Source organism: Sus scrofa, chromosome 3 (assembly GCF_054392235.1).
Source record: "Sus scrofa isolate SSC_HxYL_T2T_F1_AM1 chromosome 3, Sscrofa_HxYL_maternal_Yorkshire_Landrace_v2.0, whole genome shotgun sequence".
NCBI classification, from domain to species: Eukaryota; Metazoa; Chordata; class Mammalia; order Artiodactyla; family Suidae; genus Sus; species Sus scrofa.
This window is the reverse complement of record NC_139385.1, coordinates 61,245,381-61,531,052: the sequence shown is the minus strand read 5'-3', so window position 1 is coordinate 61,531,052 and position 285,672 is coordinate 61,245,381. Positions and strand designations below refer to the sequence as shown.

General features: G+C 48.8%; 5 protein-coding genes and 2 long non-coding RNA genes across 45 annotated transcripts in view; 4 read left to right on the top strand and 3 right to left on the bottom strand.

Annotated features, from left to right (window-relative positions):
* MRPS9 (mitochondrial ribosomal protein S9) overlaps nt 1-4,378 on the top strand; it is a 64,269-nt gene extending 59,891 nt beyond the window's left edge. For 2 of the 4 annotated variants that reach the window (XR_014839466.1, XR_014839467.1), the window contains exon 14: nt 2,153-4,378. The gene's annotated coding sequence lies outside the window, so the exon portion shown is untranslated. Of the gene's footprint in view, nt 1,561-1,626 lie in introns of all 4 variants that reach the window. The other 2 variants (XR_014839465.1, XR_014839468.1) reach the window with 2 other exon arrangements.
* GPR45 (G protein-coupled receptor 45) overlaps nt 1-89,351 on the top strand; it is a 95,441-nt gene extending 6,090 nt beyond the window's left edge. Inside the window, exons 1-5 of one of the 11 annotated variants that reach the window (XM_085018495.1) lie at nt 26,308-26,549; nt 32,327-32,416; nt 50,073-50,149; nt 83,631-83,779; nt 85,810-89,351. In XM_085018495.1, coding sequence (XP_084874621.1) covers nt 85,881-87,170 — 1,290 coding nt within the window. In that variant the 5' untranslated portion in view covers nt 26,308-26,549; nt 32,327-32,416; nt 50,073-50,149; nt 83,631-83,779; nt 85,810-85,880 and the 3' untranslated portion in view covers nt 87,171-89,351. Of the gene's footprint in view, nt 1-26,307; nt 26,550-26,888; nt 29,310-32,302; nt 32,417-37,211; nt 37,397-50,072; nt 50,150-70,410; nt 70,603-83,630; nt 83,780-85,809 lie in introns of those variants that run through there. The other 10 variants (XM_085018496.1, XM_085018493.1, XM_085018497.1 and 7 more) reach the window with 10 other exon arrangements.
* Nucleotides 89,352-99,686: 10,335 nt separating this feature from the next.
* Nucleotides 99,687-155,981, bottom strand: TGFBRAP1 (transforming growth factor beta receptor associated protein 1). 17 transcript variants are annotated; one of them, XM_085018479.1, is made up of 15 exons: nt 155,733-155,981; nt 155,450-155,509; nt 154,506-154,892; nt 154,291-154,385; nt 136,295-136,995; nt 127,430-127,624; nt 125,148-125,302; nt 116,308-116,390; nt 113,548-113,889; nt 111,066-111,123; nt 108,453-108,596; nt 106,337-106,480; nt 105,537-105,696; nt 103,806-104,239; nt 99,687-102,069 (listed from the first exon to the last, which is right to left on the bottom strand). In XM_085018479.1, the coding sequence occupies exons 5-15, from the start codon at nt 136,980-136,982 to the stop codon at nt 101,893-101,895; spliced, it is 2,580 nt and encodes an 859-aa protein (XP_084874605.1). In that variant the 5' UTR covers nt 136,983-136,995; nt 154,291-154,385; nt 154,506-154,892; nt 155,450-155,509; nt 155,733-155,981; the 3' UTR covers nt 99,687-101,892. The 17 variants fall into 17 exon arrangements, 9 of the variants coding, with proteins under 9 accessions (XP_084874605.1, XP_084874604.1, XP_084874603.1 ...); XM_085018478.1 differs by having other exon boundaries at nt 154,612-154,892; XR_014841230.1 differs by lacking the exon at nt 154,506-154,892 and having other exon boundaries at nt 105,537-105,812.
* LOC146404662 (uncharacterized) lies at nt 131,802-135,608 on the bottom strand. Its single transcript, XR_014841350.1, has 2 exons — nt 134,205-135,608; nt 131,802-133,886 (listed from the first exon to the last, which is right to left on the bottom strand). It is a non-coding gene; the product is annotated as an uncharacterized LOC146404662 (long non-coding RNA).
* A 334-nt stretch (nt 155,982-156,315) lies between the features above and the next one.
* On the top strand, nt 156,316-167,009 carry C3H2orf49 (chromosome 3 C2orf49 homolog). Of its 6 annotated transcripts, none has more exons than XR_014841288.1 (5): nt 156,316-156,461; nt 158,807-158,973; nt 161,952-162,127; nt 162,225-162,327; nt 164,214-167,009. XR_014841288.1 is itself a non-coding variant. In XM_021087119.2 (4 exons), exons 1-4 carry the CDS (start codon nt 156,363-156,365, stop codon nt 164,268-164,270), a joined length of 699 nt encoding a protein of 232 aa, XP_020942778.1. In that variant the 5' UTR covers nt 156,316-156,362; the 3' UTR covers nt 164,271-167,009. The 6 variants fall into 6 exon arrangements, 4 of the variants coding, with proteins under 4 accessions (XP_020942778.1, XP_020942777.1, XP_084874636.1 ...); XR_014841289.1 differs by having other exon boundaries at nt 162,225-162,381; XM_021087119.2 differs by having other exon boundaries at nt 161,952-162,327.
* Nucleotides 167,010-173,108: 6,099 nt separating this feature from the next.
* On the bottom strand, nt 173,109-261,860 carry FHL2 (four and a half LIM domains 2). Of its 5 annotated transcripts, XM_085018508.1 has the most exons (7): nt 231,529-231,587; nt 211,732-214,063; nt 191,838-192,015; nt 181,582-181,756; nt 179,196-179,365; nt 176,830-177,016; nt 173,109-174,862 (listed from the first exon to the last, which is right to left on the bottom strand). In XM_085018508.1, the coding sequence occupies exons 3-7, from the start codon at nt 191,991-191,993 to the stop codon at nt 174,711-174,713; spliced, it is 840 nt and encodes a 279-aa protein (XP_084874634.1). In that variant the 5' UTR covers nt 191,994-192,015; nt 211,732-214,063; nt 231,529-231,587; the 3' UTR covers nt 173,109-174,710. The 5 variants fall into 5 exon arrangements, with proteins under 5 accessions (XP_084874634.1, XP_084874633.1, XP_020942772.1 ...); XM_085018507.1 differs by lacking the exons at nt 211,732-214,063; nt 231,529-231,587 and adding an exon at nt 261,648-261,860; XM_021087113.2 differs by lacking the exon at nt 211,732-214,063.
* LOC146404661 (uncharacterized) lies at nt 206,356-220,822 on the top strand. The gene is made up of 3 exons (XR_014841351.1): nt 206,356-206,496; nt 219,393-219,510; nt 220,309-220,822. It is a non-coding gene; the product is annotated as an uncharacterized LOC146404661 (long non-coding RNA).
* Nucleotides 261,861-285,672: the final 23,812 nt, after the last annotated feature.

Here is a 285,672-nt window from a genome sequence, read left to right as displayed (position 1 = left end):
CTGTGGGCCTCAGGACTCTTTAAGGCTGTCCATGGTTTCCCTTGGCAGCAGAGGGGAGTCAGGGCATGTTCTGAGCAGAGGCTGGCACCCTCTTTTGGAGTCTACCCCTCCTGCTAAGGAGTCGCTCCAGGCCTGGGGGTGGAATGGGAGGCAGGGCAGGAGGTCGTGCCCCAAGTCAGGTGACACAGGTGGTGGCTGGGAGCAGAGTGCCAGCAGGGGAGGTAGAGAAGGGTCGGTCCCTGGGTTTTGAAAGCCAAGTCCACAGTCAAGTCACTGGTGGTGTTTCTAAGGTTTATGTTACCACATCCTGTTTCTTCATCAAGATGACCCATAACTGCCAGACCAGTTAATAGTATAACCCACATTGCCATCAGTTGAACTGTAGTAGCCTAATCCTTTATGGAAGGAACATTTTGAAAGTTAATAATGAGGAAGTGAGAGATCAGTGAATAAGAATGGGGTGTTTTCTCTATGTTCGACATCAGCGCTCCTCAAGCGCACCCCAGAGTCTCCTGGAGGGCCTGAGACACGTTCAGGCCCCCCGCCCCTCACACCCCCCCACCCCCAGAGTGTCTGCAGCAGGCCTGAGCATAGCCATTTCTCTCTGAGTTTGTATTTCTAGCTAGTTCCAGGCGAAGCCGCTGTGGCTGGTCCAGGGACCGTGTGCTAGGAAGCTTGGCTCCCGCTCTGAAGTTTTCTGGGGAAGAAAGGGCATCATTACATGGATAGAGGGGACTTTGGGATCATTTAATCCAGCAATGCCAGATGTTTCCTTGGGGGGACCACGTGTGATGCTGGCTCAGGGTCCCACTGGGGTGCAACCTCTGACACCCATTCCCTCCCCTTAGCAGGTGGGAATACTGAGGCCCACAAAGGTGGTGGTTACCCTCTTTGCTGAGAAAGTATTCTGAGTTTTTATTTCAACCTACTCACGTGATCCAGTCTTGACTGGCTCCCGTTCTTGAATTGTGTTGAGATGGTGGGAGTGAAAAAGGCAAATGGTAACCATTTTTCCTTTGTCAAAGAGTATTCATGTATTATGTGCCTATATTTGACTTAGAAAATCTATTTGTGTCTAGATAATCTTTAGGCAGTGAAATTACTGATAACTTTTACTTTCTTCTTTTTGGTGTGGTTTGAGTTTTTTAAGGCTCATTCATAACTTTTATAACAGAAAACAGTGATTTTCACCATGAAAAAACTGTCTAGATTCTAGCAGTTAGTACCCTTGTTTAACCACAAGATGGAGTAGTTTACAACCGAATAAGCAGCTAAAGGCAGAGCTAGGCGAAGGGGGCGGGCTTCCTGCCCTCTTCCTGGATTTCAGCTAGGTGACTCAGGCATGCCTTGATGCCCCTTGTAAAATCAGGCATATTAATTATATGTTAAATCTGTCTATTGCAGATGGATCTCTAAACTCGAATTATTTTTCATACCCTTACCTTTGAACATTTGAACTTAGAATTATCGCACTTGCTAAAATCAAATCCTTTTTCATATTAGTTTCAGATCTACAACATAATATTGGGTATGTATATACGGACACACCTCATTTTACTTGTGCTTCCCAGATATTGCGTTTTGTTTTGTTTTTGTTTTTTGCTTTTTAGGGCCACATCCACATAGGAGGTTCCCAGGCTAGGGGTCGAATTAGAATGTAGCCGCCAGCCTTACACCACAGCCACAGCAATGCGGGATCCGAGCCACATCTGCGACTTACCTCACAGCTCATGGTAATGCTGGACCTTTAACCCACTGAGTGAGGCCAGGGATCAAATCCACATCCTCATGGATCATAGTTGGGTTCATTAACCACTGAGTCGTGAAAGGAACTCCAGATACTGCGTTTTTTATAAGTTGAAGGGTTGTGGCCACTCTTATCAAGCAAGGCTGTCGGTGCCATTTCTCTAAAGCATTTGCCCTCTCTCTGTTTCTATGTCACATTTTGGTACTCCTTGCAGTACTTAAAAGGTTTTCCTTATTACTGTCTTTGCTAGGGTGATCTGTGACCCGTGGTCTTTGACGTTACCGTATTGTAGTCATTCAGGGCACCACGAATCCCACCCATCCAGGCCAGTGAACTTAGGTGATAAACATGTGTGCTGACTGCTCCACAGACCAGCGCTTCCCTCATCTCTCTCCCTCTCCTCAGGCCTCCGTGTCCCCAGGGACACAACAGTATGGACATTAGGCCAACGGACAGCCCTAGGACGGCCTCCTAGGGTTCAAGTGAAAGGAAGGGCTGCTCGTCTCTCATATGGAATCAGCAGCTAGAAATGATTAAGCTGAGTGAGGAGGCGTATCAAGAGGTGAGACAGGCCGAAAGCTAGGCCTCTGGTGCCAAACAGCCAAAGTATAAATGTCAAGAGGAAGTTCTTGATGGAAATTAGAAGCGCTGCTACAGGGAACCCACAGATAAGACAGTGACACTGCCTTGCTCCCGATCTGGAGAAAGTTTAATGGTCTGGATAGAAGATGAAACCAGCCCCAACACTCCCTCAGGCCTCAACTCCCTTCAGGTCTGTGAAGGCCCAGGAAGCTGCAGAAGAAAATCATGAAGCCAGCAGAGAGTGGTTCAGGAGATGAAGGAAAGATGCCGTTTCATAACATGGAGGGGCCAGGGGAAGCAGCAAGCTGTCCCCAGGAGCTAGCCAAGATCATTCACAAAGGTGGCCACCCTACCCAGAATCACAGCGGAGATGAGACAGCTTTCTGCGGGAAGACGACGCCATCTCGGACTTCATAGCTATGGAGAAGTCACTGCCTGGCTTCAGTTCAAAGGAGAGACCCACTCCTGTTAGGGGCTAATTCAGCTGGTGACTTTCCATCGGAGCCAGTGCTCATTTACTTTTCCCAAAGTCCTAGGGTTCTTAAGAATTTTGCTAAGTCTACTCTGCCTCTGCTCTATAAATGAAATAACAAGTCTAGATGACAGCACATCTGTTTACAACATACTCGACTAGATATTTTAAGCTCACTGTTGAGACCTACTGCTCAGAAAAAAAAAAAGAAGTTCCTTTCAGAATGTTCCTGCTCATTGACAATGCACCTGGCCGCCCAAGAGCTGTGATGGAGACGGACGAGGAGATTAATGTGACTTTCAGGTCTGCCAACCTAGCATCCACTCTGCAGCCCATGAAACTACTACTGCCCACAAAGTTCAAATTTCAGGTCTTATTATTTAAGAAACACTTCATAAGGCTATCGAAGCCACAGATAGGGGTTCCAGATTCACCTCTCCAGATGCCATTAAGAACACTCATGATTTAGGAGAAGAGGTCAAAATATCAGCCTTAACAGGAGTTTGCAAGAAGTTGATTTCAGCCCTCACGGGTGACTCTGAGGGGTTCAAGACTTTATAGAGGAAGTCACTGCAGATGTGGGGGAAACAGCAAGAGAACTGGAATTGTCAGTAGAGCCTGGAGATGAGGCCGAATGGCTGCAAACTCCAGATGAAACTTGAAAGGATTTGGAGCTGCTTCTCATGGATGAGCAAAGACAGTGATTTCCCGAGACGGAACCTACTGCTAGTGAAGAGGCTGTGAAGACTTTTGAAATGACAACAAAGGCCTTAGATTATTCCATAAACATAGCTGATGAAGCAGCTGCAGGATATGAGAAGATCGACTGCAGTTTGAAGTCCTGTGGGAAAGTGCTGTCAGGCTGTGCTGCCCGCTACAGAGCAGTTGTTCGTGAAAAGAAGCGTCGGTCAATGTGCCAGACATCCCTGTGGCCACCTACCCTTCAGCAGCCACCAGCCGTCAACATTCAGGCAAGACCTTCCAGCAGCAAGAAGATTGATGTGCTGAAGGCTCAGGTGATGGTTAGCATTTTTTAGCAATGAAGTATTTAAGCCATGTGCTCTTTTAAAAAATATAATGCTACACCTAACAGACTATAGTGTAAGGTAAACATAACTTTTATAAGCACCAGGAAACCGAAAAAAAAAAATTTCACGTGGCTCGCTTTATTGCAGCATTCACTGGACTGTGATGGTCTGGAACAGAACCCACAACATCTCTGAGATCTGCCTTGATGTCCTGCAGAATGTTCACCATAATAGCTCTGTTAACGTGCTTCACCATATGTGTAGTTACAAACAATTGTTTTTTTCTTGTGATGAGGATAAATCGAGTCCTCTTGGGAAAGGTGGATCGTTGAAGAAAACCAGAAGCCAGGGTCATAGGACTTGGCATAGGCAGCATCTTCTAGTGAAGGAAGATTCCTGCCAACAGGAATCCACCCCCACCACTTCCTCCTCTAGCTGTGGCCCCCTAGATAGAATGCCCTCCCCCCACTTTGACTTCAAGTGGCTCCTTCAAAACATATATTTACATGTAACAATATTCTGAATGTAAATAAACTCTCTAAATGCAAATTAAAACTGTGATGAGGTACCACCTCACACTGGTCAGAATGGCCATCATCAATAAGGCTGCAAGTAACAAATGCTGGAGAGGGTGTGGAGAAAAGGGAACCTTCCTGCACTGCTGGGAATATAAATTGGTACAACCACTATGGGGAACACTATGGTAACACCTCAGAAAACTAAAACTAGAACTAACACATGAGCCGGCAATCTGACTCTGGGGCATATATCCAGACAAACCTGTAATGCAAAAAGATACACACCCCTGTATGTTCATAGCAGCACTATTCACGATAGCCAAGACATAGAAGCAACCTAAATGTTCATCAACATTTAGGAATGGATAAAGATGTGGTACATATACACAATGGAATACTACTCAGCCATAAAAAAGAACAAACTAATGCCATTTGCAGCAACACAGATGCAACTAGAGATTCTCATCCTAAGTGGAGTAAGTCAGAAAGACAAATACCATATGGTATCACTTATATGTGGAATCTAATATATGGCACAAATGAACCTATCTATAGAATAGAAACAGATTCAAAGACATAGGGAACAGACTTGTGGTTCCCAAGGGGAAGGAGGAGGGAGTGGGATGGCCTGGGAGTTTGGGGTTAGTAGACGCAAACTATTAAATTCAGAATGGATAAGCAGTGAGGTTCTGCTCTACAGCACAGGGAACTCTATCCAGTCTCTTGGTTTAGAACATGATGGGGGAGATCAAAAGACTATTTGTGTTTGTGTGTGTGAGAGAGAGACTGGGTCACTTTGCTGTACAGAAATTAGCACAGCATTGTAAATCAACTATACTTTAAATAAACTCTCTAAATGCTAGTTTACAGAAAGGGAGAAGAGTAGAATTTAAATCATTTCTTATTTTGTTTATTTGGGTTTTTTTCTCTCCTCTTCTTGGTGAGTCTGGCCAGAGGTTTGTCCATTTTGTTTACCTTTTCAAAAAGCCAGCTCTTAGTTTTATTGATTTTTTTTCCTATTTTCGAATCTCTGTTTTATTAATTTCCTCTCTGATCTTTATAATTTCCTTCCTTCTGCTGATTTTGGTCTTGTTTGTTCTTCTTTTTCTGATTCATTTAGGTGGTGAGTTAAGTTGTCAATTTGAGATTTTTCTTATTTTGAGGAAGGCCTGTATTGCTGTGAATTTCCCTCTAAGCACTGCTTTTGCGGCATCCCATAGATTTTGAATGGTTGTGTCTTCATTTATCATTTGTCTCGAGGTATTTTTTGATTTCCTTCTCGATTTCCTCATTGACCCCTTGGTTTTTTAGTAGCATGTTGTTTAGTCTCCATGTAGTCAGTTTTTTTCTCCTTTCTTTTCCTGTGGTTGATTTCTAGTTTCATGCCATTGTGGTCAGAGAAGATAATTGAAATAATTTCTATACCCCTCAATTTGTTGAGGTTAGTTTTGTGGCCCATTATGGGGTCAGTCCTTGAGAATGTTCCGTGTGCACTTGAGTATGTGTGTATGTTCTGATTTTTTTGGATGTGATATCCTGAAAATGTCAGTTAAGTCTAACTTTTCTATTGTGTCAGAGAATTTAAATCAAAATAGTGGAAGACAAATATTAAGAGACCGAGACCCAAAAGCAGTGCTCAATTACCCCCTGAGACTGGGGGTGAACGGTGGGAGTCAACGAGAGCATGTGGGTGGCCCCAAGGACCTGACCCCAAGCCAGGAGCCACGCTGGCTGTGTGCTAGACGGGGTGGCCAGGACGGCCTTGCTCGCCTCCTCTGCCTTCTCCATCCCAGCCAGGGGGGTGGGCTAAGAATATGAGAATGAGTTCGGCCAGCGCATCTTCCATTGAAAGCATGCAGGGGCACTTGGGCCTATGGGGTGACCAGGGAGACCGGGGTTGCAGTGGTGGGAACAGCCCTGCCATCCACACTCACCTCCATGTCAGAGGAATCCTGCATCACGAGAACTCTGTCCTGTTAGGCCTGCACACCATCAGAGCACAGGAGATATTCAGCTGTGTTCTCTCAATAGGCTGATAACTAATAAGATAGATACAAGGGTGCTTTTTATTTTTCTAACCAGTGCTGCAGCATTCAGATTCAAACTGAGTTAACCAAAGGGAGAAAGAAAAAACAAAATCTGTACCCTTGCCATTATCCCCAACCAACAGCTCATATAAATTTTCAGGATTCTATTATGTATATCTTCACGTGAAAACGTTTTCCATAGTTGTAATGAGAGCATACATACAATTTTCAAACTGATTTTCCATTTACCAGCATAACCACTTTACGCTTCATAGTTAACATTTGCATGACCTCATGACATTCCATCCAGTTGAGCAAACGTTCCAGAATTCACTTAACCAGTTTCCATATTCTTAGCCACATGTGCTTTTTAAAAATAATACTGTACAGTTTGCCACAGGCGTACTTGCATGTCTGCTTTTTCTTTCATTCACCCTTAGAGTCAGTTTCCAGAACCCGTTTTATCGAGTCCATAGCATGAACTCTGACTCTGACTTTATGCCATCAACAGGAACTCCCTGTCACTCTGCCGCTTCTGGCAGGTGCCAGCTCCACGGCCAAGACCAGCACCAAGCGGCCTCCTTTCCACAGGCTCCAGCTTTCCCAGGGCCTCTCGCTGCCCTGCTCTGTTCCCAGGTGCCCTCCCTGCTGGGAATGACTCTTGCCTGGTCACTCGGGCCTCCAGGCCTGGGCCATCTGCAGCGTTCCCTTCCTCGGTATGGATGTGTGCACTGGCCCCCAGGGTCCCCAGCAGCCCAGGCCCCGCACCCCCTGGCTGCTCTCTCTCCCAAGGCGTTTGTCTGCACACCTCCACGCCCACATACATGAGGCTCTGTCAGGCTGCAGCCCAGGGCGATTCCACTTCTTTGAGGGACTGACTCTTTCCAAGGTCACCAGCCATATCCACTGCAGAAGTCAGTTACATCTTTCAGGCCCTGTTCCTTTGATCTCTGTGAGGCATCGGACACCAGCCGTCTGGAAACTTTCTCTTGTCCTGGATTCCACGTTCTTCCCACCCTTCTGATGCTTCTCTATGGATGTCAGTCGTCTTGTCTCCTCTGTCGCCCCAGCCCCTGACCAATGGTGTTCCACCAACTGGGACAGGGGGCACGTGGGTCAATGCAGAGGGGCCTCCCCATGCTCTCCATGCTCTTACGGCAGCTCTAAAGTTACAAACCCAAGTGTGCCCGCTGCCCGGGCCTGTGATGCCCCAGTCCCTGGTTTCAGTCTCCTTTTCATCCCCCACACATGACCCATTAACAAGCCCATCTGCTTCCAGGCTTCTAACCCTCCCTGTGCTAACAGCTGCCCAGTCTGTGCCTCCAGCAAGATTTTCCCTTTGAGTCTGACTCTGGCCATGACCGCCTGCTGGACGCCTCTATCTGGATGTCCTGCAGAATCTCAGATTCAGCAGGTACCCAGGAGAACCTTGTCCCCCTCCCCCATCACAGGTTTACCCAGGGTCTGTGGGTGGTGACACCTCTCTCCAGCATGTGGTCGAGCTCAAAAGCTGTCCACTGCTTCAGATGCCTGGCCCATCCCCCCATCTGTGGTCATTCTCTCCCTGGGAGCTTGTCTGTCCTGCCCTGAGGCTCTCAGACCCCTCCTCTCCTGTCCATCCTTCTTTGCTGCCTGAGTTCACAGCCCTTGTCAGTTCCTGCCAGGAGTATTCCAAATACCTGCAGGTAGCCTCCTTCCTGAGCCTGTCATTCCCCACACATCCCGAGTGGTGACATGGTTGGTGTAAACAGGCAGGCTTGCTGGGTTCTGCGACAGTCCACTTCTTGTTCCCTGCACAGCTTTAGGCAGATTTTTTTTTTCCCCAATTTTCAGGGCCATGCCTGTGGCCTATGGAAGCTCCCAGGGTAGGGATTGAATCAGAGCTGCAGCAATGGCCTACACCACAACCACAGCAATATGGGATCCAAGCCGTGTCTGTGAACTACACCACAGCTCATGGCAATGCTGGATCCTTAACCCACTGAGCAAGGCCAGGGATTGAACCTGCATCCTCATGGATGCTAGTTGGATTCATTTCTGCTGCACCTCGTGTTCACAGCAGCACTGTTCACTGTAACCAAAAGTGCTCACGGGCCAGTCATGCACCAACAGGCGAATGGGTAAGCCAGACATCATCCATACATACCAGGGAGTACTACTTAGCCTTAAAAAGGAAGGAGAGGAGTTCCTGTCGTGGCGCAGTGGTTAACGAATCCAACTAGGAACCATGAGGTTGCAGGTTCGGTCCCTGCCCTTGCTCAGTGGGTTAACGATCCGGCGTTGCCGTGAGCTGTGGTGTAGGTTGCAGACGCAGCTTGGATCCCACATTACTGTGGCTCTGGCGTAGGCCAGTGGCTACAGCTCCGATTGGACCCCTAGCCTGGGAACCTCCATATGCCGCGGGAGCGGCCCAAAGAAATAGCAAAAAGACACACACACACACACAAAAAAAAAAAAAAAAAAAAAAGAAGGAAGGAGGGAGTTCCCATTGTGGCGCAGCTGTAACAAACCCAACTAGTCTCCATGAAGATGCAGATTTGATCTCTGCCCTCACTCAGTGGGTTAAGGATCGGGCATTATTGTGAGCTGTGGTGTAGGTCTCTGATGCAGCTTGGATCCCACACTACTGTGGCTGTGGTGTAGGCTGGCAGCTGTAGCTCCGATTCGACCCCTAACTTGGAACTTCCATATGCCATGGAAAAAGATGGGGAGAAAAAAAGGAAGGAGATTCTGACATGTGCTACACGTATGTGAGCCTGACGGACAGTATGCTCAGGGAAGTAAGCCTGTCACAAAGAGACAAATGTTCTGATTCCAATATGAGTCCCTGGAATCATCAAATCTATTGAGATGGAAAGTAGATATGGGGACCAAGGGTCAGGGTGGGGGTTAATGTTTAATGGACAGAGTCTCATCTTTGGGAAGATGAGAAAGTCCTGGAGGTGGCGGGGGGGGTCTGTTTGCACAGCAGTGTGAATGCTCAATGCCCCTGAGCTGTACATGGGAAAACAATCAAAGGATAGAATTGTATGTCATTTGTACCACAATAAAAATAAATGGACCCCCTCCACACCATGTCTGTCCACTGCCTACAAAGTTCAACACCACAGCATGTGAGCCAAGTTCTTGAGGCTCTCTCTCGGCTCTTCTCTCTCCCTGAGCCACGGCCACATGGCACTGCCCCGGTCTCCTGGACTGCGAGCTCGGACCATGCCCAGCCTCTGGTGGGCTCTCCGATGTCTTCTTTCATGCCCACCTCCTGAACTTCTGGTCTTGCCAGTGGACCTTCACATGGACCAATCACGACAGAGATTAGAAATTACTGTAGTTGAACTCTCTGATTTACAGATGGGGAAACAGGTCCTCAGTGTACCTGAGGACACATAAGTTGGTGGTGAAGCCAAAATAAGGATGCAGGTTTCCTGCTTCCAGCTCTGAGTGCCTGATAGCACACTAGGGCAACCATGGCATTCGTGAAGAAGCAAGCCCTGAGTTGGGATTGAGGCCAGGTGCTGCCATGTAGAGGCCACAGACAGACCCTGAGCACCATGGAGCTCCCATGTCAGTGGGGATTCTTTTTGTACCATATGGCCACACTAGACAAACTTGTTCTTTTGTTCAGTCATTTGTATACCCATCCATTCATCCATTTGTCCCTCCCTCCATCCATCCATCCACCCATTCCTCCATCCATTCATCCCTTCATCCATCCATCTATTCCTCCATCCCTCTATCCCTCTGTCCATCCATGCCTCCATCCATCCACTCTTTCTAGGGTGCAGCCTAGCCAAGGGTCCAGATCCCAACTGCTTAGTCAATCCTGCCTCTGCCACCTCCTTGTGTGATCTGAATAAGTTATTTGCCTCCCAGGGCCTCACTTTGCTTATCTGTAAAAGGGGGAAACCATACTGTTTGCTTCATTAGAAAGGTTGTAAGGAATAAATTTAACATGTGCAAGTGCTTAGAACAGCGCCTGACACATAGTCAGTTGTATGAGCCTTGGATTCAGCTCTAAATTGAGAAGTAACCTCTCATTCTGGACGATGTAACACACAGGCTGGCCTTTGGAGACCCTCCTCCAGCATAGCTGGCATCGTGAGCAGTAAAGATGTTGAAATTGTTGGCCAGAGAGAAGGGGTTTGGAGTAACAGGAGGTTTTATCTCATTTAGTACTCATGTGTCTCTGAGCTTGACATTAACTAAGATGAATGTAAGATTTCAAACAATATTTTGATACTACGCAAATAAGATAGCAAAGTTTGTTTAAAACATTAGCATAAGTAAATTTTAAAGTTTGAGTTTTTCTAATGAGAAAGGCAAGAAATAAAGCTGAGCAGTAATTTCTGACAATTCATCCATATGATAAGAGGCAGCAGGATGTTTTCAAGGAGGAGGTGTGCCACTGGGCAGGTCTGACAGCACCTCTGCACTTGAACCAGAGGGATTTCTCTCTACTTCTGTGTCTCAAAAGGCATTCCAGGGGTTAGAAAACCTTGGAATGTAAATAACCAAAATTGAAAACTTCCCCTTTTACACGAATTTTTCCTAATCACCCACTGATTTGTACCAACTACAAAGCAGGAAAGAATTTCATAAAAGGCACTTTTTAAGCTACTGACTTAATTTTGTTAAGTGGTGGGGGGTATTTTTGTAAGCACTGATGACTGTGGTTAATTTTTAATTGTTTCTCTAACTTAAAATATCTCTTCTCCAGTTTGAGAGTAAATAAAACAGCTGCAAGCATCTGTGTATATGTCTCGTGAACCTAAGTCTTCATTTCTTTAAACAGAGACCCAAGCATGCGGGTCACATGGTTGTGGCCTGTTCGATTTTATAAGAAACTACTGAGCTGTTTGTCAGGGTAGCTAAACCATTTCACGTTCCCTCCAGCCATGTGTGAGTGAACCAGTTTCTCTGCATCCTTGCCAGCATTTGGTATTGTCACTATTTTTTATTTTAGACATTCTGATGGGTGTGGTGTTACTTCAGTGTGGCTCCAATTTGCATTTCCCTGGTGGCAAATGACAGTGACCATCCTTTCCTGTGTTTATTTGCCGCCTGTGTACCCTGGTACCCTCTTCCATGAAGATGTGTCCTGTCTCCACTCCTGTCTTTTGCCCACTTTCTAACTGGATTGCTTGCTGCTCACTGCTGAGGGTTGAGTTCTTCATATGTTCCAGTTGCAAGCCACTTATCATCTAGGTGGTTTGCTCACATTTTCTCCTACTTGGCATCTAGTCTTTTCATCCTCTTAAAAGGGTCTTTCACTGAGCAAAGGTTTTTTTCATTTTGCTGAGGTCATCCTCCTTTTATGGATCCTGCTTTTACTGTCAAATTCTTGGAGGGAATTCTTGGAGTTCCTATTGTGGATCAGCAGATTAAGGACCCAACGTTGTCTCTGTGGCCTTGCTCAGTGGGTTAAGGATCCAGTGTGGCCGTGAGCTGTGGTGTAGGTCAAAGACATGGCTCGGATCTGGCGTTGCTGTGGCTGTGATGCAACTTCAGTTCGACCCCTGGCCTGGGAACTTTCATATGCTGCAGGTGAGGCCCTAAAAAGAAAAAAAAAAAAAATCTAAGAATTCTTTTCTGAGCCCTAGATCCCAAAGACCTTCTATTTTTCTTAAATGGTTTATAATTTTACACCTTTTATAGTTACATTTTTTAAAGTCTTCAATTCATTTTGAAATAACTTTCATTTAATAAGGTGTGATGTTGGGTCGAGATTCATTATTTTGCCTGGGGGTATCCAGTTGCTCCAGCGTTATTTGTTGAAAAGACTATCTTCCTCCGTCAAATTGCTTTGGTACTTTGTCAAAAAACAGTCTCGTCTTTTGATAGTAGATCCACAGCAGTGTCTGTTTCTGAGGAGGAATGTCCGTTTAGGTGAATCAAATACTGTTATCTTCCTTCTGTTCTCTCCTCTCTATCAGCATAAGAGTATCACATGAGATGCTGGGATGGCAGCAGAGGCAGTTTAGGCACTAGGGGAGCCTGTGTTAGGAGTGCGGTAGGTGAGGTCTATATGTGTGCCTTACTCTTCAGCACACCTGAAGCTAACACTCCCAGATGGAGGCTGAGCCCTTCAGGCAGTCGCTTCAGGGGACATAGCTCAAACCCTGGACCCCTTTTCTACCCTTCCCACCAGAGCAGGGCAGCTGAAGAGAACCAGGCCACTGTTGATGGGGGAGGGGAACCAGCACAGCAGAGAGGTCAGGTGAAGACTGAGGGTGGCCTCTGGATGTGGTCCCGTGAGGTCCTAGTGACCTTAGGAATGTGGTGTCACAGGGGTGCAGAGCAGCTACAGTGCAAGGGGGTGAGAAGGTTGGGGGGTGGGCAGTGAGAACAGCAAGAGGGACATAGTGGAAGGAGGGCAGGGACCTGGGGGTTTGGTTTTGTTCTGAGATGGGGAGGCTTGAGTGTGTGTAAATTCTAGTGGAATGGGGGAGGAAGTGAAGATGGGGAGGAAGTGAAAATGAGGAGGTGAAGATGGGGGAGGAAGTGAAAATGAGGTGAAGATGTAGGAGGAAGTGAATATGGGGGAGGAAGTGGTGATGGGGGAGGATATAAAGATGTGAGAGAAAGTGAAGATGAGGGAGGAAGTGAAAATGAAGAGAAAGTGAAGGTAGGGGAGGAAGTAAAGATGAGGAAGTGATGATGGAGGAGAAGGTGAAGATGAGGGAGGAAGTGAAGATGGAGGAGGATATAAAAATGGGAGAGAAAGTGAAGATGGGAGGAAGTGAAAATGAAGATGAAGGACGAAGTTAAGATGGAGGTAAAGATGGGGGAAGTGAAGATGAAGGAGGAGGTGAAAATGGGAGTGAAGGTGGGGAGGAGGTGGGGTAGGGGAGGAGGTGAAGGTGGGGGAGAGAAGCCCTGGAATGCCAAGGAAGGGAGGACAGGAGGGGGAAATAACCACGACAGTAGAAAGCACCTTTCTTCTCTTGGATCAGGAGGGAACCAAGAGCACACTGATGCAGATGCAGATGTAGATGCATTTGATGGGAGGAAGTTGTACAGATGTGTGTTCTTTCTAGGATAGAAAATGTGTGGAGGATTTTGGGGTGTGTGCATGTGTTTCTCAAGGATTGAGGGGTGATACTGGTATCACTGCACAGAGGCCGGGGAAGTTGGTTTTTAAAGACAGAAGGCGGAAATGCAAAGGATACCAAAGACACATTGCTAGGCTTCCTTTGCTCAAATTGGGACAATCTGAGCATCCAGAAGAACAATGACTGTAAAATAATGAATAAATAAAAATCCCGGGGGGCCATACTGAGAGAAGCTTATCTGTTTTGGGGGGGTCCTTGTATGTAAGAGGTACACATACATGAAGAAGCAACCGAGGACTGCTGATGAGGTCAGGGGCTGTGGATATGGGGGTGAGCCTGGCGTGGGCGTTGGGTCTGACAGTGCTCTCTTCCTCCGTCTTGGGGGTGACTACACTCAGTGTTCCCTCTAGAATTATCTCTTAAACTGCACATGTCTGAGTTTATATCTCACGACATAAAGCGCACCTTCCGTGTTGAGAGAAGCAGCAAAAAATCCACGTAGCCCATTTAGAAATGCTATTTCAAGCCATTGATTCCATTTCCCTAATCAAAGCACCTATATTTTTGACAAGGAGACATGCAGATGTAATTTAAAATAGAACTAATTCATACATAAATGTTATCAAGAAAATCATTTTTGAAAATACAGATCGAGCTAAGATAAGCCAAGATGAGCAATACCAAGTTGTCAGAAGAAAAGTAGCTTTGAGATCATTTATCCCTCTTTAACTTAGAAGGCTTCAAAAATTCCTCAAGCTATAAAATGTCTACCTTCTACTAAAAATGGAGGCATTCCCACTGGGGTGCAGTGGGTTAAGAAGTGCTCTGGTCTCTGTGGAGGTGAGGGTTCGATCCATGGCCCTGTGCCTTGGGTTGAAGGAGCTGGTGTTGCTGCATCTGCGGCAGAGGTCACAGATGAGGCTCAGATTCAGTCCCTGACCTGGGAACTTCCATGTGCTGTGGGTGTGGCCATAAAAAAATGAAATGAAATGAAACAAAATGAGAAAAGGAAGCAAACTGCAGACTCTCTCTCATTTGAATTAACATCCAACTAACTTAGGGTCCTAAGTGGATGGCTTTCTCAGGCATCCTCTGAAAGTGTTAAGTTTTTGAATAAAATTTGATTTTCATATAAAGGAATTTGATAAGGACCTTTTGAAGAGCTGATCAGAGGTTAGTGTTTTCCAGGGTTCATGTCGGGGCTCCAGGCTCACTGACAGCGCTGTGTTGGCCTCCTTCCCACCCCTGCCTCGTCCTGTGTTGCCCTGTCATGACCTTGATCACAAAAGGCTGGATGATCAAAATCGAAAATAACAGGCAGATTCCATCTCTCCCAAGTCTATCTTGAGTGAAAACCTTTTCAGCTTCAGAGGTGTTTTTTTTTTTTTTTTTTTTCCCTCCTTCATTTTAACACATTTATTCCACTTTGCCCAGAAAATTATTTTGGTCTCAGACAGCTCTTATTTATTCATTCCCATGGATGAAAGCAAACGCCTGGATAACGCAAAATGATCTGAAGTCAGAAACCCTTTATATTTGACTTTCAAATATGGGCTTGTACTTACATTTGATTATGCGTGTGTTTAAATATTCTGTGGATTCAATTCAGACAAAATAAACGTGTCGCAGGATAAGCATCTAACTGGAAAAGCCTGAGCCACTCCGCCCTGACCACACTCCTTAGCCACATCCAGCCCTGGGGACAGGGAGCAGGGCTCAGGCCCGGGACAGACAGACCCTCTAAGCCCACCCGCTTCTCAGCCTCTTCCCAGAAGCAAAGAAGCCTGGGCTCCCCGGGCTTCCTGGATGCTCTGCACTCCCAGCACTGCTGACCGTTGTGCAGTGCGTGCTGCCAAGATTGCTCTGCTTGGGTCCAATGAGGTCATGCTGTACAGCACAGGGAACTATATCCATGGGCTAGACCATGATGGAAGATAGTAGGAGAAAAAGAATGTATAGGTACACACACACACACACACACACACACACACACACACACAACAGATATCTGTGGCTGGGTCACTTTGCTACACAGCAGAAATTGGCACAACATTGTAAATCAAAAATCAAAAAAAACAAAAAGTGCTGTCTGATCTTTCCTTCCCAGCCAGCCTGAGTTTTGGTTGTTGGCTTGGGTCCTGCTCACACTCCAGGGAGAATATTCTGGGGTGGGGGTGGATCATGGGGGCCACCCTGGAGTCTGGCCTCCACAGTTATATTTGTAATCAGTCTGTCCACTGTAAAGAGCACACACATCAGATAAAACAGACACCCGTGCAAACTGTGAGAAGTGGCTCCGGGTCGTCTCTCTATCCCTGACCCCCGCAACTGTGTTGGGACCCTGGTCCTGGTGGTTAACACACCATGGTCTTACCCAGCTTCCTTCTCCCCAGCACGCCTCCTGTTCTAGAAACTTCAGAACTTCCTCTGCGGCACAGGTTTGTGCCGGGGTTTTATCACCAGCAGAGAACTGGAGAGTTTTGGAAGGCAGGTGACATCACCAGATGTGTATCAGAGAGGGGACAAGTTGCACAAATGAAACTTATTGCAGGGGGGTGGGGGACAAAGACAAGGAGGAAAAGGAAGGAAGAGGGAGAGAGAGACACAGGGAGAAGGAAGGGGGAAGCAGAGAGGGAGAGCATTTTCCCCAGCGGACCCTGTTCCTCATCTTCTGCTCCCCCGCAGTCAGTGGCAGAGCAGGAGCACCTGCCCAAGTGTGGATGCCCTTCCAGCAGCTTCTCTCCTCCTGGGGCACCCCCTTATCCCTCCTCCTTGAGAGAGAAGTTCTGGGTGCTGCAGAAGTTCGTCCCCTCCCCACGGCCGGGAGGAGGGGCCTGGGTTATCGCACTTCCCCCAGGCCAGCTTCTCACTCCTCTGGCCTTGGGTGGCCCTAGTCACAGAGGCGGGCCTCTCCACTCTGTACTCTGGGCATCAGGCTGGCAGCCACCACCCAGGTCCACAGCCTGACTCAGCCTCCCCCGCTGACCTTGACCGGGGCTCTTCCAAGCCTTTGTTCTCTCAGCCCTCACCTCCCTCATGTGCCATGAAGGGGATGCAGAGTCCAGCCGGCTATGGGGCTGCGCCCCACGGATGGAGAAATAGCCCTCCCTCTGGGTACAAGTTCAGGTGGGTGGTGTGGTTTAACCAGAGGGCCCCCCCCCACCTGAATCCACCTGCCCCCTCTCCAGCAGGCCACCCCCCAACCCAGGAGGGTTCCACACGTTCTCCTCAGTGAGACCCATCGATACTACTCTGTTCTCAGCAAACCCTGGGTTCCAGATTCTCAGCCTGCCTCTTGATGTACAAGGGAATAATTTTGAGACATAGAATGAAATTTTTTAAAAAAATGCTTTTCTTTCTCACTCCAGCCAGTTTATACAGATAAATGCCTGCCATGGACTTGAAATATCTCATTTGTCATGCATATCTGAGCAGAGGTCCCTTGTCTAGGTTTGTTCAGCCTCCTTCTCAAGCTCTGATGCCCGTGACTCAATGGAAGGGGAGCCTGCATCACTTGCAAGAAAGGAAAAAACTCAGCTAATATCATACAAACACTGTGCCCACAGGAAATGAATTAAACATGAAAGAGATAGGAGACCGTGGGGCTATTTAAGTCGCTGTTGCAAAAACCCAGGCAAAGAACGACAATGTATTTAGCTAAGGTGGCGGTGGTGGGAGGGAAGAGGCACTAAGTACTTCATACGTCTGTACGAATACATTCGTGTTGAGCTGAAGATGATAAGGCTTCGCCTGGGGTGGGTCATTTGCCCCAGAAGGACGTGACTTTTACACTGAAAGTAAAAGGGCGTGTGTGGGAGTGTGGCTGGGGCATTACAAGGGTGGCGACCAAAGGAAACGCATGTGAGACCCCCTGGGGCTCAGCCTCTCAGCACCGGGAACCAAGGCTTAATGGCTTGGCTTGGTGTCCCAGGCCGGATCTTCCAGATGCAGATGCTGCAATGGAGATCGGGGTGCAAGATGTTCAATGGAGATTTTTATGGGCTGAACTGTGTGACCCCCAAATTCATAGGTTTTACCCCTAACTCCCAGTCCCCGAGGATGTGACTGCATTTACAGATGGGGACTGTGAAGATGTGATCAGGCGAAGACGAGGCTGCTAGGTGAGACCTAACCCAGTAGGACTCAGTATCCTTGTCAGAAGAGGGGAGACTCAGAGGAGGACAGGCATGGGGGTGGGCACCTGCGAGCCAAGGAGAGATGCCCGGAAGGAAACCGGCCCTGCTGAACCTGGATCTTGGCCTTGCAGCTTCAGGACCCTGAAAACGTACTTCTGCTGTTCTGTTTACCTGCAGTGGCCCATTGTCATGGCAACTCAGGCTGACGCCTCAGGGATCAGCACCTTGAGGGGAGAAATGGATGGGCAGAGAGGGGTTAGCCCCACAGCCTCAGCTAAACTGCTGGGAGCCCCAGGGCTGGGCCTTCCCACTCAGCCGCAAAGGAGGGCCACCCTCCAATGGCAGCCTCGGCCAGGTGGCTCTCACAGCAGTCTCAGACCCTGAGTCCCTTTCGGCTGCTATAATAGAAACACCAATGACTGAGCAACTTAATCAACACATATTTCTTCCTCTTTCTTTTTTTTTTTTTTTTTTTTTTTTTTTTTGGCTTTTTAGGAGTGCATCCGAGGCTATGGAAGTTCCCAGGCTAGGGGTCGAATTGGAGTTGCAACTGTCAGCTTATACCACATCCAGAGCAATGCAGGATCCAAGCCCCATCTGTGACCTACACCACAGCTCACAGCAACACTGGCTCCTTAACCCACTGAGTGAGGCCAAGGGTCAAACCCTCATGGATACTCGTTGGGTCTGTTAACCACTGAGCCACAACAGGAACTCCCAACAAATTTATTTTTTACCGTCTGGAGGCTGGAGGTCTTAGATCAAGGTGTCTGCAGATCCACTGCCTTACAGACAGCTGTGTCCTCACGTGGTGGGGAGAGACAGACAGAGAGACAAGCACAGAGAGAGAAGCAAGCTCGCCTGTCTCTATAAGGCGTTCATCCCATGATGAGGAATCCACCGTCATAATTACCTCCTGACCTGCGAAAATCCAAGTTTTCCTTCTCCTGGGAGGAGACACCCCAGTTCTCCCTCCTGTGCTTTTCCCTTTGCATCAATTTTACCTTCTCACTAACACACACCACACTGCCCACATTTGTTTATGATTTTTATGGAAGTATAGTAAATTCACAGTGTTGTATTTAAACTATAAAGTGCTTCAGTTATATATATGTTCTTTTTCATTTTCTTTCTCATTGTGGTTTATCACAGGATAGTGAATATAGTTCCCTGTGCTGTACGGTAGGTCCTTGTTTTTATCCATCCTAAATATCATAGTGTGCATCTGCTACTCCCAAACTCCCACTCCTTCCCTTCCCCACCCCCTCCTTGGCAACCACAAGTCTGTTCTTTATGTCTGTGACTTTGTTTCTGTTTCACAGATAAGTTCAGTTGTGTCATATTTCAGATTCCACATGTAAGTGATGCCATAGGATATTTATCTTTCTCTGATATACTTCAGTCAGTATGATCTTCTCTAGGTCCATCCTAGAGATGTTACTACAAATGGCTTTACTTCATTCTTTTTTATGGCCGAGTAATATTCTATTGTGTATAGTACCACATTTTCTTCATCCATTCATTCATCCATTGATGGATTTAGGTTGTTTCTATGTCTTGGCTATTGTGAATAGTGTTGCAATGAACATAGGGGTGCATGTATCTTTTTGATTTAGTTTTGTCCTGATATATATTCAGGAGTGGGATTGCTGGATCTTATGGTAGTTCCATTTTTAATGTTTTGAGGAAGCTCCATACTGTTCTGCATAATAGCTGCACCAGTTTACATTCCTACCAACAGTGTAGGAAGGTTCCCTTTTCTCCACACCTTCTCTAGCATATATTATTTGTAAACTTTTTGATGATGGCCAGTCTGGCTAGTGTCAGGTGATTCCTCAGGGTAGATTTGATTTGCATTTCTGTAATAGTGATGTTGAGCATCTTTTCATGTGCCTGTTGGCCATCTGTATGTCTTCTTTGCAGAAATATCTATTGAGGTCTTCTGCCCATTTTTTGATTGGGTTATTTGGCTTTTTATGATTGAGTTATGGGAGCTGTTTGTATATTTTGGAAACCAAGCCCTTGTCAGTTGTATCATTTGCAGGTAGGTTGTCTTTTAGTTTTCAGAATACTTCCCTTTAAGTCACTCTGTATTGTCTGACTGCTCTGTCTGTCTTCACATCTCTTTCTGGGACTTTGCCCTTCCAGTCTCGCTTCTGTAAGGACCCTTGTGGCTACATGAGGCCTGCTTGGATCATCCAGGATAAAAACCTCCCATCACAGAGACCCTTACCCTACTCACCTCTTCAGAGTCCATTTTGCCCTTGAACATGACATTCACAGGTTAGGGAGTCTGACATAGATGTCTTTATGGGTCCATCTGCCTGTCTGCCATGAAACAGACTCTTGGGGTAGTTATTTCTTTGAATAAAGCCATTTTAAAAAAATCGATTCATCAGGCCTGTTCTTCAGTCTCTGGTGACTTTCTAGCTGGGCTGAGGCATCACTGGCCAGCCTGCAGGAGCTGCTTTTTGTTCAGCCATCCGTCCTCAGCCTCCTCAGTGTTGGTCTGGAAGGCAGGCCACCATGGCACAAGGCATACGTCCCCCACATGAACAAGGAGTGGCTTCTGACCTTGTGGTGTTGCACGGACCTTTCTCTAACGCCGTGACCTGAGCGGTCTATTATCATGCCCTTTTTACACATAAGGGAACGGAGCCTATTAATCTGGGTTCCGGTTGCTTGGGTAACGAAAGTCAGAGCTGCAATTCAACACCTCCATCTATGAAACACCAGAGCCCAGCCTCCTTCTACTCCATCACACGCCGCCCCTTGAAGAGGAGGTAATTTCCTTCATCTGCAGGGAAAGTGGAACGATGGTGTGCCACCTATGCAAGTGCTCTTCCGTGGGGCTGCTACCGCAGCCCCCACAGTGGACAAAAATGTTCTGCCCTGTGGGCTAAACGCGAATTCCTCTGAAGGGTCAGTAGCTCTAAGTTACGTTGCACTGAGATTTCCACTTGCTTGTTTTATTGTCTGTCCTTAGGCTCCGCAGAACAGAACAAAACAAAACAAGATAGAAAAATATTCCCCGCTGACTTACCTTAGCAGATGCTTGCTTGTGTCCTGTGACAGGACAGTGAGATGGGCAAAGGAGACAGTAACAGAACACTCGCTAGGGTTATCATCTCTAACGGGCAGTGACAAAAAGCAGTTGCAGAGCTGGTCTCCAGCAACAGGCAGTGTCAGTTTTTAATTGCGAGGCACTTTCTGGAATTTGATTTTCAGCGTCCTGTGGATATAAAGTGAAAACAGCTTTCTGGCATCATGACTGGGGTGAAGATCACGAACTGCGTGCATGTTGGTTTAAGGAACACCCCAGAAAGGGTTGCTTGCTGAATCTCCCTGACACACATTGCATCATCATCAATAATGACATCAAATTATAAATCACCCGAGAACTGACAAGGAGTTAGCACACATCAAACACGAGCAGGAAAAGAAAATCAGTATCCCTGTTCTAAGACCAATTCAAAAATCCTTGCCTACACCTGCCACACACCAGCAAGGAGCCAGGGCTTGCAGAACTCAAGACTCAGGATCAGCCATCAGGATGGGGAGGCAGAAGCTGGGTGTCATGGAGGCCACCTGCAGAAGGTGGAGAATGCCTTAGATGAGCAAAGGACAAAGCGGCAAAACCATGTAACAAGGAGACCATAGAAAAATGATTATTTAAGACACTGCTTTTCAAGTGGTAAATTTCAACCCGGTTAGCAAGTTATGAAATCAATTTAGTCGATTTTGCAAAATTAAACAGAACAGAATAGAAAAATATCAGAGTGCATTGCATGGAGTCAGGGCCAGCATCGTTTCATGACAAATGTTATGTGATTTTATAGAGGAAGATGCTTGTGTGTTTTGGGTCATGTTGGGAAATGTGTTTGTCCCCAAAAGGGATTGTAAAACCTTGATTTAAAGGAAGTTGTCGTGAACCCAGCCGAAAACCCTAGAGCCTATTAATCAAATCCATCCTAGAGCCAGAGCCCGTTCTCCTTGACACAGAGGTCACCTGGTGTGTGGCCAGGATCCAGGGCTGTCTTTGTTCTATAGAGGAGCCCCACAGCTGGGGTTGGGGAGGGTCCCAGCTTGGAACTGAGTGAGCCTCCAGCCTTCATGCTCAGCTTAAACCCCCATCCCTGCGAATGCTCTGAGCTTTATTTTTTTTCTTTTTCTTTTTTATTTCCTTTTTTTTTTTTTTTTTTTTTGTCTTTTTTTCTTTTGAGCTGCACCCCTGGCATATGGAGGTACCCAGGCTAGGAAGTCTAATTGGAGCTGTAGCCACTGGCCTACACCATAGCCACAGCAGCATGGGATCTGAGCCGCATCTGCAACCTACACCACAGCTCATGGCAACACTGGATCCTTAACCCACTGATCGAGACCAGGGATCGAACCCACGTGCTCATGGAGGCTAGTTAGATTCGTTTCCGCTGAGCCACTACGGGAATTCCGACTATGAGCTTTTCGAAGGCAAATACGCCTCAGTGCATCTGGTGTATTGTCTGATGTTCCTTTTATCCCCGCTACATGACTACCCACATTTCATGTCACTAAGCAGCCATTTTATTATGTTCCAACTCTTTGGGTCAGGAGGGGGGACGCCTCACCTCTTGGCCATGACACTTGAGCTCAGGGATGGACAGCTTGAGGACAGCACCTTTACTCACATGTCTGGTGCCTGGGCTGAGGGGCACGAAGGCTGGGACTGCTGACCCGGGGCGGGACCTCTCCCACGTGGTGGCTGGGTTCCAGGTGGGAGCACTGGAGAGTGAGGTTCCAAACCACCTCGATAGAAGCTACATGCCTTTTACAAGCCAGTCGCAGAAGATCGCAGGTGGACCCTCCACCATTCTCTCTCTGCCAGAGCAGCCCCATGCTCATCCAGACTTGAAGACAGACCACACCTCTCCCTGTTTGATCTTCTCAGTTTTCTTAGTTTCCAACTAGGGTATGAAAGCCTCCTTATGGGGACAACTGATTGCCCTTGACTTGGGAGAGTGAGCAGCTCCAATTCCTTGGGACGCACTGAGTGCTTTGCGGTAATCATCTACTATTCCTTATGATGATCTGAAGTCTCTATAACACTTAGTGGGCTGGAACCACACATATATTTACCGCCTTCATTTGGTTGCTAGCATTAGGCTTATTTTCCAGTATTTTTCTCTCCAATTGGACTGTCTTTTATCTAAGCTTATCTTCAGTGTCAAGAAGTACAGCACTTCTCAACAGCCGCCCGCCCTCCGCCCCATAAGAGACACCTCCCCTCTATTCATCTTCTGCAAATTGATCCTTATGGTTAAGGCCCCCAGAATCCATTCATCACTGAGATCTGTTCTTTCCCATTTATATGGTCTTCCATTTAGCTACACCAAGCTCTTTACCATGACTAAAGCTCTTCGTCATTTTAATAGCTCTTTCTTAGAGCCAGCCCAGAGTGTCAGACTGTAAATGTATTCCCTAGAAGACCCGCAAGGTCCCAATAGCCCCAAAGCACCCCCATTCTCTCTGAAGACCCACAGTTGGGCAGCTCCCCCCGAGTAGAACTGGACACTGGTTTTCACTTATCCATCTCCTTCTGCAGAAGCCTCAGTCTTGATTTTGGTCACCTATGTCATTCCTAGTGATCCTAGCAAAGTACCTCAAACCATCTAATCTAATTGGTCTTGTGAGATAGGAAAGGAAAGCAGAGAGTTGTGAGCGAGGGGAGAGGAGTAGGAGAGAAAGGGGATGGTACAGGGAAAGGAGGGAGGGGGATGCTCTTTAGAGAAGGGTCACGGGAGCCCAGCACCACGCAGGGAAGGTGACTCTGCTTCCCATCTCAGGGAGGAGTATGCAGAGCACCCCAGAGGCGGAGTCATGATGGGGGAGATGGGGTCAGGATGGGGGAGGTGGGGTCGGGATGGGGGAGGTGGAGTCAGGGAGAGTGGGGACTGCGCCTGCCCAGGGGTACTTCTGGGCCCCCTCCAGCCCTGCCCTGCCTCGGTGCCACTTGGGGGTACTGGCATGTTCTCTGTGGGTACGTCGTAGGAAGTACTCCTTTTTCCAGTGCCAGGTAGGCGATGGACGGGATGCTTGGGGACTCTGACTGTGGTTACTGCCCCAGCTCCCTGCACATTCATAGGCTAAATGGGCCACAGCTCTGGTCACTAATGCAGGCCCATGCCCGGGGGCTCAGACTGGGGTCACTGCCCTCTGCCAAAGGCTGTCAGGGCCCACCTCAGAGAGGAGGTAAAGTGTGCTGATAGAGGAGAGGTATGTCATGGCCCATTCACTGCAGCCAGTTTGGCTGGAGTGGGTGGTAAAGAATGAACGTGTCCTTTCAGCATCTCAAAGATCACTTCCTGGAGCCGTGTTAGTGTGGGCACCCACCTAAGCACCTGTGTGGAGGGCTCAGAAACTCCACTGCAGCCAGCCGGCAAGCATCTGCACCCTGCCCTCGGCCTCTATCAGAGAGGTGCACTCCTGCCGCAGAAGCAGTCATGGGCCCTTTCTCTCGGCTTGAAACGTTTGGAGCCGTGGTCCTTCTGGGTTTGAACCAGGGTGGTTCTCCCACTCAGAGGGTACAGACCATGAGGATGTTCCAGGCGCCTCGCCATCCTTCCTGTGCCAGGCACTGTCCATGCATACTTGTACCCTGGCAGCCCAAGTGGACGCATCGGATGACAACCTGGTCTTTTCCTGACACAGGGATGTCAGGTGGCCCGAGGTCAGAGGGCGAGCAAGACTCAGAGGATTCTAAGCCAGGCAGTCTGAGCCAGAGCCCACTTCCTGTTTTGCCACCTCTCCACACACTCCCTAAGCCAGGTACCAAAGAGCAGGCCGTGGCTCCACCTCCACCGTGGGGAACTTTAGAGAAGCTGTGTGTCCAGATGCCCTTGGCACAGCTCGGGTCTCTTCTTCCCAGAAAGCTGAGTATCCATTTCCATCCCAGACTTGCAGGAGACTTAAATACTGAGACTTCTCCCCGGGGACAAAGTTCCCACATCTAGCCTGACTCTTCTGAGGTCCTGGGGCCTCAGAACTGCCTGCAAACAAGAGGAGGACTCAGCTCCCCCAGAATCCTCAGTCCCCATTCTGGGGGACTCCAGGTGGCTGCCAGGGATGCCTCAGCTCAGCTCTGTGCTTGGCAACCTGCCCCTGGGTCCAGGCAGACTGAGAATGGGATTGAAAAGCCTGGAATTTAAATCAAAACTCTGCGTGTACATTTTTTTTCCAGTAGGATGGTCTTTGATCAAAATTTTCAAGGCGTTTGGCCCAGAAAGGAGTGCCTGGACCTTAGGGACAGGGTTGGGGATAGGAGGGAACAGTGATCTTTAATGCTTGCTCCATCAGCTGCACAGGCCAGTACCAACCAGCTCTCCTCCTGTCTATCGCCGGAGTTAGCAGAAGCTTCTACAGCCAAGGCTCAGCCACACAGTAAAGCACTACACACAGACCTGGCAAGTCACAGCCATCAGCAGCTAATACATCATAGTTGGGGGATATTAAGAAATTATTCTTAGTTTTGTAACATAGGATCATGACACTGTGGTCATGTTTGTAAAAGTCCTTAGCCTGGAGTTCCTGTCATGGCATAGCAGAAACGAATCCTATAAGGAACCATGAGGTGGCAGGTTCAATCCCTGGCCTCGATCAGTGGGTTAAGGATCCAGTGTTGCAGTGAGCTGTGGTGTAGGTCGCAGACTCGGCTCAGATCTGGCATTGCTGTGGCTGTCGTGTAGGCCGGCAGCTACAGCTCTGATTAGACCCCTTGCCAGAGAACCTCCATGTGCCAAGGATGCGGCCCTAAAAAGACAAAAAAAATGAGAAAAAAGAAAAACTTTATGTAAGTCCTTAGCCTGGAGTTCCTGTCGTGGTACAGCGGAAACGAACCCGACTGGGAACCATGAGGTTGTGGGTTTGATCCCTGGCCATGAGCTGTGGTGTAGATCACAGACTCTGCTCAGATCTGGCATTGATGTGGCTGTGGGGTACTCCAGCAGCTATAGCTCCAACTGGACCCCTAGCCTGGGAACCTCCATATGCCGCAGGTGTGGCCCTAAAAAGCAAAATAAATAAATAATAAAATAAAAGTCCTTAGCCTTTGGGCTGGGGTGACTGGAACAGACAAAAGAAGAGAAGAGAAAATGTTGACACTCTTTCAGGCTGGAGCCCAGCACTTGTGAGTTCGTAATGCTATTTTCTCTACTTTGAATTTTTAAAATGCCATAATAAAGTTTCTAAAATAAAAATAAATCAAAGCTACTGTTCTTCACAAGATGCAAATCACGGAGCCAAGCAGAAGTGTTACCCATCCTAGAGAGAGCCAGGGTGAGCAGTCCCCACCCCGACATTGCCCTTGGGGTGGGTGCCAGGCTTTGGGAGGAAAGCAGGTAAGAGGTGGGGCCAACTATTAAAGGGTTGGCGCTTCTTCTCACCCGCCCCGCGGCTTCGCGCACTTAGCCTCCCAGGCCTCAGCTTTGCTCCTCAAGAAATGGTAGGACCGGGAACACACACACACACACACAGACACCCGGATAGAAGGAGGTGGGTGGGAGCGCCTCAGGGTTGCCCAGGTGAGGCAGAGTCTGGCATTTTCCGAAGCTTGCTCGGGGGACGCGGGGGTGGGTGTGGATCGTGATTAGGAAGGAACACGCGGGCGCGCGCGCACACGCACGCACAGGCACACACATACAGTTTCTCCGTCTCCCCGCATCCCTTCCTCTTCCTCTCACCCCGCCCCCGAGGGGCGGTGCCCTAGTCCCTAGGGGACGGTTTTTGGCCGCGAACCCGGGAGGGCGGCGGGCCCAGGAGGAGGGCTTGGGTCCCGGGCGCCCCAGCTGGGTGGCGGTGGCGCGGCGGTCCCTCCCCCACGGCCCCATCCCCCTCCCCCGTCTCCTCCGCCCCATCCTCCTCCGGTCCTCGGCTGCCGCGGCTAGAGGAGCAGCCCGCGGCGCAGCGACCGCGCAGCCTTTGTCTCGGGGCCGCCGGGCGGCGGGCCCAGCGCAGGCGTAAGTGACCGGTGGCCGAGCCGCGGGGCTCGGCGGGGAGCGGGCCGGGGTCGCGGGCGCTGTCTGCGGGGGACGCGGGCCAGCTCAGGCGTCCGGAGCTCCGGCTGTGCGCTACCCGGGAGCCGCGGGGGGCTTGGAGGGGCTACGGCCGGGAGGAGCGCCGAGAGGGGCAGGGGACCTGGAGATGGCACGGGGTGGGTGTGCGGGGCGCGTACAGGGGTCGCCAAGACCCCGCTCTAGGGGACCGGGATTCGGTACTAGTTCGCTGAGCGCCGCAGCCTTGCGCCCGCGGACATGCGACTTGAGTGCAAATCCTGTCGGCTGTGTTTCTCCGGGCAGAGGCCAGGCGAGGACGCAGGAGGCAGCGATATCAGGGAGTGATGAAGGAACAGGAGAGGAGCAGGCTGGCGTCACCATCACCACCACCACCATCATCACCATCATCGTCGCTGACCATCGTCCATACTAGCACCCCCCCCCGTATAATGCCAACTTCATCAGATTATTTCCTTTTCATGGGTAATATGAAAATGCGACAGACTGACTCAAATTAAGAATAAGTACATCCTCAGGGGCGTTCAGTCATCCCTCCATTGCCAGTTAGCCACCTCCGTTTTCCCGTCAGGAAAAGGGGCACAGTCAGACCCGGAGGGCTGGGATGCCTTCTGTTTTTCTAGTTCAGGTACTGAAAAAGTTTTATAAATGAAAAAAGAAATTTCCCCCTCACTTGGAAATAACGATGATGATGCTAAAGTAATATTTTTACTAAATTAGATAATCATGAGTTTAAAATTTTTCTCTTCTTTGATTTTTGAGTGAAAACATCAGTAGCAAAGGGAGACATAAGGAAAATAAAACTTTCCTAAAATAGCACCAAGAATAGAGGCAGAAGAAGCCTTCTGCAGAAAAATCACCCAAGTGGGCTGAAGGCTTTCATTGGAAGAAGAGAAAGTGCCCTGTTAGTGGTTAGTGTCACTAGATCTCATTAGTTTGGATGCATAGCGTGTCCCTTGGGTGTTTGTCACCCTCCTGAAGAATGTCTTAATTGCTGTGTCTCAAAACTGACCTTTACCTGATCCAGAGCCAGTGGGACTATTAGGAAGGCCAGGAAAGCAGAGGGACTTTCTCATCAAAATAACTTCCAGAAAACAGATACCCAAGTCCCCAGTGTTTCTGCCTACTGGTCAGAAATGAACCTTGGACGTTCACATTCTGAGTTGTAGTCTGAGACAGACAACTAGACAATTCTACCTTTCCTGATGTGCTTGGGAAAAGGTCTTGCCTCAAAGTCAGGAGAACACTCTCCTTTTCCTTAGGGCAGTGGTAGGTTCTCCCTGTGTCCCGGCCCTGCAATTCAGAAAGAAGGAAGTGGTGCTAGCAAGCACAGTGTGGGCCCCCCAGAGCAGCTCTTGCCATTACCACAGTTTAAGATTCCTCAAACATTGAAATAGAACTCTACTTCATTAACGCAATTTGGAAATGGGGTTTTTAAATAATATATGCGGTTTGTAGCGAATGGCTTTGATGACATTTCCTTCCTTAAAAATATTTCAGGGCTTCAAATTTAAGGAAGGCATCACCGCTCTAAAACAGTCACATTTCCAGAACAAAACGTTAAGAATTCCTTCACCATGTTTTTAGTTCTGGACCTTTGGGAAATAATTAGCTGCATAAGGAAGATTTATGCCTTTGGTTGTTCCCGAGTTCTCTTGTTATATCCGGCATGAATTGTTCAGCCCATAGGAGTATTTATACCTCGTATGAATTACACTGTAGTATTAAGGTAACTTCCTTTTATTGATGATAAAAGCTATGATTTACACACTTAAGATGCACAACTCTTCAGGGTTGTACTGCTTGATGGATCTCTGCCTCTGTGAATCCCCAGGAAACCTCCACCCAGAGCAAGAGACAGAAAATCACCCTGGTCCCAGAGGGTCGGTCCCCTTATGCCCCTTCCCACATATAACCACTCCTTAGGCTATTCTCAACATAGAAAAATATTTTATTTTTTTGTTATTATTTTCTTTTGTTGGGGTTTTTTTTTTTTCGCCACCCTGTGGCATCAGATCTGAGCCACCATTGCGACGTATGCCACAGCTGTGGCAATGCCAGATACTCTAACCCACTGTGCCGGGCTGGGGATCAAACCTCCTTCCTGGCACTGCAGAGATGCTGCCAGTCCCACTGCACCATGGTGGGAACTGCAGAAAAATAATTTCTTTCAAAATAATTTTTTTAAAATCCCACCCACCCCATTAAATCTGGTTGGCCTCTGCCTTTAGCAGCAAATATGACTGGGTCCAGGCCCTGGGCCCAGCACAGTATAGACAGGAAACTTCCCCTGGAGAGGCAGATAAGGAGATGATTAAACAATCAGGGGAAATGTTATGTGCAGATACAGAGAGTTATAGGAATTCAAGGCAGACTGTACCCTGGCTTTGAGGGGGCAGTTCAGTTTGGGTTTTGGGGGGGATTTTTTTTTTAGACTTTAGAAAAGTTTTTTATTGGAGTAAGGTTGACTTACAATGTTGTTTTAGTTTCAGGTGTACAGCAAAGTGATTCAATTATGCATATACATATATATACATATATCCATTCTTTTTTCAGAGTCTTTCCCATATAGGTGATTACAGAATATTGAGTAGATTTCCCTGCGGTATGCCTGGGAACCTCCATATGCCACGGGAGTGGCCCTAGAAAAGGCAAAAAGACAAAAATAAATAAATAAATAAATAAATAAATAAATAAATAAATAAATTCATTTGTATCATTTTTATTAGATTCCATATATGTGATATTATGTGATATTTGTCTTTCTCTGTCTGACTTCATTCAGTATGGTCATCTCTAGGTCCATCCATGTTGCTGCAGATGGCATTGTTTCATTCTTTTTTATGGCTGAGTAATATTCCATTGTATATATGTACCACATCTTTATACATTTCTCTGATGATAGGCCTTTAGGTTGCTTCTGTGTCTTGGTTATTGTAAATAGTGCTGCAATGAACATTGGGGTACATGTGTCTTTTCAAATTCTGGTTTTCTCCAGATATACACCCTGGAGTGGGCTTGCTGGATCATATGGTAGTTCTAGATTTAGTTTTTTAGGGAACCTCCATACTGGCTTGGGTTTTTTGCTTTGTTTGTTTGTTGAGGGGAAAAGGGAAAGCTTTTTGGAGGATGTGACTTTTTAAGGTGGGAACTGAGAAATGAGCAGAAGTTGTCAAATAAAGCATAGTCAGAGGAGAGAAAGAGTCCACGAGTCATGGCTCAGAAAGAAGAGCACCTGGAGGGTTCAAGGAACAAAAATAAATGGAGGAGTTCTTGTCGTGGCATAACAGCAACAAATCTGACTAGTAACCATGAGGTTGTGGGTTCAATCCCTGGCCTTGCTCAGTGGGTTAAGGAGCCAGCATTGCTGTGAGCTGTGGTGTAGGTCACAGATGTGGCTTGGATCCCACATTGCTGTGGCTGTGGTGTAAGCTGGTGGCTACAGCTCCGACTTGACCCCTAACCTGGGAACCTCCATATGCTGTGGGTGCAGCCCTAAGGGGGCAGAAAAAAGGGCAAATAAATAAATAAATAAATGGGGATCATCAGAGGACAGGCTGTGGAAGGAGAGTGTGAGGGACAGCTGGTGGAGGGGCAGTGAGGACCCATCAGAAGGCCGTGGTGGGGACAGTACAGGAGAGACTGGCTGGGGGGCTGCCATGGGCCTGTGTGCGGGAGACCAAGGTGGCCTAGACCAGCCATGGCGGCAGGAACCAAGAGGATGGACTTGACAGAGATTTAGGAGGTAAAACCAACACCTCTTGCTGTTTGACAGGCAAGGATTCAAGGATGACCCTTAGTTTCTTAGGTCTTACAAAATGGGAGGGTGATGGTCCCACTGGAAATAGGTTGGTGGGGAGGACGGGATCTAGTTTATATAATATTCTGTTTTGATATAGATCTTTCCCAATACAGTTAATTTCAGTTGCCAGCTAGCCTGTGGAACATTTAGGCAGAACTGTCTACCAAGAGGTTGTCAGCTGTATTTACTGTGCACCTTCCGTATGCTGGGTGGTTTTGGTTCCCCAGAATGCAGCTGTGAGTCAGGCAGTGGCCCCAGCCTGTATGAAGCCCACATTTTATCAGGCCACACCTGCAGCCTGGGGGCCACCGGGTGTGGGCGGTGACTAATGGCTTCAGCGTGAATGAGGTTGCCGATTTCAGTGTAAGAGCAGAAGCCTAGGATGAAAATCTCGAGGGCACCAGGAGACCAAAAGGGAGACGAGGAGAGACGGCAGAGAAAGCAGGAGAAGTGTGGTGTTCCCAGGTCTTGGGGTGTCCCCATGCCCCCCCGCAGCTGAGAAGTCCTGTTGCTTTTCAAAGCCGGTTCCCCAGCCCAGCAGCAGCAGCACCCAGGGATTTAGAAATTCAAATTCTGCACTCCACGCCGGACCTCCTGAATCTGAAACTCTGAGTGGGACCCAGCACGCTGGGTTTTTTATTATTATTATCACTATTATTATTATTATTTTGTCTTTTTAGGGCCTCACCCAAGGCATATGGAAATTGGGCTAGGGGCTGAATCAGAGCTGCAGCTGCTGGCCTACACCACAGCCACAGCAACGCTGGATCTGAGCCACGTCTGCGACCTACACCACAGCTCACGGCAACACCAGATCCTTAACCCACTGAGTGAGGCCAGGGATTGAACCACCTTCTCATGGGTACTAGCTGGGTTCATCACTGAGACACAGAAGGAACACCCACTCTGTGTTTCAAGCCGCCTCCCAGGTGGCACAGATGCTCCCCAGTGTTTGAGAACCACTGCTCTCCTGCAGTAATTGCTGAAGTTCCATCGGTGCCTTGGAGACTTGGCAAAAGGGATGTCACCAGGTCCTGGCCTGTGTAGGCACATTTTTAAAAATTTTAGCAAGAGCATTAAGTTTTTTTTTTTTTTTTGAATTTAGGAATTTCAAATGTTTTATTTTATTTTGCATGTTTCCTTTGGTATATTAGTTGATAATGGATTCCTGTTTTTTTCGTTCTGTGCTGTATGATTTGGGGAGTTTTGTCTTTATCTACTTTGAAACACTTCCATTTACATGGAAGGCCACCTGCAGCATTGATAATGGGCTTACCACCCTCAACTCTGAAATGGAGGAATTAAAATACAGACCAGAGGACAATCATGGGGATAAGTGAATATCAGCTCTGAATGGCAGCCTGAGAAAACACCTCAATGCTTAAATAAGCTCTTCCCAAAAGTTCCAAGACTCCATCAGGGCTGTATTTCTAATTATGTGATCCTGATGCCATGTGAAGTAATTGGATATGTGCCCTTTGCACGCAACAACATAACCCTAATTATTGTACTACTTTTTTTTTTTTAATCTTTTTTAGGGCCACACCCAAGGCACATGGAAGTTCCCAGGCCAGGGGTCTAATCGGAGCTATAGCCACTGGCCTACACCACAGCCACAGCAATGCCAGATCCGATGCATGTCTGCAACCGACAGCAAAGCTCACGGCAACACTGGCTCCTTAACCCGCTGAGCGAGGCCAGGATTGAACCTGTATCCTCATGGTTCCTAGTTGGATTTGTTTCCTCTGAGCCACAACGGGAACTCCTAATTGTTGTACTTCTAATGTACTTCTGAGGAAAAGGACTCTTCCTAACTCTTTTGTTGTCAGATTCCCAAGTATTTTATTTCATTTGGCAGGAAGAATTAGAGCATATTGTTCTCTTTTGCTATCATCAGGGAAAATTTGTGGTCGATTTTCAGATGAGAAGAAACCCATTTGGATGCAGGCACACTTCCAAGATACTGCGGGTTCTGGACCGGACACCACAGTAAAGCAAATATCACAACACAGTGAGTCACGTGAATGTTTTTGTTTTCTAGTGCACATCGAAATTACATCTACATTGTAGTCTAGGAAGTGTGCAGTAACTTTATGGTTAAAAGGACAATGTGTATACCTGGAGTTCCCGTTGTGGCTCAGCAGAAACGAACCTGACTAACATCCATGAGGATGCAGGTTCGATCCCTGGCCTCACTCAGTGGGTTAGGGATCCGGTGTTGATGCGAGCTGTGGTATAGGTCACAGACGTGGCTCGGATCCCGAATTGCTGTGGTTGTGGTGTAGGACAGCAGCTACAGCTCTGATTCTATCCCTAGCCTGGAAACCTCCATATACCACAGATGTGGCCTTAAAAAGACCAAAAAAATAAAAGACAATGTGTATACCTTAATTTAATAACACTTGGTTGCTAAAAAGAATGCTACCCATCGCCTGAGCCTTCAGTGAGTCATAATTTTTTGCTGGTGAAGGGTCTTGACTCAATGTTAGTGGCGGCTGCCTGGTCAGAGTGGTGGTTGCTGAAGGCTAGGGTGGCTATGGCAATTTCTTAAAATAAAGCAGCAATGTTTGTGGCACCCCAAAACAATTACAATAGTAACACCAAAGATTACTGATCACAGATCACCATAACAAATAGAATAAAGTGGAAATGTTTGAAATATTGCGAGAATTCCCAGAATGGGACACAGAGCAGATGCTGTTGGAAAAATGGCGCCAGTAGACTTGCTCAAGGCAGGGCTGCCCCAAGCCTTCAGTTTGTAAAAGACGCACTATCTGCCCAACATAATGAAGAGAAGTACAGTTAAGCGAGGTCTGCCTGCATTACTTGTACTGCCATCCCTGTTCAGGATGAAAACTTTACTTTTTATAATAAAAACTGGTGGGTAATTCCAGCTCTCTGTATAGTGACAAACACAAAGAAGGTCCTCAAACACTGAGTGGTGGTGGATGGGTGGATGGGTGGATGGGTGGATGGGAATGTGATGGGTGGATGGATAGGTGGGTGGATGGGTGTGTGATGGGTGGATGGATAGGTGGGTGGATGGGTGTGTGATGGGTGGATGGATAGACGGTTGGGTGGGTGGATGGGTGGGTGGATGGATGGGTAGTGAGAAAGTATTTGGATGTATCAATGGGTAGATGTGGATACATGTTTGGAAGGACAGATAGCAGAACGGATGAGTGGATGGATGAATGGATGGGTAGTTGGATGGATAAATGGATAGGAAGTTGGAAGAGTGGATGGTTAAAAAGATGGCAGGAGAGACTTGTTCTGCCTAAAAAGAGAAAAGCGGTCTTTTTTTAAAAAAAATATTGTTCCCTCTGTGGAAGGTACAGTGAAGTGCACTCAAGACGTAGAGGTTTTATTTCCCATGTGGTCCTTTTTTTTCTTTTTTTTTTTTTTGGTCTTTTTGTTTTTTTGCCTTTTCTAGGGCCGCTCCCACAGCATATGGAGGTTCCCAGGCTAGGGGTCTAATCGGAGCTGTAGCCACCGGCCTACGCCAGAGCCACAGCAGTGCAGGATCCAAACCGTGTCTGCAACCTACACCACAGCTCACAGCAACACCAGATCCTTGACCCACTGAGCAAGGCCAGGGATCGAGCCTGCAACCTCATGGTTCCTAGTCACATTCGTTAACCACGGAGCCACGATGGGAACTCCTCCCATGTGGTCTTGCACAAATCCTCGGCATCTCTGAGCCCCTCATGTGAAAGGATGCTGTCGGCCATCCCACCTGCTGCCAGGCTTGTAGTCAGAACCAGACTGTATGTGACCATGAATGTGGGGCTAGACCTATAACATGTCATTTGCAAATAATTCCTACTACTTGTGGTTTTACCTGTGGTTAGATAATGAGTTGTAGTCTGAGCTTGATTTTAAATATGCTCCGCCTTGGGGACATCCAAGTCATCCTTCGTGCCGTTCAGCCAGACTCCTGCTGGCTCCCCTGGCTCTGTCACAATCAGGCAGCAGAGGCATATCTCCCGTATCTCTCTCTCTCTTTCTTTCTTTCTTTTTTTTTTTTTCTTTCATGACCCATGGTATGTGGAAGTTCCTGGGCCAGGGATCAAACCCCGACCCCAGGAGTGACCAGAGCTGCTGCACTGACAGCACCAGATCCTTCACCCACTGCACCACCAGGGGACTCTCGGTCTTTGTCTTAATACACGGATTCACTGCATGGTGTACGCAGCATAGAAGCACATGTTACCAGTGTTTCAAATCCATGATGTTTTTATTATAACAGGATGAAAATGTCCAGAACCATCATATAAAGGGAAATAGAGGCAAATGATAATGCCAGTGAGGTTGTGCTCTCTGCAGCAGAAATGGCAGAGGCAGCGGGTGCGTGAACCGCTGACTTGTGGGCGCCTCTAGTGTAACTGTCTGAGAGTGGGATGCATACCTGAAGCTCCTGGCTGCTGTGAACATGTCATGAGCCCGTGGCTCCCACGAGTTCGCCTCCTGCCCTTTGAGCCAGGCCTGTGTTAGTTCTTTCACCCTTGCAGCACCCTCTGTAGGAGGCCCCATTATCAGCCCCATTTTAGAGATGAGGAAACCAAGGCGGTAGACCCCTGCCAGGGGTCCAGAGTGGAGTGGTCCTTCAGGAACTTCAGGTCTGATCTCTCTTCTCTTGCTGGCGGTATGCTAGCCACCAGGCTTGGCTTTTTCTTCATTGCCATGGAGAAGGTGGTACCCAACTCTTTGGGATGTTCACATAGAACCTTGGCTGAGAAAGCACTTTGCAGTGGGAAAGTGGCCCATGCATGATCTGTCACTTTGGCACCCACCTCCCACACTGGGCTGCATGTCCGGGTCCCTCTGCTGATGGCCAAGGTGCCACAGAAAGGGGGTCTTCCCATGTTACCTCCTGCCCAGTCTCAGCTGCCGTCTCTGCGTCCTCGTCTCACCCTGAAGTCTGACTGCGTGCATCCTGTTAAGAAGACATCTGAGCTCCAGCTGCGTTTTAAGGCTGGGCATCTGGGGCGGGGAGTAAGAAAGAGCACGGGGAACCGTGTCCTTGGCAGAAATGTGCTCTGGTGGCATCGGCATCTCTCTGTAGATGTGATGGTGTGGACTGTGCCTCCGAAGCGAGTGTTTCCCACAACACTGCCACTTTCCCACTAAGTGGCTGTGCCCACCCACACTGGTGGTTCATGCCCTAGTGGCCCCTGTCCCCATCACAGGAAGAATAGGACTGTCCAGTCTTCCTCACTCAGGTCAGGCTTTGCTCCCAGCAGTGGCAGGTGTGTGACTTGCTGGGTGGTCACCGGAGAGAGTGGCAAGGAGGAAGACCCCCAGCCCCAGCCCCTCAGGTGGCTTTCCTGGGATTGAGGAGCAGAGGGCAGAGTTGACGGTGTTGGTGGAGGCTCTGCCCACAGTGGCATCTTTTCTCTTCTCCTTCCCAGCTGCTCCTTTCCTGCTGCAGGAGAGAGAGGGCGTAGGGTTGCCTCAAAAAGCCGTTGACTGCCTGAGGCTCTTACACATGGTGCAGGATTAAGACATGTAAATATTCTTATGAGAGAGCTGACTTTTTATCTGATGGTCTCAAGGTAATAACAGAAATAATATCTAACTGAAAATAAACAATCGGCCTCCTGGATCGTAAAATCTCAATTTGTGCACTTGCTAATTTTTCCTGTCTGCTACGTCAGAGGAATAAAATGGACAAAACAAAACAGGCTGCAAACATTTCCTGCTGATTTTGCTGTTGACATTCAGTGGCCAGTGACTTTTGGCCACAGGCGATGGAAGGAGAGACAACAGCTTAAATCCATCATTTTCTGCCTCAGAAGGTTTTGTTAACAAAGACGACTTACCCCACGGACAGCTTTCTAGAATATTCACATTTCCCAAAAATGTGGGTAGAATAGCATTTGAACAGGGGAGAGGGACCTGGGTTTGGGTTCTGCCTTCTTCTCCATCTAACCTCTGACATTTGCAAGCCACCCCCGCCCCCACTTCCATGCCCATGTGCCTCAGTTTTCTCTTTTGTGACTGGGGTGGAGGGTACACAATTGCAGCATTCTTCCCAGCCCCGAGATGCTGTGATTCTGTGGTTCTCTTCCTTCGTGGACCTTTTCCTGTCCTTTTTCTCTCACATTCTGAGCTCAACACGGCTTAACTGGGTGCTGTTACCATAATTACCCAATCGCTGAACACCCCATGATGGAGAATAAAGTCGCCACTGTTTATGCTAAACTGTTTCATTCTTTTGGACGGAGGGTGGGTGCACGCTCCATGCATGAAGTGCTAATTACAGTAATATAGTACATTCGATTACAGCTCTCTTTTGCCCTATTTTATTGATGATCATAGCTCAGGAAATCCAAGCCAAGATTTTTATTTCCATTCCCATACCCCGTGCATCCAACGAGAGGCCAGCTCCCCAGAATGAGAAAAGACGGACTGAGGTTGTGAATGTCACGTTAGGGACTGAGATGGCGGAGCCTGTACCAAGGGGACAACATGGGGGCATCTTTCTAAAATTTACTTTTTTCTTAACTATATTTGCAGAAGAAATATTAGCCAGATGTTACAATGAGTGCCACATTATTATGGAGTAAAATGCAAAATTTGTAGAAGTATTTAACATGAAATAGAATGCTTAAAAGAAATTTCAAGCAAATAGGGGCTAATTTGGGGGTCTTCCCCCAGATCCTCCTTCATAGTTTTCTACTATCCAGGGATTTTGGTGGAAAACCTTGTAAGTGTTCATTGCTAAAATTTGGGGAGGACCATGAGCTGTACCAAGTGTTTGAATGGGATTCTCTGTAGATTCTGTAATTATCCCCATTTTGCAGATGAGGAGCCTGAGGTACAAAAAGAAGTTAAATAATTTGTCCAGAGTTGTCAGCCCTAGTAAGTGGAGAGTGAACATGAAACGCCAGCAACCTCTCCCTCCCTCACTCCTCGCGCTGCCACCACCCACCTCAGAGAGAGCAGCTGCACCCCAAAGAGTGAACTGTCCACGTCATAGACATGGCAGGTAGGTCTGATGAAAGGCAAGGATTGGAGTTCTGTCGAGGCACAGCAGGAACAAATCTGACTAGGATCCATGAGGATGAGTGTTCGATCCCTGGCCTCACTCAGTGGGTTAAGGATCCAGTGCTGCCGTGAGCTGTGGTATAGGTTGAAGATGAGGCTCAGATCTAGTGTCGCTGTGGCTGTGGCCTAGGCCAATGGCTACAGCTCTGATTTGACCCCTAGCCTAGGAACCTCCATATGCCACAGGTGTGGCCCTAAAAAGACAAAAAAAAGCATGGGGAGCACTCTTTGGGTCCCCCAAATGGACTTCATGACAAGGGCAGTGAATGTATCTCTGAAGTTTCCTTGCTGGACCTTCTGAGGAGCTCAGGGCAGAACAGAATCTCCTGAAACCTGCACATTTTCTAGAAGTAAGCGTATGCTTCTCTACCATGCCTCCTGCCTCCTGATGAAGCCAGCTCTGGTCTTGCTGTCCACTGATGGGCCTCTGTCTTCCCTGGACCACTGAGCCAAGAAAACTTGGTTTTGTACAGGAGGAGAGACCCTGCAAGGAACATACATTCTGTCTTGTAGCTATAAAATGGATTGAACGTATGCTTAAAGAGAGATGTGAGCAAAAGTCTCCCCCCAAAATGGAAACACTTAGATATAAATCTTAAAAAACTATGTACAAGACTTACATTCTGAATACTTCAAAACACTGATGAAAGAAACCAAAGAAAGTCCAAGTAAATGAAACAACACACCATGTTTATGGCTTGAGAATACTCAACTTATTAAAGATAGCAAGTTTTTCCAATCTGATAAGAATATTTAATACAATTTCTATCAATATCCTAGGAAAAATTTTTGTGGGTATAGATAGAATTATTATAAATGTTGTAAGGAAAGGCAAAGGAACTAGAGTAGCTAAAACAATTGGGATAAAAACAATAAAATGGGAGGAATTGGTTTACACATTCCAAGACTATTATGGAGGTGTGGTTGTACAAGTCTCTGTGGTTTCAGAGGAAGGATGGACATCTAGATTAATGATACAGAATAGAAAACCAGAAAGAGACCTACACATGCACAGCACTGGCTTTTTACAAAGATTCAAAAGCAATTCAACAAACAGTGCTAAAGCAACGCTCTATCTACAGGTTAAAGAAAGAAGAAAAAGAATCTTGACTTAAACCTCATACCTTAATACAAAAATTAACTCGATATGGGTCATATAACTTGGTATGCTTTCAGTGTAAAGCATAAAACTATAAATATATATATATATATATATATATATATATATATATATAGTCTTTTTGCCTTTTCTAGGGCCACACCCGCGGCATATGGAGGTTCCCAGGCTAAGGGTCTTATCAGAGCTGTAGCTACCGGCCTATGCCAGAACCACAGCAACGCGCGCGGGATCCAAGCCACATCTGTGACATACACCACAGCTCATGGCAACTCCAGATCCTTAACCCACTGAGCAAGGCCAGGGATCGAACCCGCAACCTCATGGTTCCTAGTCAGATTCGTTAACCACTGAGCCATGATGGGAACTCCAAACTATAAATATTTTAGAAGAAAACATGGCAGGGCTTAGGGAAGCGTTCTTAGACGGGACACCAAGAGCATAATTCATAAAAGAAAAAAATCAATGCATTAAACTCCATCAAAAGTTTAAATGCTTTGCTAAAGATCCTGCTAAGTAGTTGAAAAGGTGACTTATCGGCTGAAAGAAAATATTTGCAACCGCATATCTGACAAAGAATTCATCTAGAATATATAAAAATTTCTCAAGTCAACAGTTTTTATATTTGTTTATAAAAACAAACAAGCTTATTAGAAAATGAACTGACTACATGAAGAGGATATATTTATGGCAGAGAAGCACATGAAAAGATATTCAGGATCACCAACCACCAGGGAAATGCAAATTAAGGGCCTGATGAGACATCACCACACATCTATCAAAACAGAAAAATAAAATACACTGAAAAAACCGTACTGGCCAGAGGCAGAGAAACTGTATCTCATACATTGCTGATGGGAATGGAAAATGTTACAGCCACTCTGGAAAACAGCTTATTTAAAAAACTAAATATAAATGAAATAAATCAGACAGAGAAAGAAAAAATATCGAATGACCTCACATGAGTATTTAAAAAAAGCAAAAAAAATTATACTGAACTCAGAAAAAAGAGATGTGATTTGTGATTATCACAGATTGCAGGAGGTGAGATGTGGAAGAACTGGACGAAGGTGGTCAAACAGTATAAACATCCAAATAAATAAATAGTAGGCATATAACATACTACATAGTGACTATAGGTAACACTCGCTGTAGGATATATTTGAAAACTGTTAAGGGAATAAATTCTAAAAGTTCTCATCCAAGGGGAAAAAATCCTGGTTTTGAGGGATTGTGGGTTTGGGGATTTTTTTTTATCTTGGGGGACAATGGTTATCCTTGGAGAACTGTGGATACATTTGAGGGACTGTAGGTAGACTTGGGGAGCTGTGTATAGACTTGGGGACCGTGGGTAGACTTGGGGGACTGTGGGGAGACTTGGGGGACTGTGGGAAGACTTGGGGGACCATGAGGAGACTTGGGGGACTGTGGGAAGACTTGGGGGACCATGGGTAATCTTAGGGGACTATGGGCAGACTTGGGGGACTGTGGTAGTTTTGGGGGACTGTGGGAAGACTTGGGGGACCATGGGTAGTCTTAGGGGACTATGGGCAGACTTGGGGGACTGTGGGAAGACTTGGGGGACCATGGGTAGTCTTAGGGGACTATGGGCAGACTTGGGGGACTGTGGTAGTTTTGGGGGACTGTGGGTAGACTCAGGGGACTGTAGGTGGACTTGGGGGGCTGCAGGTAGACTTGGGGGCCTGCGGTAGACTTGGGGGACTGTGCTCTTCACTGTGGGAAAGGGTAAAATAACTAAGAGGAATACTACCTCTAACTTGAAAATTCTTTTTTTCTTTCATAATTTGTGGTAAAATGTACATATCATAAAGTTTACCAGTCTAACCATTTTTAGGTCTACAGTTTGGTGGCATTACGTACAGTCATGCTGTTGAGACACCATCACCACCATCCAGCTCCAGAACTTTCTTCATCTTCTCAGATAAACTCTGTGCTCATCAAACACTGACTCCCCTCCACCAGCCCCTGGACCCCACTTTCCATCTCTATGAATTTGACTATTTTTGGTACCTCGTATACGTGGAATCAAACCGCATTTGTCTTTTTGGCTTATTTCACTTAGCCAGGCGACCATGAGGCTCCCCTATGTAGTAGCATGGAACCGAATTTCCTTCCTTCCTTACCCTGAGAATATTCGATTTTGTTTGCCTACATTCACTGATGGTCACGTGGCTTGCTGCCATCCTTTGGCTGTTGTGAACAAAACTGCCGTGAGCACGAGTGTATAAGTATCTGTTGGTTTCTGCCTTCAGTTCTTTGGGGTGTCTACCCAGAAGTGGGATTGCTGGATCATATGGGAGCTAATTCCATGTTAAACTTTTGGAGGAACCACCATTCTGATCTCCAGGGCAGCACCCCCATTTTACACCCCACCAGCAATGGGCACCGTTCCAGTTTCTTCACACCCTGCCCCAAGTGTGCTATCTTCTGTTTGTTTGGGGGGATCATAGTCATTCCCATGGGGGCAGGTGACTCTCCCTGTGGTTTTGGTTTGCATTTCTCTGTTGATTAGTGAAGTGGTGCATCTTTTCATGCGCTGGTTGCCCATTTGTGTGTCTTTAGAGAAACGTCGATTCAAGTCCTTCGCCCAGGTTTGAATCAGGCTGTTTGTTTTTATCATTGAGTTTTAGGCTTGTCGGGGTTCTTCATCTATTCTGGATATGAATTCCTGTTGGGTTTATGCTTTGCAAATATTTCCCTTTGGTGGCCTTTTCACTCTGTTAACAGTGTCCTTTGATGCACAGATTTTTTTTTAAATTTTGATGCTCTTTTTTGCTTGTGTTGTTTCTGTCAAATCAGCAAATTCCTTGGAGAATCTTCACAGTGTGGAAATACAAGGCCCTATCTCCTTGACACCCACACTCCCCTGTGTCTCCCCCTGCCCTCCAGCACCCTTCTCTACCTAGCAGAGTCTGGGGGGGTGGGCACAGCTGTGTAGGAATTCTTTCTACCACTCTTGTCTTCCACCAGGCTGATGGCATGATAGTCCTTCATTCTGGGGCTTTGCAGAGTACTGCACAGCACAGAGTGGGGCTGAAAAAAATGTTGGCTAAGTAAATAAAAGGGTGACTGAGTAAATGGCTCCTGGAAGGAAGAAATTGGCCTCTCAGCAGGGGCTGTGGAGCCTCAGCCCTGACTGCTTTCAAAAGCTCTTTCTTTCTTACTCTCTTTCCTGATTGTCCTGAGAGGTTGGCTCCCAGTGGGACCTGGCCTTTGTATAATTGTTTACAGCCTAGCAATCCTGTTCTATAGCTCTAAGGCAGTGGCCTAATTTCCCTCCCTCTTTAATGAAAAGGACATGTCTTCTGTGGGAAGTCGGTGATTTATTAAGTGACCAAAGACTGTTTCTGTTCCTAATAGAAGCCAATGCAGACAAGCTGCTTACTGACTGCGAGACAGGAACTGGACCCTCTACTTCTGAATAGGAAATTCCTTTCATTGCCACTCGTGTGTCCTTGCTAACACGAAGCTGGGTTCGTCCTAATGGACAGCCCTCCTCAAGACACCCTGTCCAAACACCTTTTATTTTTTATTTTGAAACACCTTTTTAAGTGAACTTCATCCATGTTCCTCTCCTGTGAGCTCCCCAGATTTGGAACACAAATTCAATATAATACCAAAACTGAGGACATTCATTCCGTGATAAAAGGAAGTCTCCCGGGAGTTCCTGTCATAGCTCAGTGGTTAACGAATCCGACTAGGAGCCATGAGGTTGGGGGTTCAATCCCTGGCCTTGCTCAATGGGTTAAAGATCCGGCGTTGCTGTGAGCTGTGGTGTAGCTTGCAGATGTGGCTCGGATCATGCGTTGCTGTGGCTCTGGCATAGGCCGGCAGCTATGGCTCCGATTCGACTCCTAGCCTGGAAACCTCCATATGCCACGGGAGCAGCCCAAGAAATGGAAAAAAGACAAAAAAGAAAAAAGAAAAAGAAAGGCTCCTGAATGAAGCATGAATCCTTGTTCACAATCCCTTCCCAATTTTCATTCCCTTTAGGACTGCAGGTGTCACTCTTCCATAAGGGATGGCAGGGGCCAAAGCCTTAGGAAAGAATAATAGGAGAAAAAAGCATGAAATGAAGAAAATTCAATTAACTTTTGGTGCAAATTGGGAAAAGATTATCATTATAAATCATGATTTCATTTTAGCAGAGAAACCTCCCAAATAAATCTTACTCGTTCATCTGGAAGAAGTTTGAAGAGTCATGACATTCCAGAAAGGCAGGACTCTGAACTTAGACCTGAATTTGGGTCCGTGCAGTGCCTGCCCCTTGCCATATATGATCTCACACGGGTTATCCACTCCTCTGGAAACAGGGATATAAAGAAAAATGCCTTGGAAGGAGTTGCCGTCGTGGCTCAGTGGAAACGAATCCAGCTACTATCCCTGAGGATGCGGTTTTGATCCCTGGCCTCACTCAGTGGGTTAAGGACCCACCAGCCCAGCCGCCCTGAGTCCGCTCCTCCATGGCCTCTGTAACATCTTGGGCTTCGGGGGGCAACCCCATCCCCTAGAGTCGTGTCCCTCCCCAGGGAGGTGCTCATGAGACTGAAGTCAGTGCCAGCACAGTCGGTGCCAGGCATCCATAGGCTGCATGCGGGCAGCTATGGTAACCGTGGTGACTCAGCCACCACTTTTATATCAGAGCTACGGAGGATGAACACGTGCTTTCCTTCAGCTGAGTCAACAGATTCCGCAGATGTGTTTCTTCCCGCCTCTGGGAGGGTTTACTGGGTGTTCCTGTGGGAGGCTGTGCTCATTTAGTCAGTCAGTGAATGTTTCTTATTCACGTACGTCCAGCCAGGCGCTTAGGATGGGCGGTGGGTGAAACCATCCCAATCCCTCCTCCTCAGGGTGCATGTAGAGAGACAGAGGCCAGGTCAAAGCCGAGAGAGACATACACGTAGTGTTGGTTTGAGGTTGGGCTTTATTTTGAAGAAAAATAAAGCCGAGGAGTAGCACAGTGTGTCAGCTGGGCGAGAGGGATGGTGACAGAGCAGAGCTGTGAGCTTTGGTGTAGGTCACAGATGCAGCTCAGATCCCACATGGCTGTGGCTATGGTGTAAGCCGGCAGCTGCAGCTCCAATTTGACTCCTAGCCTGGGAACCTCCATATGCCATGCGTGAAGCCCTAAAAGGACAAAGAAATAAAGAAAGAGAGAAAGAGAGAAGGAAGGAAGGAAGGAAGGAAGGAAGGGAAAAAAGGAAAGAAAGAAAGAAAGAAAGAAAGAAAGAAAGAAAGAAAGAAAGAAAGAAAGAAAGAAAGAAAGAGGAAGGAAAGAAGGAAGGAAGGAAGGAAGGAAGGAAAGAAGGAAGGAAAGAAGGAAGGAAAGAAAGGAAGGAAGGAAGGAAAATGCCTTAGAGATCTGGTGTAGGACTAAGCAAAACAGCATTTGTAGAGCATGTAGCATACGTGCAGTAAATAACCCCAACCTCCCCTCCCGTTGTTCATGGCATTGGCTTTGGGTCTAGCCATTGAGAGGTGAAGCAACTCATTGGGTGACTGGCAATTTAAAAAGTGGTAGTCTAGCAGTAGACCGATGGCCAAGGCCTGGAGGACAGGAAAAGTGATTTTCTTTTCAACAAAACGCCATCTTCTCATCCACTTACTCTTTCATCCAGTGTGTGTGCCTGGAGGGAGGAGCCGACGGCAGTGAGGAATTCAGACTGGTCTGGTCCTTGGAAGCTTGGACTGATTGGTAGTTTGGTTTTTCTTCCGTGACTCATTCCAGGGTTGTCTCCAGATATCGAGGCTGGTTGGGGTGAGCCGCTGTGGCCGCATCATTCAGTGTCGGGACCATCTATTTTACCCTGTGCGCCAAGGATGGGTCCATGGGTGTCATCTGTGTCCCAGCGCCCTCCAAACCAGCAAGAGAGCCCTCACCGTCACAGCTGACCACTGACCTGCACCCAGCAAATAACCACTTTTGCCTCAGACAGTTCAGCATAACTCCCTCTTTCTCAAGTCCCGCCGGTTCAGAGAAGAAGCTGGGCAGGGCATTCAGGGTCCCGGAGCTTGGTGGTTTCTGCCTAATTCACCGAGGCAGGAAGTGAGTGGCCTGCCTTCCTTGTCATGAAGGAGCAGAGGGAAATGCAGTCTCTGTATGGGAAGAACTTTGCAGGGCTAATGGGTTGATAGGAAACAGTAAACAGACTCCCCTGTGGCGCCCGAAGGCAAGTGAGGATAATTAGAATCCTTTGGGTCACCAAAGAGATAGGCGGTTCTGCCTTATTTATTTACTTATTTTTAAAATCTCAAATGTATCCCCTCTTATTCCCTCTGGACAAAATCTGTCTCCATAGACATTTGTAGTTCAGCCTCCTAGAGGGCGATGCCTCGCATCTTTGCTGCTCAGAAGTTTTCTTCTGCTGACAGGACGGCATAGAGGTGCTGACTTGTCCAGGAGCTCACATGAAGGAGGGTGGACAGGCCGCCCCTGGGCTCACAGACCCAGAGCTGCCCAGGCTTCCAGGACGAGGGAAGTTTCTAGTCTTCTTTTTAGAAAAGCAGATTCTCAACAGAGACATTTTCATGGTTTGTTCTCACTTTTAAAGAAGTTCAGGAGTTCCCATTGTGGATCAGCGGAAACGAATCTGACTGGTATCCATGAGAACTCGGGTTTGATCCCTAGCCTCTCTCAGTGGGTTGGGGATCCAGCGTTGCCGTGAGCTGCGGTGTAGGTCGCAGACACGGCTGGGATCTCACATTGCTGTGGCTGTGGTGTAGGCTGGCAGCTGCAGCTCCAATTCTACCCCTAGCCTGGGAACTTCCATATGCTGTGGGTGGGGCCCTAAAAAAGATTTTAAAAAAAGTTCAGCAGCCAAGATGAATGTTTTTAAATTTTTTTTTTTTTGTCTTTTTTTTGCTATTTCTTGGGCCGCTCCCGCGGCATATGGAGGTTCCCAGGCTAGGGGTCGAATCGGAGCTGTAGCCACTGGCCTACACCAGAGTCACAGCAACGCAGGATCCGAGCCGCGTCTGCAAGCTACACCACAGCTCACGGCAACGCTGGATCGTTAACCCACTGAGCAAGGGCAGGGACAGAACCCTCAACCTCACGGTTCCTAGTCGGATTCGTTAACCACTGCGCCATGACGGGAACTCCAAAAATTTTTAATAAAAGCTGTCCCCGTTGTTAAAAAACAAAATTCAACTGAGTAAATGCCAAGATCTTACTGGCTTGATTCAATGATTCGTGAATTAAGCAAGGTCCCATCCAGCGGAAGGAGAGCTCAGAGGAGCTGGACAGAATGGAAGACTCTTATTTATTTATTTATTTATTTATGTAATGCCACCTATGGCACATGGAGGTTCCCAGGCTAGGGGTCGAGTCGGAGCTTCAGCTGTTGTCCTACACCACAGCCACAGCAACGTGGGATCCTTAACCCACTGAGCAAAGCCAGGGATCAAACTTGCCTCCTCATGGGTTCTAGTCAGGTTCATTACCACTGAGCCACAAAAGCCTTAAGAGTAAAGACTTTTAATGACAGAAGAGAAGGCAACAAGAATGTTATACATGACATAAAAAAAAGTATGTTGGCTCTTACAGGGTCACTTTTCTGTAGGGTTGAGACAGCAGGGGTCTACTAGACAGGTGGCCTCACTACTGCTGGTCTGTCCCTCAGATAAAATAGGAATGATAAGAGGGCACCTCAGAAGGACTGAGTGCACTCACACCTGTCACACACACCAGACGTGCTGGTGTAGGTTTGATTTCGATATTATGAAGTATAAGTTGTATGATGATCAGTGAGAAACCCAAGCTGGATGCTCAGACAGGGGGCTGGAGGTCAGTGCATGGGATCCTTGCAGCAACGTGGGAGTGTGTCCGACGGGCAGAGGAGAGGTGGAAAGCAGCAGACACTTGGGGAGCAGGCCAGTGTAAGAGGGAGGTCCCCTGGCCCGGTCTCTGAACCATGAGGGTTGCTTCCCTAACTCTTGCCAGCCTCGCCACCTTCCAGCAGTTGCCCAATTTTCCCATGAAGCCTGTGTTTCTCCTTTAGACTCCATGAGGCAGGACCGGGGCTGAATCCCAGCTCCCGGGGCAGAGCCCAGCACGCAGTGCATATGCTCTGTAATTATTTGTTGTTTGGACGACCTGGGTGGGGAAGGAAAATGTGCTGGGGGAGGAGTTGCAAATATTTGCGTTGCCACAAAAGAGCACTTGCTGGAGAAGGGGCTAGGGGTTGCAGCGGGGGGTAGGGGGACAGGGGGGTTGTTTCAACCTTGACCTTGCTCCCAGCGGAGCAGCTGCAGTCCACCCTGAGCTTATGAAATGGCAAAAAATGGTTTTCCTGAAAACGGAGCCTTGAAAGGCAGTCAGCCAAGCAGATCTAATCACATAAGCAAGTAAAAAATAAACAGCCAGTGTCTGGAATGGCTGAGCTGAGGCTGGGGGAAGAGCGTGTTGCCTGCCCTGCAGGAAGGGGCTGCTGTCCCCTCCGGGGAGCATAACTCTGAACCTCAGGGCACATCCAAGGATGCCGACCTCGGATTTACTGCAAGGGGCCACCAGGGGGCCTGTGAGCGCAATAAAGGCTTCTCTGGCAGGAAACGATGGTTCCCCTCCCCCAAGAAGGAAGAGGCACTGCCAGGTAGTGGATCCTCTGTCAGCAGTCCATCACTGTCCAGGTGAACACAGACGCTTGGGTTCAGACTCTACGCTGTGACCATGTGAAGGCTCTGAGTCCATCACGGAGGGAGGCAGAAAGGGCTCGGAGACGGGGATGGAGATCCTCATTTAATGAGAACTAGATGGCCTGGCACTGAGCCGGCTGTCCCCATATGGCCTCACTTGAGCCTCACAAGTACTCTCTGTAGGTTGTTGGAAGAGTTACTGTGCATGTCTTACTCAGTGAGGGCAGCTCCCGTGCCCACATCCCCAGGAAGCAGCAGAGACGTGACCCAAACGCCAAGTCCTCACCTGCCCTGTTGTCCAGAGGGCGGAGTTATGCAGTGGTAACAACCCCAGGGAGCAGCAAAGCATTGCTTATTCTTTGTGTTCTGCCATCACCAAGGACAGCTGAGCTCTCCTCTTTGTCACTGATATGCAGAGGAGTCTCCAGATCAAGGGCCAGGAGGGGAGAAGGAACACAAGGACCCACCCTGCCCTGCATAGAGGGTATGGTCCCTGGCTGGTGCCGGTCACTTGCCACAGTCAACCTCAAGAGAGCTGAGAGGGTGACCCTACGGTGGGGACACAGACCCGCATGAACTGCCTGGTGGCTGCACCCATAACAGCACCCTTGCCCTTCCCACAGCCCCCACAAGTGCTGAGATGCCCCCTGGGAGCACAGCCCCAGCCCTCCTGTCACCCCACTCCCCACTTTCCTAGAGCCTCTCCCTCCGCCCAGCTGGGAAAAAAAAAAGGAAAAAACCCTTTATTCTTTCTCAGGGCACCTACATAAATACAAATATCTTGGCAAATATTTACAGAGCCACAGCTGAAAGATGTAAAGAGAACTAAAGTTACAGCCTTCAATCTTTCCCCAGATCCTTGATATTAATGTCTCTTTTCTGCATGATACGCGGTACTGGAAAGACATTCTTTTCTAGTCAAATTTTCCTTTCTTTCTTTGCCTCCAAACTGCACACAAAACTTTTGCATTAATTTGAAATTTATTTAAGGAAGGAAAGGACCATCCCCAAAAGCATTTTATAAATCTGTGTGTGTGTGTTCTTATGGAAACATTTTAAACACATACAGAAGTAGAGAGAATCATAACATGGTTGTTCAAAAACATATCTGCAAGTCATCTGACCTGCCTGTCATCCAGAGGTGGTGTCTGGATCCTTCTCCTCTCTACCCGAGTGAGCCTGTGTGGCTGTCTCCACCAAGGAATGCAGTGGAGATAAAGCTGCATGACCCCGAGGCCACATTAGGGATGGCAGTGCAGGGTCTGTCTGGCCTCTCAGGACACAGACCTTGCAAGCCCTGGGCTGCCATGTAAGGAACTCCAAGCCATGGTAAGGGAGAGGGATACCCACCTTAGGGTCTTGGTTGGGGCCCTGTCAATTAGACTGAAAAAAGATGAACAGGAGTTTATCAGGGTGTGGGTGCTGGTTATGGGTGCAGCCAGTAGGCAGTTCCTGTGGGTCCGTGTCCCCGCTGTAGGGTCACCTTCTCTGCTCCCTTGAGGTCGACTGTGGCGAGTGACTGGCACAAGCCAGGGACCATTCCATCCCAAGCTGTGCCAGTTAAGCCAGTTCCTGTGACTCTAGGGGAGCTGGCGCACCTGTCTGCATCTCACACACACACACACACAGGAGAACTCGGTAACTAATTCAAAGGTTAGAACTTCGGCTTATAGAGCATCTCCAGAAGGACAGCTTTATAGAGAAGTGACGGACAGAGGAAAAGAACTGCTAACACCCAGGGGCGGCAGATTGTGGGAAGGCAAGTGTATGAGGAAACCAGGGGTAGACGAGGGCCGCTTCTAGCAAAGTTTGTCCTGGAGAGTCCCCTGGTGCCATCTCTGCTCGAGTCACGGTTCTAGAGTTGTCTCTGGTGATGAACTTCTCTCCTGGGAACACATTTCCAAAGTTATGTCATGCTTTTAGGCGAATAGGAGGAAGACAAAGGGCTGGCCTCATACTTGCTCAGCTGCCTTCAGCTCAAAATAACCCTCTGCCAAAGTGACATATTTGGGGTGGCATATTTTGCTCACTTTCATTTCCAAAGTAGGGAATCTCTCTCTCTCTCTTTCCCTCTCGCTCTCTCTCTCACACACACCACACACACACATGCACATGCGACAGAGGAGCCCCAGGGGCCCAGGCAGTGGTGTCTTCCCAGCACCAGAGAACCGTTGACTGGACCAGTGGGGAGAACTCAGCCCCCAGGGCTTGAACAGAAAGAGGAAGAAGGCCTGGGCTTGGTCCACAAGGACCAGGATTCCATCCTGAGCTGTGCCTGTGGCTCCGGGGGAGCTGGCTCTCCTGTCTGCACCTCATCCACTCAGTTATGAAAGATCAACCCTTTACATTCTACAGTGTCATTATGGGAGCCAGTGAAGGTGGCCCTGCCTTCTCCAAGAGCAGGCAGAAAATGAACCAGCCTGAGAACTGCCCTGGACCACCACTGGAGGGCAGGATCAGCCGGGCCGGATGAGGTGTGCCTTTTTTTTTTTTTTTTTTTTTTTTTTTTTTTTTTTTTTTTGTCTTTTTGTCTTTTTAGGGCTGCACCCACAGCATATGGAGGTTCCCAGGCTAGGGGTTGAATCAGAGCTGTTGCTGGTGGTCTACGCCAGAGCCACAGCAATGCCAGATCCCAGCCGCATCTTCGACCTACACCACAGTTCATGGCAACGCCGGATCCTTAACCCATTGAGCAAGGCCAGGGATCGAACCCACAACCTCATGGTTCTGAGTCAGATTCTTTTCTGCTGCGCCATGACGGAACTCCAGGATGGGGTGTGCTTTAAACACATGTCCTGAAACTCTCTTTGAGGAAAGTTATTCTTTTTATCCTTGCGTCTTCCAGAGCATCAGCGGTAACTCAGGAAGTTGCCACCACCCCAGTGAGAATGGATTTATTAGAGCGCTGCCCTGGAAGACGGGGTGAGTAAGGGCACCACAGAGCCAGAAGGAGGGGTCGGTTCAGACAGGCGCATCCCCAGAGTCCTTCCTGTACCTCGGGCTGTGCAAGGGATTGGCTGAGCACAGAGCTTATGGGATGAGCTTCGAGATGGGACGGGAGTGGTCGCCACACTCCAAACCCACCGTGACTCAAGGGGGCATCTGCTGAGAGCTAGGGTCCAGCTTCTCAGCAGGAGACTAAGACAGAGGGCCAAGGGGTCTCCATGGAAACCTCTGGGGACTCAGCTGCCCCCACAGAGTGTCTGCTGAGGCCCCTCCTACCAGGGCCCGGCTGCTGACTGTTTCCACTGCCTTCTCCCAAAGAACTCCTCCGCCCTTCATGATTTTTCCAGTGGAAATGATTTTCCCACCACAGCCAGTGTTACTCCGGAACCCGAGCCAGCAGCCTGGGGCATGAGCATGAGAGGAAAGTCGGAGTGTGTACAGCCTGAGATAGGAGGGGACCTGAAAACTGAGGAGGGAAAGAATTTATTTTTTAAAACCTGTAGAGTTCAGGAGTCCCCTGATGGCCTGGCAGTTAAGGATTCTGTGTTGTCACTGCTGTGGCTCGGGTTTGATCCCTGGCCCAGGGAACTTCCGCATGCCGCAGGCACAGCCAAGGGGAAAAAAAACTGTAGAGTTCAAGCAGCCACATCTGCCCAAGGAAGCCTGCTATGTGGACTGGACACAGGGTACAGAAACCCGTAACCCTGTCCCTGACACTTATGACTTGTGTGATTTGGGACAAGCAGACTAACTTCACTGAACCTCAGTTTCCTCATTTGTAAAATGGAGATGGTCCCATCCCCAGGGGCTGTTGTGAAGATGACAGATTAGGCCGTTAAAGCCCTAGTCATGTGATAGACGGAATAATGAAAACATCTTCTCTCTTGAGAGTCAGTGTCATGTAACAGAAGGAGCCCAACTTCAAGCAAGGGCACCATCTAACTTATATCGTCTTCCCTGCAGCTCTTGACAAGTCACTCAACACAATTCTCTGAGAGTCTGAGGAAAGGACAGATGCGGGCTGCCTCAGAAAGATGCACAAGGACATTCTTTAAGTATCCAGCACCGACCTGGTGCATAGCAAGTTCCAGTGGCTAGTGTATGTGTTGTTATTGTTAATATCACGGCCAAGGTTTGCATTAAAACATCAGCAATTCCCGGGAGTTCCCATCGTGGAGCAGTGGAAATGAATCTGACCAGGATCCGTGAGGACGTAGGCTCGATCCCTGGCCTCGCTCAGTGGGTTAAGGATCCAGTGTTGCCATGAGCTATGGTGTAGGTTGCAGACACGGCTGGATCCTGTGTTGCTGTGGCTGTGGTGTAGGCCAGCGGCTACAGCTCTGATTCGATCCTGGCCTTGGAACTTCCATATGCCGCAGGTGCAGCCCTTAAAAAAAAAAAAAAAAAAAAAAAAAATTTAAAAAACTCTCGGCAGTTCCTGAACCTGATCTTGGGTATCATTCTCACCACTCTGATAACAACGTGCCTGGCTCCTAACTGATGCTCCAAAAGGATCTGTGATGAGAATGAGTGAGTGGCAGGTTGAACGGCCATGAACAATTGTTACTACTCCCTAAGAGGACGTGTCTAAAAGCCAAGGGCCCATAGGGACCAGCCTGGCACAGACCGTGTTCGTGACGCTGCCCTGCCCCTCCTGGTCTGCAGGGCCCAGGGTCTGTCAGTCTTGCTTGTCCTAGTTTCTCACAGCCATTTAGTCCTTACAGACCGTGAGACAGAGGCCCAAGGCCAAGGGCACAATGCTGACCACTCCCACTGGAGACTGTGCCTCCCTCTCCTAGGGACCTGGTGACGTGACCATGAATGGGGTGGCTTAAAACAAACCAGGAGTTCCCTGGTGGTACAGCAGGGTAAGGATCTGGCGTCATCACTGCTGTGGCTCAGGTTGCTGCTGTGGCGCAGGTTCAATCCCTGGTGCAGGAACTTACATGTGCTAAACAAAAAACAAAAAAAGAACCAAGAATTAGCATTGTGGCTCAGTGGTAACAAACCCAACTGATATCCATGAGGACTTCAGTTAGATCCCTGGCCTTGCCCTGTGGGTTAAGGATCCCATGTTGCCATGGCTGTGGTGTAGGCCAGTGGCTGCAACTCCAGTTCAACCCCTAGCCTGGGAATTTCCATATGCTGCGGGTGCAGCCCTAAAAAGAACCAATTTTACCCCTCACAGTTCTGGGGGTTAGAGCCCAACACAGGACTCAGTGGACTACGGTCAAGCATCCTCGGGGCTCTGTTCCTCTTGGAAGCTCGGGGGGTATCTGTTTCCTTGCTTTCCCAGCGTCTCACATCTTTGGCTTGTGACTCCCCCCTCCTTCCATCCTCAAGGACAGCAACGGCTCATGAGTCCTCTGTTGCACATTCTTTTTTTTTTTTAAGGAAAATAATTTATTCCTTTAAAAAATGCTCTTGGAATACAGATGACTTACAATGTTGTGTTAGTTTCAGTTGTACAGCAAAGTGATTCAGTTACATATATACATATATCTATTCCTTTTCAGATTCTGTTCTCATTTAGGTTATTACAGAATAGTGATTAGAGGAGTTCCTGTCATGGCTCATTGGAAATGAATCTGACTAGTATCCATGAGGATGAAGGTTCGATCCCTGGGTCAGTGGGTTAAGGATCCGGCGTTGTCGTTACCTGTGGTGTAGGTCGCAGACGTGGCTTGGATCCTGCATTACTGTGGCTGTGATATAGGCTGGTGGCAACAGCTCTTATTTATTTGATCCTTAGCCTGGGAACTTCTCTATGCTTGGGTGTAGCCCTAAAGAGACCAAAAAAAAAAAAAAAAAAAAGAATTGTGAGTAGAGTGGTCCCTCTGCTGTGTGGGTCCTTGTTACTAATCTGTTTTATATTGTGTGTATCTGTCCTCTGCCTCACACTCGGATGGGATGCTGATTCTTGCCACAGGAGGGCTTTTGTGATCCCACTGGAACACACAGGTCACCTGGGATCCTCTCCCATCTCCAGGTCAGCTGGTTTGACAACCTCAGTTCCACTTGCAACCTTTGCTCCTCTGGGCCACGCACGTCACGTTGTCACAAATTCCAGGGCATCGTCCTGGCTTCTTTGTGGGACCGTTATTCTGCTTGTTGCGGATCATGTTACAGGTGTTTGCCTTTCAAATCCATTGAAGGTGCTGGAAGGGTTTCCAAGAATAACAGCCACTCCATACCCTAGAGTTCTCTGAATTTCTTAGCTGTATCTCTTTGGTTCTTTACCTTGAATTATAAAAATCACCTTGCTAGCCTATAGGTCCTGCGAATTTCCAAGAGAAAGTTATATCATTAACATTCAGTTTTTCACTTATCCATTCAGCTCCGCAGTAATTCATTTATTCAACATGAATTTATTGAACACCTACTATAAGCCAGCCTTTTCATAGGCCACAGAGGTGCAGCAGAACCACACAGATGCTACTGCTGTTTTTGTGACGTAGACATTCTAGCGGTGAAGCAAAACGAGAGGCAAGCAAAATATTAGCACATTAAATTGATTTTGGAGAGTGATAAGTGTTATATGGAAAGCAAAGAGGAGATAATGAGTGACCGGTGGGGTGGCTGGGGACATCCTTTTTAAAGAGATGACATTTCAACAGAGACCTGAATGCTGGAGCCACCATGGAAAGTTTCAGGGGTGAGAGCATCCCTAACACGTGAGCTTCAGGTGCAAAGGCCCTAGGGCAGAAGCCAGGTGGGTCTGGTGAAGAACGAGGAAGGAGGCCCGTGTGGTCAGCAGTGAATGAGGAGGAGGGCTGTGGGAGGTGATGCTGGACAGCTAGGCAGCCACAGGAGGGGCTCTGAGGGCCCCGGTAAATGATGTGTGTCTGCTTGTTCGGGAAAGCTGTGGGGAGCTGTTTGCACTGCTTCTGATGGCAAGGTTTAAACAGAGCTTAGCGCTCATCCTCGGGTTCAGAACAATCACTTGTGTTGGTTGGTGGGCTGGGTGGGGGGTCCAGGTAGGAGAGGATGGGGGATGGGTCATTGAGGACGGGCGGAGATGCTTCTGGGTGTGTCGTGAAGGCAGAGGTGACAAGATGCTGGGGGACCGGATGTGCCGAGGGGCCGGAAATTGACAGAGGGTGGAGCGTCTGGGGTGTGGACCCTGTGCCGTCAGGGAGGGGAAATTCCCCGTTCCCCGTTCCCCGTCCTGAGTTCTTGCGGCTGGAATAACAATACTGTTGACACAATTCAGGTGCACAGGAAAAAAAGAAACGGGTGTAATCCACGCACAGGGAGGTGTCATAGAAACGGGCCCTAAGAAGTGGCCAAAGCAGGCAGCTCTTATACTTTTTTAGACAAAGAAACAATACATTTGAGAGGAATTGTAAGGAAAATTAGGTTTGGACGATTCATTTGTAAGGAATTTCAGGAAAGTTGGGGCTTGAGTAGTGAATTAGTAAAGAAGGTCTGTTTTTTGGGGGTTTTTTGTTTTTTTGGGGGGTCTTTTTTGTCTTTTTGCCTTTCCTAGGGCCGCTCCCGTGACATTTGGAGGTTCCCAGGCTAGAGGTCTAATCGGAGCTATAGCCACCGGCCTACACCAGAGCCACAGCAGCTTGGGATCTGAGCCGCGTCTGCAACCTACACCACAGCTCACAGCAACGCCGGATCTTTAACCCATTGAGCAAGGCCAGGGATCGAACCCCCAACCTTATGGCTCCTAGTCAGATTCGTTAACCCCTGAGCTACGACAGGAACTCCAAGAAGGTCTGTTTACACAGGCCTCTCAGCCCTGGATCTACAGCTTTGCTGATAAGGGCCCCTCTTCCACCAGTATAGACGGTGCCATCACATGGGAGGTTTAGTTCCTGCTTTCCGAGTTTGGGGGGGTGTCTCTTGGGGACCCTCTTGCACCACCCGTTTCTTAGGGAATTTTAATTCAGAATAATCAATATGCCATTGAGGGGCATTTGGGGCCAGCCTGCCCTGGATCCCAACAACACAGAGAGGCACATTTGTTGTTGTTTTGCTCCTGGCCAGAGAAGGATTTGGAACCCAGGTCTAGATACCTGAGAGGGGCTGTGGAAGAGGAAGTTGGATGGAAGAGTCTGGGCTGGGAGGAGGTACCATCTTCATGAATGATGTTATTTAAGGAGTTTCCTTGTGGCTCAGCAGGTTAAGGATCCGAAGTCATTGCAGTGCTTGGGTCACTGTTGTGGCGTGGGTTCTCTCTCCGGCCCGGGAGTTTCAACATGCTGGGGATGGGGGGTATCATCAAAAAAAGATGGTAGTTGAGCCAAGGTCTGGGTGTCTCTCCCTGGGCCAGGGTAAGGCACTGAGGCACTTGCTTCAGGAACAAAATTTAAGGGGGTGCCAAAACTCTACAGTCAACATCATAGTTCAATGCACTTTTTTTAAAAAATTAAAGCTAAAGCAAAATAGCATTGGGATGAACAAAACAGCAAAATGTTTATGCAAAGACAGGTATGATTTGAGGCACTGAGGAATATTGGAGCCTGAGGCAAAAGGCAAAATAGTAATTCTAACGCAGTCTTTATGTAGCAGGAGAGGCCCCTCGCTGCTCTTCCCATCATCCCATCACTCCCCGCCCCCTGCACCTATTCTGGGGTCCAGCAGCTCTCAATCAACCCCCTGCACAGAGGAAACAGTTGGTGCACTTTAAAAAAAAATGCAGATGCCTGGGCTCAGCCCCGGGCCGATGCAGATAGAATGCCAGAGGCTGGGGCCTGAGTATTGTTTAAACCCCTGGGTCCCAGGACTTGGGGACCGCTGCGTCTGCCAGAGTCTGGAGGGTCCTGGAGAGTACGTTCTCTCACCAGCGAGAGGAGGAAGCAACTCATTCCATGATTATTTTATCTGCACAGCAACTGGCAGAAAGCCAAAGTGCTCGAATGTTCTGTCAATCCCAGATCTGCAGCTCTTAGAGGGCCTCCCTGCAGGCAGGCTGCCCGCCTGCTCCCTTGGGCTCCCCACCAGCCCAGCCGGCCTGAGTCCACTCCTCCACGGCTACTCTGTAAGCATCATGGGCTTTGGGGTCCCCCCCATCCCCTAGAGTCGTGTCCCTCCCCAGGGAGGTGCTCATGAGACTGAAGTCAGTGCCAGCACAGTCGGTGCCAGGCATCCATAGGCTGCATGCGGGCAGCTATGGTAACTGTGGTGACTCAGCCACCACTTTTATATCAGGGCTACGGAGGATGAACACATGCTTTCCTTCAGCTGAGTCAACAGATTCCGCAGATGTGTTTCTTCCCGCCTCTGGGAGGGTTTACTGGGTGTTCCTGTGGGAGGCTGTGCTCATTTAGTCAGTCAGTGAATGTTTCTTATTCACGTACGTCCAGCCAGGTGCTTAGGCTGGGCAGTGGGTGAAACCATCCCAATCCCTCCTCCTCAGGGTGCATGTAGAGAGAGAGAGGCCAGGTCAAAGCCAAGAGAGACATACACGTAGTGTTGGTTTGAGGTTGGGCTTTATTTTGAAGAAAAATAAAGCTGAGGAATAGCACAGAGTGTCAACTGAGCAGAGCTGGGAAGGAGGCAAGCAGTGAATGGTGGCCTCATGTGGAGAAGGCTCCAGGCAGGGAACCACGTGCAAAGACCCTGGGGTAGAAACGCTTTTGGCTGTTCCAGGAACCACAGGGCCCATGGCCAAGGATGGCTGAGGTGAAGGGCGTAGGGCCCCGATTCTTATTCTGAGTGTGAAGGGACTTGAAGTTTTAAGAAGGTGGAACAGCAGACATTCGGCAGAGATGAAAGGCCTAGTACAGCCTCATGAACTGTGGGAGGGGACAAGGTCCTGCTGAGGGGACACGGGTTCTGCCCGGGCCACAGAAACCTCCCCTCACCCCCTTTCATTCTCCAGCCCCAGAGGCACATCACCTCTGAGCAGAACGGCACCTCCCTGAAGACTGCAGGCCTGGCCTGGGGCAGCAGGTGGCTCCCAGGCCTGGGCGGGGCCAGCACCCCATCCCCAGGGCCTGGGTACCTTGCCAGTGCTGCCAAGCCCCCCTTTTTCCCAGGGGTTCTGTTCACAGCCATCACATGAATGCCGACAGAGCTTAGCTTTTGACAATTTCCCTGTTTAAAGGAAGGCAAGAAGGCCAGAGGAGTCAGAACCAGAATTTCTAAACCAGCAGGTTGTTGAAATGACTGCATGTTCAAGGTTCACTTCCTTCCTCAGGGGTTCAAGCCTCAGGGTGCTCCCCTCCCCACCCGCTGAGTCTGCAGCCTCCTGGCCTCTGCAACGCTGGGCCTTCCCCTGCCTGAAATTGCAGCTCACGTTTCTGGAATTTGCGGCTGTTTCTGGGCTCTGCAGGAGCACCCAGGGGCCAATAAGGCTGAGGCGAGCTGCAGGGCCAGGAAGCAAGGTCCAGCTCTAGGGTGTAGGGAAGGAAAGCTGTTCTCTGCCCTTCCAGGTCTTTCTGGCTGGTCTAAGACTTAAACTGACATGAGACAGATGAACAGGAGGAAATCAACCCAAGTTCAACAACCTGTATCCTTGGAAGAGACCCAGGAAAACTGGGTAACTCACCGAAACCCTCACCTTAAATCCCAGCTTCAGCTAAAGACAACAGAGGCTGTGGGGGGAGTTGGGGGCTGTAAGGGGAGGAAGGTGACCGACAGGGAGATGGAAACGCACAGGTTTGATGAACACGTTTGCTGGGCCTGCAGAGTCAGTGGGAGCCAGAGAGGAGTGGACAGGTGTGCGGGGTTCCCCAGGCTGCATGCCCTGTTCACACTGAAGCCACCTGTGCTCATGCCCCTTCCCAAACCAGGTCGTCCAGCTACATTTGTTAGGCAGAGGCAGAGGTCAAGTTCTTCCTGAGCCATTGGCCTTGGTTGTTTGCCATTCAAAATTACCTGAATGCCAAAGAGGCATTTTGCGGGGGGTGACCCATTCCATAGAAACCTCCCTCCTGTATGAGGGCGGGGCAGAAAAGCCTCCCAGAAACACATGTTGTGTGGAGAACTCCCACAAAAAAAAAAAAAAAAAAAAAAAAACTGACACAAGCCTGAGTCTTGTGTGATACAAAAATATCACGGAGGAGTTCCCTTCATGGCTCAGTGGTTAACGAATCTTACTAGGATCCATGAGGTTGCAGGTTTGATCCCTGGCCTCTAGCTAAGTGGGTTAAGGATCTGGCGTTGCCACGAGCTGTGATGTAGGTCCCAGATGCAGCTCGGATTCCACGTGGCTGTAGCTGTGATATAATCTGGCAGCTGTAGCTCTGATTGGACCCCTAGCCTGGGAACTTCCATATGCCACGGGTGCAGCCCTAAAAAGACCAAAAAAAAAAAAAAAAATCAGGGAGACTTTCTGGTTTGAACTTTCCTTGTTTTGATAAGGGCCTTCCCTCAAGAGTCTTAGTGACCAGGGTGGGGACCAAGTCCCTTACACCTTTGTCCCAAGCCCTTACCCAAAGGGCTCCTAACCCTGGGCTTTGCATGATTAACACTGAGAGCACGCGAACTGAATTTTACACGTGTTTATTCATTCACCAATCATAAGAGAACTCAGGCTTCAGGATGCTTCTGCAGAAGCAACCATTTGCTCTTGGTTCCTTTTTTTTTTTTTTTTTTTGGTCTTTTCTAGGGCCAAACCCACAGCATATGGAGGTTCCTAGACTAGGGGTTGAATCGGAGCTGCAGCTGCCCGCCTACACCACAGCCACAGCAACTCGGGATCCAAGCCTCATCTGCGATCTACACCACAGCTCACAGCAACACCGGATCCTTAACCCACTGAGCGAGGCCAGGGATTGAACCCGCAACCTCATGGCTCCTAGTCGGATTCATTAACTACTGAGCCACAACGGGAACTCCTGCTCTTGGAAATTTCATCATCTTCGCTTCTCTGAATCCTTAGTGAATTTCCCCCTCATCTTCCAGCCTTTGCTGGTTGGTCCCACGTCATCTTAGTGGGGAAAGAATCGGAGGTTGCTTTTTATAACCTTTCTCATCCTGGTTGATTTAGCTATTATTGGACCATTTTTATTTCTTCCTAAAGTATTTGGATTTAATTGCATGTTTTTCTTCTGCCTTTGGTTCAAGTGTGCTAATTATGTGGTATTTAGTCTGTCTCAAGTTTATTATTAGGCTTTTCATTGTCCCTGCATTTGCTAAATTGCAGAGAATTTATATTTTTAGGACTCTTTCCATTCATGATATTAATATTTGAGGAAAGCTTAAAAAATACATGTATAAATGTAGGCTTTCCCAGTATTTCCAACTCCGGGTATAGAATTCTACTTAGGGAACAAAGCAGGTCAGTTCTGTGGTCAACCAGCTGGTGAGCATTCCTTTCATGAAATCAACTCAGTTTCAGAGCTTCTTCTTACTGAACAAATGGTTGAAAAAAACCAGGGGAGTTGAGATGCTGGAGTGTTGCCTCAGCTCTGATGTTTGGTACCTGTGGTGTGGCTGCTGCAGTAGCATCCTGCTTTGAGGATGAAGATAAAGTGAGCACCTGGATGAACCAGGGCTGGGCCCAGAACCTGTGACTGTGCTGTCCCATGGTGGGTTCTGGTAGAAGGACAGAACTGGCCGACAGCATTGCACGGCCCCTCCCTGCAGCATTAAGGAAGGCCAACCTCCCCACTTCTTTTTGGCCCTTTCACGGCTCATTCCCAGCTGCACTGTAGGAGGTTAGGGACATGACTGCTGTCATTGTTCTCATGTGGCTCATTCATTCATTCACTCATTCTTATATTCAGACAGCAGACATCTGCTGAAGGGTGACTGTTTAGGGGCCTGGGAGAGAACTCTGCAGGACAACCAATGTCCCTTCTCTCATCTCTCATGGAGCTTCTGTTATATGGCAGGAAAAGTATTCTGGATAAAAACTAATAAACATACAATATCCCAAGCAGAGTGATAGGCTGGAGAATCACTCCCTGATTCCCAGCTGCTCATATTAGAATTAATCATCACGCATTGCCATGGAGAATGCAGCTCCTCCCCAGGAGACAGAATGAATTCCCAGCCCCTGGCCCCTGGGCTGGGTAGGTGATGTACCTTGGCCTATGGGATATTGGTAAGTGACATAAGCAGAGGCTTGAAATATGCTTGCAGGGACTGGCTGGCTGCTGGTACTTCCATTGTTGCCATGAGAACACACCCTGAGTAGTTTCAGTAGGACATCTGTGGCACTGACTTGACCCCAACCCACAGCCCACAGACACACGCAGCAGGCTGAGCCCAGCCCACTCCATCAGTCATGTATCCTATGGGCCTGTGGGTGTGATAGGAAAGGTTTACCCCTGGACAGGACAGTTTGAGGGGTGATTTTTCCTGAGCATCATCACTGGAAGAGCTAACTAATACAGGTATCAATTTGAACAGAGAAATAAAGCAGAGAGTAGGACAAGGAAAGAGGAGAGACCCTCACAGCAGGAGACTGACACGTCCCATTCATCATGGGAGTCCTGGGAGTTCCCACTGTGGCGCAGCAGAAACAAATCTGACTAGGAACCATGAAGTTGTGGGTTCGATTCTTGGTCTCACTCAGTGTGTTAAGGGTCTGGCATTGCCGTAAGCTGTGGTGTAGGTCACAGACGTAGCTCAGATCCTGCGTTGTTGTGGCTGTGGCGTAGGCTGGCAGCTGTAGCTCCAATTTGACCCCTAGCCTGGGAACTTCCATATGCCGTGGGTGTGGCCCTAAAAAGACAAAAACACAAAAAACAAAACATCATGGGAGTCCTGACAGCAGACACCAAGTGTCCTGTTTAGCACTCATACATTTCGTGTAGCTGGTGCTGCTGATATGATCCTTTTAAGACAAGGAAACTGAGGCCCAGAGAGGCTGTGTCCTGCTCAAAGTCTCACACATTGAGAGCAGAAAGACTGGGATTCTATTCTAGTTCAATCCCAGCTGGTCATGCTGAGTGCCCTTGTGGGACTGACCACCTGGAGTTGGCAGAGACCCCACAATTCGAGGCCTGGATCCTGACAAGATCACCCTTATTTCATAAGCTATTGGGACTTCTGACTGACTGGCTATAAATTTCAGGGTTTCCAGGACCCCCTTAGGTTTAATAATTTGTTAGAAACACCCACAGAACTCAGGAGAGTGCTGGACTTATGGTAACAGCTGAGTATATTGGATTCAGGTAAGGAGAACCAGACAAATGAAAGGAGTGAGGGGTGAGCTCTGAAGAGTGTGTTCCCCCACAGCAAACTGTGGTGTCTAGAGCTTCCATCAGGTTTGACTAGGTGGGCACAATTGACTGGGTCACCACCCATGTGATTGAACTCAATCTCCAGCTCCCTTCCCCCTGGACATGGGGTGAGCCAGAGCCCCTACCCCCCATCCCAGCCTTTCAGGTGACCCGACCCCATCCTGGGACTCACCCTGAGCTGTGTCATTACACCACAAAGACACTCCTATCAAGTCCCAGGGCTTGTAAAGCTCTGTTACAGGGACAGAGGAGTGAACACTGTCATCATTAAAACCCTCCATCCAGACTACATAGCAGAATAGACCGAGGAGAAGAAAGGCTTTATGAACTGGAAGAAAGACTGAGTGATGATGAGATGGAAAATGCCACAGGTTTGGAGACACAGAGAAGAAAGTAAGAACCTCCCTCCTTGTCTAACTGAGGAGGTAGTGGAAGAGAGAGAAAGCAAGATTCGATGACATGAATGGCTGAGAATTTCTAGAAATGAGGGGAAAACTTTAAAATGATGGCCTCCACCACAGTCACAACAGTGGGGTGTTTTGTAAACTTCTTGAAGTGCTGATGGATTAAATCCTAGCCATTCCCTCCAGGTTTCCATCCTTTGAGAGGACCTCCCTAGCCATCCCAGACACCAGCTTCCTCCTCTGAACCCCCAAGCTGTCTCCATCACTCCTCAGTACTTCTCTCCATCAACCCTGGGGGCCACCTCTCCCCTCAGGTGTGCAGCTGCAGGGCTGTCAGGTGCTTAACAAAATTCCTTATCTTAGCAGATAAACATAAATCATTGTCCGTGTCTGCTTTCTCTCTCTCTCTTTTTTTTTTTTTTTTTTTTTTTTTTTTTTTTTTTTGCTTTTTAGTGTCATACCCACAGCATATGGAGGTTCCCAGGCTACAGGTCCAATCAGAGCTACAGCTGCCAGCTGATGCCACAGCAACAGCATGCAGGATCCGAATCCGCAACCTACACCACAGCTCACAGCAACGCCAGATCCTTAACCCACTGAGTAGGCCAGGGATCGAACCCACGTCCTCATGGATCCTAGTAGGATTCATTACCACTGAGCCATGATGGAAACTTTAACTTCCTCTGGTTCAGGAATCTCTCACAACACTTCCTATTATGCTCGGATGCCTGAATCTTTCTCTATATACCTGGAAGAGTTCTATACCACACCTGTTCACATGCCTGTTTGCAAAAGAGAGAAGAGGCCATTACAGATGCCAAGTAAACACCAAAAGTCCAATCCAGGCCCTGGACCAGCTCCACAGGGCCTGCCTTCATCCCCGACCCAGTCATCCCCAGGCCACACCCACCCAGCCCACCAGCCCTTCCAGGCAGCACTCCCACTCCATTGGCCTCCAGGTCCTGCTTTATTTTTCTTCCTAGCACTGACCGCCCTCTGACTGCTGTCTCCACATTTATTTGTTTCCTGTCTCTGTGTCTGGCCCATCTCCATTTTAGACTCTTGAAGGTAGAGATGTTGCCTTTTTTCACCACAGAATCCCCAGCATCCAAAACAGTGTCTGACATCATCAACCCCAGTTGGGTAAGTAAACATGTATCATTAAATAGAAACTTCCATGGGAGTTCCCGTTGTGGCTCAGCAGCATCAGTGAGGATGCAGGTTCGATCCCCGGCCTTGTTCAATGGGTTAAGGATCCAGTGTTGCTGTGAGCTGTGGTGTAGGCCGGCAGCTACAGCTCCGATTGGACCCCTAGCCTGGGAACCTCCATATGCCATGGGTGTGGCCCTAAAAAGATGGAAAGACAAAAAGAGAAGAAAAGAAACTTCCATGAACGCACTAGTTAAAGGTCTCAGAATGAGTGGGTGCCTGGGGGAGAATGTGGGAACGGCAACATTACCTTGCTGGCCCGGGGCTTATAGTTGTGCCCCTGTGGGAACCACCATGTAGGCAGGAGCATCAGGTGGCAGGTCACCAGGTGTGTTGGGAGGCCTGGCTTCCCTTTCTGGCTGATGCTGTGGGCTGAGGCTGTGAAGCACTTCCTGCTGCTGCTACTGCTGCTGCTGCTGCTGCTGCTGAATGACTGTTAAAACAACAGCACTTGCTCTTTGTTTGCATCAACATGGAAGCGGCCCAGGAACACGCCCCATGTGTTGGGTTGAATCAACTTGTTCCTTCCACCGGGGAGATGGGAGCAAGGTGGCCCTGCCACGTCTCTTTGGAGCTGTTTGCATAGAAAAACCTTTTCTAACCCCCCTCCCACCCCTGCCCAGCCTTTCATCATGACACGGGAAGGTCTCCACCTCTGAGCCTTGCTGTGGCTCTGCGGCGCCATGGAAGCTACACTCCTAGCCAAACCCAGGATATAGCTCCTGATGAGGATGGAGTGGAAATGCTAGGCCTCGCCAGGAGAGGTCAGGGGTATCTCCCAAAGAGCATCCCACAGCTGAGGGTCCTGGTAGACATGGTGGAGGGACCAAGTGTTCCTGGACCAAATCAGCTGGGCTCCCCAGGTCTAGGGCTTCTTTCTTGCTGGACTTCTCGGGGCCTTCAGTGGGCCGATTCAGATGAGAGTTCCTGATGGGTGTTAGGGTGTGAAGAGAAGGGGATGGGGGAAGTGACGAGGATTAAAAAAATAGGTATTGGTGATGAACTAGCCAGGAGGGTGGAGTCAAGCCTGACTCTGAGGTTTGAGAAATGAGGGAAGCCCTGTGGCTGCAGAGAGTGGGTGAGGCAGAGGTTTGAGGAGAGGAAATAGTAGTTGGGTCATGATGGAACTTAACAGCCTTGGTAAAGAGTTTGGAATTTGTTCTGAGTGAAACAGGAAAAGGGTTTGGAGCAAAGGAATGAATGATCTCCCTTACATTTGAGAAGAGTCTGTTCTGGCTCCACGTGAGGGAGACTGTAGAGGGGCAGGGATGGGGGCGAGAGGCTACTGCAATGGTCCAATCCAGGTGTGACGTGGGCTGGAATGGGGGGTGGTGTGAGAAGTGGGTGTCGGGTTCAGGAAATACCTCAAAGGGAAGGTGAATAGGATTTGTTCAAGGCTAGATGTGGGGCATCAGAGAAGGAAGACAAGAGTGCTGCAAGGGTTTCAGTTTAAGCCACTGGAAAACTGGAGTTGCCACCTGCTAAGAGAGAGAGGGAGACAGGACTAGGATGGCGTGAGAATTTTTAAAATATAAGTATCAGAGTTCAGGGAAGGCGTCTCACCTGGAGATATAACTCAGGGAGCTATTGGTGCACAAATGTCCCCAAAACCCTGGGACTTCAGACCACCCAGGGAGCAGGAGGCCCACAGACTTGTTTCTTTGGTGATTAGAGACTGGGAAAGGAAGGGGAGACTGAGGACGAGCAGCTAGTGAAGTGGGAGGAGAGCCCAGAGCCCAGAAGCCACAGGAGGAAAGCCTTTCAGGAGGAGGAGGTCGGTGAGGATGGAAAAGTGGCTGGTGGGTCCAGCACTGTGACGGGTGGGGCAGGTGAAGCTCCTTCCCAGATGCAGCAACAAGGGGGCAGCTATCTGTAGAGAAAAAATAGTAATGACCTAAGATGAGTCTACTTTTTATCATCACCATTCAGTGGTCATTCAGTGGTCAGTGAAAAACAATCTTTTTTGGTCTAAGTTCTAAATTCCGGGAGTTCCTGTCTAAGTTCCAAATTCTGGGAGTTACTGTTGTAGCTCAGCGGTTAAAGAACCCGACTAGGATCCATGAGGATGCGGGTTTGATCCCTGGCCTCGATCAGTGGGTTAAATATCTGGCATTGCCATGAGCTGTGTTGTAGGTCACAAATGCAGCTGGGATCCCACATTGCTGTGGCTGTGGTGTAGGCCAATCAATGGCTACAGCTCCAATTGGACCCCTAGCCTGGAAACCTCCATATGCTGAGGGTTTGGCCCTAAAAAGACAAAAAAAAAGTTCTAAATTCTGTTGCAATTGCGTTTTACACCTCTAAGTCTCAGGTGTCTGGCGTTATAATGCAACATCTGCAACCACTACAGCGTGGTCACCACCCTGAGTCTAGTTAGCACCCATCCACCCATCCACCACCAAATGGTTAAGCCCTTCATCCATTTCACTTATCCCCCAACCCCTTCCCCTATGATAGCCACTAATCTGATCTCTGTATCTATGAGTTTGTTTTATTTTGTTTCTTCATTTGTTTTGTTTTGTTTTTTAATTTCTACATGTAAGTGACATCATATAGTATTTGTCTTTGATTTATTTCACTTAACATGATAACTTCTAGGTCCATCCACGTTGTTGCAAATGGCAAGATTTTGTTTTTTGTTCCTTCTTATGGCTGAGTAATATTCCATTGTATATATACACCACATCTTCTTTATCTGTTCATCTATTGATGAATACTTGGGTTGCCTTCATATCTTGGCACTTGTCAATAGTGTTGCTATAAATTTGAAGGGGCACGTGTCTTTTTTAATTAGACTGTTGAATTTTACTAATATATGCGAAAGCTTCAAATTAGCACATTTGTTATTTTCTTTTAATAAACAAGGCCTTCTCCAGAGAACTACCAGTTGTAGAATTAGCCCCTACCCATATGGACTCAGGGTCACTCAAAACAGTCCAGAATTGTCTGTGCTCAGTTCCTTGTCTCCAGGCCTGATGGACCTTCATATTCCTGAATTCCAACAGGAAGTTTAATGTGGGCACAATGGTAGCAGGGACATTGTCAAAAACATACCTGTGTTGACTTTAAAATGTATACTCTGGAGTTCCCACTGTGGCTCAATGGATTGTGACCTGACATTTTCTCTGTGAGGGTACAAGTTCAATCCCTGGCCTTGCTCAGTGGGTTAAGGATCTGGCATTGTCATGAGCTGTGGTGTAGGTAGCAGACACGGCTCGGATCTGGTGTTGCTGTGGCTGTAGTGTAGGCCGGCAGCTGCAGCTGTGATTTGACCCCTAGGCTGGGAACTTTCATATGTCCCAGGTTCATCTGGAAAAAGGAAAAAAAGTATACTATTCTAAATAGAACTTGATGACTTCAATTCTCTCATTCCCTATGACCAAATGAAGTTTTTATTCGTGTTTAAAATTCAGAACATTACAATTGAGTGCAAACTGCAAGGTGTCATGTTTCTTTTGGACAAATGCAAATTTTAGTCATGGAGATACTAAATTTGAACAGATTTGCAAAGGAAATCTGTGGCTCGGGTCGCTGCTTTGGTATGGGTTGGATCCATGGCCAAGAAACTTTTGTATGCTGTGGGTGCAGCCCAAAAAATAATAATAATAAAGCAGTTTTGCTGGAATGGGGCTGATTCAGTAGTGAAGGAAAATGGCCAAAGCAAGACAGAAAGGAGGTTTGCGGGACCATGTCCTGTTGCGGGGGCGGGGGTGGCCTCTGAACTAAGGACAGGTCAGCCAGGAGGGACAGCATCTGATCGCTGTGGCCTCAGGGCACCTGGAGATGTTCTGAGCCGTCGCTTCTGCTGACCGCGGAGTGGGAGGCCAGGCACCCTGCACAAGGATGGGGAGGACGTGACAGTTGAGGAGAGAGGAGGAAAAGGATGGAATCTGGCCGACTGCTCACTTTCTGGGCCTTCTGTGTGGCACATGCTGTCCAGGATGGTGAGAGAGGGACAGGCCCACCTTCACCACTGAGTAACGGGCAGTTGAAACCCCAGCTCTGTTCAGGGGCCATGCAGCATGCTGTGAGGCCACTGGGAGCTCCTGGGGGATGTGGCCTCTCAGCTCGTCAGCCACTGTCACCTGCCTTGGAAGGTTTGTGCACTGGGAAGCCCTCAGGGGCCCTCCTCGGCTCAGGCCCCCTTTCTCGGCGCTTCCTGGAGCCGTTGCCATTGAGTGAATCCAGACCAAAAGGCTGCCTCCTTTCTCGGTTTGGATTCTCGGTGGTCCGGGTTGCTTCTCCGGGAGGTACGGAACATCTTCATCCTGCCCAGCAAACCCAGGACAGTTAAAGGGCAAAGCCTACAGGTGGGGTTCCGGCGGAGAGGGACAGGCAGGCTGGATTTCCATCTGCAGGATCCACGTAGTCAAACGGCTGTGGTCTCCCGTCTGTGCAGACAGCAGAAGTCACCAGGGGGAAGTGCCAGGGGCTGGACCCCAGCCCACCTTGGCGCCTTTCCTTCCTGACCTCACACCTGGGTCGGGAGGGGTGTTCGCCTCCATGTCCATCTAGGCTCTCCAGAGAAAGCGAAGCAGTAGGGGTGTGTGTGTGTGTGTGTGTGTGTGTGTGTGGTGTGTAGCGAGAAGCTGAGAAACTGAACCAGTAGGGGGTGTGTGTGTGTGTGTGTGTGTGTGTGTGTGTGTGTGGAGAGACTGAGAAACTGAACGGTAGGATGTGTGTGCATGTGTGGGTGGAGGGGGTGTGTGGGGGGGGTGTGGAGTGTGTGTGTGTGTGTGTGTGTGTGTGTGTGGTGTTTGTGTGTGTGTGGTTTGTATGTAGAGAAAGACTGAGAAACTGAACCAGTAGAGAGGGGCCGGCTGTGTGTGTTTGTGTGGTGTGTGTGTGTGTGTGTGTGTGTGTGTGTGGTGGGTGCTGTGCTTGTGGTGCTGACATGTGAAATTCGCCGTCACACCCTCCCTGATGAACCGGAAGGTCCCCACTCCTCAGGACAGTTCCCTGAACCTCACCCCAAAGTGGGGAGAGCAGGGGGCCCGCTTGCCTTACTTTCCCCAGCAGAGTACCTCTCTGGAAGTTTGCCCTCCAGACTCTCTGAGGAACACAAACCACCTTTCTTCAAGGCCCAGGGCTGTTTCTTGTGTGCTTCCGATTAAGTGCATGGAGGGGCCTGCTTTGCGTTAGCGTTGCCGAGAAGCAAGCTGGGTCTTGGGTTCCCCGGCCCAGCCCGCATCCCTTCCGCCTCAGCGGCGCCAGCGCAGCCGCATCACATCAGATAAGCAGGCTCACGGGGACCAGGGGCCCATGAGGAGGCAGGAGTCACTCCCGCCTTTAAGTAGTTCTCTCCCTGGCGTGGTCACTGAGGGAAACGTGTTCTTGCCAGGCATGGGGAGGGGCATCTGTGGACACAGAAGCTCACAATATTCATAAAAGAGAAAGAAAACAAAACCAATGCAGAACTGCATCCTGTGCACTGTGATCCTGGGCATCCAACGTCCCCATCACCACCGGTGCCCTGACTCCTCAGCCCCGGTCTGTGGTGAGGCTGCCTGATCCTGGCTCCCTACCCCCACCGGAGGTCCCTCCAGGTGGAGGCTCCCGGGCATCAGGGGACGCATGTTTTTTCCCGACCCCGCCTCCCCTCCCCCATCGTCACTGAGGGCACCTTCCCAGCGGCCTCCTTCAGGGCTGGCCTCAAAGGTTTGTTTGTTAGTTTTTCGTTTTAGGGCTGCACCTGCAGTATATGGAGTTTCCCAGCCTAGAGGTCAAATTGGCCCTACAGCTGCGGCCTACACCACAGCCACAGCCAGGCATGATCCAAGCAGCATCTGTGGCCTACACCACAGTTCACAGCAATGCCGGATCCTTAACCCACTGAGCAAGGCCAGGGATCGAACCCACATCCTTATGGATACTAGTGAGGCTTGTTACCCCTGAGCCACGATGGGAAGTTCCCAATTTCTGTCTCCATTCTTCAAACAGGCTGGGGGCCTGGGTGTTACTGCCCCTCTCTGTAAGTGAGTGAATTCGATTCACGAATTCAGAGCCCTGACCAGGGAGACCCAGGCAGGCAGAGGTGGGGCAAGACTCAGACCCCAAGCCCCAGCCGCCCCACTCCACTCTCCTGCCCACTCCCTTCTCCCTGATGTCAGCGGCTGGAACCCTCCTTCTCCCCAGTGTCATGTATTTCAGACAGATTCATAAGGAATGGAAGAGTTCCCATCCTGGCTCAGTGGTATCAAATCTGACTAGTATCCATGAGGACATGGGTTCGATCCCTGGCCTTGACCAGTAGATTAAAGATCCGGCATTGCCAAGAGCTGTGGTGTAGGTCGCAGATGTGGCTCTGATCAGGCATTGCGATGGCTGTGGCCTAGGCCAGCGGCTATAGCTCTGATTCAACTCCTAACCTGGGAACCTCCATGTGCCACGGGTGCGGCCCTAAAAAGACAAAATAAATACATACATACATACATACATACATACATGGAATGGGTGTGAACTACTGAAGTAATGAGGTGAGAATGTTGGGTATTGATGATGTACTCTTCCTCCCCTGGGGGTCGGGTAGGGGCTTGCCAAAGTCCCTGTGTCCGGCTTAGGCCTAAGGAATGACACCTTGTCCTTGCCCCCAGATATTCAAGTTCTGAGTCAACCATGGGTTTCATATCTAGTTCATGTAAAATTTCATATGAAATATAAATACAAACATAATTTACACACAAAAAATTGTACATGAAATATAAGATTTCTATGCTGGAAATCAATGCTGAAATCTAGCACGTGAGCTGGAGGAGGTTTCGTTTGATTTCTTTGGGGCTCCAAAGAATCTTCCTTAATCCTCTAGGATGCTCTGGTCCTGCACTTGCCTGTTCTTGGGGGAGCGGCAGTTCCTGGGAATTTCAGGCAATGATGCTACCTTGGTTGTTTTCACATGTCCATAGGGTCTGGCACAGCTGAGAGGCTCAAGCAGCCCTTGACACATAAACCTTGAATTAAGGAACAGGTTGGAGTGTTTGTTCATTCAACACATGGTCGTCGAGTACCTGCTCCATGTCGAATGCTCTGCTGTGCGCCAGGGGCACAGAGGGGAAAAGACAAGTCTAAGTCCTGCCCCAGTGAGCCGGCAGCAGCAAGCAGACACAAGCCACTACGCTGCATACACTATGATGTGTGCAGCATTGTGTGTGTGGGGGGGAACAGGACATGTAGCAGAGGACCCAGCCTTGCCTAGGGGTCAAGGAAGGCTTCACGAGGGAGGGACATTTCAGCTGAGATCCAAAGAGTGAGAACTAGACATGCAAGCCCAAGGCGGGGTAGCAAAGAACTTCTGGGAGACTGGAGAGCAGGTGCAAAGGGCTGGAGGTCGCAGGCAGCTGGGCATGTGAGATCCTGTGGGTGACCAGAGAGGGTGGCAATGGGAAGGAGGAGGGGTCTGGGGAGTTGGGCCAGGGTCAGCTCACCAAAGGTCTCATCCACTAGTGTTTTTCAGACCTGTCCTCACTGCACCCCACAGTGAGAAACCCATCTCGTGTCATAACTCAGGACATGCACGTAGGCATGAAGCTACAGTCACCAGCAACACTCTCCTTCTGCTTCGTGAAGAGCTCTATGTCCATCCTCCTCCATCACTGTCAGCGCCAATCATGACCCAAAACTGATTTCACGGCATGAGTCTCCACACACCCTGCAATGCCTTTATCCCAAGGTTGGTGGGAAGCTTTGAGCCAAGAGCGACCTGATGTGGTTTCCCACGGGGGAGATTCTCCAGTGGCAGAGAGGGAGGGAGGGCCACGATGCGGGTGAGCAGGGGTACCCCAGGGCTGCTTGGCCACTGTGACCCGGTTTCAGGATAGGGGCACCCCAAACTCAAGCGTGGCAGTGTGAGCAGAGAGGTGGGTCGAGTTTTGAGATTCTTAAGACAGAGATCAGATGATCAGCTGGTGGCCTGGAGGGAGGGGAGGGGAGGAGATGGGGAGGACTCCAGGCTCCACCTGGGAAACGGCAGGGCCAGTGGTGCTGGTTGTGGATGTGGGGCAATGGGGGTCAGCCCCATCTCGTGGGGGGGGGGTGGAGGCTGCTGAGTTCTGATTCGAGGATGTTGGGTGGGAAATAGCCAAGAGTTGGTGTCCATGGATGCCAGAATTCAAGGAAAGCAGCTGCATTTGGCTTGTGGAACTGGGTCTGAGCCGTATCTGGGGGTGTTTTAGAGTCTTGGCAAAGAGGTGACCTCTCCAGGAGCGCGTGGTGAGGGGAGCCAGGGCAGAGCGCAGGACGCCCACAGGTCCTGCTCTGCCACCATCTTTGTCACCAAGTAGGAATTCCGCCATCGTCTCCACACACTCCAGACCTTGGCTGACATCACTCCAGAGGTTAACACAGAACAGGCTCAAGTGTTCGAGCAGCTTGTTAAACATTTTCTCAAGAAACCTGAACTGAGGCCCCCTTATGGCAGACGCACCTCATCTGGCTGGTTTGGGGGGAAGCCCACATGGAAAGTGGCTGACCCGCGGGCCTCGTTGCCCTGTGGCCTGGTCATGTATTTCAAGTGTTTTCCATCTTGGCAGCTTTTGAACTAAATGTGTTCCTCATGGTGGAAAAGGTGTGTTTGATGTTCTTAAAATCCTGAACAATAAAAATATGTTGGGAATTATTAGAAGTGGGAGCAGCTGGTATTGAAATAGTTGGGCCCCAGGTTTAAATTAGTGAGTGGCTTTCCTTGATAAGGAGTCATATGAAATTCCAGCCCCTTGATGAAGCAGCAGATCTGCCTGCTGTCTAGGAAATGCTGGAAACACCAGGTTCTCCCTGTCTCCTCCCTCTCCCTCCATCTCACTGTTTTCCATCCCTGCCCAACACATCCGTGACTCTTGAGTTCAAAACAGAAACGCTGTAAAACTGAGACATACAGATAAATGCTGCTCAGTGTTTAAACTGACTTTTTTTTTTTTTTGTCTTTTTAGGGCCACACATATGGCATATGGAAATTCCCAGACTAGGGATTGAATCGGAGCTACAGCTGCCAGCCTACACTTGGGATCCAAGCAGCATCTGCGGCCTACACCACAGCTCATGGCAATGCCGGATCCTTAACCCACTGAGCGAGGCCAGGGATCGAATCTGTGCCCTCATAGATCCTAGTTCAGTTTGTTACCACTGAGCCACAACAGGAACTCCTAAGTTGACCTTTTTAGGAGGAAAAAAATAAGGTATGTTTACTGCAGAAAGTCTAGAATATACAGATTAGCAACAAAAGAAATGTAAAATCATTCATTTACTCGACAAACACTGAGGAACAGCTGCTGAGTTCCTGAAGGTGCTATAGGTGCTGGAGACACATTAGGAATAGCATGGCAGGGTCCCTGCCTTCCTGCCTGTCTGTGCCAAGGGCTAAGACAGTGCCAACTGAGTTCTTCTTGGTAGATTGTTGTCAACACCAGTGGACGGGGAAGGGCCCACTGAGATGGGCTTAGAAGAAAGACTGGAGGGGAGAACATTCTGGACAGAGGGACACCAAGTAGGCACAGCAGGAAAACCAGTGGGGTGGGGGCAGCGGGAGGGAGCAGGGGAGACGGTGTCATAGCGGGAGGCTGGGGCTGGGGCCACCATGGGGCAGCTCTCTCCAAGAGCAAGCTCAGGGTTCATTCCCATTTCCAAGTGTGTTTTGAGCCAGTGCACGAGACCTCGAAGCACAAAAAAGACTTGATCTGATTCTGTTTCCCCAGTGAGATTACTGACACCGGTTCGGAGCAGGAGCTGCTCTGGGCCAATTCTTTCAATGTGACAATTAACCTCTATTGTTTTGTCAGTTGAACAAGTCTGAACAAGTCGCCCCAGATGCTCAGCAGGACCGTATATAGTATTGAACACAGTGGATGATGGGTAATTTGGCAGCAGTAAGGACCACTGGTCTGTAGGGTGCCCGGGAAGCATGCCCTCCCCACCGCGTGCCAGAGGGGTTGGGCAGGGTTTGTCCCCACCAGACCCACCTCTCGGAGATCCAGGCGGGTGTTTCCTGAGGAGCTGTGCTGCCCGATGCCAGTATTCAGGGAAGAGAAGATTGTGACATCTGAACTGTCCCCCACCCGGCCCAGGGACAAATGATGGACAGTCTTTTAATGAAGTCTTGTGCTATACAGATATATATATATATATATATATATATATATATATATATATATATAATATTTTTTAAATATTTAAATATTTTTAAATAGATTAGGTGTTTTTCTTAAAAGCTAGAGATTGAAACGTTGGCAAAATGTAAGACTACATATTTTCTTTCCACTGGAGATGCATTTTAAATATAATGACACGTGGAGTCCCTGTTGTGGTGCAACAAGTTAAAAACCCAACCAGTATCCATGAAGTCAAGGACCCAGCATTGCCACCAGCTATGGTGCTCACATCTGGCATTGCTGTGGCTGTGGTGCAGCCCTGCAAGGCGCAGCTCCGATTAGACCCCCAGCCTGGGAACTTCCACATGCCACAGGTGTTAACTCTCAAAAGAAAAAATGTATATATTGACACAGATAGACTGAAAATTAATGCATGGGAAAAGATGTGGCATGCAAAAGTAAGTATAAGAAAGCTGGCATAGTTATATTAATATTAGATAAACTAGATTTCAAACCGTATTATTGCAGATAAAGAAGGGCACTTCAGGAGTTCCCGTTGTGGCTCGGTGGCTAACGAATCCAACTAGGAACCATGAGGTTGTGGGTTCGATCCCTGGCCTCCTTGCTCAGTGGGTTAAGGATCCGGCATTGCCATGAGCTGTGGTGTAGGTCCCAGACGTGACTCAGATCCGGCGTTGCTGTGGCTGTGGCATAGGCCAGTAGCAACAGCTCCGATTAGACCCCTAACCTGGGAACCTCCATATGCCAAGGGTGCGACCCTAAAAAGACAAAAAAAAAAAAAAGTGTAGGGTTTATTATTATTGTTGTTGTTGTTGTTATTAAGGTGTGGTGAGGCCAACAAATCAGCAAAAGATCCTAACAGTTTGTTTGGCACAGTCCCCAGGTGGACAGCATGCAGGGCCACTCAGAGGCAAAGCCGGGGGGTGGGGAGGGGGTCGGTGAGAAGCCTTACTGTGGACTCTGCCAGAAGGAAGGGGAGGCGGTACTCCATGTAAGACTAGCTGCTTTCCATCACATCAGTAGGCTCCAGGACTCGGGGGCTATCTGATCCTGGCCCTGGGCGAGGAGGACAGGGGGATGGTGGCCCAGCCCGTGGGAGCCCCATGGAGGTGGGCATCGGCCCTGGGAGGGTAGTTTGTATTTGGGAAGTGTGTTCATGGTGGGGTGGGGGACTTGTCTCTGGTCTCCAGGACCTGGCTGACCCTACAGGGGCAGTGTTCCCAGGCTGTCGAGGCCCAGATGCCAGGGCAGCAGTGACAGAAAACCAGACGATGCTGTTCCCCTCCCCGCACCCTGTTCGCTACCCGCCCCCAGCCTGCACTCAGGTCCTGTCTCAAAGGGCAGCTGCCTTCTGAGTTTTACCGTTCTGGCCCTCCATCCCAGGGTTCTGCTGCCCCGGGAGTCCCCTGGGGGATACAGGGAACCCCCTCCTCCTTCGCTTCTGCCATCAACTCTCAGGCTGCTCCTCCCCAGAAGTGGGGTCTGGTCCCAGCAGCTCAAGCTGCGCATTTGCTGAAGGACCGTGGGGTCACGTGGGCTGGGCACTCACCTCCCCCACCACTCAGGACCCCCTGGTGGGGGCTGTACCTGAAATGTAATATTTCAGATCAGGGGATTTTAGGTACGTTCTTCTATATTATGAATTATCTGTAGCCAAAATTCAGAGTTTTCTTCTTTTTCATTTGCACTCTTCTCATGAATAGAATTCAAGGGCTATTTATTTATTTATTGTTTATCTGTTTATTTATTTCAAGGACATCCCTAGAAACTGTTCTTGGAAAAGAGAAACGAACAATAGACAATCATTCCAGAGGATTTCAGTCCAGATTAGCTGCACAGTTAGCAGAGTGGGAGTGGGGGGGGGGGGGGGGTTCCAGAATGGCCTTGCTGTCCTGGTTTGTAGTAAAGGTGTCACCAGCACTTCCCTGGGTCCCTCCTTGCACACATGCCACCCCCCCACGCCCCCACCCCCCGCAACCCGTGCAGGAAGGGCCTTTGCAGGGGAGGCAATGGGGAGAGAGCAGGACTGTGAGAATCTGGGGCACTGAGCCTAGAGGACTGTGGGAAGTTGAACCTAACACTCCGAGTGGGCCCAGAGCCTTGCTTTGGATGCGAAATCGTTTGGAAAGAGGGTCTTGGCAGGTATAAGCGAGCTGAGATACAGTCACGCCAGATGGAGTGGGCCCTGAATCCATGTCCTCCTGAGTGTCACTGGAGACGCAGGGGAAAAGGCCTCTGCCCAGGAGGCCAGGGGGCTGCTGAAGCTGGGAGGGGCCGGAAGGAGCCATTCCCAGGCGTCCCACTGGGTTTCAGGCTCTGGCCTCTAGCCCTTGGAGACTAGAAACTCGGTTGTTTTATGGCCCCCAGGCTTGTGGGAATTTGCTACAGTGGAGACGGTTTCCCAAAAGGCAGAGAGCCCCACGTCATCACTGGGCCTCAAGGGGAAGGGTGGCTACTACAGTGAGGCAGCCCCTGTGGCCGACAGACTGACAGCCTCCGGGAACCAGGAGGAAGAGGAAATAATAGGGAAATGATACCTACAGCCCTGGGCTGAGTGCCCACAGAGGCATCGTTTGCCTGACTCCTCTCAGGGCTCCGGGTGATGAGTGTTAGTGCTCGTACCTTATGCCCCAGGAGAAAGAGGCTCTCCTCTGCTCACCAGGCTGGTGGGAACCACCTCCAACCCCTCCTCCACTCACCCCGCCTGGCACTTCCAGGGGCTCCCCCAGGCAGCCTTCCCCGGGTTAATCCTCCAATATAAAGGGCACAGCCAAGGTCACGTCCAGGGAAACTGGGATGGCCATTTAATGAGCTGGACCACTGGCACCCCGCCTCGAGCTGGGGTGTCCCTGGATGCTGTCCTGCCCTCGTTTGCAAACCCCCAGATGTCACCCCCCTACCCCCATGACAGCCCAACAGGAGTACAGTGATGGCTGTAAAGGGGTCTGGCCCAGGCAGGGCGTCATGGGGGGGGGTGTATCTCTGCATTCCAGGTCCCTCACTTCTCTGTGAGGGCCCCCAGCATCCACGGCCAGGCCCAAGAGGCCGGGAAACTCGGGGTCCCTGTGAGAAGATTCCTGGCCCCAGAACAGGGATTCTGATCACACAGGCCGGGGGTGGGGGGAGTGGGGGGGGCGGGGGCGGGGTTGGGTGCTAAGTAAACAGTGAGTTTGTGGACAATGGCTGTTGTTCATGTTGTATTATTTGACAAGACAGCCAGTCAGGCGTGGCCACAGGAGGAGTCTGAGGAGGGGCCCTGGAAAAGAGAGTTGATTCCACTCACAGGAGGCCCCGGAAAAAGCCAGGTCGGGAGCAGAAGACAGTGGTGCGGGGAGTTTTAAGCCATGGCCTGTACTGGGGTGTCCGGGAAAGGCTGGGCAGGGCTGGGGAACATCAGAGGATTGGCTGTTTGAATGATCTGGGGGGCTTTGGGAGGAGGGGTGGTCTCTGGTTCTCTGCCCACCCCCTACCCCTCCACGCTCTGCCCTGGGAGGATGGAGGAGAGGATATTTCCTGCTGGGGGGTGGGTGCAGGGGCAGAGAGGGGCGCCTGGTTCTGGGCTGGTGGTCTGAATGTCAAGGGCAGCCATGGCTGGACCCTTTGCTTGTCCCAGGGAGGGGCAGTCCATCCAGCCAGAAAGGTTTTTTTTATTAAAGACGTCAGGGAGTTCCCATCGTGGAGCAGTGGTTAACGAATCCGACTAGGAACCATGAGGCTGTGGGTTCGATGCCTGGCCTTGCTCAGTGGGTTAAGGATCTGGCATTGCCATGAGCTGTGGTGTAGGTTGCAGATGTGGCTTGGATCCTGCGTTGCTGTGGCTCTGGCGTAGGCCGGAGACTACAGCTCCGATTAGACCCCTAGCCTGGGAACCTCCATATGCCACGGGAGCGGCCCAAGAAATAGCAAAAAGACAAAAAAAAAAAAAGAAAAAGAAAAGTCAAAACAAGACAACAGGAGTTCCCTGGTGGCACAGTGGGTTAAGGATGTGGCATTGTCACTGCTGTGGTGAGGGTTCAATCCCTAGCCCAGGAACTTCTCTATGCTGAAGGCACAGCTAAAAACAACAACAACAACAACATAACAGAAAATTTAGAATATCTGCAGGATACAGATGACACCGTGTTGTGTTTTGATACCACGACACATGCAAGAAAAGGAGAAGCCCACCATACACCAGAGCGACGCAATTGTCAGATACCTTGGAACAGATAAAAACAAGGACAAGGCAAAGGGAGATATGAGGACCATTCAAGCCCCACACGGGACTGCAGTCCACACACACCATGCCAGGATCTGCTTGGCCGCATCTTTTCCTTCTTCATGTGTGTAAAATGGTGAAGCATCTGAAAATCAGTGGCCCTTTGAGTCAATGAAAAACAAAATGTATATGTTTTACATTCTATTCTTCACCTCATTCGTAACATGCTAATAAGATAGGTATTATTATACTCATTTCTCAGATGATGTTACTGAGGCTCATAAACAGAAACCCTCTGAGCAACTGACAAGTGGTAGAACAGGAAGGTCAGACGCTGGGTCTTCCAGACATGGGGCCCCTCCCCTTAGGCCCCCAGCCCAGCCACCGTGTCACTCGAGGTTCTGCCTCACAGGAGACACTGCATTTCTGCCCAACATGTCACTCAAGCAGGAAGATTTTCAGTGTGCCATTTGCAGTTATAGACATTCAGTCCAGGAAGCAACAAAATGGCAACAAAATGACACCTTTGTACCCCAGCCGCCGTCTATGTGGCCTGTGTTTGTTAACAGCAGGCAGAAGCCACCTGCAGCCTGGACCACTTCCAGTAGGCCCACGACATCCATGCCGTGCCTAGTTCAGCCCTCACAGGAGGACAAACCCCTTCTCAAATGTTTCACTGCTTGTTTTAAAAACCAAACATTCTATGAAGACCTCTCTAAAGTTGGAAGACATTCATCTCATGTTTCATGGGTTCATTCCATGTAATAAACCACATCAACCTCTTCTATGGTTATTCCTCCTTTAGGCAGGGCCCTCTTGGCTCACTGAGGATAGGAACAGTCACTGATAAAATGGCTTATTTCTCAGCAAGTGCCTCAAATGCCAGAGGCCTGCTCCAACGAGCAGTGGGCGCGCAGGCGGCTGAGAGGAAGATTGACACGGGGACATTCCGGACATGTGCTTTCTGCCAGCCTGAGGGCCTCACACTCTGTGGGAGAAGAACCCCAACGTCTAACCTGACAGAACTTAGGGTGACCCATGCCAGCTCCAGCAGCATGGCACGGGTCCCATGGTAACTGGGTCAGGGATGTGCTGCAAAGCATGAAACAACACACATTTAAAATGGAGTTTAAGAGTTCCCGTCGTGGCACAGAGGAAACGAATTCGACTAGGAGCCATGAGGTTGTGGGTTCGAACCCTGGCCTTGTTCAGTAGGTTGAGGATCTGCCGTTGCCATGAGCTGTGGTGTAGGTCACAGACATGGCTTGGATCCCACATTGCTGTGGCTGTAGCGTAGGCTGGCAGCTGTAGCTCTGATTGGACCCCTAACCTGGGAATCTCCACATGCCGTGGGTGCAGTCCTCAAAAAGCAAAAAATAATAAATAAATAAATAAATAAATAAATAAATAAAAGGGAGTTTATTCAGAAGCACAACCTCAGGATAACTCAGGCAGCACCCCAGGACCCACATGCCCACAAGTGGCTCCAATGGCCCCCAAGCCCAGCAGGATTAGAGGGTTGGTAATGAACTTACCCTCTGCCCTGATGAAAGCCCCTTCCTACCCTTGCCTGGTGATGGCCAAGGTGCTTTTCTAAATAGTTCATCTTCACCACCACCCTGTGGGGTCAGTACAAAAGATGCAACAGGTGGACATCCCATTGTGGCTCAGCGGGTTAAAGAACCTGATGCTGTCTCTCTGAGGATGCGGGTTCAATCCCTGGCTTCACTCAGTGGGTTAAGGATCCGGTGTTGCTGCGGCTGTGGCATAGGTTGCAGATGCAGCTCTGATTTGACCCCTGGGCAAGAACTTCCATATGCTACAGGCACAGCTGTTAAGAAGAAGAAGAAGGAGAGGCTGAAGAATTACAAGCGTTCCTCAAATTTCAAGGCCAGGAAGCAGAGGCAGGACCACAGTTAGCTGTTCCAGAACTCCCCAACTGTCCCGGTCCCCCTGGCCCTGTGGTCCCCTGTGTGTCATCAAGCATTGATGTTGGTATGGTGATGGTTTCACGGAGACAGGGGTAAAGGGGTTAGGCTTGCCCTGCTCTCTGCCCAACAAATACTGTTCACTTGGGGTCAAGAAGGTCAGGACAGGCCAGGTCAAGGGACCAGATGATGCAAATGCTCTTTCATCTTTGTCACAAAGGTGGCCTCTCAAGTACCACTTCCCTCCTCGTGTTGCAGACCCAGTAGGAAGGGAGCAGCTGCTGGGTTAACAACCCTCCCTACAACCATCAAGTTCCTGGATGGTATTAGGGACCCTTTTGTGAAAAATAAAGTTAAAACACTATTAATAATCCCATCAATTGACTACAAACAGACAGGGGGAGCAGTTTGAGGGTGATGGAAACCTTCTAAAAGTGGATTGTGGTGATAGTGGCACAACTTTATAAATTAACTAAAAATCATTGAATCGTAAGCTTACCATGAGCAGGCTTTGTGATATGTAGGTTATGCTTCAGTAAAGCTGTTAAAAATGTTTAAAAATCATCGAAAATCCTTTTAATCAAATACATCAGCAAGGTCTGTTTTATCACAAACGGAAAAGCATGTTTGTTTGTTTGTTTTATCAGATCCAAGGTTTTCTTTTTTGAGAAGAGGGGCATAACATGTTAGAAAAATTGCAAAAGTTACCAAAATAAGTTTAAACATAGTTTCTGAGAAAGCCATGTGAAGGCAGAGGGGCAGGCGCCTGCAGATGTGATTTTGAAGAAGGAAAAGGGTTCTGCCAAGCAGCGTGGCTGCAGGCGGGCAAGTCAAAGGGCCACAGTGGTGGTGGGGCGGGGGGGCGGCTCAGATTTAAGTAGCCACAGCTGCGCCTGGAGCCTGGGGGAGGTTGCTTGAGACCGCACGGATTCTACCTGGAAAAACTCTACGTTGGCAGGTCTGGTTTTTCAGCTTCTTAAAAAAATGCTAAGTGTCTCAGATTTCATTAAAACCTCAAAACTACATCTATTCTTAAACGAGCACCATATGCTTTGCGCCTCTAGCAAAATTTTCATACGTGATTCATAGACTTTAAAAACTTACCTTAGATGCAACACCTCTAAACCAGTTGAGAAATGGAAGAAGCTGGCTTTTATTGGTGAAATGCACAAATGCAGTTGTCAAGGATTCACTTGGAAATGAACGTCCCCAAGTGAGCGGTATGCTCTGGCCTCCACGGCAGCATAGTGGGATCAGCAGCGTCTTGGGAGAGCTGGGACAAGATTTCAATTTCTGGCTTGATACAGCAGGTTAAGGATCCAGCATTGCCGCAGCTGTGGCTTAAGTGGCAACTGTGGCTCAAATCTGATCCCTGGCCCAGGAGCTCAATATGCTGCAGGGTGGCAAAAACAAAAAACAAACAAATAAAACCAACCAAAGAAACAAACAAAACAAAACCACAGGGTTAACATAAAGATGCAGAAAAAGGGGATTTAGTGGGAGTTCCCATTGTGGCGCATCAGAAATGAACCTGACTAGTATCCATGAGGATGTGGGTTTGATCCCTGGCCTCATTCAGTGGGTTAAGGATCCAGCATTGCTGTGAGCTGTAGTGTAGTTTGCAGATGCGGCTTGGATCTGGTGTTGCTGTGGCTGTGGCATAGGCCGGCGGCTATAGCTCCAATTCAACCCCTAGCCTGGAAACTTCCATATGCTGCGGGTACAGCCCTAAAAAGCAAAATAAAAATAAAAGACTCACCAATTCTATTCTATTTGAAAAATCCCCACATGCCCCAAGAGTCTTGCCTGAATTGAGAAATAAAAAATCTGGTCTCTCTCAGCTCACTTCTCTTAGAAGTTGAAACACGTGGACTAACACCTGTTTTTAAGCACAGCTATTGATGAATTGCTTTTGGCAGTTCTTGCATATTTTTTCATTGCCAATAAAGTTATTGAAATTGGAATATACCATCTGTTTGAGAGTCTGTATCAAAAAGACAGGTGACATAACTGCAGGGAATGACAGAGTCAAGCTGTTTCCACAGCAAATATCTCCATCTGCCCAAACTGACTTCATTCCTTAGATTGGGCATTTGTGAACCACTGTGTTCTTCTGGAGTAAGAATTAAAAGTCCAGAGGTTCCCTGGTGGCTCATCAGATTAAAGGATCCTGGCGCAGCAGAAATGAACCCGACTAGTATCCATGAGGATGTGGTTACCTAGTATCTCATGAGGATATATCTCACGACCAGTATCCATGAGGACGCAGGCTTGATCCCTGACCTCGCTCAGTGAGTTGGATATCCAGTGTTGCTGTTATGGTGTAGGTTACAGACACGGCTCTGATCTCACATTGCTATGACTGTGGTGTAGGCCGGCAGCTATAGCTCTGATTCAACCCCTAGCCTTGGAACCTCCATGTGCTGCAGGTGCATCCCTAAAAAAGCAAAAAAAAAAAAAAGGGGGGGGGGATGCAGCATTGTCATTGCTATGGCACAGGTTTGATCCCTGGCTTGGGAACTTGCACATGCCATGGATATAGCCATAACAAAAGTGAGAAAATGCAGAAGCAAAGGAAAACAAACAAGACCAAATAATAGTAGTTTAATCACTAAGCAAAGCCAAGGATCTGCAGCTCCTCCTCAAGAGCTGTAGATGTTATTCTGAGCCGTGTCCCGTGAGCTGTCCTGTAGATACTGGAATTACCACCTGGTGGAAGAGGTTAACCACATGGTGACCAGACTGTAGCCATGACATAAGGTGCCACTATTCTGAGAACTGGTCTCAAGGAAATGGGAACAAACTGACCCTGGAACTTAAGACTAACTGCACTTACAACAATCAAGACCACCCATGACCACTTTCAGGATGACTGTGCTGCTTCTGCAGGCAGCCCCCTCCCACCTCCTGTCCCCGCCGAAACTCCTCTTTAAAAGCTCTTGCCCCCTGGTTGTCAGTGGAGGGACTTGGACTCTGGACTCTGTCCCCCTACTCCAGTTGCCAGCCTCTGAAATAAAGCAAACTTTCCTTCCTCCCAACGTGGCCTCTGTACTAGCTTTAGAGTGGTGAGCGGCAGACCCCACTCTCGGTGACAGAAGGAGATATGAGCCTCCGCTGAAGCCTTCACTGGTGCTTAACCCCTCTTGGCAGGAAGTCTTCCTTCTATGCCTCTTCTGGACTCAGAGCCCCCTGTCGCCCTGCCCAAGCTTCTGCTCCCATTGCTCCCCCTCTTCCCTCCCAGTTCTGTCACTCTCTGTCTCAAGTCACAGCCTGGTCGGTCTTTTCCTATCTGACACTGAAAAGGAGACAGGGAGAAAATAGTTCGGACTTTGTCCCTTCCTGTCTACTCAGAGCTACACATTACCAGCTAAGGAGACTTGTTACCTGCAACTGCAAGTTGTGCAACATCCTGTTGGGAACTCATCTCTGGCTACAGGTCCATCCTTATTAGAATGGCCAAAGCCTTGGAGCAGCTCAGAGAGATTTAGAACCCCTGCCCCTCTGCTCCCCCCCAACCCCGCTTTCTAGGAACCTCCCCCCAGCTGGCGTTCCCCTCCACATCCATCAGGCACTCCTCTGCCTCACAGCCCGCTGCTTGTCTCTCTCCAAAGAAACCCAGCAGAATCTCGTCCCTGTATTGGAAACACCCTGGACGGGCACTTTCTGGGGACAAGAAAGGTCAGAGTTGCCACCCACTTAAATGGAAAGCGATGGGGAAAACATCTCTCAAAAGCTCGGCCTGGTGGGGCTTTGTTACACTAGTTTTGCTACTTTTCTTCAGGTTTAAAATGTACCATAATAAAAAACGTCTAAAAGCTAGGGAAGAGAGATAGACGAAGAGAAAGAAGATGATGGGAGGAGAGGAAGAGAGGGAACGAGGAAGGGGGAAGAAGGAGGGAGGGTCCCAGGGCCTTGTGGGATCCTGCGGCCACCCTGATCCAGGGTAAGCCCCCAGGGTACCACCTGGGGGTCCCGCCAGAGGCCAGAGATGTCCTATTTAGCAAGAAGAGAAAGACTTCTCCTCTCACCCTTACAGGTTACCACCCACCATCCTTCACCTGCTGGAAGGTGTGGTTCTCTGTACCTGGTTTTGGGTGGTTCAGGAGAAGGGACTGTCTTTTCTCCGTATTTGTCAGTGTCATGAACACCAAACCCTGTCGTTCGCTCTCGCTGTGATCCAACCAAAGACGGGCCCCTCTTTCGGAGTCTCGGCACCTGACCCCCATCTCGGGTCTTGCTCCACTCTGCACTACTTTTGTGAAGGTGAGCTGGTCATGGCGGCACCTGAGCTCCCCTTCGTCTTCGCTGCCCCACCCCCATGGTGTGGGGGTGCGATGGCAGGAAAGGATGGCTCCCTGTGCACAGCAGGACCACTGAAGGAGCTTTAGCAAATGCCCTGGTTAATTCAGAGCGTGGATGGCAGTGTTTCCTCTTTGCTCACAGCTGAAAGCTCCTTCCATCCTTTTTGTAGACTTGGCTCACTCAGACAAGGTCAGCGGGCTCCTGCTCTACCAGAGCCCAGCAGGACACAGGCTGGTCATCCCTCCGAGGCACATTAATTGAACCTCAGCTCAGGATGCTCATTTATCCTCAACCCCAGCGCTGCTGCCTAGGGCCAAGGTGGGTGTGTGACTGGAACTCCAAGTGCCTTGACCTTGAAGGGCTTATATTCCCATCACGCATCTGCCTCCTCCAGGGCAAAACTGCCCACGAGGAGGTGATCGTGCTTCAGGCTGAAGAAGGTCCTAGGACATTCCCTGTTGGCCTGTCACCTCTTACTTTGATCTTTAATGCACCCAAGCGCTCGGTAAGGAAGGTGCTGTTGATTTGGGCATTAACAACAGGACTGTGACCAAAATGCTAAATTAAAATAGAGAATTGTTGCCCAGAAGCCCAAATGATTCTAATCTGATTCAACCTCGAGACACACATTAAAAAAAAAAAAATTCCTTGCACCGTCTGTTCCTTTGGTTCAGCGTGAAATCACTCCCATAATTACCATCGTAGGGAAGATGAACTCTCACAGCGGAGAGAAGGGCACAGGTGAAGGGCTCACTATCACCCAGCATGGACAGGCTGAGGGTAAGCAGCCTGCCAGAGATGCCCAGTGATAGAAAAGTGGATTTAAAATAAATAAATAAATTAATTAATTAATTAATAATTTAAAATTTTTTTAAATTTTTTTTAAAAATTCAAAAAATAAAAATATAAATAAATAAAAATTTTAATCAAAAATAAAGAAAATAAAAATACATAAGTAAAAAATTTTAATTAAAAAATAAAAAATAACTTATAAAATTAAAAAAATTAAAAATTAAATTTAAATTAAAAAAAAAAAGAAAAAAGTGGATTTCACCCACCCAGGCCATCAGACTCTGGACAAAGCTGAGTTATGGAACACCGTCCTTGCCACAGCCACAAAAGAAATGCAAAAGTGAAAAGTAACAGCATTTTTTAAAAGGCTGTCCTCCTTTCATCAGTGTTCCCAAACATAATACTCAAGCAGCAGGGCAGTTATCCAAGTGTTACTGTTAGGGGAAACTGGGGCAGCAAACATGGGATCTTTCCAGATTCTTTCTTTTCTTTTAATTTCTTTTTAAGGCCAAACCTGTGGCATCTAGAAATTCCCAGACTAGAGATCAAATCTCAGCTGTAGCTGCCGGCCTTCGCCACACCCACAGAAACGAGAGGGTCCTTAATCCACTGAGTGAGGCCAGGGATCGAACTCACATCCTTATGGATACTAGTTGGGTTCTTAACCTGCTGAGCCACAATGGGAACTCCCAGATTATTTCTTGCAATTGCATGTGAACCTACACTTAAAATTAAGCAGGAGTTCCCTGGTGGCTCAGCAGGTTAAGGATCTGGTGTTGTCACTGCTGTGCCTCGGGTGTGATCCCTGGCCCAGGAAGTTCTGCATGCCATAGGCCAAAAAAATAAATTTTATTTGCAGCAGTGTCAACTGCCATTTGTCTGTCTACCCAACAGATATCAGTGAGCATCTTCTCTGTGCCAGGCACTGTTCTAGGTGTTGGGGGAGAATGTCCTAGGTGAGAATGACACAGACAAACCTGCCCACATGGAGCTGGCTTTCTACAGGAAGTTGCCTCATCCAAAGCTTCACTGGCTCAGGCTGCTTACAAGTCAAGCAATTAAAAAAAATGCTTATTGGAAAAAAAAAAAAAAAAACATGCTTATTTGGAGTTCCCATCATGGCACAGCAGAAATGAATCCGACTATATGCATGAGGATGCGGATTTGATCCCTGGCTGTGCTCAGTGGGTTAAGGATCCTGCATTGCTGTGGCTGTGGTGTAGGCCAGCAGCTGCAGCTCTGATTCCACCCTTAGCCTGGGAACTTCCTGTATGCATTGGGTGTGGCCCTAAAAAGAAAGAAAAAAAAAATGCTTATTGCACAAAGATTGATTACAAAGCCTTCACTTCTGGGCCCCACAAGGCAGTCTGATTAGGTCCCCAGTTATGTGGCAAGGCTCAGAGTGTCTGTGAAGACCAAGCCACCCCCAAGTGGCAAATCACTGAGTCATTCCCTCTCTCCACTGGTGCTTAGAACACCTGTAAAATGGAACTTGCTTTGTTCAACCAGCGCTTGGAACCTCTAACTCCCTTCTCCTTGGTGCTTCTTTGCTCCAGGCCGCAGAGAGCGTCCAAATAGGAGGCTGTGGGCACAGTCGGTTGTCACGGAGATGACGAGGCTGTGATTGATGAAGTGCAGATCCCAGCCAGTGCTCCCAAAGAAAGACGCTCCTCCCGGCCCTTCCGGCTCCCTCGAGATCCCAGACAGCAGGGAGGAAGATGCAGCCGGCAGACAGAGCGCGGCAGCCCCCCAAGCGCTGAGGGCTCCCTCCACTCCTTCCGGCCCCAGCCCCAGGATCTCCTCCACCATGGCCTGCAACAGCACGTCCATCCAGACCGAAGAATCTGCACCGCGGAACGGGAGCCTCGGGGAGGACTCCAGGGCGCCCGCCCCTCTCAGGATGTCCCTGGCGGTAGTCATGATGCTGATGATCGTGGTGGGTTTCCTTGGCAACGCCGTGGTCTGCATCATCGTGTACCAGCGGCCGGCCATGCGCTCTGCCATCAACCTGCTTCTGGCCACGCTGGCCTTCTCCGACATCATGCTGTCCCTGTGCTGCATGCCCTTCACGGCCGTCACCCTGATCACGGTCCACTGGCACTTCGGGGACTACTTCTGCCGGCTCTCTGCCACGCTCTACTGGTTCTTTGTCCTGGAGGGCGTGGCCATCCTGCTCATCATCAGCGTGGACCGCTTTCTCATCATCGTCCAGCGCCAGGACAGGCTGAACCCGCGCAGGGCCAAGGTGATCATCGCCGCGTCCTGGGCGCTGTCCTTCTGCGTCTCGGCACCCTCGCTGGCCGGCTGGACACTGGTGGAGGTCCCGGCTCGGGCCCCGCAGTGCGTGCTGGGCTACACTGAGGGCCCGGGAGGCCGCGCCTACGTGCTGGTGCTGGTGGGCGCCGCCTTCTTTGTGCCCTTCGCCGTGATGCTGTGCTCCTACCTGGGCATCCTGCACACCGTGCGCAAGAACGCCGTCCGCGTGCACAACCAGTCCGACAGTCTGGACCTGCGGCGGCTGCCCCGCGCCGGCCTGCGGCGGCTCCAGCGGCACCAGCAGGTCAGCCTGGACCTGAGCTTCAAAACCAAGGCCTTCACCACCATCCTGATCCTCTTTGTGGGCTTCTCGCTGTGCTGGCTGCCGCACTCGGTCTACAGCCTGCTGTCCGTGTTCAGTCGGCGCTTCTACTGCGGCCCCTCGTTCTACACCACCAGCTCCTGTGTCCTGTGGCTCAGCTACCTCAAGTCCGTTTTCAACCCCATCGTCTACTGCTGGAAGATCAAGAAGTTCCGCGAGGCCTGCCTGGAGCTGCTGCCCCAGACCTTCCAGATCCTCCCCAAAGTGCCTGAGCGGATCCGGAGGCGAATCCAGCCGAGTACCATCTACGCGTGCCCTGAAAACCAGTCCGCCGTGTAGGGGAGGCCGACGCACCCCCTGGCCTGCGGCGCGGGGCCCCGCCTCCCCTGCTTGCCTCCACGGGGGCTTCTCCATCGCCAGCACTCTGTGGGGGCCTCTTAAGCACAAAGGGACTCATTTGTTACCAGGTGAGCTGCCGGCTCGCAAGGTTGCCAGGTGAATTATTTTTGTTTCTAGCGGCAGAAGAAACAATGTGTGGCTCTCAAGGAAACTGGACAGTGGTGAAGACGAAATGGGAAGTGAGTGGGTGATGGAGGAGTGGGGCACCCTTAGGGAGGGGGCAGGGAGGGAAGTTGGCTGGGGGCTGGGGGTAGGAGGAAGCTTTGTCTAAAGAGCCCTCCCTGCACCTGCCCTCCAGGATCCCCTCCACACCCTGGGTAGTTTCCATCCTGAGAAACCCAAAAGGTTCGATTCATCTCGTGGGTCCTGAACCGTCTTGGGCACCAGTGTTCTCCAGAGGCTGTATGTTTGCGGCTGTGCGTTGTGGAAACACACAGGGTTCTTGGCGCTGGTCGGGTCATCCCTTCTATAAACCAAAGTCACGCTGGGAAGCGGGGAGCACCTGTGCTTTTCAGCTTCCCAGGGTGACCCATGGGAGGCCTCGGTGGCTTGAATCCCAGAGAATGTTCGGGGCAGCTCAGCTGAAAGGAGAAACCCACCCCAGCCCTCGTGCCAGTCTTTGACGCCCTACCTGGCCAGGCCCATCTGGCGCCTCACCCAGAAGCCCGTCACCTCCCTGCCTGCTGTCACAGCCCCTGGTCCCCGGGCCCCCGTTCTCATTCCATCTGTCCCCGTGTGCAAGAACCACACTCCTGTAATTCATCTTTTCAGCAAGTTCTTGTAGCAACTTACTTTCGGTCTCAGGAGTGGTCGGGGGGCTTTGCTGATGGGTTTCTCCCGGTCCCCTGAGGCCACCACATGTGTCCGGAGCTGGGCCTCCCCCTGCGGGCTGCCCCCTGACCTCTGTTCCTCTACCTCATTCAGGGCCACAGGAATCTGACCCCTGCCCTCGGGGTCAGTCACCTCCTGGGACCTCGGTCCCCCAGTCCGGGCAGGACTGGAGTCCCAGGAGGGCAGGGCCTAGAGGGGACCATTCTCCTTGTCCCAAACACCCAGCCCCTATTCCCAGGGCCACCCTTACCAGCGGGAGCTTCTGACACGGGAGTGACCTTCCTGAGTTCAGGGCACACGGGTGAGGCCACAGAGTCTCCTTACAGTTCCAGATCCAAGCAAAATGGGGAGTTTAAGGAGAACTTGAGAAAAGATGACTCGAGGTCTAACTCTCTCAGGAACAAGTCACAGGGCCTTGCTTGCTTCACCCACTTCTCTGGGCCTCTGCTTCCCCACCCGCCAAGCAGGGCAGCAGGTCGAGATGGTATCTGCTTTCCCACCACCTATCTGATGCTCTGATCCCCACCTCCATCTGTTTATCCATTCAGTGAGCACTTATTAAGTGTCCCTGAGGTGCAAGGCACTGCGGGAGATGGTGACGAGGGGCAGGGGCTCAGCCCCAAAAGGCAGCTGATTTATCTCAGGATAAGCGTAAGGCACACTTGGCGTCATGCACAGAAGCCCCTCTTGTGTTTGTCTTCTCATTTCCTTTCCGAGGTTGTATTCCTTCCCCCCGCCCACGCCGCCTTCTCTTGCTCTCCTCCCAGGACCGAGGCAGGAAGAAAGGGAACATCATTTACATGAATCTAGGATGGGGGCTTTTCCAGAAAATGGTTGGCACCTTTTCTTACCAACTTCACCCTCGTTTTAGACCTGCCCTCCCCCCAGACCCTTTTATACCCAGAGAGGGGGCAGCAGGGAGAGAGAGAGAAGGAGCTAGAAGATGGGCCACGGGCCTGTGATTGATTGATGAGGGTCCCGTCACTTCTCTGTCCCCAGTGCCCCCAGCAAGGCCAGAGTTGCGTGGCCTCCGTGGTGTACAAGAGCACAGCCAGACCACCAAGGGGACCAGGGGACCAGGCCTCTGGGCTCCTCCCTCTGCCAGCGGGCATTGAAGAGAATGGTCTTCAGGAGTCTTGAGTAAAAGAGAAATCACAAAACTGAATGAGCGAAGGCACCCAAATTTACATCGATCAGTGTTCTCTGATGTATGTTGGACTGTAACATATATGTTTCAAAGTAATAATTTTGTATATATTTTAAGTAAAGTATTCTTGTTCTTTCAGTGTATAAGACTGTGTTCTTGCCAGAATTAGCACCAGGGCCACAACTAGTAAGCCGCGAGTCTGGGGTCCACACCTTGGAACACGCCATCACTTCTGGAAGCCTGGAATCTGCAAGCCACTAGCCAAGCTGCAGAGCCCAAAGGACAATACAGATCAGATGGCACCAGGAGAATGAGTGGTTTGGGGGGGGTCATAACAGGGCTCCCACATTTTAAACCTCCCCCCTCCCAGTAACTCCAGCTGGCTGGTCTCCACCCCTGACTTGCACTTTGTGCCCTCGGGAGTCTCTGCAGCCCTGCTGAGCCTTAAACTTGGAGGTCCTTAGATACTATGTAAATTCCAAGTTCTTGTCCCCTTCACTGAAGACTGTAGGGCAACCACTGCTTCTTTGTGTTTTGTCTTCATCTTCTCTCCGGCCTTGGGCTTCGTGCAAACTCTGGGCAGTGACTGGAGTGTGATAGCCCCTGGGCCCCATGGGAGAGCCTAGCCTCAGAAAATGAGACAGTAAGTTTCAGAAGTGTCCTCCTAATTCTGACCCCTTGGAAAAATCACCACCTTGTCGTCGGGAATCTTGGCCCCTGCTGTTAAGGTGACAGAGGAGCAACATTTCTCTAGGCCGTTTTGTCAACTGAAATGAGCGGCAAACTCTAGATCAGGCATTCCCATGGTGGTGCTGCAGGAACTAACCTGACAAGTATCCATGAGGACGTGGGTTCAATCCCTGGCCTTGTTCAGTGGGTCAAGGATCTGGCACTGCTGTGGCTGTGGTGTAGGCTGGCAGTTGCAGCCCTGATTCGACCCCTAGGCTGGGAACTTCCACCTGCCATGGGTGCGACCCAGAAAAAGACCAAAAAAAAAAAAAAAGATCAATTCCCACGGCTACCTTGATCCCTGGTATACTTTCCCCAACATGATGTATAGCACATGCTTTTTTCAGACTACTAACACCACCTCCTTTATTATTTCTGAGGTTGCTCTGTGCTCCTTGTTCACACTGTGGGCAGCCCTGCTCAGGAGTCCCTGGAGTCTTGGGGAGCAGAAGTTGGGTGGAGGGAATAGCACGTTCCCAGCCCAGCGCCACCTGCTCTGTGAGATTCAGGCAAATGATTCTTCCTCCAGGTTCCTAGTCTCCTAAATGATGGAGACGCTCCCAGCCAGAGGCCACATAAAGAATACATGAAATAGTGTATATGAGGGTCTAGTCCAATGTCAGGGTCATGGTAGGGCTGGCTCTCTGGGGCAGAGTTCATTAGACTTGTGCTGTCAATCTGCTCAAAGGCCCAGGACGCAACATTCACTGAAGCCAGGAACAGGGAACCAATGGCCCGAAATGACCTCTTCCTTCCAGGGGAAACTCTGCCTGAGCTGTGAGTCCACCTCCCTGGGCTGTTAGGGAATGGGGGGATGGTGTTGGTGTAACCCCACTACAAAGACCCAGGAAGCAACCCAAGGTCTCACCCCACTGTTCTCAGTGACTCGGAGGTCTGCAGAGAGCTGGGTAGGGTAACTGGGCACGCAGGGATAAGGGTGGAAAAGGGTGCATGGGCAGGGCTGCTGTAACAGAGCCCCCAAGGCTAACTTTAAGACATAACCCCACTCCCTCTCAAGAAAGTCCCAGTAGCAAGGCGCGTGCCCATGTGGTTGTTCAGAACGCAGGTTCCTCCCATCTCAGTCTCCATTGTCCACACCTCTGTGGTCAGTCTGGGCAGCAACCAGGTTGTGTCCCAGCCCTTGACACAAAAGAGTGGAGGAAGGGGGAATAAAGCACAAACACCCTCCCTACACTTCCCTGCTACTGAGTCTAGTCACATGACCCTGCGGGCTGAAAGGAGGCTGGGAGATGGAGCCACATAACCCCCCCAGCTGCAAAGGAAGCTGGGAGACAAGTCACATTATGCTACCAGCTGTAAGGCTGAGAGACTAGTAATATGACCCCATCAGATGCATAGGAGACTGCGAGAGGCATCATGTGACCCCATCAGCTGCCAAGGAAGCCGGGAGATGGGTCACATGACCCCATGAGTTGCAAAGGTGACTGGGAGACCAGTCACATGCTCCCACTAGCTGAAAGGAGATGGATGATGAGTCACATGATCCCACCAACAGCAAGGCCACCTCTCAGCCTTCTTTGAGTTTTGGGGTCATATGACTCAACTCCCATCCACCTCTTTAGCTCAAAGGCAGTGACTGGTCTCCCAGCCTGCTTTACAGGTCATGGGGTCAACTTCGGTTCAGTGGGTGGAGTCATGCAACTCCATCTCCCAGGCTGCTTTGCAGTCCGTGGTGTTATATCACTCCTATCCCAGCCCCCTTGCAGCTGCTGTGGTCCTGTGACTCTCTCCCAGCCTGCTTTGCAGCTAGTAGGGTCTTGTGATTTGGCTCCCTTCTTCCTTTCGGCAGGTGGAGTGAGTCATGTGACTCCATCTCCTACCTGCTTTGCAACTGATGGGGTCATGTGACTGGTCTCCCAGACTCCTTGGCAGCTGGCTTTGTCATATGATTCATCTCTCAGCCTCTTTTGCAGTTGGTGAGGTCCTGTGACTCATCTCCCTGCCTCTGTTCACTTGGTGGGGTCCTATGAGACATATCATGTGACCCCTCCAGTGGCAAAGGAGGCTGGGAGAGTGATTTCCTAGCCAAGAGGCCCTTTGTCCAGTTTTAGCTTTGTCAACAGGGAAGGAGTTGGGAGCCCCTCAGGAGTCTCTACCAGGATGTTGCATGATCTTGAAAAACAGCCTTAGAACACATGAATATTCCCAAATCATAAGTACAGATTTCATAATGAGAATTTTCTCACTGTGAAATAAACATATCATCTCTTTACCGCTAGCCCCCAGTGCCTGGGAACCTACCTCCAGATACAAAATTGCATGCGTGTTCATGCCTGGGCTGAGGTGAGCATCACCACAGTTACACACAAGTGTTGGAGAATTTGTAGCCACAGAGGGCTGACTTTTGCCAGGATAAACAATTCTCCATTTAAAACAACAGTCAAGGAGTTTCCATTGTGGCGCAGTGGTTAACGAATCCGACTAGGAGCCATGAGGTTGCGGGTTCAATCCCCGGCCTTGCTCAGTGGGTTAACAGATCCAGTGTTGCCGTGAGCTGTGGTGTAGGTCGCAGACGCGGCTTGGGTCCCACATTGCTGTGGCTCTGGCATAGGCTGGTAGCTACAGCTCTGATTCGACCCCTAGCCTGGGAACCTCCATATGCCACAGGAGTGGCCCAAGAAATGGCAAAAAGACAAAAATAAATAAATAAATAAATAAATAAATACGAAGAGGCCGACTCTTTCAAGAATTTGATTACTTTAAAGAAAAGGTCATGTCACAGTTTTGTCTCTTGGAGGGCACTGAACAGGTTGCTGATGGCTCAGAGTGTGGGAGCCTTGGGCCAGGACATAGTGATTGAACTACTCAAGGAAAGGGAGGGCTGGGGCCCTGGGGGCACTTACATCTGGATCGTGTAATATTAAAAGGATGTTTGAACACAAGGCGTGGTGTGTGTGTGTGTGTGTGTGCGTGTGTGTGCATGTGCACGCGCACATGTTATTGTGGGCAGGCGTCAGAGGGCACTGTAGCCAACAGTTCTAATTTACCTTCCGCTGTCTCCCCTTCTGTCCTGGAGGAGCTGGGAACAAGGAGTTGTAGGAACCAGAGAGGTGCCCGGCTCACACAGGGAGCTAGGGAGGGGCTGCAGCCCAGAGAGATGTTTCCTAATTAGTCTGATGGGAACAGAAGGAACTCATCTGTGTGGGAAAAACTCAGATGTGACTAGAACCTTCCCTTCTGCAATCAGAAATCTGAGGGTGCTCCTGGGCCAGTTCAGCCTCAGAAGGGTCAGGGTAACACCTCACAGTCCCCAAGGCCAAGGTACTAAGGACAATGACACCTGGTGGGCACATTCCAGCTCCTCTGCACTCTCTTCTGTATCACTGGCATCTGCTGTCCCTTTGCCAAGCCCTCCAGCCAAGGGAGAAAGATAGCCAAGCTCATTTTTGGAAGTTTGTTGTTTTTGTTTTTTTTTTTTTTTGTCTTTTTAGGGCCACACCTACAGCATATAGAAGTTCCCAGGCTAGAGGTTGAACAGGAGCTGCAGCTGCCAGCCTACACCGCAGCGGGTTCATTAACCACTGAGCCACGAAGGGAACTCCCCGGAAACTTTTTTTTTTAAAGACGGAGTTGCAGCTCCTTATTCACTGTCCTTTCGGGACTCCTTTTCTCCTTTCCTCCCTCGTTGCTGCCGTCCCCCTTGGTTCGATGTTTTGCTGTGTTATCAAGAAGACTTCAAGTGTTTCACGAACTGTGAAGACAGGGTTCCTCACCTCACCGTAAAAGAGAAACAGATGTGAGTAATTTTAGAAATGCATAAGGTCCATTGCAAGGTGCATTTGACCTTCAAAGCCTGCACAATGGGACGGGAGGGAGAAACACTGGGCAGCAGGGTCTCCCCAAGACTTCCATTGTCCCAGGATTTGCTGGGCCCTAAAGGAAGCAAGTGGTCGAGGCTCCCAAGAAGTGTTTTCCCCTCTCCGGGATGCTGGGGGCTGCTGAGAGCATCCGCTCTGGCCCGCAGGGGATAGAGAGAACCTGCCGACTTCCTGTGTTCTCTAAGGAATGATGTACTAGGAGTTCCCCTTATGCTTCAGTGGTTAACGAATCTGACTAGCATCCATGGGGATGCAGGTTCGATCCCTGGCCTCACTCAGTGGGTAAGGACTCGATGTTGCTGTGAGCTGTGGTGTAGGTCGCAGACAGACATGGCTTGAATTCTGCTTTACTGTGTCTGTGGCGTAGGCTGGCAGCTACAGCTCTGATTGGACCCTTAGCCTGGGAACTTCCATACGCCACAGGGCGGCCCTAAAAAGACAGAAAAAAAAAAAAAAAAAAAGGAATGATGTTTTACTAGGTTTTTGTCTCGCAGAGTCTAAATCTCTGTTACAGCTTCCTGTGAACTGACAGATCCTTTCTGCCCTCAGAGCCCTTCACTTCCCAGCCCCCATCTCCATTTTTCTTGGCTCTTTCCTTCTCAGAGGATGCAATAAGCAGATACGGGTAGTTCCTAACTAGACATGAGTGGACTCTAAACTTTAAGGTTTAGATTTAGATTCTGTAAGAGGATGGCGTATCTTCCATCTTATGAATAAAATTTCCCTAGTCTTAAGTTTTAAAACTCTTATCTAGCTCCTGATCTTCTTCAATTAGAGAGGTAATTTGCTTCTTATAGAAATGAACTTTTTTTTTTTCACCCAAATGTATAAAGAAAATTAAAGATTTTCAGAGCTCTCATCGCGGCTCAGTGGTTAACGAATCCGACTAGGAACCATGAGGTTGAGGGTTAGATCCCTGGCCTCACTCAGTGGGTTAAGGATCCGGCATTGCCGTGAGCTGTGGTGTAGGTCACAGATGCGGCTCGGATCCCATGTTGCTGTGGCTCTGGCGTAGGCCAGCGGCTGTAGCTCTGATTAGACCCCTAGCTTGGGAATGTCCATATGCCTTGGGTACAGCCCTAGTAAAGACAAAAAAAAAAAAAAAAAGATTTTTCTTTCTAGTCTTTTTAAATTACATTTTCAAAAAGTATATATTCATTTGCAAATTTCAGACCATACTTCACCATGACTTTTTAGCCTAACTTTCTGGTGGGTTTTTTTTTTTTTTTTTCATGTTTTGAAGTGATTTCTAAACGTCTGTTACGTGGATGCACCACAAGCTAAGTTATTTAAGTACTCCTTGTTTTGATTTTTTTTTTCTCTTTTCCACTGTTTTTAAGAGTCATGGGAGTTCATCTGTGGCATAGTGGAAATGAATCCAAATCCTACTAGTATCCATGAGGATTCAGGTTTGATCCCTGGTCTCACTCAATGGGTTAAGGACCCTGAGTTGCTGTGACTGTGGCGTAGGCTTCAATTTGATCCCTAGCCTGGGACTTTCCATGTGCTGTAGGTACAGCCATAAAAAGCAAAAAAAAAAAAAAAATCTGTATGGTGTTCCCGTTGTGGCTCAGTGGGTTAAGGACCTAATGTTGCCATAAACTGCGGTATAGGTCACGGATGCAGCTCAGATCCTGCGTTGCTGTGGCTGTGGTATAGGCCAGCAGCTGCAGCTCTGATTCCACCCCTGGCCTGGGAACCTCCGTATGCCACAGGTACAGCCACAAAAAGAAAAAAAAAGGCTATATTTTCTGTATTCTAATACTTTAACGTTCTGAGGCCTGGCTAACCCTGGAGAGTTGGCCATTCTGAGGGCTGGCTAGTTCCTAGAGACAGTAAACAATTCACCTACTAGCTGGTCCAAATGCAGACCAGTTCACCCAGAGCCCATTCCCACCACCTCTATGGAGGGGCCACTTTCAGAGCTAATATCTGCCTGATCTAGTCACTGGGGGTGGGGTAACTAAATATACTGCTTAAAAACCATGAAATGGACTATTATTCAGCCTTAAAAAGGAAGGAAATTTTGACATATGCTACAAGATAGATGATTTTGAGGACCTTAAGCCGAGTGAGATAAGCCAGAGTATCAAATATGCTGGACAATGGAGTTCCCATCGTGGCACAGCAGAAACAAATCCAACAGGAACCATGAGGTTTTGGGTTCAATCCCTGGCCTCGATCTGTGGGTTAAGGATCTGGCATTGCTGTGAGCTATGGCGTAGGTCACAGACACGTCTCAGATCTGGCGTTGCTGTAGCTATGGTATAGGCTGGCAGCTACAGCTCCCATTAGACCCCTAGCCTGGGAACTTCCATATGCTGCAGGTGCGGCCCTAAAAAGACAATAAATAAATAAATAAACAAATATGCTGGACAAATACCGCACGGGGATTGTACTCATATTGTACAGTCATAGGGTACCTGGACTTCTCAGATAGAAATGACAAGGGTGGGGCCCAGGGCCTGGGGGGATGGAGTCAGTGTTTCATGAGGACCAGAGTTTCTGTTTGGCAAGATGAAAATGTTGGAGAGATGGCCGGTGGGATGCTTGTCCAGCACTGTGAACGTGTGTGGAGAAATGGTTAAAACGGTGAATTTTATGTTCCATGTATTTTATCACAGTAAAAGTATCCATGAAAATGGCGAGAAAACAAACATGCATGGAAAATGCATTTAACTATAGTCATACTAGTAGTTCTGATTGGACTGGAGTAGGCACAGGTAGCTGTGGAAGTCCCAATAGGGGATCACAGATAAAGAGGGAAACCTGTGGGAGTTCCCGTCATGGCGCAGTGGAAATGAATCTGACTAGGAACCATGAAGTTGTGGGTTCGATCCCTGGCCTCACTCAGTGGGTTAAGGATCTGGCATTGCTGTAAGCTGTGGTGTAGACCAGCAGTAGCTACAGCTCCAATTTGACCCCTAGCCTGGGAACCTCCACATGCAGCAGGTGTGGCCCTCGAAAGCCAAAAAAAAAAAAAGAGGGACACCTGGGAGATGTTGGGAGACCACTGCAAGCTCAAGAAAACCATCAGCAGAACTAGGCAGGCTTGCTTAATGAGTGGAAGTGCCAGAATTGCCTCAGGTCATTGGGTAGGGGATGGAGTGAGGCCTACATTCAGATTCAGACCTAGAGCAAGAGTTTGAAGACTACCCCTCAGCCGATTTGAATACACACCTAACGGGATACTAAGGAAGAGCTACTACTCCCAGAAAGGAAGAGGCGGGCCTTTCTGACCCCCACGCCCCTTGGAGGATAAAACTTCTGGCCGTCAGGATTCTTGGGCAGAGCTTCTTTCTTGCATCTCTTACAAACGTCCTACCCTAATAAGCCTGTTTCTTGCCTATCACTTTTTCTCTCGCCGAATTCCTTCTGCGTGGAGGGATAAAGAACCTGAACCTCAGTAAATCCAGACACAGGGTGAGTAACTAGCATTTAAAATCGTGGCTTTAAGTCCCAATCTGGCATTAGGTTGGGTTCGAGCACCAATCTGTGTTTTGGCTGGGTTTAAGTCCCGGCACGTGGGTTCAAGCCCCAATTTGACTTCTGGCTGGGTTCAGTGCTGTTGGTTTCAGTGCGGTAATTTTTTTTTTTGGCAAGAAAATTTTCTGTTTACTCATATAAAGTGAATAAATTCTTGTAAGTTAAGTGAAATCAAAGAAATCAAATCAGAGTTCCGGTCATGGGTCAGTAGTTAATGAACCTGACTAGTATCCATGAGGATGTGGGTTAGATCCCTGGTATCACTCAATGGGTTAAGGATCTGGTGTTGCAGTGGCTGTGGTGCAGGCCGGTAGCTGCAGTTCCGATTCGACCCCTAGCCTGGGAACCTCCGTATGCCGTGGGTGTGCCCTCAAGAAATCAAATGCCCTTAGGAGCATGTACACATTGGGAAAATGCCCTTCATTCTAATTCTCAGGAAAGCCCAAGTTCAGCATTTCAGTTTTAGTTCTTTATTTATGCCACACCCAAGGCAAGTAGAAGTTCCCAGACCAGGGATTGAACCTAGACCACAGCAGCAACCTGAGCCATTGCAGTGACAACACTGGATCCTTAGCCCACTGAGCTACCAGGGAACTCCTATATTTTATTTATTGATGAACTTAAGTCAATTGCTGTCTGTAAGTCAGCAATGTATTGAAAAAGAATTTTGCAATAGACCTGTGGGTTTGGCTGGGATGTACTGATTTCTGAAGTGGGAAGGGGCAGTCCTCGGTCCACCATGCACCCGCTGCTCCCAGCAAACCGTAACCATGTGAGCGGCAGGACAGAGGCCAAGGCTAGCAAGTCAGCAGGATGGCAGCAACAACGCCTCTCATGCTTGTCCCGTTCCTGCCTCCCCAGCTTAGTCAGACACAAATCGAACCTGAAAAGGAAAAGCTGGTAATTCTAGCGAGACGAAGGAGAGTCCTCTAGAGAGGGGATTGGTCATGGTGAAGGGCTGTGGAAGCCAGAGCCCCTGAGAACAGGCAAAGCAATGCTCAGCCCAGACTGGAAGGCGCTGGAGCAAAGGGCACCCGAAACCTGCTTTTGCAAAGGGCAGCTGGAGCCAGTGGGCGTGGGCCACACCCAGGGCTTGCCCTGGTCACAATGAGATTCTGGGAGCAGATGCACTGCTGTGCCTCAGTGGGGACCTGCAGAGGAGCTTCTGTGCTGGGTGCTTCTCTGAGCCCCAGGATCTGACAGGGCAGCATCTGGTATCAGGGCCTGGACTGCCTTCTCCTTTGCGATGCTTCTCTGCTCGAAACCTAGGGCTGACACCCGAGGGTCCCCAGACACCTGCTGGGGCCACCTCCAGGCTGTGGATGGCACCACGTGGTTTCGTAGAGGTGGCTTTCCAGGACCGCTGCTGATGTGCTTTGGCCAGTGAGACCGGGGCTGTCCCACACCTGCTGACCGCGTCTTACCACCCAAGTCACATGTGGCTGTTGCCTCGTGGGTGTGGCTTTCTAGTTCCTTCTTGCTGGACCACGTGGTCCAGATTCCTGCACCTCCTCCTTCCACAGCCCCACTTCCAGCAAATGGGGTGTAAGTATCTAATTCCACCGACGCCAGTCACAGCCCATTTAGCAAGTCAGGCGCCAGGCTTCACCCCCACCGGTGATCCATTAGGACCTCAATCCGAAGGGCTGTTCTCTCTCAGCCACTGTCTGAATCCACGATCTCTTCTTTTCCAGCCAGGATGGCCAGCCCAGGTCCCCCGTTCCTCCCCCTAATAAGCTAATGAGCCCTAAGTGCCAATGACACTGGAGTGAGAGAAGTGGCTGAGCATGGGCACCCTGGCTGGTTTCCGGTTTCCTCTTTTGCGGTCAGTAAAGCATCGGTGGGGAAACCTGTAGGCGGGGAACACAGCTCCCACCCACTGTGGCCCCAAGAAAGTCACCCCAACAACCTGCACCTCAAAATATGGATGACTCACCACAGCTCGCCCTTCCACCTCCCACACCTCCTTGGGCTTGACCAGCCCTATGGCAGGCAGGTCGGCTTAGATCGCTCAGGGGCTCTCAGTTTGGAACAGGCCCTCGCCCCCAGCTGGTGCAGGACCTGGATGGAAGAAGGGACTCATAAGCTGAGATACACACAACAGGATTTCTAGAAGTGCTGTGATGAATGGGGTTCTAAGGGATGAATTAAAATTTAAAGGGTGAGATTTAGACAAAGTATTTATTCGAGGGAGTAGAAATATAAAGACAGCAAGCTTGCCTTGGGAGTGTTTGGCTAAAGGGGTGCTAAGTGCAGTTCTCTTGTGGGTCAGCAGGTTAAGGATCTGTTGTTGTCACTGCTGTCCCGTGGGTTTGATCCCTGGCCCCGGAACTTCCACATGCCGTGGATGTGGCCAAAAAAGATTTAAAAAATAAATAAAAATAAAGGGGTGAGAAGCCACGAGAAATCATTAGAGGAAGAACACAGAATTAAAGAATTTTAATAAAATCAATGTTTCCATATGTACACCTTGGGTATCTGGGACCCGCTCCGGGCCGAGAGTAAACCTGCGAGGACCACAGCTTCTACAGGAGAGTGAGTGGGAAGCAGGGCTGCTCCAGACGTGTGGTGCACTGCAATTCCAGGCTGGCACCCACAGCCCCCAAGGTCCTCCTTCCAGCACATCCCTAGGCTCAGGCACGGACCTTGCAGCTCTGAGCGCAGGCCTGAGGTGCCACAGCCCCCACGACACTCCCACATGGATACTTGATAAGTGACAGCACAGAAACAGCTTGTGAAATTGAAGTCTTGCCCACAGAATACTAATGTCCATGTCCACTGAGTCCATCCCTGCTGCTTTGACTGGGACGGTTACACAGCACCTACCTTGGGGAGAAAAGGGCCAAGGGGGGTTCTAATTGCTCTGTTCACCGCACAGTCACAAAACAGCAGGCCTTGAGAAAGACCCGTGCGTTTCTTTCAAAAATACAATTTGAGAAAAGGGAGAGTTAAGACAGGTGAGAGCAAGGTGAGGCTTTTTAATAATTCTGCACAGAATTCTGCTGTGTCCAAGGATGTGGAAGAGACAGAAAACTGTTCACCTTTAGTGCCCATTATTCTAAAGGAAAATAGGCATTTCAAAATATGGATCGACGTTCAGCGAAGGGAAAGACAGGTGTCCCCAAATTAGGGAGTCACCAGAAGGCTTTTCCAGGACTGCACCCACACCTAGAGAGACGGTGCTTTGAAAAGTGCAGTGTCCCATGTACTGTCACCTGTCCTCAGGAATGAACCCAGACTCACAAGTGGTGACGATAAGGCGTCTGGAAACGTGACCCTCCTTCAGTCACCGCAGGGGAAGGCTCAGGACCCGCTTACACAGCACACGGCTAAGCTATGGAATTTCTCCATCATTTATTCCTTAGAAATTGAGACCCAGTAGGAAAGAGCATGGATGTCTTTGCTTTCCGGCCTCGGCAGGATCCCAAGAGGAGAGACTGCAGACCATTATTAGTACAGAAAATGTTTTTCCGGAACAGGGGCTGATCTGTGTCCCCGTCCGTAAGGCCTGGACTGGAGGGAGGGATGGCTCCCAGGGTCCCCTGGTCACACATAGGCTGATGAGAGGCTGCCAGGCCGCACGGCCGGGGACATGGCCTTTTATTGTTAGTCCCTGATAGAGTCAATCCCCGCCAGGAAGAAATGCAGAAGAGGGCAGTGAAATAACCACAGCGTCAGCTCTCTCAGGGACGCCGGGTCTGTGAGGCTGGGGAGCGTCTGTCCCCTCTGTCCCATGTGTGCAGGAGGCCACGGGGCAGGCGGTAAAGTGTTGGAGGTAAGGCGGCCTGACTGGACTTCCTCGCAGGCAGCACTCCCTCGGGAGGAGGTGGATTCCCCGTCACTGAGCAGCGGCTGTCACCCATGGCCAGCCCCGCCCAGGCCACCCTGCAGGGTATACTTGGCTTGGTGTCCCCGGCCTTTCACTTTTCACCCAAGTCATCAGAGGGTACATTTTAACAAGGAAAAACGTCCCTAACGAACATGACAGGTGCACTGCTGAACGAGAGAGAAACCACAAAGAGGATATAAGTTTAAATAAAAACTTCCAGTCCAACACGGCCATCGTGGAGTTTCGAACCAGTAGACGGTGTGGGTTTTGTCCCTGCCATCGACTTCCAGACACACGTCCTCAGGGCCCTCACTGTGAAGCATCCAGAGTGAATGAATTACCCAAAGTGGGGGCTTGGGTGCACAGGCAGGCCTTTTGGGGGGTGGGGGTGGGGTGGGAAGGAACAGATACTTCCCTAAAGTCCACGGTCCCCAGGGCAGAGCCCGAGATGGGGCCAGCGGCCGATCGATCGGTGAGGATGAGGATGGTGCCCCCCCCACCGCCACCAGTCCCCATGGAGCAGACATTTCCAGAGCACATGTGCATCTACAGATCGGGGCACGGTGGGGGGGTTGTCTGGGTGGCGAGAGGGGGCGGTGTCTGGGAAGAGTCTGGGGTCGTGATGTGCCTGGACAGGCAAGTCTGGCGAGTCTTTGGGGGGACCGTGCATTGACATCCGATGGCTGCGAAGAGCCCATTTCCCAGCATCAGATGCTGTCCCTCGGCCACGGCTGGTGCGAGTGCAGCGGCCTCTGTTCTGGGTGCCCGGCAGGCTTGGTGAGGAGCCCCCGGCCAGGCCTGTCAAGTCCGGGCCCCGGGGCTCGGGGAGCGGGGGTTCGTGTGTCTGCTGGCCGCACAGTGGGTGTGGACAAGCCCCCCGTTGGGAAACCTGACAAACGCGGGCTCGGAGAACGGGGTTTGGCACAACTGGCAGAGCTTTTTGTCTGAGAGCCGAACAGAGCTTCCTTTCAGCTTCATCTGCAAAGAGACAGAAAGACAGAGACTTCTGGGACGTCAAGTCACACCGGTTTTCAGAGCTGACACGCATTACCCCGTGGATCACGGATGAGCTCAGCTTTCACATCAATTCCTGAGCTAGAATATTAGAGGTGAAAATAAACACAAACAGCCTCAGGAACTGGAAAAGTCAGAAAGGCTATACAACTGCCTTCTTTTTTACAGAAGTAATTGCTGCCTGGCTGGCTGGGGCATTTCCCACTGAGATCTTCTCTCAAACATCCGCTGAGTTCGAATGTATTCAAATAAGGCCTGTTATAAAGTCACACGGTGTTGGAGCTGCAAAGACCATGGGAGCTGTCTAGTTACCTGTTCTCCTCGTTTGCACACAAGGAAAGTGAGGCCCAAATAAGAGACTTAGTCAAAGCCATGTGGTCGATCCATATGGCACGTTCCTGACCAGAGCCAGGAAGTGTCACTTCCTTCCTTTAAAGGTAACTGACCAAACTAACCAAACTTCATTACCCCCGTCTGATAAACAGGCCCCCTGCTCTGCAAGTTAGAAGCCTTTCTGTACAATTCACGTGTGTTGACCCAGCGAGTCAGCCCATTGGCAGGATGGAGGGATGGCCTGGTGAGTCACTTTATTAGTTTCTCTAGTCATTCAACAAACACATATTCAATGGCTTCAAGAGGCTTGGCTCAGGAACAGCGATATAAGTAAAGGAGGTTCTTGCCTCTGAGAACCCCATGCCTAACAGAGAAGGAGGCAACTCTGGGTACATGCAGCGAGTGGGCAGGCAGATGAGGCTCCAGATGAGGCACCAGTCTGCTTTCAGGATGAAAGGTTTCACAAAAGAAAAGACTTGGGTGGGGTTTCAAGTAGGAGTTCACCAGCAGAAAATGAGCTAAGAATGTCTCAGGCAGAGGAAAGCAGGGTATGAGAGGAGCCCACTTGGAAGGTGCACACCTCCTGAGAGAAGTGAGATGAGTGGGACCAGCCTGGGGAGGGAAGCCAGATCTTCCGGCCCCCCCGGGGGGGGGGGGGGAAGGAGTCCATGGAGGCTCCCCAGCAGGAGGAACACGTGGGTTCCTGCTCTGGCTGTGCAGGCTGGTCCTCTCCAGAGAGAGGTCTCCCCGAGTGAGCTTGGGGAGGCAGCTCCCCCAAATTCCGGCGTGGAAGCCCTAGACCCCAGGTGAAGGCGCATGGAGGGGGGCCTTGGGTGGTATCGAGGTTGAAGGAGTCACGAGGGTGGGGCCCCACAAGCCCCGGAGGTGGCCCTTACAGGAGAGGAAGAGGCCAGCTGAGCCCTTGGCCTGTGGGATTTGTCACCGCAGCCCGAGAGGACTAGCAGTGCAGTTCTGGCTTGCAACTCACTCCTTGAAGATTCAGTGCGGCCCCCGGTGCCTCTGCCTCTGTCCCCCTTCTGTGAAAGGGAGACGGTAACGGCCGCGGCTGGGTGAACCAGCTGCGTGGACGAGGCCATCGTGACCTACAGTGTGGAACGGGCGGCGCACAGCGCTATCCGCGCCTCCCTCGCTCACCCCCGATCCTCAGCGCCTGGCAGGGGAGGGGCTGCGGCCACCGCACACCTGCCCGCCCAGCGCGCACCTCCACTGCCGCACCTGATTCTGGGTGAACAGAATCCCAGCTGGGGCGCGTTGAAGCGATGGAGAAAAAAATGGAGAAAGAACATTTTCCCTTGGGTGCAATCGACCTTGACTTAAATGCCTAACACAGCAAGGCTGGCTCTCACCTTGTCATATTTGTAGATCAGGTTTTCGGACTTGGCCAGGCCCACGGCCACCTGGGTGGTCCTCCGAGCGTGGATGCTGTCCCTCACGGCCCCCGTTAGGAACGGGCAGAGCAGCTGCACCGACCACGAGCCTGGCAGCAGCTGCAGGACCTGAGCGGCGTCAAACTCCGCGGCGTGGCGGTTTAGGAGGTCCACGGCGGCCACGGTCAGCTCAGTCGAGGAGGGGCCAGGGCCGAGGTAGAGGGCCAGCAGCAGGTGGAAGAGCCGCTGGCGGTAGGGTGGGTCTCTGCCCTCGGAGCGCCACAGACAGTAGTCCTCCGCCGCCGGGAAGTCCGCCAGCTCGTGGACGAGGATGCGCAGGGCGTCCTCGTGCTGCTCCAGCTTCCCGTGCAGGATGGCGCTCTCCATAGGAAGCCCGGCGCCCCGGATCCTGTCTGTGAGGTGGGATCCACTGGTTAGAGACGCAGGGCCCAGGCTTCATGGTGCCAGTCTAACCCGCGCTGCCTGCCCAGGGCCCTCGGCTCAAAAACCGGCAAAGCAGGGCTGCCACTGGACACCCCACGGGGTGGGGGGCAGAGTTTTGGGGCATCTAGGCAGCTGGCCAGGAAGTCTGCGTGCGAGGTGCCTCAGGAGAAAGTCCACGTGTCCCTCAGGTCACTGGGGCCCAAGCCACATGCTCAGGGTCAGCCAATCAGCGATATACATTAAATAAGTGTTTTTTGTTTGTTTGTTTTACTTATTTGAGGAGGGATTTTATTTTCTTTTATTAGCCAGGCCTGCTGCATGCATAAGTTCCCAGGGCAGGGATCAAACTGGCACCAAGAGTGACAATACCAAGTCCTTAACCACTAGGCCACCAGGGAACTCCAAATAAGATGTCTTTAAACAGACATATATTAACATGGTTATTAACTGAGTGGTTAATTATTGACTGGTATGGATCAGTCCACAGAAATGTGACCAGGGGTTCTTGGGAACCTGACCCTGCATTTCTCCAAATGAGAGGGCTCAGGGACTACAGATTCAGTTGTGGAGACTTTATAGGACTTGGTGACTCTGGACAATGGGAATGGATCCTAACAGTCAGAACATGGAGTTCACTGCAGCTAAAGAGCAATAGTCATTCACAGGTAAGGACACCCGGAAGCTCCACGCTGTCCCTCAGGTAAGGACACCCGGAAGCTCCATGCTGTCCCCCAGGTAAGGACACCCGGAAGCTCCACACTGTCCCCCAGGTAAGGACACCTGGAAGCTCCAGTGTCCCAGGAGCTCTCCCAGCTGCTGCGCTGAGGCTCTTCTACAACATGGAAACTGTGGTCTCCGCACTGGGTGGAAATGAAGAGCAGGCCCCTCCAGGATCCCTGCCTCCCGGCTCCAAGCAGGTGGGCACACTGCTGAGGGCAGGACCAGCCTGCAAGGCCAGGATCAAAGCTGGAGCCTCAGTGGGCATGGGCCCAAGTGCATCAAAGCCAAGGAAGGAAGTTCGAAGGGAGACTGGCTCTGCCGCCGTGCAGGCCTCCTGACGCCCCAGGAGGCCTTTGTGCCATGGGCCCCAGAGCCACTGTCCCTTTCTTGGGGGGTGAAGGATGGATGCAGGGCCTCACCTGCCCTCCAGAAGGCTGACCCTGTGCCACAGAGATTCCAGGACCACCCCTCCACCCAAGTCCAGACAGGATGCCAAGGCCTCCGTCCCTGCGTCCCCTCCACCTGAGGCTGCGGAGACCCACTCACCCAGGAGGAAGTGGACTCGGTATGAGTCGGATTTCTGGAGCAGGTGTCGCAGCTTCGCCCGCGTCTCGGTCACTGCTGCACCCGTGGCGTTGGCGCCGGGCTTCTGCTGCAGCACCTCATCCAGGTAGAGCATGGCCAAGTGCGTGTGGTACTCCTCCCTCTGCAGGACACGGGCGGGCAGGCAGCGTGTGCAAGGGGCCCTGAGACCTCCCGCCCGCAGGCACCCCAAGACCCGCCAGGCAAGGTTGGGGGGCGCTCCGGGGTGGAGCACATGCTCTGGGGTGAAAGCAGAGAGGCCGAATCTAAAATCTATGGGAAAATATAAAAGGCTCCCTTATCATTTTTGAGAAGTAAGGGCCATAGGATTTAGGTCTTCTCCAAAAAGGGGCAGTCTGTTTTATTCCCTTTAAGAATCATAACAAGGAAGAAAAAGAAAAATATATATGTATAAGCTGAAGGGACAGGAGAACGAGTAATAAAAAAGCTACTTAGGCCTCCAGGTTTTTTTGTTTTTTTTTTGGCCTTGCACCCACCCAAGGTTGAAGTTCCTCAGCCAGAGATCGAACTCACACCACAGCAGAGACTGGAGCTGCTGCAGTAACAATGCAGGATCTTTAACTGCTAGGCCATGGGGAATTCCAGGCCTCTGGTCTTTTTCACAAACCGCCCAGCTCCCTCTGACCTCCCATGAGTAGAGTCTAAGCGCTGGGAACGGGAAGTTACATCCGACCCATTAGCCAAGTTGGAACAGTGTGAGGCCACTGCAGCCCACACATCTTGGCCTGTGCCCCAGGCCTCACCTGCAGTCTCCTGTCCATGACCAGATGTTCCAGGTACTTCACCAGAGCCCGAGGGTACTTCTTAAGGCAAGTGATAATATCGTCTGGGTTAAAACTACCCTGCTGGTCATCCAGTGGTCTCTTGGTGAAAACCTGAACTCCGACCTGAAAGAAGAGTAGTGATTTAGTTATCGTGCTTTTCAAAAACCCCATCTTATCATCATTCTGAACTCTAGGCTCTGAATAAAATCATCATCAAAGACATGATGAGGCAGAAAAACAGTGCTGCACGAAGCACCGACAGAGAGAGGAACTCCCCTCCTGCAGCCGGGATGCCTTCTGAATGGTCAGAAATTAAGGGACTGGAGTTCCTGTGGTGGCGCAGCAGAATGAATCTGACTAGCATCCATGAGGATGTGGATTTGATCCCTAGCCTCGCTCAGTGGGTTAAGAATACCATGAGCTGTGGTGTAGGTCATAGACGCGGCTCAGATCCTGTGTTGCTGTGGCTGTGGTGTAGGCCAGCAGTTGTAGCTCCAATTCAACCCCTAGCTTGGGAACCTCCATGTGCCATAAGTGTGGCCCTAAAAAGCAAAAAAAAAAAGGAAATCAAGGGACTAAGCATGTCTTGGTTGCAGGTTTCAACAATCCCTGAAGTAACAACTTTACAACATTCAAATCATCCAAAACGAAGATCGGACTGGATTGTAAGTGAAAGAATAAGGGGCTGAACATTCAATAAACTCAGTTCTCTAAATGCTGACACACAGCGTGTGCATCACCCACGTGGCACCAAGGCCCAGCCCTGGCGTCCCCAGGTGGCCTCCCTGCCAGTCAGTCCCTCTGCAACTCCATTTTCCAAGGAGCCAAGCCAGATGGCACGTCCCTAAGATTTATGTATGCAAGCTCTGTCACACTCACACACAAACTATGCACACACACTCACTCTCACATGCTTACACTCTCAGATGCTCACACTCACACATGCCCCACATACACTCCCTCACACATACGCACGCCCGCAACACACACACACACACGCTTCACACGTGCATACACACTCATACACTTGATCACACACACACTCACAAACACTCACACTCACACCGCCCCACAAATCCAAAACACAGGCAGCTCTGACGAGGATGAGCTCTGAGCCCTATGTGCCCGGAGCTGCCGCTCAGCTTCCTAAGCACTGAACCTGGGCATCCACATCTGTATAGAACGCCCGCCCAGCACGGTTGCCATGACACTTAGCACTGATGACACCTGTCAGGTGACTGGCACACTGTTGGGCACACAATCTGTGCTTGATTTGCTGTCACCACCAGCAAATGGGCACTGGGCACCACCCAGCCCTTCCCTCAGGCCGATTTCCTGTTGGACACAGAGGCAGCATCGGGATGGATAAAAGGCACTGGGCTCTGGCTGTATGGGGCACACAGTGCTGCTCAGGTTGCACAAGAGCAGGAGCGAGGCTCAGAAACTCCACAATGAGGCCCAGGGCCAGCACTGGGAAGCTGATTTTGTCTCTGGGGGAGCCCAGGAACGGGAGACACTTGGAAAGGTGAGAGCTGGATGCTCCCTGGTTCCCAGTCACCCCTGGGCTTTCCAAGGACTGTCCCTCCGTCTCGGGCACATGCTCCTCAGAGTCACAGGCTTTGGCTCCTTTCTCATCCTCCAAGGCGGGCAGGTCCTGCTCAGGCCCCCCATGGGCCAGGCCACAGCCACGTGTTGGGATCAGGGCACGTGGAGGCGATGGTCTGCCCGGTGTGGCCCAGGCCCGGGTCCACGCCCTGCAGGCAGGTCCTGCTCCGGCCCACAGAGAACAAGGGACCCGATGCAGTTAGGGGTGGGCTCATATACGTGTTTAAGAAGACGTTGAGCTCGTGGAGGCTGTGCTTTCCACTTTTCTGCACAGGGGCTGCCCAGTGGAGGGGTGCAAAAGCGCCGAGATGCACAACTGCCCAGACAGCCCGGACTCAGATGGCTCGAGGGGACCTGCAGGGGCTGGGAGGACCCAAAGCCCACAGGGAGAGGCTGGAGGAGAGCTAGATTTCCCGCCTAAAATCAAGCTTTCTGTCCATGTGCACCAGCCCCCTCAGCTCCCGAGGGAACGCGTTTGTGGAGCACTGACCTCCTGGCTCTTCTGCAGGACCCAGTCGGCGTAGGTCCACACGAGGTCGGGGTCGAGGCTGTAGGTGAGGAAATCCACCACGTACTCGTACAGGTCTGAGCGTGTGGCGTCCTGGACATCCCCGTTGACAATGTTCACCCACAGCTGGGGACGACACAGAGGAAGCACCGTGACACACTATAAGTAGCTTTCAAAGGGTCTAGCTTTACTGACATGCCTTTTATTTTTTGCTTTTTAGGGCCGCGCCCACAGCATATGGAAGTTCCCAGGCTAGGGGTCTAATCAGAGCTACAGCTGCTGGCCTACGCCACAGCCACAGCAGCTAGGGACCCGAGCCTCGTCTTCGACCTACAACACAGCTCACGGCAATGCCGGATCCCTAACCCACTGAGCAAGGCCAGGGATCGAACCCACATCCTCATGGATACTAGTCCAGTTCATTACTGCTGAGTCACACTGGACCTCCGAGTGGGAAATGTTAAATGCTTTAAATCGATTCTAATTTTTTTTCAGAGAAATTAAAATAGAGGAGTTCCCATTGTGGCTCAGTGGGTTAAGGATCCAATGTTGTCTCTGTGAGGATGCAGTTTTGATCCCTGGCCTCATTCAGTGGGTTAAGGCTCTGGTGTTGCTGCAAGCTGTGGCAGAGGTCACAGATGTGGCTTGGATCTGGTGTTGCTGTGGCTGAGGTGTAGGCTGGCAGCTACACCTCTGATTTGACCCCTAGCCTGGAAATTTCCATATGCTGCAAGTGCAGCTCTTAAAAAAAAAAAAAAAAAAAAAAAGGAGAGAGAGAGAGAAAAAAGAAAAAAAAATTCCGCCATCTATGGAGACTTAGTCAATTGTGTAAATTTCTCTTTACGTAGCTCTGCCAATATTATTGGTATCTCAAACTGCAATTCTTAGACCACATTGGGTGTTTTTTTTTTCTTTTAGGGCTGCACCTGCAACATATGGAAGTTCCTGGGAAAGGGGCTGAATCAGAGCCACAGCAGGTCCCAGGCCACAGCCACAGCAACTCTGGATCCTTAACTCACTGAGTGAGGAAAGGGATCAAACCGTTGTCCTTACAGAGATGTCAGGTCCTTAACTTGCTGAGCCACAACAAGAACTCCACTGTTGTTTTTTTAAACATTTTATTGGAGAATAGTTGACTTACAAAGTTGTGTTAATAGAACATTGTGTTTTAAAAAATAAAAATTGTATCACTGACACCCAAATGCGTTCTTAGCCACGGGTGGCGTGTTGATGGGGACTCCCCCTCCGTTTTTTTATGGCCATACCTGCTGGATATGGAAGTTCCTGGGCCAGGGATCAAATCTGAGCCACAGATGTGACCTGTGCCACAGCTGGGGCAATGACGGATCCTTTTAATTCACTGTGCTGGGCTTTGGATTGAACCTATGCCACCACAGTGACAATGCTAGATCCTTAACCTGCTGCCTCACAGTAGGAACTCCTCCCCCCACCTTTTTTTAAACTTAATCCACTGTCATGTTACCATGGCAATTTTTCAGCAATCAGACATATGTGTGGCTTTGCCCAAGTCACAGAGTTGGGTGAAAACTGCTGACGTTCTTGGCCACTGACAAAAATGCACGACAAGAGACAAGATGAGCTATTTGGGGGCAGAGCCCCCAGCACTGGCTCAGACCCCAGCTCTCCCACTGCCCAGGGCTGTGACCCCTGGGCAAGTGACTGACCTTGATCAGCTTTAGTTTGGTCACAGATGCCATGATGACCCAGCTCACTTGCAAGAGTTATGGTCATTACAGTGGACATTACACACTGTCACTCATAGTCTTCGTTTTGATAAGGCCATGAGGTCACGTGCTTTGTGGCTTAGTAAGAAGTCATATTTTTCTTACGTTAAAAAAAAAAAAAAAACAAACCTCAGGGAGTTCCTTCATGGCGCAGCAAAAACAAATCCAACTAGGAACCATGAGGTTGTGGGTTCGATCCCTGGCCTCGCTCAGTGGGTTAAGGATCCAGCGTTGCCATGAGCTGTGGTGTAAGTTGCAGATGTGGCTCCGATCCCACGTTGCTGTGGCTGTTGCGTAGGCTGGCAGCTGCAGCTCTGATTAGACCCCTAGCCTGGGAACCTCCATATGCTGCAGGTGCAGCCCTAAAAAGCAAAAAAATTAAAAATAAAAAAAAATTAAAAACCCTTGGTCTTGACAATGCTCTTTAAAGAGACGGAAAGACAAAGAAAAGAAAATTCTAGGTCATTCTCTGATGCCCTAGCAGGTTGAGGCTCCTGTGTTCTCACCATTGTGGCTCTGGTTGCTGCTTTGCGGCATAGGTTCAATCCCTGGCCCAGGAATTCCCACATACTGCCTGTGGGGCTAAAAAGGAAAAAAAAAAAATACCCAAAAACCCCCAAGAGATAGCCTGAAATAAACACTGCAACGCTCATTAAAAAAAAAGAAAGAAAATTCTTGGCCAGCATATCTCAAGGAATTCACTGTCTGAAACAGCATTATTTTTGTTCTGTAAAAAGGCTGCAGATCAAAGCAACAGTGGTCTCTATCAATCTGTGAGATTTTCCCCCCAAGCAACCCTGTGTTAAATAGCAGTGATTTTGAAATAAGGCTGAGATGCTTTTGACCTCACCTGAACTGCAGCAGCATCCTGCTTGTTGTAATGATACAGCAAACCCAGGGCAAAGTACCTGAAAGAAAACATGCAGTCAGTGTACCCTCTGCCATCTCCCCCGGGGAGGCGCCCGGCACAGCAACACCCCCAGCCTCCACCCTCCACCCCCCCTCCGAGTTCTATTCAGCCTAGTTCAACAACAAATTTCAAGCCACAAAAAGATTCCCACTTCTGTTATTTACTTGTGCTATTAAAACGTATTCCCGAGGTCTCTTTGTGGCTCAGCGGTTAATGAACTCCACTAGGATCCATGAGGACGCGGGTTTAATCCCTGGCCTCGCTCAGAGGGTTAAGGATCCAGCATTGCCATGAGCTGTGACGTAGGCTGTAGATACAACTCAGATCTCATGTTGCTGTGGCTGTGGTGTAGACCGGCAGCCACAGCTCCGATTCGACCCCTAGCCTGGGAACCTCCCTAAGCCATAGGTGCGGGCCCCCCCCCCAAAAAAAAACAGAAAGAAAAAAAGTATTCCCTATCAATTTCCAGAAATTGATAGAAAATCATATTCAAATCTCAGATAAGCGGCAAAATAGATCTATAATTATACTATGGGAAATTACACTTGGAATTGCTTTACAATTTGCTTCAAATATGAGCATAATTTCGTATCTCTCCAGTGACCACTCTTCACGCATCCCGAGGTATTAAAAGGCGATTTGGAAGTGATGTTGTCTGAGCCGTCACGGTGTAAGGAGCCTGAATAGCAATCAAGGCCAACAGTGAGCAGATACCACAGAGAACAGGAAGGTCAGGGAGAGATGGGCTGGGGCACCCAGTGTTTCAATCTCGGCTTCTTCTTCTTCTTCTTCTTTTTTTTTTTTTTTTGCTTTTTAGGGCTGCACCCTCAGCACATGGAGATTCCCAGGCTAGGGGTTGAATTGGAGCTACAGCTGCCGGCCTACACCACAGCCATGGCAACTTGGGATCCGAGCTGCTTCTATGACCTACACCACAGCCAAGGCAACGCTGGACCCCCAATCCACTGAACGAGGCCAAGGATGGAAACTACATTCTCATGGTCACTGGCTGGATTCGTTTCTGCTGTGCCACAATGGGAACTCCTAATTCCAGCTTCATTACTGTATGCCCTTGAGCAAGGGGGCGACCTTCTTTGGCCCTTGCTTCCTCATTTGTAAGTGGACAGAACCAGTGAGGACACAGGCATTGCCTGGCTGGGAGCTGTGCCCACCCTCCCCGGCTGGCAGGTCCTCCTCCCAGCAAGGTGCCCCAGGGGCTTTTGGATTTCTCCCCAAAGGAACCAACTCTCAACATGTGGGACTGTGCCCTGGAGCCCTTCTCTCCTCCTGAAAGCTTCTAGAAAGTTACAGGGACTTGCCAGACCCTCCATCCCAAGTCACTGTCAGGAGCAGTCAGTGCATCTTCTGGTTCCCTGATACGTTACTGCACTCTGCAGGGTATTTGAGAAACCGAGGGGGGGCAGTTGAATGACCCACTGCCCATGAGGAGACCAGGCACAAGCCCATGACGTCCTGCACCTGAACAGCGCATGACCCTTTCGCTGTGGGATCTCACCAGCACTCCTGCCACGACCAACGCATAACAAAACCCACAGACAAACGGAGTTCCTGTCATGGCTCAGCGGTAATGAACCTGACTAGTAACCATGAGGATGCAGGTTTGATCCCTGGCTTCGCTCAGTGGGATTGGGCATTGCTGTGGCTGTGCTGTGAGCAGGCAGCTACAGCTCTGACTCAACACCTGGCCTGGGAACTTCCATATGCTGTGGGTGTAGCCCTAAAAAGACAAAAAACAAAACAACACAATACACACACACACACAAAGAAACCTCACAGACAAAGAATCTTATAGGGAGAAGCCAACTGCCTCTTTGAAGGAGCTGCCCTGACACCCCACCACGCCTGGAAGGGTCAGGCCACTGCCGGTCCCCCAGCATAAAGAAGCTGTGATTCTAATCATGTCATCACTGCTGATGCACCGTCCCTCCTACAGCGAAGGGGCTGGATGCTGACCAGTGCCCACCTGTAACTGGGCAGGGTTTGAATCCGCAGCCTTTTATACACAAAATCAAGAAGCTCTCCTCTATCTGTTTATCCAGAGGTCCATCTGTCCATTCGGTCTGGCCATCGGTGGCTCAAGTGCACTATTCATGTTACCAACACGCGTGTGGGCCCTTCCCCGGGTGCAGCCACCCCTAGACGGCTTCCAGAGGAGACCAAGTGGTCACTCCATCGGGCCTCTGAATAGCTGCCAACCTCATGTCTGGTCATTAAGGAGCTGGCTGGCAAGTCAATGGCTCTGCAGACGTGGCTGGTAGAAGCCAAGGGGGCCAGGCGGTCACTGTGGTCGTACGGCCATCCTATGACCCCCTGGCACTCGGACGTCACACACATCAGGTCCCCAATGGCTTCTTCCCCCAGGGTTGGGGGAGGGGGTGTGGTCCCAGAGGAGGGCACTCACTTTTTGTGCTTCTCCAGCCAGGCAGCACTGTCGGTGAGCAGACAGAAGTTCTCGGTGACCAGGAGGTCCAGCAGGCTGTCGTGGTCGGCCTCCGCGTACAGCTTGAGCAGGGCCGTGTCGACGTCCTCCTTGTAGCCGTTGGCCATCTCCGTGCTGCGGACCTCATTCAGGTAGGACATGAGGAAGCGCTTGCACCTGGTCACCTTCTCCTGGTCGCCCTGGGTCAGCTGGTTGAGGTCTGCATACTCGTGGAGAGGAGGGTGGGACCGGGTGAACGAGGAGGATGTGGGCAGCAGGAAGGGATAGAGGGAGATGAGCTCCCGCACGTCGAGTTGGCCGCTCCTGCAATGACAGGATCAGACCACATGAAGCAGAGAGAGGAGCACACACAGGCACGTGAGGTGGCACCCCCTGGCCCGCTCTCGCACACTCACGGGGGTGGCATGCACAGCCAAGCGCCACCAACTGGGGCCGCCAATAGACTGCCCACCCCCCAACCCCCCAACGCCCAGGGCAGAGGTGGGACGGTGCTTCCCAGGGATCCAGGTGGGAAGGGACGCCAGGAAACAGCACCATCAGGTCCCTCTGAAGCCAGTGTTTTCCCCGGCACTGCGCTAGGAACAGATGTGCTCAAAGTCCACAGAGAAAGGATTTCCACGCATGTGATGCTGCTCAGTGATCTCACAGCAGACACAGTCACCCCTGTGGTCCTTTCCAGGGTGACCAAGACTGTTTCAGGACAAAAACGTTAGGATGCAAGTTGTGTTGACCAGACGGGATGAGGTCGGGCTGGTCAGTCTTCAGGGGGGCAGAGCGTGCATCCAGATTCCACACCCAGGTGTGACCAGGCATGCTGTCCTAACCCCATGGGGCCCAGAAGGCCATCCGCAGGGACGACCCTCCTCTAAGTCACTCTTGGCCCCTCCCACATCTCCTCCCGCCCAGCCTGTGCGTCCCCGACCATGAAAGCTGGTGATGATGGCATCGCTGAGCTGTAGGTCTCAGCCTGGCACCAGATTCACTTGTGAAGCCTCTCGAGGGAGGAGCAGGCCACCAAGACGCACGAGGGGACCCTCGGGACAGGACCAGGATCTGAGCTGCCCACCATGTTCCCCCTCGCCTTCAAACTCTGCCATCTCTTCGGAGCTCCCGGCTTCCCACTTCTGGTCTCCCTTTCCCTCTGCCTCCTTGGCCCCACCCGACCTTCAGAGGTTCTGTGTGGCCCAAGGGACAGGTTTTCACACCTCTGAGCGCCACATCTGAGGCACTTCCTAACTGAGCACCAGCCACACCCCGGCACTCTCAGCTCTACCTAATTATCTTGCCAGTTTCTACCTTTGTGGCTCCATGTGTCCACAGCAGCAGTTTTGCCCCCCGGGGGCCACCTGGCAAAGTCTAGGACTTTCTGTCATGACTGGAGGGAGCTATGGGCACTTCGAGGCTGCTACACGCCCTGTGAGGTACGAGCGCTCCACGACAAGAATCACCCACCCCAGATGTCAGCTCCACAGGTGAGTCACCTGCCCAGATACAGGTCTCAATCTGGGACCCACTGCTCAGCACTTAAGACCCAGGACAAACCCCAGTTGGCAGCCATGCCAGCAACACTGATTGCTGAGGTGTGCCCCACGTCGGACATCCACGTGAGCCGTGAAGCCAGGCGCTGTCCTGCCCTGCCTCCTGGCCCTGATGCTCAGGAAGTCAAGAAGGCCCAGGAGTGCTGACCAGACTGGACGAGGTCGGGCTGGTCAACCTCCTGGAGGACAGAGCGTGCGTCCAGACCCCATCCAGGCAGCAGCAGTGGCTTCGGGCAGTGATAGTGTCTGAGGTCAAGTCCAGACCCACGAGAAAACCCACACGTGGTTATTAGCACATCTGCTGTGGGCACAGGGTGTGTGTGGGGGTGCCTCCTTCAAACAGCAACTCCCACACTTTCGACCAAGGCTGAGCTGGAGCGTGAAGCTCAGGGGGCTGGGCACTGGTGCCCCAGCAGGACAGGAAGGTGGAGGCAGACGTTCATGCAGCATTTCAAATTAACCCACGAGAAAAAGATGTGCTGGAGACCCCACGGCCCGAGTGGGTGGTCATCACATGGCAGAGAAGAGATAGGACCACAAGACCGGGCAGGACAGAGCTGGGGTCCGAAGGGACAAGGGACTATTCAAGCAGCAAAGCTACTGGTCTTTCCAGGAACAGAGGACGGCACAGGCAAGTTACATGAGCAAACTCAAGACAGGGCACCGTCAGTCAATAAATGCTCCTCCTTCCTCACCCAGAAATCTGTTCTGTGCAGCCTACTTGCGATGGAGCTGGAGGGGGGCAAGGCTGAGATGGGCCTGGGTGGGGGCAGGGGTGGGGGGAGGGGCAGCTGGGCCACACCTGTAGGACTGGTGTGACACAGAAAGGACCTCAGCTCCCTAATCAGGGGTGCCGTTTACAACAGCTTCAGAAGAAACATAGTTCTAAGTCTTCCCAGAGGCACCTGCTCTTTCTCTGAACTCACAGCTTCTGGTAAAATCTCTGGAGAAAAGGGAAAGGGAGCCATCGTCTTTCCTAGGGGCCCTTCTCAGGGCCACTCTGTTCACCCCTCACAGCCCCACTGTCTTCGAGGCGCAAGACAGTGATGCTCAGGCTAAGCTGGGGGGTTGGGGGAGGGACGAGGCTGCAGCGGATGCGGGGAGCCCTCGCAGCATCACAGCCACAACAGGGGTGGGGGGGACCGCAGAAGGACTCAGGCTTGCTACCGACACCACGAGTTACCTGAAGAGTTCTTTAGCCTCCAGGAATTGGAGCTGTGCAAACTGTATGAAGCCTGCCTGCTGCAGAACCCGCCTGTACATGACCTGCAGGAAGAGACAGGGGTCAGCGCTTGGACGGGCCCTGGAACCATATGGTAGGAAGAATGGAATTCCCAGTCCTAACCCAAGCTATGTGTTGATTATTATGTGGGAATCTTAAATCTGCAATATAGGCATACAGCGACCATATACGTACACCTATTAGCCCTTCATTTCTGAGGTCGAGTCGGTCTCCATCCCATCCTGCTCTTTCTTCCAAAACTCCTGGGCTTCCTGTGGCTCCCACATCCTGGGCTCAGGTGGGTTTTCTTTTTTTTTTTAGGGCCGCATCCACAGCATATGGAGGTTCCCAGGCTAGGGCCCACTCAAATAGGCACTGTAGTGACTGGCCTATGCCCCAGCCACAGCAACACCAGACCTGAGCCTCGTCTGCAACCTATACCACAGCTCACAGCAACGCCAGATCCTTAACGCACTGAGCAAGGCCAGGGGTCGAACCTGCAACCTCTTGGTTCCTAGTCAGATTCATTTCCTCGGCGCCACAATGGGAATTTCTCAGATGGATTTTAACACCAGTCACCCTTCCACGCGAGTGGACCTGACCTTCACGGCAGCATTTTCTGAGCACCCCTCAGAGCCCAGGGCTGATGCCATTTAATGAGAAACAGATAAATAAGCCTGCCTTCTGGGCGAAGCTGGAAGCACAGGAGTGCACAGCCCCCGCCCCATCCCAGAGATGCACAGCCACACCTATGCACCACAGTCTCAGGAGTCCTGCTCTCAAAGAGCCGTTGATTTTGTCTAATCCAGTCCTGCCCACAGAGCCCTTCGTTCTGGGAATGTTCAGAAACAGCAGTGCCCTGAAGGAAAACGCCCTGTGGCATCCCTTTCACCGTCCAGCTGAGCTGCTTCCAGCTCTGTCCACCTCTGTCTCGTGGGCCTGTCTCTGCTGTGTTTCCCCTGGTCCCACGCCCTCGGCCCAGGTCCCCGTCACCTCACAGCTAAAGACTCTGTGACTTCAGCCCCTCCTGCGGGCTGATGAACCATAACTCCCAGATGTCAAGGCACACACACCACTTGCATGGTACCCCGCACCCGGGCGTGGGACCTGCCGGCAGTCATCACCTACTGACCTGATCAGTTTTCATGAAACTGCACGCTCACCCACTCTACCCATTTCACAGATAGGAACATTCTGCCCTGAGACGTTAAGCTTTTAGCCCAAAGTTCCTACATGTACATGGCTGGGGAGCCCCATTCCTTCCACTCCTTGGCTCCACCAGGTATACAGTAGGCAGTAAATAATGTCAACCCTGAGGAAACAAGGGAAGTGGAGACAGTCATTCCCTCCAATCAGTTTTAATAGGGGCTTGTTCTCAAAAACAGCAGCATCTCCCCACCCCTCAGAAACCCCTGCGGGAACATCAGGAAATGCACCTGCTGGGAGTTCCCGTTGTGGTGCAGTGGAAATGAATCTGACTAGTAAGCATGAGGATGCAGGTTCAAACTCTGGCTTCACTCATTGCATTAAGGGTCTGGCATTGCTGTGGCTGTGGTGTAGGCTGGCAGCTGCAGCTCCAATGCGACCCCTAGCCTGGGAACTTCCATATGCTGCAGACGTGGCCCTAGAAAGCAAAGCCAAAAAAAAAAAAAAAAAAAAAAAAAGAAAGAAAGAAAGAAAGAAAAAAAAGGCAGCTGCTTTTCCACGACTCTCCCCTGACGCCAGCACATCTGACCTAAACACCCATCTGTGATAAGCGGATAGGAGCGGGGGCCGTCCTGCTGTGGGGAGGAAAAGCTGGTTCCATTTCTGAAAGGAGAAACGACAAAAGCCAACCACACAGCAAGCAGGTTAAAAGGCCTGGTTGCTGCCTCTCATTCACACCCAGGCTCGCTGCTGGGAAATCCTTCAACGACCACTTCTCCTCGAATGACCACTTCTCGTGGCCGCAGGGCCCAGGCATTGCAACTCCTGCCCTTCCTAAAGGGGAATGAAAACTGCCTTTGCGACCAAGCCGTTTTCAAGCATATGGGGGCATTTTCCCTGCTCTAGTCCAGGATGCTGTGGACTTGAATGATGCAGGCAGAGAGGCTCCTTCATCCTGGAAGTGGGAACTGGGCGTGACATGGAGGGCACCACAGACTCAGAAACTTGACCAAGCACGGCGCCTCCTGGTTCTCTGAAAGGGACTGTCTCCCTCCCCGAAGGCCTGTGTGACCTAACCTACTCCCACCCTGTGCTCAGGGGGACACTGAGCTACAAGAGCCAGGGCTAGGCAGGTGGCAGGAAAAGGATGGGAGGATGAGCCATGGGGAAGACTGGGACCCAGAAGGTCTGCTTAGAGCCCCAGTGTCGAGCTAACTCACAACAGAGTCCTCCACTTGCTCTCTCTCTCTCTCTTTTTCACAGTCGCACCCATAGCAGATGGAAGTTCTGGGGCCAGGGACAGAATCTGAGGTGCAGCTGCGACCTACATCACAGCTGCAGTGACACCAGATCCTTTACCCCACTGCTCTGGGCTGGGAATCAAACCTGAGCCTCGGAAGCAACCCGAGCCACTGTGGTCCATTGGATTCTTAACCCACTGCACCTTGGCGGGAACTCCAGTGTGCTCTCTTTTTAACTTACGAGATTGTCTTCCTGTGTAAGGTGGCTATCGAAATTCTCAGGGGAAGTGAGAAAATGAACAGAACAGACCTGTAAGTGGTGCAGGGCTGAGCGCCCAACACCCACGGCTGGGAGTAGGAATGAGATTGAAGTCACAACCTACATCACCAGTATTTGATTTCGGGATTGACATTTCTCACGTCCAAGATTGCGGGAACTGGTTCGGATGGGGAATTTTACATTATGCGTATTTTATCACAAGTGGAAAAAAAAAAAGCAAAACAACTGAGCTTGCAAAACCACAACTTCATGGACCACGTTCATAATGACACAGTGACAAGGCCTGCCCACAACCCACAGGGACAAACCATCAACCCCCATGGGAGGTGGGTGGGGCTTGAAACTGTGGGAGGAAGTGGTAAGGGCAGAAAGAGGCCGTGGGGCCACAAAGCAGAGCCCCCAAGTCATGATCGGGAGACCCTGGGGACTGGGTGGGCCCCAGAGATGAGCGGGAAGCAGAAGGGCCTGCAGCCAGCCTGCTGGGAGGGCTGACATCCAGAAACTGGACTCTGAGCTCCTCCGGGCATCCAGCAAAAGACCAAGTCCGGAGTTCCATGGCTTAGCAGAAACAAATCTAACTAGCATCCAGAAGGACGCAGGCTCGATCCCTGGCCTTGCTGCTCAGTAGGTTAAGGATCCAGCATTGCCGTGAGCTGTGGTGTAGGTCGCAGACACAGCTTGGATCCTGCATTGCTGTGGCTGTGGTATAGGCTGGCAGCTGCAGCTCTGATTAGACCCCTAGCCTGGGAACTTCCATGTGCCAAGGGTGCAGCCTTAAAAAAGACAAAAAAAAAAAAAAAAAAAAAAAAAGACCAAGTTGCCAGGAGGGACAGAAATTCAGACTGTCATCAGGTTTTTGATCCCCACACTTTGTGCCAAAAGATACTGGTGGGACTTAAGTTTCTCATCGAAAGATATTGTGAGTCTGAGCTTTTATATCCAGCCAAACTGTCCTCCAAGAGCAAAGGCTGCAGAGGGGCTGGGCCCCACATGGAAGCACTCAGGGAGGGTATCTCCAGGTGCCAATCCTGAACCTGGGCCACTGGGGCCACAGAGCCATCAGCAGGAGTGCCAGCGAGCAACTGGGACCCTGCACACAGAACCGAGTCTGACACCTCTAAGTGCAGGTCCCCAGGCCCTGAGGGGCAGAGACAGCAGAACCGCCCACCATGGTGCACGTACACGATGCTTGCCCATGTCTGACAGGTATTAACTGGGATGGAGGATGTTACTCTAGCCATGGACGCAGGGAGATGGAGAGGAAGAGGTTACCAGCGAATTTCAACCGAGGCTCAAAGTGCGGAAATGACAGATAACACGAGTTCCCCACTGCCAGGCCAGATAAACAAGAGAAAACCGGGAGTTCCTGCTGTGTCTCAGCAGACTCACAACCCCATAGTCTCTGTGAGGATGTGGGTTCCATCCCTGGACTCATTCAGTGGATTAAGGATCCAGTGTTGCCACAAAGTGTACTGGTCACAGATGCAGCTCGGATCTGGCGTGGCTGTGGCTGTGGTGTAGGCTGGCAACTACAGCTCCAATTAGACCCCTAGCCTAGGAACCTCCATATGCTGCGGGTGTGGCCCTCAAAAGACAAAAACAAACAAACAAACAAACAAAAACCAAAGGGCTTGTATAAAGCTGAATACTATGAGGATGCCCATCAGAATAAAACAGGGACCCTCATGCCCACAGACAGACACACAGACAGATGGGGAGGAAGCGAGATAGTGGCAGAAGGGGAACAATGGGGGTGGGAAGAAGGGATGTAGACTTGTTTGCATAGACTCTGTTTTGTTGAGTAGATTCTGGATCATGTGCCTATTTCACATAATGACAAAATGAAATTAAACTTAAAAAGCAATCTCTATAAAACAACGGTCAAACAAAAACAAAAGTTAAGAGCGAACAAAAGTCAAATGAAGTGAACAGACCTGAGCATATAACCACTCAGAGAAGAACTCGCCCATGTGACCCTGAAACAGAAGTCTCATTATCCAGCCCACGGATCAACAGAACACAAGACACAAACACCCAAGGACAGGTGGGGAAGTGAGGATGCTGGCAGGATACTCCCGCCTGGGAGGGAGCAAGTGTTGACTTTAAAGGCTTATGTGGAGTTCCCGTCGTGGCGCAGTGGTTAATGAATCCAACTAGGAACCATGAAGTTGCAAGTTCCATCCCTGGCCTCACTCAGTGGGTTAAGGATCTGGTGTTGCCGTGAGCTGTGATGTAGGTTGCAGACATGCCTTGGATCCCACGTTGCTGTGGTTCTGGCGTAGGCCGACGGCTACAGCTCTGATTAGACCCCTAGCCTAGGAACCTCCACATGCCACAGGTGCGGCCCTAGAAAAGGCAAAAACACACACACTAAATAAAAAATAAATAAATAAATAAATAAAGGGAGGCAGGCTTATGTGATGGTTACACTTCCAAGGGGGCTTCCTTATCTTTCAAAGATACACAGGGAAATTTTTTTCTTTCTCTCTCTCTTCCTCTTTTTTTTTTTTTTTTTTTTTTTTGCTTTTTAGGGTCGCATCCATGGCATATGGAAGTTCCCAGCCTAGGGGTTGAACCAGAGCTGCAGCAGCCAGCCTACACCACAGCCACAGCAACGGGGGATCCGAGCCACATCAGTGACCTACATCACAGCTCATGGCCACACCGGATCCTTAACCCACTGAGCAAAGCCAGGGATTGAACCCACATCCTCATGGATACTAGTTGGGTTCAACACCACCAAGCCACAATGGGGACTCTCAGCGAAATATTTTTCGATGAAATAAGAAAACCGCAGGTATCAGAACTCCGGCTTAAATATGATACTATCCAGCCTCCATGGCACAAATCAGGCAATCTTTTTGGTCAACACGAACCTGTGTCTGTAAACAAGATGTCTCCTTCCTGCCTTCTTCTTCAGAGCATCCCAAACCTGAATATCATTTAAGCCTAGCTTTCTTGCAGATCTAAACTCTCTGACCCTTTGGATCTCTCGAAGGAATGCTGCTTAAATCCGAGTCCCATGGTTAACCTTCTTAACAAATCCCTCCCTGGTTCAGAATGCAGTGAAGCAAAACCAGTGCTTGTTTTAATGGAGGGAAAGAAGAGCCGTGAAAAGCCAGCTGCTGAACTTTCTGTCTCTTTTCCCCCCTCCTTTCTGGTTTTTCTGAGCCTAGGGTCTAGCGTTCGGTCGCAAGCATCCCCAAGTTAAAATAAACAATGTGAGCATCACACCTGACCCTTAACAACGTGTACCAATTCACGAAAAGCTATCCCTGGACCTTTTCAGTCACTATCGTCTTCTTTCTCTCTCCTGGTTCTATTTTAAACAAAACCCCTTCTGCTCCACGAGTCACACAGCCCAGCTGTTTGAAGACCGGTTCAAAGCTCTGATTGCCCGCCCATCAATCCTGGTAGTTCAGCCCCAGGCGTGAGCAGAGGGTGAGGGAAAACAGAGGGAAAGGTAGGGCCAGGAGCTGGCGAGGGGAACTCGGGCCCCACACGCTGAAGTGATATGTGTTAGCGGTTAACATAGATGATTGTGGGAGCTCAGAGGGGCTGCTCCGCCTGCAGGGGAGGGACAGATTCAGCAATGGGGGCAGGGAGGAAGGTCGATCCAGTGATAGAAAATTGCACATTTTTTTTTTACCAAAGAAAGAGAACAGGGATGGCAGGGAGGTGGGTGGGAGAAAAGAGCCTGTTGCACTGAGTGCCCATGGAGGGCTGCCTGGATTTACCCAGCTGCTGGGTGTCTTCCCGGCTTCAGGCTCTGGCATTGGTTGTTTTGTTTTTGTTTTTGTTTTTTGCTTTTTCAGGGCTGCATTTGTGGCATCTGGAAATTCCCAGGCTACGGGTCAAATTGGAGCTGCAGCCACTGGTCCCACAACAGCCACGCCAGATCTGAGCTGAGTCTTTTGATCTACACCACAGCTCATGGCAACACTGGAGCCTTACCCCACTGATTGAGCTCAGCTCTGTCCTCGTGGATGCTAGTCGGGTTTGTTACCACTGAGCCACAGCGAGAACTCTGGCACTGGTTGCTTTTTTTTTTGGTCTTTCTAGTGCCACCCCCGCAGCATATGGAGGTTCCCAGGCTAGGGGTCTAATCGGGGCTGTTGCTGCTGGCCTACGCCAGAACCACAGCAATGCCAGATCTGAGCCGCATCTGCGACCTACACCACAGATCATGGCAATGCCGGATCCTTAACCCACTGAGAAAGGCCAGGGATCGAACTCCCAACCTCATAGTTCCTAGTTGGATTTGTTAACCGCTGCGCCACGACGGGAATTCCACTGGTTGCTTTTGACACGTTCTGAGGACTGAAGTGTTTAAAGATGCCTTGCAGGCTGCTGTCCACACAGGGCAGGGCTCAGGCCCGGGTCACAGGTGGACAGAAGCAGTGGGGGAGGCTGGGGGCTGTGCAATGAGCAATACCCCACTCGTGCTGTCTAGACGCTCAGGGGCTCCTGGGCCTCTCTCAGGAGGAGAGAAGGAGCTGAGAGAGCAGGGTGGGGCCGAGGCTGCCCCCATCCACCTCACTGAGCCTCCCTGCAAGGACGCACAGAGAAAAGTGTGGCAGAAATAAGCCTTAGGAAACACACCCTGACCTGAAAGCCTTCTTCTTTTGGCTTTTGCTGCCCCCTGCTGAATGCTCATAGATCATCTCCTTTAAAAAATTAGCATCGGAGTTCCCCGCGTGGCTCAGTGGTTAACGAATCCGACTAGGAACCATCCCTGGCCTTGCTCAGTGGGTTGAGGATCTGGCATTGCCATGAGCTGTGGTGTAGGTCGCAGACGCAGCTCAGATCCCACGTTGCTGTGGCTCTGGTGTAGGCCACTGGCCACAGCTCCGATTTGACCCCTAGCCTGGGAACCTCCATATGCCGCAGGAGCGGCCCTAGAAAAGGCAAAAAGACAAAAAATAAATAAATAAATAAAAATAAAAATAAAAAATTAGCATCAAGGCCAGAGGGATAAATTAGGAGTTTGGGATGAACAGGTAGACACACTATACATAAAATAGATAAGCAACAAGGATCTACTGTGGAGCACAGGGGACCAGACTCAATATCTTGTAATAACCTATAAGAGAAAAGTATCTGAAAAGGAATGTATATATATATATATATATATATGTATGTATAACTGGATTGCTTCACTGTGCACCTGCAACTACCACAACATCGTAAATCAACTCTACATCAATAACATAAATAAACACCAAAAAAGCCCCAGATTAGGAACAATGATGCCAAGTTTATCTATATTCAAGCCTGTGACCATAAATACATGTTCTGACTTCTTCTACCTGCGGAATCTACTCTCTGAGGCCAGAAAGCACAGCCTTACTCCACGGCAACCACATCGTCCTGAAAAACTGGCTGACAGGTAACCGTTAAGGGGATGGCTATGAATTCATAAGCATGTTTAACCATCGACTTAGGTGTTCACAGGAAGCGTGCACACACCAATAGTATGCTTTATTATTCTCAGATCCATAGAGGAACCTGAACTAACCTTGCAACTGATCAAGGAGCAAATTTAGGGAATCTGATTTCATTGGACATGAGACCACTTTGTCATCGATTTATCAATTACATGTGTCAGACCTACTACATTAAAGTTATGTTTCCTGGAGTTCCCGTCGTGGCTCAGTGGTAACAAACCCGACTAGGATCCATGAGGATGAGGTTAGATCCCTGGCCTTGCTCAGTGGGTCAAGGATCCGGTGTTGCCGTGAACTGTGGTGTAGGTCACAGTCGTGGCTCGGCTCCTGAGTTGCTGTGGCTCGGATTTGACCCCTCGCCTGGGAACTTCCTTATGCTACAGGTGTGGCCCTTAAAATAATTAAATAAATAAATAAAATTTTAAAAAAACAACTTGGTGCATTAAGCTGGGGATGATGTCAGAGGCTCCAATCCTGACCTCGCCTCTGTCAACAGCATGACTTTATCCAGCTGTCCGGCTCCTCTGCGACCCACCTCCTTATCTGCATGATGCATCCGTGTTGAGAAAATTGAGTAATGGATACAGAGTGTCTGCAGGGCCGGGCGTGCTTAGTTAAGGGGAGCTAACCCCCGTTCCTAACTGGCCGCTTGGAGGAAGGCTTCCTCGTGAGCAGCTGATTACCAACCTGAAACTTTTCCTTTGGAATGTTCCTCCGGGCGCCTTTCGCCAGCACCAGGGCCTCCTCCACCCTGTGGCTTGCTAGGAGACCCTGCACCTGCTCCTCCAGAGGCCGCGGAACCAAGATGTAAACTCCTTTATTTGTGGCGACAATGACTCTTCCTGGGAAGGAAGTGCACACCATTGGCGAGGGAGGGGACGTAGGCTAGCAAGAAGACACCCCAAGCACCCCAAACCAGAGCCCGCCCTGCCGTGTGGCCTGACTTCATCACGGTTGCCCCGACTCGGAGTCCCCACGGCAGCCGCACGTTAACGATTCTTTCTCCCTCTTCCCACCCTCGGGGAGGGGTGAGCTCATAACGCTGCACTTCCAGAGTGTGACACATAAAAACGTTTCACCATTTTTTTTCTTTTTAAGGTCACAGCCATGGCATGTGGTAGTTCTCAGGCTAGGGGTCGAATCAGAGGTGTAGCTGCCGGCCTACACCACAGCCACAGCAACTCGGCATCTGAGCATCCAAGCCATGTCTGTGACCTACACCACAGCTCATGGCAAAGCAGGATCCTTAACCCACTCAGGATCAAGCCCGAATCCTTATGGATACCAGTCTGGTTCCTTTCCGCTGAGCCATGAGGGGAACCCCCCTTCTGCGTTTTTCGAGTCTCACGTGCTGACACATGTAAAGCCAGGTGGGTGGATAATAACCCATAGTCCAATCAGGCTGTAAAGCCCAAATCATGGGAAATTGTAAGAATTACGCTCTCCCTCCTATTAAGGTCTTTAAAAATTCTTTTCTCTCTAGGTTAGTCCCTTTATAGGAAACGAAGATGATAGCACCCCATTCTTTTCTTTTTCTTTGCCTTTTCTAGGGCCACTCCTGAGGCATGTGGAGGTTCCCAGGCTAGGGGTCTAATTGGAACTGTAGCTTTCAGCCTACGCCAGAGCCACAGCAACACGGGATCTGAGCTGCATCTGTGACCTACACCACAGTTCACGGCAATGCCAGATCCTTAACCCACTGAGCGAGGCCAGGGAATGAACCCGCAACCTCATGGTTCCTAGTTGGATTCGTTAACCACTGAACCAGGATGGGAACTCCAATAGCACCCCATTCTGAAGTATAAGATGATGTTCCTCACTTGTCCTGGTGCTTCCTCCTCCTCCCCCCTACTCTGCCCATGACCCTGACCCTCAGCAGTGCTGTCACTGTCTGCTGGGGAGCTGGACCTGTGACCGGAGACGGGCTCCTTCTGTCAGACGCTCAGAAAAGGAGATGCATTTCAAGCTGTCACCTGTTCCCAGGGAGCAGTGGAACGACCCTGTCTTTCTGCCTGAAGATCGTTCAGCATCAGCCAAGTCTTTCCTGCTCCCCCAGATCCTCCCTCCTCAGAACCCCTCCTTCTACCCGGGTCCCACCGCCTGGTTTGAGGGGAACCCTGTCTTTCCTGGCCTGGATACCCATGACTTCCTGCTTGAGGCCCTGCTTGATTCTTGTCTACATTATCTGTCTTCCATGTCAACCAACATCATTTTTCCTATATTCCGATGAGGTTCTGCCCCTTCTCTGCACTGCCGTCCCTCTTCCCAGGAAGCCCCCTACCTTGTGCCCACCTGGGGTGGGGGTGGTTATGTCACCAGCCCATGTGAGCCCAGCACTCTGTGCCCACCTCCACCTCGAGGCACATACTGCACGTCATATTCTTAGAATGTGCTCTCCGAGTGCCCCCACCGAGCACTGATGCATGTCATGTGGGACTAGGAGTCTCAGCAGGCTGATGTCCCCAGCATCTAAAACAGGAAAGGCCAGTCTGGGGAGCCACATCCTGACACAGGAAAGGCAATGCATGGACCTGGATTAGCTCTTGGTATGACGAAAATATCAGAACAGGCATATGAGGGAGTTCCTGATGTGGCTCAGTGGGCTAAGAACCCGACATAGTGTCTATAAAGATGTGGGTCCAATCCCTGGCTTCGCTCAGTGGGTAAGAATCTGGCGTGGCTGTGGCTGTGGCGTGGGCTGGCAGCTGCAGCTCGGATTCGACCCCTGGCCTGGGAACTTCCATATCCTATGGGTGCGGGGAGGGGGGAAAAAGTGTTTAGTGAAGAAATATCAGCAGGAGCTCCCTAGTGGTGCAACAGGGTAAGGATCCAGGGCTTGGGTTCAATCCCTGCCTTGGGAACTTCCACATGCCATCAGTGTGGCAAAAGAAGGAAAAAAAAAAAAATCAAACATATCATTGTGAAAGTTTGGTAGCTAAATGTCATTAAGATTCCACGGAAACCGGTACCTTCAAAATCCTGGAGGATGTGGCCTTCCTTAAAGGGTAGAGTCTGCTTCTGCTGCTGGTCCAGCATGCTGTGAACTGTGATGAACTCGTCATCCAGTGCGATGACGTAGGGGAAGCAGACGGCCGCCCCAATGACGTTCTCCGACCAGTGCACGGGGGCTCGCTGAGATATCCCGGCCACTGTGGCGAACATGCCTGGAAAACAGCAGGAGTCACGTGGGGCTTCAGAGAGCCGTGGTTGTCTGCTTTTCTGTCGATGTGTCTGGAGGCAGGATGCCTGCCCCGTCATTCTAACTCAGGATGGGAAAGGCAACTTAACATGACGCCTCTGATTATTCTTTTTTTTTTTTTTGTCTTTTGTCTTTTCAGGGCCACACCTGCTCATATGGAGGTTCCCAGGCAAGGGGTCAAATGGGAGCTACAGCTGCCAGCCTATGCCATAGCCACAGCAACTCAGGATCCGAGCTGCGTCTGCGACCTACACCACAGCTCATGGCAACGCCAGATCCTTAACCCACTGAGCGAGGCCAGGGATCAAACCCGTGTCCTGGATAACCAGTTCGTTAACCACTGAGCCAAGGTAGGAACTCCCCCTGACTATTCTTATGCAGAGGATCATCTTCCCCAGAATGTCTGTCTCATAGGTCCTTTCAGTTTAAACAGGAAGCAAAAAACCATGTACATGAAGGTAGATGTAGCTCGTGTCCTCACAGGTGAGAAGAGTGAACTTCGCAGAGTCTAAGAAGTTTTGCAAGCTTTCTTCCGCCTCTTATTCTCCAATGCGTGTGCGTCTCTAAGTGACAGCTCGCCCCTATACACTCACTTGATGGGGAACAGGGTCAGTGATACTGAACACAGTCGTTCCATGCTTATTGAGCATCTACTGTGTGCCAGGCCCTCCACAAGGCGTCCTATCCTGAACTGTCCCTGCTCAGAGTCCAGGTCTAACTCTGGATACATGTTCTCTCTGATGTAAAGAAAGAGGTGATTTTGCAAAGAGGCGGGTTACTGTCAGAGTTTCCATCGTGGCTCAGTGGAAATGAGTCCAACTAGGATCCATGAGGACGCAGGTTCGATCCCTGGCCTCGCTCAGTGGGTTAAGGATCCGGCGTTGCCGTGAGCTGTGGTATAGGTCACAGACACGGCTCGGATCTGGCATTGCTGTGGCTGTGGTGTGGGCCGGCAGCTGCAGCTCCAATTTAACCCCCTAGCCTGGGAACTTCCATATACCGAAGGTATGGCCCTAAAAAGCAAGCCAAAAAAAAAAAAAAAAAAAAAAGGCTCATCTATTTTGTACATAAATCACTAAACAACATTTCCAAATAAGCTGTTCAGAGGCCCCAGATCCTGGGGTTTCTCCAAATTAGGAACCTCACCCAGGAAAGTCAATTCATTTTAACTTAGTTTTCAAAGTACTTGACATAAAACACCTTTAAAAACAGCCTGGTATGAAAATCAACTATACTTCAATTAAAACCAAACTACAAAAATTGCATGGTATTGCCTGCAAAAGGTTAGCTGCTCCTGTAGGAGACAAATGTTTTCCACTTACACAACAGAGAAGGGGGAACAAGAGAGGCAGAGAGATATGGACAGTATTTCATTATTATTATTACTATTATTATTTTGGCTGCACCAGTGGCAGGTTGACGTTCTCAGGCCAGGGATCAAACCCGGGCCACAGCACTGACAACGCTGGATCTCTAATGCACTAGGCCACAGGGAACTCCCTAGACAGTTCTTTAAAACAACAGAAAGTATCTCAACTATAGCACAGACGCGAAATTACTAAGCCCGTGAAATCACTGGCCCTCCTGAACTTGCTGTGGCTACAAAGAGCGAGACGTATTGCACATAATCAAGAACAAACACAGCTCTTTTCCCTCAAAGCGGAGAAACAGGTATCAGGTGGGATCACTCATGTGTGCCCACGCTGTGCTCAGCCTGACACACTCAGAGGGCCCCTTCTGCAGTGGGCACTTAGACACACAATACTTGTTTGATTCGGCTTCACACTTTCAGTATTGGTTCTTGACATGGAAGTAGAACCAACTGAACCTCTTATCTAGATGACAGAGCAGTGAGCCTTGGAGGAGGTGTGTGTGTGTGTGAGTGTGTGTCTCCCACTAAGGAGTTACAATTGTCTAACATGAACCATTCATTTCTCCTTAAGTATTTCCCTTTCACCCTTTACTGTCTTTAAAAGTCATTCCAAAAATGACTAACTCAAGAGAAAAACAAAGGATATGAATCAGTAATGCACAGAAAGCAACATGAAAATAGCTAATAAATTCATGAAGAGATTTCCACATTCATTAGTAACCCAGGGAACAGAAATGTAAAGATAAAACAAAGTGAGGCATTCCCACTGTGGCTCAGCGGTAACGAACCTGACTAGTATCCGTGAGGATGTGGGTTCGATCCCTGGCCTCACTCTGTGGGTTAAGGATCCGGCGTTGCTGTGAGCTGTGGGGTAGGTCGCAGACGTAGCTCAGATCTGGCGTTGCTGTGGCTGTGGTGTGGGCCGGCGGCTACAGCTCCTATTCGATCCCTAGTTTGAGAACCTCCGTATGCCACAGGTGTGACCCTAAAAGGACAGAAAATAAAAAAATAAAAAATAAATAAATAAAGAGAGAGCATCAAAAATCCCAAAGGAGAGAAATAGGTGCAAAGCTCTAGGAGGCATCGGGAATCTGAGATCAAGACCGAACTTCTCAGGAGGAAGTGAGGTTCACACTCTCTTGCATTTTCTGCACGTTTAGAACCTGCCGGCTGGAGGGCCTGAAGGGGAAAGAAAAGCATGTCACCGTCAGCCAGGCATTGGCCCAATGTAATCTGGTGCTGGGACAAGCGTATGATAATCCTGAGGATCCTGCGCATTGCAGGGCCAATTACCGTGTTCTGGACACACAGCTCCCATGGGAACACGGGCGCCCAAACGCTGTCCATTAAATCAGGGTCGAGGCCCTTACCCTACCCGGGGACTGTGCAGCAAAGGCCCAGACATAAACATTCTCAAAATGGAAGGGGCAGAAACCAGGTTGGGAAGAGAGGCTTCTACACAAAAGGAAAGCAGAGAATTTCACTGGAACAAAAGAGCAGAGCAGTTCACTGGCAATCAGGGTCCAGATCAGGCAGTAGAAAAGCCACAGATTCACTTAGAAGCAGGGCCGCCACTGACACCTAGCAACTGATTATATACGAGAAAGCAGTTCACATGCTCTATCGTTTCCATATTGCCAAAGGCACACAAGTGTACCAGCCTGCAGACATAGAAAGTGTGTAAATGGAACACGTTTAAAAACTATTATTTTCCGGGTGTTCCTGTTGTGGCTCAGTGATAACGAATGCAACTAGTATCCATGAGGATGCAGGGTCCATCCCTGGCCTCCCTCACTGGGTTAAGAATCGGGCATTGCCATGAGCTGCAATGTATGTCGCAGACGCAGCTCGGGTCTGTGCTGCTGTGGCTGTGGTGTAGGCCGGCAGCTGCAGCTCCAATTTGACCCCTAGTCCATGTATCACAGGTGTGCACTGCTAAAAAAGCAAAAACAACAACAACAACAACAACAACAACAACAACAAAACCAAAAAACAAAAAACCCAAAACAAAACACATTATTTTCCCTTGCACACCTTCTAAGTATTGGTGGGCCCCCTTATCTGAGCTGGGGCAGGGGCATTTGGGTGGAGGAGTAGCTGAATTATTTTCTAAGAAGCATTATCAAAGGATAGAGTTTAAAGTAAGTCACAATCATCAACTGAATTATGCAAATTTCAACAAAGTACTGCTTAAAATAATACAATTTAAACAAAGGCCAAAATGGAGTTCACTGGTAGCTCAGCAGGTTAAGGATCCGGTGTTGTCACTGCCTTGGCATGGAGTGCTGCTGTGGCACAGGTTTGATCCCTAGCCTGGGAACTTCTGCATGCCATGGGCATGGCCAAAACAATAAAAATAAAAATAAGTCAAGGCAAAAATGTAAGAGCAATTTCTTATGACAGAGAAGTGGATACAGGTGACCTTCGGGGAGGAAGGCAATGAGGCAAATGAAAATGTACAGCTTTTGGAGTTCCCGTTGTGGCACAGCGAAAATGAATCTGACTAGAAACCATGAGGTTGAGGGTTTGATCCCTGGCCTCACTCAGTGGATTAAGGATCCAGTTTTGCTGTGAGCTGTGGTGTAGGGGGCAGCACGGCTTAGATCCTGCGTTGCTGTGGTTCTGGTGTAGGCCGGCAGCTGCAGCTCTGATTGGACCCCTGGCCTGGGAACCTCCATATGCCACAGGTGTGGCCCCAAGAGGCAAAAAAAGAAAAGAAAAGAAAAGAAAAAGTACCGCTTTCATATGTCCCAAGGTGCAGGTGCGTTCCTTTAATAATTTGTTTTGAACTTAATTTCTGGAGCCTTTTTATAATAACGGTGGTGATCACAGTATTGCCTACAGAGCCTGAGCACAGTGACGTAGCACAGCGCCTCCAAGGAGGTTCCAATTTGCTTATGATCACATCCATGACAAGCAGAACAACAACCAAGACAGTGGGTCATTTAGCATGATGTCCACGTAGTCGAGACACATTAAGTTTGGGGGAAAATGCAGCCTGAACATGAGGGACTGTCATTTCCCTTCAATCCTAACACAAACACCAGCAATAAGATATGGGAGTCAAATGTTTTCAAGATACGGGCTTTGTAACTAAAACAGTCAGGTATTGGCTCATCAATAAGCTACCAGACAGAAAACCTGGAGCTGGGCCAACGGCATAAGGAAACTGCTTGTACCGAGGGGCAGCCTCCTGCATCCGCGAGGAAAAGGGGTCATGAATCAGGCAGTGGGATAACGGATGATCACACGAAGAGGAAAGCAAATTCATTCCTTATAAGCTCACTATAAGGAAAAAAACCCATCAAAGTCCCAGCAGGAAACCTGGGCAGATCTGTCAACAGCCTGGAAGAGGGAGAACCACCCCTGATTAGGTCTCAAAAAAGCAGTAACACCGAAAGGTTAATACACGGGATCACACAGAAATGGGTGAGGAGAGCTCCTGCTGTAAAACTGGAAACTGATATTTGAAACATACCTCAGACAACAAGCTGGTATCTCGAATATATAAAGAACTAGATGGGAGTTCCCGTCGTGGCTCAGTGGTTAACGAACCCGACTAGTAACCATGAGGTTGAGGGTTCGATCCCTGGCCTTGCTCAGTGGGTTAAGGATCTGATGTTGCTGTGAGCTGTGGTGTAGGTTGCAGACATGGCTCGGATCTGGTGTTGCTGTGGCTGTGGTATAGGTTGGCGGTTACAGCTCCAAGTGGACCCCTAGCCTAGGAACCTCCATATGCTGCGGGTGCGGCCCTCAAAAGATAAAGGACAAAAGATAAAAAAAAAAAAAAAAAAAAAAAAGAACTAGAGTCAACGGTTGGAGAGAAGAATGGAGAATTCGCATTGAAAGAAGGGCAAATGGCTCGTACGTGTATGAAAAATGTTGGATCTCACTTACGACACAGGAGAAATGGGACAAAAGCCACAGCAGTGCCATTCCTTGGGTGCCAGAAGGGCAAAAACACCGAAGCCCGACAACACAGGGACTCTGCTGGCAAAGCCGAAGGAACACACGTACCGGGCTTGAGGGGTATGTGGCAATGCCCCCAAGACTCGCGTGCGGGTACACCTCGACCCAGGAACCCCACTTTAAGGAAGATTTCCCAGAGACGCAGGAAAAATGCCAACAGAGAAGCTCCTAGCCATACCCCAAGACTGAAAACCCCTGAAAGCCTACTGCTGGCTATGACTGGATGCTTGGTGGTCCCTCCGCCCTGGAGTGTGGCCTGCGGCTGCGGAAGCAAACAGCGACAAGCTCTGTGCTGTGCCACCAAGAGCTCTCTGGACCACCAGGAGGAGCAAAAGGCCAGGAGGAGGGAGACACCAATTCCTACATAGTCATTTATCTTTTTTCTTTCAGAATGAAACAGTTCACCATCATAAGGGTTACTGGTGGGGGAAGGAGAGAATGGACCTCACTGAATCTGTCTGACTTGGCACCTTTGCAGAAGAAAATGACAAAAGAAAGTGATTTCTATGAATAGAAAGTGAAATGAAATAGATGAGTCTGACCGTACACCCAGTCGGTGGCATGACCACAGGAGGGTACAATTCCAAGTGACTTCAAAACACAGAAAGGGGACTGCACATTCCTGATGGATAAGCTGTCCCCCACCCCCCAAGGACCAAAGAAGTTGGAGACAACCAAGCTTTTCTTGGTAATTAAATGGTGGGCACAGCGGTGCTGCTACCGACCCCCCGTCCTTCTGTCCTGTGTGCTGTTGGACAGATCAAAGGAACAGTGATGTCTCGGGGCTGGGTAAGACTTGGGGTGCGTGAGAGGAGATGCAGGAATTCGGGTCTATGTCAGTGGCCCTGAACCGGTCCCAACATGCCCCTTTTTAAAAATGCTACTCCTTGGAGTTCCCGTCGTGGCGCAGTGGTTAACGAATCCGACTAGGAACCATGAGGTCGCGGGTTCGGTCCCTGCCCTTGCTCAGTGGGTTAAGGATCCGGCGTTGCCGTGAGCTGTGGTGTAGGTCGCAGACGCGGCTTGGATCCCGCGTTGCTGTGGCTCTGGCATAGGCCGGTGGCTACGGCTCCGATTCAACCCCTAGCCTGGGAACCTCCATATGCCGCGGGAGCGGCCCAAGAAATAGCAACAACAGCAACAACAACAACAACAGACAAAAAAGACAAAAGACAAAAAAAAAAAAAAAAAAAAAAAAAGCTACTCCTGGGAGTTCCCTTCTGGCACAGTGGGTTAAGGATCCAGCATTGTCACTGCCGTGGCTTGGGTTGCTGCTGCGGTGTGGGTTCAATCCTTGGCCATGGGTGTGGCCAAAAAATAAAAATAAATTAAAAAAAAAAAAAGCCACTCCTGGGCATATATCTGGACAAAACTTTCATTCAAAAAGACACATGCCCTAAGCTCACGGCAGCACTATTCACAATAGCCAAGACATGGAAAGAACCTAAATGTCCATCAACAGATGAATGGATTAAGAAGATGTGGTATATGTGCACAATGGAATATTACTCAGCCCCAAAAAAGAACAAAACAATGCCCTTTAAAGCAACATGGATGGAACTAGAGACTCTCATACTAAAGTGAAGTCAGTCAGAGAAAGACAAACATGTGATATCACTTATATGTGGAATCTAATAAAGAATGCTACAAAAGAACTTACAAAACAGAAAAAGACTTGAAGATTTCAAAATCAAATTGATAATTACTTAAGGGTAAACATTGGGGAGAGGAATAAATTGGGAGGTTGGGCTTAACATATACACACTACTATATATAAAATAGATAACTAACAAGGACCTACTGTATAGCACAGGGAAATCTACTTAATACAGTGTCATGACCTGTGTGGGAGAAGAGTCTGAAAAAGAATGGGTATATGTATATGTTATAACTGATTCCCTTAGCTGTACACCTGACACAAATTTGTATATCAACTATACACCAATGAAATTTTTTTAAAAAGTAGCATATGTTCACTGTGGAAATCTGGGCCATACAGAAAGGAAACAAGTAAAAATCACCTATAACCCTTAAAAAAAGAGAGAGTAAAACTCAAAAGTCTACAACTTAGCCTATGACCTCAATATTTTTTTTTCTTTTTTTATGCACCTGTGGCATATGGAAGTTCCCAGGCTAGGGGTGGAGTCAGAGCTGCAACTGCCAGTCTATATCACAGCCATAGCAACGCAGGACCCCTGGCCCACTGACTGAGGGCAGGGATAGAACCCACACCCTCCTGGATACTAGTCTGATTCACTTCCGCTGCGTCACAACAAGAACTCCAACTTCAAGTTTTGTTATGATGAGAAATATGTCTGAAGTATCATTCTGAAGTGAGATGCCTACACTCCAAGTCTCACACACTGTCAGCAGCACTGTAGGTCACACCCACACACTATGAACCGTCCCTGACCACAAGCCACCAACAACACTACTAGCTGTGACTCTTAGGAGTCAGAGAATACACAGGCCACCCAGGCAGCCAACACACTTTCAAGGAGCTACCAGATGCTTTTTTTTTTTTTTTTTTTTTTGCCTTTTCTAGGGCCCCTCCTGGGGCATATGGAGGTTCCCAGGCTAGGGGTCTAATCGGAGCTGTAGCCACTGGCCTACACCAGAGCCACAGCAACACAGGATCTGAGCCTCGTCTGCAACCTGTACCACAGCTCATGGCAACACCAGATCCTCAACACACTGAGCAAGGCCAGGGATCGAACCTGCAACCTCGTGGTTCCTAGTCAGATTTGTTAACTGCTGCGCCGTGACGGGAACTCCATACCAGACACTTTTTGATGGAATGAAATTACAGTCTCAGAGAGAAAATTAGGGCCATAATGTGGGAGCCTCCACATTGGAAAATATCTGTAAGTGAGCTACCCTAACTCCTTTTCAGAAAGATGGAGAATGCAAACAATCTGCTGGGAAACCCACCCACCAGAGAGAGTCTCATAGTGAAATGTGACAGATTCTTATTTCTGTTGTTATCCCCATGGAGGAAGCCCCTCCCCAGAGTCATTCTCAGGCTCGACTCTGGCCCCAAACAAGAGCGGTTCTATGACTGGTCTATTTTTGCTCCATTAAACCCACACTCACAAAACACTCTAAGGAACATTTAGCAAACACGGGGTGTGCAGTTCTGGGTGCATCTCGCCTCAAGGCTGGCAAACATGCTCCACGAGGGCCTAGCTTCACCACGGCCATCGCCCTCTCGGATGGCAGCCCGGATTCGAGGAGAAAACGCAGGGAGCCTGGGCAGAGGGAGCCGAGGCTGGCAGGGGCGCTGGGGCGGCTCACCCAGTCCCCCGGGGCCCGCCAGGAGGAACTCCTGTCTCCCTATCCTCTTGACGATCGGCCGCTTCTCCTCGCTGCAGTAGGGGAACAGGTCCTGCGAGGCGCCCGTGCTGTAGTTCAGGATGATGTACTGGGTGCTCAGGGCCAGGCACAGGAAGTGGCCGTCCACCGCCACAGCCAGCGGCTGCTCCGGCGTCGACACCTCCCTGACGATCTGCACGCGGTCCTCGTACACCAGGAACACCTGGATGGTCCTGCGCTTGACGGAGATGATGCAGACCTCCACGCAGAACGGGTCCCCGCTCACCGGGTTCTCGTTCAAGGCAAACGCCGCGGCCCCCTTGATGCGGGCGCCAGACGGCACGGGCTCCAGGCTCAGCATGTGGACCAGGGAGATGCAGCCGTCGCACAGCACCAGCAGCCGGCTGAGGGCCGACGCCGCCCGCAGCTCGTTCACTGCCTTCTTGAAGCCCAGGTGTCTGTGCAGCTGCCGGGTGGCAGTGAAGGTGGCCGTCCCCGTGGGCAGGGTCTTCTCCTCCAGCAGGAAGTGGTACACAAAGCAGTCACTGGTGCCCAGGTACAGGTTCCTACCGCAGCACTCCACGCACTCCAGCGACACCCGCTCTCTGTCGCCCATCAGCTGCTCCCGTTCCACGGCGGGGACTAGGGTGAAGGCCTTGGTGCTCATCATGGCGGCGGCTGGTCTGCAGGAGAGCAAGGAGAGGGTAAGTCAGAGCGACGAGGAATAGCGAGGGAAAAGCGGAACCATGTTGGTTGCAGTAAACGCGCACAGATCCCCAGTTACAACCTCGGTAGAAGGAAACCATTCGACACTGTAGAAAAGTCGTGAAGGAAGGAAAAGAGTCCCGGAGCTCCCTTGTGGCTCAGTGGGTTAAGGACATGGCGGGGTCACTATTGTGGCTGGGTCACTGCTATGATGCGGGTTGGATCCCTGGTCTGCGAACTTCCCCACGCCACAGGCGTGGCCAAAAAAAAGAACAAAGAAAAGCTTGCCCACTGGCTCTCCTCCCTCCAGGCACACAGAGACCCCAGCAGAAGGGCACACGCCTACTTCCGATTAAGTGCCACCCTGCTCATTCCCAGCAGAGCTGAGATTTCTATGGTGTCTCCCTGAAATTAAAAATAGAACTGCCCTATGACCCAGCAATCCCATTCCTGGGCATCTATCCAAAGGAAATGAAATCAGACATTTAAAGAGGAGGCTGCACTCCTATGTTCACTGCAGCACTATTCCCCATACGGAAGACATGGAAACAACCTAAGTGTCGCCCAGCGGATGAATCGATGGAGATGGGAGATACACACACTCAACACCCACGATGGGATATTATGCAGCCCTGAGAAAGAAGGAAATACTGCCATTTACAACAGCATGGATGGACCCTGACGGCGTTACACTATGTGAGATTAGTCAGATAGAGGAAGACAGACATGATGGATCTCACTCACTCAGGGAGCTGGAAAAAGCTGAACTCACGACGACAGAGAGCAGAGTGGTGGTCCCCAGGTCCTAGGGGTGGGAACTGGGGAGGGGCTGTCTAAGAGTACAGCCATATAACTAGACTAGGGAAGTCCCAGAAAGCTAATGCTCCTGCATAGCAATGACTAACAATACTGAGTTACAAACTCCCAAGCTGCTAAAACTAAACTACGTGGAGGAAAATGAAAGCTGCCAAAGTAACATTCTGATACTTAAAAGCGGTTTATTCCTTTTTTTTTTTTTTTTTTTGTCTTTTTAGGGCCGTACCCATGGCATATGGAGAGTCCCAAGCTAGGGGTCCAATCAGAGCTGTAGCTGCTGGCTACACCATAGCCACAGCAATGCAGGATCTGAGCTGCGTCTGCAACCTACACTACAGCTCATGGCAACACTGGATCCTTAACCCACTGAGCAAAGCCAGGGATCAAATCCGCATCCTCATGGATACCAGTCAGGTTCTTAACCTGCTGAGCTACAACAGGATCTCCAAAAACAGTTTATTCCTTTAAACAGCAAGAAAATTTTCTCCATTATCTAGTCACATGATGAATTTGCTTAAATAAAATATGAATTATAGAATTGATTGGGGCCATACCTCCCCATATTATCACTAAGTCCAACTTACTGGGACCTGAATTCAGAGAGGTTTCCATATGGTAAGAAGATTAAGAATTACTCTGAGGTATACAACTTCATTCTTTATTGTGTGATCTCAAACTAACTTGATTTTTAAACTAACTTCTTAGAACTACACCTTAAAAATGTGGTTATAATACAAAAGAGCAACATTTTAATAGTTTTGCTCAAAATTGCATACCTAGAGAAAAAGACTGAAAAATATTAATATAGGAGTTCCTGCAATGGGTTAAGAACCTGACTGCCGCAGCTTGGGTCCCTGCAGAAGTGCGGGTTTGATCCCCAGCCTGGCACAGTGGGTTAAAGAATCCTCCTCAGATTCCATCCCTGGCCTGGGAACTTCCATATACGTGTGGAAGTTTACAGAGGACGTTACTGTTGGCATGGAAACTCGCGAATAATCTGTTAGGATTAACAAACATTAGGAAATATCATTTGATCAAAAAAATCAATATACCAAAGTCCTCTGCATTTCTACACACAATTAGAAATTTTGATCTCAAATAAAAGATATTGACAACAGTACAAAAATTATTAAGAAATTGTCTCAGGAAGTTGTATAAGAACTTTAAGGACAAAGTCATAACATCTTATTGTTGTTAGACATTAAGGAAGACTGAATTTTTAATCTCAGCAGATTTTCTGCAGAAATTGACAAGCTGATTTTAAAATTTAAATGGAAATCAAAGTACCTAGAATAGTTGAAACAATCTTGAAAACAAAGAACAAAGGTGAAGGACCTACAATGATTTCAAAAATTGCTATACAACTAGAGTAATTAAGACATGGGGACAGGCAAACAGATCAATGGAACAGAGAAGTCCAAAATTAGGCCCACAGATATGCATTCAATTAGCTCTTGGCAAAGGCTTCAAGGCAATACATGGGGAAAGTAAATTCATTTCCATCCATGGTGCTGGAAAAAGTGGATAATATTATGGGGTTAAAATTTAATCTTAATGACCCCTACCTCAGACCATAGACAAAAATCAATTTGAGATGCATCGAATTACTTTTTTTTTTTTTTTTGCTTGTTAGGGCCAAACCTGCCGCATATGGAAGTTCCCAGGCTAGGGGTCCAATTGGAGCTATATCTGCCGGCCTATACCACAGCCGAAGCAACACAAGCAAGATCCCAGCCACGTCTGTAGCCTATACCACAGTTCACAGCAACGCCAGATCCCCGACCCACTGAGCAAGGCCAGGGATCAAACCTGCATCCTCACGGACACTAGCCGGATTTGTTTCCACTGAGCCATAATGGGAACTCCCTATTTTTAAAGCAAAAGCTAAAACTATAAATATTCCAGAAGAAAAGACAGAGGAATATCTTGGGGACGTTGGGTTCAAGAAGATTTCTTAGGATACAAAAAGCACTATGAATGAAAAAAGCTGATATATTGGGTTACATAAAAATTTAGAATGTGGAGTTCCCCTTGTGGCGCAGTGGTTAACGATTCCAACTAGGAACCATGAGGTTGCGGGTTCGATCCCTGGCCTGGCTCAGTGGGTTAAAGATCTGGTGTTGCCGTGAGCTGTGGTGTAGGTGGCAGATGCGGCTCGGATCTTGAGTTGTTGTGGCTTTGGTGTAGGCCGGCAGCTACAGCTCTGATTAGACCCCTAGCCTGGGAACCTCCATATGTCGCGGAAGCGGCCCAAGAAAAGGCAAAAAGACAAAAATAAATAAATAAATAAATAAAATGTATATCCATAGAAAGACATCATTAAAGAAATGAATAGGCAAGCCCCAGACTGGGAGAATAATTTGTGATATAAAGATGGGAGGCAAAGGGCTCATATCCGGAACACATAAAAACTCCTACAAACCGATAGTAAAAAGACAAATTTATTTTTAAAATGGGAAAAGGAGTTCCTGTTGTGGTTCCGTGGGTTAAGATCCCAACATAGTCTCTGTGAGGATGAGGGTTTAATCACTCAGTAGATTAAGGATCTGGCATTGCAGCAAGCTGTGATGTAGGTTGCAGACGCTGCTCGGATCCCACATTGCTGTGGCTGTGGTATAGGTCAGCAGCTACAGCTCTGATTTGACCCCTAGCCTGGGAACCTCCATATGCCGTGGGTGTGGCTATAAAAAGAAGAAAAAAAAATGAAAGTAAAATGGAGAAAAGATTCAAACAAAAAGGGTATGTGAACAACCAATAAGATCATGAAAAGATGTTCACCTTCATTAGTCATCAGAGAAATTTATTTTAAGCCACGATGAGATGCCATTTCACACCTATCAGAATAGCTACAATTAAAAAGACTGACAGGAGTTCCCATCATGGCTCAGAGGAAATGAATCTGATGAGTATCCATGGGGATGCAGGTTCAATCCCTGGGCTTGCTCAGTGGGTTAAGGATCCAGCGTTGCCATGAGCTATGGTGTAGGTTGCAGATGCAGCTCGGATCCCATGTTGCTGCGGCTGTGGTATAGGCTGGCAGCTGCAACTTTGATTCTACCCCTAGCCTGGGAACCTCCATATGCCTCAGGTGTGCCCCCCCAAAAAAGCCCAAAAAAAATTAATTAAAAAAAAATAAACATGGAGTATCCACAAAGCAGACTGTAACCTGGAAACAAAAAGGACTGACTCAGGGCAAAAGGCAACAATACGGATGAATTTCAACAATTCGGATGAATTTCACTGGATGAAAGAGATCATCCAGGTACATGTATCTGCATTTCTATGAAGTTAAGAAGCAAGTAATACTTATCTACAGTGACAGGAGTAGGAATCCATTTGCTGTGGAGAGAAAAGGGTGACTATGTGGAAGGGGACATGAGGGACCTTTTTGGGGTGACAGAAATAGCCTATGTCTTGTTAGAGGTATTGGCTACACAGGCCAGTAGATGCATCAAGTCATGGAACTGTGCCCTTAGGCTCAGTGGATTTGACTGTATGCAGACTATGCTTCCATAAAAAGAAAGTGTTCCCCTAAATGACCCAGAGAAAAAATGTGATTCCAATAAATTCCTAACAGGTATATGTGCGTGGATAATTTTACATGTCTGTAAAATTCATATGGCAGGCGTTCCCATTGTGGCTTAGCAGTATTGAACCTTACTAGTATCCATGAGGATGTGGGTTCCATCCCTGACCTCGCTCAGCAGGTTAAAGATCTGGCATTGCCATGAGCTGTGGTGTAGGTCACAGATGCGGCTTGGATCTTGAGTTGCTGTGGCTGTGGTGTAGGCTGGCAGCTGCAGCTCAGGGTTCATCCCCTAGCCTGAGAACTTCCATATGCCACGGGTGCAGCCCTCAAAAGACAAAAAAAAATTTTTTTTTGACAAAAAAATCAGATGGCAGAGAATAGAGCAAGGGACTTGTGAAAAAGGAAGGAACCGGACTGAAGAGAGAAGATGTGAGAGAAAGCTGTGGTTACTAGGATACTGTGATGCTGGCAGAACCCCAGAGAACATACTCAAGGGCTTGGGAATAGACCATGCATCCAGGGGACCTAGAATAATGATCAAGGCGGCCCTGAATATCGGGGGCACATACAGGGCAAGCACATGCTCTGTAAACGGTGCTGGGAGAGCTGGATATATCCACATGGAGAAAAGGCCAGAGTCCTACACTACCCCACGCATCTCACCCACTCCAGATGACAAAGCCTCTTACGTATGGGAGGTATAATCTGAACACTTGGAGAAGAAAACATGGAAAAATATGTTTATTACTTAGGGTAGGGAAGAACTCTTTTTTTTCTTTTTGGCAATGTGTAAGTTCCCGGGCCAGGGATCAAACCTACGCCACAGCAGAAACCAGAGCCACAGTGGTGACAACACTAGATCCTTAACCCTCTAGGCCACCAGGGAACTCCTAAGCTTCTAAAATAAGATATAAAAAAGCACAAACCCTTGGGGAAAAGATGAATTTATTCCCATCAAAATGTAAAACCTATGTTCTTTGAAATGGAAAAGTCAAGATGAAGAAGCATGAGGATGGGGGAGAAGGCACTGATGTCTGATGTCACACGTCTGACAGAAAAGGCCCAGAGGGTATGGGAAACTCACACAGGAAGAAAATAACACAACCTCAGAAGGATTAGCAAGACACATGACCAAGCTTCCCACAGAAGATGAAGCACCAACAACCATCAGCCACGGAGGAGTGACCTACTTGCTGGACCACCTGGGATTGTAAACTGCAACCACGAGAAGATGGCACTTCATACCCATGTGAAGTCTGATGACATTGGGGTTTGCAAGAACACAGAGCAATGGAAACACTCCATGCGGCTGGTAGAAGCATGTGGATTGGCTAGATATCAGGGAGATAGCGGAAGCCCTTGGCTCTAGGTAAGCTGACGATGCTTCACCTGGCATGTGCCCCACAGAACTGATGTTCTTCAGGGAATGAGCAAGGAGGCTGGCAGCAATTCTGCTCATGACTGGGGGAAACTGGAGATACCACAAGTTCTCAGACAGGGTGGAAGGGACCACGACATGGCAGGGGGAGGATGTGGCATAGCCCTTGACAGGGGAATGTCAGTGCAGGGGGCAGACACTAGGTACTGAATGATAGGTCCTAGGTACTGAAGGACAGGTAGGTACTGAATGATAGGTTGTAGGTACTGAATGATAGGTTACTAGGTACTGAAGGACAGGTAGGTACTGAATGATAGGTTGTAGGTACTGAATGATAGGTTACTAGGTACTGAAGGACAGGTACTAGGTACTGAAGGGCAGGTACTAGATACTGAATGATAGGTTTGAGATACTACATGATAGGTCCTGGGTGCTGAAGGACAGGTACTAGGTACTGAATGATATGCCCTAGCTGCTGAAGGATATGCCCTAGGTACTGAAGGATATGCCCTAGGTTCTGAAGGATAGATCCTAGGTACTGAATGATAGGCCCTAGGTACTGAAGGACAGGTTCTAGGTACTGAATGATAGGTCCTAGGTACTGAATGGTATGCAAGGCTTGGTAAGTTGCAGAAACACAAAACTCTAACTATGCAATATTTAGGGTTTCAGCCAAAAGATCAAAAATAAAAGTAAGGGAATGATGAACAGAATTCATGGGGGGTAGGACCTAGTACCAGAAGGACAGGTACTAGGTACTGAATGATAGGTCCTGGGTACTGAAGGACAGTACCAGGTGGGCAGACACTAGACTCCAAAGGTATTAGTAATGTCTATTTCCTAAGCTGAGGTTGCTTCTACTATTACTCTCCATATCCTATAGGATATGTGTTATTTTATATATATATATATATATATATATATATATATATATATGACTATTGTGTTCTTTTAAATGTATAAAATATTAATGAAAAAAATAAAATAAAATTCTACTCATTTCCCCAAACCAGCTTATCCTGGAAATAAATGCAGAAAGGTCCTCAGTTTGGTGGGATTCACAAAATGCATGTTCCTTGTTTAAAATTTCATTTAATTGAAACAGTTATCATCTAGTAAATCATTTACTTGCCATTTCTTAGTTCATCTGAGTTGAGTGCTTAGTTGGCCTGAATCCATATTTACAAAGTCCAAAAGAAGGCATCCTACCAATTATTTCCATAAATCCTGGGGTCATTGGAAGATGGGGGCGGGGGGTAGAGGGAGTAAAGGGAAGAAGGTGGAGCCTGAGGTGGAGCCCAGCTGCAGCTTCTGCCTCCACGCCCACTTTTGCCAGGTGGAGACTGGTGTTACTAACTGCCTGGCTCCCTTTTGCATTTTCTCTGAACCAAAGCCAGGTTCAGATCTCACCAAGGCCAGGTTCAGATCTCACCAAGGCCACGCCTCATTCAACGTCACAGCAGAAAGGCAATGTTTGAAGTAGCAGATTATCTAGATGCAGAAAGAAGCATGTAGATCCATAGTTACAAGAGTAAAGAAATAAAAGATAAACACACACACATATATACATATATAGACTCCTGATCTGAGACAGAAATATATCCTGCTAAAAAGAATGCTCTGATGGAGGGGCATTTATTAAGATGGGAACCAGGAGTTCCCACTGTGGCTCAGCAGAAACAAATCTGACTAGCATCCACAAGGACGCAGGTTCGATCCCTGGCCTCACTCAGTGGGTTAAGGATCCAGCATTGCCGTGAGCTGTGGTGTAGGTTGCAGATGTGGCTTGGATCCTGTGTTGCTGTAGCTATGGTGTAGGCCAGCAGCTACAAGTCTAATTTGACCCCTAGCCTGGGAACCTCTATATGCCACAGGTGCGGCCCTAAAAAGACAAAAAGAAAAAAAAAAAAAAGATGGGAACCAAATATAATTATTGAATTATATTTCTTGAACCAAAGAATAGCAATTACCTCCTGTCACAGAATATGCGTATAAAATATGAGAGTGACTGTAAGATAAGCTTGGTGTCCTATATGTCTGCAAAGAATCACACATTTGAGAATTACACCAGCACCTTAAAATGAAACAAACTCTTTAGAGCCCTAGGTCTGGATGTGGACCAGACTCATCACTTTGGAGGTAACAACCCAAAACAGGAGCCGCTTTCCTATGGACAAGCTGAAGATTAAATCTTATCTATATTTTGAAAAAGACACTCTACCTAACGTCAGATTTGCTACTGTTCCATTTATAGGCTTTTTGGGTTTTGTTTCTGATAGGCTGTGATGAGTGAATAGATGTCAAATGGCCATTTTGACATCTGAATCAAAGCCAGGCCTGATTCCAGACCAATACGTGGCCGACAGGAGCGTGGACCCCGCCTCACCTGTCATATCACTACCCTCCTTAAAGCGCTTCGGAAAGTGTGCCACTGCCTAAAAGATCAACTCCTAACTCAGCGCAAGGTGGAAAGCCCTTCAAAATCTACCCTCAGCCAAACTTTGCTCTTCTTTACAAAGAGATATTACAGCTATTAATAGTCACATTATTCCCCATCAGTCATCTGTTTTATCAGCTCCACTCAATTCTGAGTTCTTGAATTCACCAGGCACCTGAGCTGGAAAGCCAGGTGAGTCTAAGAGCAGCTGAAGGGCTCTACAAACCCACCAGTTGTCAAAAGGGCTTGGGAGCAAAAAACCACCCCTGGGCATTCTTTCCAGGGACTGAAACCACTAAGCAGAAGACAGCGTCGATGGCAAGGGTCTGGTTGAATTCGGAACACAATAACCCCGAAAGTTAAGCGCTGCCTCCTGGGTCACTTGTGCATGCGCCAGGTCTGGGGGTCAGAGTCTTGGAAGTGGGCACAGGGAGGGTGGCGGAGGTCTGCTGACAGCCTGACCCTGGTCACAGGAGTTCGGGTGCTCGGTACAAGAGAGCCTGCCTTCTTTGAACCTTCCTGCCATTTACAGTATTTCTAGAAAGACAACTTTTTATTTATTTTTTTATTGTTTTGCTTTTGAGGGCCACACCTGCAGCATATGGCCATTCCCAGGCTAGGGGTGGGAATTGGAGCTACAGCTGCCGGCCTATACCACAGCCACAGCAATACCAGATCCGAGCCGTGCCTGAGACCTACACCATAGCTCACAGCAATGCTGGATCCTGAACCCACTGAGCAAGGCCAGGGATCGAACCTGCATCCTCCTGGATACTAGTCAGATTTGTTTCTGCTGAGCCATGATGGGAACTGCCACAACTTTTTAAAAGTTTATATTTTGCCATTTTAACAATGGATTTTCCCCCTATAGACAGAAAATGTTTCATAGGAGTTTCTCAATTAACCTGGGTAAATGTATTTATGGAGACCTGAAGCCACATACAGCAATACCCAATAGGGGGGAAACTGTTGGGAAAACGGAAAACATCAGTTCTAGAGCCCATGCCCACAAGTGAGTTGACACAGTTGTCACACATCCTCTCCCTCCTGGGGTGCTCGGGCCGGGGAGGGGGGAGGGGACACACACAGAGGCACCCACGTTTCATCAGCTGTTTTCACTAGGTTACTACATTGGTCCCACAGGATCAGGAGGGAAAGCTGATCCCCAGGGGACAGAGCTGAGTAGAAGGGGCCGGAAGGAGGGCCCACAGCGCCTGGCACCCCATGTAAACTGAGACGGAAGGGCGGGGTTAGGCTTCTCATGGACCCAGGACGAAGGCTGAGCAGATGCTGGACCACAGAAGTCAGGGGATGCATCCAGGTGAATGGAGGTGGGTCCTGGCAAGTCACCTAGAGCCTCTGGGCCTGTCCCCTCCTTACAAATGGTGTGTGAGTGGACGACACGCTTCCTCTGTGCTGGCCTCCAGCTCCTCTGAGGACAGGGCAGTGGTAACACCACCCCAGGGAAGCCACGGCCCCGGAACGCCCTGGAGCTCTGCACCAGCTACAGGGCTACGGAGAGGTGGGTCCTGAACACTGAGCCATACTGCCCACCCCAGGGTCAGGGCTGCTCTGGATCTGGGGTGGGCACCAGCCAATTGAGGCCCTGCCTGGGCGCCACCTCTGAGCCCCTGGGCCCTGGAGGGGATTGGGCACTTTGCTCAGAGAGGTGGACATCACCACGGACACGGATTTCCAGCCTCTCGTTCAAGGTTATCCACTCACAGGTGAACAAAGAGGGACTCCACTCCAGTGTCCCTTTCTAACTCCAAGGCCACATTCTTTCCACGGCACTGACCCCAGGGGCCATGTGTGACTCCAGATCCCTGGTAAGAATCCAGGCGGCTTGGGCCAAGAGGGCACTGCGGTGTGGGGCCAGCAGACGGCAGCCTCCTGCAGGGCTGTGTCTTCACAGGGCCTCACTTCTGCCCTACAGCAGGATTCTCCTCCCTCCTCATGCTTCTCTGCTGCCAAACGCCCTCCCCCTCCCCATACCCCTAAACAACATGTATCACAAACAAACTCTTCCTCCCAGAAGGAGTGTGACATCATCAGCACTGCCTCGCTAAGTTCCAGATAGGGAACGACACGGTGACACATTTCTCCGTGGACCTAGTAACCTTACCAACAGGACATGCGTTTACATGACACTGATGCTGCCAATGGGACGGCAGCCTGTCTGCTCTGTGCTCCTCGCAGCCGCCTGCTCAGTGGCTCCATCCTGAAGTCGCCAGGAGTCAGGCACACATTTACAGCCTTGAACCAAAGACAACTCCCTGTCTTGTGAAAATTCGGACGTCACCAGACAACCATTTCATGCCATCTTTGGCACTCATGTGACAGAGATAACACAAGACTAGTGATATCACAACAAACCTGTTTCAAGGACTGGAAAGAGCGTCCTAAAAAAGAAGAAAAACACACCTAAGGTCTAACTAACTTGCCATCCTGGTACATACCTCCCTGTAACTATTCATAGTCAGAACCCTTTTCCTGGGCAATACTAATCAGAATTATTTAAATATACACATATAATTGTATGTTTATCTACACATATGCACCATTTGTGCACATGCCACATATATGCATGCAGTGTGTGTGTATCTGTGTACAGATCACATGCAGCCTAGAACAGCAACACCAGCAGTTTTGACTGAAGCAGGGCCTTGGGAAGAGAGGGAGGGGAAGGCAGGGCATGGGGAGTGGGTAGGGGGTCTCCAGGGCATTTCCTTTGTAACATCTCCCTCCCTACTGGACCTTCAAATAGATGTTAAGAATTATTAAGGGCCCACTAGGTTCTAGGCAGTTATCCTCTTTTACCTTTGTTCTTTTGCTGGAATCTTTTTTTTTTTGTTTGTTTGTTTTGTCTTTTTAGGGCCACACCTGTGGCACCAGGCGAGGGGTAGCCGCCAGCCTACACCACAGCCACAGCAACACCAGATCTGAGCCATGTCTGCGACCTACATCATAGCTCACGGCAACACTGGATCCTTACCCCTCTGGCAATGCCAGGGATTGAACCCACAACCTCACGGTTACTAGTCAGATTTGCTTCCACTGCGCCATGATGGGAACTCCTTGCTGGAATCTTTCATTTACCCAAGAGCAGCCACCTGAAGATCAAGAAAAGATCTTGATCTCAAGTCATTGGTAAGATTTCACAGCCCAGGCAATGACTGAAGAACACCAGCTCACTCGGGGTAGCCCCAACTTGTTACTTCTACGTTCGTGTAAGGGCACAGGATTTTTTTCATAAAGAGAAATGGGTCAGGTTTGGCACAGAGGAGAAGAGTCTTCAAACTCAAGCCAGATTACTGGGCAGTGTCCAAACACCTGGCCGCCACAATGATCACGCTAATGTATGTCTAACGAGAACTGGATTCGGACCAAGACGAAGGTGCTTAACCCATTAAGTAAAATTTCCTCGAGTTTTCTTAAAGGATCGCAAATGTTTAATATTAGCAGGAAGGAATATGCCACAATAACCACAATAACTACTTTTTTTCTCTTTTTTTGCTCGTTAGGGCCGCACCCGTGGCATATGGAGGTTCCCAGGCTAGGGGTCTAATCAGATCTGTAGCTGCTGGCCTACACCATAGCCATAGCAACGCCAGATCCGAGCCACATCTGCGACCTACACCACAGCTCATGGTGACGCCAGATCCTCAACCCACTGAGTGAGGCCAGGGATCAAACCTGCTTCCTCATGGATACTAGTCAGATTCGTTTCCATTGAGCCATGATGGGAACTCCCCCCCCCCTTTTTTTTTTTAATGAACAGAGATGACAGCTGCAAATCAGGCCTGGAAAATGAAGTGTTTCTTGAAGAGTAAGCTCTGTGTTCTTAAAACTTGTCCACAGGAGCTGCCTGAGGGAAGAGTGGGTCCCCTCACAATCCCTTCGCTGGATGGTTAGGCAGAGGCTGAAGTGTCCTGGGAGCCCATGTGGAAGGCAAGCTGTCCCCGACTCCAGGACCAGAGGGCTGAGTGAAAGAGAAAAGGCAGAGCACCTACCTGCGGGCGAGGTCAACCCTCACACCTCTCCCCTATGTCTCTGGAAAATGTGCACAGCAACCTGATGGAGTGTGGGACCCACCAGGAGTCCAGCCTGGTGAAAAGCCTCCCTGGGTTAGCAGGTACTCAGAGCTGGGGCCCTGAATCCTTGTTTAACAACCGTCTATCGAGCGTCTAACAGTGCCAGGCTCTGTGCCAAAGGCACATTTCATACTGGGATGTGTGTCTTTTTTCTCGTATTTCCCCAATTTTGATTGAGGAACTTGAGACTCAGAGGTTCCAGTGAAAACCCAAAGCCCCCAGTTAGGAAGAGGTGGGGTCAGGTTTTGAACCCATGGCTCCATGGCCACCACCACCCACAGCACGGAGCAGCATTGCCTGGTTTCACCGAGGAGCCAGGCCAGGGAAGGCTGGTGTAGACAGCTTCTGAGGGATTCAGGGCGGCTCTTCCTAGGGCCACACACCAAAGAGGCCACTTCAGTGACTGCTGTCACTGCATGGCTGGCACAAATGGAAGGAAAAAGAAAAGGAAGCAGCTGGCCAGATGTTCCTTCCTATCTGACCACAGGGATGGAGCTTCCCGCTAACCAACAGAGTGAGGGGCCGCCAGGGCAGGAGTTGATGGGCTTGGCAGCCCCTCCCATGGTATGTTCTGAGTCCAGGTTCACCAGCGCACACATGCAAAAGTCCCTCCTTGCCAAAGGCCCTCAGTGCCTTCACTTGCCACCAGTTCCTCAGCTTCCTGGCCTCGGCAAGCACTTCCCCAAGGATCAAATCCTGATCCAACAGGTTGGGACCCCAGCGCTCAATACAGTCGGTCTGCAATAAGATGCACTGCATGACCCCCTATTTCCAGCAGCCAGTGGGGCTAGGGAGCTATGTAATGGTCACCCAACAGCCCTCAGTAGAAGCCATGGCAGTTGCGGCAACTGCAGACCACAGCTTCTGTCCTGAAAGCCATCCCCTTAAACCCATGAGGCCAATGGAGAACCCAACTTCCACCTGCCCCTCCGAACGAGGGGTGACAGCGGGCCGCCAACCCTGGATTGAGAAAGGGGCATGGTGTCCCCGCCTCCCAGCACACTCCTGCCGGCTCTCCAGTTGAGGCCAAATTTTCAGGCCCGAATGTGACCCGGAATTTGCGCTCTCGAATCCCAGGAGCTCTGGGAAGCGCTCATCACGTCGACAGAAGCACTACAGACGACGGTGGTGGAGCGAGGGGCGCAGGGGTGCGGACCTACCCCCAGAAGACCGCCCCCGACTCAGACCAGGACAGGGTAGCGGACGGTCCCGGCCCGGAACTCAGGCGCGCGGCGCACCCGCCCCCTCCACGCGCCGGCCCCTGGCTCCGGCCCGGGCACCTGCCGCGCACCTGCCCGCAGGCCGCCGCCCTCCAACCCCGTCCGGTGCCCCCGGCCGCCCCGCGCTCCCCACCCGCGCTCACCGGCCCGCGCTCCGGCCGCTCCGGGCCCCGCGCTCCTGGGCCCCGGCCCCGGCTCCGGCCCAGCCCCGCCGCTTCCCGTCACGTGGGCGGCCGAGGGCGGGAGCGCCGGTCTCCGTCCGGCCCGCGGCCCCGCGTTGGCTGCAGACCCCGCCCTGGGCCGGGCCTGGAGGTCCGGGGGGCTCCCCTGCGGCCCCAGCGCTCAGGATCTGCAGGGCTTACGGCGCCGGCCTGGGGGAGGAGGGGCCCGGAGGGAAAGGCGCCGACCGCCACCGAGCGCTCGGAGCAAAGCCCGCCCGGCGCAGGGTGGTGTCGGTACCGCGGTGAGGCTGCCGCCGCCGGGCCGAGCTTTCTCCTCCCACAACCGGCCTGCCGGACTCGCTCACCACCCTATTTCCAGCGCCGCGACGGCGCCAGCAGTGTACCTGCTGCGTGAACGAATGAATCCATCCATCCGTCAATCCTGGGAAAGGCTGGACCACTCTGCCACCTGACGAAGTCGGGCTGGAGGGGCTGACCGCTGCTGGTGGCCCCCGCGAGCTGAAACGTATTGCTAGGCACGAGCCGCCCACCCCTCGGCCCAGGCCCACAGTTAGCCCAGAGCCTCGGGCAGTAGGGTCGCATGGTGTCCTTACTGAAGCAGCGAGTCCTGGCACCCGTTTTGTTAGGAAACCCCATCAATAGCTATTCTTTTGGATCAAGCCAGAGAGGAACCCTAGGTTCGGATGAATCACCAGCCTCTTTTCAACATAGTCAAAATCCGGTTGCATGATGAAACCATGAGAAGGCTCCCACCAGAACCGTCAGTGGTTGATTATTAGCATATAAAAAGCTCAGTTTTCTCAGTGATTTCCCCTAATTTCAGAGGCCACAGCCTTCCTCCAGCCCCTGGGGATTATAGAACAAAGCTGTCATCCCCAACTGGGAGGCAGATACCAGATTCTACTCTGTGGTCTTCTGATTCAGAGAGAGAAAACCAAATGATACACACCCCCCCAAAGTGAAAGGAAATAAAGAACCATCAGGAATTAATCTTCTGTGGCCTATTTTTTAGCCCCTTCCCTTCTTAGTTCATGGTCTCACAGGTGCCCCAGCCCTGGCCCTGCTTCAGCTCTGGCGGGTGGATCCCATGTCACTGGCCCGGTCCCCCAGGTGGGGCAGTGGTTTTCCAGACTGTAGGGCTATGTGTGTTTCGAGGGCAAGTGGCAGTGAATGGCCTCTCAGGTCTAAGGAGGCTGGCAGCCAGTGGAGCCAGGGAGCTGGAGGACAGAAGAGTAAACTCATTTTGCCCAGGCCCACGGAGAATATGTGACTGTCATCACTTGTCACTGGCCCAGTGGGGCCTAGAATCCCATCTGTGCTTCTGCTTCTTACTGCTCTACCATGCCCCGGGGGAAGGTTAGTTGAAGAACCGCCAGACACAGGGCTAGGGCCTCAGCCCTGTGCTGGCATTTAAACCTCGCCTTACCAGGTTAGGGCCTCAGCCCTGTGCTGGCATTTAAACTTCGCCTTACCAGGTAGGCACTGCTGATTCCCGCACTGTGCAGGCAAGCGGACAGAGGCAGAGAGAAGTGAAAGACTTCTCCCACAGTCCACGGTGGTAAGAAGAGCGCAAGGGTCAGAACCCAGAACTCAACACCACTGGAAACTTTTTCTATATGAAATTCAGCTGTCGGTGGAATAGTATATAGAATAACATTTGTGTTCTCCTTTAAACAATGTAAGAGTGAAAATGTGTTAACGAACAAGAGGAGTAAAAGGAGATAATTCAGAAATAACTATTTCCTTCTGAAAAGGATTTGCTATGAGATTTTAAAAAACGGCAAACTTCACGGTGCACATTATGCCATGTAGAAACATTTATTCTTCCTGAACTTTCTGAGAAGTCTGTTTCACATGACTGATCGCTGTATGTACATAACTAGAAATGTGCAAAGATTGACATCAGGCTAATTCTAAATTCCTCATGTTTTGACTGGTTACATTTAAGAATGATCAAAGTCATATTTTTTCATAAAAATATTAACTTCAATCATTGACATTTATTAAATATCCCTTGGGCTCATACTAAACATGTTGGAAGGTGGAAAAGATGTGTTCTAATAAACTAATGAAGGTTAAGAGCTGCTGATCAGATACAAGTAAATACTTCCATAGTTATAGTCTACTCCCCAAACTCAGCATCCTTGCACTTACACATACTCACACTTACGCCAAGTTCCTCACTTCCACGCTGGCTCTAAGCTCCTGAGTGTGTCCATCATGAGCTTGCTGTCTGTCTGCTTAGAGGAAGCACTTAACCACTTTTTACACTTCCTGCTGCTCAATATTAATAAACTAGGTCATCTTTAAAAGAAGCTTTTCATGCAAAGACTGTTACTCTAATTTATAATCTCTCTTATTAAGAGTATACATCTACACATTTGGGTATCATTTTAGAAAATGATGTTAAGCAAAGAAAGATTTTTTTTAAAAATCTTTTTGGGGCCTCACCCATGGCATATGGAGGTTCCCAGGTTAGGGGTCAAATAGGAGCTGTAGCTGCTGGCCTAAACCACAGCCACAGCAATGCCAGATCCTAGCTGTGTCTGTGACCTACACCATAGCTCATGGCAACGCTGGATCCTTAACCCACTGAGCGAGGCCAGGGATCAAACCTGTGCCCTCATGGATCCTAGTCAGATTCATTTCCGCTGAGCCACAATGGGAATGCCAAGAAACTTGTTGAACTGTTATTCAAATAATTATTCCTATTTTTTAGCAGCTCCTGTGTGCTCAGTACCATAGCAGAGGCTGCAGACCATCCTGAAAGGAGGAAGACCGGCCCTGTCTTCCAGAAGCTTAATTCAATGCAGTGGTTTAGAAAGTACAGGCCAATAGTCAACAGTATCAGCAGTACTTCAGAACTTGTTAGTAATGTGGATTCTTGTGTCCACACGCCACACCTCTTAAATCAGAAACTTTGGGTGTAGGGCCCAGCTAAGCATTGTCAGGCTCTCCCGGTGACTCTAATGCTCATTCAAGTTTGAGAAGCTGTGATGGAATGGGATACGATCCCAAGGCAAAAAAATAACATCTGAGGATCAGGAAAGGTTTATGCACACTCACTTGGGACACACTTCCTGGTCTCATCCTGTGTGCCAGGTACTGTGCTGGCTGCTGAGAACCCAAAGATGAGAGACACGGTTTCAGGGACCTTATCAAAGAGGTGACCGAGGAGATGGGTTTTACAAGAAAGTCAGTGTTCTAAGCACATAAGCACAGCTTCAATATGATCTGGTTGTAAAAGGAATGAGAAATGACAATAATAAAATAACATAATCATCAATTATGATACTGAAGGTAATTATCCGAAACTCAGAACTGTGGTTCTAAGTAGCTAGAAACATAAGTGCAAAATGTGACCTATTTTTTCAGTTGCTATATGCACTATGAAGCATTTTAATTTTATTTGTGCTCAGACATACAGTTGGCACATCTGATAAAATATCTGAAACATAAATATCTTAAACATTATATAGCCAACAAGAAGAATCAATACCCCAAGTTCTCAGTATACATTCTTTTCATGATTCATTCATTCAACACATTTATCGAGACCTTCAAGTGCAGACACGGTGCGTGCTCAGGATGAGGTGGGAGAGTCAAAAGAAACATACAGATCTGTCCTGGAGGAACTTCTAACCCAGTGAGGTGATGATGCCAGCCAGGCAGGACAGTGCTTGTTGGTTTCCCTCAGCTTCGTTCTTGGCAACTATTGGCACCAAATAAAAATGTTAGTGAGAATATCATGATCTTTGAATAAAAGGAAAATTCTTACACTAAAACTTAAGCACGTATGGTTACTACATAATACTCACAGATAATACTTTACCAGAAATAAATCTTTGGTCTACAAATTCAAATGTGTAACAACACAAAGCTCTGTACCAGAGCTTTATTTCCACTTTAAGCCCCCACTCAGCTGCAGTGACAATGACCTTGACAGCGAGGCCGGCCCCCTTCTTCAGGGCTGTGTCTGGTTAGGGGATTTCTGAGGTGCCAGGACAAGGAGAAATGGGAGATGGCAGGTCCTCACATCACTGGTCCCCACAGGGGTTCTGAGATGCTCTTTGTCCACGTGGTGTCTGGTTTTCAGTCTTGGTTTCGGGGCTGACAGGCCTGGCCCCTCCAGTCAGGGTGACTATCTGGCTTGAGGGTGCGGATGTCACAGCCTCCTTACTTGGATGTGGCAGGAATCTCTGTGAGGTGGCCCTTCTGCCTGGACCATTTGAAACATTGCCTGAGAACTTGTTAGAGGCAAATTCTCCCCTGCTCTACTTCCCACATCAGAAACTTTGATCGAAACACAGCAGTCCCCATATACTCTCAGACTCCAATCTCCAAGGCTCTGTAGTGAGAGCAGGTGTTACCATCTCTCCTGCCCCTGGGGTGCACAGCCACATTAAAACCTTATTCTACTTCCTCCTCTCTGACTCTTGATGTTTTTCTTCTGCCCAGGGGACACTCGGAGGCACCAATTATCATGGGGTTTTGTTTTGTTTTTGTTTTTGTTTTGTTTTTTGTTTTTGTAGGGATGCACCTGTGGCATATGGAAGTTCCCAGGCTAGGGGTCAAATTGGAACTACAGCTGCCAGCCTACACCACAGCCACAGCAACGCCAGATCCCAGCCTCGTCCACGACCTAGTCAGGTTCGTTAACCGCCAGCCATGAAGGGAACTCCAGAGGCACTAATTATCTTAATAGATTTCGTTTTAAGCAGGGAAGTACTGTTAAACTGGAAGAGGGGGCGGGGGTTGGGGAAGCACAGGTCTTACCTGCTGTAAAACGTTTTTGCTGATGAAGAAGAGCTTCGGGCTTCAGGTTAGGTGATTGTCCTGAAACGGACAGGAATAAAGACTACATCAAAAACCTCATTTTTAGACTCTAAAATGATGTACTTAGCTGAGGTGGGGGTGGGGGCTTGAGGAAATTAGACAAGGATAGAGAACTGAGAGGGAAAACACCCACCATCACCACCATCCTGCCACTTCTCTGCCCTGGTGACAGTCAAGAAGCTACAAGAGATGTCCAGACAGAGGCGACAGGGGAGGGGCTTACCCTACTTTGGCTCCAACCTCACGACACCTAGTTGGGGTATTCATTTCCATTTCATAGAGGTGGGAGCTCAACAAAGATGCGCTTCTCGGGCGGCCGTTATTTTCAGAGGCGGGTTCATTCCGAGTATTATTTCGGGAACAAACATTTGAGTGCCTACTACATGCGAGGCGTTTTGAACTAGGAAACAAAAGGTACAACGCTCAAAAAAAAGAACACCAAAGAGCTTCCAGAGGTACCTACTGCTGAATTGACTGTAACACTCATCGTCCTCCCTAGTCGCTTTCCCGCGAGGCCACCCTCGGACTCTCATTGGCCTCTTCCCATGACGTCATAGGAGGCGCGACCAGGACCGACCAATCGTGGCCCGCTCTGTGAACTTCGCCTGTTTCTCTCTTCGCGCAGACTTGAAACGCCAATCGTTTCCACTACAAACGGCCCTTTCACTCCTCTCGCCCTAGGATTATCCCCTGGCGAGAACCCGCCCAGCATCCCAGCCGAGCCGGAGAGGCGAGCGTCCCGCGCGGCGCACCCTAGTGACGACATACGCGAGGCCCCGTCCCTTACGCGTCATTTCTGAGACGCTAGCTGGGGGCCTTGTGGGTAGCCGGCCGGGGTCTCCTGGCGACGACGATGGCGGGGGATGTGGGCGGCCGCAGCTGCACGGATTCCGAGCTGCTGCTGCACCCGGAGCTGCTGTCCCAGGAGTTCCTTCTCCTCACCCTGGAGCAGGTGCGGCGCGCGCCGGGGAGGGCGGGCCTGCTCGAGAGGGCGCTGGGACTTGAGCTCGCTCCGAGGCATCCTCGGCGGCGCCGGACACACCCGCTGCTGGGTAGTGTGGCTCTCCGCCCGGCGCCCCTGTCGGGGAAGAGGCGTCCTCAGAACGTCGGGAACTCCGGGGAGTTAAAATTCCCTTTTTGGTCGCTGATGAGTCCGAAGAGGGGTCCAGGCGAACCCCCGCGGCCTGGGTGTAAGCAAGGCCTGCGAAGAGAGGAGCCGGGGAAGGTCTTAGAAGAGTGGGAAGGAAGGGTGGCGGTCCCGGGCCGCCAGGGCTGGAAGGCATCGGAGAAATCGCCCTTTGTCCACTTTCCCCACGTTCAGAGATGAAGAAACTGGGTCCTCGAGAGATGAAGTCACTTCTTTGGGGGTCACACTCTCGGTAGATGGTGCAGCCAGGAAAATCTGGGGCTCCTGGCTCTCATGCAGCTTTTGCTGTTTTTCAGCTGATATGACCTGTGACAGCAGCTGAAAAATAAGACCAAAAGAAGTGATGAGTTTTGTTTAAAGTGGTAGAGAATAACCGAAAGCCTTTTGGAGGTTTTAAGTAGCATGTTTTCTTTGAGTTTCTCGGCTTAGTACTCTCTGATTTCCTCAACCTACCACCGTCCCCCAGTAGGTCATTTTAGGGATGTCAGTTACCTTTCCCACCTGTGGTTCTCAAAAGTTTTTAGGTAGAATCACAATCACCCCAGGTCTTGTGAAAACACAGACTGCTGGGCACCATCCCCAGAGTTTGGGATTCAGTTTGGGGCTGTGGCCTGAAAATTGTCATTTTTAAGAAGTTCTTGCTGGTGGTCCAAAGACCACAGTTTGAGAAGTACTGTCCTGGAGCAGTGCTTCCCAAACTAAGGTGCCTGTGGATTGTCCAAGTCCCATTCCTCTGAGCGAGTCCAGAGTGAAAACTGATGATGAAGAATAGTCCAGTGTAAGGGACAAAGGAAGTAAAGTTTGTGCTTTTATTTTTTTCTTTTCTTCTTTGGCTGTCATTTGGCATATGGAGTTCCCTAGCCGGGGATCAGATCTGAGCCACAGTTATGGGTCATTTAACTCACTGTATCTGGCCGGGGTTGGAACCTGGGTCCTGGCATTGCAGAGACACCACCGTTGGTGCCACAGTGAAAACTCCAAGGTTGTGCTTTTAAATTTTGAAGAACAAGGACTGGGGATGCATTTGTTAGAGGACATAGATTGGATTTATTTTGTTAGTTCTACCAAATAGAAATGTTTCCAAACATTTCTGAACTGCTTTTGAGCCCATGATCTCTTTTCCACCCTCATTTCCTTCCTAAATCCAGACCCTATCCCTAACTGCTCCTGTGCCTTGTGCCGTGTTTTCCATCATGGTGAGAACAAATGGGAAAATGGGGGAGAATGAGCTGATGCAGAGATGGGTGGTGGGGCAGTGACTGGGAGCCACCTGAAAGGCCCGGTGCAAACACCAGGAGCTGCTTGCTCTGATATGCACTGTTGTCAGGGCTGCCATCAGTAAGGAGACTGCAGATTCCATCTGCAAGGCCACGTGAGGTCTGGGTAGTGAACTTCCATTTAAGACGCACCATCAGGGCAATGTGGGGAATAACATACAGGGTGAGACCTCCAGCCTGCTGATGTGATCATGATGGTAACACTCTGGATGTCTTTTTGACAGGATGCAGTCACTGTTACCATGTTTGCTTTCTTTGCTCTCATCTCCACAAGTCCTTCATTTCCAGTTCTCTTCATGGATTAGGATGATGCTGTTGGAATGGTCTTCACGCCTGGTGTGTGGGCTGTGCAGTGTGGACAGCAGTCCTTGTCACATACAACTATTGTCTTAGAGATGAGGCTGAATGGAGTATTTGAGGAGCTTAGGCTCTTTGTAATACTGCTTCTTGCAGTCTCCTTTGGGATCACAGGCACTTGGCTGATCTTGAGGATGGTGTTACACTTGTTATTTTATTTTTTTTGTCTTTTTGCCATTTCTTGGGCTGCTCCTGCGGCATATGGAGATTCCCAGGCTAGGGGTCAAATCGGAGCTGTAGCCGCTGGCCTACACCAGAGCCACAGCAACGCAGGATCTGAGCCGCGTCTGCAACCACAGCTCAGGGCAATGCCAGATCCTTAACCCACTGAGCAAGGCCAGGGATCGAACCCACAGCCTCATGGTTCCTAGTTGGATTCTTTAACCACTGAGCCACGACGGGAACTCCTACACTTGTTATTTAAACAGTCATGTTGTACCCTGTTAGGTAGATAGTTGATGAGTTATGGAAATGGAGAACCTTGTTTTGAAATTACTTTTGTTTCCTTTTCCACAGAAGAACATAGCTGTTGAAAATGACCTGAGAATAAACAAAGACAGTCTTACTGATCTTTATGTTCAGCACGCAATACCACTGCCTCAGAGAGATTTGCCAAAGAATAGATGGGGGAAAATGATGGAAAAGAAAAGAGAACAGCACGAGATAAGAAATGAGACAAAAAGGTACTTTTCAGTTGTTCTGGTTATCGTCTTGTCTTAGATGACTGAACAGTTTTGCTTTTCTTTTTTTCCCCAGGTAAACTTAGGTACAAAGTATTTACTCAACAACTGTTCATTGAGCACCAGGCTCTGGGCTGTAGCATGAATAAATCTGACAGAATTCCTTGCTTGTATTTTAGGTGGGAGAAACATAATTAAAAAGCAAAGTAAAATATACAGTGTGCTACACTGGGATAAATGCTAAGGAGAAAAATAAAACAGAGTGGCCAGGATAAACCTAGGTGAGAAATGACATTTCAGTAAAGGAACCTGTAGAAAGCTAGCATTCCAGGCAGAACATGAGAGCCTGGCCAGGGCTGTGTCCCCATAATGTGCCCAGAACAGCGCAGAGGCTTTCAGGGCTTTGGGGGGTGGCAGGTGGGAGGATGTGGAAGAGGGAGAGTGTGGGAGACTGTCGGTCACTGTAGGAACCTTGGCCTTGCTCTGAGATGAGAAGCCATTAGGGATTTTGAGCAGAGCAAGGACACCGTCTGATGTATGTTTTAAGAGGTTCATACTGGTACCTGTTCACTTTGGATGCAGCATCATTTTAGCCTCTGGTTACCTATTGCTACAGGCTGTGTTTTAGCACTGGCCTTGATGAATCTGTGGATTGTGCTGTAGATACCTTTAATTTATCTTTGGCGACTCTTATTAATTAATGAAAGTATTCCCTTCTTGATCTGTACGTTCAGGCACATCATCCTAAGCAAAGCACCCAGTGCTGTTACGTCTTCCTTCCTATGACAGTCCCTTTGAGTCCCTCTTTGTCATTTTGGAAAGGATCTCTGACTCTGTTGTAAAAATCATACTTGGACTCCTGAATCAGAGCCTCCAAGCTGGAGGGATCTAGGGCTCATCAGGCCTTGTTGACTTGCTTATGACTGTATCTGAAGGAGCTGTGATGTACCCCAGGTCACACAGTGCCAGGACCAGCTCTAGAACTCTGCTTCCCGTACCTTCCTGTGCTCCTGAGTCTTAGGCTGAGCCCTCCCGAGCTGCTGAGTCCTGCCCTCAGCCGCTCTGCCTCCCTGCTGCAGTGGCAGTGGGTGTGCAGTGGGCTTATTTTTCATCTTCTACCAAGTAATGCTCATTGGCAACCTAAGATTTGGTGAGTTTGGCCAGTCACCTAGGTTCTGGCTGAAATGCAAATTCTGAATCAGTTCAGACTCAAGCCCCAGATTCTGCATTTCTTACAAGCTCCCAATTTCTTATAAGCTACTCATAACCAGCTGCTCAAGCTGTTTTTTTTTTACAGCCACACCCACAGCACATGGAGGTTCCCAGACTAGGGGTCCAATCAAAGCTACAGCTGCTGGCCTACACCACAGCCACAGCAACGCGGGATCCGAGCCTCGTCTGCGACCTACACCACAGCTCACGGCAGCGCCAGATCCTTAATCTACCGTGAGAGGCCAGAGATGGAGCCGGTGTTCTCATGGATCCTAGTCTGGTTTGTTACAGCTGAAATTCAGGAACTCCTCAAATTCTTTTTTTTTTTTTTTAGTTTTTTTTTTTCTTTTCTCACATTCTTTCAACATGTTTAGGTGAAGGGTTTTTTTTCCCATAAACAAACCTGTTGTTTCACTTGAGGTATAATTAATGAATATATGAATGCTTTTTTTTACTTATCTTGCGGCTTAAGAATGGAAAATAAGTTTTCAGAAACTAAATATGAAGATTTGCTAAGTTTAAAACTCAAAATTATACAAATATAAGAAAAAGTTTAGAAAATGCCTTGGCTTTAAAAGACCTCCAGTGAATGGAAAAGAGCCTCCTATCATTGTTTGTGGACTGCCATGATGGTAGTTTGGTACAGTTTTATTTTTTATTTCTTTATTTTTTTTGCTTTTTTAGGGCCACACCCATGGCATACAGAGGTTCCCAGACTAGGGGTCCAGTCGGAGCTACAGCTGCCAACCTATGCCACAGCCAGAGCCACATCAGATCCAAGCCACGTTTGTGACCTATACCACAGCTCACAGCAATGCCAGATCCTTAACTCACTGAGCGAGGCCAGGGAGCAAACCCTCAACCTCATGGTTCCTAGTCGGATTTGTTTCTGCTGTGTCACAACGGGAACTCCTGATAGTTTTATAGTCTCTTATCCTTTCTAAGTAATTATTGATACATGGGCAAGGTAACCCTGTTAGGATGGTGATTTTTAAAAATTAAAAATTTTTTTCTGGAGTTCCCGTCGTGGCTCAGTGATTAATGAACCTGAGTAGTAACCATGAGGTTTCAGATTTGATCCTTGGCCTCGATCAGTGGGTTAAGGATCTGGCATTGCCATGAGCTGTGACGTAGGTCACAGACGCAGTTCAGATCCCACATGGCCGTGGCTGTGGTGTTGGCCGGCAGCTGCAGCTCCAATTCGACCTCTAGCTTGGGAAGCTCCATATGACATGGGTGCAGCCCTAAAAAGACAAAAGAAAAAAAAAAAATTTCAGTTACTAGGAGATCCTGTTTGAAGTTTTAGGGTTAGTTTGTGGATTGATGCTTTGAAAATAACAGTATCTTATATACATGAAAGGGAACTTTAAATTTTTGTCAGTCAATGTTTTCAACTTAAAAGCACCTGAAGGTTGGGAGTTCCCATCGTGGCTCAGTGGTTGGTGAACACAACTAGTGTCCATGAGGACAAGGGTTCACTGGGTTAGGGATCCGGTGTTGCCGTGAGCTGTGGTGTATGTCACAGATGTGGCTCGGATCCCGAGTTGCTGTGGCTGTGGTGTAGGCCGGCAGCTGCAGCTCTGATTCAACCCCTAGCCTGGGAACCATGCCAAAAAAAAAAAAAAAAAAAAAAGGCACCTGAAAGTTATTTTGTTGAGGGAGCACATAGAAAACCTCATTTCCAGTTGTCCTCCTTACATGGATTCATTCCCAGGCCCTGGTTGGCCATCTAGGTGGTATCGTTCACGAAGCCATCTCTCCGATTTCAGGAGCAGCAGTGTAGACGGGCTACGGAAAAGACCCCTCATTGTGTTTGATGGAAGTTCAACAAGTACAAGCATAAAAGTGAAAAAGACCGAGAACGGAGATAACGACCGACTCAAGCCCCCGCCTCAGGCGAGCGTCACCAGCAATGCCTTTCGGAAATTATCAAATTCCTCTTCAGGTGTTTCACCCCTAAGTTTGTCTTCCAATTTGCCTACGAACAATAAAATGGAACCCAGTACTAATGACACTAACCAGAACCATGACTTACTGCATAGGAAAAGCCCTCCGGGCCCCGTGAAGTCGCCACCTTTGTCGCCTGTTGCAGCTGCTCCCGTGAAGTTAAAGCGAGCTGCCCCTAAGGAGGAAGCTGAGGCTGCGGTGAGTGTCCTGGTCTCTGGGCCAACCTGCGATGGGAAGGAAACTATGGCAGAGGTGGGTCTGCTGTGTCACCTGCTGTTCTGGAAGCTTCCAGGGACCTGTCCTGTTTGCACTTCTCATTTCTCATGTGTTTGAGCCTTGGAATCCACAATAGGCTAATGTTTTTTAAAGTGCACTCCATTTATTTCTGTTTAAAGTGTGTAAAGAGAGCGTTCCTGAGGACTTTTCCTAGCTGTTCCTCATTTAGATTCTTTTGCCATCTTGGAGCTGAAAGGGGGAAATAACTCCTTTGTTGGCAGGGCTCGGATGTTAACCAAGTCGTCCAGGGTCACACATTCCTTAAGGAGCGTTTTAGAGCCTGATCCTAAGTCAGTCTGTTTGCACTGACCTTAGAATCACACCAGAATCTTGGGATTTGCCACCTGCCTCCCCTGCTCCTCTCGTGTTTCCATCTTTAGAAGGATGGAGGAGGTCGGGAGCTCTGCCCCCCTGTGCTGTGCTGTACCTACCCGTCTGCATGCTGACCTTGGCCTAGGCTTCTCAGAAAAGTGACTCCACTTTTAAACATCCAGCAGTTCATATGTTTTTATTTATTGTCTTAGTTCATTCAGGCTGATGCAACCACAAAATGCCACTGACTGGATGGCTCAAACAGTAAATATTTATTTCCTGTAGTTCTGGAGACTACAAGTCCAAAGTCAGGATGGCAAATTCAGTATCTGGTGAGGGCCCCCTTCCTGTGTCCAGCTCAGCTGCATTTCACTGTGTCCTCATAGCGAGGGAGGGGCAGGTGTTCCCTGACCCCCTTGGTGAGGGCCCCACCCTCAGGACCTAATGGCCCCCCAAGGCCCCGCCTCCAGATACTGTCACATGGGGGATTCGGAGGGGACGCACATTCAGTCTGAGGCATTCCTGTAGGATACTTTGTCTTTGTTGTCTTCATGTTGTGTGTCAGAGGGATTAAGCCTCTGAAATAGCAGACCCTGGAAAGAGAAAGCTGCTGCGTATTGACCAGCCCAAAAGTTCCTATATTAGTTCATTTGTTTGTTAACTCCTTCCAGCAACCCCGTGAAGTAGGTGCAGTAGTTCTTCCCATTTCACAGATGAGGAAGAAGAGGCTTGGTTTTTGGTTTTTTGTTTCTTTGGGCCACACCTGCAACATGTGAAAGTTTCCAGGCCAGGGATCGAACCTGCGCCACAGCAGTGACAATGCTGGATCTTTAAACCACTGCACCACAAGGGAACTCTCCAAGCATAGATAATTTAAATAAACTGCCCAGGGTTCCAGAGTTAGTACGTGGCCAGTCTGCAGTTTGAATTCAGGTCTATTTGACCCCAGCATGCACACTGCCTATGGCAGCGCACTGCCTCCATCCTTATTTCCGTCACTGCTGTGGGAAAGAGGAGGGTGGCAGGTGAGAGGGATATAGTAAAATACCCGCCTTCAGAGGTGTGCTTTTCCCTTTTAAATCTGTGTTAAGATATTAGGTGGTGAGGTTGGTGGGAGATGGGCTTGGCAGAAAAAAAGTGGGTCTGGAGTGATCTGTAGTTCTGTACTCCAAATGTACCTTAGTTCACCTGGAGGCCTTCCAAAAAGCCCAGACAGAGGTCAGAGCTCATCCCAGCCACCTCCCGTGGATGCTGCTTCGGTGGTTCTGGGATGAAGCCCAGGCTTAGCCATGTTTGTAAGCATGCGGGGTCTACTGGACGACCCTGAGAACCATAGCTGGTAAAGGGGGCGCCCAGCTGGCCTTCTCCCTCAGGGCCTGCGTGTGTCCCCACCAGGTGGCAGCAGCGCTCTCCTCGCAGGCTTTGGCGTCACCCTGGTAGTTCTGGTATTTGCTGTTTCTGCAAGTGTAAGCTGGTTTCTGCTCATGTCTTTTCAGAATAACCTGAAGCCCCCAGAAGCGAAGAGGAAGATACAGCATGTTACATGGCCATGAAGGAAGGTTTCCAGAAATGTAAATATTACTGTAATGGTAGTTTTTCAAAGAAATTCACATGTATTGAGAGTATTTACAGAGATCCTGATTATTGTGGAATTTTCTTAAGAGGTTTAAATTAGGTTCCAAAAAATAAAGTCCTTTCCTTTCCCTCCCCCCCTTCTCCTTCCTTTAAAAATCGAACAAGCAAAAACCTTACCTTTCATGCCCTGATTAGGAAAGAATTTCTTTTTAAACGAATGGTTTCATATATATCATTTATACTGATCCTAGTCAGTTAGCCGCAAGTCTGATATAACGCAGTCGGTGAATTTTAGGAATTATTCTCATTAGTCTGTGTTGGTTTTTGGGGAGATTGGAGGTTTTTTAAAGCTCTAAAATATTTATTTTAGAAGTTCGCAATTTTTTCTTTTCTGGAGTTGCAAAAGAATATAGCTGTTCATCACAGTATTTTAGTCAATCCTGCCAAGCTCATCCCCAAGGTTCTCCGTGGGAAGCATGTTGGTAGTGCTGCCAGTAAACCAACCAGAAATTCCAGATAAACTTGCTGCCGTTTCAGTGCTCACGCTGCTTCTTTCCATGATATCAGCAGGGCAGTCAGTGCTTGCTGGGGCTCCTTCCCCTGTGCTGGGAACTGACTCATGGAGAGGAGGCCCCCCTTCCCCCTGACCCCCTGGGAGGCCCCGTCTCGAGGCAACCATGCTCCTCCTCACTCCCAGCTCCTGGGGTCTGAGTCTTAACCTTTAAAATCTTCAGGTGAATAATCATGTTGGAGGGGTTCCCATGGGCGGAAGGGGTTCCCACGGGTGGAAGGTTTTCAGGAGAGGGCTGGAATTCCAGAACCGGAATCCAGGAAGCCTGGCTGGATGGCGACTCAGCCTGACGTGTGGTTGGCAGAAGAGGGGTCCCAAGTCAGGTCCCTGGCCCACTTCGGGCACCACCATGGTTCCCGTGGTATTAGCTGACGTCTTTTCCCTCTTGTCAGAGAAGTCGGTGGGGAGGCGTGTGGCCCTCATGTCATGGGCTCTGGTACCCGCTCCCTGCTATCTTTCTAGCCAAGGCCCAGGGTGCTGTATACTCCTGCCTTGTGTGTGGTTGATCTTCAGTTGGGGTTCACCTTTCAGAGCAGTTTATTCCTTTTTTTATTTGTTAAAACAAGCATTTGAGTTCAGCTATTGAATAGCCTTACAGAAAACTAACTCAGCCTTGCAGGTAAATACTGGACTAAAACTTTAACCCTGCAGCTTTTAGCCTTTGCCTTTATCCAGACTATAAGCCCACACACATAAGATGAAATTGAGAGACACTAAGTGTTGTGTGTGTTGTGAATGTTAAATTGTTAACTATATGGTTATCTGCAGGGCTGATGTCTGCATATTGTTGAAAGACAACCATAATCTTCTACATAACTGTGTTAAGGGAGATTTTACAAGTAGAGATTCTAGGGTAGAATGACAAATTATATTTTATATTCAGTTGTCTCTTCTGCTTCCATCTGCATTTCTCTCTTAGCTAAGAGAGAGCCATTTGACGGTTTTAAGTCAGTGGAAACTTATTTTTAGTTACTCAATAAAATTAATTTTTAATTTGTATATTTAACTTACAGAGTAGGTTGGTAATAACAGCTGAACTGTGTAACATTGTTGCTTCAAATTGAAGTTTCTATTATGAACATTCAGAACCAGTGCTCATATAGCAGCATATTATGGAGCTATTTTGAGTTGGAACAGTAGAGAAGCCTAAACCTCGTGCTGTGTGTCACGTACCCCAACACCGGAGCACGATGCCTTCTTGGCATGGCTCCAGCCCCGCACAAGAGGCTGCAGGACAATAGGGACAGGGGGTCTGTTCCGTGTGTGGGCTTCAGAGCATCCAAGGCCATAACCCAAATGGCACACCCGGCCTGCTCCTCGCTCACTGACGCCGGCTGAGCTGGTCGCGTGGATGCCTTCCTGGGTCAACGAGTGAAGGGCCTGCGAGTCAGGTGGCTCCTGGGTGCAGGCGCCTGTTGACCTCCTGCCCCTGGCCGGTGGCCTCAATATCCTCTCCCTCTCACTCTGGTCCCTGCCTTCCTTTTTCTTGCTCTCCTTTCTGTTGTTTGACTTTGTCTGCTCCCCTTCTCCCTCATCGGCTCTGTAGGTCCCCAGCTCCAGGCCTCTGCAGACACCGGGGCTGCAGGTAGGCAGGCCGTTCCCCACGTGAGGACCACACATGCCTTGGGCCCCTGCAGCACCGGGCCGTGGGGTTCACTGAGTAGCTTTACTCACCTGGGCAGCGACCAGGCATGTGGCAAGGTTGGTTCAATGACTGCTGTGAGGCTGTAATATTTCTGCGAGTATTAAAATTCTTCAGAATTGTAATTATTATTTGAAATAGTGTTTTGGTTGACTTAAGTTTTGAGAGATGCCTCTAGAGACTCATTCAGTAGCAACGACCTGTTAAAAACTTACATTAAGTAAAACTGCCAGTAGATTAAATCATATGTATGTAAGAGCTTCCTCTGTTTACTACTGTGGAACCTCAGTAATCTTGAGAGGCTCCAAAATGGTCAAGATGTTGTAAGTGTGTGCTTTTATTAAATGCTTGTGCAGGTTTTGTAATTCAGCACAGAAAGTTTAACCTTGTAAGGTACATTTTTGTATGTAAGTCTTTTAAGTAGCCTTATGCTTATTTAAATAAAACAAATAAAATTATTGACTAGGTCTGTCATTCATAAAAAAATAAAATGGAAAAACACTCTGTAGTGATTTGATCTATTTTTATTTGATGAAACTATATTGAAAAGTGTCATTTATTCTTTATAGTATTCTTTTTTTTCTTTTTTTTTTTCTTTTCAGGGCTGCACCTGCAGCGTATGGAGGTTCCCAGGTTAGGGGTCCAATCAGAACTACAGCTGCCAGCCTGTACCACAGCTACAGCAATGTGGGATCTGAGCCAAGTCTGTGACCTACACCACAGCTCACGGCAACACTGGATCCTTAACCCACTGAGCGGGGCCGGATCGAACCTGCGTCCTCATGGATACTAGTCAGACTTGTTTCTGCTGCGCCACAAGGGGAACTCCTATGGTACAATTTTCTGTCCCTGGGATCTGGCCTGGTGGCAACACCAGCCAGGTCTCAGGCCCCTGTGGGCAGCCCCAACTCTGCAGGCTGGCTCACCAGCTGCCACTGTGCTTTGAGGGATCCTGTCCCCTGACCCTTATTACCCTGTGTAAGGCAGCTGACCAAAGGTGTGGCTGTGGAATTGTTGCAGATTGGAGTGATCTTGAAAATGTTAATTTGTACTAGAATCTTACTATTAGTGACTGAAGCTCCAGATTAACTTGGGAAAGCCTCAAGTGTCTTTACCTCAAACTTTCCCGTTGTGGCTCAGTGGAAACAAATCTGATGAGGAACCAAGAGGTTGCCAGTTTGATCCCTGGCCTCACTCAGTGGGTTAAGGATCCAGCGTTACCCTGAGCTGTGGTGTAGGTCAAAGATGTGGCTTGGATCCTGCATTGCTGTGGCTGTGGTGTAAGCCGGCAGCTGTAGCTCTGATTCAAGCCCTAGCCTGGGAACCTCCATATGCCTTGGGTGCAGCCCTAAAAAGACAAAAAAAAAAAAAAGTCTTTCCCTTTTCTATCTGGATTGAAGAGTAAAAACAATTGTATTTCCCTTTAGACATTATTACTAAAGTGCTTTTTGCTGACTGAAGTGGTGCTCTGAGCTGAACTTGCTTGTCTCCCTTATTGTGGCAGAAAAGATAATGAGAGTTGGGAGTCACTAAGCCCCCACTCAGGAAGGAAATCAGACTAAGTCGTGAAATAGGGAGGGACTGGAAGGGGGCAGGGCAGTGGTTAGGAGGGGCCTCTTGGAAGAGATGTCTCTTCAAGGGGATCAGGTTCTAGAAAGCTTTCAGGATGAGCATCCTGTGTGTCATGGTTTTAAAGGCCTGCATGGTCTTCTTTGCCCCTCCCATCAAAGGTGGAGTCTGGATCCCACTGCTGGATGTGGGCTGGTCTGGTAATTTGCTTTGATCAAAGGGAGTGCTTCTGGGAGTTCCTGTTGTGCAGTGGAAAAAAAACCGATTAGTATCCATGAGGATTAGGGTTCAATCCCTGGCCTCGCTCAGTGGGTTAAGGAGCTGGCATTGCTGTGAGCTGTGGTGTAGGTGGCATATGCAGCTTGGATCCTGCATTGTGGGTGTAGCTCTGATTTGACCCCTAGCCAGGGAACTTTGATATGCCATGGGTTCAGCCCTTAGGAAAAAAAAAAAAAAAAAAAGTGCTTCTAATAAGCTTGCTCATGGCCCCTGCTGCAACCATGGGAAAAGCCTGCTGGAGAAACTGCAGCAACAGCCAGCACTGACCCCCAGACCTGCGACTGCTGGTTGCCCACTGCCACTTGCTGCCAGGTAAGACCAGCCCAGGCAGCTGGCTCAGAACCACGAGGGACCAGAGTGAGGGCTGTCCCAGGTCTGTGCAGGATGTTGCTTTCAGTTACTTCACTGGATTTTCATAGTTTGGGTTGAATGTAGATGAGTTTATTTAAAATTTCCAACATCCTAAATAATAAAACTTACATAATTCTAATACATAATTTACTATATTAGGTAGTTATGCGTTAAAATCAAAGTTGAAGGTACTGAAATAGATAAAATCCGTTCAAGTTTCCAGTGTAGAATGTGTCACAAAGATAGGGATTAACTAATGCAATGTTGACAGGTTTTCTTTTGCTAAACATTAGAGAAGAAAGTTTGTTCTGACTTCTGAAATGTAAGGAACAGTTCTGCTGGATAAAATATTTACCAAAAAAAGAAAAAAAAAAATCTTAGAAGCACTTGGGAAGCTGGCAGGCAAAAACCTGAGAACCTAGGAACCTAGAAAAGGAGGCCCTGTGGCTTGATGCTGTGGAAACTGAGCCATGCTTTCCAAGGCCCCACACTCTCAAGATAGGAACCCTAATAGCTATGACCTCAGGGGGTAACCTGACTGGGTAAACCAATTAGAAGTAAGCCTGCTCTTAGCTCAGGGAACTATATCCAATCACTTGTGATAGAACATGATGGAACATAATATGAGAAAAAAGATGGTATCTGTATGTATGACCGTGTCACTTTGCTGTAGAGGGGAAATTGGCACAACATTGCAAATCAACCATAATTTAAAAAAAAAATTTAAAAAGGAGTAAGCCTGCTCTGCTGAGGTGGGGAGGAGAGTAAAGAAGAGATAGGTCAGAGGAAAGAACGGGAAAGGCAGAGGAAGAAGGGATGAGGTGGGAGAACTGAAGCACAGCATGCTGGCTCACACACAGCGCCACAGCCAAAACCCCGTCACTAGGATGGGGAGAGAGACTGCCCCCCAGTGTTCATGTGTTAGAATAACCAGGTGGAATATCGCTGGCTGGCTGTGTTGACAGAAAAGATGCTGTAAAAGGACCATTCAGGGAGTTCCTGTTATGGTGCAGTGGAAACAACCCCGACTAGGAACCATGAGGTTTCAGGTTCGATCCCTGGCCTCACTCAGTGGGTTAAGGATCCAGTGTTGCTGTGGGCTGTGGTATAGGCCACAGATGTGGCTCAGATCTGGGCTGTAGCTCCAATTCAGTCACTAGCCTTGTAACCTACATATGCCGTGAGTGTGGCCCTAAAAAGCAAAAAAAAAAAAGGACCATTCCGTACAGGAAACTAAAAGGTGATAACACAACATATTTTAAGTTTTTTAATTTTTATTGATATATCATAAAAAGTCCATTTCAGTTCAGTGAATCTACATACATATATGTATGTGTATATATATATATATATACATATATGTGTTTATATATATAAAACCACTACCCATTTCAGTTCAGTCCATTTCAGTTCAGTGAATCTACATACATATATGTATGTGTGTGTGTGTTTATATATATAAAACCACTACCCAGATCAAGATATGGAACAAGGCTGACACTTTCGGTAAAGGGCCAGATAGTAAAAATTTTAGGTTTTGTGGGCCATGCAGTGTGTAAATGAATGGACATCACTGTGTTCCAGTGTAACTCTTTTTAGGAAAACAGGCAGAGGGAAGGATTTAGCACATGAGCCATAGTTTGCCAACAACATAGTGTTTCCAGCACCCAGAAAGTTCCCTCATGCCCTTCCCATTCAGAGGGTAACCACAAGTCTGGTTTCTATCTCTATAGTTTAGTTTCACCTGCTAACATCTGCCTTACACCCTTTTATGTATGTGTTTTATTTCAAGAATTTAATAAGAGGTCTTGGGATTTCCCATAATGGCTCAGCAGTAATGAACCTGACTAGGATCCAAGAGGACACAGGTTCGATCCCTGTCCTCACTCGGTTAAGGATCTGGCGTTGCTGTGAGCTGTGGTGTAGGCTGCAGACGTGGTTTGGATCCTGCATGACTGTGGTGTAGGCTGGCAGCTGCAGCTCCAACTCAACCCCTAGCCTGGGAACTTCCATATATTTTGGGGCCCTAAAAACCAAAAAACCAAAAAAAAAAAAAAAAGAATTTAAGGTAAAAAGTCTGGCTTAATGAAAAGGATTTATTATAGAATGATTTTATTTTTGAGCCTGTCAGGAACACAGTGTAGTGCATTGATTCCAGCGACAGGGCTGTGTAGTTAGGGGTAGAGGTAGAGGTCTTTTGTGTGTGGTCAGACTTGAGGTGGGCGTGACAGCTCAGACCTCAGCTCACCTCTTTCAGAATTTTTCCTTTTATCTTTGCCTTTCAACATTTTGAATGTGATGTGTCTGGATGTGGGTCTCTTCGCATTTTTCTTTCTTTGAGTTTATCATGCTTCTTGGCTGTGCATTTTTAGACAAATGTTTTTTGTTGAATTGGGGGAAGTTTCCAGCCATTAATCCTTAAAATATTTTTCTGTCCCTTTTCTGTCTCCTCCCCTGGTACTCCATCATGCATATGTTGGTATGTTTAGCGATATTCCACAGTGTCTCTATTTCCCTTCATTCTCTGTTTTTCAATTTCTTTTCTTTTTTTTTTTCTTTTTAGGCCCTCACCCTCAGCATATGGAGGTTCCCAGGCTAGGGGTCGAATGGGGAGCTGCAGCTGCTGGCCTACACCACAGCCACAGCACCAGGTCCAAGCTGCATCTGCGACCTACGCTGCCCCTTGTGGCCATACCAGATCCTTAACCCACTGAGCAAGGCCAGGGAGCAAATTTGCATCCTTGTGGAGACTATGCTGTGTTCTTAATTCTCTGAGGCACAATGGGAGCTCCTGTTTTTCAAGTTCATAATCTTTGTTGATCTATCTTCAAGTTCACTAATGTTTTTCTTCTCCCAACTGAAATCTACTATTGACCCTTCTAGTGAATTTTGTCATGCACTTTTCAACTCCAGAATTTCTATTTGATTCTTTTCTTACCCTGTTTACCTCCTTATTAACCAATACCTCAGTTCTCTGAGGAGTGACTGTTCTCATGACCATCCCTTCAATTCTTTAAACGCTCAGCAGTGTTTGCTCTGAGAATCTGGTGTGGCTTGGGAATGTGTTCAGGCCTGTCCAGTCCCACTCTGACTGTCCCTGAGTGGGTACAGCCTGCACGCTCCTGGCCCCCAGGGCTGAGTGGGATTCTGGGATGGCTCTTCTTAGCTCTTTCCCTTGTTAAACTTCAAACTGGGCTGCCATTTTGCTTTTTGCTATTGGTATCCTGGAGCCCCCAGCCCCCTCTTAACTGTCTGCCACCAAGATCGCTCTTGATTTTGACAGTCCCCTCAGGCACAGATTTCTCTATTCTTGGTACCAGATAAAAAGTCAGTGCTCTCGGTGCAGAGCTGCTGAGTTGCCATTCGCAGAGCCTGGGGCAGGACTCCTCCATAAGTAGGTGCTGGGAAGTAGGGGGGCTGGTAGCCCCCAGTCTTCTCAGAGCACACCTTCCAATGTGAAAACTCCACCCTGTGAGCAGGCTGGTGCAGGGGGGATCAGAGCCCCCCCCCCCCCGATTTTCAGCCTCTTCCCCTGGGGCAGAGCCCTGGACCATGGGAGCCCTTCCACTCCTGGCTGCAACTGCCCAGAGCAGAGCTTCTGTCATGTGACACGGGGAGTGGGGGCAGGACAGGATCGGCTGTGGCTCAGATGCCACAGGGGCTCACTCTTCTCATTAACATGCAGATTTTCCTGAATAAATGTCTCTCCATTTGCTGTATGCCTCTGGGGATATTTTCAGAGACTAAGTTATTCGGTCTGTATAAATAGTTCCCAGCTAAAGCACTGTTTCACTGGCAGAGGGTCAGCTGAGCTCTGCACCTTTCCATTCCAGAAGTCCCTCCCTGGCAGTTGTTTGAGCCTTGGCTGGGCTGCTTGGAGTCCAGTGGTTCAGCTAGAGATTTGTAGGGCTTTCATGCACATACCATGAGGCTCTCTTTTCTAGAACTTTCCCATTTACTTCCCAGGATCTGTTTGTCCCCAGCTCTGCCCTCTGGTTCTGCAAGCCAGTGAGCTGGCCCTGAGCTCAGAGCCGTAAGAGTGGGAAACCCTCCCTCTTCTTCAAAGACTTCCCTCCAAAGACTTCCTGCTGTGGGTCATGCTCCTGGATTTCCAAATTTTTAAAAATATTTTTGTCCAGGAGTTCTCTTGTGGTGAAGCAGTTTGAGGATCTGGCATTGTCGCTGCTGTGGCACAGGTCCAATCTCTGGCTTGGGAACTTACACATGATGCAGGAGCAGCCAAAACACACACATATATATAATTTGTCCAGAATGGTTGTTACTTGAAGGAGGTTGTTATTCCAACAGAGCTACTCGCTAGACATGGAATTGTGCTCCATCTAGTGTATCATTGGTTTTAATGAAGATCAGGGAAAATGTTCCATCATGAAGACATAGAAAAAATTTTTTTTGAATTTTGCTATTTTTATTTTAAAAAGCACATTTGCAAGAATGCATTTACCTTTATATCATAAAGTAAGAGCCAGCAAAGCAACTAACAAGGTGGAGGGGGGTGGTGGTTATTTTTTTTGAGCAAAGCCTCCAGCCAACAGACCATACAGCCAGAGGCCCGTTTCAGCCACAATCAAGCACTTCTCACAGTGACCAGCACTCAGATTAAGAAACTGGCTTCACAGATGCTCTGCGTAGGTGGGACTTGAGTTCAACCAGATTTTTCTGCTGCATAGCCGATCATTGTATCATACTGCATTATCTTAGAAAGCTAAGGACAAAAAAATCACAGTTGTTATCCCAAAAAGAACCATGCCATGCCCTACCTGGTAAGTTGGCATAAATTCCACATGCCAAGGGCGTGGCCAAAAAAAGGTGAGCACAAAAACCTTAACCTCTTGATGTGCAGTGATTTTTTGGGGTTTTCTGGGTCTAGGGCATAGCGAACCTTTAGAAGTCAGCTCAGGAGCCTACCTGAAAAGGAGTGTTCTATTTAGAGCTGTGATTTCCCTTCTTATCCTTCAGAAACACTCACAGAAGGCTCCCAGGTGGCCTCAGTTGCCCAGGTGTTGACAAAATACAGGTGCGCAGGACATCAACTCTGGTCTGGAGTCACCTGTGCCTCCTGTAAGCCTCCACTCACGGAGGAGAAGGCAGGCAGGTGTGAGGGCTTGGCCGGGAGCACAGGAGAGCATCGAGCTCTGTCCAGAAAAGTGACCCAGTGCTGCCCGCACGTCCATCAGCTCACGTGCTGTCGCTTATGTCACCACATCCTAGGCTGAGCATTAAATTCCCAGGGAGTCTGGGAAAGGGTCAGAGAGGAAGGCAGCTGCCCTGGTGCTGACTGCGGCTTCCTTTTCGATAAAAGGCCTGATGCAATTTCAGTCCGTCAGAGCCCTAGTGGAAGCTGCAGTCAAGTGTTGTTTATGCTGAGACCCTTAACGTTTCATATTTGACCCACTGCACTTGACATAAGATTTCCTCCCGGATCACTTTATCGTGAGCCGGCTCACCTTGCTTTGGGCTCCACGTGACAAAGTTACGGCCTTGGAAATACCATTTTTTTGGCTTTGGCGGGTATTGGCTTGATGTGAGATCTCAGGTCCCAGGCCAGGGATTACTGCCCCTGGCTGTAGCCGCGAAAGCGCCAAAAGCCAAGCACTAGGCCACCGGTCAACGCCCTGACACCAACCCTTCATTAACTCGCGGTAATTGCACTTAATAATTAAAGACACAGTGAAAGAAAGGTCGGTCTATAAAGATAGCATTCAAAAGGATGTTTCCACTCGGATTGTCCTTGCGTGATTCCACGAATGCACAACCACCTCCCACTTCGGGCTCCAGGACCTCCTTCCCTAGGCCTCAGGCACAAGCGCGGAGCAAGGCTGTAAACAGGTGTGGGCGGCACAGGTAGCAGGCGGGGCCGGGGGCCGCGGCACCACCTGGGGGCGGGGCGCGGCGGGGCGGGGCGGGGCGGGGCGCGGCGGGGCGGGGCGGGGCGCGGCGGGGCGGGGCGCACAGGGGGAAAGCAGCGCGAGCAGGCCCTCTAGCGGCTCAGATGTCCTTCCCGCAGTCGGGGCACAGGATGTCGTCTCTCTCGGTGACGAAGCCTCGCCCCACCAGCGACAGCGAGCACTTCTTGCAGTTGAAGCAGTCGTTGTGCCACTGCCGCTCCTCGAAGGAGATGTACTTGGTGCCGCCCAGTCCTGTGGGCGGCGGGGAGGGAGCAGGTGAGGATGGGGAGGAGGCGGGATGGGAGGATGGCGGGGGGGGGGGAGTGGGGAGCGGCGGGGGAGGGCGGATGGGGATGGGGTTGAGGGGGAGAGGAGGGAGACGGAGGGGAGGACCAGCGGCGGGGGCGGGGAGGGTGCCCTGGCTGGGTCGAGTCCAGGCCCCGCCCGATCATGGGCCTGGGTGCTGGGCTGCACGCCTAACTCGGATTCTGGGCTCGGGTGGGGGCGCTCCTGAATGAGAAGCAGAGAAACACTCCAGAACAACACGACAGTCACCATAATAAGGAGTCGACTGCGTGGATTTGCCTGTCTCACCGGAGTGAAACTCGGTGAGGCGGGGAGCCTCTCGCTCCTTGACGGGGCGCCCCAGGCCTGGAGTTCCGAGGTCCCGGGCTCATGGACAAGGTGCTAAAGGGGCGCAAGGGAGGATAAACCGTGTCTCCGTGGCGGAGGGCACACGAGGACGTACGTGGACACAAGTCAGGGCTCCAGCGACCGGTGGGAGGAGGGAGGTTGCAAAGCTGTGTGGACAGCAGGGAGGGAACAGGAAGGGCAGAGCATTTCAATTCGGGGGCTGGACTCCCATGCCTAACCTCATGGAGTGCTTAAGGTACCCTGCCGCCTATGACCATGTAGTTGGTCCGTCTAGCCACCAAGCAAGAAAATGCAGGCAAACACGGGGTTCTCTTTGGTGAAATTTGGATCACGAATTCCAATACTTTCCAGAAAGAACGGTTCAGTTTGCCACACTGAGAACAAAGGAACCACATTGGCTACTCCATTCCTAATCATTGGCGGTCTCAGACTAGCAGAAGGTCTGTGGTTCACCCCACAGTTGCTGCCTTTAGTAACATAACTGCCTGGGCCGACCATGGGGCAGCTTCAGCCTAATCCCCCTGGGACGGTGATGACAGCGCTGGGCATAAACCCAGCTCTCTTTCCTTTTTGGCTGCACCGAGGCATGTGGAAGTTCCTGGGCCAGGGAACGAACCTGCACCGCTGAGGTGACAACACCAGATCCTTAACCTGCTGGGCCACCAGGGAACTCTGCCAGCTCTCTTTCTGATACCACACTCCCTCTGCTACTCATGGAGCCATACAGCAAAGCTTTTCACCTCTCTCCCTAAAGTCTTAAATGCTAAGGTACTGACTGCCTTTACCAACCCTAGACCCCTAAGGGCTCTAAGAGACCTGAAGACCACAGAGCCTGGGCTCTGGCCCTGAGGCAGAACCAAACCAGGGATTTAGGCCAGAAGGTCTCAAGCTTTTCTGTGTATCTGAATCATCAGAGAAGCTTTTAAAAACTCTAACACACAGGTCATCTCCGTAACAATCAAATCATGGCCCAGGCAGCTGACATGTTTGAAGCTCACCAGGGGTTTAAAAATGTGAGCAGGACTTAAATTCATTGAGTAATAAAAAATAAATAAATAATAAATAAATAAAATGTGAGCAGGACTTGAGTCTGCCTGGCATCTACTCTCCACACTGAATTATTGGCAAGTTCTGTAGTTCAGCCAGATTTGGGCTCTGGCTCTGCCCCAGTCTTGGGGGATGGGGTGTGAAGGAACAGCCTGGAGCCTGCCCCCACCCTGCAGCTTGGCCTCGGTGGGAAGGTCTCCCTGAGAAGCCAGGGAACATCTGCTCCTCACAGCACAGCCGCGGAGCCTGGAGACACCACCTGCCCCATGCCTGTGCGGCTGTTACATACACACAGCCTGCGGTTTGGAGGAGAATCCACGCAGAAGCAGAAATAAACCTGTTGAGAACAGACCAGAGCGTTTCCGGGAATCAGGTGAGCTAGAGGGAAGCGGTCAGGTGGGGACCAGCAGCGGGACAGAAAAGCTGGTGTCCCCAAGCTGGGGAGACCCAGAGAATCCAAGCACAGTGATTCACCTTTTTGACCTTCAGAGGCAGGGGCGGGGCCCCGGGACACTCACCACTGATGGGGTTGGCGCAGCCTGTACACTTCTTGGCGTACAGGTCGCAGAAGCAGCCCAGGCAGTAGGCGAACTCGTCACGGGACGTGAAGCGCTGGCCGGACAGTGGCTTCTTGCAGGCGGTGCACACGAAGCACTCCCTGTGCCAGGGCTGCTCACGGTACGTGACGCCCCCGCTGGTGATGGGCTGGGGGTGCAGAGGGGCCTCTCAGCTTCCCGCAGGGGCCCGCTCCCCTGCTCATCTGGCTACCGCCTCTGGAGGACGCGACGCAGGCTCCTCGCCCAGGACACGCCCCCCTCCAGACGGGCCCCACCCCTTCCCCAAGCTTCCAGGCCTCTGCTGCAGACCAAAGACCCCCGCTTCCACTTCAAGGCGCGAATACCAGTATGTCTGCCGGGACAGCGCTGCCACCTGGTGGGCAGGTGAGGCTGGGAGACTGCGGCTCGAGGCTGGGGTTTGAACTCACCCCTTGACCCTTTCAGCCCCTTTGTACAGACCCTCTGGCCTCCAGGATTACCCTCGCGTGGAGGAAGGAAAAGGCTTAAAAGACACGGTGGGAAGTTCCTGTCACGGCTGAACGGTTAACCAACCGGACTAGCATCCATGAAGATGCAGGTTCGAGCCTTGGTCTCCCTCAGTGGGTTAAGAATCCGGCGTGGCCATGCACTGTGGTGTAGGTCGCAGACGTGGCTGGGATCCCGAGATGCTGTGGCTGTGGTATAGGCTGGTGGCTACAGATCCGAATGGACCCCTAGCCTGGGACCCTCCATATACTTCGGGTCCGGCCCTCAAAAGACAAAACAAAAACAAAAAACAAACAAACAAAAGATACGGCGGGGCTGGCCGCCACCCTTGGCCTAGCTCCTTGGAAGGTGTGGGAAAGAGGAGCTCAGAGCCTGCCTTCTCACCCCATCTTGTGGTCTTAGGGCACTGGGAAGCCACAAGGAACAGACTGTGCCTCGATTTCATCTAGTACTTTCTTTTCATTGGCTGCTATTCGTATTCGTTTTAAGATGGACAAAGAACAGAACCAGTGAGGCCTCCATCGATGGGGGGCCTCGGCCTCATGGCCGAGGGCAGCAGAGATGGAGTGCAACCATGGCACATTCGCACGTGCGTGCATTTTGCAGCTTTAGTGCTGCTGCGTCATCGCTCCTTCCGTCCTTCCATGATGACAGATATTGCTTCCATTTGACATAAGTAAACTGAGACCCAGAGAAGCTGGCTCACCTGAGCACACACGGCTAGTTAGCAACAAGTCAGGAGCCAGAGAGCCTGCACCAGCTTCTCTGCTGTAAACCATGACGAACCACACAGTTATGTAGCCCCAGATAGTTTGCTGGGAGCAGACTCTATGCACCTGGGCTGTGAGGTCCCTGGATGAAGAGTTGTGTCTGAGACGTTCCTGTGCCTGGAAAGCATGCCCCTGACACCCAGCACCCCAACTCCGTATCCCCCCTCCATCACCATCAGCCTGCGAGGGGCTCTGCAGGACTGAGATACAGGAGCGGGCATCCCACCCAAGGATGTAGGGTGAACGCTCAGAAGAGAATCCTGGGAGAGAAGGATTTTTTTTTTTTTTTGCCTTTTAGGGCCACACCTGTGGCATATGGAGATTCCCAGGCTCGGGTCGAATTGGAGCTACAGCTGCCAGCCTACATCACTGCCACAGCAACGCCAAATCCGAGCTGTGTGTGTGACTTACACTACAGCTCATGGCTCCTTAACCCACTGAGCGAGGCTAGGGATCGAACCCACAACCTCATGGTTCCTAGTCAGATTCATTTCTGCTGCGCCATGATAGGAACCCCCAAAAGGAAGAATTTAAGTAGTAAAGGAAAATGGAACTGAGACAGGGAACTGAGACAAGGGCTCAAGGCAAGTTAGCAATGCCTGGCCGTGGGTAGGTGCAGGCCAGGCAGTAGCATGCCAGCCAGGGTGCCGCAGTGCAGGGAGGCAGCTCCACGGGACCCACAGGTGATTCGGGGCAGCTGCAGGCCCAGAGCCCAGCTGGCTGGTGACAGTGGAGCGGTGGGGAGGGGGGGAACAGCCTGCAGGGTGCAGGCCAGCCTGATTTCCACTTCTGCTCCCTGCCCCACCCACCACCAGGTCTAGGGCTGGTGTCTTGTTCATGCAAGGAGAGAGTAAGTTCTTCCCTTTAATGTCAGGTCACCAGCACATATTTGGAAATGTTCTAGAAGCAGAAAGGAGAAAGGATGTCCATCTCAGGTGACCTCAGAGTCAAGGGATGAAGGGAAGGCAAGCCAGGTGTCACTCCTCAGCCTTTGTGTCTTACAAGCCAAGCCCCTTGAGGAAGGGCCACTAACAGGTGTGCAAGGGCGGGGGCGGGGCGTGGGGAAGGTACCTTTTTGCACTGAATGCACTGCAAGGCGTGCTGCTTCTCATAGCAGGGCACACAGAAGTTCTGGCCGTCCTTAGGGATGAAGCTCTTGGTCCCAATGGGCTGCTGGCAGCGGTGGCAGGTGAAGCAGGTCTCGTGCCAGCTGCTGCCCTTGTATTCCATCTTGCGGGTGCCTGGCAGGAGTCAGAGAGGAAAGAGCAGAGTCGTTAAGGATGGACTGGGGGACCTGGGATCCGTGGTCCAGTCCTGGGATTGGCAAGTCACTTCGGCTCCCCAAGGCTGGGCATCACTTCTATTTTCTGTGGCGGGGGGGATTCTTGTTTCACAGCAGCACACCCCGCTCCTGGAGCAGAATCAATATCTGTACAAACTCAATATTTATGTGTTAAAGAGGGTGATGATGAACGTTAGATGGAAAACACTTGTCTCTCTCTCGGCCTCACAGAGCATGCCCAGAGAGCGGGCACAGCTCAGACCCAGCCTCGCAAAGCATCAACCTGGAGCACAAGATCCCCATGACAATCGCCCGCCTGGTTCTCAGCGGGATGGAAATGGGTGGGTGTCAGTGCATCAGGGTTTCCCACCTGCTCCTCAGGGAGGAGCCTCTGCATCACCCACTTGGCACAGCCGGCTGTGCAGACCCCGCTGTGATGAGTCTCGGTGGTTAAAATCCACCCACCTCACTCACACTTCCGTTTAGTAGTGTTCTGATCTCATGACATCATACTTCATTTGAAACACTATTATCAGTTGATGCCTTTACATCATTTCTCAGGTGGCTATGAAGTTCTCAAGAGCTGAATGCCTCTGGTTCACCCCCTCCCCCGCTCCCCATGAGCTTCATTCACAGCTCGTGGCCAGTGAATTCGTGGCCAGAACATTTGTTCTGATGTTTTCCCCATTCTTTGCCAAAAGGGAAACTGCGTATTTATAGAGAGATGGTTCCAAGACTGACATACATGCAAAGCAGTGCTGCCAGCAGGGGGCGGCAAAGCCCCTTCATCCAACCACCTGCAGATGTGGGCCCTCTTCCTTGAGGAAGGGGTGTCTTTTTCTGATTCAAAGTAGTAAGCGAGGAACCAGAAACCCAGCAGAGCTGGGTGACAGCGTGAGCCTGTCCGGAGGCGGTGGTGCGCCTGCCAGGTGTGGTCGGGAGCCAGCATTGCGGTCTGTGACCATCTGTGATGTTCCCGGAGGCGGAGGCGGGGGAGTGGCTGAGCTCTGCACTAAGTGTGAGCTTCTTGTCCTCTTTGTCTAAATTCACTGCAAAACCCACACTGTTTTCATCTTGATTGGGTTGTAGAACTTTCAAAAATCAAACCAAGGAAGGAAGCTAGCTCTCGTCTAGTTTTTTGGTTTTTAAAAAAATATCTAGTGCTTGCATTTCTTTTCTGCACACATCAGGCCTTTCCTGGACACCCTGCCTCTGGTGCCCAGTCCATTTCCTGGGCCATTTCCTGACTTTTCTGTTGAAATCAGCTCGTCCTTTGAGACGGCATCAATGTGACGGCCCTGAGGGTCCCTTTCTCGGCTGCCCTGCTCTGGGCTTGTGCCTCCCTCCCAGCAGGTGCCAGCCAAGCTCCTCCACCGTTTCCCTGTGCAAACCCCAGCGGGCGAGGTGGCGAGGTGCACGTTCCTGGAGAGGAGGGGGGCCATCGAGGACCAGCCGGCCTCTTGGAGGAGGTCTCAAGAATCTCAGGGAAAATTCACATCCTACTGTAAGATACACTTATATTTGTCTCTGTCCAGACGCCAGTTTACATTTTTCTCCCCAATCTGGAATTTCTGGGCCGTTGCCCTGGGAAGCTGCGCCTTTCCCCCCACATGTGGTCCACGGTTCACTGTCCCGGCAGCTGGGCATCCTTGTGGGTGCTGGTCAGGCTGCATCTGACTCTAAATTACCCCACAGCCTTCGTCCTCTTCACGTGTCAGTGTGAACCCAGCCATGTGGAGTGGGGTGACTCTGCAGGTTACCTCAGCTTCCACAAACTGCCATCAAACCCGAGCCCTCGACCTCTGTGGTCAATGAACCACCCAGGGACCATATTTTAGGCTCTTCTCACCCTCACTGTATGTGTGTGTGTCTAACAAGATTTACTTTTTTACATCCTGTACTGAAACATTGCATATGGTATCTTTGTCTATTCTGTGTTTTCAATAAAGATTCCGCTCTCCCATAAAACTAAGCTCCTACCCCCAAAAGCAAAAGATATTGTCTTCTCCTCCCCCATCACCCGAGAGGTCACCGAGCATCATTCCTGGTGCTTGACCAGCTGCAGCCATGCCTTCAGGACAGGACCTGCACAGGGGTGTGGCTCTGAAAGCCACTCCAGCCCAGCAGGCATTTGGAGCAAAGATTCAGGGCAGAGGGGAGTGGGTGCAGTCCCACCTGGCATGATGGCCTTCCTGCACTCCTGGCAGCGGGATGAGTACTCCTGCGAGTAGCAGTCAGTGCAGAGCACCTGGTCCTCCTTGGCAGCAAATGGCTTGTCCACGAGGGAGCTCCTGCATCGCGAGCAGTGGAAGCAGGCCTCGTGCCAGTGCCGGTCCTTGTAGGATAAGTCCTGCAGACACAGGGCACACAACATGGTGAGGGCCAGGGTGTGGGGGCCATGGGGAGTGAGGGGACATGATGGCCCGGCTGGGACGGGGCAGGTGGATGCTTGGGGCCGCTTTTAGACTGGTGGAAGTGAGAGATGCTGTTGAAAAACAAGTGGCTTTCCTCTGGGACTCTCTGTCAGAAACAGGCAGCAAGTTAAAGTCCTCAGTGGTTCTTCCCCTGGACACACAGACCACGGGGTCCTTTGGCCGCAAGGAAGGTGGGTGCCCCGACTGTGGCAGCAGTGACTGTGGTGCCCTGGGAGAGGGGCCAGGCTAAGGATGAGGTCAACCAGGTGGAAAGAGGGTCGGGACAGATTCCCAGCAGGAGCCACCAGCTGTGCATTGAAGACCTGAGGGTGCAGAAAGCTGGGCAGAGAAAGGGCACAGACCGAGAGGGTGAGAACGAGGGGCGCAGGGGGGAACTGTGCCCCAGGGCACAGGCTTGGAGAGAGCCAGCTGGCTGGACCAGGAGCCTGTCTGCGTGGAGGCCGGTGCCTATTCTGTGGTGGGAGAGAGTGGAATGAGTGCTGGGCTCGTGTGTGACAAGGGGGCGTGAGGTGGGGAGGAGGCTGGAGCAGAGACGGTGGCACAGACAGACGGCCCTGCAGAGAGTGGACAGGCACCAAGAGGGACGGACAGAGACGTGCCAAGAAGAGAAGTCCTGCTTTTCAACAAAGAGTGGGAAGGAGAAATGAACCCAGGAGAGAAAACAGCGTCGGCTCTGTGACACCTGTAGTCTCGCCTGAGGAATGACAGGAAATCTTCTCATGTGTGTCTTTTAAAGTGCAGTGTGAAAGTGCCAGCACAAAATTATCAGACCCTGTCTACACCCAGCTGTCCCCGGGACGGGATTATTTATCCACTGCTTTAGGGTTCCCAGCTCTGACCCAAGGCCATCGTCCCCTCCAAGTGAGGCAGGAGCAGAGCCACAGGCCCGGCTCCCCCGCAGGGCCCCCAAATGCCTGCCACTCCCGCACACGGTCAGCAAGGCATCCCTGGTGCCCAAACCAGGAAGCCGGCATGATGCTGAAAACACACATCCTGGACTCGATTAGAAAGCCCCCAACACCCACTAAACCTGGAACCCAAATTGGAACAGTCTCTTTGGCTAGAATACCAGGGTGTGTGCATGTCTTCCCAGAGCCTTGGATCAAACTAAAGTTATCTGACCTTGTGATCTGTTTGCACCTTGTTCTAATTCAGGCAATTTTGAAAAATACAAAGAGGAAGCACTCTGAAAACAGCTGGGTGGCCCTGGACAATGAACCTGCCCAGGTCCCTCACATACTCCAGTGAGAAGCCTGCTTCCTGCAGCAGCTGGGGGTCAAGTTATGGCCAATGCAAGACCATCAGGAAGGAAGGTGACAAGCGTAGGACTTTCTTAGGACAGGACTGAATGCCTTGTTTCTGAGGTTGCCTCTCCCCGAGCCCCTGCACCCTAGGCGTGGGGATAGAGGCTGCCTCTCACTGCTCCCCAGTGCCTGTCCCCTCCATACTGTGGACCCGACTGAGGGGCATGTTAATGAGGGCCTGAGACCACCTGTGTCTTGCATTTTTGGCCTCAAGTACTTTCGGGTGTTTTTTGTTTTGTTTTTTGTTTATTTTTGCTTTTTAGGGCTGCACCTGTGGCATATGGAGGTTCCCAGGCTAGGGGTCAAATTGGAGCTGAAGCTGCCAGCCTATGCCACAGCCACAGCAACACCAGATCCAAACTGCGTCTTCCACCTATACCATAGCTCACGGCAACGTCAGATCCTTAACCCACCAAGCAAGGCCAGGGATTAAACCTGCAACCTCTTAGTTCCTAGTCGGATTCATTTCCACTGAGCCATGACAGGAACTCCTGGACTATTATTCAGCCTCAAAAAGGAAAGAAATTCTGACCCACACTACAACATGGACGAACAGTTAAATAGGTCAGTCTGAAAAAGATACCGAATTATTCCACTTCTATGAGGTCCTGGAGTAGCAGATTCTCAGAAAGCAGATGGTGGAGCCAGGGGCTGGGATGGGGGAGGGTGGGTTAGTGTTTAGTGGGGACAGAGCTTCAATTTTGCAGGAGGAGATGTTTCTGGAGGTGGACAGTGGTGATGGTTTCACAATGGGAGTGGACGTACTTAGCGCCACTGAACTGGCACTTAAACTTGGGTAGGATGGCACATTTTATGTTGTGCGTATTTTACCACAATTAAAAAATTAAGTTTTGATTATTACATGGCAGGTGAAAAGTACCATTTCAGGAGTCAGGGCGGTTCCCTGTGTGTGGACTCGTTACCTGTCAGGATGGTTACTGGGAAAATGCTATCGAGTGTTTCCAGGCTCCAGGAGCCCCCTGGAAGAGCTGAGAGCCCGGGGTGGGGGGTGAGAGGGGGAAGGGGACCAGGAGGCCTGCTTCCTGCAGGAGGGTCAGCACTGCACATACAGGGGCTGCAGGCTGTGAGTGGGACGGGGAGAGAAGAGTATGAGTCTCAGGGCATCTGTCTTTGGGGGCTGACCTTCAGAACAGCCGAGGGGACCCTCCAAGGTCAGTACTGTGAGAGCAAAGCCACCAGCTGTCACCAGAGGCCCCGGATAGCGAGTTCCAGGAAGACAAGCAGTGTGTGATTAAGGGGGCTGGACTGTCATGGGAAAGCTTATTTTGAACCTTCTTGTGGGAGTTCCTGTTGTGGCTCAGCAGTAACGAACCTGACTAGCATCCATGAGGACACAGATTCAATCCCTGGCCTTGCTTGGTGGGCTAAAGATCTGACGTTGCCGTGAGCTGTGGTGTAGGTCACAGATGTGGCTTAGATCCCATGTGGCTATGGCAGTGACGTAGGCTGGCAGCTGCAGCTCCGATTTGACCCGTGGGCTGGGAACTTTCTTATGCTTCAGGCACAGCCCTAAAAAGACCAAAAAAAAAAAAAAAAAAAAGAAGCTTCTCATGGATCAAAAGCACTGCAGAAATGCACTTTTCCTAATCCTAATCCTAACCCTAACAGTAACCCTAACCCTAACATTTCAGGCATGAAAACACAATAGCTAAGTTAGTAACAGCTGATCTGATGACAAATGTTGGATGCTCGCAAATTCCTCCCTAAATCTTGGTGCCACCTCCCTGCCCTTGTAAGACTGCAGGCATCAAGGCAGCACTTCTACATCCTCCAGAGGCCCAGACCCTCCCGAGGCTGCTGGCCACTTGGTCACTTGCTGTCCTGTGTCCTGTCCTCGGGGGAAGGACTGACCACACTATGATGACACTGAAGAGCCGGCCTGGCCCTTCCAGGCTGGTGACAGCAGCCACCTCAGGAGGCTGGTCGCCACCATCTTGCTCAGATGCCATCTCAACTGAGTCACTGGACATTCATTCACGAGGAACGGCCCCTTCACAGCTTCTCCCTCCCCGGCCCCTCTCACACATGTGCACACACGTTTCTGCATTAACACTGAACAGTCCTGAACATTCAAGGATGTCTGATCGTCTCAAACCTTCTGATGCAATGTTTTCCCTGAAGATAAATCTCAACCTACACCCACGTCCTCGAATGCCACGGTCAGCCACAAACAGTCTCTGAACACTGAACACACCAGAATCCTGTCAGTGGTGGGAACAGAACTGGTGCCAGCTGCAGTCAGTGACAACTGTCCCAGGCTGAGGTCAGCTGACACGCAGGCAGGTGGGAGACCCCGGTCACTGCCCTGCACACCTGCTGTGCCACCAGTGCCCTCAGAGACCCCAGGCCTGAAGGATTTCACCCCAGCAGTTAAACTCAAACCCTGGCTCCGCCGTATGCCTGCCTCGGCTGTGAGCGAGTCATTCTCCACTGCCGCCCATGAAGCAGGGATGACGACGAGGCATCGACCAGGGTCCTGGCACAATGTAGCTGCTCAGGTCAGAGTCCAGCTCACGAAGGCAGTGCCAGGGGCCCCTGGGCTGAGATCCCACTTACTCCTGAAGACGGGATAGTCAGACACCCTCCCCTAAGCTCCCGGCTCTGACTCAGTCCCTCTGCTCTGCACAGTGCTTCCCACCTCCACGGTCCTTCTCAAGCTAAAATTCTTTCTCTTAATCCCCTCCTGCTTGTTTGGAGCCCAACAATAACCCCACAGAATTAGGGCTTATTTCTATTTTACAGGTCAGGAAGTTTTAACACAGCGATGCTAGAACACATAGGCCTGTTCCCTCCCACGGGCCCATGGCCGCAAGGAGCTCAGACACAGGTCAGCTCCCGTCTCTACCTGGCCCACAGCATCTTTACAAGTGGGTCCTGCCCAGCCTCACCTTTGCCCTGGGCTCCTCAGTCACCCCCAGCCCTGTCCATGCCAGCCCTGGTCTTGGGGCCCCTCTCCCTGTCGCTGTGTAGCGTGAGGGATGCTGGCCCTGCAGGACCAGGTACCACCCCACAGGCACCGGGAAGAGCCCACGTCACACATCTCGTTCAAGACAACGGAAGGAAACCCTTGTATGATGCTGAGCCCTCAGGTCCTGGTAACTCTCCTGCTTGGCTCTGACTTTGTGTGATCCTTAGAAGTTTAAGTCTGAGTCTAGCCGATAATTCACATCACCGCCCAGTCCTGGACTCCCTTCCGTGGGCGCGGAGGTGGGAAACGCTGCCCTCTGTGCTTACTTGGGGCTCGCGGGACTGGACTGGAAAATGGCACAGAAAGACCGAGGCTCCAGATAAGGCTGATCGAATGGGGAGCCCGGGCCGAGCAGCGCGGCCCACCCTGAGGCGCGTCTGAAACACGGCGTTCCAGCGGCTCTTCCTCTCGGTGTGTTCGCAGCTCCAAGAGTTTCCGTTTTTGTTCTCAGTACCCAGCCAGTCTTGTCTCACTTAATTCTGTCATGTACCCCACGTGGTCCCCAAGGATACCATTTAGATGCTAGAAGCTAAGTCTGGACACACGGACTTTCAAGAAAACTTTGACATGTCCTCGAAATACCCTGATTTTAAGGTTCTCTGGAGAGAGAGAGTGAAGGAGGAAAGAAAGAAAGAAAAAAATCTTCGACACATCCCAGAAAAAACACTAAGGCCAACCTTGTGCACACAGAATGTCATAAATTGCAGCAAAATGTTTGATAAATAATGTAAGATTAGACCCAAACACTTCCTTTCAGATTTTCCATTTTTCCATTTCAAAAACATTCCCAATATGGAATGCACCCTGGTTGAGACTCAGCTGAGCCTTGGCGCAGGGTGGGGGGAGTCAGCAGCCCAGAGAGACCCCTCGGCCCTCTGCCCCAGTGAAGGCTGGCAGCTCTGGGCAGCCGGGTCACTCACCCCTGCTCTCCACGTCATCCACCCCTCTGGGCTGGGAGAAATTCAGCTGCTGATTCCCAAACCAACCTTCCTCAAAGTCAGGAGATTTCACCTATGGCTGGGCCTGCAGCGCCATCCAAGCTCAGGGCTTTGAAAAGACGTTCTGTGCCGTGAGACTGTCAGGTTGAGGTGTTTGCAGTGGCACAGGCATTCAGACCCTTGAAGGAGGACGATGGTGGAAACGGTGGCACTTGCTTCGTGCAGCCCTGTGCTAGGCATCCCTTGGATGGCCCATTTCATCACCAACACAGTCCCATGAGGTCGGCAGCCCTGCGTTCAGATGTAGGAACCCAGGCTGGCAGGTGGCACGGCTTCTGCACGTCACACGGCTGTCGCAGGTGGACTGGGGCCATCAGCCGAGCCTCAGCTGGGTGGGCACTAGGTCACTGCTGCACACTGTGCTTTGTGCCCTAAGGTGACCCTGCTATTCCCATGCACTGAGCTTGGCCTGTATTTACCCCTGCTCTGCTTTGTTCCCAATTCTGAGGCTCCTGCTTTAGACATTTCCACTAGAGAGACTTCCCGTTTCCAGGAGAATGCCTAAGGAAATATACGTATCTTCAGTCCTCATTACAAACTCCGTGGACAAATTTCACGGAAACTCGAAAAAGGTGAGTCACCCATTAAACACTTAAAAATCTCCCAAACAAATAAAAAAGTGCCAGATTGATGAGCTGCATTGTGAGGTTGTATCTGGAGCTGCAGATTCTCCCAGAAGAGCCCAGAAAGGCCAGCACAGCAGCTTTTCTCCTAAGGCAGCCTGGCCAGGAGCCTCTGAAAGTGTCACAGGGACATCCTGACTTACCGCCTTTGTCCTCTGTCTCAGAGTGCCCTGGTTGCTTTCTGCCCAACAATCCCAGAATGTTTCTGTCCTTCAGGAACTTTCCAAACGTGGGCTGAGAAGCTGTTAGAGTTTGACAGGTGGACTTGCGCCAAACTGATCGTGGATGCGATTTTCCCATTTAATTATGAGGAAGCTGGAAAGAGTGTTACAGGAACACAGTCCTGGTCACCGGAAGGGGCCGGGAAAAAGGGGGGAGGCAGACGCCTCCTACTCAGGACAGACGGCTGATGGGTCCCCCATCTCACCACGGAGCCCAGGGCCGGTGTCCACCCAAGGCTGTGGGACAGGACCCACTGCCTCTCTCTCCTGCCTCCTGACCCCATAACCCTGGGAAAATCTTCAAAGGCTCCACCTCAGTGGCCACTCTGTGAAAACAGGATGAAGAGCGGCCCCCACGGCGGGGTCGGGGGGGGGCGTCGGGAGGAGTTTAGTCCTGCAGTCACGGCACTTTCCAGGCCCTGCAGCAGTAATCGTGGGGTGGGGTAGCTTTCGAGGCTACCGCTGGAAGCCAAGCCTGAGAGCTGGTTTTAGACCTGCCGGTGGTCCTTTGAGTTACTGCGTCTCCCTCTTCACGGCCCCCTCCGGACACGTGGGTGCGGGGGCCTGGTGGCTCATCCAACTTCATGGCGCTGCTCGCAGAGACCCGGAAAGCCCATCGTCTGAGCCAGGGGTGCAGCCCAGCATTTGCTGAAGGCCCTGTCTTGCTGATGCAGGACCAGTGCTCATCTCTGCTTGAGAAACTAACTCCTCTTTAGTTTCTTGACTTTCTGAAGCTCAGGATTTAGGTAGACCCATCCCCCCAAGACATCTGCAATCAGGCCAAAAGGAATGATTTTGCTCATGTCCATAGGTGTCCAAGAAAAATTTCAGTAACAGCCTCAGGTCAGAGGATCATGAAACTGTATCTGCTGTCCACTACCCCACTGGCCATAAACATGAATCATTTGACCCTTGGGGGTCACAGCATTTCCTCAGGGTCTCTACACAGAAATAAAGAACTTAACTGAGCGTCTGCATGGAAATGACGCTCAAACACAGGTACCGTGGGAGCAGGTCCTGAAGTCCTGCCTGCCTCCTTGAAAAGACAGTGGATACCCACAAAATCAGCCTTGTCCCTGAAGGCGTGCCAATATTTTTTTATTTTACTCTACTCTGTTCTGTTCTATTCTATTCTAGTCTTTTTAGGGCTGCACCCACAGCATATGGAAGTTCCCAGGCTAAGGGTCGAATCGGAGCTGCAGCTGCCGGCCTACACCACAGCCACAGCAACGCCAGATCCGAGCCACATCTGGGGCCTACACCACAGCTCATGGCAATGCCAGATCCTTAACCCACTGAACGAGGCCAGAGGTTGAACCCGCATCCTCATGGATACTAGTCAGGTTCATTACCCCCTGAACCACGGTGGGAACTCCTGCCAGTATTTTAAATCATTCACACATCCTTCAGAGGGAGACCAAGTGGGGCTCGTGGCACCCCTGCTATTTTCAGACAAGTAAACGGCCACCAGACCTGCCTGTTCAGTTTTCTCTCCCCAGCCCCTCGCCTACCAGGCTTGGGGTTCACTTCCCAAAATGCAGGCATGTTTTTCCCGCCCTTGCTTCTTCCACAAAGCCAACTACATAATCATTCCTGAAAGCTGAGAAAACCATCCAAAGAGTCAAAAGCCCCAAATGGCAAGTGTAACTGCAAGTTCACCTCTCTTTTCCTTCCAAAAATGCGCAAAATCGCATGGCGTAACTCCAGACAGTGAACAGCTCTCCGAGTTGAAAAGTTCAGTGCGATTAATGCCCGACTGTGCAGCAGTCTTGTTGATTTTGGCCCCATTGAGGAGATTTTTGTTTATTTGCTCATGAAGCATGTACTGACGGGTAACTGATTTCAGGGTTCTGTCCACTACATGACCTTGAAGAAATGCCTGGTGATTTGTGGTTTTGTTTTTGCTTTAGCCACTAGCCAAGGATGCCTAGCCCCAAATCGCCAAGACATCTCCTTTAAACTAGAGTTGTTCTTTGTCAGAATAATATCTGAACCTCTCATTTACTTACGTAAAGCCTTTATAAAATAATAATTTTCTCTGTGTCTTAGTTCTTCCTCAAAGTGGACATTTTTATTGATGCCTCGCTAATGAAAACTGATAAGAAGATAGACTCATAGACATAGAGAACAGACTCATGGTTGCCAGGGGAGAGGAGAGGGGAGGGAAGGAACGGGAGTTTGGGATTAGCAGGTACAAACTATGGTATATATGATGGATAAACAACAAGGACCTACTGTACAGCACAGGGAACTCTACTCAATATGTTGTGATTAAGCATAATGGGAAAGAGTATTTTAAAAAAACAACGTATATACATATATACACAAGTGAATCGTTTTGCTGTACAACAGAAATTAGCACAACACTGTAAATCAACTGTATTTCAACGAAATAAACTTTTTAAAAAAGGGAAAAAAAGGAGTTCCCATTGTGGCTCAGGGGGTTAAGAACTCGACTAGTATCCATGACGATGTAGGTTCCCTCCCTGGCCTCACTCAGTGGGTTAAGGATCTGGTGTTGTCACAAGCTGCAGCATAGGTCGCAGATGTGGCTCGGATCTTGCACTGCTGTGGCTGCGGTGTCGGCCGGCAGCTGCAGCTTCGATTTGATCCCTAGCCTGGGAACTTCCATATACCCCAGATGCAGCCCTAAAAAGGAAAATAAATAAATAAATAAATAAATAAATAAGGAAAAAAGAAAACTGATAAGGAGAGAGGGCAAAGCTTCAGAGAGGGGGGAGAGGGAATGTATTACAGAAAGAACAGTGAAGCAGCTGGAAGAGGAAAGAAGCTTGAATTTATAACATTATCTGCTACTCCTTAGAGCTCTGAGCACCTTGTAGCTACACACCATGAGAACCCCATGAAACAGGCTCCCTGGTTTTATCTCCAATTTAGACATGTGCAGATGGGCACAGAGGGGTCAAGCCACCAGCCCAAGATCACACAGCCAGCAAGACACAACCAGGATGGAATAGGGCAGCTTGGCCTCGGAGATGAATGCCGAGGAACTCAAACAGAGGTCAGACAGAGCTGGAGGTGGGAAGGCAGGCAGCTTTGAGAGAAGCAAGGCCAGCTACTTTTGCTCCTGGTAGCAGCCAAACCTCTGGACATGTTAGAGTTCACACAGGCCAAACTCTGAGTCCTGTTTCCCTTCTGCACAGTGTCTACCTCCCTGGAGCCATGACATGTGGCTTCAGCTCTGCTCAAGGGGCCAAGTCCCCAAGACAGATGTTATCCATCCATCAGTGGTAGATTATCACTGAATACCCGGCAGCAGAAACTGGTGGTGCAGCCACCTTGCTTGCTGCCCGTCCCCAGGAGGATGGAGCAAAAGACGGGAATGGGGAGAAGCCCACAGGGCCACTCAGTCCCCCTGGAGACCCAGCTTACTGACTCCACAAGCAGCCCCACATCCTGATCCTCACACCAAATGGATGAGAGCCCCTGACACCCAGAGAAGGCGGGGCCTCTGAGCCTCCCACCTGTGGGTGCTGGGCCCCTGAGGACACTTGGTCTGCAAATGCTGACCACACAGCACCTGCCTGTGAGTCAGCTCAGAGGGAGTGCCCTGCCCTTGGGGGAGGCGGGACTGGGCAGTGGGTTAGATAAGGGTGATCACGGGGTGTACTCTGCATGCTGGGTACCCCCAGGGAAGTGGCAAGGGGCCACGGCCAAGCCCACGGGCAGAGGCTGGGAAGGCTCTGCTGATGGTCCAAGCCCAGCAGAGGGGACTCAAGGGTGTCTAAGGTGATGAGGACCAGGACTTGCGCAGGAACTGTGTCCAGCCCAGTGTGGGGGACTGGGGGGCTGGGGGAGGGACTGGGCCAGGGAGCATGGGGGCCGAGGGGGGGCCAGTACCTTGCAGTCGCATCCAATCAGCTTCCCACACTCCTCGCATGTGCTGGCGAAGAGGGCCTCAAAGCAGCCCACGCAGTAGGGCTGCTCCTCCCGCAGGACATACTTCCGGCCGAAGAGGGAGTTCTCACAGTGGTGACAGTCGAAGCGCTCAGTCATCTTGGTGCTGGACTTCTGCCACCTACCAGGGAGCAGAGAAAGGACAGGTCCAGGTGAGCATGGAGGCCCTGGGCACATGGCAGTGACCTCCTGCTCTGAGAGGGTCACCTGCACTACAGCGGCTCATCCTCCGGGGGGCCCAATTCACACTGTCCATGGAAACGGTCCCAATTGTCAAGGATGCTTTTGAAAAACTTGGTTGGGGGCAGTTCTGGATCTGAGTGCATCCCGCCTCTTTAAAGTCCCAATTCTTTTTTTTTTTTTTTTTTTCCTGTCTTTTTAGGGCCTCACTTGCAGCATATGGAGGTTCCCAGGCTAGGGGTTGAATCAGAGCTGCAGCTGCTGGCCTATACCACAGCTCATGGGAACGCTGGATCCTTAACCCACTGAGCGAGGCCAGGGATCGAACCCACATCCTCATGGTTCCTAGTCAGATTCGTTAACCACTGAGCCACGACGGGAACTCCGAAAGTCCCAATTCTTGGTGCCCGGGTCAGAAGATGTAATCTCAGGGTGGGGCACAAGGAAGAGTGGGCATCAGAGCCCTCATTCCCGGGAGCCAGCATCTGCTCCACACGTGGGACGAGCTGGCATCTTTCCTTCTCCCCGGCCCCCAAGTCGCAAGGCAGGGGCAGAAACAACATGCTTATGCCTATAGAGACTTTCCCTGAGCTCCCCTTGCGTGACTCGTGTATTTGAACAGGAAGAAACCACAGGGGCCAGGGAGGGGTGTTGGGGGCTGATGACCCTGAGGCAGAGAAAGCATCAGCCTGACCCCGCTTCAGCCAGACGCACCCCCTCCCCACCCCGAGCAGGAAGAGCTGTCCCCAGGCCTCTCTCCCAGAGGACAAGATCATCCTCCTACCCCTAGGGGTCCCGAAGGAGAAAAGGAGAGGCTGGCCTCCACGGACGGGGATCACCGTGGTGGGAAAGGCAGCGACAAAAGTCAGCGGCCTCTCCAGGCCACACCTCGAGCTGCATTTTTCTGGAATGAGTGTGGCGAGTGCATGAGCAGAGAGGCCGGGGTGGGGACAGAGGGAGGCGGGAGGTCTCGGCTCCCCTCCTCCTGGGGTGTCGTTCCTGTACGAACATGCTCAAACCACCCCAGAGAGCACCATCTGCCCTGGGACGGCCAGGTGTGGAGAGAGGCCTCTGCGCCTCTAGAAACACAGGCCACCTTCTCCAGAAAGACCTTCTCAGGGGGCAATACTTCATTTGCTCAAACCGAAAAGTTTTATCAATTATCAAATACGGAGACAGGCTGGCTGTGCCACTCTGAGCCAGGTTTCACGAGCTGTAACTAAACTTGGCTCAATGTTCAGTCATTCCCACCCCCTTAAGAGTGAAATTCCAAAATAATATCCTATGATGCAAATAAAACAATGCTGCCTAGCATTTATTAATGTTGTACTCTTGAGTCTACAAGGTCCTGATAACTATAAGCAAAGAAATGGACAACTTTCAAGCATCCATATTTGGTTACTTCTGTGTTTACAGGACAATTTCTCTGCAAGTATTGAACACGCAGCTGGACACATGTGGTGATATCCACCCCTCTAAAGTGCTCTTCCTGGAATTAAAGAAAACCTTGTCTGGACGTCCCTGCAACAGTATCACAAGATGAGGCTCTTGAGAATTTGAATTTTTGTTCTGAAACCCAACATATAAATATCCTTGGTACAAAGGGCATCTCAGGCTGCAGCGGCGATGTTGCCCAAGATGCAATGCTTTCCTTAATTCAAGGAAATTCAGTAATTCCTCAGTTACTGGCCTTGAAAGTGGTCACTGTTTCATTCATCACAATTGAGGGCTGTCCTGCCAACCTATAGGTTTTTCCAATTAAGGCTGCAGTTTACCTTGAGAACCTTGTTGCCTATTCTGGTCACACAGATTTAAGAATGACTTGAGGATTAGAAATAAGAAGGAAAGCTGCTAGGACTAGAAATGATAAAATTTTTAAATTTGGAAACAATTCGGGAGATAACCTACGGACTACTTCATTTTAGGGACAGAAACACTGGAGGCCAGGAATCTTAATGGGAACAGAAGATTCATATGAGCGTTCCCAAAGAGCCCTCTCACTTAGGAAAAAGAAACTCCCGATCTATACGGAAAGGAGGGTCCATGAGGGTCTGGACAAGCAACTGGACAAGGAGCCAGCCTGCAGGCCAGTAACCCCACTGGCACCACGCCTATGAGGAGCCATGAAGGGGGGCTGTTTCCCCCCAAGGCGATGCCCGAGGGATGCTCAGATCCCTGAGATGTGCGTTCTCCTCCTCTGATTCCGAAGAACCAGGAGGGAAATAATCTAAGAGTGGAAATCATGACAACAAGCAGGGCTCCACATCAGCCAAACAGGACCAAGGCTGGAGGCTAGCGGGGACCACATCGCTGTCATGGATCCCGACTCCCGGCAGGACCTATCTGGCTGAGGCCTGCCTGGAGGGTCCAGGGGCTCCCGTGTCTGTAGGGCCATTTCTGATGCTGGTGGATCTCTCTCCCACCTTGTTGTGTCTTATCTTCTCTAAGAAGTGACTACAGTTTCATTGATTAGGGAGCACTACTGCTTAAGCCAACAGCTTGGGGTATAAAGGGTCAGAGCTAATTAGGACCAGACAGAAACTCCCTGGACGGATTTCTGGAGTTACAAGAGGTGGAAACCCTAAGAGTCAGAATAAGTGGTTTTGTTTTCATTTTTTCTTCTCCTTTTTAGGGGCGCACTCGAGGCATATAGAAGTTTCCAGGCTAGGGGTCAAATCGGAGCTATAACTGCCCGCTTACACCACAGCTACAGCAACTGGAGATCTGAGCTGCATGTGTGACCTACAACACAGCCATAGCAATGTGGGATCTGAGCTGCGTCTGTGACCTACACCACAGTTGAAGGCAACACTGGATCCTTAAACTGAGTGAGGCCAGGGATGGAACCCGAATCCTCATGGATCCTAGTCAGGTTTTGTTACTGCTGAGCACAACGGGAACTCCAAGAAAGTGTTTAAAACCAATTCTTGGACAAAACTTTCCTTGAAAAAGACATATGAACCAGCACATTCATTGCAGCATTATTCACAATAGCCAAGACAAGGAAACAACCTAAATGTCCATCAACGGATGACTGGATTAGGAAGATGTGGTATATATACACAATGGAATACTACTCAGCCATAAAAAAATAACAAAATCATGCTATTTGCAGCAACATGGATGGAACTAGAGACTCTCATACTAAGTGAAGTCAGAAAGAGAAAGACAATTATTATATGATATCACTTATATCTGGAATCTAATATATGGAACAAATGAAACTTTCCACAGAAAAGAAAATCATGGACTTGGAGAATACACTCATGGTTGCCAAGGGGAAGGGGGAGGGAGCAGGATGGACTGGGAACTTGGGGTTAATAGATGCAGATTATTGCCTTGGGAATGGATAAGCAATGAGATCCTGCTGTGCAGCACTAGGAACTTATCTAGTCACTTATGATGGAGCATGATAATGTGAGAAAAAAAGAATCTATACATGTATGTGTAACTGGGTCACCATGCTATATAGTAGAAAATTGACATAACACTAAACTAGCTATAATGGAAAAAAAATCATTATATATATAAAAAAATAAAACCAATTCTTCTCTGATCAAATGCTACCAAATAGGAAATTATTTTACAAAATTGTGTATTTAAGGTTATACTATCAATCTCAAGCCTCTTTTTAATGGGAAAAATTTAGACACCCTCCCTCCCCCACGACTCCATTCTTTTTTTTTTTTTTTTTGGCCTCACCCACAGCATTCGGAAGTTCCCAGGTGAGGGATCAAACCTGGACCACAGCAGTGACAATGCCAGATCTTTCACCACTAGGCCACCTGGGGCCTTCCATGACTCCCTTTCTAAAATCTTTTAAAATGCCTGATTTTTCATTCATTCCAGATGCATTCGTTGAGCTGGAACAGTGTTAGATGTTATGCAAAAGGCTGGAGATAAAAAGATGAATAAGACGCAGGCCCTCCCAAAAGGAACGTACATTCTAGTGAGGAAACAGATGCCCTATATGTATCAGACTCTAAAGTTCCAGGCTTAGCACAGTGATGGAGAGACCTCAGGGTCCACGGGAACCCAGAGGGGACCCTGAAAAGGATGGCTTCCTGGGGAAATGTCACCTGGGCCCAGAAAGGGTTATCCAAGTGATACTGTAGCCAGTGAGCAGAGGCTTTGGAGACAGGAAACAGGTTGGGGAGCAGACACCCCATGAACATGGGGGTGACTAAGGTCATTTCAAGAGTAGTAAAGATAAAGCTGAAAGACAGCTGGGGAAGAGCAGGGCCTGTGGCCGTGATCATGGACATGAGCTAGCCCTGCAGCCTGAAGTCGTGAAGGTTTAAAGTGTGAAGGCCTGACTTTGCTTTGAGGGTTTGAAGGAGATAAAACCGAAAGGCAATGACTCTTACAAAATGTTTTCAAGGAGTCCAAAACCACTTCTGAATCATTTCTTCAAATGAAAGCAGGGCATCTGAGTTCTGGAGGCCTCCTGTACCTAACTGTGCACAAGCTGCTTTTACCCACTCTGGACCCAGGAGCCGTCCCTGCAGGTTACACATCACTCCTGCCCATCAGCTGGTGTGTAGACGACAAACGCATGAAGCAGCAGTGGGCCAGGAGGCACCTGGACCACAGGTGCAACTGCAGACTTGCTCTACCCATAAACGGGGCCCATATCCCAGCTCCTGGAGTTCGTCCCCTCCCCCGGGGGTTGAGTTCTCTCTGACGTCATCCCGCTTCTGGCTCTGAACAGCCAGGATATCTGAGGAAGCCGGATCCTAGGGGACAGGTTTACAGCTTTGGCCTCAGGCCCAGCCAAGGGCGAGAGAGAAAAGTCCCAGGTGTGGCTGGCGGCCTGGAGTGGAGGTGGGGTGGGGGTGGGGGGAGCACTTTGATCTAGAGTCTCCCCAATAGTCAGTGGCAAGGATGCAGGTTCAGAGAGCAGCGGGCAATGTGCAGGGCTCAGCCACGGAGCCTAATGACTGTGTTCAAAGTCCGAGGGCTCACGCATGTGGGCTAGTTTCACCTTCTCAGATGGAAGAGCTCTCCAAGTCTGAGGGCTAGGAAGAGAGGAGAAAAGGGAGGCAGAGAGGTGGGGACAGGAAAAAAAGAGAGAAGGAAGTAGATGGAGTGGAGGGAGGGAGGGTATTTCGAGCCAGGACTGTATGCATTTCTTCTTTTTTAATCAGAAACACTTCTTGGGGCTCAAGGGCAGCTCAGAGGTTCAGGCATTGGCTTGTCCTTCCTGAAAAGAAGGCCTCTTGGGCCAGAGTCTCTGCGAAGCCTCCTCTTCAGCGTTTTGGGTCTTTTTTTTTTTTTTTGCTTTTTAGGGCCGCAAGTGCGGCATATGGAGGTCCCCAGGCTAGGGGTCAAATCGGTGCTACAGCTGCCGGCCCACACCACAGCCATAGCAACGAGGGATCTGAGCCGCGTCTATAACCTACACCACAGCTCACGGCAACACCAGATTCATGAACGCTGAGTGAGGCCAGGGATTGAACCTGCATCCTCATGGATACTAGTCTGATTCATTTCCACTGAACCACGATGGGAACTCCCTCTAACTGGTACTTTAATCTGACCCCAGAGATGTCTTTCTCCTCCCCCTTGAAACGCCAGCATTTTCCTCTCTTCATGCTGCTTGATGAGACTCCGCTAACACCGTGGATTCCTCAAGGGAAGTCTGTGAAAATTCTCAGAGCCTTTCCACACCCCGGGAAGCAGCCCCCGGAAATCAGACTCCCACAAAGCCACACCAGCTTTAAATCCCGCCTGGGTCCCAGGGCGTGTCCACAACCAGAGGTTTTTGGAGACAATTGAGAAAATTGGTCCATGGCATATAGGCTCTTTTAAAAATTGCATCTGAGGGAGTTCCCATTGTGGCTCAGCGGAAACAAATCTGACTAGCATTCATGAGGATGCAGGTTCAATCCCTGGCCTCGCTCAGTGGGTTAAGGATCGGTGTTGCTGTGAGCTGTGGTGTAGGTTCCAGATGCAGCTCAGATCCTGAGTTTCTGTGGCTGTGGTGTAGGCCAGCAATTACAGCTCTGATTCAACCCCTGGCTGGGAACCTCCATATGCCACGGGTGCGGCCCTAAAAAAACAAAAAAGAAAAAGACTGCATTTGAAAATGCACTGTTTTCAATCCAACTGGGAACCATGAGGTTGCAGGTTGGATCCCTGGCCTCGCTCAGTGGGTTAAGTTTTCAGCGTTGGGGTGAGCTGTGGTGTAGCTGTGGTGTAGGTTGCAGATGCAGCTCGGATCCCGAGTTGCTGCAGCTGTGGTGTAGGCCGGCAGCTACAGCTCCAATTAGACCCCTAACCTGGGAACCTCCATATGCCTCATGTGTGGCCCTCAAATGACAAAAGACAAAAAAAAAAAAAAAAAAAAAAAAAAAAAAGAAAAGAAAAAGAAAAAAGAAATGTACTGTTTTCATGACCCCACAGGACACTGTGACTGCCTGTGCATGTCTCTGTCCCCCCTCAACCATCAGGGCTTCCGAGGTGGCAAGTGCAGGTCTTGATAATACCTGGAGAATGAACGAACATACGGATGGATGGCGGGGAGCACAAACATCACAGAGCACAAACATGGAGACCACATTCCGAGTGGAAACAAGGACTGTGGTACATGAACAACCCACTTTGTAGAGCAAAGCCCAAGGCAATGTGGTTTGGAACCGGATGCTGTTACAATCACTAAGGACTGTAACGCAAGAGAGGCTGAGCTGCATTCTTTCTCCTGTGCCTCCAGCCTCACCCCCTTCCGGATACACTGCTGCTTCCACAGCAGGGAGAATTTTTCTTATTGTGTTTGGATGCAAACTCATGTGAATACACAGCTGCAGAGCCTGGGTGAGGCCAGGTCAGGTCAGGAAGCAAAAGCCCTCCAGGAGTTGCCTCAGCCTCTCTGTGTGAACTGCCAGTTGCCTTGACTCAGGCTCCAGGTACCGGTATGGCACGGTGGCTTAGAAATCCGAGACCCTCTCTGCAAAGGCAGGGACCAGAGAACACTGCACCAGTTGATCTCTCTGTGGACAGCGGGAGCCACATCCAAAAAGGTCACCCCAATGCTCTTTCCGTTAGTCCAGCTGAACTATTCCTTTCTTTCTTTCTTTCTTTTTTTGGCCGAGGAAGTTCATGGACCAGGGACTGAACCCACACCACAGCAGTAACCTAAGCCATAGCAATGACAACACCAAGTCCTTTACCGCTAGGCCACCAGAGAACTCCTGAACTGTCTCCTTCAAATAAAAATTCTGGTGAAAGGGAGGCAGGCATCAGCACAAGGGGTGCTGCTATTTAAAAAAAATACTATCCTGTCTTGAAGATCCATTCAAAATCAATTCTGGGATCCTTGGTAAGAATGGCTATGCCTACTGCTGTGGATTTATGCACTAATTTACTGAGCCTTTACTGTGTATAAGGCCAGGGGTTGGGGATGGGTTATGATTCGGTCCATAAACTGGTAACTTTTAAAAATTTTGAAAAAGCATGATTTGTCTACCATTGTTTTATTAGGAAATGTTTTGTGTGAGAGATAGCACTTAAAAATAAGGTGAACTGCTGTCTTTGGGATTATCTTTTGGCTACTCAGTAAGGAAAAGAAATAGGAAATAATGACAGATTTCCAATGTTAAAACCATAGAATAAGAAGAGTGACACTTGTTTCAACATCCTGCAGACTTGTAAATCCCATCAACAAGAATGTATTAAGTAATCTCTATTTTCTGCACACTCTCTAGGAGATTGAGATAAAACACACAGTCTCCAAAAGAGTTTATTCTAGTTCCAGCTCCAAAGAATTTAAATCACCTCTAAGACATTATCTTGTAATTTAATCTCAAAACGTGTCAGTTCCATCAGCATAGGACAAGCAAAATGACACAGGCCAGAATGGTGTGTGGCCTCAGATCCATACTGACACCTGTTGGCCAGGGGTGGGGGGGGCGTGCTGGGGGCCCCGAAGCTGGGGGCCCACCTCTCTCCCTTTGCTTCCTAGGAACGTGTGGGCCAGTTACCCAAGCTTTGATCCACAAGAATGAAAGGAAAAACCCTCACTTTCCTTCGGCGTCTCCTCCCATCTCCAAAAGGCAGCTCACGGTTTACTCTCATCTGCCTGGCTTTCTATCGGCACTGACCCTGACTTTCACGAATTTCCAGCCTCCACACTGGCCTTGCAACCCTGACCCTCATGGCGTGTCTTCAGCACAAACCATCAGGACCTGCCATGACAGGCGTGCACACCTCCTGCAACTCCCTTGGCTGCCTAACTCTTATTTCTTCCACAAGTTGTACCATCCAAACTAGTTGGCCCTAGTTTCTTTTTTTGTCTTTTTTTTTTTTTTTTTGTCTTTTTGTCTTTTCTAGGGCTGCACCGGCGACATATGGAGGTTCCCAGGCTAGGGGTCTAATCGGAGCTGTAGCCACCGGCCTACGCCAGAGCCACAGCAACGCGGGATCCGAGCCGCGTCTGCAACCTACACCACAGCTCACGGCAACGCCGGATCGTTAACCCACTGAGCAAGGGCAGGGACCAAACCCGCAACCTCATGGTTCCTAGTGGGATTGGTTAACCACTGAGTCACGACGGGAACTCCAGCCCTAGTTTCTTGAAACATAAATATTTACCTGCTCCAAGGATGCCCTTTGACAGTGGTTTTATTTACCCACAGAAACTGGGCAGCTGCTTCTCCTCTGGGCACAGATATCACCTGCCTCACTTAGAAACACCTAAAGGAGGGCATTCCTGTTGCGGCACAGCGGAAATGAACCTGACTAGTATCCATGAAGATATGGGTTCAATCCCTGGCCCTGCTCAGTGGGTTAAGGATCCGGTGTGGCTGTGAGCTGTGGTGCAGGTCGCAGACATGGCTTGGATACAGCGTGGCTATGGCTGTGGTGTAGGGTGATAGCTGTAGCTCCGATTAGACCCCTAGCCTGGCAACCTCCATATGCTGCACCTGCAGCCCTAAAAAGCAAAAAACAAAAAACAAAAAACACCCACCTAGAGGAGATCTTTAAGGTACAGCCTAAACCAGGACAGCAAAGGTGTGGCTTATAAAGGCCAAGAGCGGGTAGGGTGACATGTGATGTCTGCACTCAGATAAGGCGTATCACCCATGAGAACTGCACTGATGATGGAGAGACTAGAGGCCACCTCATCAGAGACCCATGAGGGCAACCACATTCTATAGGAAAATGAGGAGCACCAGTAGCAAAGCGGTGATGGAATCTTAAGGAGGCCAGGCTGAGAGCTGGTGGGAAGAATCTGAAGCAGCTACTGGGGAACTGTCATAGTCAGGGTTCTCCAGAGGAACAGAACCAAACAGATATACACATATAACATGAAGAGGTTTATTATTAGGAGTTGGCTAGTATTATCGTGGAGGCTGGAAGTCCCGAGATCTGTGGGTGGCAAGCTGGAGACCCAGCAGAGCTACTCCATGGCTCTAGTCTGAGTCTGAAGACCTGAGAAGCAGGGGGCCAGTGGGTAAGTGCTAGTTCCAAAGCTGGCAGGCTCAAGACACAGGATGAAGTGGTGGCTTCAGTCTGGGTCCAGAGCCCGGAAAGGACTGTGTCGCCGCTCCACAGCCAGGCAGGCGGAGTCCCTCCCCCAATTCTCATTCTACTCTGAATATGAGGCCACTCATGCTGGGATGGGCACCCCAGTCTACTAATTATAAAGTGACTCCAGTAACACCCTCACAGGCGCAGGCAGACATTTGTGTCTGGCACCTCCTGGCCCCATCAGGTTGACACAGAATTAACCCTCATGGCAGCTAATGCTGAAACCCTCCCTTTAGGACAAGAGATGCCACTCACCCGACTGACCCCCCAAGACGGGCTGCCAGGTCGGTCCCCAGAAGACAAGAGAAGGGCCACGTGTTTAGTTCAAGGTGGTCACCTTCAGGAAGTGGCCACTTAGGATAACCCATGACAGATGTGGCTCTGATAAAAGTAGCATAATCACATGACCCAGGAAGCATCCAATGTCCCTGCTCCCCAGAGCTCAAGGAGCTAGGCATCCGATGGCTGGTTCAGAGCCCCTGCGGATGGATGAACTGGGGCCAAGCCCTGTAAGCTGGGGAACTAAAACTGGCCCTCAGTGCAGGACAGGAAGAGAGCCTGGGCCTCTCGAGCCCAGTCTGATTTTCTTCAATATCCTGCTGGGCCCTTCTGTCTACACTTTAGATTCTTTCAGTCCTGGAAGTGGTTTAACAACCATCTTGGGGGAAAGTGTGCAGCCTAAGGCCTCAGGGAAATGTTTGGGTGAGCTCTTGGTTAGCCTTGGTTACAACTCAGGCTCTCAAGTCAACCTGTCGGGGGTCAGCTCTCCAGGCCACCATTTCTAGGCAGGGAAAGCTTGAGAAAAGTTACTTTGAGCTCTCTGTGCTTCAAATCATCTGTAACAAGGGTAATGACAACTTTGTATACATTGCTCCTTTTTTGTTGTTGTTTTAGGCAGATGAAAGTTCCCAGGTTAGGGGTCGAATCCAAGCTGCAGCTGCCAGCCTATACCACAGCCATAGCAACATAGGATCTGAGCCTCGTCTGTGACCTATACCACACCTCATAGCAATGCTGGATCCTTAACCCACTGAGCAAGGCCAGGGATCAAACCTGCGTCTTCATGGAGGCTCATCAGATTCGTTTCTGCTGAGCCACAAGGGAACCCCCCCCCACCCCCCCGACACACACACCTTTTTTTTCTTCCATATACACTGCTGCTGATGTGCAGGCTAACATCCCTGGAAGCAGCCACTTCCTGGGTATTTTCTAGTTGTGGAAACTGAGGCACCACAAGATAGGTGACTTGGCCAAGGCAGCACAACTGGATGGACTGGGACATGGGCTCAGGCAGCCTGGCTCCAGCCCAAGCTGGCCTGCCACACCTGCCTCGTGGCATGTTTGTGCTTGAGACTGCCCCACAGTGCCTGGAACTGCCTGGCCGGTGGTAAGCCAACATAGCCCTTCCAAATATGCTCCTGTACAGATGCATTTAAAGCCCGCAGGACAATAAACACTATGGAGACCTCATTCTATATGTTAATTAATAATCCTTAAAAATTCTGGATGAAAACGGCTGTGAAAAAAAAAGTCTATGAAAACACAATGAAATGTCCTTCTCGATTTTTTAGTTTAGTTGTCAGCCTTGGAATCCCTGTACTTCTAAGACTTTCCTCAAACGTTTTTGAGTCCAAATCACTTTCAGAATACCAAAGAGACTACCTCTAAGGTAGCCTCACAAAACACATATAAGCGGGTTAGCGCCAAAGGAGTAAGAAGTATTTGACCATGTTCTTTTTTTTTTTCTTTTTTTTCCTGTCTGCATCCACGGCATATGGAGGTTCCCAGGCTAAAGGCTGAGTCGGAGTTGCAGCTACCGGCTACACCACAGCCATAGCAATGCAGGATCTGAGACACATCTGCAACCTACACCACAGCTCACCACAACACCGCATCCTTAACCCACTGAGGAAGGGCAGGGATCGAACACACAACCTTATGGTTACTAGTCTGGGTTTGCTAACCACTGAGCCACGACGGGAACTCCCTGTGTTCAGAACACAGTTGTGGTTATAAGCCCCAGCTCTGATTTAGTGCCCAAGAGCATCACATTTAACCAGATTAGACTAGTCGGAATGGAAACTCAAATCGGAACTCAAGAGAACTGATTTTTCATTTAAAAACAAAAGCTAAAACATTTCCCGCAATTTCAGGTATGCTCAGATACCACATCAAGGGAATTTAAGATTAGCACTTTTTTTCGTTTAAAAGAAACCCCACTTTTTTCTTAACCCTGGTGGTTCCATTCTTTTAATTTTCCCGCGGACCCATACCTGAGGCCACCCACAAGTGCCCAGGGGACCCACGTGGCCAGCGCACCACGACCACTAACTTGGTGAACCTCCTCTCCAGGATACAGGCTGCTGGCCTCTCCCTGGGATGGAGAGGGGTTCTTCCGACCCAAGGTACACCCGGGGTGTCCCCTTGCTTCAGCTCCGCTTTCCAGGGTGTCCCCCCAACTACCCGGCTCCCCCATCCCCGGGGTGTCCCCTCCTCCGCCAGCTCCCCAGTCCCTCGGCCAGGCTGGAGCGCACTCACCGCGCGGCTCACTCCGGGAGGTCCGGGCATTTCTGCCCCGCGGGGAGAGGTGCGCCCCGCCCGGAGAACCCGCGTGTCATTTGACCAAATAAGGAGACGCTCGCTGGGAGGCGCGGGCGACGCGAGCCGGGCGTTTGGGCGCCTGGGGCTCCGGATCCGCGCTGGGTACCCCGGCCCTTTGTTTGCCTCAGGCGTGTCCTCGGTTCTTGGCCTCGTCGGCGCAGGTTCCGGGGCTCCAGCCCGGTCCTGGCGCTCTGAGGCCCGGCGGGGAAGTTGCGGGGGCGGCGGGAATGGGCGGCCACTTACCGGGTCTGCAGCTGCGGGAGGCGCGCCCGGGGCGGGGGCGAGGGGTGCGCAGGGCGGCCCCGACGGCCCCTCGGTCACAAAGTCAGCCGGCGATGGCAGGAAAAATGGGTAAGGCCAGGTCTTTGTTCCATTGGGGAGGGACAAGGAAGGTCCAATCCCCCACACCCCAGGCCGGTCGTCCCCTCCCGCGCAGGAAGACCGAACTAAGATGGAGAGAGCGCCTCCCACAAGCCAAGCCCCGGCCCCGCACCCAGCCTGGTGGGACGGGCACCGCCCGAGGAGCGCGCGGCTTGGGCTGGCCTGGGACAGGGATAGGATGGAAATGTCCTCCACGTGCAGCCCGGCGCAGATGGCAGATGGATGCCAAGGCAGAGGAAAAGGGCCGGGGGCAGGCGTGTCACATTGCACTCAGTGGGCCTCAGAGAAGGAAGAGCTCTTGGATTGCGCTCTCTTGCTTGATGCTCAGTGTCCCCTGACATTTCAGAGGACGGAACCATAGAACCCAAGGGCTAGCCTATCAGCCACCACCTACTGCCAACCAGCTCTACGGAGCATCCCCTTTGCTCCTTAGCCCCCAAAGGTAAGGGTTAATTCCCCAGTCTATAGGGAGGAAATTTCAGCTCAGAAAGGTTTGCTCAGGACCTCCTGAGTGCTAATTAGAGTAGCTGAGATTTGATGTGGTGTCTGTCGATGGCAAAGCCAAATTACAGGGGAGGAGGTGCCCCTAGTCCCATCAGTCACCCTAGTGTCTCCCCTGGATGGGGGGGGGCACGGAGACTCGCCCCAGAGCTGAGCCCCCAGAACCTCCCTCCTGAAGATGGGAAGTGTGGGCTCCAGACCCAGACCTGATTTCCCAGGGACAGTCAAAGCACCATGATCTGGAAATCCAGTGCAAATTTGCTGGAAAGCCTTTACTCTGCAGTTACCCATATGTGTTGTCTATATGGTTGCAAATTAGAAAATGATCTCCTCCGTCCCAAATGTGAGCCTAAAGCTTGTTTGTAAAAACAAAGGGGAAAAAATGAAACACTAATTTCTGCATTTATCTTATTTCTTCTTTGTTTTGGCTTACTGGATTATCTTATTTTATTTTTATATTTTTTAAATTTCTGAGTTGAATGTTAAATTCATTTGTTTTAATTTTCTTTTTAACTAATATACTTATTTAGTTCTATAAATTTTCTTTTAATAACACTTTAGCCATGTCACACAGATTCTGATATGCTGTGTTTTCTTGATTATTATTTTAAGAAATCCTACAATTTTGTATATTTCCTTGACATAAAAGAATAAAGGAACATATTAAATGACCCTATGGAGATATATAGCAGCAAAATCCAAACTCTGGAAGCAAATTTACTCAGTTTCTACAATAATATCACTCAGGAAAAAAAAAAAAGGAATTAAGAAAGAAAGGAAGGAAAGGGATGGAGAAGGAAATCAATACATTAAAAAAGACTTAACAGGGGAGTTCCCATCCTGGCTCAGTGGAACCAAATCTGACTAGGATCCATGAGGACGTAGGTTCTATCCCTGGCCTCAAGCAGTGGGTTAAGGAACTGGCGTTGCTGTGGCTGTGGTGTAGGTTACAGATACAGCTCCGATTTGACCCTTAGCCTGGGAACCACCATATGCCCTGGGTGTGGCCCTAAAAAGACACACACACACACACACACACACACACACACACACACACACACACACACACAAAGACTTAACAAACTGCAATGGATGCATGGATTTTAGATTCTGAATCAAAAAACAAACTGAAAAAATAAGCTTTCATGAGATAATCTGAGGAAATGTGACACTAACACGTGATGACCTTAATCAATTAATATTAATTTGTCGTAGGTATGGTAATGACAGTGCACACACTCACATATTTTTAAAGCTCTTATGTTTCAGAAAGAGTACCAAAATATTTACCAGTGGAAAAACATTATGTCTGGAGTTGTTTCAAAATAACTGGGGTGAGGAGGATCTATAAATAAATAAAGGAAACAGCACTGGCCATAGAAGAACGGCAGCCATTGAAAGGTGGCAGCAGGTATGTCCAAGTTCATTATACTCGTCCTTTTCCTGTTACGATACTTGAAAAATTCCGTAATAAAAATAATTTAAATTATAAATGCATTTGCCCTTAACCTAGCATTTCCTTTTAATGGAAATTATCATACAGATGGACTTGCTCCTGGATAAACAGATATCAATATACAAGAGTAGTCATAGAATAGTTTGTAATAGCAAAATATTGGACCAGGTTATATGTTCACCAACAGGGCCTAGTTCAATATCACGTGGCACATTTTAGAATTATTTCTATATGCAGCTGTTAAAAAGAACGAGGTGGAGTTCCCGTCGTGGCGCAGTGGTTAACGAATCCGACTAGGAACCATGAGGTTGAGGGTTCGGTCCCTGCCCTTGCTCAGTGGGTTAATGATCCGGCATTGCCGTGAGCTGTGGTGTAGGTTGCAGACGCGGCTCGGATCCCATGTTGCTGTGGCTCTGGCGTAGGCCAGCAGCTACAGCTCCGATTCGACCCCTAGCCTGGGAACCTCCATATGCTGCGGGAGCGGCCCAAGAAATGGCAACAACAACAACAACAACAAAAAGACAAAGAAATAGCAAAAAGACAAAAAAAAAAAAAAAGAATGAGGTAACTCTTTACAGATTTGGCACGTTGTAGATAACAATAACCGTTTGTGTTGCTAAGAAAGGGGAAAGGCACTATGTGCATACAATAGTGGGGTATAGAGCTGGGTAGCTGGAGGTCAGGAGTAGAGGGGAGACTGATTTTTACTATATTTCCTTGGTTTTTTGAATTTTGAGCTATCCAAAGGTACTGTCCCTTCAAAAATTAAGGTATTTTATAAGTTAAAGCAACACATGCTTCTTTAAGCAAAAGAGGAAACAAATTTGTTAAACTAAGCTTTAGAAAGCCAAAGGCAATTTGCTAGAGAAGAATTAGAGGAAGGAGAAATGAATTCTGGGCTTGATTACATAGGTACTTTTCTGAACAATTTTAACCAAAGAACAAACTACTGAAAAACAAATTTTCACTAGACAGTCTGGAGAAATATATTTTGTAAAGCTCTGTCTTGGGCATCATCGTCCAACTGTCTCTCCATATCTTAAGAGGTTGGTTCCAGGATCCCCGAGGACACCAAAATCCAAGGAAGCTCAAGTCTCTTATATAAAACAGCAGAGCATTTGCATAGAACCTCCTGTACACATTAAATCATCTCTGGATTACTTCTAGTACAGAAACTACCTAAATAGCTGTAAATGCTATGTAAATAGTTACCAGCCTGGCAAATTCAAGTTTTGCTTTGGGGAACTTTCTCGATTTTTTTTTTTTAATAGTTTCCATCTGAGGTGGGTTAAATTCTCAGATGCAGAACCCACTTATATTTGGAGGGCCGACCCATATTCCCAGGACCCTAATGATTGTGCATGCATATCATATGTGCTTATTAAATACAGAAGTTGGACCACAGAAGAATTGTTTTAATATGTGACAAGTCTTTCATTTTGTAATTGGTTACTTCACAGTATAGCAGATGGAGTATTATAGAAAATATGACACTATCTATAGCAAGATAGCCGATCTCTGGAATCTAGCCTGGATTTGAATTCCTGTCCTGCTGACGACAAGCTCTGTGGCCCCCAGACAACCACAAAACCTTCCTAACCCTCAGTTTGCTCATATGTAAAATGGGCCACTGACAGAGTTTGCAGAACTGTTGGGAAGCTGCTTTGACACAGTGCATATAAACTGCTTACCACTAGTGCACCCTTGGCACACAGTAGGCCCTCAGGGTATATTAGCTTTTTTTCCATGGGTAAAGGAGAGATGGATCCAGAATAGGAAGGAAACGTGAAGGTGGTTAAACAGTACAAAGGTTTTTTTTTGTTTTTGTTTTTTTTAGTTATAAGATTATCCTGCGGATGTCATGGAAGAATGGTGACTATAATTAACAACACTGTATGGTTTACTGGAAAGTGGCTAAGCAAGTCAATCCTAAAAGTTCTCTTCATGCAGACACACCAAGGTTGTTACCTGTGTGAGGTGATGGATGTTAACTAATGCATTATGGCCATCGTTTCACAATGTACACAAAGCTCAAATTGCGCTGTACCCCTGAAACTAAGAGAATGTTATGTATCAATTGTATCTCAACAAAGAAAAAGCAGGAAACAGACCTAATTCTCATCAGTAGGAAGGACTGTGGTTTAGGTCCTGTTCTAAAGATAAAAGAGGATCCTTTTGCAAGAAAAATTCTGTGCTATAGATAAAAGTCTAGTTCATAGGAGGACCAATACTAAGAAATTATATTTCCTGGGAGAGGAACCCAGTGGTGATGCAGATGGGTTATTCAAGTCTTCTCTGATTTTTTTTTTAATTTATTTTTTTTGGTCTTTTTGCTATTTCTTGGGCCGCTCCCGCGGCATATGGAGGTTCCCAGGCTAGGGGTCCAATCGGAGCTGTAGCTGCTGGCCTACGCCAGAGCCACAGCAACTTGGGATCCGAGCCGCGTCTGCAACCTACACCACAGCTCACGGCAATGCCGGATCGTTAACCCACTGAGCAAGGGCAGGGACCGAACCCTCAACCTCATGGTTCCTAGTCGGATTCGTTAACCACTGCGCCATGACGGGAACTCCTGATTTTTTTTTTTTTTTTAAGGCCACACTTGAGGCATATAGAGGTTTCCAGGCGAGGGGTCAAATCAGAGGTATAGCTGCTGGCCTACATCACAGCCACAGCAATGCCAGATCCAAGCCGTGTTTCCAACCTATATCACAGCTCACGGCAATGCCGGATCCTTAACCCACAGAGTGAGGCCAGGGACCAAACCCGCGTCCTCATGGATGCTAGTCAGATTCATTTCCACTGAGCCACAATGGGAACTCTGAGTCTTCTCTGATTTACTTCAGTTCTCCTGTAATTCCCACACCGGCCAACACAGGCCAGATGTCTTCTTACCCTCGGGTGGGAGAGGCCCGGCTCGGGACCAGGAAAGAAAGGGAAGGCTTTACGGGGTAGGCCAGTGGTTCTCCAAGTGGGATCTGAGACCAAAAGCATTCGTATCACTCAGACCTTTGTTAGGAGAAAGCATGGGCAGGCCAGCTCTGTGTTTGAACAAGCCCTGCAGATAATGCTGATGACTGAGAGTGCTCTGGGGTGAAACACCCCTACAGATCCATCTCTGGACTCCGTAATTTACCAGAAACTTCTATGGGGGAAGGGAATAGGAACAGAGACACACTAATCACAGGCCAGGTCTGGGGACTCACATGCAACTGTAAGGATTACTCACACTGTGGGCACTTCTCAGTGAGAGGCACAGACAGAAGAACCCTTACAAGGCCTGAAGTTCTAGCCGAGTCTCAGTGATACAAACACTGGAACTGAACTCTCCTCCGGGCCTGAGAGGAGGGCCAGCTTCCAGGCATGTGGGCCTGTTGCAGACCCATCTGGGGGTTGGTGGGGAGGCACCTGGGGCCCTGGCCACTCCCAGCAATAGCTGGAGCAAAGGCTCCCCGCATCACCCTAGCCTCCATCTCAACAGAGATCTTGGCAATGTTTTTCTCCCATGAAGCAAGGATTTCTCGCTGGCAGTTAGTCTGGCCCACTCCAACCCTGGGCAGGAAGCTGGTGGATGACCTGCCCCTGATTCAGAGGGAATCATCATAATTGCCTCGTGGTTAGAGAGTGAGTAAGCGTCTCAGATCATAAAAGCTGGCAGCGAGGGGGGAGGGGAAGGGAGGGGAGCCGGCTCTGGAGGCAGGGCGCCTGCCCAGCCTCAGACACCTGCCTGACTTTTCCTAACAGCACAGTTTGCAACCGGATCCAGCAGGAAACCCCCTAGGGCGATGGCCTCACAGGCTGGGTGCTCACTGCCTGGGCCCCTGAGCTTGCGGAGCAGACGGGGAAAACTTGGTTTGGTTACAGTAATGATAGATGGATGGATGGCTCTTGAAGGACCCAAGACTTTCAGAAAGAGCTCAGGCCTCACAAAAGGCAAACCCTTTCCCTGCCCTTCCCCCACCATGCTCTGGTTAGGAGGGAGATGCTTGGCTGGTCCTTAAGATGAAATTTCCACATCCCACTTCTTCATACTCCCCCTTCCTCACACTGACTCCCGGGTGTGTTAAGCCTCCAAACACGTCTGCCTTTGAGCCAAACCCACAAGCAGCTCTGGGATCCTGGCCCTGCCATCCTTGCCATCCTCTGTTCCTGCGTAACTGAGCATCTGACACGAGTTTCCAGGGTGCCTTTGTGAAGTCAGAACAGTTCTGGCCTCTCTTAACGACCAATGAAAGGAAGCGGTTCACACCGCAGCTCCTTTGGGTCTGTTTCGGATCAGGAAACACTGGGCTGTTTCCGATGAAATTATTTCTACTGTGGGCCCAGAAAGACTTTGCTTCTGGCTCTTTCTTTGAGATCGTTTTGTTTCCGATTCCAGCTCTTTTCTGTAGCAATTCTTTCACTTCTCTGCTTGGCAGCAGTTGTGGGGTTGTTTTTTCTTTTTTTACTTTTTTTCCTGTCAGTGAGTCCAAAATCCATTTTTAAAAAGTTTGAATGTCCGAGGTCTGTGCAAACCTGGCAAATCCCTATCTTAAAGGAACCATGCTGCGACCCTAAACTTTCTGCAGCACTTTGACATGCAGCCTCTGATGGTCCTTCCTGGCGTCCCTGATATGGGAGCTTTTCATGCCTCGCTTGTTTCTCAGAATGCTGGTTTCCAAACCACACTGCAACTGCAGTTATTCTTTGCGAAGTAACTTTATGAGTCAACACTGTGACTTTAAAATCCTAGCATTTGTCTTGGGCCACCAAAGTCCTTTCATACTGTTTCTGCTTTGGTCAGGGCCATTAACAGAAAACCTGGTGGTCTAGTTGCTAAGGCCTAGGCGCCTGGTGGATGGGGGAGGCATGCGGCGGGCAGGGCTCCAGGCCAGGAACGCCAATGGAACAGTGTGTACATGGCCACAGTTAACAAATACCCTTAACCTCACCTCACCTGAGAGACAAAGGGTGTGCCACCTCTCCTACCTCAAAGGGTTAATTATCTAGTTTTTGTGCAAGTTCTTTTTTTTCGTTTGTTTGCTTTTTAGGGCCGCGCATGGGGCATATGTTAGTTCCCAGACTAGGGGGTCGAATTGGAGCTGTGTCTGTGACCTACACCACAGCTCACGGCAACACGGGATCCTTAACTCACTGAGCGAGACCAGGGATCAAACCCACTTCCTCATGGATGCTAGATGGGTTCCTTACCACAGAGCCACAGCGGGCACTCCTCCAAGTCGTTTTTATGGCTAATCAATAATTGAAAGTTTCCTGGAATGTCTCCTGTGGACGGCTCTTCAGCAAGATGTGGATCTGTGTGTGATGAAAAGCTGTAGTTTAAGTTGACTTGCGGTCTTCTGAAATACAAGTTAAGGAATGAGCCGGGGTTGGGGGCGCCTGTGGGAGCGTCATCTTGCAATCAGGTGCCTATTTATCCACAGAGACTCTGCTGGAGCTTTGAAGGGGTCCCCGCCCTTGGAGGGCGCTGCAGCCAAGCAGGTGGGGAGCTGAGGCCCAGAGAGGGGCATACAGTTCCTCCCCATCCAGAGGCCTGCTTCCAGGGGGATCAGAAAGAAGGCTGGTTCGGACAGCCTCACACAGCCAGCCAGGTCTGCAGGAAGAGTCAGCTTATTCTGGACACGTCTCTCTTTTCACAGACGGGGCGCATACAGTCCATGGATGTCAGTTGACAGCCTGACTCTGCGTTGACTTTAGAGGAACAGCCATTCATCACCACTGTTACAGCACGTTTCCTCTGCTTTGCTTTTCTGACTGATGTGGTGGCACGCTCTATAGAGGAGGGTGAGAAGGGTGTGGATTAAGAGTCTTAGCAGATTCCTGGCTTCTCCTGTGGCCTGAAACTCCAGGGGGAGAGGTGTCTTCAGCCGGGCTCTGCATCCACGGTGGTGCTGGGAAGCAGAGTGCTAGCAGGAGCCCATGGAAGCTGCCATGACTGTGCCACTTCCCAATGGCACCAGGAAACACTGGAGATGGTGGCAGGAAGGGCCCAAAGGAGGGGATGTCTAGTGTGATAGGCCTTGGGACATAGTGAAGGGGCCTCCTGGGAAGAGGGGCTCCTAGAAGCACAAAGGGACAGAGATGGCAGGAAAGACGCACAGAGGAGAGGGGAGGAAGATGGGAAGGTGGTGAGGGCAAGTGAGAGGGAGCGTCCGTGTGGGAGGGCTAGAGGGCACAAGTTCACCATCCTCCTGGAAGCTGGGATGCTTTCTGAGGAAGAGGTTACCGCCAACCTCTCCATGCCTTGGCTTCGCTCCTGCCATTCCAAGCAAGGCCACAGCCCTGTGAGCCCAGCAAGACGGCAGCTGAGGGAAGTTTCACAAAGGGGATCCACCAGCTTGGATCGTCCCCAGCTTGGATCTCCCTTCCTGTTGAATGGAGCTGTTAATGCCAGCCGTGCGGGCACTCCTGAGGTTGGTGCGCGTTTGGTCTGCAGTCCTGCTCAGGATGCACAGCAGATCGTGCGGTATTAGGCTCCCTGTCCCAGAATGAGGAGGCAGAGAAGTGATGACAAATCCATGCTGCAGCATCCCAGGTTGGTGCTGGCTTCCGCTGGAGTCCAGGCTGGAAGAGCCGGGAGCGCTTTTCCCCAAGCAGATAATGCAGTGTGGCTCCTGGGACCTCTGCGGCGGCTCTGCCAGGTGGACTGCCACCTACTCCCTGCTTCCTGCCACAGGGCCAAGGCCAAATTAGCCAGGAGGAAAGGCATTCCAGGAGCTCAGAGATTACCAGGCTGGGGTGGGGACCCCAAACTACCCTCTGCCCTGGTCAAGCTGGAAGCAGGGTCTGGGACTGGGGGGAGCCTGGAGCACCGTGGTCCCACAAGACAGGAGCAGAGCCGCAGAAGAGCTTTGTCTCCCAGGGGAAGCAGTTTGCCAGCCAGAAGGAGACCCAGGGTAGCTTTACTGGTGAATCCTGGCCTGAATGCCTCCTCCTTAGAAGCAGGCAGTGCACCAATCACAGAAGTAATCCCAAATAACTGAAGAATGAGTGGTTTTCTCCTTTCTGTCCTGGTGGTGGTGAGGCAGTCTTAGCAGATGGAGCGGAAGGGTTAAGCTGAATGTTAGTCTGTGTGAGTCCATGGCAGGGCCACCAACGGCCACTTTAACTAAGCATCCCCAGCAGGCCAGGCTTCAGCACACCCTGCTCTGAATGTTGGCAAACTGCCTGCTGACAGAGGTGAAAGGGCAGTGAAGTCTATTCTAACTACTAGTCTCTGGGAAATGTGTCATCCACCACCCTGCGAGTTCATGATGGTGTCTGAAACCAACACTTTGGACTGTCTTACTCAGACCAGGAAGGTTTCCTGGCACAAGGAGCCAGAGGGAGGTGTGTGGACATCTTTTTGTGTGGTTTGTGTTTCTATGATGCTGAAAACCATAGGGGTCCACGCAGGTGGAAAGAAATGCTAGAAGGCTCAGGTGAGGAGAAGTGACATCCTTCAAGAAGACAGAAGTTAGCGCCCATCCTTCCAGAAAGGAAGTTGGTGTCCTTCCAGACAGAAGTTAGCAATGCTGCAAAGCTGAAGACAGGAGGCAAGCATTTAGAAAATTCAGGTGATAGAAATAAGCTTAGGGAGTTCTGTTGTGGCACAGCATTAATGAACCCAACTAGGAACCACGAAGATGAAAGTTCGATCCTTGGCCTGGCTCAGTGGGTTAAGGATCTGGCATTGCTGTGAGCTATGGTGTAGGTTACAGACGTGGCTCAGATCTGGTGTTGCTGTGGCTGTGGTGTAGGTCAGCAGCTGCAGCCTTGATTCGACCCCTAGCCTGGAAACTTCACATGCCTTGAGTGCAGCCCCCACCCCACCCCCAAAAAGAAATATGTTTAGTTGTTTCAGGAAGCAACATACTGTATATTAAACCAACCTCAGGTAGGATGTTATGAGACCAGTACCTAGAAGGGTTTAATTTTAATATTTCCGAGTTCCATTTTGTCATTTACAAAACATTCACCATGCTGGACCAGAATCCATGGCTTGTTTATTAAATCCTGAATGTAAAGGTCAGGGCAGGGCAGGGGGCAAGCGGTAATATGAACCCACATAAAAGAATTCCACACGGGCCTCCTGGAGCATATTAATATCATTGCTTGAGATATTCAGACTCATTCATTTCCATCAATAAAACTGTTCCTAAAATTAAGGCAGACTCACATCCAATGTACCTTCAACTGCAGACAAAACTAAAGAACATAAGCATGATTTCCCAGTATTGCCTTGGAGTTAAAGTTTTAAAATGTAACTTTAAAACATGAACACAAATTAGAACTCTAAAAAGTCTATTATCAAAGACCAATGCTGTCACACTTAGAGCAAGTTTTTGAAAAAATGCTAAGCATGATGTGGCAACATTTCTTTCTCATGAATCCTTTTCAAGCTCCACTGCAGAGCCCTGTCTCTTATTCCTGGTTTGAGTTACAATCTTTCCCCCCACTCAACTCAGAATTCTAATCTTTGAAGTGACAAATTTGTGTATGATCTTGGAACTTAGAGCTGTTTTGATGTTAAGAGCTCAGATGTTAAGAGCATCCTTCTCCTAGCAATTGGAGTGAAGGAGGTGGCCAAGAGGAAGCTATTGGGCAGGAACTTGCTGTTTGCACTGTGAGTCACCTTCACAAAGCCACAAAGTTAAGAAAGCTTGGGCCATCCCTTCCAGAGCTTAAAGTCCAGTGTGTCTGGAAGGGAGGGTTCCAGCTTGGTAAAGATAAAGTGCCAATATGATCTGGTCAGAGCTAAGATAATAGAAAGCATATCCCACCCCGGGTATATATTCAGAAGAGTGGAAAGCCGGGTCTCAAAGAAACATTTGCACTTGCGTGTTTATTGCAGCCTAATTCACAGCAGCCAAGAGGTGGAAGCCACCCAAGTATTCATCAGTGAATGAAGAAACAAAATATGGTATAGACAAACAAGGGGAGATTAGTCAGTCTTTAAAAGCAAGAAGGGTCTGTTTGTTCATGACAGGCTGCAACATGGACGGTTTTGAGGATGTTATGCCAGGCGAAGTCAGCCAGTCACAAAAGAAATGCTGAACGATCCCATTTAGGAGGTACCTCTGATAGTCAAATTTATAGCGACAGAAATTAGATGGTGGGGGACCGGGGGCTGGGAAGAGAGGGGATGAGTTGTGTAATGGGTACAGACTTTCAGTTCTGCCAGAAGGAAATGTTCTGGAAATCTGTTGTACAACAACGTGAATATACTTACATGACTGAACTGTACACTTATAAACAAAGATGCTAAAAAAAAAAATCAGAGGAGTTCCCGTCGTGGCGCAGTGGTTGACGAATCCGACTAGGAACCATGAGGTTGCGGGTTCGGTCCCTGGCCTTGCTCAGTGGTTTAACGATCCGGGGTTGCCATGAACTGTGGTGTAGGTTGCAGATGCAGCTCGGATCCCGCGTTGCTGTGGCTGTGGCGTAGGCCCCAGGTTACAGCTCCAATAGACCCCTAGCCTGGGAATCTCCATATGCCGTGGGAGCGGCCCAAAAAGAAATAGCAAAAAAGACCAAAAAAAAAAAAAAAAAATCAGAAAAGTACATGTGTAGAAAGTGGGGGGAACACACGAGAAGTGCTTAGTCCAAGCTGCAGGTGTGCGATGGCTAATTTTATGTTGACGGGGCCGCAGGGTGCCCAGACATTTGATTAAACATTATCCTGGGCATATCTATGAGGGTATTTTGGGGTTCAGTTAGCATGTGACTCGGTAGACGGAATAAAGCAAATTGCCCTTCTTTATGGGGGTAAAGCCCATCCAATCCAGTGAAGGTTTACACAAAACAAAAAGGCTGACCCTCCCCTGAGTAAAACAAAATTCTTTCTGCGTGACAACCTTCAAGCTGAAACATCTGTATTCTTCCTGCTTTGGGACTAGAACGGAAATAAGGGTTCTCCTAGGGGTCTAGCTTGCTGACTCACCCTGCAGAGAGCTTGGGACTGCTCAGTCTCTCTCTCCTTTTTTTTTTTTTGCTTTTTAGGGCAGTACCCAAGACATATGGAGATTTTCAGGCTAGGAGGTCGAATTGGAGCTATAGCCACAGCAACCCAGGATCGGAACCACATCTGCTTATGGCAAAACGAGATCCTTAACCCACTGAGCAAGGCCAGGAATTGAACCTGCGTCCTCATGGATACTAGTTGAATTCGTTTCCGCTGCGCCACTACGGGAACTCTGTGACCGCAGAGTCTCCATAATCACGGCACCCAATTCCTTACAATAAATCCCAGAGACACATATCTTTGGAGAACACTGATTGACTCAGTGATAAAGTGTCCCAGGAAGGCTTCCTGGAGGGAGTGTCATCTGACCCAAGCCTTAACAGACAGGCACTAGGTGGCTAGGTGGCCATTTGGCCAACATGAATGGGGCACTGAGGCCAATGGGACTGGTCAAGGCCTGGGTCAGAGTGTGGCACCAGTTCAGCATTACTGGAGCCAGGGATGAGGCTGGGGAACTGTGCCCAGGCCATGGGGAGACAGGTGCCACGTCAGGGAGCTTCATCCTGTGAATATCTCCCACTCCCACTAGACCCACCCGAGCGAGCACGCAAACCTGAGGCCAGAAGGGCTAGTGATTCCAGGCTAAACAAGCTCAGAGGTTTCTTTAGTGCAGGATGTTTCAGAGCCACCCCTCCTTTTTCTGTCTTTTTAGGGCCACACCCACGGCATACGGAGGTTCCCAGGCCAGGGGTCGAATTAGAGCTGTAGTTGCCAGCCTACACCACAGCCGCAGCAACACCAGATCCAAGCCGTGTCTGTGACCTACACCACAGTTCATGGCAACACCAGATCCTTAACCCACAGAGGGAGGCCAGGGATCAAACCCAACTCCTCATGGACACTAGTGGGGTTCATTAACCACTGAGCCACCATGGGAACTCCTTTTTTTTGTTTGTTTGTTTGAGAGTCTTTAACAAGCCAGAGTGTAGCACACATCTTCAGAAGAGGATGTCGTATTTTAATACAGATCCCTCTCCTTGTCTAATTCTGACTCCCACTGAGATGGGGAAGGAAGCCAGTTTCCATAGCCTAGGAGGAGACTGGGGCCATTAAAAGGGCTGGATGGGAGTTGCCCGGCCAGCTCTTTGGGTAGATGACTCTGGCTCAAATATACGAATCTACCTGGGGCTCATTTAGAAGGTTTAGATCCTCCGTCCGGACCCTCTGGAGTCCCCTTCGGTCCTGTTTACTGCTTCTGTGTGGACTGGATTCACGCCCCTCTCCCTCAAGTCTGACAACCAGAGGCAACGTCTACACTCAAGAGCATCTCTTGTAAGGAAATGCAAAGCCCTGTAAGGAAAAACTTCAAGAGTGACACCTCAAAGGAGTATGGTTCCCCACGAATGGTCCTACTTAATTGATGTCATTTCCTCCTTCTTTCTATTAAAGCAATGGCCTCATTTAAAAAAAATATATATATATCTCTGCAGGGTCAGAAACCATGGGCTCACTCAGCCCTCCCCTTCCCTGTCCTGTTTCCCCACTTCCTACGGGGGCGGGGGGCACTTGCTTGTTAAGCCACACTCTGCTCCTGGCAAACCCAACCAGGGACAAGTGGCTCTGCTTAGTCCAAGAAGGCATATGAGGAACAAGGGCAACAGGACGTGGGGGAGGGGTCAGCTTCAAGCATGTTAACCGTGTAAATCGGGAGAAATTATGGTCGGCGACTGGATGGATACTGAGGATGAGTCTAAGATAATTTCTTTGGCTTGGATAACAGGACGGTACCAGCATCAGGAAGAGAACAAATCAGTTGTGGTGGGAGATAGATGCAGTTCAGACCTATTGAAACTGAAGCACTTTGGGGACAGCCACCCAAATGGAAAGATTTTCCATATTTGTATGAACAAGCAGGGCCGGGGTGTGAGTGGGTGATACGGACATAAGGCTCATTAGATAAATGGTAATTTAAAAAACAACTATCAGGAGTTCCTGTCGTGGCTCAGTGGAAACGAATCTGATTAGTATCCATGAGGACACAGGTTCGATCCTTGGCCTCGCTCAGTGGGTTAAGGATCCGGTGTTGCGGTGAGCTGTGGGGTAGGCCATAGACGCGGCTCAGATCTGATATTGCTGTGGCTGTGGTGTAGGCTGGCAGCTACAGCTCTGATTCGACCCCTGGCCTGGGAACCTCCATGTGCCGTGGGTGTGGCCCTAAAAAAAAAAAAGACAATAAATAAATAATAAGAAACAACTGTCACATATAAAATAGATAAACAACAAAGGCCTACTATATATAGCACAGGGAACTCTACTCAATATTCTGTATTAACCTATATGGGAAAAGAATCTGAAAAAGAATGGATCTATGTATAACTGAATCACTCTGCTGAACTGTTGGAGGCATGACTATGTGACATGACAAAGAGTGGAAAGAAAAGACTGGCGCCATAGAGTGGCTGTAGAAGGTCAGTCTATACAAAGTCTTGTGACTCTCTAATGACCCTTGAGGCAAAACAAATGAGAACAACATCAAAAAATGGCATCTTGAAAACAAGATTGCTGAAGCACTGATGTTGCTGATGGAAAACCATCAGCTCTGACATTCTCAGGACTGGAGCCTTGGGGGGTTTATGGGAGAGGCCATAGATGGCTTGAAGCAATCAACAAATTATGGCCTGGGAGGGCTAAAACGTTTATGATTATTTTATGTGCTTAGGAATGACTGTCCTAGCATATCTTGCTTCCAAAAAGTCTGAAGTAAAATATCGATGTATCCCCTGCACGTACAAGGAAGTAGAAAATAGTAAATAAAAACCATGAGTTGGCTCAGAGGATTGCTATTGCCTCTTGAAGGCAGTAGTCCCCTGATCCCACTCTATTTCTGTGTCTCTTCTTATTTCTGCAGCACCGCTGACTTCGGGACCTGGGTTGCTGAGCAGGCCTCGTCACTGAACACCTAAAACCAACACAACATTGTACATCAACCATACTCCACTATAAAATAAAAATTAAATTTAAAAAAGGTAAGTTACCCAAGAGAGGCTGTGGCTTGTGAGAAGTGGGTCAAAATTCCAGGAGGCTCCAGGGTTTGAGGGGCGGGCAGAGAAGAAGCATCGGACAGAGTAGGGACTGGCCGGGGGGGATAGGGGGACCAGGAAAGAGCAGGAGACCCATGACTGAAATATTCCTGAGGATTGTGGCTGGGAGCGTTGAAGGGCAGAGCCTCGTGGAAGTGGTAGGTGACTTTGAAATGCATTTCAGTGGGAGGGACCGAGGCCAAACCTCAGCAGGCTGAAGCTACTGCCACTGAGGATGTGGTGGTGGTGGTGTGAGAAGTGTGACAGGAATAAACAGAAGCAGGTGGTTACCAAGGTAGAAACCAGGCCCCGAGTAAATGATGTGTCCAAAGTCAGAGCTGATGGTGTAGACAGAACTCAGACCAGGAGGGTGTGGAGTCCACAGCCTGCAGGGTCAGAGCTGATGGTGTAGAAAGGACTCAGACCAGCAGGATGTGGACTCCATGGCCTGTGGGTCCTCCTTCCTAAACAGCTACCCCAGCTAAGCTCAGCAGCTTGGGGCGCTCACCTGCCCTCCTCTCTTCCGCCCTCCCAAGCAGCACAAGAACACACTATGCAGGGAAAGGCAACCCCCCACCCCGACCCAGTCCCTCCTCTCTCCGGGCTCTGCTCGGCCCTCACCCTTCCAGCAAAAACGGCCAGAAAATTTCCAAGATCAAGAAGCATAAAATCTGACTTTTTTCCTAATCAGAAAAAAGAAACTTTCCACTCTGCGTTTTTTTCCTTTCCTCTGTCTTCTTACAGGGAAGGACACCACCTGTCCCTGGAGCTGGGCTCGCAGTGAGCGACTCTGCCGAGGGCTGCTCACCCTGCAGCCTCAGTCACGCGTGCCACAGGTTGTCGTGTTCTGGGATGCCCTGTGGCCCAAAGGACCCTGAGCTATACTCACTGGTATTTGTTACACACAAACACACACGGACACAAGGCAAAAGATGGGACATACCTAAATGCTGACAGGTAGGGGAGAATCGAACAAACTATTCAACTTGACGGTGGAATCCGCCATCTGTAAGGAGTCAGGTGGACCCTGCATGAGGAGCAAATGCACACAGAACATCTCCTAAGAGCCCAGGGCACATCACCGTGCAGAGCAGCCACCAATGGGAGAAGTCCTGGGAGACAGAAATGGAGGAGGGGGTGGGGGTGTGCGGGGTGGCGGGCGGGGAGAAAACCCTGTTTTCCTACTTCTCCTTTTGTTCCTTTTGAATTTTGATGATCACTGATGATCTACCAAATACAATGAAATAATACATTAAAAGGTGATATATCTTTTCACAGCAAAGACAGTTTAAATAATGTCTTGAAATAATAAAACCCCGTAATGTCTGTAATGATGGAAGGGCAGGGGCCTCACAACAGGCAGTGAAATATTTTGTGACACATTGGCCAGACCAAAAAACTGAAAAGCGCATTAGCCTGTGCTGGGAAAATGAGCCCAATGAAAATCTGCTCTCAAAATAAGTCAACAACACAAAAATAGTAACCAAAGCAAATCCCTTAAAAGTTCAAGACGTTTAGGCACCTCTGAAGGATTTCTCTGTGGCCTTAACCCCGAATTAAGCAGCAGGGGTCACTGGAAATGAAGGATACAGCACAGGCAGTACAGTCATCAGGATAATGTTTTGTGTAATGGGGATAGGGAGGAACATGAAGGGAACTGAACTCTGTGTGTGGAATCATATTCGGTTGATCTCAAGTTTACTTATTTATTTATTTTTTTGGCCTTTTTGTCTTTTGAGGGCTGCACTCTTGGCATATGGAGGTTCCCCAGCCTAGGGGTCGAATAGGAGCTGTAGCCACTGGCCTATACCACAGCCACAGCAATACCAGATCAGAGCCTCGTCTGCGACCTACACCACAGCTAACATCAATGCTGGATCCTTAACCCACTGAGTGAGGCCAGGGATCGAACCTGCGTCCTTGTGGATGCTAGCCAGATTCGTTTCCACTGAGCCACTGTGGGAACTCCTATATTCCGTCTTTTGAGGTTATGTTTTTTAGTTGAAATGTATGAAGAAAATGCAGCCTCACAGATATGTTGTTGGAAAGAGACGTGTTTCGTAGCCATTTCAAGTAACTGTCAAGATATATATATATTTTTTTCTTTTTATGGCCGCACCTGTGGCATATGAAGTTCCCGGGCTAGGGGTTGAATTGGAGCTACAACTGCCGGCCTGCACCACAGCCACAGCAATGCAAGATCCAAGCTACATCTGTGACCTGCGCCTCAGCTCACAGCAATGCCCCATCCTTAACCCACTGAGCTTCTTGCTTTTCCTGCTGCTCGAATAGACCTGACTCAGGCAATGATGTCTCTGCCTCCCACCTGATCTTGCCACCCCCCAAGCCCCCACCATAGGAGTGATGATGCCTCTATATTGTGACAGAGAACTAGGTAGGCCCTGAGCCCCAGGTGCTGGGGACAGGGTCCAACACAGGCCATGAGGCAGCTTATTGAAGGACTGGAAACTGCAGCTCAACTATCAATTATTCTGTACAACCACTGTGGAAATTAGTAAGGAGGTACCTCAGAAAACTAAATATAGAACTACCATATGACCCAGCAATCTCACTCCTGGGCATCTATCCAGACAAAACTTTCCTTGAAAAAGATACATGCACCTGTATGTTCATTGCAGCACTATTCACAATAGCCAAGACATGGAAACAACCTATATGTCCATAAACAGATGAATGGAATAAGAAGATGTGGTACATATACACAATGGAATACTACTCAGCCTATAAAAAAAGAACAAAATAATGCCATTTACAGCAACATGAATGGAACTAGACTCTCATACTAAGTGAAGTAAGTCAGAAAGAGAAAGATAATTACTACATGATATCACTTGTATCTGGAATTTAATATATGGCACAAATGAACCTTTCCACAGAAAAGAAATTCATGGACTTGGAGAAAAGACTTGTAGTTGCCAAAGGGGAGGGCAGGGGGAGGGGGATGGACTGGGAATCTGGGGTTAATAGATGCAAACTATTGCATTTGGAATGGATAAGCAATGAGATCCTGCTGTATAGCACTGGGAACTCTATCTAGTCACTTATGATGGAACACGACGGAGGATAAGGTGAGAAAAAGAATATATATGTGTATGTGTGACTGGGTCACTTTGCTGTACAGCAGAAAATTGACAGAACACTGTAAACCAGCTACGACAGAAAAAATAAAAATCATTAAAAAAAAAACCTCTCAATTATTCAGAAGTCACTTGAAGAGTTTGAAAGCATATTTCATGAACAGCAGTCCTTGACAGATAAGATTATCTGCATTTTGGAGAAGAAGCGACTGCAGTACAGAGAGGAAGTATTTGCTGGAGCCCTGGGATGAACTCGCACATCTCTGCAGGTGAAAGGTGGTTTCTCTTTACCACGTGCTCCTCTGGGCAGAGGGGCGGCTCGGCTTCAGCAGAAGGGCTGCACCATGCCAGCCGGCTCCCCCAGAGCCGATGCAGTGCTGCATTTGTCAAAGTGCCTTCAACTTGCTTTCTGGTCCCATAAGGAAGACGGAAAAGAGACTTCCCTGCCTTCTGAAAGGTGACACGTTCTTAGTTACTGACCACCATTCCCAGCCCCACCCCAAAAAAGTCAATATTCATTTTTGAGATATGAAAGCAACTGCATCTAAGACACCTTAACCAAGAGACAGAGCGCCATAATTCAAGTCAAAAGTCACTAAAATCAGAATGAAAAACACATGGCCAAGCATGGAAATAGCATGTCTATTAAAATACCTTTGCCGTTTGCTTTCTCTCTCCTTCCAGACATCCTGCCTCCGGCCGTTCCCTTCTGCTCTGCCCTGATCCCCCTCCTTCCCCTAGTCAGTGGTCACGAAAGGCAGTCTTTGATGTGGGGGTAACCAGTGAGCACCCCCCAAGCCCCTCTGCCAAATTACAGGAAGAGGCTGGAAACCCAGCAGGGATGCAGAAACCCAGACACAATGTGGAAGAGGCTGGGCCCTCAGGCTGCGGTATTTTTACTTATTTGGGGGTCCAGGAGGGAGGTGAATTAAAGCATGAGCCTCCAAACTTGGGCGCACGTCGTGCTGGGGAGAGATGCTGGGTGGGCAGGGTCCTGGGCTTCTCTGCCAGCTCTGCTCACACAGCACTCTCCCTTGGGTAAATGGCACAGATTGCTGCGTTTGGGTTTTTTCAGTTCCTTTTTCTGTGGCGACTTACATTGATAGAGCTGATCAAGTAGGAAAGCATTTCATCAGCTCCAGCCTAAAGGATCACACTAAGCCATCTGCAGAGAGAGAGGAGTATCTGGGAGGTTCAAAGGAGACCTAAGGGTCCGGGAGAAAGGAAGTCTGTACGCATGCTTACAGAATCAAGTCTCCATGTCTTTTTTTTTTTTTTTTTTTTTTTGCTTTTTAGAGCCACACCGGCGCCATATGGAAGTTCCCAGGCTAGAGGTCCCATCGGAGTTGCAGCCGCCAGCCTACACCACAACCATAGCAACACAGGATCTGAGCTGCGTCTGTGACCAACACCACAGCTCACGGCAATGCCAGATCCTTAACCCACTGAGCGAGGCCAGGGATTGAACTTGCAACCTCATAGTTCCTAGTCAGATTTGTTTCCACTGCGCCAGGATGGGAACTCCCTAGTCAGATTTGTTTCCACTGCGCCAGGATGGGAACTCCCTCCATGTCTTTTTTTTTTTTTTTTTTTTTTTTTTTTTTTTTGTCTTTTTGCTATTTCTTGGGCCGCTCCCGCGGCATATGGAGGTTCCCAGGCTAGGGGTCCAATCGGAGCTGTAGCCACCAGCCTACGCCAGAGCCACAGCAACGCGGGATCCGAGCCGCGTCTGCGACCTACACCACAGCTCACGGCAACGCCGGATCGTTAACCCACTGAGCAAGCGCAGGGATCGAACCCGCAAACCTCATGGTTCCTAGTCGGATTCGTTAACCACTGCGCCACGACGGGAACTCCCCTCCATGTCTTTGACAGCAACATGAACACAAATCTTTACATCCCAACCTCTTCCCACAGCCCCACCTGTGGCGCTGGAAATGCTTATCATCTTTTCTATGTGAACTGCTTTCTGTTCTTTTCTGTTCCATCTTTCCCCTGTTCTAGTCTATTTCATTTTATTCTTTAAAATGTGTGGGTCTCCATCCATTAGATGGGTTTCATAGCTCACCGAGAACTAGGAAGCTGACCACCACTTCGAAAACCTCACGTTTGGGGGGAGATGCAGGCAAAGGAGAACTCAGGGTTCCCTTGTGGAAGGACAGCAGAGAAAAAAGCACCAGATTCAGAAAAATGTCACAGACCTCAGCACTCTCAGCTGTCTACAGCCTGCTGGGAAAAGAAGAACATCTGACTTTACCACGGTGCCCAGGGTGAGGGTCACATCCTAGATGTTCCTTATAAGAAGCTTGACTTCCGGTTTCTTGCCTTCCTTGTGAAAGGAACAAAAATGTCTGAACAAACTTCAAGTGTAGTGGATGTTTTTGAAATGAGGTTCCAGTTGTGGCCAGGGGAGCCTGAGACTTGTGTGGGTAATGATTTATGAATGACAGTGGAGAGCTTCTAAGAAGTCAAGTGACATCTATGACAGTGGCTGGCCAGGGTCTTTGTCTCTCAGGGATCCTCCTTCAGTTCCTACACTGGGTCACTCACGGTTCAGGAACAGGTGACAGCTTAATGAGCAGGACAGAGTCTCTGCTTTAACGGAAGAAGGGACCCGAATCTTGGGGTGGGCACACATGTGAGATACATGCTTTGAGAAAAAGGAAACAAGGGCAAGGAGCTACAGTGGCAGAGAGTGTGACTTTAGATGGGACGTTCAGGGCCGGCTCTCAGATGCGAAGGTAGAGGGAGGAAGGTGTGTGTGGTTTTTCTTAGGGGAGAGCCTGGCTGACTAGTGGCACCAGTAAGTGCAAAGGCCCTGGGGCAGGCACGGCTGGGAAAGGGCAGGGCAGCTGGAGCAGCCTGGATGGAGCAGGAAAGGAAGATTAGGTCACATTCCAGGGCCTGGAGTGTGGAGGGCTCTGGAGATTAAGTCGCCCTGGATCCTATTTTGATTTGAGAAGGCACTGGAGACTTTTGGCAGAAGAGCAGTCTGATATAAGCTGGAATATGATATCAAAACTGAAAGAGAGACGTGTGGTTAAATTGAGTTCACGCTGGTCTCCGGAGCTGCCCGGCTGCTCCTGCCTGAGGCAGGCTGAGGTGTGCTGATACTTCCCAGGAAGCAGTGAAGCACTGCCTGCAAAAGCAGCAACAGCTCAGGGCGGTGCAGATGCAGCCACAGTTAACACCAGATGCAAGCTGCATCTGTGACCTACACCACAGCTCACGGCAATGCCGGATCCTTAACCCACTGAACAAGGCCAGGGATCGAACCTGAGTCCTCATGGTTCCTAGTCAGATTTGTTAACCTCTGAGCCATGACGGGAGCTCCCAGATGTTAGTATTAATTGCCCAATAAAAATTCCCTTCAAAACATTATTATGATCATTAATCATGACTTCTGCTGTGTACCACAGGGTAGGGAGTGAGAGTATCAGGCCTGTTCCCAAGCCAGTAGCACAGAAGGAAAAGCACCTGCCACAAGGAAAACTGCTGGCTCCTTCCCGGGTCTTAACCTTCTCAGCCTGATCCAACACCACGGCCCAGGCCAGGGAGCGCTTCCCAGCCAGCTGCTGAGCCAAGGCACCACTGTCTCCCAGGACTGACTAAGGAGGCCAACTCCTTCCTAGGCTTTGAGGAGGGGAGAATGAAACACAACAGTGAAGGGCACACAGAAAGCCTCATGGGCTCACCCCCATGCCCTGAGTTGGCACAGCCTGGGTTCGGATCCCAGTTCCCCTGCTCCTCTGAGCCCTTCACTCCTCAGGGACTGGGGTCCTCATGTACAAATGAGGAGGCAGAGGCAGTCATCGTAGAGCTGTCGTGTGTGCATGTATGTGCACACACGTGTAGCACGCCCAAGGGGGCTGATCCCCCAGCTCTCGAAGACCAGCCACTGCCCCTCCTCTAACCAGGAGCTCATTTCAGTTTACATTTGGAACTCAAATTAGTCCTAGCTGAGATCTTTAGAGAGTTTTTTTTTTTGTTTTTTTTTTTTCTGTTTTAATTCTGGGGAGCCAGGACACCTCTGTTTAATCTTTTCTTTCCTTTTTTCTCTTTACAGCTGCACCTGTGGCATATAGAAGTTCTCAGGCTAGGGATCAAATCAGAGCTGAAGTTGAGGCCTACACCACAGCCACGGCAACACCAGATCCTACGTCCAAGCTTGCGGCAACACCAGAGTCTTATCCCACTGAGTGAGGGTCAGGATCAAACCAAATCCTCAGAGAGACAACGTCGGGTCTCTTAACCTGCTGAGCCACAATGGGAACTCTCATTTGCTCTTATAAAAGGTTGCTTTTTAGAAACATTTCAGAGAGAACAAAGAAAACAAAGCAGCCCTGTTCCTAGGTCATCAGGGCTCCCCTCCCACACACAGTGTCTCAGCTTCCCCAGCGCCACGCCCCTCACCTGGCAGGACCACTTGCGTGTTCAGCTCAGCCTTGATCCTGTTCATCCCGGACTATCCAGCCTTTTATAATTCCTCACTTCCTCGGCCTCCACACCACCGTCTACACAAGCTCTACCTCGAGTGCTTCCTATTGCAAGTAACATTCCTGCAGAAACACCAGCGTGTTCCTATAACATCTCTGCAGGCTGTTCAGACCGAAGCCTTCAGAGTGTTCTCTTGTTCCGAACTGGATCCCGCCGGGTCCCAAAGTCCTGGAAGCCAGGCCCTGTCTGTCACCAGAGTGCGCCTTCTCTGGCGATAACACTTTTCTAGGCCTGTTTCCTTATCTGAAAATAGGAGTAACAAGAATAACTGCAATAATAATAATAATAACACCCACCTGTAGGGTGGTTGTGCGTTAGGTAAGCTAATTATATGCTTCCCAGATATAGTGATCATTCAATAACTTTTACCTACTCTTTTAAGAGGCTAATCATTCTGATGGGTTATTTACAGTTTTTATAATTGGCAGCAATAATTAGAAAATGCTTTCCATTTGTATGGAATTTTGCCATAAAAACTTTCGTGATTAGTCTCAGTGTAGAAAATTTAGCAACCTACTTAAAGTGTAGAGAAAATATAAAATTACTAATCTTATCCCTCAAAAATAATAATTTTGTATATTTTGGTATATTTTTTCAGCACTTTTATGTAAGTTAAGAAAATTATAGGAATATAGCTTTGTATTGATTTTTTTAATTTAAAAGTTCTATGCAAACTTTATTTTTGATGATATGCCATACCACAGCTATATCACTATTTAAATTTACTCAACTTTTGAGCAATCTCACTGTTTATCATTTTAGTTATTACATATAATATATTGTCATGGAGTTCTCATCGTGGCTCAGTGGTTAAGGAACCCGACTGGCATCCATGAGAATGCAGGTTCAATCCCTGGCCTCGCTCAGTGGGTTAAGGATCTGGCATTGCCATGAGCTGTGGTATAGGTCGCAGAGGTGGCTTGGATCCCAAGTTGCTGTGGCTCTGGCGTAGGCCAGCAGCTACAGCTCCGATTCTACCCCTAGCCTGGGAACCTCCACATGCCACAGGTGTGGCCCTGAAAGACAAAAAAATAAATAAATAAAAATAAAAAATATTATGTTGTCATATAACCATGTGTGCCTTCATATTATCCATTTATCTTCCCACAAAGACAGGGATCTAGAAAGAAGCAGAGTAATCAACACCCTTTATTCTTCTGTGTTCAGGCTTTATTTACTTATTTTTTTTCTTTTCTTCTTCTTTTTTTTTTTTTTTTTTGTCTTTTTGCCTTTTCTAGGGCCACACCCGCGGCATATGGAGGTTCCCAGGCTAGGGGTCCATTTGGAGCTCTAGCTGCCAGCCTACACCAGAGCCACAGCAACGCGGGATCCGAGCCGCGTCTGCAACCCACACCACAGCTCACGACAACACTGGATCCCCAACCCACTGAGCAAGGCCAAGGACCGAATCCGAAACCTCATGGTTCCTAGTCGGACTCGTTAACCACTGAGCCATGACGGGAACTCCCTCTGTTCAGGCTTTATAGGCACAGTCCTGAGCCTAGACAAAAAGTGCCCTGGTGGCCCCTGCATATGGCTGGGACTGCTGGCTACCCACCCCTTCGTGCTCATCAGATGGCTCCCAGGCAGAGAGAGAAGTCTCAGTGAGTTCTTCAAAACCAAAAAGAAATGTTTGCACTTTCCCCTTAAAATCTAATTGTGCAATCTTAATAAAACATCTGGAGCACATTTTATGTGTTGTTGGCTTGATAAGGTTTTATTTCACTTTAACTTTTCGGTATTATTTATTTATTTATTTTTTGGCCACAGCATGTAGCAGCTTAATGTTGAATCTCAGTTCCCAGACCAGGGATTGAACCTGGGCTGCAGAAGTGAAAGCACTGTATCTTAACCCCTAGACCACCACAGAAGTCTCCAAAGCATTACTTTTTAACTATAACAAAGTATTCTATTAAAATGAATTTTTATTCCTTTTCTATCTAAAATTTATCTTTCAATTTTTTTTTAAATTTTTTGCTTTTTAGGGGTGCACTGCAGCATGTGGAAGTTGCCAGGCTAGGGGTTGAATTGGAGGCACAGTTGCCAGCCTACACCACAGCCACTGCAACTCAGGATCCAAGATGTGTCTGTGACATACAACAGGTCGCTGACCCACTCACTGAGGGAGGCCAGGGATCGAACCCACATCCTCATGGATAATAGTCGGGCTCATTACCACTGAGCCACAATGGGAACTCCCTTTAATTTCAATTTATACTCCCCATTTTATTATTTTTGGATTCAGCTTACTCTATTTAACAGGGGAGATTTCTTCCCTCTCTTCTAAAGCTAGCATTAAATTAATGGTTGATCTACAGCAGAAATCAACAGAACATTTTAAATCAACTATGATGAAATTTTTAAATAAAAAATTAAAAAACAAAAAAATTTTTAAAATAAATTAGCGGTTGATCTTACAACAGGACCTCTTAGAATCAATAAATAGTTAATAAATAATGAAATGCTGAGTTGTTATCTTTGAGTAGTAAGACTACACATGTAGTCTTCTCTCTACTAGTTTGTATTTTCTATGATAAACATATATTTGTATAGTAAGAAAAAAAAAAGAGAGAGAACATAAACACTATGAATAACTTCACCTCCTTCTTTGTGGTGTTAAAAATAAAACAACAGGCCCCAAATGGAATTGCATATGCTAAGCCCACCTCCCAAAACTGAGGCTCAATTACAGTTCCAGTTCTCCCAGAAATGGAGCCTTAAACCAGTCGATCAGGAATGGCTTGACCAGGACAGTTGGGTCATCTGCCTGATTGACCCCTGTCATCCCCTAAAGGAAAGTAACCTTCCAATAACCAACCCACATTTTTGTCAAGTATGGCTTCCTTGTTAGAGGCTCCCTTCTGCCATTAAAAGTCTTCCACTCTGTCCAGCTCCTCAGAGCTCCTCTCCATCCGCTGGATGGGGCCCTGCTTGATTCATGAATCACTGAATCAAACCAGTAAGAACTTTAACATTTACTGTTGAATGTTTTTAATAGTGGGGAGAAGAGAATTTAAAATCACTGTCTTGGCTACCTACTCTTCAATATGAAGTATTTTAGAGACCAGTGGAAGGTGTGTAGGTACCTGTTTTAGAGTTGAGGGTTGCAGAGAGAAGCATGGTTCAGCTCCCCAAATCAGTGGAAGCGCTAATAGAATGATGAAAATCTAAAGGTGTAAAATGTCCTTGAAGATAGCGAGATGGGAGTGAGCCGGTGAGAGTACACTTTATGCGAAAATACGCAGCTTGTCATGGAAGTGACTCATTAAGATTTTCTTAATAATATAGAAGGGCTATATGTAATCATTTGAGTCAACTGGTTGACTACTCCATTAAAAACAAACAAAAAAATATTTTTACGATAGAATGGATCCCAAATGTAATCATTTGAGTCAATTGGTTGACTACTCCATTAAAAACAAACAAAAAAACATTGTTAGGATAGAATGGATTCCAAATGTAATACTTTATTACCGTGCATTTTGTTTTTATAAACCCAGCAACGAAACAAGAGTCAAAGAACGTTCCTCAAGAAATGAAACAACCATAAACCTAAATAGAGCAAATATATGATAAAGAAGCATTAGCCTATAACACAGGTGTTAATCCATCTGTTGACTTCAGAATTATTTTTTAAAAACTCATCTGGCAGTTTTTTGTTTTTTTTAGATCAGACTTGATAAAATGCCTTGCTTGGAGACTGGCAGGAGGATGACACCTCTTATCACTTAAGTGTCATTTTATCAGCATTAACATTACCTTGCAGCTGGCTCTAAAGCATTACCCAGTACTGTGTCTTGCGTTATCTCCTGCTCTAGAAATTAGTAAAATATTAATGCATTTCCTTGTTAAAGCACACAACGGTGATCTGCACTCTCGAACCATCAGCTGTTAACAAGTCAGCTTGTATAAACACACTTTCCCAGCAAAACCAGATTCATCACTAGTTTGCCTTTTCCCCCCAGGCTATCCGGAAATTCTGTCAGGGAGAAAAAAGCTCAAGGGCACTGTGGTTTTCCCCCCCCTCCGGTGTTGATTTTTATCATTTTTTTCTTTTTCTTTCCTCTTTAAAAAAAAGCTTTCCGGTGTTTGAAACTCAGAATAAATGCCTGATTCCCACTGAGAGAGGGTAAGAAGAAAAGGGGTTCCCCTGGGTTCTTAACATTCCTATGGGTCCTTGCCGTAGCTTCAGGGATCTCGAGAGCTTTGCTGCTGGTGGGAACCAGCTGCCACAGCCACCTTGGTCCCCTTTGGGGTCTGAGTCCACAGTGCCCGGAGCTCCCTCTCAGGGCTGGAACACTCCCTCCGCACAGTGTGGGGAGGAAGTCTGGCAAGGGAGAGGAAGAGAAAGGAGAAACTGGAGCCTTACCTGGCTGGTTTCAGCCTGACTGGAGGGGACAGTGGCTGCTGAGCCAACCGTCCCAACTTGTATGCAGCTGCCGGCAAGCTGGGCTATAAATAAGGCAGGTCCAGAGCTCAGGAGATAAGAACCCAGCCCTCGCTCTTGCAAGCCTTTTAAGGTATGCAAATTAAAGGAGCCTCAGCCCCTAGATGGGAAGGGGCTGCCAGCCACCATCTGGCCTGCCTGCTTCAAGGACATCCCGGGCCTGGCACCTATTCCGATGATCCCAAGAGGAGGAGGCAAAGGGAGAGCCGGGGTGCCAGGAAGGGATCTCCCTTTGTCAGACAAGTAGCAGAGCATCTGAGGGCCGCCCTTCAGGTTGGGGGGTTTGTCACTGAGGCACAGAAGCAGGAGGAAATTTCCCCAGGACACACAGTGGCAGGAGTGGATTTTCAGCAGAACCCCACCCCACCCTGGCTTCAAGAGCATTTGCTTAGGAAGATTCCGGGAAGACAAGGATTGGGCTTAATAAACCCTGGGAACCGGGGAAGTTAGGGGTGGGCGAGTTACAGTCCTCACCCCAGATCCTTGCACCTCAGCCTGAGGCGAGTGTTCCTGGAGCCAAGTCATCTTCTCTAAAGAACACGAACTCTTACCACAGCCTTTTAAAATCATGTGCTGGAAGAGTAGGGAGAAGATTAACTTGAGGGAGCCACAGATCCTGATTCCTCCCTACATTTCTTATTTATTAAATTGCTTCTGAAAGGCGCTTCATCCCAAGACAGTGGTCTGCGTGACCACTGCGATTCCAGGTCTGGGAATTTATTCTGAGGAGAGAATCACGGATGTGGGCAGAGAGGCAGCCACGGGGACATTTCCTGCAGCTCTTTTTGTAATTGGAAAAAGCTGGGAACAACTTGAGTAGCTAATAACAGAGGGCTGGTAAGTACGTCCATAAAGGAAATACGCTGCAACCTTTAGAAATGCCGTGGAAGAGTATTTAATGACACAGAAACTGTATTATGACCATTAGAAGTAAGAAAGCAGGCTGTCTGAATGGGAAGACAGGGTGTTTGTAGTGAGTGACTGCAGACATCAGCCCCCACACACACTCTGAAAGTATGTGCACCAAATGTGAGCATGAGGCTATGGGTTGATGGAGCTATGGGTGGTATGGTACGGGCTATGGATGGCAGAACCAGGGCTGATTTTATTTTCTTCCTTGGCTCATACACAATCTCTAAATGGTTTACAATGATCTTATATCACTTTTATAATAAGAACTTTCATTCCATTTGAAACCTAAGTCTCTGAAGAGGTCCCGTCAAGGCTCAGCAGAAACGAATCTGACCAGCATCCAAGAGGACGCAGGTTCGACCCCTGGCCTCGCTCAGTGGGTTAAGGATCTGGCACTGCTGTGAGCTGTGGTGTAGGTCATGGACAAGGCCTGGATCTGGTGCTGCAGCTGTGGTGTAGGCCAGCAGCTATAGCTCCGATTCGACCCCTAGCCTAGTGGATATGGCCCTAAAAAGACCAAAAAAAAAAAAAAAAAAAAACCCAAGAAAACACTAAGTCTCTGAGAATCAGAAGAGAGCTCTCTGTGCCTCTGTTAATGAACCCACATTTATTTTAGGATCACAGGGTTTCTTGGGGTCTCCCCAGTGCCAATACCAATGACATGACATAGCAATGCCAACAGGGTCCCTAAGAGTCCCCAACAAACAAGGTAAGTCAAGAGAAGTGAGAGAAAAAACAAAGCAATAAAACACTGAGAAAGAAGAGTGAGAAGTTAGAGAGTGCATGTAATGGGGTGACAGGGACCATCCAGAGCCTCAGCTCAGCCCTGCACATCTCCAGTCGGAGCCTGGCCACTGACACGACATGTCAACATTGTATGGTCTGTCTGTAGGATTTGCATGTTCTGATGACAACTCACTCTTCTTTCTGACCTTAGTATTGACATCCAAGCCTGTGGGGTAGAGCACTTCCCACTGGTTTCCCAGGGTGCCTGGTACAGAGGCACCCAATCTTCCTACTGCTTCTCTTTCAGATGCCGAAACCAGAATGGGCCACCCCTTCTGTGAAAAAGACCTGGTCCAAGGCTCACACCAGGCAGCTTCAAAGCACTTGAGCTGCAGTTACAGCAGGGGGCCTTTAACAAAGCTCATCCCTCTGTCGGAGGCCAAGCAGCCCTCTGGGCTGTTCTTTGCAGCTTTTGGAGCCAAAGCCCCTCCTGGACAGTCCCCCTAAAGCCTACCTAAGGCCAGCCTCTGATCTCAGCGCTCACTCTCACTTGTGGCTGAGGGCCCTGGTGAAAAGGGGCAACTCCAGCTTCAGGCCAGTTCCCCAAACAAAGGAAGACATCAGGGCAGGTACGGGTGGAAGAGTGGCTTCTCCTGGAGGAAGCCAGGCCTGAGGCAAGAAACTAGGGTGCCCACGACACCTCGGCCTCTGTAAGGGGTGGTTTAAGGGCTCTTCCTCAATTCCAGGGGCAGCGCTTGGAAGCATCTGCTGCGACACTCTCCCTTCAGCCATGCTGATTCCGTTCCCCTTCAAGGGGACACTCAATCCTGGGAGCAGTGGGCTGGGCCTTCTGACACTCACCGACCCCTCCGCCAGCAGGCACGCGTGGGCAGCAGCAGGAGGCTGTGGCCCAGGGTTCCAAGGTGTGGCCAGAGCTGGGGGTGCAGGGAGAAGCCCTGAATGTGGGTGGGGCACTGCCTCTCTTCCACGACACACAGAGGAAAGGCTGACCAGAACTTCTTGATCCAGTGTTCAAAAACTCGAAGACCAAACTGAAGGTCATCTAGGTTTGGGACAAACATTGATTTTAGCCAGCATCTAAGTAAGGGGCCCCCACTGGGAGCCAGAAACTGGTAGGCAGAGCATCGATAGAAGATGGGGACCGACAGCCCAGGATTGCCGGGACTTTGTCCCTGGCACCATAGCATATTGGTTCTCAGGCCTTTTGCCCACAAGGTCATGAAATCTCCTTGTGCGTCCATCTGTACTTTACATTCTTTTTTTTTTTCCCCAATAAATAGTCATTGTGCTTCTTCCATGTGTCAAGCACTGGGGTAGGTCCAGGAGTCTCCACCCTGAAAGAGCTCACAGTCCCCCTTGTACTGTCATTGCCTGAGCCTCTCGCCTTGAATCTGGGGTATTTTCCCTCCTGGTCACTGTCATTGCCATTTCCTGCTGTGCCCCACTGTCACCTTTCTGTGGCATGGTGGTCACCAGTGCTCCTTGCCCTGGGGTGGGCAGCCTTAATCTTTCTATGGACTTGGCCCTACTGCTCCTGGGACCTCCCACAACTGAGTTTTTTAAGCAGGATGGGCACCTCCCCCAGCTGCCCTAGTCCCTAGGGTCCCAGAGGCCCACCCAGACTGACTGCCCTCCCTGAGTGGGAAGGCACAGGGGCTGAGGTACCTGCCTTGAGCAAGAGGGAGCTAGTTCCTTCTGCCCCAGACAGATTTCCCCTCATTGGATGAGCAGATTCCATGATGGTAGAAGATGAGCTAATCAGGCAGCCAGAGAAGGACCAGCAGGGGGCAAGAGGAGGAGCCCTTAGCGATGAGGCCAAAAGCTGCAGAGAGCAGTTCCCTGGAGTTGAGACAGGGAGGAGCATCACCTCCTGCACTGAAAGAAGCGAGAAGGAAGGAGAACCCCCTCCTCATGCTGGGACGTCCTTGGTGCAGAACCTGCTTGGGGATCAGAGAGGCCAAGCACACGGCCTGCTGCCTGTCACTCCACAGAGCCAGGACAGGCCTGGCATTTGCTGCCGCAGTGTCCTTGTCTGCTCCATGTGCTATGACAGTTATCTCTCCATAAACATTCCTTCTGCAAATCCCAGAACAATAAACAGGCCAGAATGGCTGCATAAACGTCCAACCGTGTGAATACAGCTGCAAACAGCTCTGGAAAGTTTCAGCCTGAAAAACAGCATCACCATTTGTTGGTGTGACAGAATCCAGGCATCTTTTCTCTTGAACTTGGCATATACTGAGCTAGCTTGGGTGTTGAAATGTCGAAGCTAACTTGGTGATGACCAGGGTCTCAGGGGCCTGTCAGCCACCACACCTGCAGGCAGAATGCTTGTGCGTGCCCAGGACTGACCTAAGCTTTCCTCACGGAAGGTGCCTGCCTCGGACAGGTCACTCTGCTTCACATGCCAAAAGCATAAAATGCCACACAACAGCAGAAAGCATCATTCCTCAAACTCCTCATACTGAGGACTCCAATAGTTTCTCCCCTAAACCCCTATCAAATCTGCTCTTACAAGCATCATCCCCACCAATTCACACTGTAGATTCTCTGCCTAAGGTCATCCTCTGCTTTTGTTCTCTGGCTTTGGGTTGGGTTTGGCCAGGGGAGGGGACCAGCAGAAAGAAGAAAGGAGAGAGAGGTCAGGTCTTTTGTGCTCCCTGCAGGTGGCCCTGTCCTCTAGGGAAGGCCTCTCCAGGCTCTGGTAACAGTTCTTCCCCTAGACACTAAAGGCTGAGGGAGCAATGATGCATACAGCGGCTAGTTCCAAGGTCCTGCATTCTCCATGACTGGTTTCCCTAACAGACCACATTTTTTGAGAGCATCCCTTTGGTAAAACTCTCCTCCAGGTACCTGGGTCAGGTGTGGCCTCTCTCCTGCCTGGACCCTGATGGATGCAGAAGAAAAAGATCAAGTGTCCTCAGAAGATAGAGAGAATGGGTATCGTGGCCCCCAGCCCTGGCCCCACAGGGCTGTGAGTGACCGGGAGGGTGGGTGTGACCAGGAGATTGCATCTAGTGATGCTACACCCACTGCCTGGAGTTGCACAGGCCTCAGTTGCTGGTGCAGTAAACATCAGGAGGGCACCAGTAAAGCCAGGGGGAGAACATTCTACTGTGCTGGGGGAATGGATGCCCAAGATCCTCACTAAATTGCCATAAGGGGGGCAGTTCCCATTGTGGCCCAGCGGTAACAAACTCAACTAGTATCCATGAGGACACAGGTTGGATCCCTGGTCTCACTCAGTGGGTTGAGGATCCGGCATTGCCGTGAGCTGTGGAGTAGGTCACAGATGCGGCTTGGATCTGGTGGTGTAGACTGGCAGCTACAGCTCCGATTGGACCCCTAGCCTGGGAACTTCCATATGCTGTGGGTATGACTCTTTAAAAAAAAAATTCTGTAGGGGAAATAAAGCAATATTTCCTGCATAGCCAGGTTTCTAGACCAAGATACATATCTGCTTTAATGACAGCTCCACCTGACACTTACTGAGCTCTTATGATGCACGAAGCACCGTCAGACGCACAGCCAGTGCCTGGTGGAGCCAGCCTTGGATCCGCATCCACGAGCTGCCTGGTCATGCTGTTAACAGCACACTTCCTGGGCCCTTCCCTGTAGGGGAGGCTTGAGAAGCAGCTGGGGAAACACCTGGGGTTCTTACTCTGTACTCCCTCCACTCTTTATCTGCCTCTTTTTCTCCTGCCAAAGGAGGGAGATGAGGGGACCTCTGAGTGGCAGGAAGGAGACTTGAGAGTCTGAAGCCAAACCCAGCTGGCCTCCAAAAAGTAAGAGGCCTCCGTGAACAAGAGGCCACTGGTTCACAGGTGTGCCCAAGCTCCTGGAAGCTTCCTGCCTTCTTGAGTGCCAGTTGTTGTTCCACAGGGGCTGACATTTGAAGCCAGACTAATGAAAGGATGGAAAAGACAAAGAGAACAGGGTTCTGCAGGTGGGCGCCTTGCTCCCACCTCCACAGGCCAACCCGTCTTCCTGCTCACTCCCAAGTTCATAAAAGCTGAAACTAAAGAGCCTGGAGAAAGAGAGGGAGTCATCTCTCAGCTGCCGTTTCCTGCATCATCATCAGAGAGGCGCACTACATTCCTGTCCAGGCCACTAGCGTGCTTACTGACACTGCTCTGATTGCCCTTCTGGTAACCATCCGATCTAGAGGGACCTTCCTGAGAGCCCCCACTGCAAAGGCCCAACTGTCCAGCTGAGTGTAAGCAAGAGTGTTCCCAAATCAGAGTTCTTATGACTCATCCTGCACTTGCAGAATTATTTGAAAATGTCCTAAATGCCCAGATTTATGGATACAAGTTCCAGAGGAAAACCCCAAGGTAAATACATTTTTAAATGTTAATATTTTATTGGGGTAGAACCTACATGATATACAATTGACCATTTCAACCATTTTAAGTGGACAGTCAATGGCATTAAGTATATTTACATCGCTGTGCAACCATCACCACCATCCACCCCCAGAACTTTTCAAAACGGAAACACTGCACCCCAGCCTCGCCCCAGCAACCACCACTCCACCATTTTCATCCCTGTAAGTACCCCATGGAAGTGGAATCATATAGGATTTGTCCCTTTGTGACTGGCTAAAGGAAACAAAATTGTGTTTCCTTAATGCTCTCACATGTCACTTCTGATTCCAAATGTGTCTTTTCTCCCACACCAACCAATTCTCCAGTTGTCTGTGGACACCCAAGGAGTGCCCCGTGACCCACTCCAGCTCTGACACTGTCTGGTTGGACAGTGTCAGATTCCAGGTGAAGGGCTCAGGCCACCAGGCACCACGGCTTCAGATGCCCCCTGCTGAACTCTGACCTGCTCTCTCTGCTCAGAGGGTCCCAAGACCCTCCTCAAGTTTTATACTTTGCTAGAATGGCTCACAGAACTCAAGAACCCCCCCCCCCTTTTTTATGTTTTATGTTTACCTGTTTAATGTGAAGGACATAACTCAGAAGCAGCCAGATAGAAGAGAGGCGGGGGCAAAGTACGGAGAGGAGGCCCAGCCCCTCTGTCCACACCCGGCCCTGTGGGTTTGTAGGAAGCTTCCCGCTTCCCGACACAACGGACTGAATCATTAGCAGTAGAGATAAGCACCCCCTCCAGCCCCTCTCTTCTCTGAGGTGAGGAGTGGGATTCAAAGTTCCTACCCTCTAATCACGTGCTTGGTTCCCTTAGCAACCAGCCCCTCAATCCTTAGGGGCTTTTCAAAGGGTCACCTCATTAACATAAATTCAGGTGTGGTTGAAAGAGCGTTGTTATGAATGACAGAATACTCTTTCACCTTCATCCTCTGGAGCTACTTTAGGATCTGGTACAAAATATTACAACAAAAGATGTTCCTTTTGTTATGATCACTTAGGAAATTTCAAGAGTTTTAGGTGCTCTGGCCATAAAGCTGGGGACTATATATATGTGACTGTACATCTCACACTGGCTTCTGTCACCTATAGCACAACATCTTTGAGGTTTAGCCACGTTACAGCCTGTGTCAGAATTTCCTTCATTTTAGACTGAGTCATATTCCATCATCTGTGTGTATGCATGTATTTATCTTGTTAGAAAGAAACTACAGGCCCCAAATGGGGTCCCTTTGCCCTCAGCACAGCAACCAAGACTTTAACTACAGTTTCAGCCTCTCCCCAGAATGTGACTGTCAAACAGACAATCTGAAACTTCCTGGCCAGCACTAGTGAGGTCATCTGCAAAATAAGACCCCTGCCCCTCCCCTCAGGGAAAGCCACCGGACATGAAACAGCCCTTTCTTTCTTTTTTTTTTTTTTTGCTAACAATTTCCTTGTTCCACCCTCCTTCCACCTTTAAAAACCTTCCTTTATTTTTCCCTCCCAGGGCAAACAGGGAGGGGTCAGGACTGCTGTACACAGGCTGGTTCCCAGGCTGCCTTCCAGGCAAGTAGAGCTACAGATACGTGAGATAAGGGGCCTGTGAACATCAGATTAATTCACAGGTTGTCAGACTTACCAGCCGGAGATACAGCAGGTGTTCAGCACCAACCCTGCTGAGTGCACAGGCTCCGTGTGGTTCCTGCTGCCCCACTTGTCCCTAGGTCACGGTGAGATGACCAGTAAGCAAATGAGGCTGGTGTTGACAGGGAGGGAAGCCCCCAGCGGATGACAGTGCTGGCCCTGCAGGCCTGTGTGGGCCCTGTGGGTTCACACAGCAACAAACAGCAACAAAGCCTGAGCTCTTGGGAGGGGGTTCCCGGAGGAGTAAGTGCTACTTGGTGGAGAGACTTCAGTGAACCCAAAAGCAAGGAGGGGGGGACCACACACACCCTTGGGTCTTAGAGGGGGTGTTGGAGCAGGGCTGGGGGACATTTACAGAGCTGCTCAGGTAGTTCTAATGAATCCATCTCTACCTCCATCCCTTCCATCTGAGAACTGGCCTCAAAGGCATTTAAAACAATTCTCTGGAGAAGAAACTAGAGCACAGAATCCCTCAGTTTCCTTTATCACGACCTGACCTGTCATAGTATCGAGGCAGAATACTAACTCAGGTAGTCAGTGGAGGAGCATGGACTTCAATGCATTCTTTGATATGGCTATTGATTAACATTTGTGGCTTAAGGGCTCCAGGGAGTAACATCCCCACAGGGCTTGTTTGCTGTTGGGAGTGTACCTGTGCCTAGATGGACATTAATCCCTAACCCCCTGTGACTCAGTCTATGGGAAGAGAAGGGCAAAGAGACCATGAGACTTAGGGGACATTTCCACCCCTAAGACCCCTGTTGGACAAGGACTGATATAGGTAACTGGGCAAGGCCAGTGGGAGAAAACCACATCTTTCTGGACCCCACGCTGGTACCCCCCATCTTCAAGGGATAAAAACCCCTATAACACAATAGAGAGGGGGGACTCTTCTTCCCCCTTCCAGCTGTCCTGGGAGTTGTTTGCTTTCCTGTAATAAAGACTTTGCTTGCTTGCTGCCTGTGTGTAGCAAAGTTCATTCTTTGGCCCTGTGAACAAGAACCCGGATTCCGGTAATATCTTTCCACCATAAGTGTGTTGTTTAAGTCCTATGTTATCCACCAACAATGTACATTAGGAGTTCTGTTCATCTCTTCACTCAATGGTGCCTCAATCATACGTTGATTTGCTTGGCGAGTCCTGCAGTGGCCTCTTCCACGAAAGGCACTGTGCTGCCACGCAGCTCATCACCTTAGAAACCTTTTGCTCTGTCATACTAAGGAGACACTTCCATGTGAAATCCATGTTTGGTGATTCATTCCTGACCACCCCACCCAGGTGGCCTTTAATTACCTTGTTTTATCTTTAACCACTCTTTAGCTTTGTGAAATAGAATGAAAAGTTTGGATCTCTGACAGATGAAACTGTAGAGGAAAAACAAGAACCACTAGCAGTCTACAGTCCCAGGAGGGCTGACTTTTCAGACGGCATCACTGACTTTAGCTCACGCTCAGCACAGAAGCACAACTCAAGACATGTGGACCCAAGTCAAAGACGTCTTGGAGGCCGGGCCACAGCTGCTGCTGCGATAACTGATGTTTATTTTCCGCACTCCTGTGGAAGTCAGTCCTGGCCCCTAGCTAGTAACCTGAGCCCTGGCGCTGGCCTGGCTGAGTGCTGATGGAGAACTGCAGCCTTGGTGAGAGGGAAAGGTTGACCGTGATCCTCTCGCACTATGAAGAGAATTTAGGAACAGGAGTGGACACTGGCTCAGGAGGCAAAGAGTGGAGCCAGTGTAAGTTACCAAGTGAAACACAGAATCTCTGAATTCAGAAGCTGGATGTCCATCTAATTGTGAGATGCTGGAACACCCAGTGGGCTATTTTTATAATCTTAAGGGAAGACATGAAACACTGAAGTCATAAAGGAAAACACTGAATTGAGCCACAAGAAATATGGGCAAAAAAAATACCATATGCAAAGATTAAAAGGTAAACACAAATTGGAGGAAATATTTATAATCTATAGGGCCAAGTACTAATACACCTAAAACAGTTTGTATAAATTAATATAGGACAAACAATCCAACAGAAAAGTAGGTCAAGAACATAAAGCTGATAATTTAGCAAGCAACCACAATAAAGAGGTCAATAAACTTATTTAAATGTGCCAACCTCACTAGTAATAACATAAATGCAAATAAAAACAAAATTGAGATGTCATTTTTTTCTATCAGATTGGTGAAGATTAAAAGTTGACATTACTCAATGTTGATGGCACAAGAATCAAAAGGCAACTCATATGTAACTGCTGGTGGGAGTAAAAATTAGGTCAAATTTCTGGAAGACAGTTTGGCAATGTTTATTAAAATTTTAAATGAGGAGTTCCCATTGTGGCTCAGTGGTTAACGAATCTGACTAAGAACCATGAGGTTGCAGGTTCCATCCCTGGCCTTCCTCAGTGGGATAAGGATCCAGCACTGCCTTGAGCTGTGGTATAGGTCGCAGACGCAGCCCAGATCCCGTGGTGCTGTGGCTGTGGCGTAGACCAGCGGCTACAGGTCCAATTCGACCACTAGCCTGGGAACCTCCATATGCCATGGGTGCGGCCCTAGAAAACACAAAAAGACAAAAAAAAAAAAATTTAAATGAACCTGGCCATTCATGTAGATATTCCATTCTACTTTAAATTCCATGTTCTAAGAAGATGTTTGCTAATCGTGAAAAGATAAAGATGCAAGAATTTTCAACAAAGAGTTACCTCTAGTAGAAAAAAATGGGAACCAAAATGCTCATCTACAGTTTTAGTCAAATAAATCACTGTACATCGAAACAATACATCACTGAACATAACTCAATCATAACTCATAACTGAGTAAAACATCTAGAACATATATAAATTTAAAAAGGCACGTTATAAAACAGCATGTAAAGCAGGGTTCCATTGATGTAAAGTGGCGTGTTATTTGCTGTGTTTTTACACATGTATTATGGAGAGAGCTGTCCAGAAGTATGTATTGTCAGGGTCGTTTTTTGTTTTTGTCTTTGTTTGCTTTTTAGGGCTGCATGCACAGCATATGGAAGTTCCCAGACTAGGGGTTGAATTAGAGCTACAGCTGTGGGCCTATGTCACAGCCACAGCAACACAGAACCTAAGCTGTTGACTCTCGACAACACCGGATCCTTAACCCACTAAGCGAGGCCAGGAATCAAACCTGCAACCTCATGGTTACTAGTTGGATTCGTTTCCACTGCATCACAATGGGAACTCCCCCCCACCTTTTTTTTTCCAGTGGATTGTTAACATTAGACCCTGGGTTGTTTTCTTTGGGTGGTAGAAAATTGGGAAGTTTTTATTTTATGCTCTACATTTTTCTGAATTATTATTTTTTATAATGGATATGTATAATTTTTAAATAGAAAAAAGAAATTTCTTTTTTCTTTTTGGTTGGCCATGCCCAGCGTACGTGGAAGTTCCCGGGGCCATGGATCAACCTCACCCAAGACATTGCAGTGACAATGCTGGATCCTTAACCCACTGTGCCATGAGGGAACGCCAAAAAAAGGAACATTATTTTTGATAACATCATACATTTTCATGGAGATTCAGCAGCTGAACTAGAACTCAAACTCCTCTGCTTGGATTCCTTGTCTATTCTTCCCCACATTGTCCTGCTGCTGGTCTACTTTTCAGCGATCCAAAGCCTTAGGTACTGCCCATGAGTTAATTAGTAAGAGGATGAAAAATAGGAAGATTCCCAGATTCGCCCACTGTCAGTGGGTGAAGAATTTCTCCACCCCCTTCTGAACATCACCCTATCAGCGACGACAATAATGACAAGTGTCTGCGATCTAAGAGGACAGAGCACTCCAGTTCAATTCTGTTTTTGTAGAAGCACCAAGATAATAGTTGGAGAGTACACCCATCCTTCTTGACATCTGCCTCATAGAGTTACAATCATACCACAGTTTCCAGTTTGTCCTGAACAATCAATACTCAAGCTACCAGATGCTCACGTTTAAACTGAATATGCATTTGGACTTGTTCACACCTCCAACCTCCAGCATCCTTTGATATTATGCTGCTTTCTCAAGCTTATTATAGGCTATACAAAGCAGTATGTTCTCATTCTTGTCCTAACCCCACTCACTTCTACTTTAGGGGAAAGCACTTCAGTCCCTGTTCACCAGGAACAGGTTGGTCATCAACCATCTCTTTTCAAGGCTATTATTCCTCTTGACAAAAATCCTCAGTTGTATTCTGCCTTCATGGGGCCAGCCCCTTGGTTGCCTAACTCCAGTTTCATTGAGTCTTTTTGAATTGTAGCAGCTAGAATTCCTAAAGAACTCATGGTAGTTTGTGCAGAGACGATGTTAGAAGATCTGCACCTTTGAGTGGCTGCCCAACCATAGTGGAAGCAGGTTCAGGGTCTCCTGTGCCAGGTGTCGATATTCACATGGATGAACCTGGTGGCAGCCCAGCAGATTCTTGGAGAGGCCCGGCATCTAAAGGCAATTGTGGGGAGACATTTGGGGAGCCTGCAAAACTGCTGTCACCAATGGATATGGAAGTATTTCAATATTTTAACAACTAGATGATAAGCCTTGGTTACATGCTGGGATGATGGTTTCTGTCTCATTTTCATCATACTATCACCAGGGTTGCATTTCAAAGATGAAAACTGTACTCCTAATTTAGATTTCTCATTGAGCACTCCATCTATCTAGTCAAGTAGAAGTAGTATTCGGGTCCTTTCAGAGCATGTGCGTTGAACAGGTTCCAGGAACGTGGATCATCAATTCCAGACTTTGGACCACTTCCTCTAGCTACTATCACTGTGTCAAACACACAACACAGCTGCTTCAAGTTCCAACACTCGAACCCTGCTGGTGAGAGTGAGCTGGGACTAACAGAAGTCAGAAGCAGGCAGGTAAATCTTTAAAAGACAACTGAATCTATGGCCCATTACCATGGAACTACGTGCCATCTATGTCACTTGATCGCCAACCATTACTCCAAGGGTCATGGATTGCACCAAAGAAATTTCTACTAAAAAGTAGGTCTTCATTTGCTAATCCTGTATTCCATGTCAGAGCTTCCTATTTTGCTCGCTTCCTTTCTAAATTGCAAGTCTCCACTTCATCCCTCACTCCCAGCTTTATTGAGATATAACTGACACATATCACTGCAAGTTTAAGGTATACCATATGATATGCTACACTGTGAAATGATTATCACAGTAAAGTTAGTTACGCATCCACTACTTCACATATTTACCTTTGTTTACGTGGTGAGAACATTTAAGATCCACTCTATTAGCAACTTCCAAGTATAAAATACAATACTATTAACTAGTCACCAAGCTGGACAACAGATCCCCAGAAGTTATTCACTTTGTAACTGGAAGTTTGTACCCTCTGACCAACATCTTCCCACTTTCCTCTACCCTAGCCCCTGGCAACTGCCATTCAACCCTGGTTCTGTGAGTTTAGCTTTTTCAGATTCCACATGTGTATGAGATCATGCAGTATTTGTCTTTCTGTCTGAGATAATTTCATTTAGTATAATGTCTTCAAGGCTCATCCAAGTTGTTGTAAATGACAGGATTTCCTTCTTTTTTATGGCTGAATAATTATAATTTCACATTTTCTTTATCCATTCATCTGTTAATGGAAACTCAGGTTGTTTTCATATCCTGACAATCATGACTAATACTACAATCTCTGAGAGAGTGATTTCATTTCCTTGGGATATATACCCATGAGCAAGATTGCTGTATCATATGGTGCTTCTATTTTTAAGTTTTTGAGGAACTGCCATACCATTTCCATAGTGACTGTATCAATTTACATTCCCACCAAAAGTACATAAGGGTTCCCTTTTCTCCACATCCTCTCCAGAATTTATCTCTTTTCCTTTCAGTAATAGTCATTCTAACAGGTGTGAGGTGATATCTAACTGTGGTTTTGATTTTCATTTCCCTGATGATTAGTAATGTTAAGAATCTTTTCATGTAGCCATCGGTTATTTGTATGTCTATCCAGTTCCTTTGCCCATTTTTTAATCAGATTACTTGTGGGAGTTTTTGGCTGAGTCATACGAGTTTCTTATACACTTAGGATATTAACTCCTTATCAGATATAAATTTGTAAATATTTTTTCTCATTCTCTAGGTTGCTTTTCATCTTGTTAATGGTTTCCTTTGCTACATAGATACTTTTTATTTTGATATAGTCCCACTAGTTTATTTTGCTTTTATTATTTGTGCTTTAGTGTTATATCCAGAAAATCATTGCCAAGACCAGTATCAGACAGCTTTTTTCCAATGTTTTCTTTTAGGAGTTTTATAGTTTCAGGTCTTACATTTTAAGTCTTTAACCCATTAAGAGTTAATTTTGTGAGCAGTGTAAGATGGGGTCCAATTTCATTCTCTTGCACATGAATATCCATTTCCTAACACACTTTGTTAGACTTCCCTTTCCTTATTGAGTGCTCTTGGATTCCTTGTCGAGTATTAGCTGACCATGCAGGCAAGCTGACCATATAGACAAGATTTCTGGAAATCTCAATTCTGTTCCATTGGTCTATGTGTCTGTGTTTATGCCAATACAATGCTGTTTTGATTACTTTAGCTTTGTAATATTGTTTGAAATCAGGAACTTTACTGCCTTTGGCTTGGTTCTTTTTCATTACTGCTTTGGATACTTGGGGTCCTTTGTAATTTCATATGAATTTTACAATTGTTTTTTCTATTTCTGTGAAAAATTCCATTGGAATTTTAATAGGGATCACCTTGGATCTATAGATGGCTTTGAGAAGTGTGGACATTTTAACAATATTAATTCTTCTGATCCATAAACACAGGGTATCTTCCCATTTACCCGTGTCTTCTTCAATTTCTTTCACCAATGGCTTATACTTTCACCTCCTTCGTTAAACTTATTTTGAAGTATTTTATTGCTTTTGATGCTATTATAAATATGATTTTTTTCTTTATTTCTTCTTCACATAGCTTGATATGTGTATAGAAATTCAACACAGCATGTGTTGGGGAGGAAGAAATTTTCCTCTTCTTTTCTAGGTTCCTCCGGCTGGTCTAAGAATTAAGTTGACATGAGACAGATTAACAGGCAAAAATCAAACAAACGTTTAATAACATGTATACATGGGAGAGACCCAGGAAATCTGAATAACTAACCAAAATGGTCAAAACATCACCTTAAGTATCATCTTCAGCTAAAGACAAAAAAGGATGTTGAAGTTAGTTGTTTTGGGACTTTAAAAGGGAGAAAGGAAATTCACATGGAGATGGAAAAGTGAGGATTGGCAAACAAATGTTTGCTGGGCCTTCAGAGACAGCGGGACACAGAGAGGAGTTTTAACAAACAGACTTTGTGGTTCTTCCCTGTCTACAAGCCTAGTTCACACTCTAGTGATCAATGGTTATGCTCCCTTCCTAGAATAGGTCTTTTATCTACATTCTTTAGACAGCTAAGGGGGAGGTCACAGTTTCTTCCTGACTCTTCTGTTTTTAAAAATAATGAACCTAAATTAATTTTCATACCAAGAGACACATTTAGGGGTGGCAAATTTTGCTCCCCTATGTATGGGAAGAGCAACAAGGCAAGATAAGAAAAGGCATCCAAACTGTTAAGAAAGAAGTAAAACTGTCACTGTTTGCAAATGAAATGATCTTATATATAGAAAACCCTAATAACTCCACCAAAATACAATTACGACTAATAAATTCAGCAAAGCTGCAAGATACAAAATCAATATGCAAAAGTGAGGTACATTTCTCCACTTCATTTTTTAAGACTTTTATTTTTCCATTATAGTTGATTTACAGTGTTCTGTCAATTTCTACTGTATAGCAAAGTGACCCAGTCAAACATATATATATGTATAGTCATGCATCTATCTATCTATATATATATATAGACACACATACTCTTTTTCTCACATTATCCTCCATCATGTTTCATCATAAGTGATTAGATACAGTTCCCTGTGCTATGCAAGATCTCATTGCTTATCCACTCCAAATGCAATAGTTAGCATCTATTAACCCCAAGCTACAGTCCATCCCGCTCCCTCCCTCTCCACCTTGGCAAACACAAGTCTGTTTTCCAAGTTTATGAGTTTCTTTTCTGTGGAAAGGTTCATTTGTGCCATATGTTAGATTCCAGATATGTGGTATCATATGGTATTTGTCTCTTTCTGACCTACTTCACTTAGTATGACAGTCTCTAGTTCCATCCATGTTGTTGCAAATGGCATTATTTTGTTCTTTTTTATGGCTGAATAGTATTCTATTGTGTATATATACTACCTCTTCTTAATCCATTCTTCTGTTGATGGACATTTAGGTTGTTTCCATGTCTTGACTATTGTGAATGGTGCTGCAATGATCACAGGGGTGAGGGGTGCATGTATCTTTTTCCATGAAAGTTTTGTCCAGATATATGCCCAAGAGTGGGATTGCTGGGCCACATGGCAGTTCCATATTTAGTTTTCTAAGGTACCTCCATACTGTTTTCCACAGTGGTTGTACCAAGTTATATTCCCACCAACAGTGTAGGAGGGATCCCTTTTCTCCACACCCTCTCCAGCATTTGTTATTTGTTGACTTGTTAATGATAGCCATTCTCACCAGTGTGAGGTGGTACCACACTGTAGTTTTGATTTGCATCCCTCTAAATAATTAGAGATGTTGAGCACTTTTTCATGTGCCTGCTGGCCATCTGTAATACGTCTATTCAGGTCTTCTGCCTATTTTTCAATTGGGTTGTTAGTTTGTTTGCTGTTGAGTTGTGTAAGTTGTTTATATATATATATATATATTTTTTTTTTTTTTTGAGACTAAGCCCTTGTCAGTTGCATCATTTGAAACTATTTTCTCCCATTCCAAATGTTGTACTTTTGGTTTTTTTATGGTTTCCTTTGCTGTGCAAAAGCTTGTCAGTTTGATTAGGTCTCATTGGTTTATTTTTGCTTTTATTTCTGTTTCCTTGGGAGACCGACCTAAGAAAACATTTGTTTTTTTCAGAGAATGTTTTGCCTATGTTCTCTTCTAGAAGTTTGATGGTGTCTTGTCTCATGTTTAAGTCTTTAAGCCATTTTGAGTTTATTTTTGTGCATTGTGTGAGGGTGTGTCCCAGTTTCACTGATTTATATGCAGCTGTCCAGTTTTCCCAGCACCACTTTTGAAAAGATTATCTTTTTCCCATTTTATATTTTTGCTTCCTTTGTCAAAGATTAACTGACCATAGGTGTCAAGGTTAATTTCTGGGTTCTCTATTCTGTTCCATCAGTCTTAATGTCTGTTTTGGTACCAGTACCGCACCATCTTGATTACTGTAGCTTTATGATATCGTCTGAAGTCTGGGAGAGTTACGCTTCCAGCTTAGGTTTTTTTTTTTTTTTTTTTTTTCCCTCAAGATTGCTTGGCAATTGGGTCTTTTATAGTTCCATATAAATTTTTAGATTGGTTGTCCTAATTCTGTGAAAAAATGTCATGGGTAATTTGATAGGGACTGCATTCCATCTGTAGATTGCTTGGGGTAGTATGGGCATTTTTATGGTATTTATTCTTCCAATCCAGAAACATGGAAAATCTTTCCATTTCTTTGAGTCCTCTTTAATTTCCTTGATTTTTATAATTCTCAGCATATAAGTCTGTCACCTCCTTAGGTTTATTCCTAGGTATTCAATTTTTGGGGAGTTCAATTTTAAAAGCATTGTATTTTTATATTCCTTTTTCAATATTTCATTGGGTTAGTATACAGAAATGCAATCAATTTCTGAATGTTACTCTTGTATCCTGCTCCTATGCTGAATTCACTGATCAGTTTGAGTAGTTTCTGTGTGGAGTCCTTAGGGTTTTCTATATATAGCATCATGTCATCTGCATAAAGTGACAGTTTTACCACTTCTATTCCAATTTGGACACCTTTTCTTTCTTTCGTCTGATTGCTGTGGCTGGAACGTCCAATACTATGTTGAATAGAAGTGGTAAGAGTGGGCATTCTTGTCTGTTCCAGATTTTAGGGAAGGTTTTCAGCTTTTCTCCATTGAGTATTATACTGGCTGTGGGTTTGTCATAAATGGCTTTTATTATGTTAAGGTATGTTCCCTCTATACCCGCTTCGGTAAGAGTTTTTATCATGAATGGATGTTGGACTTTGTCAAATGCTTTTTCTGCACCTACTGAGATGATCATGTGGTTTTTGACTTTTTTTTTTGTTAATATGGTGTATGACATTTATTGACTTGCGTATATTGAACCATCCTTGTGAACCTGGGATGAATCCCACTTGGTCATGGTGTATGATCTTTTTTATATGTTGTTGGACTCGGCTAAAATTTGGGGAATTTTTGCATCTATATTCATCAAAGCTGTTGGCCTATAATTTTCTTTTTTTGGTAGTATCTTTGTCTGGTTTTGGTATTAGGATGATGGCAGCTTCACAGAATGTCTTTGGGAGTGTTCCTTCCTCTTCAACCCCTTTTGGAAAAGTTTGAGAAGGATGGGTATAAGTTCTTCTTTGCATGTTTGGTAGAATTAGCCTGTGAAGCCATCTGGTCCTGGGCTTTTGTTTGTAGGGAATGTTTTTATTACATATCAATTTCATTTCTAGTGATCGATCTGTTCAATTGATCTATTTCTTCTTCTTCTTTTTTTTTTCCTTGTCTTTTTGCTATTTCTTGGGCCGCTCCTGCGGCATATGGAGGTTCCCAGGCTAGGGGTCCAATCGGAGCTGTAGCCACCGGCCTACGCCAGAGCCACAGCAACACAGGATCCAAGCTGCGTCTGCAACCTACACCACAGCTCATGGCAACGCCGGATCGTTAACCCACTGAGCAAGGGCGGGGACCGAACCTGCAACCTCATGGTTCCTAGTCGGATTCGTTAACCACTGCGCCACGACGGGAACTCCTGATCTATTTCTTCTTGATTCAGTTTTGGTGGGCAGTATGTCTCTAGAAAGTTGTCCATTTCTTCTGTGTTGTCAAATTTGTTGGCATATATAATTGTTCGTAGGATTCTCTTATGGTTTTTTGTATCCACTTCATTTTGATTCTTCTAGCCTCAGACAACCATCATCAGGGCCGTTCATTCTCTTCCTATATTTTCACTTCTTTCTATTCCCAACTAGAGCACAAAAGAGGCAGGAAAGCTTTCAAGCACCAGGAAAAGGCTCTCAGGACTTTCAGGAAATGAATGCCAACAATGAACTATTAATGTGAATGATTTTCCTCTGAATCAGTGAACAAATACCAGTCCTTCCATCCTTTGCCTCTCCTGTTCCTTCTGATGCTTGCTTCAGAGGATAGAGTTCTGGCTATTGGCTGTACCATAAAGATGAGATTAGAGGACATGAATTAGATTCTTAGGGGATTAGAGGACAAGAATATTACCTGGGATTATTAAGTCAAAATCACCTGGGGATAGTCCTGGGCCCCAAGTCACACAGTGAAAATCCTCTTTCTGAAGATTAGAATACTTGTTCTAAAAGTTACACTTTAAAGTTAGCTTTGGGAGTTCTTGTCGTGGCACATCAGAAACAAATCCAACTAGGAACCATGAAGTTGCGGGTTCGATCCCTGGTCTCGCTCAGTGGGTTAAGGATCCAGCATTGCTGTGAGCTGTGGTATAGGTCACAGACGTGGCTCGGATCTGGCATTGCTGTGGCTCTGGCGTAGGACGGCAGCTACAGCTCCGATTCGACCCCTAGCCTGGGAACTTCCATATGCCAAGGGTGCAGCCCTAAAAAGACAAAAGACAAAAATAAAAAAAAAAAATAAAGTCAGCTTTGGGCCCTTTCTTGGAAGGGAGAGAAAATCATTTCAGTTAAGGGATATGTGGGAATGAAAAGTTCTATATGCTGTACATTGGTACATGTGTTCTCTTTCTGTGTGTGTAAGCATACACACTTGCAAAGCACTAAGGGAGGCTCAGGATCTAAGTGTGAACACTTCCCTAAGTACATTGTTGGCGCATATGAAAAAGGAACATTTTGACCAGAATTGCTTTCCACATACCTGCCAGCCAAGTGATCCTGGAAGGAAAATATATTGCTGGAGTAGCTTCAGAATCTCCCAGTTGGGCTAAGCTGAGCACACTCTATCCTGTCCTAGCTAAGAGGTGCTACGGAGGAATTAATCAGTTGGTCAGCTGGATTATTTTAAAAAATGGTAAAGATGGGATTCAGGTGTTTGAGTACAAGGTTATACCCACTTCCAATTGGATTAGATGCACAGAAAAGCTCTAATTAAATCACAGACAAGGCAGCAAAGGAACATCAAGAGTTAGCCTTAATGGAATACTCCAAGGATTTCCTCAAGGTCTATATATTTGATAATACATCTTCATTTTCCTAATTGTGCTTTTTATATTCTTCAGATACCTTATGAAAGTGGAAGTGGGGGTTGACATTTTTTAACAAAGACCTGTATATCCATGAAAATGGAAATACTTAATTTGAGTTTTTAGGTACACAGGTCTTGAGTAATCTTAACATTAACAGAATTTTGGAATCCTCAGGCAGAGATAATATTGAGCTTCTGAGCATGCCAGGACTAACAGATTGATTCTCATTAGGCCAGCACACTGTTGCTTATATTATGCTGGGTGGTCAGCCTAGTTGCAGGGAAGGGGAGCAAGCATACTGTAAATGAGTTTTTGCAAAGGCATTCAGAGCATGGAAGCCAGTTTAGTTAACACAATAAAATAATTAGCTATAAAACTCTGTAAATGGGATTTCAGACGGAGGACAGTAGGACAGAGAGGGTCAGAAGTTAGAGAGCAATGGGATCTAAGCATTGGCTATGAGAAGACTTCAGAGCCCTCCAGGTGAGTCATATCCTGATTTAAATGTTAAAATGCTATTATGTGCAATGCAAAGCTCTTTATTAATTATGCTTACGTGCAGATTAAAAGAACTGTTCATAGACCTCAGCATCAGAACTTGAAAGAAAACATTAAAGATAAAGATATATAGTGCGCTTATATAATATATTAGTATTATATACACATATAAGATTATAAACTTGGGAATTTTCACATCTACACACTTTTGAACCAGAGGAAACGGAGCACATTTTGTCAAATTTAAGAGCCTCTTTAATCATGCTGGGTGCTTGGCATGAAGCCACACTGAACTTTGGAAATTATAAAATTTGTTTACCCTGAGTAAAATACAATTTCCTGTTTAGGGGCCTGGGAGGAAGAAAGCCTTTTAAAAGAGGGTTGTTGAAATCTCCTAAAGTGTCCTTGGACAGTGAGAAAACAATAGTTGGCTGCATTAAGTGCAAATGTAATAGAAACATAGGGATTATATTTCACTTAAAGTACACATGAATGTAAAAGTTCAGGAAGGGAGAGATTTGGTTTTGCTGAAATAAAATAGTTGAAAAATGGTTGGTGACATTTGACAAACTCAAGATGTGACCATATTGTCAACCTCTCCTGGAAATGAACTCTTACCTGCATAAAACAAGGGGCCCTGTGCTTTAAATCATTTCACAGTACTGGACCATCGTAACTTATGGAAACCGTGGAAAGTTTTAGGGTGACACAAATTCACCAGTAAGACTCTCCAGATACAAAGGGAGGGACCTCAGTAGTAACTGATTCTTTGACGTTTTATCAGTTCCACAGGGAAGATATTTTAACAGAGGTACAAAGACTGACCTTTGACTGGTGGAAGTCAGGGGTGGTGAAAAAGAGGTTAGCCATCCTTTCAGGCTGGATTCCTACCATAAGGCGGGAAGCCATGGGCTTAGGGTCTAACAGGAAGTGGGTGGGAATTTCCAGGAAAGGATGAAGTGGGAGGAAGGAAGTGGAAGAGGAGGATGGGGGAGAAAAGAACAAGGGAGCCAAAGGTGACCAGACAAATAAATGAAAGATATGCAAGTGAGAGGAAGGGGTCAGAGCCATCTCATCCTGATTTAGAAGATATCCAGAAACAAAAGCTGGTGAAAACGCTTCTAAACCCCCAAACAATTAACTTGGCAAGGAGACAAGGCCACTCCTCTAAGAAAAAAACATTAAAAATAAAGTAGGTAATAAACCCACCTTCCTAAACACATGGTGAGGAGCTAATCCAATAGAGCCTCTTTCTCCCAATCATACTTATTTAGCCTTACACACAGGTTTTGTTCTCTCTCCAAAAAAGATGGCATCTGTTCAACAGGTGACAGCTGCTTACTGTGATACACAAATTCTTAAAATCACACTATTTGCCCATTTTTCCATCATCATCCATTTTGTCACCAAAGATCATGAGGAAAAAGGCCTCCTAAATTACTATTCTATTTTGGGAGGAATCAGAGAGGACTCTGAGCAAGAAGCCAAAATCTGTTTTCTATTGTGAAGATACTCATTGATTTAAAAACCCTGAAGGTAAGTGGGAAGTAGAAAAAGGAGGTCATATGAAAGCAAAAAAAAAAAGTAAACAAAAGAAAAAAAACCCCAACAAAATGAAAACATCCTACTTTTTCTTTCAAAACCCAGTCTCAGCCAGTGGTCAGCGAGTTTGAGCAGCACAGGTCAGGAGCCATTTCCATCTGCTCTGAAACCCAGGATGGAAAAGCCAACTAATTCAGTAGATAATGAGGCTTTCAATAGTTGGTACCAAGCTACACTTCCTAAATTGTAAGCCAGGTGCTCAATTAGCTCTTCTTTAAAAAAAAAAAAAAAAATCTTTTTTAAAAAACTTCATCATGGTAAGAACACTTAGCATGAGATCTATCCTCTTAATAAATTTTTAAGTGCACCATATAATATTGTTGACTCTAGGTTGAATGGTGTACAGCAGATCCCTAGAACATATCCATCTTGCTTAAGTGAAACTTTATGCCTGTCGATTAGTAACTCCACTGCTGATTCTATGAATTTGACTGTTTTTGGTAACTCATCTAAGCAGAGTCACACAATATTTGTCTGGCTTATTGCATTTAGTATAGTGTCCTTGAGGTTCCTCTGTGATGTCTCATATTGCAGGATTTCCTTGTTTTTTAAAGCTTAATAGGATTCCATTTTGTGTATACATTCCACATCTTGTTTATTCATTCAACTGTTGATGGACATCTAAGTTGCTTCCACATACTAGGTTATTGTGAATAGTTTTGCAATGAACTTGGGTGTACTGATATTTCTTTGAGATCCTGATTTCAATTCTTTTGGATAAATACTCAGAAATGGAAAGTTGGATCATCTGGTAGTTTCTCTTTTAATTTTTTGAGGAACATCCATCCTAGTTTGTTGAGAGTTTTTAATCATAAAAAATATTGAATTTCATCAAATGCTTTTTCTATACCTATTAAAATGATCACATATTTGTTATTCTTATTCTATAAATTAACTAATTTTCTCATACTGAACCATTCTTGGCATCCCAGAGGTATATCCCACTTATAATCACATATAATCCTTTTAATGTGCTGTTGGATTAGATTTGCTAGTATTATGCTGAGAAATTTTTCATCTATAGTCATCAGGGATATTGGCCTGCTGTGTTCATTCTTGCGGTGTCTTCTTCTGGCTTTGGTATCAGGGTAATACTGGGCACATAACATGAATTTGAAAGTGTTCCCTTCCTCTTCAGTTTTTTTGGGGGCAAGATTTAAAGAAGAATTGGTGATATAAAGATCATAAATGACTACTATGGACAATTATATACCAACAAGGTGGATGACCTAGACAAAATGGATAAATTTGTAGAAGCATATAACCTACCAAGACCAACCCATGACAAAAGAGAGAGTCTAAACAGAGCTATAACTGGCATGGGAATTGAATAATCAAAATAATTAACTACCTCTCAACAAAGAAAACCCCAGGACCAGATGGCTTCAAGAGTGAACTCTATCAATTAGTTCTTTATTCTTGACAATTTGTCTCTTTAACTTCCAATTGTGCTATCATGGAAGGTGATGGTATCAGATAATCTTTCCTTCTTTAACCTGTTCTGACATAAATAAGTATAACCAAAAAGAGGGATCTTAATACTGGGTGTCACTAGCTCCACATTCTTTACGTGGGGAATAACTTTTCTGCTCACTTCTGTCAGTATAAACTCCTTTGGTTTAAGGAATTCTGATCAAGACTCCAGAAAAAATGTGCAGATTTGGACAGACTGTGTTCCTTGGATAATCATGTCCCTGAGAGAGTCAAACAAACAAACACAAACAAATTAGGAATGTCTACAGCTTCTCTGTTATCGTGTTCTCTCATTTATAAATTGGTATATTTATGGAAAATAAGCTTTTCTGAGTAAGCTATTTTCAGTAACATTCCAGAGGCAAGAAACTCAAAAGTCTGTTTTGCTTAAATTGCAAAGAAAAAAATGTAAGGGGGGGGGGGGAGTGGAACAAACAGTTGAGCAAAAAAGCTGATGAATGTAACCTGATTTGATAGAACTCGTTTGCTTAAGGTCTTGTCTTTTGGCCAGCACCGCTGGGGCTGAAGCCTCCAACCCTGGAATGATTTTCGAGTGGCTTGATGATCTGAGCTGACCAGCCTGGCCTTCGACTCTTCTCCAGAGCCACCCACCTGCAGCTGGAGGGCAGCACCCTGTGCACATGGCTTCTGAGGTTCTGCCCATCCAGCTCAGGGTTTCCCCACTCCTACCTACAGCCTTAAGCAGCTTGCATCACATAATTTATACACTTGCCTGGCTGCTGTAGGCACAAGCGTCTGCATCCCCTAGACCCTCTCTTAAAGGTGGCAGACTCAGTGGCAAATTCATTCTAAGAACCTTTGAAAGAGACACAAAACCATAGAAATCGCCTGCCTCCAGTATGCCCCATGGCCACCTGGGCACCTCCCCAGCAGGCATTCTTGTGTACATAGCCTTGATTTTAGAACATAATTCAAGTCTGGGTTGACCTAACCAGGCAGGCCCACCCATCTGACCCCACTGCAGCCTGATGGTGTGAGAATTTTCAGGTCTTCTACAGGCTTCCTAGACAAAAGGGTCCAGTCCTGAACTAGACCTTCCTTGGGGTTCATGCTTGAACCAACAGTTCCTGCCACCACCACCCTGCCCTCAGTGTAACACCTTGACCTCAATCCTAGCATCAATCCACCTATGTTGATTTCTCTCTCCCAGCTCAGAGAGACCTTCCCTGACACCCATCGTTCAAGACAGGGGTTGTTTTGTGCTCTTACAGAGATTTGAAGACCACAGTGGGGGCCCTAGTGCCTAAGAGTTTCCTAGAAAAGCCGTAATTCAGAGCTTTGGTCTTTCTCTGTAACTGGGCATGGTCTTTAAGCATGAGCTGGCTCTGAAGCTTGAGGAAGGCTGTGGACACTTTACTGCCCAGGTGTCAGCCAAAATCCATGCCTACAGCATTCACACACCCTCAAGGACTAAGATGGTGCCTTCTAAAATCTCACATGCTGAAAATTTAGTTCTCTTCCTGAGAAATATTCTAGTACCGGCTCTCAAGAGAAAAACTTTTTCTCTAAGAGTGATGCCCGCTAATTTCAGAATTAGAATACTGGTGTTCTCATCTTGAATTAGCCTTTATAAGCAGCGTGGTTTATTTCTTCCAATCTTTATTTTGAACATATGTTAGAATTAGAACTAGTTATATGAAATATATTGGAATCATGTTTTCAATACTGTTCTTTCCATTTAACACTTAGTAAACTTTTAAAAAAAATAAAACGAACTTTTACTTTGAAAGCAATAGTCAATGGAATGCTAGCAAATAAAAAGTAAAGGAGTCTTGCTTCAACTTGGACTCGCCAAACACATACAGTAGTGCTGCCCAGGGAGACACAACTTTACCTGTTGTTCTTCTGAAACAATTTAAAAGTCTATGCTTCTTCCTCTATTTGGTCATTTATCAGATTAGGCTTAATCTATTAACTTCCCAGAGTGTGGAAAGGTCCCTCTTCCTCTTCCTCTCTGCCCCACTCCACTTTGAAGAATTTAATGCCTTCATTCTGCGTTTATAACTTTTGGTGACATACATGAGTCTCTATTTCATATTTCACTGCATTTAGTCATTTCCTCCTGTTTTTCCACCAGGTAAGTGGAGGAAAGAAATAGCTGCCTACCCCTGCAGCCCTTGGCTCTTCAGCAGAGAGGTACAGGGTAGACCTCTGTACCACTTTTCTTGGATGGGGTTTCTAACAGATACATTCTCTTCTTCAATGGTACTGAAAGGGTTTATCTGTGCTTGGCCTATAGGTTGATATTAAATACTGAAAGAGTGAAGTTTTATGGTACTACAAAGATGAAAATATGTTAGAAGAACCAAACAGTAAAGTTGGACATATAAGAAAAAAATAGCTAAAGCATTAAACCTGTGCCTCTTGAAGGGGAAAGACCCAGTTTTTTTGATTGATGCTGTGGCTCCCATACTGCAGCTGAGGTGCCCTGCAGTAGCAATGCATCTCACAGAGACTCTGGGGTATTTCAAATCCTTGTGGGGGAGACTGCATCCTTGACATCTGGTCCCCTACATGTGGACAACTAGCTCAAGGTCATTTGTGCTTTTAGCACCAGAGAGAATTCTATTCTTTGTCAAAGATAGTCACTGTAATAAAATAAAATTAAAAGAAAGGAAGCAAGTGGTAGCATATTAGTATGCAAGGGCTGCTATAACCAAATACCACAGACTGGGAGGCTTAAAAAACAGAAAAGTATTTTCTCACATTTCTGAAGGCTGGGAGTCCAAGATCAAGGTGTCGGCAGAGTTTGTCTCCACGGCCTGCAGGTGGCTGCTGAAGGGGTCAGGACATGCCACCCCCAGATATACCACTTTGGTATAAGGACTTGTTAGCTCTGAAAGCATTTGAGAATCAATGGATGCAGGAAGGGTTCTTTGCTCTCTCTTATCTGCCCAAAGCAGGGCATAAATGTCCCTTTGTGAAGGCGCTCCCCTCCCCCGGAAGAGAGACTCTAATCACCAGAGGAGGAGGTCACACCACAGGAGTTTGCATAAAAAGACCTCATTAATATAACGTTTATCATCCAATACTTCCCTCATCTATTTCCTCATCATTTCCTTAAGACTTATCTTCCACTGAAGCCAAACCCCCTAACTTTGTTAAGATGTTGTATATGTTCCTGAATCTAACTGCCTTTTTGAGTTCACATCTTTCCTGTGAACTCCCATGCATGTAAATAGTAATAAAAATTGTGTCTCTTTTCTCCTGTTAATCTGTTAGTTTAATCTGTAGCTCCCTAACCACTGAACCTAAGAGGGTAGATGAGCAGGTTTCCTCCTAAAGCCACTTTCAACTGTGTCCCCACATGGTTTTTTCTCTGTGCACAGCTGTCCCAGATGTCTCATTATTCGTATAAAGACACCAGACCTGTTGAATTAGGCCCCACCCATGTGACTTAACTCTAACCACCTCTTTAAAGACTCCAAATACAGTCATATTGAAGATTAGGTCTTCAACATATGAATTTTAGGGATCCGAGTCAGTGCATAACAGATGGTGTTCCATCTAAGGCTGATACTTGAAAAGTTATTCAGTGCCCAATAGGCATATGTCCAAAGAGTAAGAAATTGTGTTTATTAAAGAATGAATAGATTTACAAGGAGATCCTGCTGAATAGCATTGAGAACTATGTCTAGATACTCATGTCGCAACAGAAGAAAGGGTGGGGGAAAAAACTGTAACTGCAATGTATACATCTAAGGATAACCTGACCCCCTTGCTGTACAGTGGGAAATAAAAAAAAAAAAAAAAACATTAAAAAAAAAAAGAATGAAATAAAAATTGTTTTTCTTTTTTCTTTTCTTTTTTTTTTTTTTTTGCTTTTTAGGGCCACACCTGTGGCATATGGAGGTTCCCAGGCTAGGGGTTGAATTGGAGCTGTAGCCGCTGGCCTACACCACAGCCACAGCAATGCCGGATCCGAGATGCATCTGCGGACCTACACCACAGCTCACGGCAACACCACATCCTTAACCCACTGACCAAGGCCACGGATCAAAACTGCATCCTCAGGGATGCTAGTCAGATTTGTTTCCGCTGAGCTACAATGGGAACTCCTAAAAAATTGTTTTTCTTTCAATTTATATACATATATACACATATTTTTTCATCAGTTACTCTGTTGTTAGGGTGTAAACTCTCATCAAATTGCTTGAACCTAACTCCTCAGTAAATAGACAGTTGGTATTTCTTTGGCACAGGGGCACCATAGGACAATGTCCGAGGCCCTCAGGTGCTGCGGATGGAGGACATTCAGGTCTGGTCTGACGGTCGATCTTCTCTGCAGGCGTAGATGTGAGGTCCCCACCCTCACTTTAGTGACCATCCTCACTCATGTCCAGAGGAACTCTGCTCTACACAGCCTAGTGATATGAGCCACAGAGGAAAAGAGGCCTGGTGGAAACTTTTGACTTTTCAATAAGCATTACCTTTGGCTTTGAAGGTAAACAATGAAAACCAAACCAAACTCCAAACACCTCCATTCATTTTTTTTTAAATGATTTTTACTTTTTCCACTATAGTTGGTTTACAGTGTTCTGCCCATTTTCTACAGCAAAGTGACGCAGTCTCTCTCTCTCTCTCTCACACACACACACATATACACACAGCATTCTTTTTCTCACATTATCCTCTATCCATTCAGTTTTAAAAAGAAAAATCTATGCATAGCACCATTGGGCAAAATGGGCCTGTCTCCTATTCACACATGCCCACCCCCACTCCCAATCCTGGATGAAGTGGAGGAAGGGAAGAGAAAGCAGAGGCAGGTGCTGGAGTGACGTCTTCACCAACCCCATGGGACGACTACTGGAGGGGGAGGGTTTGGGAGTCCATGTGTTCAGTCCTGAGGGATGACTCAGGAGGGCAAACAGAACCCCAGAGACCAGGGCTCTGGGTGACAGAGGAAGAGGAGTGCTGGCAGTGGGAGTGGGAATCAGAACTCAGTGTACCCCAACCTGGATGACTGAAGAACAGACTGACTTTACTGGGAAGTGACTAAAGTGACTACTTGATCTTCTCCGTTACATGGAATGGAGCTCAAAGTAAAAGTTAAAAATCACACATGGGAAAATAAAAGATACATTTTTACATGTTTGAGGTTTGTTTTTTTTTTAATGGCCACATCCCCAGCATAAAGAAGCTCCCGGTGCCAGGGAGTGACCAGAGCCACTGCAGTTGGATTCCTAAGCCACTGAGCCACAGGGGGAGCACCCATGTTCAAGTTTTTAGATAGAAAATGTCACACCACTGTCAGCTCCATTAGTTTATGATATTTTTTTCTTTATAGGAAAGAAACAAAGAACTAAAAAACCTTTGAGACCCAACAGATGAATGTGGAGAATGTGGAGAGGTTGTTTCTGGGAGTGAAGCTCTGCTGGCACATTGACTATTGGACTTCAGAATTTTCCCCAAACTGTGAAGGAATACAATTTTGTCGTTTTAAGCAAACTTGCAGTGGTTTGTTACAGCAACCTTAGGAAACTAAGCACTTATCCAGTGCTCAGTCACACTCACTCCTGTGCCCTGCTGGGCCTTGCACCCACGGTGGCCTATTTACTCATTCACTGTCCAGGAACACTTTCTTGGGCGCCAGGCAAACCTGGAGGCTCCGGCGAGAGAAGAAAGCAGCCCAGATCAGTCCCACCTGCCTGGAGCGCAAAGCTTAGTTACAGACCACAGTTCTGAGTAACCAAACCACGACCGCTGGAAGGGCAACGTGGAGGTGGCGGTGAGTGACAGCCCATGAAGAAGGGCAAGTGAAGCAAGGGCAGCGAGACTGTCATCAAGGAGCCCCAGGGGAAGGGACTCGCAGGTGAGGAAGCGACCGCAATGCGGAGAGCCAGCTCTTTGGAGAACATCTGCGCTGAGTGTGGAAGAAAAACCAAGTGACTGGAGGGGCCCTTGGGGTTGGTGGGTTTTTCCACTTAATGATAAAGGTGTTGCAGCAGCAATGCTGCAAGAAGTGCCAGGAGAAAGGAAGGGATGAGGTGGGAGAGCGGTAGGATGACACAGGGTGGGCCTCGATGGGGAGGGTGGGGACCCGGCCAACAGGGGGTTGGCGCCCCCAAGCAGGCGGGTGGGAGACGATGGGGGGGCACCTCTTTTCCCAGCTGAAAACTAGCATGGAGCCAGGCGTCCTGCCCAAAAGTGACATGGTAGTGACCGGACAACCTCAGACTGCGGCACAGCCCGCCCGCCACCCTGTTCCTTCCCACAAAGCTGCCCCTAAGTCTGTGGGTCAAGTGCCCTCAGCGGCTGCCGGTTGCTTCCAAAACGACGGTATGAACCCTGCACAAGAGACCCATAGACGCCACCCCCCACCCCAGGTTAAAAGCAGCCAACTGCCCAAGAGGGACACTCCAGGCCCTCCGCCCAGTCCAACCGTCAGAGCGAACCCATACTTGTCACCTCAAAGCCCATTCATAACTCCCAGGGCATGGACACAGAATCTAGGGAAGGAGATAAAGTCTAACCTTTTTCTTTTCCTCTGTGCTTAGCCTACTTGCATGGGCTCACAGCAGGACACGCGCAGAGGCCTCGCCCCCAGCCCTTCTGACCAGAACTCCCGGTGCAAAACGGCCCTGGCTGGGGCCATGCGCAGAGGCGCTGCTCTGGCGCCTCAATCCAAGATGGAGGCGGCGGCGGGCCGTGTGCAGCGAGGCTTCACTGGCACCTTGGTCCAATATGGCGGCGGCAGCGGGCCGTGTGTAGCACAGCTGCGCAGTTCGAAGAGGCCCCGCCCCCTTCCTGCCTTGCATAGAAAGCTGCCACACCCCGCCTGGCGTGGGGAGTCTGGGTGTATGTCTACAGCTGCTTTCAGCTAGGTTCGCTGATGGCAGGGTAAGTTGCCTTCTTCTGAACGAAAGTCGCCTTCGTTGCATTGGCACCAGCGACTGGGAGCGAGGACCTTTATTGAGGCCGGATTCGTGGGACGGGCAACAGCTATTTGCAGGAGGCAGCCCTGCGGGTGTGGCGGACGCAGCCCAGGCCGGTGCGGGCAGCACGCTCAGCTCTGGGTCACTGGGGACCCTCATGCTCCGCGGGACCAGCTCTGCGCATTTCCCCAGAGAATCTGGAAACCCGGAGTATTCTGCAAAAACTCGCCCTTCCAGAACGCTCCACAAGCTGCAGCAGAGCCCTCTGCGGGCTGTAGCTGGGCTACGAGGCCCCGGTTAGTTGCTCTGGGTTTTCAGAACCTGAGCCGCCTTCCCCGGCCGCCCTCCACCCTGCCTCCTGGCTCCTACAGACACCCACTTCCCGGGGCGTCCTGTGATCACTGTTTCCCGAGGCAGAGGACCCGGCCGATGGTGGCTCACCTCTTGTGAACAGTTAGCCCCCTCGCGGGTTCCTGGCCTGAGGCCTGGGGTTGCCTCCTCCGACTCTGCCCCACCTCGCGAGTGAGCAGATGACGGCACCTGTAAGTGCTCAGGTGCAGCCATCAGGCTCTATCACTGGTCTTGTCACCCCTGTTCCTCCTTGGTGGGGGTGGCGGTCACTGGGGAGAGCCGACCTCCCGTGCGGACATGAGCCCGGTTCAGCGCTGGACAGAGGTGTTGTCTGCAGCTCCTGATCTCTCTGACAGTGATGACCACAGGCCAACTAGACCCAAGGCCCAGAAAGCATGGAGTCAGGAGAGCAGCCTGGCCACTGGCGTGGGTGGGCTCGCAGGGTTTGCTGAACGGCTTAATGCAACAAATGGCCTGCCCGTGAGCCACACCTGCTTTCTGAGCTCCGCAGGGGAGATGGTTTCTTTTTTCTTGCTTTTCTTCTGTGGCCCCTCGAGGGCCTTGGGATGGTTTTCCTCCTTCAGTTTGGACGGCAAGACTCCCTCTTTCAAATTATTTTAAAAAAAATTTTCTACACATTTCTCCAGTTCTTTGGGGAGCATATGGTTTCCAGATAATCTGGTGCCAGACAGCCTTCAGCAGGAAAACATTTTGTGCTAACTGTTCTATTTTGGTTTTGAGTCCTCTTCCTCTCCCCCCAGCAGACATAAATCGTATGTAAATCTCTGCCAGGAGGACAACCTCATGAAACAGAAGCAGAAAGACAGCTGAGCAGCGGCTGGAATGGGGTGTGCATGGTGGACAGAGGAGCAAGATTCAGATGGTAAGTGCAGGCAGGACTCGGGCGCTCCAGCAGCCCTGCTTTTCTTTCTTTCTTTTTGAAATATATTTTTATTTTTTGGACCAAACTCACTTTTGGCATGGAAAAGTTCCTGGGCCAGGAATCAAACCCACACCTCAGCAGTGACTTGAGGCATGGCGGTGACAATGCCAGACCTACTAACTGCTAGGCCACCAGGGAACTCCAGCAGCCCTGCTTTTCAAAGAGATGGTGACTATTTAGCACAAAAGGGAATGGAAATGAAGAGCTGGATGTGTTTAAACCTTCCAGGCCAACGACCAGCCTGCCTGTCCCTCTGTCCTGGGCCCACATCTGGTCACCTGACCTGAGCACAACGGGAGCCGGGGACATGCCACCCTGAGGGCCTGCAAGGGACATGGCCCTGCACTGTTGTCTCTCCTGCTGAATGTCAGAAGTCCACTGAGAACAGTCTAGGAGTGTTCAGCAGGACTCCCATTTTAATCTGTGTGAAAACAGCACGGCCATAACCTGTGAACAGGCGGTAAGCCCAGTTGAGAGGCAGGCAGGCTGTTTGCTATGGCCGCTGCAGCTCCAATAATGCCTGACAGGAAGGACCAGGGTGTGTACACACACACACACCCCAGAGCCCAGCCCTGCACCAGGGCATGTACACACACACACACACACACACACACACACACACCCGCCCTGCACCAAGTTCCCCTGTGTTACCTCCCTCCAGCCTAATAGCTCAGGATGTGGGTGGTATCTCAACTCCTACTTTATAGATCATGAAACTCAGCTAAGAAAAGTCAGTCTGTGCTGGGAGCCACACAGCCCTAAACAGGCTCCTCGCTCCCCAGCAGTTCTGCCTTCTCTCTTCCATGACCATCCCTACCCCTCGGTAATAGTGGTGACAGTTTGGGGAACTGTTGCATCACATGGGGTGCTTTCCCCAGAGGATCCGAGTTCACCTGTGTCTACACCTGCCAGGGGACACACAGTCTTGGCCAACATTTCTGCTGGGTCAGGCTCCTCCCAGCAAGGCCGACCCACCCGGCCTGCTCCCCGGGCGGCCAGTGGGAACCAAAGGACCCTCACAGCTTCCCACGGGCCCTGCCTGAGCCCTTCTGGCCCCAGAGCAGTCCTTCTTCAGGCCTGACCCTCTGCTTTTGTGCACATTAGAAGCTCTTCTGAAGCCCAATTTTAGAACTGAACAGAAGAGTGATGAGTAAGAAATTCTGTTAATGGTTCACTTTGGCCAAGCAGCCCGGGGCATCTCTGAGGCCCAGAAGCAGCTCATGCCCTGAGCCCTCCCAGGTTCATGCCTGGACCAGCGATAGGAGATGAAATAGCTCCGAGGGTGGAGCAGTGAGACCTGGGCCACAAGACCACATAGAATAGTTGGTCACCAAATCCTTTTTCCTAAGTTCCGATTTGGAAAGTCTGACTTGACATTCATGGAAGTGATCCTGGCATTTACTTTTTATGATAAGAACAAGCCCAGTCAAATCATCGTCCCATACTCCCTGTCACTTAGGGCATGACCGGAGATCCTGGATTGGGGCAAGAAGGGAACAGAGACCCGTGTGGCACTCTTGACGGTTTCTTAATGAGTGGTCAATTCCGTTGCATCAGGGGAATCAGAGTCTGAGGAAAGGACTTTGGGTTTTGTTGTTTCATTCTTAAAAACATACCTTTTAGGGACTTCCAGTTGTGGCACAGCAGAAACGAACCCGATTAGCATCCATGAGGATGCAGGTTCTACCCCTGGCCTTGCTCAGTGGGTTAAGGATCAGGTGTTGCTGTGAACTGTGGTGTAGGTCACAGACACGACTTGGATCTGGCATTGCTATGGCTGTGGTGTAGGCCGGCAGCTGCAGCTCTGATTTGACCCCTTGCCTGGGAACCTGCATATGCTGTGGTGCGGCCCTAAAAAGCAAACAAAAGAATAAAAACATACCTTTTCTAAGAACTTGGCAGTTTAAGTTCCAGCCATCATCAATCACATTCCTCAGGCTCAGAAATCATGGAAATGCGTGCAAAATGTTTGTTAGTTCTTCTCAGAAAAGGAAGGAATTCTTTCAGATGAAAAGTAAACAGACGCATCAAGAACATTGGCCTAAATTCACTTCTCTACTTTTAAGTAACTGGAAGGGAGAAAAAAGTGGTACCCTTTTCACTTTTCTTGATTGGTGTAAAGAACACTTTTAGAGGAAGGCACACTTGCCCCTCGAGGCATCTGTGGATCTGTGGCTACATCCTCAGCCTGTGAGATCCACCAAGGTCTATACTCACTGAACCAAGAGTCAGATTCATCAAAGAACCACCCCCACCGCCCCAGTCCATTTCCCATTTGTGCCTTTTTCACACCGTGGTAAAATTTAGCATCTCATCATATCACTTAAAACTTAGCATCTTAACCATTTCTGAGCAACTTGGTGGCACCAAGTACAGTCACAAAATGTGCGGCCACCTCCCAAACCTGTTCCTCTTCCCAAACAGAAATCCACCACCTACTAAGTGCTAGCTCCCCACTGCCTGCACCCCACACCTGGCATCTACCATCTACTTGCTCTCTTTACGAATCTGTCTACTCTAGAGGCCTCATACAAATGGAATCATACAGTGTGTGTCCTTTTGTGACTGGCTTACTTCACTCTGTGTCAAGTCTGGAAAGTTCAACCATATCACAGCCAGTGTCAGAATTTCCTTTTTTTTTTTTTTTTTTTTTTTTTCTCTTTTTTGGGCACCCCACAGCATATGGAGTTCCTGGGCCAGGGATCAGATCACAGCCACAGGGACAACCTATGCCACAGCTGCGGCAACACAGGATCCCTAACCCACTGTGCCAGGCCAGGGATTGAACCTGCATCCCAATGCATCCAAGGTGCCACTGATCCCGTTGTGCCCTATGGGGGACTCCAGAATTCTCTTCCTTTTTAACGCTGCATAATATTCCATTCTACAGAGGGACCACACTTTGTTTATTGGTTCATCTGTAGATGGAGACTTGGTGGCTTCGACCTTTTGGCTCCTGTGAGTAATGCTGCTGTAAATATGTGGTACAAATATCTATTTGAATTCCTACTTTTGATTCTTTTGGGTTTCTACCCAAAGTGGAATTCCTGGGCCATGCAGTAACTCTGTGTTTAATTTCTTGAGGAACTGTTTTCTATAGAGGCTGTACCAATTTACACTCGTGGCAGCAAAGCATGTGTATTCCAACACTGACTCCTTCAGGAGGGTAGTCATTGCCCGCCTCTTGCTGGCTGAGAATCAGAATTCGTTTGAAGTGATAGTCTAATGAGTATTAGACGTTCTGCCGCTGCCTTGTTTGTCTTCTCTGGCGGCGACCTTAGGCGCGTCTCTAGCACGACCTCTCTTCAGACATTATCGGTTCCAAGAAAACAAATGAGAGCTTGATAATTGGGTATTTTGGAGGAATGCGTGTTCCTCTCCATCTTCCCGGAACCCACTGCATTCTTCGGGCCCCCTGAGTCTTCAGAACACTCAGGCCAATGATCCTGAAGCTGTTTTTCTAACCACAATTATCCAAATCCTGTTTTGTTTTCCATTTCCTTTCCAAGGACTCCATTTGAGTCACTTAAGTTTTGAGGGCAGTCAGGATATTTTCCTGGGTTGTGTCTGAAGGCCAGTCCATGGCCTCAACAGTTGGCACCTATGAGGCCACCTGCCAGGTAGTCAGTGGAGGAGCTTGGGCTTCAATGCATTCTTCGATATGGCTAATGATTAACATTTGTGGCTTAAGGGCTCCAGGGAGTAACATCCCCACAGGGCTTGTTTGCTGTTGGGAGTGTACCTGTGCCCAGATGGACATTAATCCCTAACCCCCTGTGACTCAGTCTATGGGAAGAGAAGGGCAAAGAGACCATGAGACTTAGGGGACATTTCCACCCCTAAGACCCCTGTTGGACAAGGACTGATACAGGTAACTGGGCAAGGCCAGTGGGAGAAAACCACATCTTTCTAGACTCCACATTGGTAACCCCCATCTTTAAGGGATTAAAAGCCCTTATCAGACAATAGAGAGGGGCCCCTTCCTCCCCCTCCCAGCCTGTCCTGGGAGTTGTTTGCTTTCCTGTAATAAAGACTTTGCTTGCATGTTGCCTGTGTGTTCACAAAGTTCATTCTTTGGCTCCATGAACAAGAACCTGGATTCCGCTAACATCTTTCTGGCATCACCAGGACCTCCATCTCACCTGAGTGCAAGTCTCTGCTTGGCAGGGCATGTGGAGGGCTAGAGAGGGGAGCAGGCTGCCCAGTGTCCTGCTTGTCACGCAAAGAAACTGGTGCCATGGCTCTTCTCCAGAGTTGGTCAGGACCCCTCCCGAAGCTCTCGGTGTTTGCTGTGCCTCAGATGTCGTCATTATCTGGGCGACCTCGCTTGTGCAGAATGCTTGAAAGTCAGCACCTGCCAGAAGGATAGTGACATGGCGCCCTTGTGCTGGGTTGGTGCTTTGATAAGAAACGGATCCTGCTTCCAAGGCCAAAGTGAACCTGGCAAACTCAGCTATGAGATTAGAAGTGCATGGAACGCGAGAAACTGCTAGTGACAGAGGGACAATTTGGGATGTGGCCTCTTCCAGGAAGAGAATCCACTGTGTCCTCATTATGCTGATGAAATTGCTCCCAGGCACAGGTGCCCAGGACTCATCAGCTGTCACTCCTGTCGTGCTTTTGAGAGGGGTTGTGGGGGGACGGGCGGGAGATCAGGTTCTTTCTCCTACCTTTCTTTTATCTTGTAAATATAAAAACCTTTACCCCTAAAGGTGAGCCACTTATAAAGAAAGGCTAAAAAGAACAAAAGAAAAAGGGGCTAAAAATGAAAACAATAGACGTTTCATCCATGTTGGGGCAAGATGGAGAGCTGTCTCACAGGACACCTGTGACTGCAAAGTGACAGAATGCATCTCGGCACACAGTGAGCCCGCCCCTTTGGGGCTCATCCCACTGAGTCTGTTGGCGTCTACACACTTGCAGGAGGCGGTATTTCTGCTTTTCCAATGATGAAAGCAGCCACGGACCCCCCCTTCCCGTTAAGTCTGTTGGCAGAACTGCATGTTGTCAGTATCAGCCACTGAAGTGGAGTCTCTTAAAATAGGCCTTTGGGACTGGGTGACACAGCAGCTAAGTGCTGTGTAAAAATAGATGGCCGTGCGGGGTCTGCACTTGCCCTGACGCACGCTCACCACCCCCTCTAGGCTGTCAGCGCCTCTGTCCTCTGAGGTCCCACCTACTCCCTGTTATCTGCCTGCTTCTTAACTCCACTTGCTCTCTTCCTCGTGGTCGAACCCGGAATGGTTTCTGGGTACGGCACAGTAAAACACAGCCTCCGGCGTTTGGAGACCGAAGCACATCGTTAAATACCCATTCATCAGAAAAATGATACAGGTGTGTAGTTAGTCTGGGTCTCCACAAACAGTCAACCCCAAGATTAGGGTAGTAAGGTATCATTTAGAGCAGTCTAGCAAGTGGGAAGATCTTAAATTTGAATATGTTTTGAGGTCACTGCTGTTGTTTTCATGGCACTTTGATACTACGCTTGCCCTCCTTATTTTTGAGCAGGTATCGATGAATCCCTCATCCGGCCAGCCTTCTGGTCTCGCCAGGACTGTCATGCACTGCTGTGTGTGTTGTGCACTGCTCAAGACCAGAGGGCACCCTACCCAGGACTCTGGGGTTAACAGTGCCTCCTGGAGCCCTGCGGTGGACAGCCTACCCACTCATGACATCCTTGATCTTGTCTTCTCAGTTCTTTCTGTTCTGTAGATCCTGATGTGGCTGGTAGGTAGGAATGGTGAGAGCTTCAGGAAGGGGGACGTTTGAACTGGAAGGCACTTTGTTGTCCCTTTCTGGCCAGATTTCACTGTTGTGTTTGTTATCCACGCTGTCTCCATTTTCCTTTTTTTTTTTTAGGACCGAACCCATGGCATATGGAAGTTCCCAGGCTAGGGGTCCAGTCAGAGCTGCAGCTGCCAGCTTACACCACAGCCATAGCAACTCAGGAGCTGAGCTGTGTCTGTGACCTACACTTCAGCTCACAGCAACACCAGATCCTTAACCCACCGAGCAAAGCTGGGAATTGAACCCATATCCTCATGGCTACTAGTCAGGTTTGTTACCCTGAGACACAAAGGGAACTCCTCCTTTTTCCTTTTAATTGATCAAATTAAAAGATAATTGGTCTTGTTCTAGGACATTGGAGAACATATTTAGGACTATGGGCAAGAGTGAGTTCTCCCTGAAAGCCACTCTTTGCTCTCATATCTGGGCCCCTGCCATCCACCAACCTGAGAAAGATAAGGATGTCAATAAGCATCTCTTTCATTATTTTTTAAATTATTTTTATTTTTTCCATTGTAGCTGGTTTACAGTGTTCTGTCATTTTTCAACTGTACAGCAAAATGACCCAGTCACACGTACATATATACATTATCCTCCATCCTGCTCCATCACAAGTGACTAGACAGAGTTCCCAGTGCTGTATAGCAGGATCTCATTGCTTATCCATTCCAAAGGCAATAGTTTGCATCTATTTCTTTCATTATTTTTCTCACCTTCATTTTCTCTGTTTGCTCTTTATGGAATACCAGTTATCTTGAATGAAGCCACTAGTTTTCTTATTTTTTTTTTCTTTTCTGTTTCCTTCTTTTGTCTTTTTATTGTTTTCTATGAGATTTCTTTAATTTTTAACTTAAGCCCTTCAAACTGAATTTTTACTTTTGCTCTCATAAATTTATTTTTTAAATCCATTTTGGTCATGAAATGCTCCTTTTTTAATTAAATCTTTTTCTTATTTCATGAGTATAGAATCTTATCTCTCAGCATACTAATTTTAGTTATTTTTTTAAAAATTATTTTACTGCTGCATTTTCTGTTTCTTACGAGTTTGTTTTTCTAGTGTTGGGTTTCGTTGCTGCCTTTCATGTTAGAGATTTTCTTAATCTTTGATCTTTGCCTGTACTTTCATAAAATTTAAGACTTCAGAAGCCTTAGGTAAATTCCCTTTATTTCTCATAGCATGATATTACTCATCTTCTATAAGCCAAAATTGCCTTCAGAAAAGAATATCAGATTCCATTTTTGATCCACTGTGATTCGATTTTAGTTGAGTGTTACATGTCTGATACTACACTTAAAAAGCATTTTAAGAATTATAACTTAAAGTTTTCAAAGTGTGAAGTACACATTTCTAGTATTATACTCAAAAATGTTCTTAAAAAGGAATATTCCTGGATGAACTTAGTTTAACATGTTGGTCTTTATTGCTACAGATCACCTTGCAAGAAAGTGAGGCATTTGTCACCATGGCCAGAAAGTATGGGATGGGGAGTGGGACAAAAGCGATGGGCCTGGGGTGGGGAAGAGGCTTAGAGATGAGCTCCAGGGTGGGGGGACAGATGGGAAGGCTGGTCCCCACAGAGAACTGGGGGTAGTAGCCGGCAGCATGAAATTCTGTGTGCACAGCAGGGTGTGTGCGAAACTCTTGGGTCCCCTTGTTTATTTATTCATTTATTTATTTTGTCTTTTTTCTTTTTAGGGCCGCACCCGCAGCATATGGAAGCTCCCAGTTTAGGGGTCAAATCGGAGCAACAGCTGCCTGCCCACACCACAGCCATGGCCACTCAGAATCCGAGCAGCGTCTGCAACCTACACCACAGCTCACCACAACGCCAGATCCTTAACCCACTGAGTGAGGCCGGGGATTGAACCCAAGTCCTCATCGATGTTAGTCGGGTTCATTAACTGCTGAGCCACGACAGGGACTCCCCCTCTTGTTTATTCTTTACAGTTGTACGATATCTTTTTCCTGTTTTGCAGATGAAAACCCCGATGATCAGAGATAAAGCAAAATGCTTAGATGTATGAGTTCTAGTAAGTGACAGAATTGTCATTGACGTCTAGTTTTGCCTGAGTCCGAACCCTGGATCACAGTTAGCCTCCAGACCAGATGATCATGTGGACATCTGTACTGGGGACGTCAGGATGAAGAGGCAGAAACAGAGCCTCTAGAGTTCTAAGTCTGCTTCCTTACTCAGAAAAGGGTGTTTTCATGCCTTTCTCTTTGGGACTTCTGGCTCCCATCAGGCAACAATACCAGCTCTTCCTCCCGTCGCTGAAGCACCACACTCTTCCTGTTTGAGAGGCAGCTTTCATGGTGATGGGGCTTGAACTCTGCTCTAAGCAGGCAGCAGCTTCTTACTGCCTGGTGTCAAGGCTGCTGCTGTCATAAATCCATACTCCTGGGGCCTCCAGAGGCAGCTGGATTCTGGGAGTTGTCGTGGTTGCTTTGCTGATGGTTCTTGTCGGGTGATGAGCAGTGCCAGAAGGCCCCTCCTGATCCTGGGACCTTACCTGCCAGGTGTGTATGCAGAGGCTAGCAACTTTTCAGGCATTTCACCCTCTACTCAAAGAAGGGAAGTCTGAAAATGAAAGCCCCGTTTTGGCTGAGTGCTTGCTCTTTGGGCAACCTCAGAAGCAGAAGAGCAGACCTGCAGAGATTTAAGATGCTCTGTATTTCTGAGTTACCAGCATATGCTCTTTTCTCTTGAACTCTCACAAACTCAGGTTTGATAATTAGTAGCACACTGACCTGGGGTCAGATTTCCTGAATCAGGAAGAACAAGGAAACAGCTCCTGAATCAGGAATAGCCAGGGAACAGAGCTCCTGAATCAGGAATAGCCAGGGATCAGCTCTCGAAGGAAAGCACAACACCCCCTTCCAATGAGTGTGAGATTGCTATTCTCGGGCAAGAAAATTCCAGCACCACCAAGGCCTGATTTTGAAGTTTTAAAATTCCAGCGCAGAATCCTCGTTATCCTCTGGGGTTCTGCCAGCTCCTGAAGTAGAAGCCAGCCTGGTTCCTTGCAGTGGCCTCCAGGGTGGAGAGCTCTTGAAGGCATTCAGGCTGGATCCCCCAAGGGTGGAATTGCTGCTTCTCAGGGACTCATTAGCCTGTTTCGTCCTAGAAACTCAGTTTCTGCCTGAAAATCAGGCCCACACTTGCAGGGAAGAGTTTGCTCTTAGATGCTGTAGCCTCTTCCGCCCTCAGCAGAGCACTCCCGGCCTTTCTGGGGGGTGCGGACAGACGTCCTGACCTTGTTGGCGGGGCAGGCCCCAGAGGGGAGGTGATGGCCTGAGCCCTTATTATTATAAATAGTCTCCGCTCTCCAAAGAGAGGCCTGTGTGACTATCTCAAGTTGCACGTTAACAGAGTTCTAGAGAAAGCAAAGTTTCCAGTCGCCTTTTTGATAAACACATTCTTGGAAAAGGGCAGCCTGCTACCTAGTGAGCCACCCTGGGGAAGGTATTTTGAGCAAGTCTGAGGCTGTCTGGACTCTCTGTGCCCACAGTTTGAAGTCTCGCTGGTTCCATCCTCAAAAGTGACGTGTCTGGGCCAACCAGCAATTTTTATCAGCATTGGCACGATGTCTAATTTCGGGGCCGTGGGGGACCTGGATCCTGGACGAGGGATTTTCCAGGGCTTCCTCTCTGGCTGGATGTCCCCTGCCAGCATCATGCCCACGGCTGCAGGGTTGTGAGGAGGGGGGTTCTGTATATCTTTCAAAATTCTGCCACTTGTCACTTGCCCTTTTGTGTGAACTCTGCTGTCTAGCACACATGGTCAGGCCTTTCATGGGAGTGGCCTCTTGAGAATCAGTTTTTTTTTTTTTTGTCTTTTCTATGGCCGCACCCACGGCATATGGAGATTCCCAGGCTAGAGGTCTAAATGGAGCTACAGCTGCCGACCTGCACCACAGCCAGAGCAACATGGGATCTGAGCCGCATCTGCGATCTACACCACAGCTCACGACAACACCGGATCCTTAATCCACTGAGAAAGTCCAGGGATTGAACCCGCAACCTCATGGTTCCTAGTCGGATTCGTTAACCACTGAGCCACAACAGGAACTCCGAGAATCAGTTTCTGAAATGGCTCCCAGTCTTGTTATCCGGGACAGTTCAGGAGTGTGTGTGTGTTTGTGTGTGTGTGTGTGTGTGTGTGGTCTCAGAGGCGCCATTCTTCCTCCTCTGCTTGACCCTCGAGTTGATCTTCCCTCATCACACTCCCACCCTTGAAGTCTAGATGTTTCTTTCAGTCCCACATCACTGTATACACAGGGGACTTTTCCTACTGAGCCTAAAATCCACCTTTTACTGTCAGGAGTAAAGGAGTCTCCTGGAACTCCTTTGTACCTGGTATTTCCCGAATAGTCCCCAGAAAATTTCTGGACTGACTTTACCATTATTGTGCATACATAGTTCCCTGCTCGGGGCCATGAGCTGCCTGCAAGGTGGCTGAAGTGTTTACAACTGTATGGTCATCTTCTCTTCCCCCTCTGTCTGCTTCCCAACTGTTTCACTTTAACTCATCTAAGAGCATTTTTTTTTTTTTTTTTTTTTTTGGCTGGGCTCTGGGCCTGCAGAAGTTCCCAGGCCAGGGATCAAACATGCACCACAGCAGGAATAACACAGATCCTTAACCAGCTGAGCCACCAGGGAACTCCTTGATACAACTATGTTGCATCATATAAAATTCCCATTTCTTTTTCTTTTCTTTCTTTTTTTTTTTTTTTTGTCTTTTTTAGGGCTGCACCCAAGGTGTATTCAAATCGCAACTGTAGCTACCAGCCTACACCACAGCCACAGTAACTCAATATCTGAGCCGCATCTGCAACCTACACCACAAGTCACAGCACTGCCAGATCCTTACCCTGCTGAGTGAGGCCAGGGATTGAACCCGTGTCCTAATGGATACTATAATTGGGTTCATTACCTCTGAGCCATGATGGGAACTCCAAAATTCCCATTTTCGAAGTTCAAATTTGTAGAATATTGACTTTGATGTGGTTGCATGTAATATTTTTGTCAAATAGTGGAACAACCTCTAGAATTCCTTCCCAAATTCCATGTTTGATCCCCCAAGACACACATCACTCTTCCCGAGAAGTAATATTTCCGAGAAGTAAGATCAAATCAACATCAAAATAATATGATACTAACACCATGATAACTTAATTATGATTCACTTCTGCCCACCCCTTCCCCAGCCAAGTGATAAACACCTTCAAATCCAATTAGGGTATTTTAATGCCTCCTTGTGATCTCAGAGATGACAGTGCCAGAGATTCTATTTCTCCATTTGTAGATTTAGATACATAAGAAAGGAAAAGCAGACATGTTGGTAATAAAGCAAAGTCAGCCATGAGATGGTCAAACCAAGTAAATAATTCATGATCAGCTCTGACAGTCTGAATATGGTTTTTTTGGCCACACCCGCAGCATATGGAAGTTCCCAGGCCGGGGATTGAATTCCAGCTGCAGCTGTGACCTACACCACAGCCATGGGAATGCTGTATCCTTAACCCATTGTGCTGGGCCAAGGATTGAACTGCACCTCTGCAGCAACCTGAGCCTCTGCAGTTGGATTCTCAACCCACTTCACCACAGTGGGAACTCCTGAATATGTTTTTAATAGAGAATATCTTTTTGCATAGGAAAATAGTTGCATAGGAATAAAAGAAGGAATTATCATGTGAAGAACACATAGAAAATAACTGATCTAAGGGGTGATTGAGGACCCAGGCAGAGCAGAGAGTAATGTGTGGACCCTTTGCCAATATCAGCCTGGTCAGGGGAACAGTGGTGAGAAGAACTCCCAGAGGCTCTTCTTTGTCATTGTGCGCCTGAGGGTTCTGAAATGGGAACAGAAGGGGAAGACCCAGGGAAGGTCCTTGGGGACGCAGGGAAAGTCTTTGCTGAGCCGTCTAAAGAAGAGCGTTTGGAGGCAGGAAGGAGCCTGGATGTGTGCCATGTCAGCCTCGCTGTGCTCTGGCAGGTGACCTGGAGCTTGTCCATTCAGCTCTGGGTCTCGTCTCCTGAAATGTGGGCTGATAAAATGGTTGTTGCAGGGCTGTCACCATACTAAGAGTAGAAACTATGGGAAGCATTTGGTGAGGTGTCACATCAGTTCTTAAAGATGTGTCGGAGCGCATTCAGAGTAACACTTGTCTCCACTTCCAGATGCAACCGAAACGCTGGAAACATCCGAGTCCACTTTGCTTGGAAATAAGAGAGTTCCCTAGTAAAAGGGATCCTGTGATCTAGCACTTGGAACATGTCACAGGGTGTCATCTCCATGCTCTTAATTAGGGAAGCTGTGAAGGCTCAGAGTTTTAAAGAACAAGAACAATCGGAGTTCCTGTTGTGGTGCAGCGGAAACCAACCAGTATCAATGAGGATGCAGGTTCGATCCTTGGCCTTGCTCAGTGGGTTAAGGATTTAGCGTTGCCGTGAGCTGTGGTGTAGGTTGCAGATGCAGCTTGGATCTGGTGTTACTGTGGCTGTCGTGTAGGCCAGTAGCTGTAGCTCCAATTGGACCCCTAGCCTGGGAACTTCCATGCACCGCAGGTGCAGCTCTAAAAAGAAAAAAAAAAAAAAAAAAACAAGAAAAGAATGGGGACTACTCATGGACTCATGGGGGTTAAAAAAAAAGGAAATGAAACCACCAAACTGTTACAAAAAATATATAATCTAGAGTTCTCATCACCCCTAGGTTCCCAGGCTTACCAGAAGATAAACACCTAGAAAGCTAGGATTCTGACCTAGAATGAACCAAACATTTGTTTCTTTAATTTGCCTACTTTTGTATCTGGCTTTCTTCTGCACTCCCATCCACAGTTAAGACCAGTTATCTCAACATCAAATTGGGCTAAAAGCTTAGTCTGATCTGATGCAGTATTTTCCACATTTACTTTGTTGAAGTATAATTGATTTTAAATGTTGCATTAATTTTTGCTGTATAGCAAAGTGATCCAGTTATTCATAAATGCATTCCTTTTCATATTTTTTCCATCATGGTTTATCATGGGATCTGAGTATAGTTCCCTGTGCTGTACAACCTTGTTGTTTATCCATCATATATATAATGGTTTGCACCTGCTAACCCGAAACTCCCAATCCTCCCCTTCCCCGCTCCCTTCCCTTCGCAACCACAAGTTTGGTCTCTATGTCTGTGAGTCTATTTCTATTTTGTAGATAGCTTCATCTGTATCGCATTTTAGATTGCACATATTAGTGATATCGTGATATTTGTCTTTCTTTTTCTGATTTTGCTTAGTATGATAATTTCTTAGTATGATAATTTCATGCTGCTGCAAATGGCATTATTTAGTTCTTTTTTATGGCTGAATAGTATTCCGTTGTATATATATACCACATCTTCTTAATCCATTCCTTCGTCAGTGGATGTTTAGGTTGTTTGCATGTCTTGGCTATTGTGAATAGTACTGTAATGAACATAGGGGTGCATGTATTTTTTGAATTGGAGTTTTGTCTGAACCTGTGCCCAGGAGTGGGATTGCTGCTGATCCAATATTTTAATCAGTCCATTTAGAGGTAACCAATCTCTCTTCCTAAAATTCACCTTCCCTCACGTAGCCTCCCCCTTCCCACGGTCCTCCTCTGCTTCTCCAAAGGAGTGGGGGGTGGCCAGCGTAGCAGCTGCATGAGACTGGGGAGACCAGGGTGCTGGAACCCCTGGGAGCTCCTGTTCTGCCCTCTGGCTGCCAGGGACACAGCCTGTCCCCTGCCTGCCCCATGCCCTGCGGCGTTGATGGCAATCTCATCCTCAGTGATGTACCTGTGATCTGTTCCTCAGGTCAAGCCCTGTGAGATCTCTGGATGGCTCAGTCTTACTCATTTCCTCTTGGAGACCTCAGGACCTGAGGAATAGCACAGCAGGGGGTTCCTGAGTTTTGCTTTGGCCTCCAGTACCCAGAAGTAGGTGGGAGAGAAGCTGACAATCTGAAAACACTGGTGGGTGAGGACAAAAAAGCCCCAGGAAAAGTTTGCTCTCTCTTGCCAGAGGACCAGGAAAGGGGCAGCCTAGCAAGTTAAAAGGATAGAAAAAGATGTACAGTGCAAACATTATTATTTATTAATTTTGGCTTTTTAGGGCCATACTCATGACCACATGGAGGTTCACAGGCTGGGGTCAATCAGAGCTGCAACTTACGGCCTATACCACAGCCACAGCAATGTAGATCCGAGCCACGTCTATGACCTACACCAAAGCTCACGGCAACACTGGATCTTTAACGCACTGAGCGAGGCCAGGGATGGAACCTGAATCCTCATGGATACTAGTTGGGTTTGTTACTGCTGATACATGATGGGAACTCCCTGCAAACATTATTTTTAAGAAGCAAGAGCGGCCATCTTGATATTAAAGTAGAGTGCTGGACAAAGAAAATTATGAGGAACAGGGAGATAAAAGGACCATGATAAATAGGTCAGTCCACCAAAAATACACAGTAATCGTACATGTGCATGTGTCAGACTGCAAAACATGTAAAACAAACACAGATAGAAGTGAAAGGAGAAAGAGACAAATCCACAGTTACAGTCAGAGACCTCAACACCCTCCTCTCAACAACTGCAAGAACAGCCAGATAGAAAATGGGTCAGGATATGAAACTGAACAACACTGTCAACCAGTAGGATCTATTTGATGTTGATAGAACACTCCCCTCACAACAGCAGGATACACTGGCAACAAATGCTGTCCATGCTTTCCCTCGAATTGACAGATTCATCCTGTACATTATCAGGAAGACGTCTGCCAAACGCCCAGTCTGAAAAACCACAGTTTGTTGGGTGTTCTTTCAAGAAAGCAGCATTTGTGAAAAACTGGCGGGTCCAACTTATAACTCACATGACTTCACCAGTACAACCACCTTGCTTTGATCGAAGAGACCTTTTTCACCCTTCCCATTGTGTCCCACAGAGTATTAAAATGAGGAATATCGGGAGTTCCCGTCGTGGCGCAGTGGTTAACGAATCCGACTAGGAACCATGAGGTTTCGGGTTCGATCCCTGCCCTTGCTCAGTGGGTTAATGATCCGGCGTTGCCGTGAGCTGTGGTGTAGGTTGCAGACGCAGCTCGGATCCCGCGTTGCTGTGGCTCTGGCGTAGGCCGGTGGCTACAGCTCCAATTCAACCCCTAGCCTGGGAACCTCCATATGCCGCAGGAGCGGCCCAAGAAATAGCAACAATAACAACAACAACAACAACAAAAAAGACAAAAGACAAAAAAATAAATAAATAAAAAAAATAAAATGAGGAATATCCAAGAGTCCGTATTTGGAGTTCCCACTGTGGCTGAATGGGATTTGGCGGCATTTGGGAGCCCTAGGATGCAGGTTTGATTCCTCGCCTGGCGTAGCAGGTTACGTGTCCAACATTGCATCTTGGGTTGCAATTGTACCTCAGATCTGATCCCCGGCACCAGAACTACATATGCCGCTGGGAAGCCAAAAAAAAAAAAAAAAAAAAGAGTCCATATTCTATATAGTTATAATTTTTACTGATTCAAGGAGGACTTTTTTTTTCTTTTTGGGGCCACACTCTTGGCATATGGAAGTAACCAGGCTAGGGGTCAAATTGGAGCTACAGCTGCCGGCCTACACAGCCACAGCAATGCAGGATCCAAGCCTTGTCTGGATCCAAGCCTACACTACACCACAGCTCACGGCAACACCGGATCCCTAACCCACTGAGCGAGGCCGGGGATTGAACCCTCATTCTCATGGTTCCTACTTGGATTTGATTCTGCTGAGCCACAATGGGAACTCCCCAAGGAGGACATTTTAAGTGAAGCCGTCTTGTGAGTGCAAACAGAGCGTGCATAGAAGTGAGTAAATATCACTGCCTGATTTGTATTAAGGGACCAGCAATGTGAGCTACTCTTGCTTTGGCAGTAACACTTTAGCGTTATTATAAAAGCAGTTTTTTTGTTTTTTTGTCCTTTTGCCATTTCTAATATCGCTCCCGCAGCATATAGAGGTTCCTCGGCTAGGGGTCAAATCGGAGCTGTAGCCGCCGGCCCACGCCAGAGCCACAGCAACTCAGGATCTGAGCCGAGTCTGTGACCTACACCACAGCTCACAGCAACGCCAGATCCCTAACCCACCGAGCCAGGCCAGGGATCGAACCTGCAACCTCATGGTTCCTAGTCGGGTTCGTTAACCACTGAGCCACGACGGGAACGCCTATAAAAACAGTTTTGACCTTGAGGACCCCTGGAAAGGGTCTTGGGCACCCTCAGGGGTCTGCGGATCACGCTTTGAGAACCACTATATGCTGGAGCAAAAGAAGACCAGAACTGGCCGGGTGTTAAAGAACTTTTCCGTCTTCATTGGGGCTATTCTTTCAGCCCTGATCCACTCGTTTGGAACGTATATAATGACTGTCCCTGTGCCCAGGTGGGAGCCTTCACCTTCACAGAAGGTCCCCGTTGAGTTGGGAACCAAGGCAAACTGAAGGATTAGCAGGTTGTGAAGACCTAGAGTTTGCGCCCGCTCTCTTACTTAGAGTCAGCCATGCACCATGTACCAATTCATTGCCTTGTATTCTTTGCGGATGCCACAAGTGTTTACCTGGTCCTGTTCATGGGATCCTTCCCAGCTGGGCTCAGACTTCCAGCTCTGGTCAGACGCAGGAGATCACTGCAGCGCCCCAGTCTGAAACTCTTAAGTGCCTGCTGACCTCACCAGAGAGCCGGCGAGCTCAAGTTCAGGCAGTGACAAGCCTCCGTGATCTGGAGGAAAACCTACCACATTTCCATGAGTCCCAGCAGCCTGAAACAAGACACCAGACCACTCAGGCATCGGCTTTATTTTTATTTACAAAAAATGACATGGTGAGCTTTTTCCTATTTCCTTTTGCTAGAGACTTGGGACTCACAACGATCGGCAGGTTTTAACCGCATTATAAATTTATATAGGGTCGGCTAGTGCCTAAAACACGGGCTCGCCATCAGACAGTCCTGGGATCTGATTTCAGCTTTATCTCATACCAGCTGTGAGCACTTGGACAAATGACCTCATCTTCCTGCGCCCCGATTTTATTCATCGGTAAATGCAGATAGTGTTATTTAACCTTACCTTTGTTAGATGATTCAATGATATAATTCACGTCAAAAACCACCTGCATCCATCCTCATGAAAGAGATTTTTCTGGCCCAGGTAGGAAAGTTTTTAAGAAATTATTTTGATGGACGTAGCCCCCTCCTCACTTTCCTCAGGTCTGGGAGCTGCACGTGGACTTCGAGGTTCTAGAATCACTCTCTGGTGGATATTTGCTGTGGATCCAGCGCTGGCTGAGGCATTTGAGGGAATCAAACAAAACGCAGAGCTGTGACCTTAAGGAATAAATAATCTAGCACAAGAGACAGGATTTGAAGAGAGATGCTGGGACCACTGACAGAAGAGTAAGAGTTGGAGAAGTTCTTTTAGAGGTCATCTAGTACAACCTTCTACCCAATGAAGAAGGTACTTTCTATGGGAGGTAAATAAGTGATAGACCAGCAACCAGCTGGATGGACATCAGCAGCAGAGTGCCAGTAATAGCTAATAATAACGCTGATTGAATGCTTATTGTATGTCAGACTTTGTTCTTCATGTTTTACGTATATTATTTATTTAATCCTCTTGGAAACTCTATGGGATAGGTAGTATTATTAGCACTATTTGTGGGGAGGGAAACCGAAGTGCTGAGAAGTTAAACAAATAAAAGGAGCACACGTGTCAAAACAGAAGGACCTCAAACAAAATTTTCACCACTCAATATTTTTTCAAGATGTTTTATAATGTATTTTAGCCTACATGCTCAAATGGGTTCATGTTAATTTTCTATTGGTTCCCACTTTATTTATAGTTTAAATGTAATCTGATCAGAGATTTTCTTGTGCTTCCATACTGGTTCCTTTAAATGCCTCCGTCTTCCTCTTAATTGACCTCCCTTATGGTTACAAGTTTCAGCGTGGTTATGGTGGCCTGGGTGTCGTGTCTGTTTCAAGTTCAGAATTCAGGTGCCTGTTTGTTAATCTCCTGCGTGAAGTCCTAAGAATTATGGCCACTCCTCTTCCCATCACCCGCTCCCGAGCGAGACCTCACCCTTTCTGTAAGGTCGAGTCTGATGCCTCCTCTTTTCTCCATAGGACATGTTATGATTTCCTTTAGGCATTTTCTTCCTCCCACCCAAATTCCAGTTTACATTTTATGTGATCAGTCGGTAAGCCTCCTGACAAATTGTTTGTGCTCAGAGATGGAGAGGTTTGAGGTGAGGACAAGAAACAGTCACTCACATGGGCTCTTTTTATGGAAGATGCATGAACACAATTCCTTGTTTGGGTGTTGGATGAAACCACCTTAGAGCATCCGACTGAGTCAATGAAACAGTTTTAGATGACATGGCAAGAAGAGTGACAAGGAAGGAGAAGGGAACAAAGGGGAAGAAGCAAAAGGTCCCTGAGACCACCTTCCCCCTCCCATCAAGCCAAAGACCCCCCTCAACTTTCCTCGTTGTGAGCCTCCAGTGTCTTCTCTGCTTTTCTGCATCTTTATGCTCTTCTTCCTAACACACTCTTCCTTATCTTCCTCCTGTAGTTCACACTCACTCCCTACTTCTCACACACCCCTGGCCATGGGACACTGTCCAAGAAACACCCTCCCTGGGATGCAGGCACCTATGGTACGCGGTCCCAAGAGACCCTCTCTTAGGGAAAACAGGGCTGTGATCCCCTCACTGCATTTTAGCATCTCAGTCTGTCATCTCCAGTCTGAGCCACAGCCAGGTCCTACTCTGCCTTCTGCTGTTGAACCTCCAGGTCTTGGTCTTTGATACGTGAGTATGACACGCAAAATTTGATCTAAACACTAGAGACTGTGGATCTGGAGGAGCTGTGCCCTTAAATGAAAACTTCTGCAGCTTTTCTCCCACTTGCATACTTTTTACATACATGTCACTCGATCAAATGGGAGCACATGAGTTACTTCCTATGTCAAGTAGTCTTTGTGGAAATTAGTCAGATAAAGAGAAATCTTTTCCTCTGGGCCTTCTGGAAAGCAAGCCCATCTGGAATGGTGGTTTCTCACAGTCTGGACTCTGCCAGATACAAAGAGCTTTCATACTCAGCACACTTCCCACTGGGAGACTGTGGGCAGGGTTGGTGGTTGGCCTTCTTTAGAGTCTGTTTGTCCACCTGATCAGTCTCACGGAGCCAGCAAAATACAAAGGCTGGAAATCCATTTCCCACTTTGATTCAGACCATCCCAGCCACCCAGAGGCTGGCCCACCCCCCAGAGGGCAGATGGATCTGCCACAGGTGTCATTGGTCAGTCAAGCCTCCCCTCTGATGGACAGCAGAAATTGGCAGAATATTGCAAATCAACTATAACAACAACAACAACAACACAATAAATAGATAAAGGCTAAGGAAAGGGGGAAAAAAGCGGGCTCCCAGCCTGAGTCTGCCCTGGGGATGGAGCTGCTCTGTCCACCCCCCTCATAAGAGTAGGTCCAGAATCATCTCCTCCAGCCTGTCTGTCCAGTGCGCCAGCTCCCGAGGGGCCAGCTGTTGTCAGGTCCCAGATATACAAACAAGCCATGGCAAGGGATCTTGTTTCCAAGGATTATTTTTAGTTGAAATCAGCACCTCCCCCAATTTTCCACATTTCTAAGGCCCTGATTTATCTCCTATGGCTCCTTTCTCACCCTGTCCATTTCCCCTTTTCTGGATTCATTGCCAAAGGAGTGTGAGGTGTTTCCATCCCCTCATCTCTCAAGGGGGTGAAGAATGAATGTCACCTAGTTCCCAAGGCGGCCTTGGGGCTGGCTCGGAGCAGTGCCTCCTGTCGCCTGGGAGGCCTGACCTGCAGAATCCATCCAGGTTGGTTTTCTCAGCGCATAGTTTCTTGGGCACCAGGTCAGGCCAAGTGTCTTTCTCTGGGTACCACTTGCCCAGCACGACTCACTCCATTAAGGAGACTGGCATGGCCACTCTTCTCTCCATCTCCAGTAAGCATATTACAGTGGCCCTCTTCCCTTATTCTGCCAGCGTCCCTGCCGGCACCAGGGTCTTCCCGGGAAACGCAATGCTTGGTTCAGGGGAGGAGAACCTGTTCTCTTCATCTGCAGCTGCCTCGGGGATGTATTTAGACGTGATTATGGAGTGTTTGCACACATGACTTCATTTCATGCCCATCTTACAAATTCTGTGATGCATGGGGATTAACAGAAGCATTTTCTAGATCAGGAAGCAGAACCTTGGATTCAGCAAGACACAGGAATCAGTGGCACTGGGTTTGAATCTAAGGATTTCAGGTTCTTTTCCCCAATTCCTCATTTTTGTAGTAGGAGTCTCTTGCGTGTACGCTTGAGTCTCCCAGATGCTTTCGAGCCTCAGCTGGGCTCTGCCAGCCTGGTTGCTCAGAGCTGAGTGTGTTGACCCAGGCAGAGTCAGAGTGACGCTGACAATGAGTCCTGGCCGGTCCCAGGCTCTCTACTCTGTCCCTGGCAGCAGGTGGCAGTTTCCACTCAGCCTCTGTGTGGCCCCGTGGGCCAGGAGCAGGACAGAAGCTGGGGCAGAGCAGCCTCAGGCCAAGCAAGTCCAGCTGCCGCCTACTCCAAACTCCCCCATGCCATGGCCTCTCCCCCCGCCCTGCTCCCAGCACCCCCTCAACTCCTGCTAGGCTCTTTGCACCTCTCCCTCCTTGTTCCTGCTGCCTGGAGCCTGTCCTACTGTTTGCTCAGTGTCCCTCCCTTGCCATGGCCCTGGCCGCCAAGCGGACCCCCTGCCCTCTGATGGTGGTCTGGCCACATGACTTGCCCTGGCCAAGAGCACGAGGACAGAGGACGGTGTGCAGGTTCTGGGCCAAGGCTGTAAGCGGCGCTGCAGGTTTCTGCTCAGCCCTCTGCTGCATCTCCCATTCAGTGCACATGCCCCGAGTATCTGCTGGTCCCCAAAGTTGGAGATTGGGGGAGCTCAGCTGAATCTATTGTACAGGCTGGTGCCATGTCCAGCCAATCCCAGAAGAGCCCCAGCTGACCTGTGGACAGGCAGAAATGAGCAATGAATGCTTGCTCCTACCAACTCCTGAGCTTGGGGCACACTTACTCCTAGTCCAATTGCATGTTAGATGCTAATTTCTCATTTTTTACAGCCTCCCAAACACACTGCAGGCACACACACACACCCCCAAAAGACTGCTCCATTGGTGTTTCCATTCTGTAGGGCCTGGACCCACTTCCATTCGAGCTTTTCCTGCTACCTGCCCCCCCCCCCCCCCGCCAAGGGTTATCTCCCTGTTAGCAGCCCTGCATGGGGGTGTTGGTGAATAACCAGTAACTCATCTTGTTTATTTTTTAATTTTTTTGTCTTTTTAGGGCTGCACCCAGGGCATATGGAGGTTCCCAGGCTAGGGGTCAAATCAGAGGTGTAGCCGCTGACCTATACCACAGCCATGCCAGATCTGAGCTATATCTGTAACCTACACCACAGCCACAGCAACACCGGATCCCCAACCCACTGAGTGAGGCCAGGGATCTAACCTGCATCCTCACGGAGACTAGTTGGATTCATTTCCGCTGAGCTATGATGGGAACTCCCCGTTTTGTTTAAATGAAAGAGCAGGGCCAGATCAGGAGGGGCTGAGGGCAGCTCCAGGGGAGGCATGAGGCCAGGGCTCCTCTGCCAACATCAGGGGGGACCGAGTCAGGATGCCTGCGCTGGCCAGAGCGTTTTTCAAGGAAAGAGTGTAACAACACACTTTCTCCAAATCCAGGTGCCCGCAGACCACGCTCTCCCAGCTGGTCCATCCCGGCTTAAGGTGATCAAGGCTACTGTCATTAACATTTGATAAGGAAAGAAGGACAGGCTGGAAGGTCTCAGATCTGTCAAGCCCTGTTGTGAGTTGTCACCTTAGCATGATTTAATTTATCAAATAAACTAGGAAAACATAGGGCCCCAGGGGGACAGGAGCAGAGGACACATGGGAATGGGGCTGGGTGGGGTGGGAGGGGGCTGTGCCAATGGGATCCTGGGCAAATGGCCTGGGTGGGTCACCCTGCAGGTGGGATTCTGTGTGGAACTTGGTCCCTGTGAGAGAAAGGACAGTGTAACCAGCCCTGGCTCCTCGGATGCTGTGGGACGAAGGGACCAACCTGCTTCTGTCCCTCTGCGCGGCTTGCATGGTGCATCTTCTCAGTGGTATCAGCCTGATGTTCCCCTCGGTTTGAGGGCTTTGATTTCTATAACACAGCAAGGCGATTTGAAATGGAAATGCCCCATTTTCAGGGCAAGTCTGAGAGCTGCCTTTCTCTCCAGGCAGCTCTGGGCCCATCCAAGGGCGCCGTCCTTGCCTGCAGACTTGGCCCGAGGCCGAGAGCGTGTGGGACGTGTGCCTGGGGCTGGCAGCCAGGTTTGGGGTCCTGGCCGCGCTGCCCTCCGGGAATGCTGTGGAGCCTTGAGCTGTCCCCTGGGACTTGCTGCCTCCAGCCAGCAGGATAGACCCAGCTCGAGGGTCCATGGGCTCGCATGCATC

Bases quoted from the DNA above. Each gene is read 5' to 3' on its own strand.
- C3H2orf49 (XM_021087118.2), top strand. From the start codon at position 156,363: ATGGCGGGGGATGTGGGCGGCCGCAGCTGCACGGATTCCGAGCTGCTG. The intron at 156,462-158,806 runs GTGCGGCGCGCG...CCTTTTCCACAG, and splicing joins TTCTCCTCACCCTGGAGCAG to AAGAACATAGCTGTTGAAAA. The intron at 162,382-164,213 runs GTGGGTCTGCTG...ATGTCTTTTCAG, and splicing joins GGAAGGAAACTATGGCAGAG to AATAACCTGAAGCCCCCAGA.
- FHL2 (XM_085018507.1), bottom strand. From the start codon at position 191,993: ATGACTGAGCGCTTCGACTGTCACCACTGTGAGAACTCCCTCTTCGGC. The intron at 181,757-191,837 runs GTACTGGCCCCC...CTGTGTCTGCAG, and splicing joins TGATTGGATGCGACTGCAAG to GACTTATCCTACAAGGACCG. The intron at 179,366-181,581 runs GTGGGACTGCAC...GACTCCTGCCAG, and splicing joins CAGGAAGGCCATCATGCCAG to GCACCCGCAAGATGGAATAC.
- TGFBRAP1 (XM_003354707.6), bottom strand. From the start codon at position 151,085: ATGGATGGATTCATTCGTTCACGCAGCAG. The intron at 136,996-151,056 runs GTACACTGCTGG...GCTCTCCTGCAG, and splicing joins TTCATTCGTTCACGCAGCAG to ACCAGCCGCCGCCATGATGA. The intron at 111,124-113,547 runs GTGAGTGCCCTC...GTTTTCTTTCAG, and splicing joins TGGCTGGAGAAGCACAAAAA to GTACTTTGCCCTGGGTTTGC.